We start from the raw sequence: 210472 nt of genomic DNA on the forward strand, positions 1-210472 counted from the left end.
ACAAGAGATAGAAGAGAGAATCTCAGGAGCAGAAGACTCCATAGAAATTATTGACACGAGACCCGGTGAGAGAGAGACCCAACCGCCTGGTCAGGTGGGCACTCCTGAGGCTGCTAAGCGGAAGAGACCACCAACACTGCTCACCCCTGCCCACATCCCTGGCCCAAGAGGAAAATGTATAAGGCCTCTGGGCTCCCGTGGGGGAGGGCCCAGGAGCGGCAGGACCCCTGCCAGAGACACCACCGGACCCTGAAGGAAACAGACCGGATAAACAGTTCTCTGCACCCAAATCCCGTGGGAGGGAGAGCTAAACCTTCAGAGAGGCAGACAGGCCTGGGAAACCAGAAGAGACTGCTCCCTGCACACACATCTCGGATGCCAGAGGAAAAAGCCAAAGACCATCTGGAACCCTGGTGCACTGAAGCTCCCGGAAGGGGCGGCACAGGTCTTCCTGGTTGCTGCCACTGCAGAGAGCCCCTGGGCAGCACCCCACGAGCGAACTTGAGCCTCGGGACCACAGGTAAGACCAAATTTTCTGCTGCAAGAAAGCTGCCTGGTGAGCTTGGGACACACGGAAGCAGAATTTCTCTAGGACCGGGCACGTTCTGTGTTTACCGGAAGTCCCACACCCGCGGATCCCGGCCCGCAGCAGCTCTCTGCTCCCAGACCCGGTGAGAGAGAGACCCAACCGCCTGGTCAGGTGGGCACTCCTGAGGCTGCAGAGCGGAAGAGACCACCAACACTGCTCACCCCTGCCCACATCCCTGGCCCAAGAGGAAACTGTATAAGGCCTCTGGGCTCCCGTGGGGGAGGGCCCAGGAGCGGCAGGACCCCTGCCAGAGACACCACCGGACCCTGAAGGAAACAGACGGGATAAACAGTTCTCTGCACCCAAATCCCGTGGGAGGGAGAGCTAAACCTTCAGAGAGGCAGACAGGCCTGGGAAACCAGAAGAGACTGCTCCCTGCACACACATCTTGGACGCCAGAGGAAAAAGCCAAAGACCATCTGGAACCCTGGTGCACTGAAGCTCCCGGAAGGGGCGGCACAGGTCTTCCTGGTTGCTGCTGCTGCAGAGAGCCCCTGGACAGCACCCCACGAGCAAACCTGAGCCTCGGGACCACAGGTAAGACCAAATTTTCTGCTGCAAGAAAGCTGCCTGGTGAACTCAAGACACAGGCCCACAGGAACAGCTGAAGACCTTTAGAGAGGAAAAACTACACTCCCGAAAGCAGAACACTCTGTCCCCATAACTGACTGAAAGAGAGGAAAACAGGTCTACAGCACTCCTGACACACAGGCTTATAGGACAGTCTAGCCACTGTCAGAAATAGCAGAACAAAGTAACACTAGAGATAATCGGATGGCGAGAGGCAAGCGCAGGAACCCAAGCAACAGAAACCAAGACTACATGCCATCATCGGAGCCCAATTCTCCCACCAAAACAAACATGGAATATCCAAACACACAAGAAAAGCAAGATCTAGTTTCAAAATCATATTTGATCATGATGCTGGAGGACTTCAAGAAAGACATGAACACACTTAGGGAAGCACAGGAAAACATTAATAAACAAGTAGAAGCCTACAGAGAGGAATCGCAAAAATCCCTGAAAGAATTCCAGGAAAACACAATCAAACAGTTGAAGGAATTAAAAATGGAAATAGAAGCAATCAAGAAAGAACACATGGAAACAACCCTGGATATAGAAAACCAAAAGAAGAGACATGGAGCTGTAGATACAAGCTTCACCAACAGAATACAAGAGATGGAAGAGAGAATCTCAGGAGCAGAAGATTCCATAGAAATCATTGACTCAACTGTCAAAGATAATGTAAAGCGGAAAAAGCTACTGGTCCAAAACATACAGGAAATCCAGGACTCAATGAGAAGATCAAACCTAAGGATAATAGGTATAGAAGAGAGTGAAGACTCCCAGCTCAAAGGACCAGTAAATATCTTCAACAAAATCATAGAAGAAAACTTCCCTAACCTAAAAAAAGAGATACACATAGACATACAAGAAGCCTACAGAACTCCAAATAGATTGGACCAGAAAAGAAACACCTCCCGTCACATAATTGTCAAAACACCAAACGCACAAAATAAAGAAAGAATATTAAAAGCAGTAAGGGAAAAAGGTCAAGTAACATATAAAGGGAGACCTATCAGAATCACACCAGACTTCTCACCAGAAACTATGAAGGCCAGAAGATCCTGAACTGATGTTATACACACCCTAAAAGAACACAAATGCCAGCCCAGATTACTGTATCCAGCAAAACTCTCAATTAACATTGATGGAGAAACCAAGATATTCCATGACAAAACCAAATTTACACAATATCTTTCTACAAATCCAGCACTACAAAGGATAATAAATGGTAAAGCCCAAAATAAGGAGGCAAGCTATACCCTAGAAGAAGCAAGACACTAATCGTCTTGGCAACAAAACAAAGAGAATGAAAGCACACAAACATGATCTCACATCCAAATATGAATATAACGGGAAGCAATAATCACTATTCCTTAATATCTCTCAATATCAATGGCCTCAACTCCCCAATAAAAAGACATAGATTAACAAACTGGATACGCAACGAGGACCCTGCATTATGCTGCCTACAGGAAACACACCTCAGAGACAAAGACAGACACTACCTCAGAGTGAAAGGCTGGAAAACAACTTTCCAAGCAAATGGTCAGAAGAAGCAAGCTGGAGTAGCCATTCTAATATCAAATAAAATCAATTTCCAACTAAAAGTCATCAAAAAAGATAAGGAAGGACACTTCATATTCATCAAAGGAAAAATCCACCAAGAAGAACTCTCAATCCTAAATATCTATGCCCCAAATACAAGGGCACCTACATACGTAAAAGAAACCTTACTAAAGCTCAAAACACACATTGCACATCACACAATAATAGTGGGAGATTTCAACACCCCACTCTCATCAATGGACAGATCATGGAAACAGAAATTAAACAGTGATGTAGACAGACTAAGAGAAGTCATGAGCCAAATGGACTTAACGGATATTTATAGAACATTCTATCCTAAAGCAAAAGGATATACCTTCTTCTCAGCTCCTCATGGTACTTTCTCCAAAATTGACCATATAATTGGTCAAAAAACGGGCCTCAACAGGTACAGAAAGATAGAAATAATCCCATGCGTGCTATCGGACCACCACGGCCTAAAACTGGTCTTCAATAACAATAAGGGAAGAATGCCCACATATACGTGGAAATTGAACAATGCTCTACTCAATGATAACCTGGTCAAGGAAGAAATAAAGAAAGAAATTAAAAACTTTTTAGAATTTAATGAAAAAGAAGATACAACATACTCAAACTTATGGGACACAATGAAAGCTGTGCTAAGAGGAAAACTCATAGCGCTGAGTGCCTGCAGAAAGAAACAGGAAAGAGCATATGTCAGCAGCTTGACAGCACACCTAAAAGCTCTAGAACAAAAAGAAGCAAATACACCCAGGAGGAGTAGAAGGCAGGAAATAATCAAACTCAGAGCTGAAATCAACCAAGTAGAAACAAAAAGGACCATAGAAAGAATCAACAGAACCAAAAGTTGGTTCTTTGAGAAAATCAACAAGATAGATAAACCCTTAGCCAGACTAACGAGAGGACACAGAGAGTGTGTCCAAATTAACAAAATCAGAAATGAAAAGGGAGACATAACTACAGATTCGGAGGAAATTCAAAAATCATCAGTTCTTACTATAAAAACCTATATTCAACAAAATTTGAAAATCTTCAGGAAATGGACAATTTCCTAGACAGATACCAGGTATCGAAGTTAAATCAGGAACAGATAAACCAGTTAAACAACCCCATAACTCCTAAGGAAATAGAAGCAGTCATTAAAGGTCTCCCAACCAAAAAGAGCCCAGGTCCAGACGGGTTTAGTGCAGAATTCTATCAAACCTTCATAGAAGACCTCCTACCAATATTATCCAAACTATTCCACAAAATTGAAACAGATGGAGCCCTACCCAATTCCTTCTATGAAGCCACAATTACTCTTATACCTAAACCACACAAAGACACAACAAAGAAAGAGAACTTCAGACCAATTTCCCTTATGAATGTCGACGCAAAAATACTCAATAAAATTCTGGCAAACCGAATTCAAGAGCACATCAAAACAATCATCCACCATGATCAAGTAGGCTTCATCCCAGGCAGGCAGGGATGGTTTAATATACGGAAAACCATCAACGTGATCCATTATATAAACAAACTGAAAGAACAGAACCACATGATCATTTCATTAGATGCTGAGAAAGCATTTGACAAAATTCAACACCCCTTCATGATAAAAGTCCTGGAAAGAATAGGTATTCAAGGCCCATACCTAAACATAGTAAAAGCCATATACAGCAAACCAGTTGCTAACATTAAACTAAATGGAGAGAAACTTGAAGCAATCCCACTAAAATCAGGGACTAGACAAGGCTGCCCACTCTCTCCCTACTTATTCAATATAGTTCTTGAAGTTCTAGCCAGAGCAATCAGACAACAAAAGGAGATCAAAGGGATACAGATTGGAAAAGAAGAGGTCAAAATATCACTATTTGCAGATGACATGATAGTATATTTAAGTGATCCCAAAAGTTCCACCAGAGAACTACTAAAGCTGATAAACAACTTCAGCAAAGTGGCTGGGTATAAAATTAACTCAAATAAATCAGTTGCCTTCCTCTATACAAAAGAGAAACAAGCCGAGAAAGAAATTAGGGAAACGACACCCTTCATAATAGACCCAAATAATATAAAGTACCTCGGTGTGACTTTAACCAAGCAAGTAAAAGATCGGTAAAATAAGAACTTCAAGACACTGAGGAAAGAAATTGAAGAAGACCTCAGAAGATGGAAAGATCTCCCATGCTCATGGATTGGCAGGATTAATATAGTAAAAATGGCCATTTTACCAAAAGCAATCTACAGATTCAATGCAATCCCCATCAAAATACCAATCCAATTCTTCAAAGAGTTAGACAGAACAATTTGCAAATTCATCTGGAATAACAAAAAACCCAGGATAGCTAAAACTATCCTCAACAATAAAAGGACTTCAGGGGGAATCACTATCCCTGAACTCAAGCAGTATTACAGAGCAATAGTGATAAAAACTGCATGGTATTGGTACAGAGACAGACAGATAGACCAATGGAATAGAATTGAAGACCCAGAAATGAACCCACACACCTATGGTCACTTGATTTTTGACAAAGGAGCCAAAACCATCCAATGGAAAAAAGATAGCATTTTCAGCAAATGGTGCTGGTTCAACTGGAGGGCAACATGTAGAAGAATGCAGATCGATCCATGCTTATCACCCTGTACAAAGCTTAAGTCCAAGTGGATCAAGGACCTCCACATCAAACCAGACACACTCAAACTAATAGAAGAAAAACTAGGGAAGCATCTGGAACACATGGGCACTGGAAAAAATTTCCTGAACAAAACACCAATGGCTTATGCTCTAAGATCAAGAATCGACAAATGGGATCTCATAAAACTGCAAAGCTTCTGTAAGGCAAAGGACACTGTGGTTAGGACAAAACGGCAACCAACAGATTGGGAAAAGATCTTTACCAATCCTACAACAGATAGAGGCCTTATATCCAAAATATACAAAGAACTCAAGAAGTTGGACCGCAGGGAAACAAATAACCCTATTAAAAAATGGGGTTGAGAGCTAAACAAAGAATTCACAGCTGAGGAATGCCGAATGGCTGAGAAACACCTAAAGAAATGTTCAACATCTTTAGTCATAAGGGAAATGCAAATCAAAACAACCCTGAGATTTCACCTCACACCAGTGCGATTGGCTAAGATCAAAAACTCAGGTGACAGCAGATGCTGGCGAGGATGTGGAGAAAGGGGAACACTCCTCCATTGTTGGTGGGATTGCAGACTGGTAAAACCATTCTGGAAATCAGTGTGGAGGTTCCTCAGAAAATTTGACATTGAACTGCCTGAGGATCCAGCTATACCTCTCTTGGGCATATACCCAAAAGATGCCTCAACATATAAAAGAGACACGTGCTCCACTATGTTCATCGCAGCCTTATTTATAATAGCCAGAAAATGGAAAGAACCCAGATGCCCTTCAACAGAGGAATGGATACAGAAAATGTGGTACATCTACACAATGGAATATTACTCAGCTATCAAAAACAATGAGTTTATGAAATTCGTAGGCAAATGGTTGGAACTGGAAAATATCATCCTGAGTGAGCTAACCCAATCACAGAAAGACATACATGGTATGCACTCATTGATAAGTGGCTATTAGCCCAAATGCTTGAATTACCCTAGATCCCTAGAACAAACGAAACTCAAGACGGATGATCAAAATGTGAATGCTTCACTCCTTCTTTAAATGAGAAAAAAGAATACCCTTGGCAGGGAAGGGAGAGGCAAAGATTAAAACAGATACTGAAGGAACACCCATTCAGAGCCTGCCTCACTTGTGGCCCATACATATACAGCCACCCAATTAGACAAGATGGATGAAGCAAAGAAGTGCAGACCGACAGGAGCCGGATGTAGATCGCTCCTGAGAGACACAGCCAGAATACAGCAAATATAGAGGCGAATGCCAGCAGCAAACCACTGAACTGAGAATAGGTCCCCTATTGAAGGAATCAGAGAAAGAACTGGAAGAGCTTGAAGGGGCTCGAGACCCCAAAAGTACAACAATGCCAAGCAACCAGAGCTTCCAGGGACTAAGCCACTACCTAAAGACTCTACATGGACTGACCCTGGACTCTGACCCCATAGGTAGCAATGAATATCCTAGTAAGAGCACCAGTGGAAGGGGAAGCCCTGGGTCCTGCTAAGACTGAACCCCCAGTGAACTAGTCTATTGGGGGAGGGCAGCAATGGGGGGAGGGTTGGGAGGGGAACACCCATAAGGAAGGGGAGGGGGGAGGGGGATGTTTGCCCAGAAACCGGGAAAGGGAATAACACTCGAAATGTATATAAGAAATACTCAAGTTAATAAAAAAAAAAAAAAAAAAAAGAAAGTAATCCAAGCAATCGCTCACCACCAGGAGTGTTTCCGTGATGAGCAACCCTAAGGACACTTTAATTAAAAAAAAAGGATTATAATAATAAAAGTCAATTATTAAAAGGCAAAAAAAAGAAATTATTGACACAACTATTAAAGATAATGTAAAGCGAAAAAAGCTACTACTCCAAAATATACAGGAAATTCAGTACAAAATGAGAAGATCAAACCTAAGGACAATAGGTATAGAAGAGAGTGAAGACTCCCAGCTCAAAGGAACAGTAATTATCTTCAACAAAATCATAGAAAAAAACCTCCATAACCTAAAGAAAGAGATGCCCATAAATATAAAAGAAGCCTACAGAACTCCAAAAATATGGATCAGAAAAGAAACTCCTTCTGACACATAATAGTCTAAACACCAAATGCACAAAACAAAGAAAGAATATTAAAAGCAGTAAGGGAAAAAGGTCAAGTAACATATAAAGGAAGACCTATCAGAATTACACCAGACTTGTCACCAGAGACTATGAAAGCCAGGAGATCCTGGAAAGATGTCATACAGACCCTAAGAGAACACAAATGCCACCCCAGGTTACTGTATCCAGCAAAACTCTCAATTAACATAGATGAAGAAACCAAGATATTCCACGACAAAACCAAATTTACACAATATCTTTCTACAAATCCTGCCCTACAAAGGATAATAAATTGTAAAGCCCAACATAAGGAAGCAACCTACACCCTAGAATAAGCAAGAAACTAATTGTCTTGCAACAAAACAAAGAGAAAACAAGCACACAAACATAAGCTCACATCCAAAATAAATGTAACAGGAAGCAACAATCCCTATTCCTTAATATCTCTCAATATCAATGGACTCAATTCCCCAATAAAAAGACACAGATTAACAAACTGGATTCGCAATGAGGACCCTGCATTCAGATGCCTACAGGAAACACACCTAAGAGAAAAAGACAGACAGTGCCTCAGAGTGAGAGACTGGAAAACAACTTTTCTGCCATGCCCAACCTCGACCAACAAGGAAGACACAACCAGAGGAGATCTTCTTCAAGCAGTTTTACTCAGGAACCTTGATACAATCTTCTGACCCCGGGGAACCCCCGCAGCACACTTAAATAGCTAGCGCTGGCCAATCCTAGCAAGCCACGTGGGTCTTGCAGATAGGCTGTCACTATGCAGAAGCTAGCAGGCAAGGCAGGCATAGCCAAATAAGGACTTGTTTACTACAAGGAGCGCTCACCGTTGGGAGGGTGGAAGGTGGAAACCAGCGCCATCTTTGAGGCGCAGTATGTCACAGTTCCCTACAGTTCCCCCTTTTTGTTTAATTAATCAAGCAGGCAAAGGCACCGCTGAGTGTGGCGACCCCCGCCCCCCGTCTTAGGATCATCCCTTCATTAAACCCGTCTCAGGACACCTTGTCGCCCACCGGGGGTCCATTTGGACCAGCATTTGGGTCACACCAAGAAGTGTCAGCAACAGCAGGATCTTCATTCTTGTTGCACCTCCTGATCAGTCTTTCAGGGACCCATAATGGATCTTGCCAGTCCTGAGGAAACACACAAACAGACCTTCTTGCCCATGCCAACACGGGATCTGGCCCATGCCATAAGCCAGTGATCACATCTTTCCATTTCACATAACCTTTCAACGTGCCCGCCCTACACTGATGTCGGTCAGTGGCAGAAAGGCCATCATCATCCAAAATGCCTTAGGTAGAAGGGAAGTTGCTAGTCACTGGGCAGGGTCATTCACACATACTCAGGGGCGAGGTGCAACTAGGTCTTCTGAATGACCATAAGCCAGGCTTGAGGGGACTGTCCTGCTTCAATGGCTGCAAATGCCTGTACCACCATAGCCACGTGCCACCTCTGAACAAACCTCATTCTACAGAGACACCACAGGCTCACTAGGGAAACTAGCAGCAAGAGTCCAGCTAGGGCTCCCATACCTGCCCACTCCCTCAGATGATTCATAGTAGCAGCAATCCAAGATGACAATCCCATAGCCACTCTAGCATCCACACATGTGGAGTTCATGGTCACGATGGCTACACGTAGCTGATCCATTAAGAAATCGAATTCTCCCATCCAATTACCTAAAACATAACTTGACAAATGTTTGGACAAATTAGAGGAGTGGGATTAAAGGTCATGATGTATAGGCATGAGTCTCAGGAACACCGATAGTATCCCCCACCGGGGCTCCATTTGGACCAGCATTTGGGTCACACCAAGAAGTGTCAGCAACAGCAGGATCTTCATTCTTGTTGCACCTCCTGATCAGTCTTTCAGGGACCCATAATGGATCTTGCCAGTCCTGAGGAAACACACAAACAGACCTTCTTGCCCATGCCAACACGGGATCTGGCCCATGCCATAAGCCAGTGATCACATCTTTCCATTTCACATAACCTTTCAACGTGCCCGCCCTACACTGATGTCGGTCAGTGGCAGAAAGGCCATCATCATCCAAAATTTAAAAATTAAGAGTAAAAAGGGCTAAGGATATCTGTTCCTTAGGAGATCCGTCATGGCCTATTCCCCCTTTTTGTTTAATTATGCATTCCTTTAATGTATGATGAGCTCGCTCAACAATACCTTGACCTTGGGGATTATAAGGTAGGCCATGGCTCAACTGCACATCCATCTGTTTACAAAAGGATTTGAAAGACTGGGCAGTGTATGCTGGACCATTATCAGTTTTTAAGTGTTGAGGCTTTCCCCAAGAAGCCCAGGCTTCTAGGCAGTGTCCAATAACATTGCATGCTTTTTCTCCATGCATAGGGATAGCATGAATGACACCTGAACAAGTATCCACAGAAACATGAATGTATTTTAGAGTCCCAAATCCAGATGTGTGAGTTACATCCATTTACCAAAACTTTAGAGGCAGTAAGCCCCTGGGATTAACCCCCACACTAGGAGAGTGATGGAAAGTGATACACTGTTGACATCCTAAAACTATCTGTCGAGCATCTGCTCAAGACAGATGAAACTTCTGCTGTAAGGTTTTAGGAGGCACATGAAATTGTTGATGAAACTGTCGGGCTTGATCCAATGATGAGCTTAAGAAGATAAACTCCATTCGGGTACATCTATCCACAAGATCATTTCCCTCACTGAGAGGATCAGGCAAACCTGTATGAGCTCTAATATGTTGGACAAAAACTTGTGACCTCTTTTCCAGATCAATTCCTGAAGTTCCCTCAGCAGCTAGCATACTGTACTGATAATTTTAATAGGGCCAGCCACTTCTAATATCTTAACTGCATTAACAACATATGATGAATCAGAGAGCAAATTAAAGGCAAAAGAACAATTTTTAAACACTTCCAGCACAATTTTGAATTCAATTACTTGTGGAGAGCCAGGTTAATATTGACACAAAATTGGCTCTTGATGGTCAACCATATAGGCTCCACAGCCATTTTTGGATCCATCTGTAAAAATGTTTGGCGCCCCCTGTATAGGAACACTGGAGGTAACCTTAGGAAAGATCACGGGATGTTCCTTAAAGAAGGATAGCAAAGGGTGTTTTGTATAATGATTATCTATCTCTCCATGGAATCCACAGCGTAATATAGCCCAATCATCCACAGTACCACATAAGATCTTTATCTGCTGACCTTTATAGTGCACTATGATCGAGGTTGTGGAAACACCAAAAAATTGTATGCACTGTTGGATCCCATTCAGGGCTAATCCTGCAATGGCTGTAGGATAATACTCTACTGATCTAGCTGGAGAAGCTCTGGGATAAACCCAAAGCAGAGGGCCATCTTGCCACAACAATCCTGTGAGCTGCATGTAGGTGACTAGAATGCATAGCACAATGTCTGTACCCTCCTTCCATCAATGTAAACTGGAGCTTTGTAATCTTTTTTCAACCTTCTTTAAAGCTTCCCTTGCTTCATCAGTCAATTGTCTAGGAGAATCCAAGGCCGAATCTCCAACCAAAGTATTATACAATGGTTTTAATTCATAATTTGGTAATTTTAAATAACATCTGACCCAATTAATATCTCCTAGTAATTTTTGAAAATCATTAAGAGTCTTAAGATTATCTTTCCTCAATTCAACCTTCTGGGGGATAATGGTATAAAGACTTACTTTTGCTCCTAAATAATTTACAAGATTGCCCTTTTGTACCTTTTCCGGGGCAATAATCAATTCCCCTACCTTCTAGCAATTTAACTAAATTTCCATTGGAATAGCAATTGATATGTAAATAAGAAATACCCAAGTCAATAAAGATGGAGGGGAAAAAAAAGAATCAACAGAAGTAGAAGTTGATTCTTCCTTAGCTGAAGAGGGTACAGAAACAGTATCCAAATTAGCTAAATCAGAAATGAAAAGAGAGACATAAGAACAGGAAAGGGAGAAAATTTTAAAATTTTTCAGATTCTACTAAAAATGCATTAGTTACCAAAACTGGACAATCTAGAGGAAATTGATGATTTTCTAGACAGATATAAGATAACAAAATTAAATCATGATCAGATAAACAAAATAGAAACAGTAGGAACACTACCTAATTAATTCTATGAAGCCACTTCTATGCTGATACCTAAACCACAAGAATCTGCCAAAAGGGAACTTCAGACCATGTTCCCTTATGAAAAATGATATTTAATAAAAAATATTTAATAAAATTCTAGCAAATCAAATGAAAGAGAGCAGGGATGCAGGAGTGCATATGTGGGTGTGGGAGCACCCTCATAGAAGCAGGGAGAGGGAGGAATGGATAGAGGGTTTCTGGAGTGGAAACTGGAGAAGGGGCTAACACTTGAAATGTAAAAAAAAAAAAATAATAACACCGAATTTAAAGAAAACATAATCTGTCACTATATTCTGAAAAGCCTTTGACAAAATATAACAGCCTTTCATGGTAAAAAGTCTTGGAAACATCAGAAATGCAAGGCATATACCTAAAAATAAAATAGATACAAACTGGAAAGTAAGGAGTCAAGATATCACTATTTGAGGAGGATATGATCGTATACAAAAAGGACCCCCAAAATTCCACCAGAGAACTTCAGTTGATAAACAAGATCAATGAAGTGCCTGGATATAAAATTAACTCATAAAAATTTTATCCTTCTCCTGTGTAAAAGATATTAACGGAAAAAGTGTCTTCACCATAGTCACAAATTTTATAATAAAATATGTTGGTGTGACTCTAACCAAGTAAGTGAAGGATCTTTATGACAAGAATGTCAAGTCTCTCAAGAAAAGAGAGAGAGAGAGAGAGAGAGAGAGAGAGAGAGAGAGATACAGAGACAGAGACAGAGAGAGACAGAGAGAGAGATACAGAGACAGAGAGAGAGAGAGAGAGAAAGAGAGAGAGAGAGAGAGAGAGAGAGAGAGAGAGAGAGAAGACCTCAGAAGATGAAAAGGTCTCCCATCCTCATTGATTGGTAGGTTTAACATAGAAAAAATGATCATCTTACCAAAAGCAATCTACAGATTCAATGCAATTCCCATCAAAATTCCAACACATCACTTCACAAAGATAGAAAGAGAAATTCTCAAACTCATAGGGAATAACAAATAACACAGGATAGCAAAAATAATTCTCAACAATAAAGGAACTTCTGGGAAAATCACCATTCTTGACTTCAATCCTTAATCTATACTTTAGAGCAATAGAGATAAAAACCTCATGATACTGGTACAGAGACAAGACAGGTAGATAAATGCAGTAGAACTGAAGACCCAAAAGCAAACACACACACACACACACACACACACACACACACACACACACACACACCTATGGTCACCTGATCTTTGACAAAAAAACATAGCTAAAACCACCAGGGTTGGGGAAAGACAGCATTTTCAACAAATTGGCAGTTGGCATGTATGTAGAAGAATGCAAATTAAACCATTCTTATCTCCTTGTACAAAATTCAAGTCCAAGTGGATTAAGGACCGCCACATAAAACTTGATACACTGAATCTAATGGAAGAAAAAAGCAGGGAAGGCACTTCAGCAGAGTGGAAATTTTCCTGAACAGAACTTGCAATGGCTCAGAATCTAAGATCAACAATTTACAAATGGGATCTAAAAAAATTGAAAAGCTTATTTAAGGCAAGGGACATTCCCAATAGGACAAAACAGCAACCCACAGATTGGGAAAAGATCTTTAACAATCCTATATCTGATAGAAGGCTAATATCCAAAATACACAAAGGGCTCCAGAAATTAGACCCTACAGAATCAAATAACCCTATTAAAAATGGGTTATGGAGCTAAACAAAGAATTTTCAAGTGAGGAATCTTGAAGAGCCAAGTAGCGCATAAAGAAAGCCTTCCACTACTCAAAGGACAAACAGGCTAAGAAAGAAATTGGGGGAATGACACCCTTCACAATAGTCACCAATAATATAAAATACCTCAGTGTCACTCTACTGAAGCAAGTAAAAGATCTGTATGACAAGAACTTCAAGTTTCTGAAGAACGAAATTGAAGAAGGTCTAAGAAGGTGGATAGATCTCACATGTTCATGGATTGGCAGGACTAATATTGTGAAAATGGCCATCTTGCCAAAAGCAGTGTTGAGATTCAATGCAATTCCCATCAAAATTCCAATTCAATTCTTCATAGAGTTAGAAAAAGCAACTTGCAAATTCATTTAGAATAACAAAATTCACAGGATAGCGAAAACTATCTTCAATGATAAAAGAACTTCTGAGGAATCAGCATCCCTAACTTCAAACTATATTGCAGAGCAATGGAATAGATTTGATGACCCAGAATTCAACCCACACACTTATGGTCACTTGATCTTTGGCAAAGGAACTAAAACCATCTAGTAGAAAAAGATAGCATTTTCAACAAATGGTGTTGGTTCAACTGGCAGTCACTATGTAGAAGAATGCAAATCGATCCATTCTTACTGCCCTATACAAGCTCAAGTCCAACTGAATCAAGGACCTCCACATCAAACCAGATACACTCAAACTAATAGATGCAAATATGGGGAAGAGACTCAAACACATGGGCACTGGGGAAATTTTCCTGAACAGAACACCAATGGCTTATGCTCTAATATCAAGAATTGACAAATGGGACTTCATAAAATTACAAAGCTTCTGTAAGGCAAAGGACACTGTCATTTGGACAAAACAGCAAGCAACAGATTGGAAAAAGATCTTTACGAATCATACACCTGACAGAGGATTACTATCTGATATACACAAATAAATCAAGAAGTTAGACTCCAGAGAATCAAATAACCCTATTTAAAATTGAGTTACAGAGCTAAACAAAGAATTCTCAACCGGAAAATATCAAATGGCTAAGAAGCACCTAAAGAAATGTTCAACATCCTTAGTCATCAGGGAAAAGCAAATCAATACAACCCTGAAATTCTACCTCATACCAGTTAGAATGGCTAAAATAAAAAACTCAGGTGACAGCAGATGCTGGCGAGGATGTGGAGAAAGAGGAACACTCCTCCATTGTTGGTGGGATTGCAGACTGGTAAAACCATTCTGAAAATCAGTCTGGAGGTTCCTCAGAAAATTGGTCATAATACTACCTTAGGACCCAGCTATAGCATTCCTGACATACATGCAAAAGATTCTAACAAGAACACATGCTCTACTATGTTCATACCAGCCTTATTTATAATAGCCAGAAGCTGGAAAGAACACAGATGTCCCTCAATAGAGGGATGGATATAAAAAATGTGTTACATGTACACAATGGAGTACTACTCGACTACTAAAAACAATGACTTCATGAAATTCATATGGGTGGAACTAGAAAATATCATCCTGAGTGAGGTACCCTAATCACAAAAAGACACACATGGCATGCACTCACTGAAAAGTGGATATTAGCCCAGAAGCATGAATTACCCAAGATACAATCCACAGATCACATGATGCTCAAGAAGGATGACCAAAATGCAGATGCTTCAGCAGTCCTTCTTAAAGGGGAGAACAAAAATATTCATAGGAGGAAATACAGAGGCAAAGTTTGGAGCAAAGACTGAAGAAAAGTCATCCACAGACCACCCCACCTAGGGATGGAGCCCATAAACATTGATTCACTAAACCCAGACAATACTGTTGATGCCAAGAACTGCAATCTGACAGGAGCCTGATATAGCTATCTCCTGAGAGACTCCGCCAGAGCATGACAAATACAGAGGCAGATATTCGCAGTCAACCACTGAACTGAGAACGGGATCCCCAATGAAGGCATTAGAGAAAGGATTGAAGGAGCTGACAGGGTTTGCAACTCCAAAAGAACAACAATACCAACCACCAGAGCTCCCAGGAACTAAGCCACAACGCAAAGTGTACACATGGACAGACCCATGGCTCCAGCTGCATATGTAGCATAGGTTGGCCTTGCTGGGTATCAGTGGGAGGAAAAGCCCTTGATCCTGCAAAGGCTTGATGTCCTATTGTTGGCGAATGTCAGGGTGGAGAGGCAGGAAGAAGTTGGTGGGTGGATAGGGGAAGACTCATAGAAGCAGGGTAAGGCAGGATGAGCTAAGTTGTTCATGGACAGGAAACTGGAAAAGGGGATAATGTTTGAAATGTAAATATATATGTATATATATATATATGTGTGTGTGTGTGTGTGTGTGTGTGTGTGTGTGTGTGTGTGTGTGTGTGTGTGTGTGGAAAAAGAAATGCAGAGAATTGCAAATCAAAATGACCCTGAAATTCTGCCTCATATCTATCGGAATGACTAAGATCAAAAACCCAGATGATAGCAAATCTTGGGAAGGATGTGGAAAAAGAGAAACATTCCTTTATTGCTGGTGGGATTGCAAGTTAGTACAGTCACTTTGGAAACTAGTCTGTCAGTTCCTCAGAAAATTGGAAATATTACTACCTGAAAACACAGTTATACCATGTGGGATGATGTCATTATGCAGGTAAAAGCAGGTACAAGATAGAACAAAGCCTGTCATTGGATGAGAAGAAAAGATGGGCGGGAGAAAAGTTTGAAGGAGACTGGAGGAAACTGGGAGAAGAAGCCGCCGAGAGAACATAGAGATGGATGTTAAGATATATGAAATACTCAAGTTAATAAAAAAATTAAAACTATGTTTAGGGTCAGACTTGGTGATCCACATTTGTAATCCCAGCACTAGAAAAGCTGAGGTAAGGAAAAAAAAAAGATTCTACTCTGTACCTTTACAGGTTGTTATGAATGTTCTTAAGGGATGGATGTGTTGAAGGTGCTTTATGTTTAGATGGGCAATTATATCTTATCAATTAGATCAGAGGTTATTGTGTTGTGTGTTCTTTACTGTAGTGATTTAAGTTTAAGAGAGTGTGCGGCAGCTAGAGACAATGGGCCACCACGGTACAGGACCTAGTGGGGGTAAAAGACAGAATTTATTATAATTCTAAAACAACAATACCATTCCTGGACACATACCCAAAAGATACTCAAGCGTATAACAAGGACACATGCTCCACTATGTTTATAGCAACTTATTTATAGCAGCTGGAAACAACACTGGTGTCCCTCAAAGAAAAATGGATGCAGAAGGTGTGGTACATTTACACAATGACATACTATTCGGCTATTAAAAACAATGAATTCATGATAAACACAGGCAAATTGATGGAACTAGAAATTATCATCCTGAGTGAGGTGACCCAGACACAAAAGAACTCACATGTTATATACTCACAGAAAAATGGATATTGACCCAAAAGCTCAGAATACACATTATAAAACTCACAGACAATATTAAGCTTAAGAAGAAGGTAGACCAAAGTATGGATGCTTTAATAGTACTTTCCAGGGTGAACAAAATTGTTACAGGAGGTAGAGGGAGGGGTGTACTAGGGAGGGAGACAGGAGAGACAAGGAAAAAGGTGGGCCAGGATCTGTTATGGGAAGAGACAGGAAAGAGGTATAATGGTACAAATACTTAAATAGAAATATGTAGCAGTGGAGTATGGGGAACTTGGGGTAGCCTCTCGAAAGTCCCAGATGGCAGGGTATCAAAAGGTCCCAGGACTCTTCAGGGATGACATTAGCTGAAATAGCCAACAAAGTGAAGATAGAACCTCTCTCCTCCAGTTTAGATCACCTCCATTTAAGGGACAGGGCCACCCATCCATCTCAGAATGTTTTACCCAGAATTGTTCCTCTCTAAAAGAAATTCAGGAACAAAAATCAAGCAGAGACGGAAGAAAAGGCCACCCAGGACCTGTCCCACCTAGGATTCTATCCCAGACACCAAACCCTGACACTATTACTGATGCCAAGAAGGGCTTACTGATAGGAGCCTAGTGTAGCTGTCCCTGAGAGACTCTGCCAGAACGTGACCAATAGAGATGCAGACACATCCAATCATTGCACTGAGCCTGAACACCCCAATGAAAGAGTTAGGGGGAGGACTAAAGGAGCTGAAGAGAATTGCAACCCTATATGAAGAACAACAATATCAGCCAACAGGAAAACCTGAATTTCCAAGGACTAAACCACCAACCAAAAACTATACATATGGAGGGACCCGTGGCTTCAGCTTCATATGTAGCAGTGGATGTCTTATGTGGAACCAGTGGCAGGAGCGGCCCTTCGTCCTTTGGAGGCGTGATGCCCAGTATTGGGGGATGCTAGGGCACTGAAGCAGGAGTGTGTGGGTGGGGTGCAAAGGGGAAGGGGAATGGGGTGGAGAGTTTGCAGATAGAAAACTGGGAAGGGGAAAACATTTAAAATGTAAATAAAATAATCGATAAAAATAGATAGGAGAGGCATTTTTTTCATTTTTTTCTTTTTTTCTTTATTAACTTGAGTATTTCTTATTTACATTTCGATTGTTATTCCCTTTCCCGGTTCCAAGCCAACATCCCCCTAACCCCTCCCCCTCCCCTTCTACATGAGTGTTCCCCTCCCCATCCTCCCCCCATTACTGCCCTATAGGTCAAAAGTATTTCTCATTTTTGTTTTCCCTTTCATTCAGATTTATGCCCAGTGGCTCCCTTAGCCTGTATTTACAAGGTTTTGTCTTCTCAGTAACCTAGCTGACTTCTTAACCAGCTAGCATCTCTTCCTAAGCATATTTTTCACATATTTTAATTGTCATCCTGATAATGTAGTTTTAAAGTTTCTTCTAATAAATGCATTTTCCCAGGCATACCGTGAAATTCTGAATAAAGGTACCATAGTTCTCCTGTGGCTATAACTTTTTCTATCACATGGTAGACTCTCATAAATCTTTGTTGACTTGATACTGTGATTAAAGCTCAGAGTGCCAATTATTCAAAGGTAATTAAAATAAAGGAAATTACTATCAAACAATATCTTGCATGTTGTATGTAATATATATTAGAATTTTATTAAATCCCCTTCCTGTTTTGCATTAATTTTGGTGCAGAAATTTTCACATATACAAGTGTATAAGAATGTATTACTTCAGGCAAAGTTTGGAGTAAAGACTGAGGAATGGCCACTCAGAGCCTGCCCCACATGTGGCTCATATATATATACAGCCACCAAAAGTAGATAAGATTGATGAAGCTAAGAAGCACATGCTGACAGGAACCAGATATAGATCTCTCCTGAGAGACACAGCCAGAGTATGTCAAATACAGAGGCGAATGCTATCACCAAACCACTGAACTGAGAATGGGACCCCCGTTGGAGGAATTAGAGAAAGAATTGAAAAGGATGAAGGTGCTTGCAACCCCATAAGAACAACAATGCCAACCAACCAGAGCTTCCAGGGACTAAACCACTATCCAAAGACTTTACGTGGACTGACCCAAGGCTTAAACTTTATATGTAGCAGAGGATGGCCTTGTTGGGCACCAATAGAAGGAGAAGCCTTTGGTCCTGCCAAGGTTGGACCCCCAGTGTAAGAAAATGGGGGAGGTGGGTGGGGAGGGGGGATGGATGAGGAGAGGAAAACCCTTATGGAATAAGGGGAGGGGGAGGGGCTAGAGGGCTTATGGACAGGAAACCAGGAAAGGGAATAACATTTGAAATGTAAATAGTAAAATATCCAATAAAAAAGTATTACTTCATATATTTTGTATTACCTGATGAAGACACTAGATGGCAATAGGAGACTATGGACAGTAGTGTTCCTTCTGTAAACAGGAAGGAAAGAAAGACCTGATATTAAAACATAGAGCCAAACTTTTTTCCTTGTAATCTAAAGATGGGTAAATGTAGCCCCTTATTTTAGGGTGCATTTTGTAGGAAATTTTGTAGTACTTTATTTTAGGTGGACAGTGTATGAAAAAAACACTGGAATTAGAATTAAAACTTGTGAGTTTTAGCTCCAGTTCTGCCATTTTCTAATTCTGTTCTATTTCTTCACCCTTCTGAACTTAGCATATCATGCAAAGGATGGCAGCACTCTATTTCTGTCTTCTCTAATAGTCTCCTCATAATGGTAGAAATGGTGACAACCTTCCCACAGAACTTAAACATCTTCTGTTCTTACATCTGGTGGCTCTGGTTCATTCACATGGTAAATAAGAAATCATTGCCAGATTCTGCCATTCAGGAGTGATGAGCTTAAGTGGACACTAGGAGGATTTTCAGGAACCCATTGCACCCTGTTTTATTGTGAAAACTGACACACCCTTTCATTCTGATTGACCTTGAAACTGTAAAACCTTTTTGTGCTTTCTCATACTCCATAAATTGGTGGACACATTGCAAAAACAAAATAACAAAACAAACAACAAACAAAAAACATTTTCATTTACTGAATATGCCAATTAAAAAATTATTAACTTCCTTAGTTTTTATTTGTTTTTAATAAATACATTGAACATTAAGCAAAATTTCTTTGTCATATAAGCAACTGTCATTTAGGGTTTCAGTCTCATTGGGAAGTGAATTATTTATATCTGATATTTATGAGTATATAATCTGAATATTCTTTAAAAAACTCAATCATCTACACTTCGAACCCATCCACCTACCTACAATATCCTCAACTTAATATTTTATTCATGTTTCTCCCAGCAGCCTGCAATCACAGTGTACTTGTAGTAGACTTAGATGTTTGTATGAATATTTCATTGATCCTTCTGGGCATATTTATGTAGGTTGATATCATTATGCAGGGGAAGGCAGGTACAGGATAGAACGAGGCCTGTCATTGGATGAGAAGGAAGGTAGGCAAGAGAAAAGTTTAGAGAAGGAGGGCACTGGAGGAGAGGCGAGAGCAGCCAAGAGAATATGGAGGCAGATGTTAAGATTTCTCTCTGCATATTTACAGGTTGTTATAAATATTCTTAACGGATGGATATGTACAAGATTTTGTGTGTCTAGATGGACAAACTATATCTTATCTAGGTGAGAAATTGTATCTTATCAACTGGATCAGAAGTTATTGTGTTGTATGTTCTTTTGTGTGTCAATTTAATTGAGTTCAAGAGTGTGTGTGGTGGCTGGACACACTAACCCACTACAGAATTGGGATGTGTATGTCTGGCATGGTGGCAACCTGACTTGGGAACTAGATGGGTAGAGAGATTGTTGCCAAGCTCAGAGAGCAGCCATTAGTTGCCATGTGGTCCTATGGTGTTGGCTATAATGTGGAATAAAAGAAACTTTTTAAAATTTTACTGCAATTTTAAGCATATTTATGCTTCAGTTCTTTACTTATGAGGTGTAGAGTTCCTTTTAAGTGGGGCTACTTTCACTCTTAGCAATTTGTGTGTGTGTGTGTGTGTGTGTGTGTGTGTGTGTGTGTGTGTGTGTGATTATTTTTCTCAAGGTTAAACTATAGGGCAATTATGGCTCACAATAACTCATTATTTAAAACCTTTATTATGCCAATACAAAATGATATAGGCCAACATCATAAATATTTATGTAATAGTTCATTTATGAATTATATTCTGAGCATTTTTAGTGATTCTATAACTCTGACACTGAGACCACAAATAGCATGGAATATGCATAAAGGTACTGTAAACCTCCTTCTACAACAAACCTTATATAACAACCAGTGTGGTACAGTGTGTACAATATTCAATGGAAGAGTAGTCTAGAAGCAAGCTAAGCTGAACAGAGTTTGTATGACCCTTATATTGGATATGATAGCAAAAGATTAGGCAGATGGTTTGAATGGAAATATGAGAGACTTCTCTAGACAAAGGGTTTCATAGAGGTAAAGGAAAAGAAGCCTTTAAAGTATTTTAAAAAGTACTGGAGAACAGTCTATGGTTGATAATTGTGTGAGAGAGCTGGTTTGCTAGGAAGTAAGGAGGAAATAATATTAATCTATTGATTTCTCTAAAATTTGCCAATCATTTCACTTGATTCGGTTTTTTCCATGTATTTGGCTTTATTTGGTATTGAGTTCCAGTATCTCTTAGAGTATTTTGTAAGCCATGCAAATTATATAAATTATTCATTATCTATAATCTGTGACACATCATTGGTTTTTATATGACAGATTTTATATTCTGTAATACTGTGTTGCCTAGGCCATGCCTATTCCCCAAGGTCATTTTTGTATTTAGCAGCCAAATTAAATTTTTATATGGAAGAATGGAAGGAGGCAAACAATAATAAAAACATGAAGGCACAAGAAACAATTCTATCTTGTATATTTTTGTCTTATCTAGATCATGCCATTCCCAAAGGTTATGTTTGTGTTTGGCAACCAAATAAATTTTTATATGGAAAAACAGAAAAAGACAAAAAATGGATGGGAAACAGAGAGGAAGAAGAAACAAGTAGAAACTCTGTGATCATTGTGTAAGGTAAACTTAGAAATGCTTGAGTATCTTTTTGGTTTAATTTTGTCTTTTGAGACAGTATTGCTATATACGCCTAGAAGTAATGATCCCCTTGCCACACATATGTTTGTTTCGGTAATATCTTTATGACACCATGCCCAAGGGCAGTCTAAATTGGATGAAAATTTTAGAATAATTGCCATTTTCCTGAAGAAAAAATAACCTCCTATGCACATAAAATAAAATTCTTTAGCATATATGTGTGTGCACCCATGGTTTTCTTTATATATGAAATATATGTATGATATGTATTTTCTGAAATGGATTTTCTGCTTTAATATAATAGTATGTATACATATATACACACAGAGAGAATACTATATGCATGATATAAATTACTTTATGTGGTATGTAAAGGTAAAAAAAACTTGCATAATAAATTTCTTACTGAGTATTTAATGTGAAAATCTGAAAATGTATGGCTTATGTAAAATATGGTCACATTACTTAGAAACTATAAATAATTTAACAGTTATACAGGGTCTTCATTGCCTCGCTCTCTCTGCCAAACAGCTTTTGCATTCAATTAAGGTTCTCTTGACGGGAAGCTTCAGAAATAACAACTGCCAAATATACATTTGTTATTCTGAAGAGGCAAAATGACAGTCAGGGTAAGTAAATGACCATGGATACAAGTTTGGCCACTTGGTGGCAGCAGAAGTGACCTTGAATAAAAATGCTTGTTTGTATCCAAGATATTGGTTCTTTGTTAGCTAAATGAAGATGATAATAATCTGTTCTCTCTGTCGATGTAAAAAACAGGAGAATAAATTTGACTAAATTACATAGAATCTAAAGAGATTCATGCTTGACACATAAAAAGTCTTCTGTAAACAACTGTCATTGTTATGTCTAGAGAACTGAGTGAAAGACAATATGTCAATAGTTAGAAATAGTACGGTCTAGTACTTATTCCTGTATTTTCTTGCTCTGTGATCCGGGTCACATACATTTTTCTACTGACTCAAGAGAATTATATCTACTACATATACTATACTTGACAGGTGACATGTGTGTGCACACAAGCACATGTGTGACTGCTTACACACACACTCACAGAATCATAGAAACATATTTTCTCATAATCTTTAAAGGAAAACACCAAGTTACAGGCCCTTGAAGTTAGATACGTGTGCCTTGTTTTACCTGACACTACAACTGATGTTACTTGGATGATTTTAGTACTTTGAAAACAACATAAAATGGCACTGTTCAAAGTACACTTTATGGGCTTAGGGAACATAAGCTTGAGAATCTAAGTGGAACCTTAGTCATTCTCGTGGCTTCTTACTGCGTGTCATATTCTTAAAGTTCAAGTAGGTTATCGTGGTTTTCATAAAATTCCAGACCAGTGGAATGCAAAGGCTCTTTGGCAGAAAGAGAAAGGCAATAAAGATCCTGTATAATTGCTTAGGCAATTATAGTTTCTAAAATTGCAATGTGACTATATTTTACACAAACTATATATTTTAAGTTTAATTTTCATAGACAACATTCAAGAAGAAATGTATTAGGCAAATATTACATCATATATTTTGTATTACTTGGAATAGTCAACCAGCTTACTCACTAGCCATAGAATATAAAAGGGACTAACAATAATCCAGTTTTCTTTGATTCTGGCTTTTGCTGTTATATAGGATATATAATCAATATTTCAATTTATGAACATCAAATCTTCCTTTTAATATAAACCTTCTAAACCATAGGGTTTTCAGAGAACACAGGGATAAGTTTAGAAATGTTGCAGAGTTTTAGAATACTTGCTTAGCATGTGCATAATACTATGTCTAAACCCCATTGTCAAGTCAATACTTTTTAAAAATTTTTATTAGATAAATCTCTTTACTTACATTTCAAATGGTATTCCTTTTCCCGGTTTACTGTCCATAAGCCCCCATCCCCACCCCCTTCTCCATATGTGTGTTCCCCCATACACCCTCAGTACTCCCACCCCGACATTCCTGAGCACTGGGCGTCCAACCTTGGCAGAACCAAAGCTTCCCCTTCCACTGTTGCCCCACGAAGGTTATTCTCTGCTACATATGCAGTTGTAGTCCTGGGTCAATCCATGTGTAGTCTTTCAGTAGTGGCTTAGTTCCTGGAAGCAAACATTTCATTAGATGCTGAGAAAGCATTTGACAAAATTCAGCACCCTTTCATGATAAACATCCTCGAAAGATCAGGAATTTAAGGCCCATATCTAAACCTAGTATAAGCAATATAGAGCAAACCAGTAGCTAACTTCAAACTAAATAGAGAGAAACTTGAAGCAATCTCACTAAAATCAGGGACTAGACAAGACTGCCCACTCTCTCCCTACTTATTCAATCTAGTACTCCAAATCCTGGCCAGAGCAATCATACAATGAAAGGAGTTCAAAGGGATACAAATTGGAATGGATGAAATCAAAATATCACTATTTGCAGATGATATGATAGTATACTTAAGTGACCCCAAAAGTTCCACCAGAGAACTACTTAACCTGATAAACAACTTCAGCAAAGTGCCGCGGTATAAAATTAACTCAAACAAATCAGTAGCCTTCCTCTACTCAAAGGATAAACAGGATGAGAAAGAAATTAGGAAAATGACACCCTACACAATAGTCCCAAATAATATAAAATATCTAGGTGTGACTTTAACCAAGCAAGTGAACGATCTGTATGACAAGAACTTCAAGTCTCTGAAGAAAGAAACTGAGGAAGATCTCAGAAGATGGAAAGATCTCCCATGCTCATGGACTGGCAGGATTATAAATATAGTAAAAACGGCCATTTTGCCAAAAGCAATCTACAGATTCAATGCAATCCCCATCAAAATTCCTACTCAATTCTTTATAGAGATGAAAAGAGCAATTTGCAAATTCGTTTAGAATAACAAAAAACTCAGGATAGCAAAAACTATACTCAACAATAAAAGAAATTCTGGGGGAAATCACCATTCCTGATTTCAAGCAGTATTAAAGAGCAATAATCATAAAAACTGTATGGTTTTGTTACAGAGACAGGCAGATAGATCAGTGGAACAGAATTGAAGACCCAGAAATGAACCCACACACCTGTGGTCACTTGACCTTTGACAAAGGAGGTAAAACCATCCAATGGAAGAAACATAGCATTTTCAACAAAAGGTGCTGCTTCAACTTGAGGTCAGAATGTAGAAGAATGCAAATTGATCCATTTTTAATACCATGTACAAAGCTTAAGTCCAAGTGGATCAAGGACCTCCACATCAAACGAGATACACTCAAACTAATAGAAGTAAAAGTGGGGATGAGTCTCAAACACATGGGCACTGGGGAAAATTTCCTGAACAAAACATCAATGGCTTATGCTTAAGGATCAGGAATCGACAAATAGGACCTCATAATACTGCAAAGCTTCTGTAAGGCAACGGACACTGTCATTAGGACAAAATGGCAACCAACAGATTGGGAAAAGATCTTTACCAATCCTACAACTGATAAAGGGTTAATATACAAAATATACAAAGAACTCAAGAAGTTAGACTCCGGAGCGTCAAATAACCCCATTAAAAATGGGGTACAACGCAGAGAGCCCGTGGGCAGCACCCCGCGAGCAAACTTGAGCCTCGGGACCACAGGTAAGGCCAACTTGTCTGCTGCAAGAGAGCTGCCTGGTGATATCGGGACACACAGAGGCAGAGTTCATCTAGGGCACGTCCTGTGTTTGCCAGAGGTCCCACGCCCGGGGATCCCAGCCGGCAGCAGCTCTCTGCTCCCAGACCCCTTGGGAAAGAGGCCTCACCGCCTGGTCAGGTGGGCACTCCTGAGGCTGCAGAGCGGAAGACATCACCAACACTGCCCACCCCTGCCCACATCCCTGGCCCAAGAGGAAACTGTATAAGGCCTCTGGGCTCCCGTGGGGGAGGGCCCAGGAGCGGCAGGACCCCTGCCTGAGACACCACCAGAACCTGAAGGAAACAGACCGGATAAACAGTTCTCTGCACCCAAATCCCATGGGAGGGAGAGCTAAACCTTCAGAGAGGCAGACAAGCCTGGGAAACCAGAAGAGACTGCTCCCTGCACACACATCTCAGACGCCAGAGGAAAAAGCCAAAGACCATCTGGAACCCTGGTGCACTGAAGCCCCCAGAAGGGGCGGCACAGGTCTTCCTGGTTGCTGCCGCTGCAGAGAGCCCCTGGGCAGCACCCCACGAGCGAACTTGAGCCTCGGGACCACAGGTAAGACCAAATTTTTTGCTGCAAGACAGCTGCCTGGTGAACTCAAGACACAGGCCCACAGGAACAGCTGAAGACCTTTAGAGAGGAAAAACTACACGCCCTAAAACAGAACACTCTGTCCCCATAACTGACTGAAAGAGAGGAAAACAGGTCTACAGCACTCCTGACACACAGGCTTATAGGACAGTCTAGCCACTGTCAGAAATAGCAGAACAAAGTAACACTAGAGATAATCTGATGGCGAGAGGCAAGCGCAGGAAACCAAGCAACAGAAACCAAGACTACATGGCATCATCGGAACCCAATTCTCCCACCAAAACAAACATGGAATATCCAAACACACCAGAAAAGCAAGATCTAGTTTCAAAATCATATTTGATCATGATGCTGGAGGACTAAAAGAAAGACGTGAAGAACTCCCTTAGGGAAACACAGGAAAACATTAATAAACAAGTAGAAGCCTACAGAGAGGAATCACAAAAATCCCTGAAAGAATTCCAGGAAAACACAATCAAACAGTTGAAGGAATTAAAAATGGAAATAGAAGCAATCAAGAAAGAACACATGGAAACAACCCTGGATATAGAAAACCAAAAGAGGAGACAAGGAGCTGTAGATACAAGCTTCACCAACAGAATACAACAGATAGAAGAGAGAATCTCAGGAGCAGAAGATTCCATAGAAATCATTGACTCAACTGTCAAAGATAATGTAAAGCGGAAAAAGCTACTGGTACAAAACATACAGGAAATCCAGGACTCAATGAGAAGATCAAACCTAAGGATAATAGGTATAGAAGAGAGTGAAGACTCCCAGCTCAAAGGACCAGTAAATATCTTCAACAAAATCATAGAAGAAAACTTCCCTAACCTAAAAAAAGAGATACCCATAGGCATACAAGAAGCCTACAGAACTCCAAATAGATTGGACCAGAAAAGAAACACCTCCCGTCACATAATTGTCAAAACACCAAACGCACAAAATAAAGAAAGAATATTAAAAGCAGTAAGGGAAAAAGGTCAAGTAACATATAAAGGCAGACCTATCAGAATCACACCAGACTTCTCGCCAGAAACTATGAAGGCCAGAAGATCCTGGACTGATGTCATACAGACCCTAAGAGAACACAAATGCCAGCCCAGGTTACTGTATCCTGGAAAACTCTCAATTAACATAGATGGAGAAACCAAGATATTCCATGACAAAACCAAATTTACACAATATCTTTCTACAAATCCAGCACTACAAACGATAATAAATGGTAAAGCCCAACATAAGGAGGCAAGCTATACCCTAGAAGAAGCAAGAAACTAATCATCTTGGCAAAAAAACAAAGAGAATGAAAGTACACAAACATAACCTCACATCCAAATATGAAGATAACAGGAAGCAATAATCACTATTCCTAAATATCTCTCAACATCAATGGCCTCAACTCCCCAATAAAAAGACATAGATTAACAAACTGGATACGCAACGAGGACCCTGCATTCTGCTGCCTACAGGAAACACACCTCAGAGACAAAGACAGACACTACCTCAGAGTGAAAGGCTGGAAAACAATTTTCCAAGCAAATGGTCAGAAGAAGCAAGCTGGAGTAGCCATTCTAATATCAAATAAAATCAATTTTCAACTAAAAGTCATCAAAAAAGATAAGGAAGGACACTTCATATTCATCAAAGGAAAAATCCATCAAGATGAACTCTCAATCCTAAATATCTATGCCCCAAATACAAGGGCACCTACATATGTAAAAGAAACCTTACTAAAGCTCAAAACACACATTGCACCTCACACAATAATAGTGGGAGATTTCAACACCCCACTCTCATCAATGGACAGATCATGGAAACAGAAATTAAACAGAGATGTAGACAGACTAAGAGAAGTCATGAGTCAAATGGACTTAACGGATATTTATAGAACATTCTATCCTAAAGCAAAAGGATATACCTTCTTCTCAGCTCCTCATGGTACTTTCTCCAAAATTGACCATATAATTGGTCAAAAAACGGGCCTCAACAGGTACAGAAAGATAGAAATAATCCCATGTGTGCTATCAGACCACCACGGCCTAAAATTGGTCTTCAATAACAATCAAGGAAGAATGCCCACATATACTTGGAAATTGAACAATGCTCTACTCAATGATAACCTGGTCAAGGAAGAAATAAAGAAAGAAATTAAAAACTTTTTAGAATTTAATGAAAATGAAGGTACAACATACCCAAACTTATGGGACACAATGAAAGCTGTGCTAAGAGGAAAACTCATAGCGCTGAGTGCCTGCAGAAAGAAATAGGAAAGAGCATATGTCAGCAGCTTGACAGCACACCTAAAAGCTCTAGAACAAAAAGAAGCAAATACACCCAGGAGGAGTAGAAGGCAGGAAATAATCAAACTCAGAGCTGAAATCAACCAAGTAGAAACAAAAAGGACCATAGAAAGAATCAACAGAACCAAAAGTTGGTTCTTTGAGAAAATCAACAAGATAGATAAACACTTAGCCAGACTAATGAGAGGACCCAGAGAGTGCGTCCAAATTAACAAAATCAGAAATGAAAAGGGAGACATAACAACAGATTCAGAGGAAATTCAAAAAATCATCAGATCTTACTATAAAAAACCTATATTCAACAAAACTTGAAAATCTTCAGGAAATGGACAATTCCCTAGACATTTACCAGGTATCGAAGTTAAATCAGGAACAGATAAACCAGTTAAACAACCCCATAACTCCTAAGGAAATAGAAGCAGTCATTAAAGGTCTCCCAACCAAAAAGAACCCAGGTCCAGACGGGTTTAGTGCAGAATTCTATCAAACCTTCATAGAAGACCTCATACCAATATTATCCAAACTATTCCACAAAATTGAAACAGATGGATCACTACTGAATAGCTTCTACGAAGCCACAATTACTCTTATACCTAAACCACACAAAGACACAACAAAGAAAGAGAACTTCAGACCAATTTCCCTTATGAATATCGACGCAAAAATACTCAACAAAATTCTGGCAAACCGAATCCAAGAGCACATCAAAACAATCATCCACCATGACAAAGTAGGCTTCGTCCCAGGCATGCAGGGATGGTTTAATATACAGAAAACCATCAACGTGATCCATTATATAAACAAACCCAAAGAACAAAACCACATGATCATTTCATTAGACGCTGAGAAAGCATTTGACAAATTTCAACACCCCTTCATGATAAAACTCCTGGAAAGAATAGGAATTCAAGGCCCATACCTGAACATAGTAAAAGCCATATACAGCAAACCAGTTGCTAACATTAAACTAAATGGAGAGAAACTTGAAGCAATCCCACTAAAATCAGGGACTAGACAAGGCTGCCCACTCTCTCCCTACTTATTCAATATAGTTCTTGAAATTCTAGCCAGAGCAATCAGACAACAAAAGGAGGTCAAGGGGATACAGATCGGAAAAGAAGAAGTCAAAATATCACTATTTGCAGATGATATGATAGTATATTTAAGTGATCCCAAAAGTTCCACCAGAGAACTACTAAAGCTGATAGACAACTTCAGCAAAGTGGCTGATTATAAAATTAACTCAAATAAATAAGTTGCCTTCCTCTATACAAAAGAGACACAAGCCGATAAAGAAATTAGGGAAACGACACCCTTCATAATAGACCTAAATAATATAAAGTACCTCGGTGTGACTTTAACAAAGCAAGTAAAAGATCTGTACAATAAGAACTTCAAGACACTGAAGAAGGAAATTGAAGAAGACCTCAGAAGATGGAAAGATCTCCCATGCTCATGGATTGGCAGGATTAATATAGTAAAAATGGCCATTTTACCAAAAGCAATCTACAGATTCAATGTAATCCCCATCAAAATACCAATCCAATTCTTCAAAGAGTTAGACAGAACAATTTGCAAATTCATCTGGAATAACAAAAAACCCAGGATAGCTAAAGCTATCCTCAACAATAAAACGACTTCAGGGGGCTGCCTGCGACGCTGCTCTTCTGAGGAAGCAGGAGACTGAGCCCTCTGACAATGACTTGCTGCTGAGCATTGAAAAGCCCTAATGAGACAGCATCTGTTTGCAGACATACTGGATAAGTCTTCTGCACTTTATCTCTCCCTCCGAGTCACCTCCACTCTCAGCTTGATTTCAACCCTGAGATTATTGCCCTTCATCAGATCCTACCAGACTCTCTATGGGATGAGGCTTTGCCTCACCTTGGGCAGGCTGGATGACGACACTCAGCGGACAAGGTGGACATCTCAAGACAGTCACTGGACAATGGCTGACACACTTGTCTGAAGACTGGAAATGTTTCTCTATCTTAGAGAGGAAAGAAGGACCCTCCAACTACACTGGCCTCTAAGGAAGTTTATTCAGAAAAAGCTGTCGCCCCTGCGCCTGAGACACCGCCGGAACCTGAAGGAAACAGACTGGATAAACAGTTCTCTGCACCCAAATCCCGTGGGAGGGAGAGCTAAACCTACAGAGAGGCAGACACGCCTGGGAAACCAGAGGAGACTGCATTCTGTGCACATCCAGACGCCAGAGGAGAACACTGACGCCATCTGGAGCCCTGGTGCACGGAGGCTCCCGGAAAGAGCGGCGCAGATCTCCTCGGTTGCTGCCGCAGTGGAGAGGACTTGGGCAGTACCCCACGAGCACACTTGAGCCTCGGAACCTCAGGTGGGACCAACTTTTCCCCTAAGGGTGACCTGCCTGGTGAACTCAGGACACACAGAGGCAAAATTCCTCTAGGACCGGGCACTTCCTGTGTTTACCGGAAGTCCCAAACCTGCGAATCCCGGCCCGCAGCAGCTCTCTGCTCCCAAACCCCGTGGGAGAGAGACCTCATCGCCTGGTCAGGTAGGCACTCCTAAGGCTGCAGAGCGGAGGAGACCACCAACACTGCCCACCCCTGCCCACATCCCTGGCCCAAGAGGCAACTGTATAAGGCTTCTGGGTTCCCGTAGGGGAGGGCCCAGGAGCGGCAGGACCCCTGTGCCTGAGACAAGGCCGGAACCTGAAGGAAACAGACTGGATAAACAGTTCTCTGCACCCAAATCCCGTGGGAGGGAGAGCTAAACCTACAGAGAGGCAGACACGTCTGGGAAACCAGAAGAGACTGCACTCTGCGCACAGCCAGACGCCAGAGGAAAACACCAGACACCATCTGGAACCCTGGTGCACGGAGGCTCCCGGAAAGAGCGGCGCAGATCTTCTCGGTTGCTGCCGCAGTGGAGAGGACTTAGGCAGTACCCCACGAGCACACTTGAGCCTCGGAACCTCAGGTAGCACCAACTTTTCCCCTGCAAGTGACCTGCCTGGTGAACTCAGGACACACAGAGGCAAAATTCCTCTAGGACCGGGCACTTCCTGTGTTTACCGGAAGTCCCAAACCTGCGAATCCCGGCCCACAGCAGCTCTCTGCTCCCAAACCCTGTGGGAGAGAGACCTCACCGCCTGGTCAGGTGAGCACTCCTGAGGCTGCAGAGCGGAGGAGACCACCAACACTGCCCACCCCTGCCCACATCCCTGGCCCAAGAGGAAACTGTATAAGGCCTCTGGGTTCCCGTAGGGGAGGGCCCAGGTGCGACAGGACCCCTGTGCCTGAGACACACCGCTGGAACCTGAAGGAAACAGACTGGATAAACAGTTCTCTGCACCCAAATCCCGTGGGAGGGAGAGCTAAACCTACAGAGAGGCAGACACGCCTGGAAAACCAGAAGAGACTGCACTCTGCGCACATCCAGACGCCAGAGGAAAACACCAGACGCTATCTGGAACCCTGGTGCATGGAGGCTCCGGGAAAGAGCGGCGCAGATCTTCTCGGTTGCTGCCGCAGTGGAGAGGACTTAGGCAGTATCCCCCGAGCACACTTGAGCCTCGGAACCTCAGGTAGGACCAACTTTTCCCCTGCAAGTGACCTGCCTGGTGAACTCAAGACACAGGCCCACAGGAACAGCTGAAGACCTGTAGAGAGGAAAAACTACACGCTCGAAAGCAGAACACTCTGTCCCCATAACTGGGTGAAAGAAAACAGGAAAACAGGTCTACAGCACTCCTGACACACAGGCTTATAGGACAGTCTAGCCACTGTCAGAAATAGCAGAACAAAGTAACACTAGAGATAATCTGATGGCGGGAGGCAAGTGCAGGAACCCAAGCAACAGAAACCAAGACTATATGGCATCATCGGAGCCCAATTCTCCCACCAAAATAAACATGGAATATCCAAACACACCAGAAAAGCAAGATTTAGTTTCAAAATCATATTTGATCATGATGCTGGAGGACTTCAAGAAAGACATAAAGAACTCCCTTAGAGAACAAGTAGAAGCCTACAGAGAGGAATCGCAAAAATGCCTGAAAGAATTCCCGGAAAACACAATCAAACAGTTGAAGGAAATAGAAGCAATCAAGAAAGAACACATGGAAACAACCCTGGATATAGAAAACCAAAAGAAGAGACAAGGAGCTGTAGATAGAAGCCTCACCAACAGATTACAAGAGATGGAAGAGAGAATCTCAGGAGCAGAAGATTCCATAGAAATCATTGACTCAACTATCAAAGATAATGTAAAGCAGAAAAAGCTACTGGTCCAAAACATACAGGAAATCCAGGACTCAATGAGAAGATCAAACCTAAGGATAATAGGTATAGAAGAGAGTGAAGACTCCCAGCTCAAAGGACCAGTAAATATCTTCAACAAAATCATAGAAGAAAACTTCCCTAACCTAAAAAAAGAGATACCCATAGGCATACAAGAAGCCTACAGAACTCCAAATAGATTGGACCAGAAAAGAAACACCTCCCGTCACATAATAGTCAAAACATCAAACGCACAAAATAAAGAAAGAATATTAAAAGCAGTAAGGGAAAAAGGTCAAGTAACATATAAAGGCAGACCTATCAGAATCACACCAGAATTCTCGCCAGAAACTATGAAGGCCAGAAGATCCCGGACTGATGTCATACAGACCCTAAGAGAACAAAAGAGCCAGCCCAGGTTACTGTATCCTGCAAAACTCTCAATTAACATAGATGGAGAAACCAAGATATTCCATGACAAAACCAAATTTACACAATATCTTTCTACAAATCCAGCACTACAAAGGATAATAAAGGGTAAAGCCCAACATAAGGAGGCAAGCTATACCTTAGAAGAAGCAAGAAACTAATCGTCTTGGCAACAAAACAAAGAGAAGAAAAGCACACAAACATAACCTCACATCCAAATATGAATATAACAGGAAGCAATAATCACTATTCCTTAATATCTCTCAACATCAATGGCCTCAACTCCCCAATAAAAAGACATAGATTAAGAAACTGGATACGCAATGAGGACCCTGCATTCTGCTGCCTACAGGAAACACACCTCAGAGACAAAGACAAACACTACCTCAGAGTAAAAGGCTGGAAAACAACTTTCCAAGCAAATGGTCAGAAGAAGCAAGCTGGAGTAGCCATTCTAATATCAAATAAAATCAATTTTCAACTAAAAGTCATCAAAAAAGATAAGGAAGGACACTTCATATTCATCAAAGGAAAAATGCACCAAGATGTACTCTCAATCCTAAATATCTATGCCCCAAATACAAGGGCACCTACATACATAAAAGAAACCTTAATAAAGCTCAAAACACACATTGCACCTCACACAATAATAGTGGGAGATTTCAACACCCCACGCTCATCAATGGACAGATCATGGAAACAGAAATTACACAGAGACGTAGAGAGACTAAGAGAAGTCATGAGCCAAATGGACTTAACAGATATTTATAGAACATTCTATCCTAAAGCAAAAGGATATACCTTCTTCTCAGCTCCTCATGGTACTTTCTCCAAAATTGACCATATAGTTGGTCAAAAAACGGGCTTCAACAGGTACAGAAAGATAGAAATAATCCCATGCGTGCTATCAGACCACCACGGCCTAAAACTGGTCTTCAATAACAATAAGGGAAGAATGCCCACATATACGTGGAAAGTGAACAATGCTCTACTCAATGACAACCTAGTCAAGCAAGAAATAAAGAAATTAAAAACTTTTTAGAATTTAATGAAAATGAAGGTACAACATACCCAAACTTATGAGACACAATGAAATCTGTGCTAAGAGGAAAACTCATAGCGCTGAGTGCCTGCAGAAAGAAACAGGAAAGAGCATATGTCAGCAGCTTGACAGCACACCTAAAAGCTCTAGAGCAAAAAGAAGCAAATACACCCAGGAGGAGTAGAAGGCAGGAAATAATCAAACTCAGAGCTGAAATCAACCAAGTAGAAACAAAAAGGACCATAGAAAGAATCAACAGAACCAAAAGTTGGTTCTTTGAGAAAATCAACAAGATAGATAAACCCTTAGCCAGACTAACGAAAGGACCCAGAGAGTGTGTCCAAATTAACAAAATCAGAAATGAAAAGGGAGACATAACTACAGATTCAGAGGAAATTCAAAAAATCATCAGATCTTACTATAAAAGCCTATATTCAACAAAACTTGAAAATCTACAGGAAATGGACAATTTCCTAGACAAATATCAGGTACCAAAGTTAAATCAGGAACAGATAAACCAGTTAAACAACCCCATAACTCCTAAGGAAATAGAAGCAGTCATCAAATGTCTCCCAACCAAAAAGAGCCCAGGTCCAGATGGGTTTAGTGCAGAATTCTATCAAACCTTCATAGAAGACCTCATACCAATATTATCCAAACTATTCCACAAAATTGAAACAGATGGATCACTGCCGAATTCCTTCTATGAAGCCACAATTACTCTTATACCTAAACCACACAAAGACACAGCAAAGAAAGAGAACTTCAGACCAATTTCCCTTGTGAATATCGACGCAAAAATACTCAATAAAATTCAGGCAAACCGAATCCAAGAGCACATCAAAACAATCATCCACCATGATCAAGTAGGCTTCATCCCAGGCATCCAGGGATGGTTTAATATACAGAAAACCATCAACGTGATCCATTATATAAACAAACTGAAAGAACAAAACCACATGATCATTTCATTAGATGCTGAGAAAGCATTTGACAAAATTCAACACCCCTTCATGATAAAAGTCCTGGAAAGAATAGGAATTCAAGGCCCATGCCTAAACATAGTAAAAGCCATATACAGCAAACCAGTTGCTAACATTAAACTAAATGGAGAGAAACTTGAAGCAATCCCACTAAAATCAGGGACTAGACAAGGCTGCCCACTCTCTCCCTACTTATTCAATATAGTTCTTGAAGTTCTAGCCAGAGCAATCAGACAACAAATGGAGGTCAAGGGGATACAGATCGGAAAAGAAGAAGTCAAAATATCACTATTTGCAGATGATATGATAGTTTATTTAAATGATCCCAAAAGTTCCACCAGAGAACTACTAAAGCTGATAAACAACTTCAGCAAAGTGGCTGGGTATAAAATTAACTCAAATAAATCAGTAGCCTTCCTCTAAACAAAAGAGAAACAAGCCGAGAAAGAAATGAGGGAAACGACACCCTTCATAATAGACCCAAATAATATAAAGTACCTCGGCGTGACTTTAAACAAGCAAGTAAAAGATCTGTACAATAAGAACTTCAAGACACTGAAGAAAGAAATTGAAGAAGACCTCAGAAGATGGAAAGATCTCCCATGCTAATGGATTGGCAGGATTAATATAGTAAAAATGGCCATTTTACCAAAAGCGATCTACAGATTCAATGCAATCCCCATCAAAATACCAATCCAATTCTTCAAAGAGTTAGACAGAACAATTTGCAAATTCATCTGGAATAACAAAAAACCCAGGATAGCTAAAACTATCCTCAACAATCAAAGGACTTCAGGGGGAATCACTATCCCTGAACTCAAGCAGTATTACAGAGCAAAAGTGATAAAAACTGCATGGTATTGGTACAGAGACAGACAGATAGACCAATGGAATAGAATTGAAGACCCAGAAATGAACCCACACACCTATGGTCACTTGATTTTTGACAAAGGAGCCAAAACCATCCATTGGTAAAAAGATAGCATTTTCAGCAAATGGTGCTGGTTCAACTGGATGTCAATATGTAGAAGAATGCAGATTGATCCATGCTTATCACCCTGTACAATGCTTAAGTCCAAGTGGATCAAGGACCTCCACATCAAACCAGACACACTCAAACTAATAGAAGAAAAACTAGGGAAGCATCTGGAACACATGGGCACTGGAAAAAATTTCCTGAAGAAAACACCAATGGCTTACGCTCTAAGATCAAGAATCGACAAATGGCATCTCATAAAACTGCAAAGCTTAGGTAAGGCAAAGGACACTGTGGTTAGGACAAAACGGCAACCAACAGATTGGGAAAAGATCTTTACCAATCCTACAATAGATAGAGGCCTTATATCCAAAATATACAAAGAACTCAAGAAGTTAGACCGCAGGGAAACAAATAACCCTATTAAAAAATGGGGTTCAGAGCTAAACAAAGAATTCACAGCTGAGGAATGCCAAATGGATGAGAAACACCTAAAGAAATGTTCAACATCTTTAGTCATAAGGGAAATGCAAATCAAAACAACCCTGAGATTTCACCTCACACCAGTGCGATTGGCTAAGATCAAAAACTCAGGGGACAACAGATGCTGGCGAGGATGTGGAGAAAGAGGAACACTCCTCCATTGTTGTTGGGATTGCAAACTGGTACAACCATTCTGGAAATCAGTCTGGAGGATCCTCAGAAAATTGGACATTGAACTGCCTGAGGATCCAGCTATACCTCTCTTGGGCATATACCCAAAAGATGCCCCAACATATAAAAGAGACACGTGCTCCACTATGTTCATTGCAGCCTTATTTATAATAGCCAGAAACTGGAAAGAACCCAGATGCCCTTCAACAGAGGAATGGATACAGAAAATGTGGTACATCTACACAATGGAACATTACTCAGCTATCAAAAACAACGACTTTATGAAATTCGTAGGCAAATGTTTGGAACTGGAAAATATCATCCTGAGTGAGCTAACCCAATCACAGAAAGACATACATGGTATGCACTCATTGATAAGTGGCTATTAGCCCAAATGCTTGAATTACCCTAGATGCCTAGAACAAATGAAACTCAAGACAGATGATCAAAATGTGAATGCTTCACTCCTTCTTTAAAAGGGGAATAAGAATACCCTTGGCAGGGAAGAGAGAGGCAAAGATTAAAACAGATACTGAAGGAACACCCATTCAGAGCCTGCCCCACATGTGGCCCATACATATACAGCCACCCAATTAGACAAGATGGATGAAGCAAAGAAGTGCAGACTGACAGGAGCCGGATGTAGTTCGCTCCTGAGAGACACAGCCAGAATACAGCAAATACAGAGGCGAATGCCAGCAGCAAACCACTGAACTGAGAATAGGACCCCCGTTGAAGGAATCAGAAAGAACTGGAAGATCTTGAAGGGGCTCGAGACCCCATATGTACAACAATGCTAAGCAACCAGAGCTTCCAGGGACTAAGCCACTACCTAAAGACTATACATGGACTGACCCTGGACTCTGACCTCATAGGTAGCAATGAATATCCTAGTAAGAGCACCAGTGGAAGGAGAAGCCCTGGGTCCTGCTAAGACTGAACCCCCAGTGAACTAGACTGGTGGGAGGAGGGTGGCAATGGGGGGAGGGTCGGGAGGGGAACACCCATAAGGAAGGGGAGGTGGGAGGGGGATGTTTGCCCGGATACTGGGAAAGGGAATAACACTCGAAATGTATATAAGAAATACTCAAGTTAATAAAAAAAACAAAACAAAAAACAAAAAAAAGGGGTACAAGCTAGTCAATACTCTTTTCTAAAGTTATTTATTTTTTGATATTTATAATATGACTATATCATATCTACTTTACCTTTCTTCTCTCTATATCCTCTCAAACATTTTTCCTTGATGTCTATCAGATCCCTAACCTTTTAAAAATTGATTTTTGTTAATATACATACTTTTTGAAATCATCACTTTTTCTTTATTTTATGAATTTCATTTATGTACACAATGAAACATGATCACATTCACTTCCCATTTCTTTCCTGCATCTCCTGAAATTACCTACAGCATGGCCTCCTCTCAATTTTATATCTTTTTGTGTTTTATAATCTACTCAGTCTAATTAATGAATATGTATCACTGGGAAATATATCAGTGATCATACATACAAAAATGATACTCATAGCTACTATGGACAATCAATAGCTCCTGAGTAAGGGTGTGCCCTGAAGAACGCCATTGTTCTGGATATTCATGATAGAATTTTGACTGTGTTGATCTTATGCAAGTCTCTTACAGGTAACCTCAGCTGCTGTGAGCTCATATGTGAAATAATTATCTCAACTGTAGAAATCGGTATTTCATAACCCTTCATTTCATCATCTGGGTCTTTCATTCTTTCTGCCTCATATTTCAAAAATATTTCTTGAGGCTTAAATCCAATACTCTCTTTTGGCTGTAAAAATTAAAGCCTAGATGTCTCAGAGATTTAAAGAAACTCTCATGACACTATGGAAATAGTGTTAATTATGATTATCTGTGCTCTTAAATGTAGATCAAAATCCTGAAGGTAGAACCATCCATTTTATTTTGGTTTTATGTATGCTATTTAAATAGAATATAAAGTTAATTAATTAGATAATTATCATGTTTATATTATATATTGTTACATATTAACTTCAATTGTTTATGAAATCATTCGATCACAGTTTATGTAATGTTGCCGTACTTTTCACTTAATTTTTATTCAGAAATTCATGTGTCGAACTATATATTGAAATTCAAAGACATTATAATATTGTTATTATTTGGGAATTTTTTACACATTTATATGTAGAGTAGTTTTAATCCAGCAATATGGCTGCTTTGGCAAGGAATCACACCAAACTCCTAAGTGATCTCACACGGATGACACACTTTAATCCCTTTGGCTGAAATACAGACATGCCCTCAGTACATACCTTTAATCCCAAACAATAAACAAAAAGTTAGTTTGTAGACAGAAGCAGCCACTTTTTACAGTAATGTTTAATTGAGTGGCAACCAAAGTAATGAAGAAGAGAAAGATTTGACACAATAAGTCAGAAATAAGATATACCAACACTCACAAGAACAGGAAAGATAGACTGGCTAAGTGCAGGAAAGATAGACTGGTTAAGTGCAGCTCAGAGTAAGTAGGGAATATAGGGCTGTTTAGTGAGTTAAGAATACATGCATTCAGGCACAGCAATGGAGTGCATGCAGTTAAGCTCACTGAGTGCACTGAAGGTAAGTTTGTGCAGTTCTTGGAGTTCAGTTTAATGTAGTTCAGTTGAGTTCAGTTCCATTTGGTTAGGTGAGTTCAGTCAGTGGAGTAGAGTTGAGTATGTTTGAGCTCATTTCAGAAGCAGTTTTTACCTGGACAGTTTTATAGAGACAGGTTGTAGAGAAAACAAGCTAGACACAGGAAATGAAAGAGCCAGAGAATTAGACGGGACAGAAGATTAGATCAAAATGTCAGAGTTAATTTGAGGCCAAGAAGAGCGAGTCAAGGAGGCCAAGAAAAGACAGTTTGAATCAGTTAGCTTGGAAAGGAATTTTAGACAGAATATCTAAGTTGATCCAACCAGCCAAAGTTCAGAAAAAATTAGGAAGGGTGAGCTTATTCAGCAATAAACTTCTAAGATGGCAATTACTTCAAGCAAATAAAAGTTCCACTTTATCTTAGGGATTTAATACTATAAACAGACACCATGTCCAAGGCAACTCTTAGAAGAACAACATGTAATGGGGGCTGGCTTACAAGTTCAGAGGATTGGTCAAAACATTATCATCAAAACAGGAGCATGACAGCTCCCAGGCAAGCATGACACAGGACAAACTAAGAGTTCAACATCTTGTTCCTAAAGCAAATAGAAGACTAGGCAGCTAGTACAAGGGTCTTAAAGTCCAAACCCAGAGTGAAACAATCCCTCCAACAAAGCTATATGTACTCCAACAAGGCCACACTCCCTAACAGCACCACTTCCTAGGCCAACTGTATTCAACCCACCACACATAAATAGGCTTGCAATGTGTTTTGACCAAATCTATTTTTATTCTCTCCCCTCCTATGCATCTTCTATCCACCTCACATCACTATTCCCTTCCATTTTCATACCTTTCACACCACAATAAATCCACTAAATGTTGTGTATGTATGCCATTTCTTTTGTGTATAGAAACCTTCTACTGAAACATGGGTGTCTTTTAAAGGGCTACATCCCTGAAGAAATCTGACTTTCCTCTTTCAGCAAGCATCAACTGCCAATAGCCCCTCAGCTAGGCCTTGAGCTATATGATTGCCTGTCCCCTTCATGCTGAAACTTTTGTCTAGATTGATCTTATGTAATCTTGTCCATTCGGTCACAATGTTAGTTTATTTGTAAAATTTTCTTGTTGTGTCAGTGGGGTCCCACATACCCCCAAATATTAGAGGATATTGTTCTTGGTTACCCTGCAGTACTCCATTGAGACAGTAAAACATTACTGCTGAAAACACTGCATAGTGCTGCAGGGTGATGAACTGTGAGAGAAAGCCTGGTAAGATGGAACTCAAGGCTGGAAGCTCAGGAAATTCTGAAGGGACAGTAGGAGCTTAGCCTGTTCCAGGCACCAGACCCCTGTCACATAGCTGCAGTCCCCTCATAGAGAGATTTGAGGCCATCAATCACATAAAGGCAACACCCCAAGTCCATCCACATGTAGATGAGGCATCCCTAACATCTCAGACAAAGACAATAGTAAAAGAGTCACAGTCAAGTAGGCTCAAAACAGAGTTCTCCATGCCAATGAGGTGCCTGGAGACACAGAGAGCATGGTCAGTAATGTTGTGGAATTAACTCCTACTTTATGGTTGAATTTAAGACTGTCTACATCATTGACCTCATGACTGGCACCATTGACAGGACCGACAACCCAAAGCTATGTAGTGATAGGTCTAGAACCTACTGTTGTTATTGTGTTAAAGGAAAAGCAACTCCCAAATATATAATGCCATACCCATTAATTAATAGAATTGCCACTCCTAATCAAAGAAGCTTGTTTTTTGCAATAGATGGCAATTAACACAGAGACCCATAACTGTTCTACCTGAAGAGGACAAGAGACAGTGAAATTCTCAACCTGAAATGGAGCATCTACGTCATACTCCTATCCACAAGGCTGAGGGATCACCACCAAAGACAGAGCAAAAAGGTTGTAAGAGCTAGGGGTGTTGAATAACTACCTGGAAGTAGTATTTTCTTGATGCAAAGGCTTATGAGGTTTATTAATTGTTCATGATAGGAGATGTTAGGATTTAAATGTGGATTTTTCTTACTCCAAGCTTATTCTAGAATATCAAAATATTTGCTTAGTAATGACAAACTAGAAAAATTGAAAGTCAGCTTTATAATCTTTTCTTTGTTGAGAAGCAGCATTGGTGATTTTTCTTCTCTTCTGTTAGACTAGATAGTATATAAATTTTCTGATTTTGAATTCCAGGCTTTAATTTGCAACATTTGTGATCCTTCAAGTTTGACAGCTGGATATTACAATCAGGAGGGTCAGGTTCCTTAAAGGATTTAGCACTGTCTAGGTTGCCCATACTCATAAAGACAACATTCACTGGACCCAGTAGGTTATAAGGGAAAAGTTAGAGGGGATATAAGAAGTTAGTGTGATCAAATACATTATATACATGTATAAAATTTTTAAAAATAGATTTTAACAATCCACAGTCAGTGTGTGGCAGCATCAGGACCAGAAATGTGGTCATTTTTAACTTCCTGTCAGAATTGCTATGCTACTGTTGCATCTGATTCCCTTAATAATGTAGTAGTTGATAATTTATTTCCACTTTAACTTTGGTATAATCCCACAGTGGGTTGCATGATTAAGTTCAGAAGAAAAAATTATTCATGATCAAGGTTTTAGACTGCCCTTTAAATTTTTTATTTCCTTATTATTTTCAAATTGAACGAAGTACAGCATTTGGCACATTGCTCATTCATTATGTTATTGATACTGCATGTTCTTTCCAAAATATTTGTTGTATTACATGCAAAATGACTCACTACAGAAAATCACAAGAAAACTTTCTTGTCCTATTGCAATCAAATTTACATATAGGAGAAACATGTGTATCTGATCACATTATGGATCCAAAACTGGCTAGTGAAACTCTGAGATCTTCTCTTTATTCTCAGTAACAAAAGTGACAATAATTGACCTAAAAATATTCAATTTATACTTGTTTCAGCAAAGCTCAATCCTTTGTATTAGCATTATGAGTTGAGTTGGAAAACATACACCGGATGATTTTTAGATTTAAATTGTCGACAGCTGAGAATTGTTTGGGAAAAACTCAAGGAAGAATCTATTTCTTCATAGGCATCAGCCAGGACAAGAAGGAAAAGCTAAAAGAAATGGAACCATAAGTCAGATTTGTCTTCAGAAAAGAAGGTTGAAGAATTACAGTACAGCTCTCAGGAGACAAAGCTCAGGTGAAGCTCTGGGCAGGAACAGTCATGCTGGGCATGGGTATCAAATGCTTCAACAGAGGAGAGTATTTCAAGAAAAATTATTCTGACTTGTTCTGACTGTACTTGTTCTTTGAAATTCTATGTCCTTCTGGATTCTTTGTGTATCGTTAAGTAGTAAACAGGTAGTTCAGGCTTCAGTCTTTTGTCATGGGAATGGCAATCCCCTTTGAAGTTGTAATATGTCATAGTACAATTGGTACAGGTGGAAAAAGTGTACCCGAGTTGGAAAATAAACACAGTGAAACTCTGTACTGCCTTAGGAAGACAGTCTGAAGACACTTTGTGAAATCTTACACAGTGAACTGTAACAGAAGATAAACACATAATCACTTTAATATAAGGAATAATTGCTTCCATAATTAAATTACTACTGTATAATTTATTGTAGCATATATCAGGAACAACTTCTTTTATATTAATAGGTTCTTTACTATCTTCCCTTTATTCAAATCATCTCCTTCCTTCAACACTAAGCTTTTCTCCATGAAGTGTTTTGTTGATGATACCAATGGTAATTAATTAGTCTCCTTTACCAGATCCATGGGACAAGTTTTACTTGCTGATGGTTTACTCTGCAAACTAGAGAGGTATTTAACTTTCTCTCATAACACAATTCGGTAAACTTTTATGATAGGTAGAATAAAAGCTCTCAAAGATATCTAAACTAATACCTAAATCTCCCAGAACTTCTGCTGTAGATTCACAGACATTCAAAAGAGTAGAATTATAGTACTCTTCAGAGCTACTATTGATGAAAGTCCTGATGTGTGTGCCATCCAAGAGAGTATACTTTGTCAAGGGAGCAATGAGCCCACACATATCAGATGAGGCTATTGCTGAGTTTATTCTGCAAAGCCTTTTCTCCTTGATGTGTGCTGCTTCACATCAAGTTAGGAACCCAATAGAATTTTTTGGAAGAAAACAATTTTTATACTTTAATTTTGTAATTACAAATAAACCATAAACTCTGTAAAAATCAAAAAGATCTCATGGAATGATCTGATGCATGTACACACTGTTTAATGTTTAAATCAGAGTAAGATGTTCCTAATAAACATCTTGCAAAGTGCCTCTAGACTCTACTTACCAAGGAGCACAAATGATGGTCATTTACAAATAGTTTGGTTGCTATATCTAAATGATAGGTGAAGTTTATTTTATCTAGCATTAAATAGATAATAGTTTACTTAGCATAAACTTTCAAAATATGAAGGATTATTTGAACCATGTTTCATGTACCTTTTTATACTTAAAAGTGTGTATTACAAACTTTATAAATTTTATATTTGGTTGGCAACTTAGAAGTATAGTTTATAGCATAAAATATATAATATGAAGTGACAACATTCTTGTATAATGTATGTAAAGTGTGTAATATTTAAATCAGTTTAAATATATCTATCCTTATGTTTATGATGAAGGATTATGTATCATGAATGACAGGGACAGAACAAGATGAGTATACATAACAAACTACATCAACTGTATGATTAATGAGAATATATTGGAAATTGTGTCATCCCTTTTCTTAATATTGCTCCTAATCTGCATGTCTGCACCTGTGCTGCCACTGGCTGGCTCTATGAATGAGTCAGCTGCTGAACTGAGTGCAGAGTGTGCTGACCTCCAGGAGAGGTCTTTGGTTGCCCACATTAAAATCACTGAACCTGTCTTTCTGGTCCATACTCATTATTATCAGATCTCCACTCTCCTGGTCTTCTGGTGCTTGTCCTATGATCTCTGTACCTCATGCATTCCAGGAATTTACTGGCTACTTGGTAGCTAGCCACCTGCTATTTTCCAGTGACCTTACATGCTCTCAAAATGTGCCATCCCTGAGAAAAACAGTCTCAGTCAAGAATCAAGAGAGGTTAGATAACAGCTTCCCCTGATCTCTTACCTGTAATCCTCTTCCTTATTATTTTCCTGGTTTCTGAGGCAGAGTACCCTTCAATTTTCTTCAAAATTTAGAGTTGCACTTTGAGTTCTGTTCAGACAGAGTTACTTTATTAGATAGGGTTTTGCCTGGTATACTACAGCTCAGTAGTGCATTTTAATATATTCATTTAATATGGATGTTTCTTTTTACCTGCATTATTGCTATTTCATGCCACAACAATTAGGCTATGAATTGGAAGAACATTCTAAAACTCTCAGACTGTAGTCCAGCATTGGAACAGTGGATTGGCTGAATCACTGAAGAAGTATTGATAATGTATATGTTATTGATGCAATGAAGAGCAGTTAGTATGAGCAGGATGTAGAACACTCAGCCTTTAAGAACAGGTTAATGCCTAAATCCTCAGCTTCCAATCGTGTAGGCAGATATTTTTTGTCTTGGAACCAACACATCCCATAATAAGTTGTTTTACAACATACATGCAATATATGAGGAAGTCTAACTACCTGCTAGATTTCTAATGTCTTATAATATACCCCTACATTAGGTATGTTTTCATGAGCAAAATTATTTTCTCTGTATTTTTAATGTCCAAGCTTGGTTAGCACTATATATCACCATGAAAGCATCCTTAAAGCCTCTCTATGTTTCCCAGCTGACTAAAAGTTCTATTGTTTTTTATTTTCTTTGGAAGGTTCACTCTGTATGTGTGGATGTGTGTGCATATGTGTATATATACCTATATAGTCACCCAAGCACAAATAAATCCAGAGATAATGTTCTGAATCCTGCTTTACCCATCAGTAAAATAACTGTGATTCAGTGCCTGCTATGATTTGTTCATTATTTTTCACTTCGAGCACAATCTCTAGGCTCATTAAGTCGTTTTCTTTAACTGTCTGCCACTTACTACATGCAAGCTGTACTTTACCACAAGTCTCACCTGCTGTTAGCCCATTTCCCAATAAAGATCCTATGAAGGGGTTTCAAATACCATATATAAATTGAGTCAGTTTTCTTCACTGCCTCAATGAAATTCTGTCCCTTATGCTCTAATTTTTTTCTGAAACAGATCTCTGTACTTAGATATGCAAGGAATCATGTTTACTGCTCCTGAGTACACATAGTGATATGGTAGAGTCCCAAGGATGCCAAATTGATATTCACTACTGTCCTCAAAGTTGGTAATTTGAAAAGGGGCTGTTTTTCTGCATGGTGATATAGAGATACTTCCCTTTTCCCTATGTTATTTGAATTTGATTCCATCTAAATATAAACATTTATGTTTGTATCTCATTATATTGCAGAGTACTTAGTGAACCAGTTTGTTCAGGTTTCTAGTCACACTGCCCATTTCTCTTACAACACAGAAAAAATGGGAACCTATTATGATAGTTTATATATGCTTGGCCCAGGAAGTTGCACTATTAGAAGGTATGGTCCTATTGGAATAGGTGTGTAACTGTGTCTGTGGGCTTTATGACCTTCTGATCCTAGCTGTCTGGCAGCCAGTATTCTGCAAGCAGGCTTCAGATGAAGATGTAAAACTCTCAGCTCCTTCACTGTTCCTGCCTAGATATGACTGTGTTCCCACCTTGATGATAATGGGCTCTGAACCTGTAAGCCATACCCATTTAAATGTTGTCCTTATAAGACTTGCCTTAGCCATGGTATCTGTTCACAGCAGTAAAATCCTAACTAAGAAGAAGTTGGTACCAGGGAGTGGAGTACTGCTGTGATAGGTCTGACCATGCTTTTGTTTAGAAGAATTTTGGATTTGCGGACTTTGGATTTGAAAAACAAGTTTTAAGTGGGGTTCAAGGAACCACCCTAGTAGAAATTTGGAAGACTTTGTATCTGAGAGTAAATTGAACTGGGCAGCCATGGTCCAAGAGGTTTCAGAGGGAAGAACTTCAATATGTGGTTTAGAGGCTGTTTTTGTCATATATTGGTAAAGAATATGGTTGACCTTTGCCTTTGTCTGAAGAATCTGCCTGGGACTAAGGTGAAGAGATGCAGATTAATTGCTTTGACAAAGGAAGTCTCTGAAATGCCCTTCATAGACTTTTCTTTCCGGTTAAGTCTCATGAACAGCATTTTAAATAGCATAGCAAACATAGAAAGGAAAAATATAAAATATATGGTTTGAGTATTAAAGTGGCACCAGGAAGTGAAACAGAGCTGTGTTCTAGGAGATAGCAGATTAAGGGATTGGTACTGAGAGACAACTTCCTACCCAGGTAAATTTGGATCCAGGCAAGGTGGTACACACATTTAATCCCAGGGAATAAAGCCAAGCAGATCACTGAATTCAAGGCCAGCCTGAGACAGAGCAAATTCTACATGAAGAAAAACTCACATAGAGTTTTACACCTTTAATCTCAAAAGACAGGCATGAATGGAGCTCGCTGAGTTCAAGGTCAATCTACAAAGCAAGATTGAGGACAGACAGGCTTAGACAGTGAAGGAGTTGGAAAACAGAAAGCTAGAAGAAAGATAATAGGGAAAGGGCCCATGTTATAGCTCCTGCAAACAGCAGAACTCAGCACCTTTAGCAATGTGGCTCTTTGGAGTGAAAAATAGAAGGGACTACTGTGACAATTGGTGCTGGATAACTGGAGCTAAGAAATTAGTAGTGATTAATAAAAGACCAACGTTACTGAGGCGGTGTCTTCCATGAAGTATTTTCTGAGAGCATAATAAAGTTGTCCTCCAGAGATAGCCAAGATTGTACCTCATGCTGCAACTATACTTGGTAATGTTTAAGAGTCACCCAGGTGGTACTTATTTTGAAGCATGATGAGGTCATGAAAAACAGCTGAGGTTTGGCACTATAAGCCTCAACAGAAACAAGAAGATTGAAATAATTCCATGAATCTTATCAAATCACCAAGAACTAAGGCTAGACTTCAATAGCAACAAAAACAACAGAAAACCCACATAACCATGGAAAGTGAAAAACTCTCTGCTCAATGGTAACTCGACGATCAAAGAAAGAAAGAAGAAAGAAAGAAAGAAAGAAAGAAAGAGCAAATGAAAGAAAGAAAGAGCAAAAGAAAGAGCGAATGAACAAAAGAAAGAACGAACGAGAGAGAGAGAGAGAGAGAGAGAGAGAGAGAGAGAGAGAGAGAAATAAAGACAGACAGAAAGAAAGTAAATACATTCAAGAATTCAATGAAAATAAAGACAGAATACCCAAACTTCTGGGACATGATGAAAGCAGTGCTAAGAGGAGAATTCAGAGCAATAAGTGCCCTGGTAAAGAAACTGGAGAGATCCTACACTAGCAATTTCACAGCACACGAGAAAGCCCTAGAACAAAAGGAAGAAAACACACCCAAGAGGAGTAGACAGCAGGAAATAATCAAAATAAAGTCAGAAAGCAATCAATTAGAAACTAAGAGAATGATAAAAGCATCAATAAAACTACAAGCTTATGCTTTGAGAAAACTACCAAGCTAGATAAACCCCTAGACAAACTAAAGGGCACAGAGACAGTATCCAAATTATCAAAATCAGAAACCAAAAGGGAAACATAATAACAGAACCTGGGGAAATTTAGAAAAAAATCATCAGATCTTACTACACGGCCTTTACTCAACAAAACTGGATGGGTGTTTAGACAGATAACACATGCCAAAATTAAATCAAGAGGAAGTAAACTGTCTAAACAATCCCATGTGCCTGAAGAAAATTGAGAAATTTAACAATTTATTAAAATCACTCAGAAAAAAAAAAGCTGGGACCAGATAGCTTTAGTACAGAAATCTACTACACCTTCAAAGAAGAGCTAATACCAACATTGCTCAAATGATTCCATACAATAGAAACAGAAGGAACACTACCTAATTCATTCTATAAAGCCACAGTTTCTTTTATTCACACTCTCAACAACGAAAGAGAATTTCAGGCCAATTTTGCTTATGAGCATTGATGCAAAGTACTCAATAAAATTGTATCAAATCTAATCCAAGAACACATCAAAACCACGATTCACCATTATCAAGTAGGTTTCATTCCAGGGATGCAGAGATAGTTCAATATACAAAAATCCATTAATGTAATCCTCTATATAAACGAAATCAAATTAAAAAATCACATGGTAATCTCATTGGATACTGAGAAAGTCTTTGACAAAATACAACAGCCCTTCATGTTAAAGGTATTAGAGAGATCAGGAATTCAAAGCCCTTACCTAAAAATAATGAAAGCAATATACAGCAAACCATCAGCCAATATCAACTTAAATGGAGAAATTCTTGAAGCAATCCCACTAAAATCAGAGACAAGACAAGGCTGCCCACTTTCCCCATATCTATTCAATATAGTACTTGAAGTTCTAGCTAGAGCAATAAGGCAACAGTAGGATATCAAAGGGATTCAAATTGGAAAAGAACTTAAGGTATCACTAAGTGTAGAAGATATGATAGAATAGATAAACTACCACAAAAATTTTACCAAAGAACTCCATTTTTTTCAAAATTATAAAAGTTTATTGACAATTTATTGGAAGACAACAATAAATATTTTATATGTAAATTTTACATTTCTGATTTGAGAAAAAAAATTCCTGCTTGAAATAGCAGAAATTGCACAATGCTAAGGCACTATAAATCATATGTTGGTATATATAAGATATCAATAGAGAATGAACTAGCCTAAGCATAGAAACTAGGCATTTGACAAGAGCATACAGTTTTTTTATTCTACTCTATGTCTGTATATTAATATTCATAGCTCTAGATTGGACATGTTTCCAAGAGGATGTCATCTCTACTGGACCTTCAAACCTCATACATAAAATACTTGTCCTAACAAAAACACTCTAAGGTACAGCTCAGTGACAGAACATTCTTCTGAAATGCATGAAGGTTCATTCATAAGCACTAGCGGAACAAACAACAAAAAATCAACAACAACAACAACAACAACAACAATGAAAACAAAACAAAATATTCCCAGATTCCCATTGTCCAATTCACCTTGGTTTGACAGGTATCTCATTATGAGGAAGTACATTTATATTCATAGAAAACTAATTACAGAAAAATGGAAGACTAAGTGAAGAATAGCTGAGCTATTCAAGCCAAGATATTTTAATTTCTATTTTTTCTTTTTTCTTTTTCTTTTTTTTATTAGATATATTTCTTTACTTATATTTCAGACGTTATTCCCCTTTCCGGTTTCCTGTCCATAAGCCCCCATTCCCTTCCCTCCCTCTCCCCCATTTATTCCCCCTATAAATCCCCCTTATACCCCCTCACATTCCCCTGCACTGGGGGTGCAACCTTGGCAGGACCAAGGTCTTCTATAGCTGATGAACTACTTCAGCCATGTCTCTGTGTATAAAATTAACTCAAACAAATCCATGCCCTTTGTTTATACAAATGATAGGCTGAGAAAAAGATTAGGGAAACAACAGCCTTCACAATAGCCCCAAATAGTATAAAATATCTTGGTGTACCTCTTACGAAGCAAGTGAAAGATCTGTAAGATAAGAACTTCACATCACTGAGAAAATAAGTCTAAGAAGACTTCAAATGATGGAAAGAGCTACCATGCACATGGATAGGTAGGAATAACATAGTAAAAATGGCTATCTTACCAAATGCAGTCTATAGATTCAATGCCGATGAGAAACTCCAACAAAATTGTTCCCAATCATGGAAAGAGCAATTCTTAACTTCACATAGAAAACAAATAAACAGGAGAGCCGGAACTATACATAACAATAAAAAAACTTTAGGAGGAAATCACCATCCCTGTCTTCAAGCTGTACTGCAGAGCAATACTGATAAAAACTGCAAGGTATAAGTAAAGAGATAGAAAGATCAATTAATGGAATAGAATCAAGGACCCAGAAATAAGTCCATACAGTTATGAACACTCGATCATAGACAAAAAAGCCAAAAACATTACAATGGAAAAAAGAAAGCACCTTTAATAAATGGTGCTGGTCTAACTGGTGATCTGTATAGAAAAATACAAAAATAGATTCATATTTATCACCTTGCACAAAAGTGAAGTCCAAGTGGATCAAGAACCACAACATAAAACCAGATACACTGAATTGAATTGAAGAGAAAGTGGAAAGAACTTTGAACTCATTGGCACAGGGGAAAATTTCCTTAACAGAATTCCAATGGTTCAGACTTTAAGATGAAATGGGACCTCATGAAATAGAAAAGCTTCTGGAAGGCAAACCATGCAGTCACCAATGACCAATAGGACCAATCAGCAACCTATAGATTGGAGAAAAAATATCTTCACTAACCTCACATCTATTAGATGGCTAATATCCATAATACATAAAGAATTCAAGAAGTTAACCCTCAGAAACAAAAAAAAAGTCAAAAATAGGGCAAGGAACTAAATAGAGGATTTACAACAGAGAAATCTCAAAGGGATGAGAAGCACTTAATGTTCCAAGTCCTTAGTGATCAGACCAAAGCAAATTAAAATAACCCAGAGATTTCACCTCACACCAATCAGAATGGCTAAGATCAAATACTCAGGTGACAGCACATGCTGGTAAGGATGTTGAGGAAAACTCCTCCATTGCTGGTGGAATTGAAAACTGGTACAACCACTCTGAAAATCAATCTGGAGGTTCCTCAGAAAATTGAAAATGGACCTACCTGAAGATCCAGCTATACCACTCTTGGGTGTATAGTCAAAAGATTCCCCACCATGCCACAGAAGCACGTGTTCCACTATGTTCACAGTGGCCTTATTTGTGATAGCCAGAAGCTAGAAACAACCCAGGTGTCCCACAATGGAAGAATGGATACAGTTAATGTACTGCATTTACACAGTGGAGTACTACTCAACTATTTAGAATGAGGACATCATGAGATTTGCAGGTAAATGGATGAAAATAAGAAAATATCATCCTGAGTGAGGTAACAGACTCAAAAGGATATACATGGTATGTATTCACTAATATGGGGATATAAGTCAAAAAGTACAAAACACCTAGGATAAAACCCACAGAACTTAAAATTTATCTGCAGAAAGGCCAAGTGAGGAGGTTTCAACTCCACTTAGAAAGAGGAAGGAAATAATCATGGGAGGCAGAGGGAGAGAGGAACCTGGGTAAGAGAGGGAAGGGGAAAGGGAAAAGAGGAAAAGGATCAGGTATTAGTGGAGGGAGAGGAGACATAAGAGCCAGCAGAATGAATGCGAATATGAGGCTGAGTATTTGATCTTAGCCAAATATAATTTATTACTTAGGGAGAAAAAAATTCCTACCTACATAGTAATTAAGGAACTGTTTCTCTCTTATTTGACTTTTGTAATTAAAGTTGAGGATGTGTTGTTCATAGACAGGCTTCCTTGGGGATGTTTTTATAGGAGTGATTATAAACTGTAAATTGATTCCCTATGTTTCGCTAGGAAATGAGAGAATTCCTTATTAATAAAAGTGTTAACTTTATTTATTTTCTTTCTTATCTTTTTAGAGCAGTATTAATAAATTTTATTTCTCAGTACACTGGGGTAAAAAGAATAGTTTTCCTCAATTGTTAATAATTGATTCCATCATATCCCAGTATCGTCATGGTACCTTCCTGAGATTTGATGGAAAACATGCCAGTATTTGTAGTCTCTCTCACACCATTGCTGTGAAACATCCTGATAAATTATGAGTCAATTACTCAGAATGCCAGATGTTCATGGCAGTAATTCTGATATGAAAATAGTCTGGTGTATTACTGAAATGGAAACTACTGTTTATCTATAGGCACCTGGTGTTGTTGTCTCAGGTGTTTCCTCAGCAGTTCCTTGGATGGGTTTAGTAAAATAATAACAACCTTGTCTTTGGAATATCCACTGCAAATAGAAAATTATTTTCTTCTTTCCTCTGTTTTCAGAAATGCTTGATACACAGCAGCAAGGTCACTCAGAAAAGACAAGATAACTTAGAAATGACAATTTACAAAACAATACTGTGGTTTACATATAAATTACTATAATGAGTGATGGCATACAAACTGATATGAGTGTTGATGTGTTCAAATGCCAGAAGAATTCCATACAGCGTAAGTAGTCTAACATGGATTCTGCCTGATGTGTTTCCAGAGAAGATTGCAAATAAACTGGTTTCATTTTATTCTGAACTTATATGTCTCAGAAAGAAGACTAGTGGCTCATCCAGTGAAGACTTATTTATCTGTTATGGCCAAATGCTGCACAGACCACACTTACTGCTTTACTAATTTGGAATCAGTTCTCTCCCAGATTCTAGAAATAAAACTCTTGCCAGCATGCTTGTGTGGCAATTGTTTTTATCAATCAATCTCCCTGGAGAATTGTCATAATTGTATTAAGTGAGAAGGGAAGATCCATTTGCTGCAGATGGCACAATTCTATGAATGGAATCCTGGAATATATCAAATGAAAAACAAGCTGAACAGAATCATACGCACACCACTCTGTTCGTAGCTGTGGGTACAGTTTGAACAGCTACTTCAAGCTCCTATTGCCTTCACTCCTGTGGGAAAACCCAGCTAAATGAGGTTGAAGCCCAGTATAACCAGATAGCCTCTGATCTTGGCACAAAGTGAGCGACTCCCTTGTTAGCAGGTTTTCTCCTTCACTGACATTGTCTGGTTCTAAATCCCCACACTCCCTTCTATCTGAGGAAAATCATGTAAATTCTCCATGTAAATAAAGTATCTAGATAGGCCTCAGGTTTTCAACCAATGAGCTTATTTTCCTGGGCATTCCTTCTTGAAAAAAGGTATTTAATCCCTGGTTCACTCTGAGTCAGGTGTACACTCTCACATTTGCCATCAAATAAAACACTTAGAATAAGCAAGGACAGCATAAATCTAGCAGAGAAGGCCTTCTCTCCTCCTTACTCTGGTCACTCACTGGGAACCAAACCAGGATCTAACTCACTCCTGGGCTCTGCTTTCCTCTTAATGCGTTCTGCATGGATACCCTGACAGGAAGTGTAACTGAGGGATCTTGTTCCCCAACTCGCAGCAGTACACAGAAGAGTAGGAACCACAGCAATTTTCCAAGATTCCAAAATTTCCCACAGGGAAAAACATTAACAACCCCATTACATACTGTGTTCTGCCTCTCCTGAGGACATGCAGGTAGCAGTCATCTTAAGCACCCCAGAGGCGAGGCAGACACACAGCCTGACATCCTCCACCATCGTGGCCTGCACCATAAGCTTTAAGCAATAATAAATCTTTCTCCTTTAAGTTGATTTTGTTACATCAACAGACAAAAGTTAAAGATACTTTGGTAAATGTTGTGCAGTCTCTTCAAAGAGTTCAATGAACTAAGTGTGGGTAGAAGACAGATCCATTATAATATGTATGGTTGTACAGATGAATAAGTCTCATTACTTCTTTCTAACCATTCATAGGGGGTTGGGGATTTAGCTCAGTGTTAGAGCACTTGTCTAGCAAGCGCAAGGCCCTGGGTTCGTTCCTCAGCTCAAAAAAAAAAAAAAAAAAAAAAAAAAAAAAAAAAAAAAAAGACAAAATGAATCTAACCATTCATAGAATCATGGTGCATGATGGTTCCTCCTCCTCCTCCTCCTCCTCCTCCTCCTCCTCCTCCTCCTCCTCCTCCTCCTCCTCCTTCTTCTTCTTCTTCTTCTTCCTCTCCTTCTCCTTCTCCTCCTCTTCCTCCTCCTCCTCCTCACCCTCCTCCTCCTCACCCTCCTCCTCCTCCTCCACCTCCTCCTCCTCCTCCTCCTCCTCCTCGTTCTCTTTCACCTTAAGTACTTACAATTAGCAAAAATAGTCATCTCTTCCTATTACGTAAAGGTCAGGTATCTGGGAAAAGGCAAAAACAATGTAATTATTTTTAGGTAAACACCCTTATATGTACCTTGGAAATACCAAAGTCAGAAGGTGTTCAAACCATTTTATTCTTGTGTAGACTCTGGATTTACAGAATCTATAATATAGAGCTACACAATACTGTTCAGTATAGTATCCATGTGTGCTCAATCAACAAGCTCTGATCTCTAGATATATAAAATCATATTACCAAAATTAGATGAAACCATTGTGAAGAAGATGACAATGTACAAAATTCTGAACAAAGATCCATGAGGCTAACACGTTTGATCCAGATTAGCAGGCTTTTGTTGTGGATGACTTCTTTTACCCATAGAGATATGAGTATATGGACTATATGAATGTTAGATTTCTTTAATCTGAAACTATTTGATGTCATAAACATTACAAAATGTGTAAAATATTGACCTTAAAGGTTTTTTCATATACCTTTTCCCACTCTTAAGCTGGTTTTCTTTTTCTCCTCTTCATTATTTTTGTCTTTAATGTATCCCTGTTGTCCTCATTTGCCCTGGTTGGTTATATTAAGCCTGTAATCAAAAGACAAACATCGTTTTCACACATGTGATTTTGTTTCCTGCGTTGAAACCAAAACAATAAGAATGAAACTTTTTTGGTGCTTTCTGTTGTGATAAAGTTTATTATGAGAACACATACTGAAATAAAACCTCAATGGTTCATATACAATTCTAATTTTTAGAAGAACATTTCTTTTGTATATCTCCTGGTCCTAGATAATCCTGTTCATATGAAATAGAACATTCTGTTGGTAAAAGACTACATTTGTAACCATTTGAATGGTATCACAGTTTTGTTTTGTTTGCTTGTTTTTTCTTGGTTTGGTTTGGTTTGGTTTGGTCTGGTCTGGTTTAGTTTGGTTTGGTTCGGTTTTGTCTCTCTATGTAGTCTTACCTGTGCTGGAACACTGTGTAGACCTGACTGGCCTTGACTATACCCCCAAAATTAAAGGTAAGCATCACCATGCCTAGCCTTGTTTTCTGTTTTTGTGTTTTATTTATTTTTTACTAGATATGTTATTTATTTATATTTCAAATGCTCTCCCCTTTCCAAGTTTCCCCTCTGGAAACCCCCTATCCCATCCTCCATCCCCCTGCTTCTATTGAGAGTGCTACCCTACCCACCCTGGCATTTCCCTACACTGAGGCATTGAGGCTTCCCAGGACCAAGGGCCTCTCCTCCCATTGATGCCAGATAATGCCATCCTCTGCTACATATGTGGCTGGAGCCATAGGTCCCTCCATGTGTGCTCTTTGGTTGGTGGTTTAGGTCCTAGGAGCTCTCAGGCTCTAGATGGTTGATATTGTTGTTCTTCCTATGGGTTGGGAGAATAAAACTTTTTAACAGCTGAAAGTTACCAGGACAAATCATATTTGATGTTTCCAGGACCTCTCTGAGAGAATCTCTCACTCATTCAGGGACTATATTTGGTATTGTTAAGTACATCTATATAGAAATTTTCTGCTTTTCATATAATAGAAAGTCAGTCTTCTAAAATACCAGCTTTTAATTTGCACATTTCTGATTTCAAGATGCCAGTCAGAAACTGTACCTTTTAAGGAGCATGGAACAGTCAGTTGTAGCAATTCTTCAACTGGGCGCACAACAAAGAAATTGACTAACTTAAATTCAACATCCTTAGAAGTTATAGTATGTATTTAACTTCCTAATTTCATCAAATACATAATGTAAAGGATATTTTGTAGTCTCCATTTTCACAGTTGTAAGAAATTGGAATAGCCATTCACCCGCTGCTTCTCCTCCTACCTTCATTAGATCAGAGGCTCCTAAACCATACAGTTTAGCTTCCATTCCCCCACAAATCTTCCTTGACTGTCGAGCCCTTGAACCAAATAAAGCTGGCATGAGCAGCTTGCTGTCCTAGGGAGACCTCCATTCTCCTACTATCTCTCCTCCCACCTTCATCAGACCTGAGGCCCCTAAACCATAGAGACCCCCAGGCCTGAAAAATACAATACAAGGATATCAATTCGAAGCCTGACACACCAGAACCATCAAGGTTCAACCTCTTCCCAATACTTTCTTAAACAAGAACATCCAGAGACCACACCATCAAGATGATTAAATGCTCTCAAAAGAAGATAACAAAAGCCAGGTCAATATGATGCCTCCAAAGTAGAGCTATACCGCTACAGCATGTCCTGGATCTACTAACACAATAAGAAAATGACCTATAATTCAATCTTATTAAGATAATAGAACCCTAGAAATAGGAAGTGAATAACTCCCATAAAGAAATAAAGGAAAATACAATCAAACAGATAGAGGTCTTTAAAGAAGAAATAAATATATCCCTCAAAGACGTACAGAAAAATACATTTAAATGGGTGAAGGAAATAAATAAAACTGTATAAGACCTGAAAGTCAAAATAGAAACTATAAAGAAAACACAAACTCAGGAAATCCTGGAGATGTAAAACTTAGTGACGAGAATGGGAACAACAGATGTAACCATCACCAACAGAGTACAGGAAATAGAAAAGAGAATGTCAGACATTAGAAGATACAATAGAAGAAATTGATACATAAGTTAAAGAAAATGTTAAATGTTAAAAACTCCAAAATGAACAATCCAAGAAACCTGGGAAACCATAAAAAATTTTTTACCTAAGAATAATTGGAATAGAAGAAGGTCTCTGCTCCAAGGCCAAGAAAATATTCTCAACAAAATCACTCAAGCTTTGAGTTGAATATTAAGTACTTAACTCCTAAATTCTTTTTCTTGAATAATCTTTTCTAAGTTTTCCATATTAAATTTAAATCCATGATACATTTGGAGGTACTTTTAGGATAGATTTTGTTGGCTTGGGGAGGTTCAATTTGTTGAAAAGACTGTCTTTTCTTCCTTGAATCACATTTGTACTTTTTCAAAATTAGTTAAGCATATAGGTTTATTTCTGAATTTTCATTCCTGTTGCATTGAATCATAGTATCATAGTATCTTCATTACTGTAACTTTATAATAAGTCTTGAAGTTACATAATATAGGCCTTCCAACTTTATCCTTTGCAAAATTGATTTTTGTTTAGTAAATTGTACATGAGGTATTTTCACCTGCCCACAAATTTTTTTGTTGTTCTCCTGCTTTATTTTAGGGAAGATAGCTCCTCCATAAGCCCTTCCTTTTCTTGTTGCAACTCCTGTCAATGCTGCTGGTTTTGCTCCATCTGTCCTCCAACCACTACAGTAGAGGTCCACTAACTGCTGACAACTGATTACACAAATTTTTGGTAAATATTGAGCTATTATGGATCTTGGTCACTGAGTCCAGACGTGTAAGGCTGCAAATCCTTCTATATGCATCCTGTTCTTTCTGACACAGGATCTTTGACAGCTCTACTGCAAATTCAAGGCATACTTTCGCAATATTGATCTGAAATACAATATGAATTGAGATTTCAAGTCTCTCATACTCTGAGCTTTTGGCGGCTTGTATGAATTGGAAGCAAGTACAGAGTACCCAGCCAGTCTTTGTGTTTTTGTCTTTCATGAAACAGGAAAAAAATAAGCCCTACAAAGCCTCGATCCATTATTTGGTGCATGGCTCATGTACAAACATCAACATGTGAAGTCAAAACAGATATATGAGTGTGGGAATGATACTAGCCAACAACTCTCATGGAATGACCTGTTAGTTGAGCCAACCTTTCTGCCTCTGTTGAGGCTCAGACAGCTGCTCTGGAGAAATTTTACACAGTGCTTTCTCTTGTTAGAATGCTGCAAGATGATGACAGAATGGATATGAACAACAGAACGGATATGAACAATTCTAATAGAATTTTACATTCAACTCAAAAGCACAATTTCACAAGAAATCAAAGTACATATTGGACTTCATCAAAATTGAAACTTTCTATCTTCAAAAAAGTTAAGAGGAAACCACATGATATCTGACTAGTGAAAATATATGCTTAAAACTCAAAAATAAACAATACCAGTAGAAAATGAAAAGAGACATAAACATTGTCACTACAGAGGATATAATTATGGGAATATATATTAATGTCATGGACTGGTATATACTTATTAAGATTGCTATAGAAAAAAATAGTGAGAATACCAAATACTGCTGAGGATGCAAACTAGATTTCTTGTACACCAGTGACAGGAATGTAAAAATCTGGGTAGAAGATTTTTGGAAACGTTTTAAGTTGAATATTCAATGACATGACCCACCCAGTCATGCTGTCTTGGTACAGAACATTTTTACAAAATTTTTCATGACAGTTTTAGCTGTGATAGCTGCAAATTAGAAACAAGCCAAATTTTTGACAGTGAGTAAATAACTAAACCCATTCTTATAATGGAATACTATATGTAGTAGTATGCTAATATGATGAAACGGGCTATTATAGTAAATGAAAAAATGCTAGTCCTAAAAAAACACTTATTGTATGGTTGCATTTCTAGAGCATTTTTTTTAATTTTTAATTTGCTCCATCTTTACTAAATTGGTTATTTCTTATTTACATCTCAATTGTTATTTCCTTTCCCAGTTTCCAAGCAAACAACCGCCTAACCCCTCCCCACCCTTCTATATGGGTGTTCCCCTCCCCATCCTCCTCTCCTTACCACCCTCCCCCAAAAATCCAGCTCACTGGGGGGTTCAGTCTTGGCAGGACCAAGGGCTTCCCCTTCCAGTGGTGCCCTTACTAGGCTGTTCATTGCTACCTATGCAGTTGGAGCCCAGGGTCAGTCCATGTATAGTCTTTGGGTAATGGCTTAGTCCCTGGAAGCTTTGGTTGGCTGGCATTGTTGTTCATATTGGGTTTCAAGCCCCTTAAAGCTCTTTCAGACCTTTCTCTGATTCCTTCAAAGGGAGTCCCAGTCTCAGTTCAGTGGTTTGCTGCTGGCATTCGCCTACGAATTTGCCTTATTCTGGCTGGGTCTCTCAGGAGAGATCTACATCCGGTTCCTGTCAGCCTGCACTTCTTTGCTTTATCCATCTTATCTAGTTTGGTGGTAGTATATGTATGGGCCACTGTGGAGCAGGCTCTGAATGGGCATTCCTTCAGCCTCTGTTCTAAACTTTGCCTCCCTGTTCCCTCCCAAGGGTATTATTGTTCCCCTTTTAAAGAAGGAGTGAAGCATTTGCATTTTGGTCATCCTTCTTAAGTTTCACGTGTTATGTGCATTTAGGGTAATTCGAGCATTTGGGCTAATATCCACTTATCAATGATACATACCATGTGTGTTTTCTGTGATTGTGTTACCTCACTCGGGATGATATTTTCCAGTTCCATTCACTTGCCTATGAATTTCATAAAGTCATGGTTTTTGATAGCGGAGTAATATTCCATTGTGCAGATGTACCACATTTTCTGTATCCATTCCTCTGTTGAAGGGCATCTGGGTGCTTTCCGGCTTCTGACTATTACAAAAAGGCTGCTATGGACATAGTGGAGCATGTGTCTTTCTTATATGTTGGAGCAACTTTTGGGTATATATGACAAAGAGAGGTGTATAGCTGGCTCCACAGGTAGTTCAATGTCCAATTCTCTGAGGAACCTCCAGACTGATTTCCAGAAAAGTTGTACCAGTCTGCAATCCCACCAACAATGGAGGAGTGTTCTTCTTTTTCCACATCCTCTCTAGCATCTGTTGTCCCTGGAGTTTTTGATTTTATCCATTCTAACATGTGTAATGTGGAATCTCAGGGTTGTTTTGATTTGCATTTCCCTTATGACTAAAGATGTTGAACATTTCTTTAGGTGCTTCTCAGCCACTCAGCATTCCTCAGCTGTGAATTCTTAGTTTAGCTCTGAACCCCATTTTTAATAGGGTAATTTGTCTCCTTGCCGTCTAACTTCGTGAGTTCTTTGTATATTTTGGATATAAGCCCTCTATCAGTTGTAGGATTGGTAAAGATCTTTTCCCAATCTATTGGTTACTGTTTTGTCCTAACAATAGTGTCCTTTGCCTTATAGAAGCTTTGTAGTCTTATGAGATCCCATTTGTCGATTCTTGATCTTAGAGCATAAGCCATTGGTGTTTTGTTCAGGAAATTTTCTCCAGTACCCATGTGTTCAAGAAATTTCCACCTTTTCCTTCCAATAGTTTGAGTGTATCTGGTTGGATGTGGATGTCCTTGATCCACTTTGACTTAAGCTTTATACAGGGTGATAAGAATGGATCGATCTGCATTCTTCTACATGCTGACCTCCAGTTGAACCAGCACCATTTGGTAAAAATGCTATCTTTTTTCCATTGGATGGTTTTGGCTCCTTTGTCAAAAATAAAGTGACCATAGGTGTGTGGGTTCACTTCTGGGTCTTCATTTCTATTCCACTGCTCTGTCTGCCTGTCCCTGTACTAATACCATACAGTTTTTACTACTATTACTATGTAATACTGCTTGAGATCAGGGATAGTAATTCCTCTGGAAGTCCTTTTATTGTTGAGGATAGTTTTAGCTATCCTGGGTTTATTGTTATTCCAGATGAATTTGCAAATTGTTCTGTCTAATTCTCTGAAGAATTGGATTAGAATTTTGATGGGGATTGCATTGAATCTGTAGATCGCTTTTGGTAAAATGGCCATTTTTACTATATCAATCCTGCCAATCAATGAGCAAGGGAGATCTTTCCATCTTCTGAGATTTTATTCAATTTCTTTCTTCAGAGTCTTGAAGTTCTTATCATACAGATCTTTCACTTGCTTTATTAAAGACACACCGAGATATTTTATATTATTTAGGACTATTATGAAGGGTGCCGTTTCCCTAATTTCTTTCTCGGCTTGTTTCTCTTTTGTGTAGAGGAAGGCTACTAATTTATTTGAGTTAATTTTATACCCAGCTACTTTGTTCAAGATGTTTATCAGTTTTATTAGTTCTCTGGTGGAACTTTTGGGAACACTTAAATACACTATCATATCCTCTGCAACTAGTGATATTTTGACTTCATTCTTTCCAATCTCTATCCCTTTGATCTCCTTTTGTCATCTGATTTGTCTGGCTAGGACTCCAAGAGCTATATTGAATAAGTAGGGAGAGAGTGGGCAATCTTGACTAGTCCCTGATTTTAGTTGAGATTGCTTCAAGTTTCTCTCGATTTAGTTTAATATTAGCTACTGGTTTGCTGTATATGGCTTTTACTATGTTTAGGTATGGGACTTGAATTCCTATTCTTTCCAGGACTTTTCTCATGAAGTGGTGTTGAATTTTGTCAAACGCATTTAATGAAATGATCATGTGGTTTTTATCTTTCAGTTTGTTATATTACGTTGATGGTTTTCCATATATTAAGCCATTTCTACATCCCTGGGACGAAGCCTTCTTGATCATGATGGATGATTGTTTTGAGGTGCTCTTGGATTCAGTTTGCAAGAATTTTTTGAGTATTTTTGCATCGATATTCACACGGGAAATTGGTCTGAAGTTCTCTTTCTTTGTTGGGTCTTTGCATGGTTTAGGTATAAGAGTAATTGCGGCTTCATAGAAAGAATTCGGTAGCGCTCCATCTGTTTCAATTTTGGAAAATAGTTTAGATAGTATTGGTATGAGGTCTTCTATGAAGGTCTGATAGAATTCTGCAATGAACCCATCTGGACCTGGGTCTTCTTGGTTGGGAGAACTTTTATTACTGCTTCTCTTTCTTTAGGAGTTATGGGGTTGTTGCAATGGTTTATCTGTTCCTGATTTAACTTTGGTACCTGGTATCAATCTAGGAAATTTTGCATTTCCTCCAGACTTTCAAGTTTTGTTGAATATAGGCCTTTGTAATAGGATCTGATATTTTTCGAATTTCCTCTGAATCTATAGTTATGTCTCCCTTTTCATTTCTGATTTTGTTAATTGGTACACACTCTGTGTCCTCTGGTTAGTCTGGCTAAGGGTTTATCTATATTGTTGATTTTCTCAAAGAAAGAAATTTGATTCTGTTGATTCTTTGTATGTTTTTTTTCCTCTCACTTGGTTGATTTCAGCTCTGAGTTTGATTATTTCCTGCCTTCTACTCCTCCTGACTGTATTTGCTGCTTTTTGTTCTAGAGCTTTTACATGTGCTCTCAAGCTGCTGATATATATTCTCTCCTGTTTCTTTCTGCAGGCACTCAGAGCTATGAGTTTTCCTCTTAGCACAGCTTTCATTGGGTCGCACAAGTTTGGGTTTTTTTTTACCTTCATTTTCATTAAATCTAAGAAGTCTTTAATTTCTTTCTCTATTTCTTCCTTGACCGGGTTATCACTGAGTAGAGCATTGTTCAACTTCCATGCATATGTGGGCGTTCTTCCCTTATTGTTATTGAAGACCAGCTTTAGCCCGTGGTGGTCTGATAGGATGCATGGGATTATTTCTATCTTTCTGTATCTGTTGAGGCCTATTTTATGACAGATTATATGGTCAATTTTGGAGAAAGTACCATGAGGTGGTGAGAAGTAGGTATAGCCTTTTGTTTTAGGATAGAATGTTCTATAAATATCTGTTAAATCCATTTGGTTCATGACTTCTCTTAGTCTGTCTATGTCTCTGTTTAATTTCTGTTTCCATGATCTGTTCATTGATGAAAGTGGGGTGTTGAAATAGTGTACTATTGGGACTGGGGATTTGGCTCAGTGGCAGAGCGCTTGCCTAGGAAGCGCAAGGCCCTGGGTTCGGTCCCCAGCTCCGAAAAAAAGAACCAAAAAAAAAAAAAAAGAAAGAAATAGTGTACTATTATTGCGTGAGGTGCAATGTGTGCTTTGAGCTTTAGTAAGGTTTCTTTTATGTATGTAGGTGCCCTTATATTTGGAGCATAGATATTTAGGGTTGAGAGTTCATCTTGGTGGATTTTTTCTTTGATGAATATGAATATCCTTCTTTATCTTTTTTGATGACTTTTGGTTGAAAATCGATTTTATTCGATATTAGAATGCCTACTCGAGCTTGCTTCTTTGGACCATTGGCTTGGAATTTTTTTTTTCAGCGTTTAACTCTGAGGTAGTGTCTGTCTTTGTCTCTGAGGTGTGTTTCCTGTAGGCAGCAGAATGCAGAGTCCTCATTGCGTATCCAGTTTGTTAATCTGTGTCTTTTATTGGGGAATTGAGTCCATTGATGTTGAGAGATATTAAGGAATAGTGTTTGTTGCTTCCTGTTATATTCGTATTTGGATGTGAGATTATGTTTGTTTGCTTGTCTTCTCTTTGTTTTGTTGCAAGACTTGCTTTTTCTAGGGTGTAGCTTGCCTTCTTATGTTGGACTTTACCATTTATTATCCTTTGTAGGGCTGGATTTGTAGAAAGATATTGTATATTGTGAATGAGCTATATGTAGTGCCACATGCCTGCAATCTCAGTGCTCAGGAGTCTGAGGCAGGAAAATAACAGTTAGAGCCATTCTGAGGTATATAGTTCCCACTCATTTTGGCTACAGTATGAGACATTGCTTCAGAAAAAAAGGACAGAGAGGGTAAGTGATAAAAAAGAAAGCATAGGGGTGGGGATAAAATGATTTGAATATTCTTATAGGTCAATTATGAACACAAGTCTGTACTTCACTTTCTTGAGTAAAATGATATTATAATAGATGATCATCAAGTGTACTTTTAGCTCACTGTTCATACTTTAAAATGTTGATCATCAGAAAGAACAGTGCTGGGCTGAAGAGATGGCTCAGTGGCTAAGAGCACTAACTGCTCTTCCAGAGGTCCTGAGTTCAATTTCCAGCAACCACGTGGTGGCTTACAACTATCTGTAATGAGATCTGATGCCCTATTCTGGTATGTCTGAAGACAGCAACATTGTATTCACATACATAAAATACATAAATCTTTTAAAAGAGAAAAAAATCATAAAAGATAACTTTTCCAACCTAAAGAGATGCCTCTAAACATACATGTATCTTGCCGAACATCAATTTAGACTAGACAAAAAAGAAAATCCTCCTGGCACATAATAAACAAAACACACAATCTACACAAGAAAGAATATTAAAAGTGGCAAGGGAACATGGCCAGGTAACAGGCAAAGGCAGACCTACCAGAATTACACGCAACTTCTCAACATTGACTATAAAAGCTAGAACAGCCTAGACATATATATTGCAATCTATAAAAACACAACAGGTGTTAATCTAGACTACTATTTCAAGCAAAACTCTCAATCATGGTACAGGTAGAAAAAAAGATATTTCAAGACAAATTCAATGTCAAACCATATCTACCTACAAATCCAGCTTTACAAAAAATATCTTAAAAGAAAACTCCAATGCAAGGAGGATAACTACATCCAAAAAACACAGAAAATAAGTAATTCCTTTGCAATATAAACAAGGAAATCACCCAAACTAACAACACCTTCATCAAAGTAATGAGAAATAGCAATCACTGGTCACTAATATTTCTCAACATCAATAAATCCAATTCCCCAAAGAAAGACAGCCTAACAGAATGATACAAAACAGCATCCATCATTCTGTTGCATACAAGAAACACACCTCAGCGATAAAGATAAACAGTACCTCAGAGTAAAGATCTGGAAATAAAGTATTTCAAGCAAAATGACCCATTGAAGCAAACTGGAGTAGGCATCCTAATATCTAATAAACTCAACTTTCAATCAAAAATTAGCCAAAGTCAACAGGAAAGGTCATTTCATAATTATCAAAAGAAAGATCCACCAAGATGATATCTCAATTCTGAACATCTATGCCCCAAACACAATGACACCCTTATTTGAAAAAAAAAAGCTAAAGCTTAAATCATGCATCAACACCAGCATATTAGTAATGGGAGACTTCAACCCCCTTAGCTTCACCAACTGATAAGACATCCAGAAAAAAAAAAACTAAACAGAGAAATAATGAAACAGACATTATGAATCAAATGGACCTAACGAATAGACATCTATAAAATATTTCACCCTAACCCAACATGATACGTCATCTTCTCAGTACCTCATAAATTCTTCTCCAAAACTGACCATATAGTCAGTCATAAAGCAAGTCTTAACAGGTTCAAGAAATTTGAAATATCTGCATTTATGTTATCAACCACTATGGGTTAAAGCTGGCCTTCAACAACAGAAATACCAGAAAACATACACACTTACAGAATTGAACAAGTCTACTCAATGATCTCTGCGTAAAATAAAAATAAATAAATAAATAAATAAATGAAAGACTTCACAGAATTCAGTGAAGATGAGGGCTCAATATACACAAATTTATGGAACACAGTGAAAGAAGTGCTAAGAGGAAAGTTCACAGCACTATGTGCCTTCAAAAAGAAATAGAAAAGTTCTCATACAAGCACTCCAGAAGTAATCATGAAATACTACATAGCTATTAAGAATAAAGAAAGCACGAGTTTTGCAGGCAAATGGATGGAACTAGAAAATGCCATCCTGAGTGAGGTAACTCAGACCCAAAAGGATAATCATGGTATGTACAAACTAATAAGTGGATATTAGCCAAAAATGAACAGAATACCCAGGATATAATCCACAGAACTCAAGAAGGCTAACAAGCCAAAGCGCCCAAGTAAGACTATCTCGGTTCCACTTGGGAGGGAGAAAAAAGCAATCACAGGAGAAGGGAGGGGTGAGGGACATGGGTGAGAAAGGCTACAGGGAGGATAAGAGAGGAACAAGATCAGGTATTGGGGAGGTGGGAGGAACAAGACTAAGGACCAGCAGAAAGAAGACAACCTTCAGAGGTTGGGAGGTGGGGGACCCTCTGGAGTATGCCAGAGACATGGGAGGTGAGAGACTGTTAGGACTCAAAGGAATGAACCTTGAATGAGATACCCTACAGTGGGAAAAAGGAGCTTGTAGAGTCCACCTCCAGGAAAAAGACAGGGCACCAAGTGGGCTTGCTATCCCATGGTCAAAAACTCTGACTCAGAATTTTTCCTGTCAGAAAGAACTGCAGGGACAAAAATGGGAATGAGCCTGAGGAAAAGGACAGTGACAGTCCCAAGTTAAGATCCAGCTCAGGTGGAGGACCCAAGGCCTGGCACAATTACTGATGCTATGGTGTGCTTACAAATAGGGTCCTATCATAACTGACCCCTGAAAGGCCCAACAAGCAGTTGAAAGACTCAGATGCAAATACTTACACTGAACCAATGGGCAGAGGCATGTCACCCCTGTGTCTGAATTATGGAAGACTGGAGGAGGTTGAGGAGGAGGGCGACCCTATAGAAAGACCAGCAGTCTCAACTAACGTGAACCCCAGAGACCTCTCAGACACTAAGCCACCATCAGACAGCATTTACCAAAAGATATGAGGCCCCCAATGAATATACAGCAGAGGACTCCTGGATCTGCCCTCAATCAGAGAGGATGCACCTGACCCTCAGGAGACTTGGAGACCCTGGAAGGTGATGCTTGTGTGGGGTAGGTGAGGACATCCACTTGGAGAAGGGGGAAAGGAGGAGTGGGATGTGGAACAATTGAAGGATGGACCAGGAGGGAGATAAAGTCTGGACTGTAAAAAGGGGTTAAAAAATGAAAAAAAAATCAAACACACAAACAAAAAGTACACCTGAAAGCTCTAAGGTAGGCAAGCACACAAAAAAGGAGTAGAAGGAAGGAAATAAAGTAATGACTAAAATCAATCACTTAGAAACACAGTAAACAATATAAAGAATCAACAAAACCAAGAGCTAGTTCTTTGAGAAAATTAATATAAACAAACCCTTAGCCAAACTGAAAGGCAGATAGACAGCATCCAAATTAACAAAATCAGTAATGAAAAGGGAAACATAACAACTGACACTGAAGAAATTAAAAGAATCATTAGGTCTTAGTTCAAAAGAGGGTACTAAACAAAATTGGAAAACCTTTAAGAGATAGATGATTTTCTACACAGATAGCATTTACCAAAGTTAAATGAAGAATTCGTCAACAATTTCAACAGCACCACAATGCCTAAAGAAACAAGCAGTCATTAAACGTCTACACTCAGAAAAAGCCAAGAGACAGATGGTTTTCAAAGGAAAGCTAATACCAATACTCCTCAAACTATTCCACAAAAGAGAAAGAGAATACTGGAAAACTCATTCTATGAGGCCACAGTCACCCTGATATCTAAACTACCCAAAGCCTCAAAAAAGAAAGCAAACTTCAGACCAAAATCTCTTAAGAACATTGACACAAAAATACTGAATAAAATACTCACAAATAGAATCCAGGGAAACATCAAAGACATCATCTTTCAAGATAAGTAAACTTCATCCAGGGATGCAAAGATGGTTCAACGTATGAAAATACATCAATGTAATCTGCCATAAAAACAAATTGAAAGAAAAGAATCACATGCTAATCTCATTAGATGTTGAAAAAAGTTCAATAAATTGTAACACTCACACATCTAAAATGTATTAGATAAATCAGTAATCCAGTTTACATACATAAACTTAAAGCAATATATAACAAGACAATAGCCAACATCAAACTAAATGGAGAGAACATAATGCATTTCCACTAAAATCAGGAACAAGACAAGACAGCCCACTCTCTCCCTATCTATTCAATGTAGTACTCAAACTCCTAGCCAGAGCAATTAGGCAACCAAAGGAGGTCAAAGAAATACAAATTGGAAAGGGAGAAGTCAAAATATCACTATTTGCAGATGATATAATAGTATACTTAAATGACAACAAAAGTTTCAACAAAGAACTCCTGAACCTGACTAACAATTTAGCAAAGTGGCTGGATACAAAATAAACTCAAAGAAATCATAGCTCTCCTTTTTACAAATCATAAGTGGGCAAAAAAAGAAATTAGGGAAACAACACCCATTATAATAGCCATGAATAATTTGAAATATCTTGGTGTAACTCTAACCACACAATTGAAAGATCTGCATGACAAGTGGTTCAGGCCCTGAAAAAAAAATTGAAGATAATATCAGATGGTGGAAATATCTCCTGTGCTTGTGAGTAGGAAGGACTGGCATAGTAAAAATGGCCATCATATGAAAAATAACCTGCAGATTGAATGTGATCTCTGTCAAAATTTCAGCACAATTTTTAATTGAATTTTAAAGAAAAATTCTCAACTTCATATGGGAAAAAATTCCTAGATACTCAAAACAATTCTGAACAATAAAAGAATTTCAGGAGGAATCACTGTCCGTCATCTCCAGCTGTCCAAAAGAACAATTGTGATAATTCTCCCAAACAAAAAGAGCCCAGGTCCAGATGGGTTCAGTAAAGAATTATATCAGAACTTCATTAAAGACCTCATACCAATACTATCCAAACTATTCCATGAAATTGAAACAGATGGAGCGCTATCGAATTCCTTCTATGAAGCCACAATTACTCTTATACCTAAACCACACAAAGACACAACAAAGAAAGAGAACTTCAGACCAATTTCCCTTATGAATATCGACACAAAAATACTCAATAAAAATCTTGCAATCTGAATCCAAGAACACATCAAAACAATCATCCATCATGATCAAGTAGGCTTATTCCAAAGTATGCAGGGATGATTTAATATACGGAAAACCATCAACGTAATCAACTATATAAACAAACTGAAAGATAAAAACCACATGATCATTTCATTAGATGCTAAGAAAGCATTTGATGAAATTCAACACCCCTTCATGATAAAAGTCATGAAAAGAAAAGGAATTAAAGGCCCATACCAAAGCATAGTAAAAGTCATATACAGCAAACCAGTCGCTAACATTAAAATAGAGAGGAACTTGAAGCAATCCCACTAAAATCAGGGACTAGACAAGGCTGCCCACTCTCTCGCTACTTATTCAATACAGTTCTCAAAGTACTAACCAGAGCAATCAGACAACAAAAGGAGATCAAATGGATACAGATTGGAAAGGAAGAAGTCAAAATATCACTAGTTGCAGATAATATGATAGTATGTTTAAGTGATCCCAAAAGTTCCACCAGAGAACTACTAAACCTAATAAACAACTTCAGCAAAGTGGCTGGGTATAAAATTAACTCAAATAAATCAGTAGCCTTCCTCCACACAAAAGAGAAACAAGCTGAGAAAGAAATTAGGGAAACGACACCCTTCATAATAGTTCCAAATAATATAAAATACCTCGGTGTGATTTTAACCAAGCAAGAGAATGATCTGTATGATAAGAACTTCAAACCTCTGAAGAAAGAAATTGAAAAAAATCTCAGAAGATGGATATATCTGCCATGCATATGAATTGGCAGGATTAATATAGTAAAAATGGACATTTTACCAGAAGCGATCTACAGATTCAATGTAATCCCCATCAAAATTCCAATACAATTCTTCCTGGAGTTAGAATAATTTGCAAGTTAATCTGGAATAACAAAAAGCCAAGGATAGCTAAAACTATCCTCAACAATAAAAGGACTTCCAGAGGAATCACTATCCCTGACCTCAAGCTGTGAAACAGAGCAATACTGATAAAAACTATATGGTATTGGTACAGAGACAGGCAGATATACCAGTGGAATAGAATTGAAGACCCAGAAATGAACCCACACACCTATGGGCACTTGATTTTTGACAAAGGAGCCAAAACCATCCAATGGAAAAAAGAGCATTTTCAGCAAATGGTGCTGGTTCAACAGGAGTTCAGCATGTAGGAGAATGTAGATCAATCCATTCTTATCACCCTGTTCAAAGTTTAAGTCCAAGTGGGTCAAGGACCTCCACATCAAACCAGATACACTCAAACTAAAAAAAGGAAAAGTGGGGAAGCAATTCGAACACATGGGCACTGGAGAAAATTTCCTGAACAAAACACCAATGGCTTATGCTCTAAGATCAAGAATAGACAAATGTGATCTCATAAAACTCCAAAGCTTCTGTAAGGCAAAGGACACTGTGGTTAGGACAAAACGGCAACCAACAGATTGGGAAAAGATCTTTACCAATCCTTCAACTGATAGAGGGCTTATATCCAAAATATCCAAAGAACTCACGATGTTAGACTGCAAGGAGACAAATAAACCTATTAAAAATGGGGTTCGGAGCTAAACTAAGAATTCACAGCTGAGGAATGCTGAATGGCTGAGAAGCATCTAAAGAAATGTTCAACATCTTTAGTCATAAGGAAAATGCAAATCAAAGCAACCCTGATAGTCTACCTCACTACAGTGAGAATAGATAAGATCAAAAACTCAAGTGACAGCAAATGCTGTCTAGGATGTGGAGAAAGAGGAACCATCCTCCACTGTTGGTGGGATTGGAGATTGGTACAAACATTCTGGAAATCAGTCTGGAGGTTCCTCAGAAAATTGGACATTGAACTACCTGAGGACCCAGCTATAACCACTCTTGGTCATATACCAAAAGATGCCCCAACATATAACAAAGACACATGCTCCATTTATGTATCCATTCCTCTGTTGAAGGGATCTGGGTGCTTTCCAGAATCTGACTATGTTTATAGCAGCCTTATTTACAATAGTCAGATTCTGGAAAGCACCCAGATCCCTTCAACAGAGGAATGGATACATAAATGTGATACATCTACACAATGGAATATTACTCAGCTATCAAACAATGACGTTGTGAAATTGATAGGCAAGTGGATGGAACTGGAAAATATCATCCTGAGTGAAGTTACCCAATCACAGAAAAACACACATGGTATGTATCATTGATAAGTGGATATTAGCCCAAATGCTCGAATTACCCAAGATGCACAGAACACATGAAACTCAAGAAGGAAGACCAAAATGCGGACATTTCACTCCTTCTTTAAAAGGGGAACAAGAATACTCTTGGGAGGGGATAGGGAGGCATAGTTTATAACAGAGGCTGAAGGAACGCCCATTCAGAGCCTTCCCCACATGTGGCTCATACATATACTACCACCAAAATAGATAAAATGGATGAAGCAAAGAAATGCAGGCTAACAGATACCGCATGTAGATCTCTCCTGACAGACACAGCCAGAATATAGCAAATACATAGGCGAATGTCAGCAGCAAACCACTGAACTGAGAACGGGACCCCCGTTGAAGGAATCAGAGAAAGGACTGAAAGAGCTAAAGGGGATTGAGACCACATATGAACAACGATGCCAACCAACCAGAGCTTCCAGGGACTAAGCCAGTACCCAAAGACTATACTTGAATTGATCCTGGGCTCCAACCTCATAGGTAGCAATGAATAGCCTTAGTAAGGGCACCAGTGGAAGGGGAAGCCCTTGGTCCTGCCAAGGCTGGACCCCCAGTGAACCAGATTCTTCAGGGGAGGGCAGTAATGGGGGGAGGATGGGGAGGGGAACACCCATATAGAAGGGAAGGGTAAGGAGTTAAGGGGATGTTGGCATGGAAACCGGGAAAGGGAATAACAACTGAAATGTAAATACTCAATACCCAATTTAATAAAGATGGAAAAATATTTCACAGCATTTGTACAGAAATAGACACACTGATCAATGTAATCTAATCAAGGACACAGAAAATAAAACCACTCACCTAGGAACACTTGATTTTTGACACATAGGCTGGGCTTAGGACTCCAATACATATGTAGCAGATGTGCAGCTTGGTCGTCATGTCAGTCCAAAACCATACAATGGAAAAATGAAAATGTCTACAATAAATATTGCTAGACTTATTGGATGCAGTAGATGTAACAAGTAGAAGAATGAAAATAGATCCATATTAATCACCCTGCACAAAACTCAATTCCAAGTTGATCAAGGACCTCCATATTAAACCTGATATATCTAATGTCAAAGAAGAGAAAGTAGGAAATACCCTTGAAAGCACTTGCATGGGACACAATTTCCTGAACATAACACAATGGCTCAAGCTCTAATATCAATTCTTGATAAATAGGACCTCATGAAACTGAAAAGCTTCTGTAAGGCAAAGGAAATTATTAATAGAATAAACCTGCAGTGCACAAATTAGGAAAAGATTATCACCAACCCTACATCTGACAAAGGACTAATATCCCAAATTTAACAAAGAACTCAAGAAGTTACACAACAACTTTAATAACCCAATTTAAAAAATGGGGTACAGAACTAAACAGAGACTTCTCAACAGAGGAATACTGGATTGCCAAGAAGCATTTAAAGACATGTTTAAAGTTTTTAGTCATTTGAGAAATGCAAATCAAAACAACTCAGAGGTTCCATCTCATACCCAACAGAATGGCTAAGATAAAAAACCTCAAGAGATAGAACATTCTGGCAAGGAGGTGGAACAAAGGGAATTCTTTTTCTTTGCTGGTGGGAGTCTAAACTTTAACAACAACTTTGGAAATTAATTTGGAGTTTTCTTAGAAAAGCAAAAACGGTTACACCTCAATACTTCTGGGCATATACTCAAAAGATGTTCTGACATCATACAAAGGCAATAGCTCAACTATGTTCATATCAGCTTTATTCTTCCATAATAGCCAGAAACTGGAACCAAGCTAGATATCCCTTAACTGAAGAATGGATAAAGATAATGTGGTACATCTGCACAATGGAATACTATTGAGCTACTAAAAACAAAGGCATCATGAATTTTGCAGGCAAATGGATAGAACTTGAGAATATCATCCTGAGTTAGTTAAACCCATCCCAGAAGGACATGCATGGTACATACTCACTTATACTTGGATATTAGCCATAAACTGCAGATATCAGGCTACATTCTACAAAAACCAAAGAAGCTAAAGAAGGAAAGCCCAAGGCAGGAAGCTTGATCTCACTTAGAAGAGGTTATAAAACAGTCATAAGAGGCAAATGGAGAGAGAAAACTAGGAGATAAATGGGGAGAGGAAGGAAATGGTCAGGAGGCATTAGGATCAGGTGTGTGGAAGGACAGGAAAGATGGCTAGAAGGCCATGAAAATGAATGAAAATCTGTAACTGACATGTGTGAGGAGGTGAGGCATATATTTAGGATGAGTCAGAGACCTGGATAAGGGGGGTACCCAAGAAACAATGGAGGTGACCTTAGCTGTGAACTCACTATATTTGGAGATATAGAACCTGAAGAGGTTACCTCCTATAGACAGGTAATAACCCCAGTGGAGCAATAAAAACACCAACCCACCCACAAAAATTTCAACCTGAAATTTATTCTGCTGCAAGAAATGCAGGTACAGAGAATGGAACAGAGACTGAGGGAATGACCAATCAAAAACTGGCCCAACTTGAGACCCATCCAATGGGCAAGCACTAATCCCTAACACTATTAATGATGCTTTGTTATGTTTGCAGACAGGAGTGTGTTGTCCTCTGAGAGACTTCACCAAACAACTGACTCAGATACAGACACTCACAACAAAACAGTGGATGGATCTTGGAGACTCTGTTGGAGAAAGAATTTGTGAGCCCCAAAGGGGACAGAAACTTGACAGGAACACCAAAAGTCAACTAATCTGGAACCATTGGCCTCTCAAGATCTGAACCACCACCAACAAGAAAAAAAATGCATGGGCTGGACCTAGGACCCCAATACATATGTAGCAAATGTGCAGCTTGTTCTTCATGTAGATCCCAAACACCTGGAGTGGGGGCTGTCCCAAATGTTGTTGCCTGTACATGGGATATGTTCTTTTAGCTGTGCTTCCTTTTCTGGCCTCAGTGGGAGAGGAAACACCTAGCCTTAAAGAGACTTGAAGTGCTAGGGTGAGGGGATACCCAGAGAAAACCTTCACCCAAACAGAGGAAAAGGGGAGGGCTGATGGGGAGGGATTGTAGGAGGGAGTGACCAGGAAGGAGAGGTGAGCAGGATGTAAAATGAATAATAAAAAATGAAATTAAAAAAATAGAAAACTCGTTCTGTAGCAAACATCTGGTAAATTTTAGATTTTTTCCTGAGGAAGCTATCACTGAGTGTTTGTAAACAACCATTTTAAAGAAGCAGTGATGTAATGTGGAAAAAAAGTATACTTCAAAAGACAGCACCTGAGTAATTGACACAATCCAGATGTGAAATGTATGATTTTGAAAAACAAAGGAGAGATTACTAGGAGATGAAATGTGTTTAGAAAGCTTCATGGATATGAGAGATCACCAGATATAACCCTGTGTCACAGATGTCTGTACCCAAATCCCACCCAGGGGTGCTGTCACACGTAAACCACCGCTATTGCTCCAATAGCTGGCAAGATGCAAAACATCCAGGCAATCCAGGAAACGTCCAGGACCAAACCTAAACATTTTAGTTATAGAAGAGAGCAAAAATTTCCAAGTCAAAGGGCCAATACGTATCTTCTATTAAATAATAAAATAAAACTTTGCTAACCTAAAGAAAGAGGTTTTGATAAATATACAAGAAGCCTGTAGAACCCCAAATAGATTGGACAAGAAAAGAAATTTCTCCTGTCAGGGAATAATCAAAACAACAAATACACAAAACAAAGAAAGAATATTAAAAGCAGTAAGGGTAAAAGGTCAAGTAACATATACAGGTAGACCCATCAATATTATACGAGACATTTAAACAGAGACTATAAAAGCCAGAAGATCCTGGCCAGATGTCACACTGACACTAGGAGAACACAAAGTTTGGAGAAGAGACTAAAGAAAAGACCATCCAGAGACTGCCTGCCTGGGAATCCATCCCATATACAGACACAACCCAGACACTATATTGGATGCCAAGAAATACATGCTGATAGGAACCTGATATAGCTGTCTCCTGAGAGGCTCTGCCAGAGCCTGACAAATACAAATGTGGATGCTTGTAACTAACCATTGGACTGAGCACAGGGACCCCAATGGAGAAGTAAGGAAAAGGACTGAAAGAGCTAAAGAGGTTTGCAACCCCATAGGAAGAACAACATCAACTAACAGGATACGCTGAGCTCCCAGAGACTAAACACCAACCAATGAGTATACATGGAGGGATCCATGACCCAAGCTTCCCATGAAGCAGAGGATGGTCTTATATGCCATCAGTGGAAGAAGAGGCCCTTGATGCCTCAGTGTAGGGGGAATATCAGGGGTTGAGGTGGGAGTGGGTGATTGGCTCAGGGAGCACTCTCATAGAAGCAGGGGGAGGAGGGATGGGATAGGGGGCTTTTGGAGGGAAAACCGGGAAAAGGGATAACATTTGAAATGGAAATAAATAAAATATCCAATAAAAAAAAAGAAAAGAAATGATAGATCACATTGAGCCTTGAAATAAGCAATTGCCATATCAGAACATTTTTGGAACTGAGAAATTACACAGGACAGAGGTAAAAATGTGATCTTGGAATAAGGAACTATCAGGAACATTAATGTGAATGACCAAATTATCACAGCAAGTCTCAGTGGTTACAGAGAATATGACTGTTTGAAAATAGTAAATGAACTAATAATGAGTTAATAACTATTAGCATTAAGAATGGTAAAAAGTATAATTTGTATACATACTATCTTTCAATTCCAAGAAAGTCTTAGCATGAGTTCATTATAGCAGATTTCACTGGTCACTGCATATGGAATTGAGAATCACATCATAAAGCAGAAATAAATAGCAGAATGGCCTGGAAGCATAGCAACACTAAGAAAATAATGTATTCTTTTGTGAGTTAATATTTTTACTCCAAATTTCTTTTATTTGGTCTTTGGAGATGTAACAATTAATATACTGAATCAAGAAGAAAAGAAAAAATAATATTTGTGGAAAGGAAGAAGGAAATTGATATTTTTAAATTTTTTTTATATTTTAAAAAATTTTTCTTCCATTTTTATTAAATTGGGTATTTCTTATTTACATTTCAAATATTACTACCTTTTCTGGTTTCCAGTCCATCAGCCCCCTAACCCTTCCCTCTCCCCTCCTATATTGGTATTCCCCTCCCCATCTACCCACGCATTACCTCCCCCCCAACAATTCCATACACTGGGGGTCCAGCCTTGGCAGGACCAAGGGCTTCCCCTTCCACTGGTGGCCCAAGAAAGCTATTCACTTCTACATATGCAGTTGGAGTCCTGGGTCAGTCCATGTATAGTCTTTGAGTAGTGGCTTAGTCCCTGGAAGCTCTCATTGGTTGGCATTGTTGTTCTTATGAGGTCTCAAGCCCCTTCAGCTCAGAAATTGGTATTTTTAAAGTACCTGAGGTAAGTCAGAGATGACAAAGTACTTGTTAATTGACAGATTTTTTTTTAAACTTAATATTTACTCCAAGTTACGCTGATGTTTGGAAATACTTATCCCAAAGTAATAAAGTCATTAGAAGACCAAATTTTATTTCATATAAATATCATAAGTCCATGCTTTGTAAAACAAACAAAAACAATTTCTTATGAGAAAGCATTATATAAATAATAAATAAATAATATATTCTCTGATTAATATTAATATTTCAGTTTGTACTTCCTTATAGTCTAACATCCTGAATTTATTGGCCTAAAATAACTTTGATTTATCTTCCATTTTCATAATATTGGATTCACTGGGAACAGTTTTATAGTTATTTTGCTATATTGTATCAGATGTTAGCTAGGTATGTAGTCTTTGGGCTTTATCATTCAAACAATTCCTTCACATGAGTGCAGTTGAGTCCAGTTTCTGTCGTGAATCTTAGAAAGTGCTCATAAGAAGTCTCTCTCAAATTCCCATGTGGCATCATTATCAAAAGAAGACATGATTAAGTCATGGAATAAGGATCATGTTTATTTCACCTCCATTACCGTGCAATAATTTCAAGTAAGAATGTTTTACTTAATCCTCCTCTGCTTAAGACTGCATCCTACACAGGGTAAAAAGCTGTCTCACGCTGACCTGTCACAGGGAGGTGCAGTGCTGAAGAAGCAGGTTCACGCTATTAATTAGTTATTCATTGCATGATTGCACAGGAGCCTTATGACCCATCCAGACTTAGAATGGCACAATCATCAGTATTTCCATCTTTTCAAAATAGGAAACGCTTTTAGTCTAAAGTCCATGATTTCTGGACTATATTTCAGGATGCTGGTTTTCTGTTATAATTTTTGGAAGCCACATTAAAAAAAATCTAATTATAATCCAAACAGTTTGTTTTCCTCTATGTTGACCATAAAGTGGCACTTATTATTCAATTTATATTTTTATCTTTGCTGTGATTATAAGTTTATTTGAAGAAGAAAAATAAAGCAGAGAGAATTTAAATTACTGTAGAAAAATGGAAATTTTTTTCTAAACATGAAATTTGATTTTTAGCCAAGTAAAGTAAAAGTATTTCATCAATACTGAGAAAGTAATACTTATCATGTAAATTCATAACATAGGAGTAGAAGCACAATAGAAGAATATCAGAAACTCTCTGGAAAAGAGGTTGTGTAATAAACCTCAGGTCTTGTACCGTGTTGAGAAAAAAAATGAAGCTGCTAGTGGTTTTATTTCAGTATCTAATACTATCATGAGCACAGTGAAAATGTAGCCATCTGTTCTAGAGAGCCTTCAAATTCTAAAAATAATAAAAACCCCTTTAAACCTTCAAAATTGCTAAAAATTAGTACTACTGATATACAAATAGATATTCATATGCAAAATTGAGAACATAAATCTAGTTTTATTTATCAACAAAATCATTAATTGATCTCTGTCTTCACACCAGCAAAGTTACTTATGACTAAGCTACTAATGCAACAGTTATATTATCTCATACCCTATTTGAATTGTTTGTCACACTCCTTTTCAATATATTTATTCTCCTTTCTTAGTTTTAGGGGCATCTCTGAGGCCTGTTTATCTTCCTCTACTTATATCTTTATATGAAACTTTGAGGTCTTGATTCCTGGTTTCATCTTTTCACAATCCCAGTTTTTTCATTGTTGCTTGACAATAGTAGAAGCTCAATGAGTAGTTTATCTGGCACCTCTAGGCTTTTACTCTGCATTTCTTCTGTTATGCCCTGGATACTTTTTCCTCCCTGATAAATCTCAGTATTTCCTTTAAGATCCAGATTCAGTATTGCTTAATTTAATAAGTATTTATATTAGCTGGTAACTCCCTGTTTGTTGCTATCCTATTAGCTTATACCTTTCTTTATTGTATATCACATAGTTGTGTCAAGATGCCATAAAGAAGCACCATCAAAATTATCCTTGAATAATCAGTGGCATTCTATTGCATACTGTATATTAGGATGTAACAACTCTGTATTCACTCTGATAACATTAATGCAAATTTAATTCATTCACATTCATGTCTCAACTGAAGATGATAATATTTACCCATTGGATTGTTTTCAGGATGAACATTATACAATGTTCCTGGATTAGTGTAATACCTGATAATAAACAGCCAATAAATTCTACCTCTTCCTATTATAGAGATTAAACTAAATAGAAAAAAGTACAGATCAATAAAACATAGGGCTTTGAGAAAAATTAAGCCAAAGAAATAAAAGCTCAGCTAATTTAATGGAAATTTTGATAGAACAAAAGGAATGTGAGAATCCTAAGAAAGGAAACTTGTAATAAGAGAGTGGAATTCTGTTTATAGACTGTCGTCTGCTCTATTAGGTGCTGGAGAGCAATGTGGTCTGTCAAACATATCCAAGTTATGAACCCACCAAGTGTGTTAGGTAGAGAAAGTGGATCAGAAGTAAAGATAATCAAAATTGATGTTAATAAGGAATTATTAAATAGGACACTATAGAATTGTTTCAGTCAGACTTTAAATGATTGGCATGGATATTTCAGACCTCAAGTAAGCTGAATTTTAAGAGTAAGGGTGTAAATTAATCAATAGATTCTTCAAAAGTATGCTCAGGAATGACCAGAATGTTGATTAAGTGTACTGGGTTAGTGTAGGATAAGTGTGTTGTATATAAGAATTGAGGAGTAGTTAAATGGAATGTTATCTACTTTCTGGATGAAATTTTTGCTGTTATGAAAAAAGTGGGAGAGTGAGTAACTTTTATTCTAGAGCAGGGTTTGAAAACCTTGGCTCTGAAATGTTACAGCCTTGTTTGTAAATGAAGGTTTACAATTAAAACACATCTATAATTATTCATTAATATTATCTACTTCTGCATCTGTGCTTCGCTGGCACAGGTGATTGATTGCATCAGAGTGCATGGCTAATGTATTCTCCCATTTAGTCGCCAAGAACTATGTAACTGTATGGTGTTAAAAGAGAATATTCTGGAAATAATTTACCACAGATAATGGGTTTCAGAAATAAAGATGAACATAGAAGTATAAGAAATCAGGAAAAATAGGTTTCAGCAATGAAAGTGTACCAGAAGGTGCTGAAGGGAAGAAGCATGTCTTGGGGAAATAATTTCTAAACATTCTACCCAAGACCCAAGGGATTTTATGGCCTAAAGCTACATGAATAAACCCTCCATGTCAGATTCTATTACAGCCAGTGTAGGTGGAGTCTCAGATAATGCAAGAGATGTGAAAATGCAGTATTCAACTAGACAGCAATGAGGAATCTCTAATTAGAAAGAGAAGCCTCAAGCCCTCCAGGCATAGACAGAGGTCATTCAACCAGAAAGATCTTCACAATTGCTCTACTACGTCACAAGGATTAGTATACTACAAGGCAACTGAGTATGTGTGGAGCCACATTGATTAAACACAAGCTCCTACTTCATCCTTCACTACAATAGTCTACATGGATTCTAGGTGGATTCTGCATATTTCTCTCTTTATACTTATGCACATGCTTACTCATATCCACACGGTGACCCACAACTAGAGGTAACTCTAGTTACAGGTGAGCCAACCCAATTCCATCTTCTGGCTTCATTATACATCAGACAAGTCCATAGTTTGCAATCATTCATGCAGACAGATATATACCCACATACACACTGAATTCAAAAATAAGTAAGAATTCTAAATATTTAAATATATAGACATAGAATAATATTTATGTAACTTAATATATCATATATATTTTATATGTTATTCCTTTCTTCACAATAAGAGGTTCCTACAGACTGCTTACAATTTTCTATTGTTGATGACATTCAAATATTATAAGCATTTTTTGGATTACATTGTCAAAATTAAGCATGATATTATCTGTACCACACATGTATTTGTTTATTTACCACATCACATAGGTCTGTCATTATATTTTAGTAGTAATTAATTATGTGGCAAAGTAAAATCTAAAAGTAGTCAATTAAATTATGATCTGAGATTGATAAAAGTCCATCAAATTTTTATATAAACAACCCAGAATATTTCAAGAAAAAAATTAAACCTGGAAGTAAAAATACTCCAAGTACCTTAAAATGATGTATAAAGATTCCCACTTAATTTTTCCTTGGGAGTCTATAGAATTATAGAAGAGAAAATGCCATTAAAGTGTGATGACACATGATTAAAATAATTCTTTTTAAATGCTGATGGGAGCCAGCCAGGGAAGATCACACAAAGAAAGGAAAATGCTCATTTTAAAAACAAAACGGAGATGACCACTAATAGAAGAAATGGTATTTGGTTTGCATCATTGCTTCCATAATGATATTTTAAAGTGCATCAGAAGATGAAAGGTCACCTTCAGTTTTCACTGTTTTGACTGTCATTTAGACTACGTGTAGATTGAGTCATATACTGACAAGAGGTCTCTACACATCAGTACTTGATTATACATCTTTTTTTACTTGAGACACTGTTCTGCACAAATCATAATAACAGGTTGTCCTATGCAAAGACACAGGATTGGTAAGAGATATACAATAGAGGTAACTAGCAACAAGAGGAGAAAGCAACAGCAGAGACACCACAGAGGCAGTGGTGATGGAGAAGTATCATTGCTGCCTAAATGGAAAGTATTCTCTATGGAATAAAAATGGTATTTATTAATGGAGATGTAGCCCAGCATTGGAGTGCTTGCCTATTCTTTTTGAGGCCCTAAACTCAAATCTGTATAATCAAATTTCGTATAGTCTCCTAGAATCAATTGAAAGGTACTATATTGACACTAAATTTTATAAAAAGTACTCTTTTAAGAAATCATTAGGATAAATATTTTGTAGTAAGTAATTGGTAATTATAAGATTGCCAAGAAGTTAACTAAAAGTCCTGGAAGCAGTAAGAATCTTACTTAGTATATTATATAATACTTTTCAGTGAGGAAGAGGAATTGGCTTAGCTAATGTTTTATTTTTGAAGGTTAAGATCGCTGTTTTTATGCCATTCAGAACGAAATCTGCTCCTGACATCAAAGTCTCTTCCAGCATTGGCAGTCTGTTAGTTAATAACCACTAGGAATGTTATAAAGAGCTTGTGCAGCACAGAAGAAAAGATTTTTATCAGATGTCAGCCTGGCTACATCAGAAACCTTCTAAAACAACCATGTTTAAAATTTGGCTCACATATAATTTTTTGATAATTTTTTTCAAATTTGTAAAAGGATTACTCTGGCTGCCAATAATCAGAAAAAGAGAACTATTATTGTGCTGACATGAAGCAATTTTTTGTATTTAAAAGTTAGAGGATGCTTGAATATTATATTCAGTAAATATTTTATGTTAATCGTATATGGGTATAATTTGTAGTTGGCTGTGGCTGAACATTTTCCTACATATAAGAAAAAATTCTCAGTGTATAACCTGACAGGTGGTAAGAGAAATGCTAGTTCAAACCACAGCCTGAAGTGCCCAGGGAGGCATCCAAGCAATGGGGCTAGAAACAAATTTTAAAGGTAAACACATTCAAAATCCTAGGTCATAAACTTGAGAGAGACACCCATTGCTGAGCACCTACCAGCTTGTACATGCTTGCTGAATTTCATGCTTGAACTTCAATTCTCAACATCAAACTTGGAGAAAAACAAGCCACAGTCTCAGAGGAGCTCATTCCAGGCACATGGAACAAACGCTGGAGAGAACAAAACAAAACCCAAAAAAACAAAAACAAAAAAACAAACAAACAAACAAACAAACAAATCACTCCAAAGATCCAGTTGTCATGTAATAATGTATAGAGAACAGGAATGTAATTTTAAGTTAAAAATAATGAGAATGTGAAGAACAGAGAAACCCATTCACATTGCATTGAAGATACATATTGCTACAGACACTGTGAAAATAGTACTGGGATTCATCAAAGCCTTAGAAGATAATGATGACCATTTAGTCCAGAGAACCCACTACAGTCTGACTGACCATCACTATTGAATAAAGAAATTGTGCTGTAGGAGTACAACAGAACATTAGCAATGTGGCTAAAATGAGAGGGCATGAAGCTAAAGAACCTAATTCAGACACAAAAGGACAGACACTGCAGGACCCTACCTCTGTGCTTGATTATTGTTTTGCTTTGCTTTGTTTTGGGAGGTTTTGGAGGGGGGGTTGAGGTTTTTTTTGTTTGTTGTTTTTGTTTTGTTTTGCTTGGCTTTGTTTTTATTTTTTGTTTTGTTTTCTTCTTTATTTGAAGTATCTCAGGCAGGCCTCTTACTCCCAATCACTATCTAGCCCAGTTTGGCTTTGAACTTCTGATTCTTTTGTCTCTACATTGTTTCCATGCAACTTACTAGAGTTCTCCATTATATTCTAGGACTGCAGTGACAAAGCTCTATAGATTGGATGTTTGTTTGTTTATTTTTGTGATTCTTAAGCATGATATATTCAAATATTGGGCCTCAAACGTCTAAGAAAATACTTTTCATTAATTATATTTATTTATTTGAGACAGAGTCTCACTTTGCTTCAAATCCTCATCTTAAAGTCCTGGGCTAACCTTGTTCCTGCCTAGGCTGGAAGCACTAGTGTCAGTACAGAGAGGCAGGAAGGGGTGTGTGGTTGGGTGGGGGAACATCCTCATACAAGAAGTAGGAGGGGAAGAGGATAAGGTCTATGGACAGGAAACTGGGAAAAGGGATAACATTTGAGATGTAAATTTAAAAAATCCAATAAAAATATAAAAAAGAATTAAAATCCTCACTGGGCCACCAACCAGGCAGTATATACCTGCTGATATAAGGTCCTCAACACATGTACAGCAGAGGACTGCTGGGTTTGGACTCAGAGACGATAAACCTAACCCTCAAGAGACTGAAGACTCTAGGGAGTGGGGAGGTCTGGTATGGTGGGAGTGGGGGATGGGGACACCCTCATGGAGATGGGGGGGGAGGTATGGGATGTGGAATAGTCAGAGGGTGGACCAGGAAGGGGATAAAATCTGAACAGTTAAAAACAGATAAAATAAATAAATAATAAAAAAAATTCCTGGACTAAAGTGGTCTCCTGCCCCATCCACCCAAACAGCCTGGACTACAGGCATATAGCACATTTGACATGATAATTTTATTTTAAATTACATTTATGTAACTTTTAATTACATAGAAATAGATTTGACAAATATACTCAAATTTTAAAGTTTTTATTTAAAATTATTAAAAATGACAATATAACAATGTTAGAACTTTTCATTTTATTGAAAATAGACTACATTCTCATACAATATTTCCTGATTATAGTTTCCCCTCCTTATACTCTTCCCAGTTCCTCCACACTTCCTCCTTCTCCAGATCCACTCTTCTTAATCTCATTAGAAAGTAAATAGCAATCAAACATAACAAAATAAAATGAGATGGAGAAACTATCATATTGAAGTTGGACAGAGCAACCCAATAGTAGAAAAGGAGTCCCAGAGTCAGGCAATAGTCAGAGACACACCATTCTCACAGTTGGGAATCCCATAAAAACTCTAAGCTCATAGCTATAATATATATGCAGAAGACCTGGTATAGACTCAGATAGGCCTTGCTAATTCAGACTTTGTGACCTGGCATGCACAGTGCTTAGATCTCCTACTGTCCTCCATCTCCCTTGGCTGTTAATTTTTTTCTCATTCCTCTTCCATGGGTTTCTCTGAACTCCTAGGGGAGGGATGTGATTGAGACCCCTCATTTAAACCTTCTACCTAATGTCCAGTTGTGGATCTCTGCATCTGTTTGTATACGCTGCCAGAGGAAATCTCTGAGATGATGAATGGGTACAGATACTTTTTACTGTTTTACCCTAGATTTCCGGGCTAATCTCTGGTTCTCAGTTACCAAAGTAGTGTCAGACATTATTCCCTCTAGTGGAATCGGTCTAAGTCAAATCAAACATTGTTTGGCCATCCCCACATGTTCTCTGACACCATTGTTCTAGCTTATTTTTCAAGCAGGAGAGGTTGTAGATCAAGATGTTTAATGGCTGAGGTGGTGTTCACATTTCTCTTTAAGTAACCTACAGAAAACCTTCTCCCATCAAAAGGATTAGAACAGATGGGCGAAGGCTCCATATATGTATAAGTTCAACTTCTCTATTGAATATCCTATCCTGGGTATTGTACTAGGCAATAGGGCTTCGTTGTTGGTTTACAGAGATCAACCCTTTGCAATAACAACAGGTTGTCTGGGAATTCCCATGGGACTCCCCTTGGCCAACAACTCAATTTTCCTGCTACTGGAAGTCTTATATGGTGACAAGAGATGGCCAGTTGAGACTCCCCCATTACCAGGAGACCTAAACAGGATAATTTTCATACATTCTAGGAAGATTCCAAGCATTAAGTTTCAACACCACCACTAAGTTCTCTCGAATTCCAGCCATGTCTTCCCCAACCCATACCTCTTTCATTCCAACCCATATCCCTCAATACCATCATCACCTGCCCCCAGTCTGTCTTTCAAATCCCCTTTTCAGGGAGATCTATGTAACCGACACACACACACACACACACACACACACACACACAAACACACACACACACACACACACATACACACACACACACACATACACACACCCCTCCACTTTTTTATTTACCTCTAAGACTATAGATTATAGCTTGGCTATCATTTTCTTGAAGGCTAATATCCACTTAGAGGTGAATGCATAATAAGATTATTTTCTGGGTCTGTGTTAGCTCACAGTGGATGATCTTAATTTAGCTCTGTCCATTTGTAAACAAATTTATGATGTCATTTTTCATTTTATATTACTGAGTAATATTCTACTGTATAAATAGACCATGTTTCCTTTATCTCTTCTTCTGTTGAGGTTGTTTCTAGTTTCTGGATAATATGAGTAAAACCACAGTCAGCATAGTTGAGTAAGTGTCTTTGTGGTTTAATGGAACATTCTTTGGGTATATGCCCCAGAGTGATATAGTTGGATCTTGAAGTAGGTCATCACAACTTTCAAAGGAACCACTATATTGATTTCCATACTGGCTGTATAATTTTGCATTTCCACCAGTAGAAGAGCTGTCCCCCTGATCGACAGCTTTCCAGCATGCTCTGTCAATTGCGGTCTTGATCTTAGCCATTCTGACAGGTACTAGATGGCATCTCAAAGTAGTTTTTGATTTGCATTTTCCTGATGCCTAAGGATGTTGTACATTTCTTTAAGAGTTTCCTAGCAATTTCTAAATGTCCTTCAGGCAGCCTACCTGTTTTTCTGGCAGGCATGGCCTGTGGGCTAGTAGGGAGTGCCTGCTGGAATCAGGGACGGGGATAAAGCTATGAAGTTGAGGGAGGGAGGTTAGGAGATGACAGACTATGAAGGATACAGGATGTGTGGGCTTGGGGGAAGGAAGCTCGTTTTCTGTTGATGTCCTGGGGATAAGACTTAAGGATTGAATTTGGTGAGGTGATCAGAATTATGAGGTTCCTTAATTAGTTTTTCTGTTCAGTTTGTTTCCTTGTTCTGCTTAGGTAGTATATTCCCTGTGAATGTTTGCTGGTAGTGGAGCCTGAGATAAAGGAATGAGTTAGGAAAAGAAAGGATGGTGGAGGATGGGTCAGATAAGAAAGAAAGATCACAGTGGTTTTCCTGTTACAGAGCTGGGAATGAGGTGGAGGGTCTGTGTCTTAGGAGCAAAAGAAGAGGTGTAGGTTGATCTTGAGCCTATTTGTTGCCATTAAAGGAGTTCTGAACTTTTTGAATCCCAACATTTCTTCATTACTATTCTTATCTCAAAAATATCCTATGTACTCTGCTGTTCTCCTTCAATACATGGCCTTGCTTTCCAATTGCTATAGCGTGTGTGTGTGTGTGTGTGTATGTGTGTGTGTGTGTGTGTGTGTGTGTGTATAGATAGATAGATAGATAGATAGATAGATAGATAGATAGATAGATAATAGATAAATATGTACATATGTATATTGAAATATAAACACAAACTTTGAGCCATTGTAATGTTACTTGTATGTATGTGTCCATTTGGCAGTAGACAGCCCATGCAGACTCATAGTCATAGGGACTAGAAGTCCAGTTTCTTCAGTATCTACCCACCCATTCTCCACTGAATGAATAATATTTGGCCTTATTTTGCCTAATCTCCATAGGACAAATCCCCATCTTTAATTGACATAACAATTCTCTCTTCTACTTTGAACTGAAAATTTTAAACTCTTGGAAATTTGACCCAACTCTCAAAAAGTTATCCTTTCAAAATTTCCATTATGTATTTGTAATTCTTTTTTATCTAAAGTACCATTTTTTCATGTTGGTTATCAAACCATTGAAACCTACCTCTAATTCTATCCTCATGGAATTACTTAAGTCTTCAAAGGCAACTAATTTCACTTTCACTTGGACTGACATAATTCCATGTTTCATACTTATTCCTTGAGAATGTTGTACATACATTAGATTTGTACTCAAATTATCTTCATCCAACCCCTCCTTCTAAACCTTTACCTCCCAGGCATTTAGAAAAGAAACGAGATATCTGCTTGCTTTGTGTGACACTGTGCCTTTGTTAGGGCCAGTGTATAGTAAAACATTAAAAAAGAAATAATACCATAAGTATCTCAATATAACACAATGCCCTAAAGAATGTAAATTACCATGTTCCCATTGAGGATTTTATAAAGGTATTTTGCCCTAAAATAACATGCATGCACTTATCAGCTAACCAACTAAAATAATCTGTTGTTCTAATTTAGCTATCATTGGATATTTAAATCACATATTTCTTCAAATAGTAAAATAATTAAGAATAGTGTATTTTCTTTCTTGTGAGATGAAAACATGCATTCAGACTCTTACTTGAAAGTCCACTATCAAGATCATGCTCTTTCCCAGAGTTTGTTTATACTCCTTGGTGATATTTATCTAAGCTAGTGTCAACTTTCCTGCAATTTAAGTAAATTTTAATTATATAATTCCTTGGGAATTTTATTTTAAATACTACAGTTCATTTGCCTATCTTTTAAGAAGTCATTTATCTGACTTGTAAATATTTATTCACAGAACCAGTAACAAAAGAAATTGCTAGGCCTTCTAATTAATAGTTTCATTTTTAAGATTAGATTTTCACATAATAAGTCAGACTTTTTATGTACCCATGACTTACATATGACTACAAATAGACTCACCTGACAGTGAAGATTAACAATTAAAAGTCTACCTCTTATGAACTTGATTCATCTCTTTTAACCATAATATTTTATTCCTGGTCTTCAAATGCTCATGTCAAGGTCACAATGCAAAGTTCATGCAGTTTATAAATAAGAATCTCCAAAATCTTAACAATTATTTTTTTTTGAAATGGCCAAATTCCAGTGACACTTATGAGACTCAAGTTAAAGTTCTTTTTTGTTTGCTTAGGTGTTTTTTCCCTCAATTAATTTATTTATTTACCTTACATCCGGATAGCAGCTTCTGTTTTCTCCTCTCTTTTCAGTCCCTCCCTCTCACCTTCCTTTACCCCATGCCTCCCTCCCTTTTTCTTCAGAAAAGGGGAGACTGCCCATGGATATCATTCCACCTTGGCCTATCAAGTTAAAGTAAGACTAGGGATATCGTCTCCTTTAGAGGCTAGAAAAGGCAGCCCAATTAGGGGAAAGAGATCCAAATGAAGGTATCAGAGTCAGAGACAGCCCTTGCTTCTGCTGTTAGGAGTTCCATATGAAGGTCAAGCTGCACATCTGTTACATATGTGTAGGTCTATCTCATGGATGTTCTCTGGTTGGTGGTTCAGCCTCTGTGAACTCCTATGGACCCAAGTTAGTTGATTCTTCAAATTTTCTCGTGGTACATTGACTTCTCCAGCTCTTTCAATCCTTCCTACCCTTCTTCCACAAGATTCCCACAGCTTAGCCTAATGTTTGGCTATGGATTTCTACATCTGTTTCACCAGCTGTTGGCTGAACCTCTAAGACAACAGCTATGCTAGTCTCCTGTCTTCAAGTAGAGTAGAATATCACTAATATATGCTCTGTCTCATAGCAAAGGTCTCAAGTTGTACCAGTCATTGATTTGGAATTTCCTCAATTTCCACTCCAACTTTATTTCTGCACATCTTCTAGGCAGAACAAATTGTGAGTCTAAGATTTAGTGGCTGGGTTGATTTCCCCATTCCTCCATTGGAAATCTTGCCTAGTTATAGAAGGTAGTGGTTTTAGTTTGTGTATCCCCTATGCTAGAAATCTTAGCTAGGGTTACCCTCATAGATTCCTAGGAGTTTCTCATTGTTTCAGGTTCTAGCTCATCCCAGAAATGCCCCTCTACCACTGATTCCAGTTCTCTCTACCAGTTCTCTCCTCCTATGTCCTACCCCACTTGATGCTTCCTGTTGCCCTTCTCACCCCATCCCCATCCCTATCCCTCCTGATCATCCCAGAAATCTATTTTGTCTCACCTCCTCAATAACATTCAATCATGTGCGTTTGAGCCCTTCTTGTTACTTAGATCCTTTAGATCTGTGGATTATAGATAACACGGTTATCCTTTACTTTATGGCTAACATCCACTTATGAGTACATACCATTTTTGTCTTTTTTGGCCTGGATTAACTAACTCAGGACAATATTTTCTAGTTCTATCTATTAGGTTGCAAATTTCACAATGTCATTTTTTAATAGCTGTGTAATATCCCATCCTATAAATGTACAACATTTTCTTTATCCATTCTTCAGTTGAGTGACATCTAGGTCATTTCCAGTTTCTAACTATTATGACCAAAGCTGCTATGAACATAGTTGGGCAAGTGTCCCTGTTGTATGTTGAAACATCTTTTAGCTGGATTTTGAGGCAAAACTGTTCCCAATGTTCTGAGAACCACGATTGTTTCACACAGTGATTGCACAAGTTTGCATTCCCACCAGCAATGGAGGAGTGTGCTTCTTACTTCACTTTCTTGCCAGCATGAGCTGTAGCTTGTGTAGTTGACGTTAGGCATTCTGACAGGTATAATACAGAATTGTTTGATTTGCATTTCACTGATGATGAAAGACAATGAGCATTTCTTTAAGGGCTTCTCTTCCATGGAGGTACTCTGTAGAGAATTCTCTGCTTAGATACTACCCCATTTTTAACTGTGATATTTGGGTTGCTGATGTCTAACATCTTGAGTTTTCTTTATATCCTGGATATCAGTCAGACATAGGGTTGGTAAAGATCTTTTCCCATTTTGTAGATTGCCATTTTGTCCTATTAACTGTGTCCTTTACCTTACAGGAGCCGGAATCTGACTGTGACATCTGTTACCCCATTGATCACCATGGTTGATTAAATTAATCAGACTGACCAGGCTGGTATCTTCTTCCTTCCTCACCTCTCTTTGTGTGTCCCACCTAAATCGCCATTCTCAGTGGAAGAGCATGGCATTCTCAAAATAAAAGTGTCTGGCCTTCGGTCAAGGAAATACAAGTTTAGCACTCCCTTGATTAAACATAAAAACAAGATCTCAAGATAAAATTAACTGTGCATCTGTGAAGTGGTGGCAAAAGACATTGATCCCAGACTCAGGAGGCAGAGGAAGGCAGATCTCTGTGAATTTAAGGTCTCCTGATCTTCAGAGCTAGGGCTACACAAAGAAACCTTATCCCCAAAAAGTGAAACAAAACAAAAATCTTAATTTTGATCTTCTATAAAAAATTAATAAGTCCAAAGCAAGACTGAATCCCAGCAGGAGAGACACTAAATCCTGTATTTACAGTCTGGCTATCCATTATCTGCAGAAGTTGGTGGTATTCTCTGGACTCAAATAACCTTGTTTAAACCTTCTTTTCTGATGTCTGTGGTAAATATAGTATCTGTCTCAAGCTGGTTCCACTCAACAGATATCTCACAGTCCTGACATCACCCTTGGACAACATTCCAATCACTTGTAGGCCTCACCTTGACAGCTTATACAATGGCCTGTCAGGCTGTTCTTACAGAAAGCACAAACCTGCTTGTCTTTGCCAGCTTCCAAGAACCTGGAACCAAGTCTCTATGACCTTGTAACTCTTACATTTTACATACATGTGAAAACAGAATCATGGACATGACACTAGAAAGTCCAAGTTCATAGTTCAGTCCTCATTTTCTACAACTATAGCGCTCTTCATGTGGCATGACAGTTGGCAGGCTAAATCTTGAAACAATTTTCAATGTTGTTTCCTAGTAGGGAACTTCTTCAGTGATACTTTTGATTTAGCTCTCTTGGTTCAAATAAATGTTTATTTTCACAAATTGAAGTTGTTAAAGGATGGGTTTAATTCACTGTGCACTCGACTTATGTTCCCACTAGGGAGCGTGATGCATCTATTTATTGGCAGTAATTACCCTAACAGTTCCTTCACTGTACTTGCCCTTCAGTCAGTTTTAAACTTACAGCTCTGTCCTTGATAAACTACATAGTCTGCATATATCTTTAACACACACACATGTATGTGTGTGTGTGCACAGGCATGCATACACACAAATGTGCGCATGCGTGCGCGCGCGCGCGCACACACACATACACACACACACACACACACACACACACAAAATTTCTTTCACTGTGAATATGTCTCAGAGCAATGAGAAATAACCTTTACACAGACTGATAACATTTGTCTGTACCAACTATTTTTCTTATGGCTTAACAAAATAACAGACAAAAATACATAAAGAAGTATTTATTTTGCTTTGCAGTTTCAGAGGTTAATATCTACTCTAGCTTGGAAGGCATAGTGCTGGGAACATGGGATGATGGCTCATTCTGTACTCACACTCCAATGGCAGAGAGTAAAATGAATGGTCATTTGGCTTCTTCTTCTTCTCCCTTTATATGCATTCTGGGCCAAAATCCATGGGATAGTGCTACCCACATTGTTCAGATGGCTAATCTTTCCTGTTCAGTTAATCTTCTCCAGTAATAGCTTCATGGCTTCACAGACATACCCCCAAAAGATAGCCCCAAGGTCATTTAAAATCAGTCAAGTAGATCAAAGAATCCATCTTTGAGATTGTTTGAAGATTTGGGGTCTTAACTACATAATCAGAAGTCTGATTCTCTTACCTTATTTATAATTTACAACTTGCATGAACACATATATCACAAAACTTCTGTCTGTTAGTTTATCTATTTTGGTGCTGTAGAAAATATTAATGGTAGAATATTGTAACTATACTTATTAATAATCATTCAGATAATTAATTTTAAAAATGAGAAAATGTGTAACATATAAAGAAATGCTATTAGGTTATCAAGCTTTGAAAAAAATCTATATTACAAAGTTATCTTACCTCTAGTTGTCCAAAGAAAATGTTGTAAAATGAAGATATTAAAGTCTTATCCAGCAAAGCTGTATAATTTGATAGACTTTCATTAAAATTATATTTTAAGCCATTTGCCTCAGAAACAGGCAATTTTATGGTTATAAAATTACACATACTTTTCTTAGGTGATTATATAATCCTTAGTAAAGTAAGATTTTCTGCAATGTTTTAAATATTCTATTAATAATTAAATTCATGTGTATTTGAGTTAATTCATAAATAATTTCATTTAAGTACTACTAAAGAGATTATGAGCTAATTAAAGAAGATCAGGCAAATATAATGGCATCTTGAGAGCCAATTTTGTTCTACTGCATGAAAAAATTCATCTCTGCAGTTGTAATAAGCTGAATTTGAATTCCAGCAGGATGATTAACTAGCTATATAAATTTTGCAATTGATTTAATCCTTCTAGCGCTCAATTTCCTATGTAAAACTGAGATAATTCTTATCTTTATAGGCTATGTTATGAACTGTGAGAGATACTTTCAAAGGTCTAAATTCGCAATAAAAGATTAATAGTTACTCTTTCTTGGATTCTTTAATTCTTTGCTAAGCCCTTTCCAAACAAGCAACAAAATATGTGAACAGCTTAAGAAAATTGGTTCATATCTTACATTTTAAAAATCAAATTTCCCTGGGCATTCTGTGACTTAATCTTCTATATCTAAACACAGCTTATGCATCATGCCTAGAAATACAATAAAAATATATTACCAAACTAAAAACTTATGCTGATATTATTAAAATTGTAAGTATTTGGAGGATTATGCATGAATAAAATTAGTAATAAATCTTGTGTCATATTTTGCCATTGACTAAGCTCTTTAATGAAAAGCTTTTGAAGCAGACAGAGATATATTAATAACATACTACAGATTTTAAAAATTGATACATATTATCTTATGGAAAACCAGGTGGATGAAATGCATTTCGCAAAAGGTAATTATTGGTTTATCTTCCCCAAAACTGAACAAGTGGGCAGAAAGAAAGGGTTATATTTAAACATTGGCTATCCATAGGCTAAATGCTGTGGGAGCTAGAAGGTCCATTAATGTGAATTTCCTTTGGATTATTTTTGTAAAGTCATCAGCTTTGACAAAGAACAGTTAGTGGATTGTCATAGGGATTCAATATTTTATAATACTTGAATTTTAAAGTGACAATGAGTATTGATAAAAGTAAAAGAAGGGGAAATTAAGTCAAGGGATTGGATATTTAGAAGAAGAAAAAAACAAAAAAGAAGATATAAAGGGAAGTTGAAAGATAGAAAGGGGAAGGGCAGCAGAAAGAAGGCAAGAGAGGGGAGAGAGAAAAGGAAAGGAGGGGAGGGAAGGAAGTAGCAAACAGATTGGAAAAGAGGAAGTGCAGTAAGGAATGACAGTTGTCCCCACCATCATCTTACTCTTGAATACAGAGATTTTGATTTCTGTGTGCTGGAAAACAGCTCCATGCCTACTCCCTGTAAAAGGTAATAAAATTAAGTTTTGTAGTATACATAGCAATCAAAATTAGGAGGGGGAGAGGTTAGGGAGATGTTTGCCTGAAAACTGGGAACATTTGAAATGTAAATAAGAAATACCCAATTTAATAAAGATGGAGAAAAAATTACTCAACCCTTAAGTGAGTCATAACCTGCAATTGTGCTGAATTTCTTTCAATTTTAAAGAGATGTACTTTTTGAATTTTAGTTTTCATTTCATCCTCTCTTTAATCAAAGGAAAAAGAACTGGTTGCTTCCAATAAAACAAATATTCAGATATATGGTCTAAATGATTGATACTATGATAAAGAACTAAAATTATTTCTGCCTGGTCTTGACTTAATATGAAATTTAAGTTATTATAATATAAATTCTTACTAAAAATAATAGAAATTGAATATCAACTCGATTAAAGAAGCTAAATTTTCATATTTTGCTAGGCAAACCTTTAATGAATCCTTCATATACCAATGATGTCTTAAATTATTCGGACACAGTCATTAAAACATCTGTGGTATTCAGTACAATTTCTAAGTCCATAGACTTCTAAAGTAGCATATTTGTTTAAATATTTTTGTAAGATGTTTGAGCACGTGACTGATTTATTTAATAATATCCTAAAATAAAAAACTCAGGCAACAGCAGATACTGGCTAGGATGTGGAGAAAGAGTAACACTCCTCCATTGTTGGTGGGATTGTAGACTGGTACAACCATTCAGGAATTCAGTCTGGAGGTTCCTCAGAAAATTGGACATTGCACTACCTGAGGACCCAGCTATACCTATCTTGGGCATATACCCAAAAGATGCCACAACATATAAAAAAGACACGTGCTCCACTATGTTCATAGCTTATTTATAATAGCCAAAAGCTGGAAAGAACCCAGATGCCCTTCAACAGAGCAATGGATACAGAAAATGTGGTACATCTACACAATGTAATACTACTCTGCTATCAAAAACAATGACGTTGTGAAATTCATAGGCAAATGGATGGAACTGGAAAATACCATCCTGAGTGGGGTAACACAAACACAGAAAAACACAAATGGTATGCACTCATTGATAAGTGGATATTAGCCCAAATGCTCGACTTACCCTAGATGCACAGAACATGTGAAACTCAAGAAGGATGACCAAAATTTGAAGGCTTCACTCCTTCTTTAAAAGAGGAACAAGAATATCCTTGGGAGGGAATAGGGAGGCAAGGTTTAGAACAGAGACTGAACAAAGCCCAATGGGAGCTTGCCTCACATGTGACCCATACATATACAGACACCAAACTAGATAAGATGGATGAAGCAAAGAAGTTCAGGCTGACAGGAACTGGATGTAGATCTCTCCTGAGAGACACAGCCAGAATATGGCAAATACTTAGGCAAAGGCTGAGAATGGGACCCCCGTTGAAGGAATCAGAAAAAGGACTGAAAGAGCTAGAAGGAGCTTGAGAGCCCATATAAACAACAATGCCAACCAACCAGAGCTTCCAGGGACTAAGCCACTAGACAATGACTATACATGGACTGACCCTGGGCTCCAACCTCATAGGTAGCAATGAATAGACCAGTTAGGGCACCAGTGGAAAGGGAAGCCCTTGGTCAAGACTGAAACTCCAGTGAATGGGATTGTTGGGGAGGAGGGCAGTAATGGGGTGAGGATGGGTCAGGGAACACCCATATAGAAGGGGAAGGGGAGGAGTTAGGGGGATGTTTGCCTGGAAACTAGCAAAGGTAATAACAATTGAAATGTAAATAAGAAATACCAAATTTAGTAAAGATGGAAAAAAATAATATCCACTTCTTACATACTAATGACATATATTCTTATATTGCATGAAAAGTAAAAGAATACTTAGAGTGCTCATTTAATTGATACAGAAACTTGTAAACAAAAAGTATATATAAATTCAATTTTTTAATATTATGATAATTATAAATTTCATATATTGAAAGAAGAGAAAAAGTGAACATATTAGAAACAGAATATATCAGGAAAATATTTACCAAATGAAACCCAAGGCCAGGTATGAGATAGCCAGTGATTGTAGAGAAAGAATGAATTAGTACAACATAAGGGTACATGTAAAGCAAGAGAAGCTCAATTCAAACAGGGAAATGCTGTAGTTATAACGAATCTTATATTGCTCAATTTTGTACAGCCTCAATAGAAAAAAAAAACAGACATAACTATGTGGAGTGAAAAATAGTGTCAGAATTATTATGGTATTTGCATTATCTATGAATTCTTTAGACTTTTTTGATTGTTGACACAGACAAATTTGGCTACTTTCTCATTACATTAGGAATGCTCATGACAATTTTTAGTGCTGATACTGAAAAGATATATAACATTTTAGAGAGCAGATAATTCTCACTTTTTTCCCATATATGTTCAGAATTAGAATTACAATATGAGTTTTTAGCTGAATTCCCAACCTCACTGATCCCTGCCCACAGCTCACTGCTGCCAAATCCCGTAGGAAAGAGAGCTCACTGCCCAGACAGGTAAGCACTCCTGAGACTGCAGAGCAGAAGAGACCACCAATACTGCCCACCCCTGCCCACATCCCTGATGCAAGAGGAAACTGTACATGGCCTCTGAGAACCGGAAGATATGGGCACTGGAGCTGGAGGTCCCCTGCACTCCAAACACCGCCCGGACCTGAAGGGACCGGATCAACAGTTCTCTGCACCACAATCCCATGGGAGGGAGAGCTAAAACTTCAGAAGGGTAGACACACCTGGGAAGTCAGAAGAGACTACACTCTGCCCACATTTATGACTCCGGAGGAAAACACCTAACGCCATCTGGGACCCCAGTGCACGGGGCTCCCTGAAAAGGTGGCACAGGCCCTCCTGGTTGCTGCCCTCACACAGAGATCAAAAGCAACACCCCATGAGCAAACTTGAGCCACGGGACCACCGGTAAGACTAATTTTCTGCTCTAAGTGACCTGCCTGGTGAACTCAGGACACAGTCCCACAAGAACAGATGAAGAGCAGTAGACAGGAAAAACTACACACCCGAAAGCAGAACACTCTGTTCCCATAACTGGCTGAAAGAAAACAGTAAAACATGTCTACAGCACTCCTGACACACAGGCCTATAGGACACTCTAGCCACTGTCAGAAATAGCAGAACAAAGTAACACCAGAGATAATCTGATAGCGAGAGGCAAGCACAGGAACCCAAGCAACAGAAAAATAGACTAACATAGACATAGATTAACAAACTGGATATGCAATGAGGACCCTGCATTCTGCTGCCTACAGGAAACACACCTCAGAGATAAAGACAGACACTACCTTAGAGTGAAAGGCTGGAAAAAACTTTCCAAGCAGATGGTCAGAAGAAGCAAGCTGGAGTAGTCTTTCTAAAAACAAATAGAATGGATTTTCAACTAAAAGTCATCAAAAAAGATAAGGAAGGATACTTCATATTCATCAAAGGAAAAATCCACCAAGATGAACTTTCAATCCTAAATATCTATGCCCCAAATACAAGGGCACCTACATACATAAAAGAAACCTTACTAAAGCTCAAAACACACATTGCACCTCACACAATAATAGTAGGAGATTTCAAAATCTCACTCTCATCAATGGGCAGGTCATGGAAACAGAAATTAAACAGAGACTTAGACAGACTAAGAGAAGTCATGAACCAAATGGAATTAACAGATATTTATAGAACATTCTATCCTAAAGCAAAAGGATATACATTCTTCTCAGCACCTCCTGGTACTTTCTCCAAAACTGACCATGTAATTGGTCATAAAACGGGCCTCAACAGATACAGAAAGATAGAAATAAACATATTCGTCCTATCAGATCACCATGGGATAAAGCTGGTCTTCAATAACAATAAGGGAAGAACACCCACATATACATGGAAGTTAACAATGCTCTACTCAATGATAACCTAGTCAAGGAAGAAATAAAGAAATTAAGAACTTTTTAGAATTTAATGACAATGAAGGTACAACATACCCAAACTTATGGGACACAATGAAAGCTGTGCTAAGAGGAAAACTCATAGCTCTGAGTGCCTGCAGAAAGAAACAGGAGAGAGAATATGTCAGCAGGTTGACAGCACACCTAAAAGCTCTAGAACAACCAAAAAAAAAGAAGAAAAAAAAAAGCAAATAGACCCAGGAGGAGTAGAAGGCAGGAAATAATCAAACTCAGAGCGGAAATCAACCAAGTAGAAACAAAAAGGATCATACCAAGAATCAACAGAACCAAACATTGGTTCTTTGAGAAAATCAACAAGATAGATAAACCCATAGCCAGACTAATGAGAGGACACAGAGAGTGTGTACAAATTAACAAAATCAGAAATGAAAAGGGAGACATAACTACAGAATCAGGGGAAATTCAAAAAATCATAAGATCCTACTACAAGAGCCTATATTCAACAAAACTTGAAAATCTGCAGGAAATGGACAATTACCTAGACATATACCAGGCACCGAAGTTAAATCAGGAATAGATAAACCAGTTAAACAACCCCATAACTCCTAACAAAATAGAAGCAGTCATTAAAGGTCTCCCAACCAAAAAGAGTCTAGGTCCAGAGGGGTTTAGTGCAGCATTCTATAAACCTTCATAGAAGACCTCATACCAATACTATCCAAACTATTCCAGAAAATTGAAACAGAGGGAGCACTACCGAATTCTTTCTATGAAGCAACAATTACTCTTATACATAAACCACACAAAGACCCAAGAAAGAAAGAGAACTTCAGAACAATTTCCCTTATGAATATCCACACAAAAATACTCAATAATGAGACACGGCTGGAACCTGAAGGAAACAGACCAGATAAACAGTTCTCTGCACCCAAATACCGTGGGAGGGAGAGCTAAACCTTCAGAGAGGCAGAAACGCCTGGGAAACAAGAAGAGACTGCACTCTGCACACATCTTGGACGCCAGAGGAAAACACCTAACGCCATCTGAAAGCCTGGTGCACTGAAGCTCCCGGAAAGGGCGGCGCAGATCTTCCTGGTTGCTGCCACCACAGAGAGCTCGTGGGCAGCACCCCGCGAGTGAACTTGAGTCGCGGGACCACAGGTAAGACCAACTTTTCTGCTACAAGAGACCTGCCTGGTGAACTCGGGACACACAGAGGAAGAATTCCTCTTGGACCTGGCACGTCCTGTGTTTACCAGGAATCCCACACCCGCGGATCCCGGCCCTCAGCAGCTCTCTGCTCCCACACCCCGTGGGAGAGAGACCTCACCGCCGGGTCAGGTGGGCACTCCTGAGGCTGCGAGCAGAAGAGACCACCAACACTGCCCACCCCTGCCCACATCCCTGGCCCAAGAGGAAACTGTATAGGGCCTCTGGGTTCCCGTGGGGGAGGGCCCAGGAGCAGCAGGACCCCTGCGCCTGAGACACCAACAGAACCTGAAGGAAACAGACCAGATAAACAGTTCTCTGCACCCAAATCCCGTGGGAGGGAGAGCTAAACCTTCAGAGAGACAGACATGCCTGGGAAACCAGAAGAGACTGCAGTCTGCACACATCTCGGAAGCCAAAGGAAAACACTTAACACCATCTGGAACCGTGGTGAACGGAAGCTCCCGGAAAGGGCGGCGCAGATCTTCCTGGTTGCTGCAGCCGCAGAGAGCTCGTGGGCAGCACCCCGCGAGCAAACTTGAGCCTCGGGACCAAAGGTAAGACCAACTTTTCTGCTGCAAGTGACCTGGTGAACTCAAGACACAGGCCCACAGGAACAGCTGAAGACCTGTAGAGAGGAAAAACTACACGCCCGAAAGCAGAACACTCTGTCCCCATAACTGGCTCAAAGAAAACAGGAAAACAGGTCTACAGCACTCCTGACACACAGGCTTATAGGACAGTCTAGCCACTGTCAGAAATAGCAGAACGAAGTAACACTAGAGATAATCTGATGGCGAGAGGCAAGCGCAGGAACCCAAGCAACAGAAACCAAGACTACATGGCATCATCGGAGCCCAATTCTCCCACCAAAACAAACATAGAATATCCAAACACACCAGAAAAGCAAGATCTAGTTTCAAAATCATATTTGATCACGATGCTGGAGGACTTCAAGAAAGATGTGAAGAACTCCCTTAGAGAAACACAGGAAAACATTAATAAACAAGTAGAAGCCTACAGAGAGGAATCGCAATAATCCCTGAAAGAATTCCAGGAAAACACAATCAAACAGTTGAAGGAATTAAAAATGGAAATAGAAGCAATCAAGAAAGTACACATGGAAACAACCCTGGATATAGAAAACCAAAAGAAGAGACAAGGAGCTGTAGATACAAGCTTCACCAACAGAATACAAGAGATGGAAGAGAGAATCTCAGGAGCAGAAGATTCCATAGAAATCATTGACTCAACTGTCAAAGATAATGTAAAGCAGAAAAAGCTACTGGTCCAAAAACATACAGGAAATCCAGGACTCAATGAGAAGATCAAACCTAAGGATAATAGGTATAGAAGAGAGTGAAGACTCCCAGCTCAAAGGACCAGTAAATATCTTCAACAAAATCATAGAAGAAAACTTCCCTAACCTAAAAAAAGAGATACCCATAGGCATACAAGAAGCCTACAGAACTCCAAATAGATTGGACCAGAAAAGAAACACCTCCTGTAACATAATAGTCAAAACACCAAACGCACAAAATAATGAAAGAATACTAAAAGCAGTAAGGGAAAAAGGTAAAGTAACTTATAAAGGCAGACCTATCAGAATCACACCAGATTTTCGCTAGAAACTATGAAGGCCAGAAGATCCTGGACTGATGTCATACAGACCCTAAGAGAACACAAATGCCAGCCCAGGTTACAGTATCCTGCAAAACTCTCAATTAACTTAGATGGAGAAACCAAGATATTCCATGACAAAACCAAATTTACACAATATCTTTCTACAAATCCAGCACTAGAAAGGACAATAAATGGTAAAGCCCAAAATAAGGAGGCAAGCTATACACTAGAGGAAGCAAGAAACTAATCGTCTTGGCAACAAAACAAAGAGAAGAGAAGCACACAAATATGAATATAACAGGAAGCAATAATCACTATTCCTTAATATCTCTCAACATCAATGGCCTCAACTCCCCAATAAAAAGACATAGATTAACAAACTGGATACGCAACGAGGACCCTGCATTCTCCTGTCTACAGGAAACACACCTCAGAAACAAAGACAGTCACTACCTCAGAGTGTAAGGCTCGAAAACAACTTTCCAAGCAAATGGTCAGAAGAAGCAATCTGGAGTAGCCATTCTAATATAAAATAAAATGGATTTTAAACTAAATTCATCAAAAAAGATAAGGAAGGACACGTCATATTCATTAAAGGAAAAATCCACCAAGATGAACTCTCAATCCTAAATATCTATGCCCCAAATACAAGGACACCTACATACGTAAAAGAAACCTTACTAAAGCTCAAAACACACATTGCACCTCACACAATAATAGTGGGAGATTTCAACACCCCACTCTCATCAATGGACAGTTCATGGAAACAGAAATTAAACAGAGACGTAGACAGACTAAGAGAAGTCATGAGCCAAATGGACTTAACAGATATTTATAGAACATTCTATCCTAAAGCAAAAGGATATAACTTCTTCTCAGCTCCTCATGGTACTTTCTCCAAAATTGACCATATAATTGGTCAAAAAACGGGCCTCAACAGGTACAGAAAGATAGAAATAATAACATGCGTGCTATAAGACCACCATGGCCTAAAACTGTTCTTCAATAACAATAAGGGATGAATGCCCACATATACGTGGAAATTGAACAATGCTCTACTCAATGATAACCTGGTCAAGGAATAAATAAAGAAAGAAATGAAAAACTTTTTAGAATTTAATGAAAATGAAGGTACAACAACCCAAACTTATGGGACACAATGAAAGCTGAGCTAAGAGGAAAACTCATAGCGCTGAGTGCCTGCAGAAAGAAACAGGAAAAAGCATATGTCAACAGCTTGACAGCACACCTAAAAGCTCTAGAACAAAAAGAAGCAAATACACCCAGGAGGAGTAGAAGGTAGGAAATAATCAAACTCAGAGCTGAAATCAACCAAGTAGAAACAAAAAGGACCATAGAAAGAATCAACAGAAACAAAAGTTGGTTCTTTGAGAAAATCAACAAGATAGATAAACCCTTAGCCAGACAAACGAGAGGAAACAGAGAGTGTGTCCAAATTAACAAAATCAGAAATGAAAAGGGAGACATAACTACAGATTCAGAGGAAATTTAAAAAATCATCAGATCTTACTATAAAAGCCTATATTCAAAAAACTTGAAAATCTACAGAAAATGGACAATTTCCTAGACAGATACCAGGTACCGAAGTTAAATCTGGAACAGATAAACATTCCCATGACTCCTAAGGAAATAGAAGCAGTCATTAAAGGTCTCCCAACCAAAAAGAGCCCAGGTCCAGACGGATTTAGTGCAGAATTCTATCAAACCTTCATCACCCATCTCTTTTCTTTTCTTTTCTTTCCTTTTCGGATCTGGGGATCGAACCCAGGGCCTTGTGCTTCCTAGGCAAGCGCTCTACCACTGAGCTAAATCCCCAACCCCTCTATCAAACCTTCATAGAAGACCTCATACCAATATTATCCAAACTATTCCACAAAATGAAACAGATGGATCATTACCGAATTCCTTCTATGAAGCCACAATTACTCTTATACCTAAACCACACAAAGACCCAACAAAGAAAGAGAACTTCAGACCAATTTACGTTATGAATATCGACGCAAAAATACTCAATAAAATTCTGGCAAACCGAATCCAAGAGCACATCAAAACAATCATCCACCATGATCAAGTAGGCTTCATCCCAGGCATGCAGGGATTGTTTAATATACGGAAAACCATCAACATGATACATTATATAAACAAACTTTAAGAACAAAACCACATGATCATTTCATTAGATGCTGAGAAAGCATTTGACAAAATTCAACACCCCTTCATGATAAAAGTCCTGGAAAGAATAGGAATTCAAGGCCCATACCTAAACAGAGTAAAAGCCATATACAGCAAACGAGTTGCTAACATTAAACTAAATGGAGAGAAACTTGAAGCAATCCCACAAAAATCAGGGACTAGACAAGGCTGCCCAATCTCTCCCTACTTACTCAGTATACTTCTTGAAGTTCTAGCCAAAGCAATCAGACAACAAAAGGAGGTCAAGGGGATACAGATCAGAAAAGAAGTCAAAATATCACTATTTGCAGATGATATGATAGTTTATTTCAGTGATCCATAAAGTTCCACCAGAGAAGTACTAAAGATGATAAACTACTTCAGCAAAGTGGCTGGGTATAAAATTAACTCAAATAAATCAGTAGCTTTCCTCTACACTAAGAGAAACAAGCCGAGAAAGAAATTAGGGAAACGACACCCTTCATAATAGACCCAAATAGTATAAAGTACCTCGGTGTGACTTTAACCAAGCAAGTAAAAGATTTGTACAATAAGAACTTCAAGCCTCTGAAGAAAGGAATTGAAGAAGACTTCGGAAGATGGAAAGATATCCCTTGCTCATGGATTGGCAGGATTAATATAGTAAAAATGGCCATTTTACCAAAAGCGATCTACAGATTCAATGCAATCCCCATCAAAATACCAATCCAATTCTTCAAAGAGTTAGACAGAACAATTTGCAAATTCATCTGGAATAACAAAAACCCAGGATAGCTAAAACTATCCTCAACAATAAAAGGACTTCAGGGGGAATCACTATCCCTGAACTCAAGCAGTATTACAGAGCAATAGTGATAAAAACTGCATGGTATTGGTACAGATACAGACAGACCAGTGGAATAGAATTGAAGACCAAGAAATGAACCCACATACCTATGGTCACTTGATTTTTGACAAAGGAGCCAAAACCATCAAATGGAAAAAAGATAGCATTTTCAGCAAATGGTGCTGGTTCAACTGGAGGTCAACATGTAGAAGAATGCAGATCGATCCATGCTTATCACCCTGTACAAAGCTTAAGTCCAAGTGGATCAAGGACCTCCACATCAAACCAGATACACTCAAACTAATAGAAGAAAAACTAGGGAAGCATCTGGAACACATGGGCACTGGAAAAAATTTCCTGAAGAAAACACCAGTGGCTTATGCTCTAAGATCAAGAATCGACAAATGGGATCTCATAAAACTGCAAAGCTTCTGTAAGGCAAAGGACACTGTGGTTAGGACAAAACGGCAACCAACAGATTGGGAAAAGATCTTTACCAATCCTACAACAGATAGAGGCCTTATATCCAAAATATACAAAGAACTCAAGAAGTTAGACCGCAGGGAGACAAATAACCCTTTTAAAATTGGGGTTCAGATCTAAACAAAGAATTCACAGCTGCAGAATGCCGAATGGCTGAGAAACACCTACAGAAATGTTCAACATCTTTAGTCATAAGGGAAATGCAAATCAAAACAACCCTGAGATTTCACCTCACACCAGTGAGAATGGCTAAGATCAATAACTCAGGTGACAGCAGATGCTGGCGTGGATGCGGAGAAAGAGGAACACTCCTCCATTGTTGGTGGGATTGCAGACTGGGAAAACCATTCTGGAAATCAGTCTGGAGGTTACTCAGAAAATTGGACATTGTGCGGCGTTGGTGGTATAGTGGTGAGCATAGCTGCCTTCCTAGAAAATTGGACATTGAACTGCCTGAGGATACAGCTATACCTCTCTTGGTCATATACCCAAAAGATGCCTCAACATATAAAAAAGACACGTGCTCCACTATGTTCATCGCAGCCTTATTTATAATAGCCAGAAGCTGGAAAGAACCCAGATGCCCTTCAACAGAGGAATGGATACAGAAAATGTGGTACATCTACACAATGGAATATTACTCAGCTATCAAAAACAACGGCTTTATGAAATTCGTAGGCAAATGTTTGGAACTGGAAAATATCATCCTGAGTGAGCTAACCCAATCACAGAAAGACATACATGGTATGCACTCATTGATAAGTGGCTATTAGTCCAAATGCTTGAATTACCCTAGATGCCTAGAACAAATGAAAGTCAAGACAAATGATCAAAATGTGAATGCTTCACTCCTTCTTTAAAAGGGGAACAAGAATAGCCTTGGCAGGGAAGAGAGAGGCAAAGATTAACACAGAGTCTGAAGGAACACCCATTCAGAGCCTGCCCCACATGTGGCCCATACATATACAGCCACCCAATTAGACAAGATGGATGAAGCAAAGAAGTGCAGACCGTCAGGAGTCGGATGTAGATCGCTCCTGAAAGACAGAGCCAGAATACAGCAAATACAGAGGTGAATGCCAGCAGCAAACCACTGAACTGAGAATAGGACCCCTGTTGAAGGAATCACAGAAAGAAGTGGAAGAGCTTGAAGGGGCTTGAGACCCCATATGTACAACAATGCCAAGCAACCAGAGCTTCCAGGGAGTAAGCCACTACCTAAAGACTATACATGGACTGACCCTGGACTCTGACGTCATAGGTAGCAATTAATATCCTAGTAAGAGCACCAGTGGAAGGGGAAGCCCTGGATCCTGCTAAGACTGAACCCCCAGTGAACTAGACTGTTGGGGGGAGGGCGGCTATGGGGGGGTTGGGAGGGGACCACCTATAAGGAAGGGGAGGGAGGAGGGGGATGTTTGCCCGGACACCGGGAAAGGGAGTAACACTAGAAATGTATATAAGAAATACTCAAGTTAATAAAAAAAATAAACAAAAATACTCAATAACATTCTGGCAAACCAAATCCAAGAGCACGTCAAAACAATCATCCATCATGATCAAGTAGGCTTCATCCCAGGCATACAGGGATTGTTTAATATATGGAAAACCATCAATATGATCCATTATATAAACAAACTGAAAGAACAAAACCACATGATCGTTTCATTATATGCTGAGAAAGCATTTCTCAAAATTCAACACCCCTTCATGGTAAAAGTCCTGGAAAGAATAGGAATTCAAGGCCCATACCTAAACATAGTAAAAGCCATATACAGCAAACCAGTTGCTAACATTAAACTAAATGGAGAGAAACTTGAAGCAATCCCACTAAAATCAGGGACTAGTCAAGGCAGCCCACTCTCTCTCTACTTATTCAATATAGTTCTTGATGTTCTAGCCAGAGTAATCAGACAAAAAAAAGGGAGCTCAAGGGATGCAGATTGGAAAAGAAGAAGCCAAAATATCACTATTTACAGATGATATGATATATATTTAAGTGATACGAAAAGTTCCACCAGAACACTACTAAAGCTGATGAACAACTTCAGCAAAGTGGCTGGGTATAAAATTAACTCAAATAAATCAGTAGCCTTCCTCTACATAAAAGAAAAACAAGCCGAGAAAGAAATTAGGGAAACAACACCCTTCATAATAGACCCAAATAATATAAAGTATCGCAGTGTGACTTTAACCAAGCAAGTAAAAGATTTGTACAATAAGAACTTCAAGCCTCTGAAGAAAGGAATTGAAGAAGACTTCGGAAGATGGAAAGATATCCCTTGCTCATGGATTGGCAGGATTAATATAGTAAAAATGGCCATTTTACCAAAAGCGATCTACAGATTCAATGCAATCCCCATCAAAATACCAATCCAATTCTTCAAAGAGTTAGACAGAGCAATTTACAAATTCATCTGGAATAACAAAAAATCCAGGATAGCTAAAACTATCCTCAACAATAAAAAGACTTCAGGGGGAATCACTATCCCTGAACTCAAGCAGTATTACAGAGCAATAGTGATAAAAACTGCATGGTATTCGTACAGAGACAGACAGATAGAACAATGGAACAGAATTGAAGACCCAGAAATGAACCCACACACCTATGGTCACTTGATTTTTGACAAAGGAGCCAAAACCATCCAATGGAAAAAAGATAGCATTTTCAGCAAATGGTGCTGGTTCAACTGGAGGTCAACATGTAGAAGAATGCAGATCGATCCATGCCTATCACCCTGTACAAAGCTTAAGTCCAAGTGGATCAAGGACCTCCACATCAAACCAGACACACTCAAACTAATAGAAGAAAAACTAAGGAAGCATCTGGAACACATGGGCACTGGAAAAAATTTCCTGAACAAAACACCAGTGGCTTATGCTCTAAGATCAAGAATCGACAAATGGGATCTCATAAAACTGCAAAGCTTCTGTAAGGCAAAGGACACTGTGGTTAGGACAAAACGGCAACCAACAGATTGGGAAAAGATCTTTACCAATCCTACAACAGATAGAGGCCTTATATCCAAAATATACAAAGAACTCAAGAAGTTAGACCGCAGGGAGACAAATAACCCTTTTAAAATTGGGGTTCAGAGCTAAACAAAGAATTCACAGCTGCAGAATGCCGAATGGCTGAGAAACACCTACAGAAATGTTCAATATCTTTAGTCATAAGGGAAATCAAAACAACCCTGAGATTTCGCCTCACACCAGTGAGAATGGCTAAGATCAAAAATTCAGGTGACAGCAAATGCTGGCGAGGATGTGGAGAAAGAGGAACACTCCTCCATGCTTGGTGGGATTGCAGACTGGTACAACCATTCTGGAAATCAGTCTGGAGGTTCCTCAGAAATTTCGACATTGAACTACCTGAGGACCCTGCTATACCACTCTTGGTCATATACCCAAAAGATGACTCAACATATAAAAGAGACACATGATCCAGTATGTTCATAGCAGCCTTATTCATAATAGCCAGAAGCTGGAAAGAACCCAGATGCCCTTCAACAGAGGAATGGATACAGAAAATGTGGTACATCTACACAATTGAATATTATTCAGCTATCAAAAACAATGACTTTATGAAATTCATAGGGAAATGGATGGAACTGGAAAATATCATCCTGAGTAAGGTAACCCAATCACAGAAAAACACACATGGTATGTACTCATTGATAAGTGGCTATTAGTCCAAATGCTTGAATTGTCCTAGATGCACAGAACATATCAAACTCAAGACAGATAATCAAAATGAGAATGTTTCACTCCTTCTTTGAAAAGGGAAGAAGAATACCCTTGGCAAGGAATAGGGAGGCAAAGATTAAAACAGAGGCTGAAGGAACACCCATTCAGAGCCTGTCCCACATGTGGCCCATACATATACAGACACCCGATTAGACAAGGTGGATGAAGCAAAGTAGTGCAGGCTGACAGGAACTGGATGTAGATCTCTCCTGAGAGACACAGCCAGAATATAGCAAATACATAGGTGAATGCCAGTGGCAAACCACGGAATGGGACCCCCATTGAAGGAATCAGAGAAAGGACTGAAAGAGCTTGAAGGGGCTTGAGACCCCATATGAACAACAATGCCAATCACCAAGAGCTTCCAGGGTCTAAGCCACTACCCAAAGACTATACATGGACTGACCCTGGGCTCCAACCTCATAGGTAGCAATGAGTAGCCTAGTAAGGGCACCAGTGGAAGGGGAAGCCCTTGTTCCTGCTAATACTGAACCCCCAGTGGACGTGATTGTTGGGGGGAGGGTGGTAATGGGGGAAGGATGGGGATGGGAACACCCATATAGAAGGGGAGGGGAGTTAGGGGGATGTTGGCCTGGAATCTGGGAAAGGGAATAACAATCGAAATGTAAATAAGAAATACTAAGTTAATAAAGAAAAAAAAGAAATACTCAATTTAATAAAGATGGGGAAAAAAAGAAAATATCATCCTGAGTGAGGTAACCCAATCACAAAAGATCATACATGATATGCACTCACATATAAGTGGATTTTAGCCCAAAAGCCTAGAATACCCAAGATACAATCCACAGACCGCATGAAGTTCATGAAGCAGAAAAAAGTGTGGATGCTTCAGTCCTTCTTAGAAGGGGGAACCAAAATACTCACAGGGGCAAATATGGAGACAAAGTCTAGAGCAGAGACTGAAGGAAAAGTCATCCAGAGACTTTCCCACCTGGGAGATGTATCCTATTTACAAACACCAAACCTTCTTGCAGATGCCAAGAAGTGCATATGGACAGGAGATTGATATAGCTGTCTCCTAAAAGACTCTGTCAGAGCCAAACAAATAGAGCAGATGCTCACACCCAACCATTGACCTGAGAATGGGGTTCCCAGTGGAGGAGTTAGAGAAAGGACTGAAGTAGCTGAAGGCATTTGCAACCCCATAAGAAGAACAATATCAACCAAGAAACCCCCCCCAGAACTTCCATGGACTAAACTGCCATCCCAAGAGTACACAGGGATGAACCTATGGCTCCACCATCATATGTAGCAGAGGATGGCCTTATCACCATCAATGGGAAGAGAGACTCTTGGTTCTGTCAAGGCTTGATACCCAGTGTAGAGCAATGTCAGGGAGGGAAGGTAGGAGGGAGTGGGTGGTTGATGAAAGAAACACCGTCATAGAAGCAGGGTGAGGGGGATGGGATAATGGGTTTCTGGAAGGGAAAGTGGGAAGGAGAATAACATTTTAAAATGTAAATAAAAAATTATCCAATAAAGGAAAAAGAGGTTTTGGAAAAAAAGGGGGGCATGATATAGTTGTAGAGACAGAGTCATAAAACAGTAAATAAAAGATGAAGGGTTCACAAAATTTGCACACAATTATGTCATAAGCTTAGAATGGGAGGTGTAGGCTACTCTGTTATAGGTACAAAAAGGCTTCTGAAGAAATATTAGACATAGATTCTTGACAAAGTTTGAGTACATTATAATGAATTATGTAAGATTTCTTAAGCATCTTAGCTCACAGTACATGTCATAAATAAACAGGTCTATATGGAATGAAACAAGCATATTTCAGTAGCTACATAGAAAAGAGAGACCGAAACAATACAAAAAACTGGTTAGAGTAAAGGGAATAATCTGAAAACTCCAATGTTTAGAACATAATAAATTTCTTAAAAGTAGAATTCATTGAGCTTCTCTGAAGACCATCCTCTACTTGGTCTTCCATTATCCACTGCTACTCGTGTCAGGAAAGCATCTTTCCCTATAGGCTTTGGGCACACAAGCAATATCCCTTCCAATAGCTTGCCTTTTGCAGAATTTAGATAATTTGCAACTATCAATTTTTACTAAATATTAAGCACTGGCCTATTAATCCAACATACATGTGGGCCTTTGAGTCATATTCAAAGTTATGTGTTGAATTGGGAGGTCTTTATTACCACAAAAATACCTAATCAAACAAAACACCCTGAGATTCTTTTACCTTTCCAATCATTTCCACATGAAAGTTTCAGTGGAAACTCATGAAAACAAATGAAAAATTACACATGAAAGATGAGGAAGCAACGGAGGAGTTCTATCAGCAGAACACTAATATAATTTTTCTTGGCACTTGTCATGATTTCAGTTGGATAGATGAAATCCAGACAGTCTATCCTGTTCTGCTGGAACACGGAGATCCATCACAAGTACTGTACAGATCTGAGTATTCCATTTGCTTCCACCTATTGACATCAGTCATGTGAACAAATTATGGATATCCATGACAGTGTAGACAGCAATGGGAACAAAATGAGTTTGAAGAAAGTGAATAATTAATGAAGCTAATTTCAGGATTCAAATGTGAGCCTATTAAAGGTATAGTGTCTGGTACTGATAGTGGCATGAAATGGAGAAGAGAGGAAAGTAGAGATGAGGAAAGGGAAAGGCAGGAGAGGAGAAAGGAGAAGGAAGGAAAAGACAGAAGCAAATTCTGAGGTCTTTTGAGCAGTTGAGTCTTGATCACAGTTCAAAATCCAGCTGTTATGGAGTGATCAAGTCTTGGTTAACTTATAAGACTTTGTCTCAAAACAGAAAATAAAAGAGAGGATTGAGATATGGCTCAAATCTAGAATATTTGTCCATGTTGTGCCAGGTACGGGAATCAATTTCTAGAAATGAAAAAAGAACGGTGGACAGGAATCAAGAATAATTGGGACAAGAAAAAAGGAAGAAGAGGAAAAGGGGGAAGTGATATGAATAAAGGGGCAACAAAGGACTTCACTGGAACTTACTAAAATAGTACATTCTTTAATAAGTGATGTGTAGGAAAAATAAGAAGACTGTGGTAGCTGTTCTTACGCCAGTAACTTGATTTTATCATTGAGAGTTAGCTTCTAAGTCCTCTCCATTGGTTATAACAATTTTATATTTCACTTCATCTCTGAACATGCATGTGTAACATAGGCTAAATCTCCCTACAATTTCAATTTTTCCTTCATTCATTCTGAGGTCCTTAAATTCCGTATCTGCTTTCTTATCTTCAAGGATTTTTTTCTCAAAAATTCTTATTTAGGATGGTCCTTCTTTACCCCATGTTATAAAGCTAATCATTCATTTAACCTATAGTAAAACTATTCAGCATGTAGAAAATGATTATAACAACATCTTAACTAGTGCTGTGTCTATAACGGATATTATTCTAGTATTTGCAGAGTTTGTAATAACCCAGCTCAACCACTCCAATTGCTGTTTTGTGAAACGAAACAAATGCTCTTCACCCTAGAATATTTGGATTTGTTTCCTCTGACAGAGATGGTTTCCGTTCAGATATTTTTGTGAGCCTCTCACTTTTCCTCTCCAAATTACCTTGTTCCTAACCACCCTGAGGAAATTGACAAAAACACCCTGCTAACCCTCCTGCCCCTCACACCTGTTCTGATTTTCTCTATTGTATTTGCTGTTGCCTGTTATTCCATGTTTTTAATTGTTTCTGGTCAGTGTCTTCCAGTAACTTTCAAGTTCTATGAAAGCAAGGACATTATCTTTGATATTGTGTACCTCCAGAAACCATGACAGTGGCAGGTAGCACATGACAGGTGAGAAGGTATTTACTGGGAGAATGAATGAGTGGTTTTACTGTGAAGTATACAACAAAGATCTCTATATCCTTTGAACTAAGGTGTGGAGGAATCAAAATGCTTAATAGTGTTGAGTAACAATATGCTTTGCATAACATCAACAGTAATCATTATCACTATGTTTGGTTGCATTTTATGGTGCTTTGACATATAGACTTATTCTAGTTTTCTATCTTAATTAGCATTATGGACAGTTACTTACATAGATTACTCTGTCATGCTGCAAGCTAACAGGTAGAGAAATTCTTTCTGACAAGATAATAATGATCATAATGTCAGTTTTGATCAATTTACTCAGAATGGCACTCAATTTGCTATGTATCCATTCATTTCTTTCATTCTTTATGAAATGAAGCATCTTTTCATCCTCTTGAGTTAGTTAAAAATTATTGTTATAAATTATATATTCACAATGCATAACCCTTTCTAAAAATACTCATAAGCAAGGAAAAATATAAAGATGGTGGTATGCCTCCTAGAGTTGATGTGTTAAGGAAGAAGAGAAGGAAAAAGGGAGAAAGATGAAGGGAGCAGCAGGCAGAGAAAGCATCAATAGTAGAGATCTAGTTTCATGAACCCTATAAGGCATATTAGTTTTTCGATTGTCTATCAGAGCCATGAGATCACAGAAATTGAGTCTTGGTCATTTAGTCTACTAAATCACACATGAATCATACCCAGGTCTTTGTCTAAATAATGCATTTCACAGGAAGATGTCAGTCAGTGGATTGGTGCCCATGCTAGTTCCTAACTGAACCCCTAGGGTATAGGGCCTCATTTTCTCAGGAACACAATGATACCTGAACAGATTGAGAACTTCACTGTGGGACTGCTGATACTGGTTTAATAGAACAAGCCCATCATCAGTTCACACCAGAACTAGCACATATCAATGCATTAGAGTAAATTTAAATTTTTTTCAGAAATAACTGGTAAATGCAGCAATTATTTTAAAATTAAAGTAAATTATATAAATTTTGATTAATTAAATGTAACATAAAGGACATACATTCTCAAGCCTGTATCATTTCTTGCTGAATATATTATATTTGCCTATTATATGTCTAACTTTTAAACTTTTTCTTCTGTCATTTGAAAAACAGGAAAGAAAAGAAAAAATTATTTTCATGATGGTCCCAAAATCCAAGTGACATCACTTTAGCAGTTTGAAATAGAACACAATAGAAATATTTATAACAAAGATCAGCTGCCATTAAAAATCAGGCCATATTTTTCCCTAAAGGAAACCAGCTGTTAAATATGTACCAGACAGAAGTATTTACCTCCTGCACTTCAATTATATCTCATTTTTATTTAATTTTTTATTAATCATTCTATTCACTTTTATTTCAAATAATATCCCCCTTCCTGGTTATTCCTCCACCAACTCCCCCATTCCCCTTTGCCTCTATGAGGGTGCTCCTCCACCCACGCACCCACTCCAGCCTCACCACTCTAGAGTCTTCTTACACTGGGGCATCAAACTTCCATAGGACCAAGGGCCTCCATTCCCACTGACGTCAGATAAGGCCATCCTCTGCTACATATGTACCTGGAGCCATGGATTTCTCCACATATACTCTTTGGTTAGTGGTTTGGGCTCTGGAAACTATGGGTAGTCCAGTTACTTGATATTGTTCTTCCTTTGGGGTTGCAATCCCTTTGTGCCCCTTTAGTCCTTCCCCTAACTCTTCCACTGTGAGCTCAGCCTGATGGTTGTTTGTGAGTATCTGCATCTGTATTGGTCAGATACTGGGAGAACTTCTCAGAGAACTGCAATACCAGATTCCTGCCAGCAAGCACTTCTTGGCAACAGCGACAGTGTCGGCCTTAGTGTCTACAAATGGGATGGATCCCTAGGTGAAGTGGTCTCTGTATGGCCTATCCTTTAGTCTCTGTTTCATTTTTTCATCCCTGTCTTTCCTTTGGACAGGAACAATTCTGTGTTGAAAATTTAGGAATGGGTAGGTGTCCTCATCCTTCAACTGGAGTCCTGGCCTATGTACTGGAGGTGGTCTCTACAGGTTCTATAACCTATTTGTTTCGTATTTCAGCTAAAGTCATTCATCTTAAGTCCTCAGAGACTCTTGCTGCCTTGGCATCTGAGACTTTCTAGTGGCCACCCCCAGTTCCTCAACCCCCATTGATACATATTCTATTCAATATCTGGACCCTCTGTACTTCTCTTCTGTCCCTTCAATACCTGATCCTGCACTACTTTTAACTTTCTCTTTCTCTCTCCTTCCCACATCCTTTCCCTCCTCTACTTCATGTGATTATTTTCCTCCCCTTTCTATGTAGGATTGAAGCATCCATACTTTGGTCTTCCTTCTTCTTAAGCTCCATATGGTTTTTGGGTGGTATCATGGGTATTCTGAGCTTTTGGGCTAATATTCACTTATCAGTGAATACATATCATATGTATTCTTTTATGTATGTATCACCACATTCAGGATGATATTGTCTAGTTCCATCCACTTGCATGTAAATTTCATGAAGTCGTTATTTTTAATAGCTGAGTAGTATTCCACTGTATAAATGTACCACATTTTCTGTATCCATATTTCTGTTGAAGAATATCTGGTTTGTTTCTAGCTCCTGACTATTATAAATAAGGCTACTATAAAAGTAGTAGGGCATATGTCCTTGTTATATGTCAAAGCATCGTGTGGGCATATAACCATGAGTGGTATAGCTGGGTCCTCAGGTAGTACTATGTCCAATTTTCCCAGGAACATCCAGACTGATTTCCAGAATGGTTGTACCAGCTTGCAATCATACCAAAAATGGAGGAGTGTTCCTATTTCTCCACATCCTTGCCAGCATCTGCTGTCACCTGAGTTTTTGATCTTAACCATTTTGACTGGTGTGAGGTGGAATCTCAGGATTGCTTTGATTTGCATTTCCCTGATGACTAAGGACTGTGAACATTGCTTTAAGTGCTTCTCTGCCATTCGATATTCCTCAGTTGAGAATTCTTTCTTTAGCTCTTTACACCATTTTTTGGTTATTTTACACATTTACATTTCATAAGTTATCCCCTCTCCAGGTTACCCCTTTGGAACCCCCCTATCCAATCCTCCTCCCCCTGCTTCTTTGAGGGTGCTTCCCACCCACCCACCCACTCACATATCACTGTCCTGGCATTCCCCTACACTGGGGAATCAAACCTTCACAGGACCAAGGACCTTGCCTCACCTTGATGGCAGATAATGCCATCCTTTGCTACATATGTGGCTAGAGCCATGGATCCCTACAGGTGTACTTTTTGATTGATGGTCAGTCCCTGGGAGATCAGGGGTCTGGTTGGATACAGAAAATGTGCTACATTTGCACAATAGATTACTACTCAGCTATTAAAAACAATGGCATTGTGAAATTCTTATGCAAATTTGTGGAATTAAAAAATATCATTCTGAATAAGGTAACCCAATCACAAAAGAACACATAGGGTATGCACTCACTGATAAGTGAATATTAGCCCCAAAGCTCAAACTACTCAAGATATAATTCACACAGTATATTAAGCTCAAGAAAAGGGAAGACCATCAGTTCTTAGAAGAGGGAACAAAATACTCACAGGAGGTACAGTATAGGAGAGATTTGGAAGGAAGAGAGGAGGAGGCAAAAGCAGGAGCAGGAGGGTGGGGAGGAGGACCAGGTATGGGATGAGACAAGGATGATATGCAGAGAGACAGGAATTTGAACACAGGTGTATAGCAATGGATGGTGGAGAACTAGGAGTAGGCAACAGCAAGTCCCAGATGCCAGGAAAGCAAGAGGCTCACAGGACCCAACAGTGGGTGATCAGATTAGCTGAAATGCCCAACAAAGGGGAGGGAGGCCCCAGGTAGGGGTACTGGGCCACCCACTCATCTCCAAATTTTCAAACCAGAATGGGCCCTGTCTAAAGGAAATACAGGAACAAAGTATGGACCAGAGACTGAAGGAAAGTCCATACAGAGACTGCCGCACCCCACCAAACCCATTCACTATTTCTGATACCAAGAAGTACTTGCTGCCAGGAGCCTGTAAAAGCTGTCTCTTGAGAGTCTATGCCAGAGCTTGACCAATACAGAGTTGGATGCTCACAGATAACCATTAGACTTAGCACGGAGACTCCATTGAAGGAGTTAGAGAAAGGCGTGAAGGAGTGTGTCTGATTTTATGTGGAGTTCCTTGGACTTGATCTTTGTACAAGGAAATAAGGGATCAATTGCAGTCTTCTACTTGCTGACTGTCAGTTGAACAAGGATCATTTGTTAAAAACGCTGTCTTTTTTCCTTTGGACTGTTTTAGCTCCTAGGTCAAAGATCAAGTGACCATGTGGGTCTTGTACCCCATTTTTATAGGGTTATTTGATTTTTTGGAGTTTAACTTCTTGAGTTCTTTGTATATTTCAGATATTAGCTATCCATGGGATGTAGGGTTGGTAAAAAATCTTTGCCTAATCTATAGTTTGCTGCTTTGTCCTATTGACAGTTTCCTTTGCCTTACAGATGCTTTTCAATTTTATGAGGTTCCATTTGTCAATTGTTGATCTTAGGGCATGAGGCACTGGTATTCTCTTCATGAAAATTTCCCCTATGACAATGTGTTATAGGCTCTTTTCCACTTCCTCTTCTATTAGATTCAATGTATCTGGTTTTATATGAAGGTCCTTGGTCCACCTGGAATTGATTTTTTTGTACAAGGAGACAAGAATCCACTCACTTGCATTTTTCTACATGCTGACTACCAGTTGAACCAGAGCCATTTGTGCATCATAAAAACCATTTAAACATTCCCATAGCTCCTAATAGAAATAGTCATTAGAAATGCCCCAACCAAAAAATGAATCAGGGCCATATAGTTTTACTGCAGAATTCTATAAGATCTTCAACAAAGACTTAATTCCAATACTTCTCAAACTATTCGACAGAATAGAAACAGAAGAAATACTATCCAATTCTTTCTATGAAGTCAAAATTATGCTAATAACTCAATTGCACAAAGTTCCAACAAAGAAATAGAACTTCAGACCAATTTCCTTTATGAATATCAGTCGAAAATAGTCATTTTATTTCATAAGGGCAATATTCCACAGTGAAGATCATTATTCTTTTTTTCTGATTCCATTTTGTCCCTTGTAGGTCTGATACTGTGATTATGTAGTTATTTATTTAATTGCAGTTATTTCTCTTGTTTTTTTATTTTGTAACTATTATTTAATTTCTACCTTCTCTTTCCTCTAAATCCTCCTCATATACAGCTCCTGCATGCTTTCATATTGGTGACCTCTTTTTTCATTAACTATTGGGTGTGTGTGTGTGTGTGTGTGTGTGTGTGTGTGTGTGTGTAAATAAATCAATTTATACAAAGAATTTCTGAGAGACTCTTTAGGGACAATTTCGTAAAGAGCTGCATGGGGTGAATATGGGCTAAGCAAGAACATTAAAATAAAAAAAAATGCCTTCTCAAAAATATTACCTGCCGGCCCGCAGCAGCTCTCTGCTCCCAGACCCGGTGAGAGAGACCCAACTGCCTGGTCAGGTGGGCACTCCTGAGGCTGCAGAGCAGAAGAGACCACCAACACTGCTCACCCCTGCCCACATCCCTGGCCCAAGAGGAAACTGTATAAGGCCTCTGGGCTCCCGTGGGGGAGGGCCCAGGAGCGGCAGGACACCTGCCTGAGACACCACCGGAACCTGAAAGAAACAGACCGGATAAACAGTTCTCTGCACCCAAATCCCGTGGGAGGGAGAGCTAAACCTTCAGAGAGGCAGACAAGCCTGGGAAACCAGAAGAGACTGCTCCCTGCACACACATCTCGGACGCCAGAGGAAAAAGCCAAAGACCATCTGGAACCCTGGTGCACTGAAGCTCCCGGAAGGGGCGGCACAGGTCTTCCTAGATGCTGCCGCTGCAGAGAGCCCGTGGGCAGCACCCCACGAGCGAACCTGAGCCTCGGGACCACAGGTAAGACCAAATTTTCTGCTGCAAGAAAGCTGCCTGGTGAACTCAAGACACAGGCCCACAGGAACAGCTGAGACATGTAGAGAGGAAAAAATACACGCCCGAAAGCAGAACACACTGTCCCCATAACTGACTGAAAGAGAGGAAAACAGGTCTACAGCACTCCTGACACACAGGCTTATAGGACAGTCTAGCCACTGTCAGAAATAGCAGAACAAAGTAACACTAGAGATAATCTGATGGCGAGAGGCAAGCGCAGGAACCCAAGCAACAGAAACCAAGACTACATGCCATCATCGGAGCCCAATTCTCCCACCAAAACAAACATGGAATATCCAAACACACCAGAAAAGCAAGATCTAGTTTCAAAATCATATTTGATCATGATGCTGGAGGACTTCAAGAAAGACATGAACACACTTAGGGAAACACAGGAAAACATTAATAAACAAGTAGAAGCCTACAGAGAGGAACCGCAAAAATCCCTGAAAGAATTCCAGGAAAACACAATCAAACAGTTGAAGGAATTAAAAATGGAAAAAGAAGCAATCAAGAAAGAACACATGGAAACAACCCTGGATATAGAAAACCAAAAGAAGAGACAAGGAGCTGTAGATACAAGCTTCACCAACAGAATACAAGAGATGGAAGAGAGAATCTCAGGAGCAGAAGATTCCATAGAAATCATTGACTCAACTCTCAAAGATAATGTAAAGCGGAAAAAGCTACTGGTCCAAAACATACAGGAAATCCAGGACTCAATGAGAAGATCAAACCTAAGGATAATAGGTATAGAAGAGAGTGAAGACTCCCAGCTCAAAGGACCAGTAAATATCTTCAACAAAATCATAGAAGAAAACTTCCGTAACCTAAAAAAAGAGATACCCATAGACATACAAGAAGCTTACAGAACTCCAAATTGATTGGACCAGAAAAGAAACACATCCCGTCACATAATTGTCAAAACACCAAACGCACAAAATAAAGAAAGAATATTAAAAGCAGTAAGGGAAAAAGGTCAAGTAACATATAAAGGGAGACCTATCAGAATCACACCAGACTTCTCGCCAGAAACTATGAAGGCCAGAAGATCCTGGACTGATGTCATACAGACACTAAAAGAACACAAATGCCAGGAAAGGTTACTGTATCCAGCAAAACTCTCAATTAACATTGATGGAGAAACCAAGATATTCCATGACAAAACCAAATTCACACAATATCTTTCTACAAATCCAGCACTACAAAGGATAATAAATGGTAAAGCCCAACATAAGGAGGCAAGCTATACCCTAGAAGAAGCAAGAAACTAATCGTCTTGGCAACAAAACAAAGAGAATGAAAGCACACAAACATAACCTCACATCCAAATATGAATATAAAGGGAAACAATAATCACTATTCCTTAATATCTCTCAATATCAATGGCCTCAACTCCCCAATAAAAAGACCTAGATTAACAAACTGGATACGCAACGAGGACCCTGCATTCTGCTGCCTACAGGAAACACACCTCAGAGACAAAGACAGACACTACCTCAGAGTGAAAGGCTGGAAAACAACTTTCCAAGCAAATGGTCAGAAGAAGCAAGCTGGAGTAGCCATTCTAATATCAAATAAAATCAATTTCCAACTAAAAGTCATCAAAAAAGATAAGGAAGGACACTTCATATTCATCAAAGGAAAAATCCACCAAGATGAACTCTCAATCCTAAATATCTATGCCCCAAATACAAGGGCACCTACATATGTAACAGAAACCTTACTAAAGCTCAAAACACACATTGCACCTCACACAATAATAGTGGGAGATTTCAACACCCCACTCTCATCAATGGATAGATCATGGAAACAGAAATTAAACAGTGATGTCAACAGACTAAGAGAAGTCATGAGCCAAATGGACTTAACGGATATTTATAGAACATTCTATCCTAAAGCAAAAGGATATACCTTCTTCTCAGCTCTTCATGGTACTTTCTCCAAAATTGACGATATAATTGGTCAAAAAACGGGCCTCATCAGGTACAGAAAGATAGAAATAATCCCATGCGTGCTATCGGACCACCACGGCCTAAAACTGTTCTTCAATAACAAGAAGGGAAGAATGCCCACATATACGTGGAAATTGAACAATGCTCTACTCAATGATAACCTGGTCAAGGAAGAAATAAAGAAAGAAATTAAAAACTTTTTAGAATTTAATGAAAATGAAGATACAACATACTCAAACTTATGGGACACAATGAAAGCTGTGCTAAGAGGAAAACTCATAGCGCTGAGTGCCTGCAGAAAGAAACAGGAAAGAGCATATGTCAGCAGCTTGACAGCACACCTAAAAGCTCTAGAACAAAAAGAAGCAAATACACCCAGGAGGAGCAGAAGGCAGGAAATAATCAAACTCAGAGCTGAAATCAACCAAGTAGAAACAAAAAGGACCATAGAAAGAATCAACAGAACCAAAAGTTGGTTCTTTGAGAAAATCAACAAGATAGATAAACCCTTAGCCAGACTAACGAGAGGACACAGAGAGTGCGTCCAAATTAACAAAATCAGAAATGAAAAGGGAGACATAACTACAGATTCAGAGGAAATTCAAAAAATCATCAGATCTTACTATAAAAACCTATATTCAACAAAATTTGAAAATCTTCAGGAAATGGACAATTTCCTAGACAGATACCAGGTATCGAACTTAAATCAGGAACAGATAAACCAGTTAAACAACCCCATAACTCCTAAGGAAATAGAAGCAGTCATGAAAGGTCTCCCAACCAAAAAGAGTCCAGGTCCAGACGGGTTTAGTGCAGAATTCTATCAAACCTTCATAGAAGACCTCATACCAATATTATCCAAACTATTCCACAAAATTGAAACAGATGGAGCCCTACCGAATTCCTTCTACGAAGCCACAATTACTCTTATACCTAAACCACACAAAGAAACAACAAAGAAAGAGAACTTCAGACCAATTTCCCTTATGAATATCGACGCAAAAATACTCAATAAAATTCTGGCAAACCGAATTCAAGAGCACATCAAAACAATCATCCACCATGATCAAGTAGGCTTCATCCCAGGCATGCAGGGATGGTTTAATATACGGAAAACCATCAACGTGATCCATTATATAAACAAACTGAAAGAACAGAACCACATGATCATTTCATTAGATGCTGAGAAAGCATTTGACAAAATTCAACACCCCTTCATGATAAAAGTCCTGGAAAGAATAGGAATTCAAGGCCCATACCTAAACATAGTAAAAGCCATATACAGCAAACCAGTTGCTAACATTAAACTAAATGGAGAGAAACTTGAAGCAATCCCACTAAAATCAGGGACTACACAAGGCTGCCCACTCTCTCCCTACTTATTCAATATAATTCTTGAAGTTCTAGCCAGAGCAATCAGACAACAAAAGGAGATCAAAGGGATACAGATCGGAAAAGAAGAGGTCAAAATATCACTATTTGCAGATGATATGATAGTATATTTAAGTGATCCCAAAAGTTCCACCAGAGAACTACTAAAGCTGATAAACAACTTCAGCAAAGTGGCTGGGTATAAAATTAACTCAAATAAATCAGTTGCCTTCCTCTATACAAAAGAGAAACAAGCCGAGAAAGAAATTAGGGAAACGACACCCTTCATAATAGACCCAAATAATATAAAGTACCTCGGTGTGACTTTAACCAAGCAAGTAAAAGATCTGTACAATAAGAACTTCAAGACACTGAAGAAAGAAATTGAAGAAGACCTCAGAAGATGGAAAGATCTCCCATGCTCATGGATTGGCAGGATTAATATAGTAAAAATGGCCATTTTACCAAAAGCAATCTACAGATTCAATGCAATCCCCATCAAAATACCAATCCAATTCTTCAAAGAGTTAGACAGAACAATTTGCAAATTCATCTGGAATAACAAAAAACCCAGGATAGCTAAAGCTATCCTCAACAATAAAAGGACTTCAGGGGGAATCACTATCCCTGAACTCAAGCAGTATTACAGAGCAATAGTGATAAAAACTGCATGGTATTGGTACAGAGACAGACAGATAGACCAATGGAATAGAATTGAAGACCCAGAAATGAACCCACACACCTATGGTCACTTGATTTTTGACAAAGGAGCCAAAACCATCCAATGGAAAAAAGATAGCATTTTCAGCAAATGGTGCTGGTTCAAGTGGAGGTCAACATGTAGAAGAATGCAGATCGATCCATGCTTATCACCCTGTACAAAGCTTAAGTCGAAGTGGATCAAGGACCTCCACATCAAACCAGACACACTCAAACTAATAGAAGAAAAACTAGGGAAGCATCTGGAACACATGGGCACTGGAAAAAATTTCCTGAACAAAACACCAATGGCTTATGCTCTAAGATCAAGAATTGACAAATGGGATCTCATAAAACTGCAAAGCTTCTGTAAGGCAAAGGACACTGTGGTTAGGACAAAACGGCAACCAACAGATTGGGAAAAGATCTTTACCAACCCTACAACAGATAGAGGCCTTATATCCAAAATATACAAAGAACTCAAGAAGTTAGACCGCAGGGAAACAAATAACCCTATTAAAAAATGGGGTTCAGAGCTAAACAAAGAATTCACAGCTGAGGAATGCCGAATGGCTGAGAAACACCTAAAGAAATGTTCAACATCTTTAGTCATAAGGGAAATGCAAATCAAAACAACCCTGAGATTTCACCTCACACCAGTGCGATTGGCTAAGATCAAAAACTCAGGTGACAGCAGATGCTGGCGAGGTTGTGGAGAAAGAGGAACACTCCTCCATTGTTGGTGGGATTGCAGACTGGTAAAACCATTCTGGAAATCAGTCTGGAGGTTCCTCAGAAAATTGGACATTGAACTGCCTGAGGATCCAGCTATACCTCTCTTGGGCATATACCCAAAAGATGCCTCAACATATAAAAGAGACACGTGCTCCGCTATGTTCATCGCAGCCTTATTTATAATAGCCAGAAAATGGAAAGAACCCAGATGCCCTTCAACAGAGGAATGGATACAGAAAATGTGGTACATCTACACAATGGAATACTACTCAGCTATCAAAAACAACGAGTTTATGAAATTCGTAGGCAAATGGTTGGAACTGGAAAATATCATCCTGAGTGAACTAACCCAATCACAGAAAGACATACATGGTATGCACTCATTGATAAGTGGCTATTAGCCCAAATGCTTGAATTACCCTAGATCCCTAGAACAAACGAAACTCAAGACGGATGATCAAAATGTGAATGCTTCACTCCTTCTTTAAATGAGGAAAAAGAATACCCTTGGCAGGGAAGGGAGAGGCAAAGATTAAAACAGAGACTGAAGGAACACCCATTCAGAGCCTGTCCCACATTTGGCCCATACATATACAGACACCCAATTGGACTAGATGGATGAAGCAAAGAAGTGTAGACCGACAGGAGCCGGATGTAGATCGCTCCTGAGAGACACAGCCAGAATACAGCAAATACAGAGGCGAATGCCAGCAGCAAACCACTGAACTGAGAATAGGTCCCCTATTGAAGGAATCAGAGAAAGAACTGGAAGAGCTTGAAGGGGCTCGAGACCCCAAAAGTACAACAATGCCAAGCAACCAGAGCTTCCAGGGACTAAGCCACTACCTAAAGACTATACATGGACTGACCCTGGACTCTGACCCCATAGGTAGCAATGAATATCCTAGTAAGAGCACCAGTGGAAGGGGAAGCCCTGGGTCCTGCTAAGACTGAACCCCCAGTGAACTAGTCTATGGGGGGAGGGCGGCAATGGTGGGAGGGTTGGGAGGGGAACACCCATAAGGAAGGGGAGGGGGGAGGGGGATGTTTGCCCGGAAACCGGGAAAGGGAATAACACTCGAAATGTATATAAGAAATACTCAAGTTATTAAAAAAAATAATAATAAATAAATAAATTTAAAAAAAAATGTGAATGCTTCACTCCTTCTTTAAATGAGGAAAAAGAATACCCTTGGCAGGGAAGGGAGAGGCAAAGATTAAAACAGAGACTGAAGGAACACCCATTCAGAGCCTGCCCCACATGTGGCCCATACATATACAGCCACCCAATTAGACAAGATGGATGAAGCAAAGAAGTGCAGACCAACAGGAGCCGGATGTAGATCGCTCCTGAGAGACACAGCCAGAATACAGCAAATACAGAGGCGAATGCCAGCAGCAAACCACTGAACTGAGAATAGGACCCCCGTTGAAGGAATCAGAGAAAGAAGTGGAAGAGCTTGAAGAGGCTCGAGACCCCATATGTACAACAATGCCAAGCAACCAGAGCTTCCAGGGACTAAGCCACTACCTAAAGACTATACATGGACTGACCCTGGACTCTGACCTCATAGGTAGCAATGAATATCCTAGTAAGAGCACCAGTGGAAGGGGAAGCCCTGGGTCCTGCTAAGACTGAACCCCCAGTGAACTAGTCTATGGGGGGAGGGCGGCAATGGGGGGAGGGTTGGGAGGGGAACACCCATAAGGAAGGGGAGGGAGGAGGGGGATGTTTGCCCGGAAACCGGGAAAGGGAATAACACTCGAAATGTATATAAGAAATACTCAAGTTAATAAAAAAAAAAGGAAAAAAATATTACCCTGACTTGATGTACAGTACAATAAAAACTATTTGATATGGGATAGAGGAAGTAGGCATTATTGATGGCTTCCAGGCTACAAATAATTATCTCTATGTGGGCAGTAACACCTGTAGTAAGAACACATTTATTCCAACATGAGATTTAGTTACCAAAGATTCAGACTTAGAATGGACAATGCAATACAAAGCAAAGAGTGAGGTTTTGAAAACTGATATAATGAGTGGTGGCAATTAACCACAAATTAATCCACTAGCCTTCACTGTCCACCCAAACTCTCCACAATTTGGTTTCCTTAATCTCTTAAATATGAGCATCTATATAAAATTGATCAGGTTGATATGGCTGTCACTAATCTTTAGGGAAGGTTTCTTAATGATTTTTTAAATTATTATATAAAGTTGTACAATGATATTTTCATGCAAATACATAGTACACGGAATATATTGAGCATAAATTTCCCAGTCTCCATCTATTCTCTCTCCCACTTTATTCCCTAGGAGCTTTGGCCCTACTTTCAAGTTATCTGCTCATAAATGATTTTATGTATCTAAAAAGTTAAGGCCTATCAAATGGCAGAAATCATATTTCCTTTCTTTAACTGACTTAATTTGCTTAATAGGTTATGTCCTTACATTGGAAACTTTTGTCAACTAGTAACATTCACTCACTTCTACCTAATGTATTCCTTGTACCTAAGGAACAACTGGACAGAAATTTTTTTAAAAAATAATGTTTCCATTCAGAGAATGAAGAATTGTCGCTTATGGCTACACACTTAGGCTATAAGATTACTTACTTCCAGGACTTGGAGTGTTGGCTCAGTCATGAAAAGCAATGGCTGCCCTTTCAAAGAATCAGCTTTGATTTCCAGCAGACACTGTAACTCCAGTTTCAGGGAATTGGACACCCTCTCCTATCTTCTACAGACACTAGGTAAGAATAAAAGTGGTGTTCAGACATGCATGTAAACAATGTCCAAACTTATAACACAAATAAAATAAAATAAACTTAGTTCCAAATACAGAGAGCAAGATCCATGACTAGTTTGGATGCTAGCACTGAGGAAAAGAATAAATAGAATTTACATTAAATCCCTGAAACCTTTCTGAAACAGAACCTACCAGAAATGTCAGTTTCAGAAATTTAAACTCTACATTCTTTAGCTTTCCCCTATCTTTCCCAGGCCATGTGAAGTAGAATTCCCTTGAGTTTAGAAAAGATAAGGTCAATTGTTTCACCCTCAAGTCTTTTTGCTTTTATTCCTAATTTACAGAATTGAGATCTTACCCTGCTTTCATTGGCCATTCCCCCATGAATGCTGTTACTCCATTGGGACAGAATGAAACCACTATCACAATTTTGAGTCAAAATTGAAACAAGCTTTATGTAAATACTAGCCAGGATGATAGACTCTGGTCAGGCCCATTCTGGGAATGTCAGAAAATAGTTAGGAGTCACATTTTTCAAAGGCTTATTTATAAAGTCACACCCACAAAGATATGTTTCCCACTAGGTCCAATCAAGGGCAACCATATATCCTGACATACTTCCTGCCTGCATACTTCGCACTACATCCAATCACGGGGAAAGCATACATCCTGATGTATTTGCTGCTCCCATCTACATGTGATCAAGCATATTTGGTACAGTTGAGTCAAACAAATTTTCTAAGGAAGCAAAAGCACATGTGCTTTGTTATCTCCCATAAACAATAGCCTCCATCATCTCAGGAGGTATCTATCCTTGCGTAAGGAGTTCACAAGTTAGAGGCATGTTTGTTTTATGGATCCCTAGGCACAATAATTAAAACATAAAACATAATTTTGGCTCTCACACTCCTACACAAGAGTTGTAGTTTCCTTTCAGCGTTTTTACTGGATACTGAGAAAGAGTTTTGGAAACATAAAATGTCTCTCCAACTTTTTAAGGGTCAATCAACCTGGTCAGTCTCAAAAATATACAAGACAGAGAGGGTGTGGGACTCAGTCATACAGACACACAGACAGACAGAGAGGGAGAGGGAGAGGGAGAGAGGGAGAGGGAGAGGGAGAGGGAGAGGGAGAGAGAGAGAGAGAGAGAGAGAGAGAGAGAGAGAGAGAGAGAGAGAGAGAGAGGGGGGTTGAGTTTCTTGTACCTTTCAAATTATGTATCTGGCAGTTGCTTATGTAGATTTGACAGAAGGAAAGCAAAGGATCAGAGAACATGATAAGTATTTATTGGATATGATTTATTTCTCAGTAATGTGCCAGTGATGTGGCAGGAATTGAAAACAAGAAGTCTTCCAGGAGAGATTTTTTAGAGATATAATTAATTGACCTGGCTTGCATTTTCTCTTTCCCAGAGAAGCAGTTGTCAGCTAAGTGCTTCCAGCACAGCCCTGGCAGTAATTATTATTCAAGTTCATTCTGCAGAGTCATCTTCACTTAAGAATTCTACCATTCACCACTAAAATCATTCATGGGCAACACTTTCCTTTACTCACATATCCTGGCAAAATTAAGAAGAAAATGTAGCTGGCAATTATGTTAGATGTTTATTTTCAGAAATAAATTTCCTCCTTTTAGTCATATTGGGCTTAGGGTTCTTTTTCAATTCCATCTTTGTTAGTGACATGAAAAGCTGTTATGTTAAATGTTCCAGCATAAGCAAGTCATTATTCCATAGTGAACTATAGAGAGCTCCTGGTTGTCATGGCAATGTGACTGCACATATGAAGTCAGTATTGTGGACATCACATTTTCGTTAAAATGCCATGCACATTTGCATGAACTCTTGCCCAGATCATTTTGGCTGCGGTTGCTCTTATCTGTCACATTCCATCCCTATGCACGCGGATTTCCTATTGTGAGTACAGTTTGCCAGAGTTCACTGCAACTATTATTGATCTGTCTCAGGTTGATGTTGAACAGCATTCAAAGGTAACATATAAAATAGAGAGCTACGTAATTAACCCTGCCAATTATTCTCAATTTGAAGTGAGGTAACCCTCCCACAACCTCTCACAGGTAATTTGATTTGTGTTTATTTCCCTCCAAAAATAACTTCCCCCTAGATTTTTAATGTTTCATTGCTCCTGAAAACCCTGGCTTTGGGCGAAGTAAGTATATGAGGACCCGAGTTTATATACCCATCACCTTGTTCTACACACTTGTAATCCAAGTCCCAAGGTTGAAGGGCCAAGCCCTGGTGTCCAAACTGCCCAGTCAGTCAGTCATGTCCAGGCTTACTGAAACACCTTGTCTCAAAAAATTGCACTGAAATATGAAAATGTTCGCTTATGGTTTACATTCACAATTTCACACAGACATTCCCAAGTACAAGAATATGTACACACATATACACGTAAAAGATATGGAGTCTAAGTTTTCCATACTTTCCTTTTGTTCCCTTTGACTTAACAGTATGCTTATTTTCACTGATCTGTTTGAGTTTTTTGTTTGAGCCAGTTGATAGAAATACATGTATTTAAGCTTGGTGGCTCTCACAGAACACAGGCATAAAGTTAGAGAATTGTCAAATTGAAGACTTGGATATGTAGCAAGACTCTCAATATTTTTCATCATGAATATATCATGTCATAGAGTGGAAGACTCAAGGATTCATTGGTTAAAATATGTCTTGAATGACTACCTTGTTCTTGACCAAGTGGCATAAATTATCTTTACAAAGCATTGTTATGCATTATTTATTTGTTGACTCTTCTATATTGTAAATTATATTATCTTATTTTTGTTTCCATGTCACTGCATAAACATTTTTTTCTTTGATTTAAGAAATTAACTAAATGAACCAAGCACTAGTAACTCTCTCAGCATTTAATATGTAGGTTATAATGTCATGGACTCTGTCAACATATGTAGGAATTTTTGTTGACTAAAAGAAGGTATGGATAAGATCATGATGAAGACAGAGAGAGAGAGAGAGAGAGAGAGAGAGAGAGAGAGAGAGAGAGAGAGAGAGAGAGGGAGACAAAGATGGAGACAGAGACAGACAGAGAAACACAGAGACAGACAGAGAGACTCCAGGATCAATTACTAGTTGTGCACACACAGTGCCTCACTGGACCTTTGCATATGGCTCTGATGCTCATCTTTAGTCTTAGTGTGTCTTTTCCATCACAAATTTCATCTGAACATCTGCAGGATGCACATCTCTCAAAATTCTATCCAAGGCCACTTTTTTATGAAGTCTTTTATGCAAGTGATAGAAAATACAATGGTAATAAACAACAATAAAGTACTTTTTATACAAATGTGGAGGTAAATTCCAAGAGAAATGTACAAAATGGAAATATCCACCTCTTTGGAAAAGTCTAAAGGTTAGGAAGTATTAGTTAAGCTGAAAAATCATAATTTACTACTGTAGACCATGTATTATATATTACCTGTTTATGTTTATTTCTTTTTTATTATTTACTTATTTATATCCCAAATGCTGCCCCTTCCCAGTCCCACCTACACAGAGCCTCTCCTCTCCATCTCCCTTCCTCTTCTCTTCTGAGAGATATCCCCAGATCTTGGCACACCAAGTTTCTGTCAGATTAGGCACATACTCTAACAGTAAGGCCAAACACTGCAGCCATGAAAACTAACCTGCCTGTCTGCTACACATATATCACAGCCCTCATTTCAGCCCATGTATGTTCTCTGGTAGGTGGCTCAGATACTGAGAGCTACCAGGGAGCGAGGTTGTTAATTCTTTTCATATTCCTATGCAGTTTCCACCTACTTCTAGGCTTTCAGTCCTTCCCCCAACTGTTCCATAATTGTTCCCCGTCTCCATCTGTTTAGCTATGGGTTTCTGCATCTGTTTTAGTCTGCTACTTGGTAGAACCTCTCAGAAGACAGTTATGTTAGAATCCTGTCTGCAAGCATAACAGAGTATCATTGATAATATCAGAGATTGGTGCTTGTTCATGGGATAAGTTTCTATTTGGGTCAGTTTTTCATTGGTCCACCCTTTAGTCTCTACTCAAATTCTGCATTTCTTTTAGTCAGGAAAAAAATTTAGGTTGCAAGTTTGGTGGGTGGGTTGGTTTCTTAACCCCCAATGGGGTTCCTGCCTGGATACAGGAGAGAGGATTTTCAAATTATATGTTCACACTGTTAGTCATTTTGGCTAAGGTCACCCCCACTGACTCTGGGAAGCCATCCTTATCCCAGGTCTCTGGGACTTCCTAGAAATTATCACTGCCCCACCCTCAGGAGCTGCAGGTTTCTGCTAATTCGCCTTGCCCTCTGAACCTCTCTGCCCTCTCTTCCCTTACCTGATCCTGCCTCTCCATTCTCCTCTCCTTCCATCTCATACACAGTTCCCTCATTCCCTCCGCCTCCTATGACTAATGTATTTCCCAAGTAAATGAGATTCAATCATCCTTGCTTGGTCTTTCCTTCTTTTATAACTTCTTTGGTTCTGTCAAAGTATTCTTTACTTTATTTGGCTAATATCCACTTATCAGTGGGTACATGCCATGCATGTCCTTTGTCTCGGTGACTTCATTCAGGATATCTTCTAATTCTATTCATTTGCATGCAAAATTCATGATATCCTTGTTTTTAATAGCTGAATAGTATTCCGTTTTGTAAGTGAACTGCATTTTCTGTATCTATTTTTCAATTGAAGGAATTCTGATTTGTTCCCAGTTTCTGGCTGTTATTAAAAAGCTGCTATGAGCACAGAGGAGCATGTGTCCATGTGGTATGGTGAAGCATGTTTTCGATGTATGTCCAGGAGTTGTATAGCTGGTTCTTCAGGTATAACTATTTCCAATTTCCCAAAGAACCATCAAATTGATTCCCAGAACAGTTATACCTATTTGCAATACTACCAGCAATGGAAGAGTGTTCCTCTTGCTACACATCCTTGCCAGAATCTGCTGTCACTAGAGATTTTGATCTTAGCCATTCTGATTAGTATAAGGTGGAATCTCAGGGTCATTTTGCTTTGCATTTCACTGATGACTAAGGATGTTGAGCATTTCTTTAAGCGGTTCTCAGTCTTTCGAGATTCCACTGTTGAGAATTCTCTATTGAGCTATGTACCTCCTTTTTAATTGAGTTGTTAGATTTGTTATATTTTAACTCCTTGAGTTCTTTATATACTTTAGATATAGGCCCCCTGTCAGAGGTAGGTTTAACAAGGATATTTTCCCAATCTGTAGGCTGCTCTTTATTTTTTTTAATTAAAAAAAATTTCTTTTACATTCGAGATTTTATTCCCGTCCTGGTCCACCTTCCAGCTATAGCATACCCCATACCTCTTCCTACCAGCACCCCCATCGCCATAAGGATGTCCCCAACCCTGTTCTGTTAACAGTGTCCTTTACAGAAGATTTTCACTTTCATGGTGTCCCGTTTATTAATCGTTGATCTTAATGCCTATGGTATTGGTGTTTGGTTCAGGAAGGAGTCTTCTATATAAATATGTTCAAAGCAATTTCTCGTTTTCTCTTCTCTTAGGCTTAGTATATAGTATTTTATGTTGATCTAGGACCTTGATACAAATGAACTTGAGTTTTGTGCAGGGTGATAAAAGCAGATCGATTTTCCATTTTTCTGCATGTTGAGCTAGCATCATTTATTGAAGATGCTTTCTTATGGTTTTGGCTTCTTTGGTGAAAATCATAGGTGTCAATGGGTGCGTGGGTTTACTTTAGGTTTTTTGATTCTATTCCATTGATCAAGCTGTCTGTTTCTGAACCAATAAAAGCAGGTTTTATCACTATTTATTTTAAGTACAGCTTCAAGGGCATGTTTGACGGATAATTCCTACTGAGGTCCTTTTATTTTAGGATTGTTTGGCTAACCTTGTGTTGTTTTTTTGTTTTGTTGGTTGGTTTGGTTTGGTAATTGTTTTTCCATATGAAGTTAAGAATTGCTCCTTCAAGTTCTGAAAAAAATGTGTTGGAATTTTTATGGCAATTTCATTAAATCTGTATATTGCAGTTGTCAAAATTGTCATTTTCACTGGCCCATTCATGAGTGTGGGAAATCTTTCCATCTTCTGATATCTTCTTCAATTTCTTTCTTCAAGAACTTGAAGTTCTTTTCATACAGATCTTTAATATGGTTGCATATATATTATTTGTTGCTACTGTAAATGGTATTGTTTCACTAATTTCTTTCTCGGCCTATTTATCACAATGTTTATAATGGGCTATTCCCTTTTGGCTATAACAAATAAGAGAATTTTTGTTTCTATCTTTGCAATCTCCTGTTGGTATGACCAATTTATAAGCCTGCATGTTTCCCGGGATAACTATGAATGCATTTCAGCCCACTTGTTTAATTATAAGATCAAGCTGTGATATAAAAATTTAACAGCCCTGCTTGAAGGACTCCCTGCCTTATCAATCTCCATTTTCATTGAAGTGTTCATTACATGCAAACTTTTTGTTTCTTTCTCTGGTGTATTTTTTGAAAGTATCTAAGATAGACATTTTTATCTTCAATATTTCTTGTAACTTACTGATATAATTATCCTAGTAAAAATAGTTTAGTTTGTAATTTGGTTCTCTTGCTCAGATTAAAATTGTAGAGTAGAACCCTGTGTTGCATAGGCAGCATGGAATAGAAGTAACAGGCTATTGGCATGTTTTGCTCTCAGGTAAAATAGGTTAGAATCTATTTATTTGAGATGAAAACCAAGCAGGATGATTATAAAATTTCTTACTGCTATTTTAATTTTAACTGAAAGGATGACTTTGGTACATTACCTTCTGACTTGTTGGCATTGGTTCAGAATTGAAATCAGTACTATAAATATGTAAGTCGATAATTTCACTGCCTTAGTGATGAACATTCAGCAGTAAACACTTGGTAGAAAAAGTGTATCCTACTAGTTGAAGTTCTTTCTGTTAGCATAATCATTAGTATTTTGTCTTAGTCAAGGTGGTATTTCTTTCCAACTGCTCCAAGTAAGTTTGACGACATATTTGGATTGTTTCCAATAAAGACAGAATTAAGTCAAATGACTAAAGTTAAGAACATTTGAATAGTTACTAAATACTCTATATTTGCTCTAGGAAATGGAAGAATACAAATAGATATAAACAGGGCATTGTACTTTCTATTCAATTGATAATACAAATGGTAAATCAATTTAGTGGGCCTATCTTGGCTCCCCAGAGAATCTGCCAGAGCCTGACAAATAGAGAGGTCCATAGTTGCAGCCAACCATTGGTCTGATAACAGGATTTCCAATGGAGGAGTTAGAGAAAGAATTGAGGTATCTGAGGGGATTTGCAAGCCATAGGAAGAACAACAATATCAAACAACCAGACACCGCAGAGCTCCCAGGGACTAAACCACCAAAGAGTACACATGGAGCAACCCATGGCTCCAGCCACATATGTAGCAGAAGATGGACCTTGTCAGGCATCAGTGGGAGAAGAGACCCTTGGTCCTGTGAAGTCTTGATGCCCCAGTGTAGGGGAATGCCAAGATGGGGTGGTGGGATAGAGTGGGTGGGTGGGGGATCACCTTGGAGGCAGGGGGTGGGAATATAGGATGGGGGTTCTGGAGGGGAAACTGGAGAAAAGGATAGCATTTGAAATGTAAATAAAGAGAATATCTAGGAAAAAAAGAAAGACTAGTTAAGACATCTCAGGCCAATAAACAGAAAGTCCAAAACTAAAATGAATTGTATGTTTTACAGTTGTTGGCACGTGATGTTTCATAGAACAACAAATACTATAGGTTATTTCCAATGATCTTGCTTCCTTCACATATAAGCTTGATGGTAAGAACCAACTGGTAAATAGAACACAAACCTAGCCATATAACATGGAGAAATAAAGCTAAAATGTAGAGAAAAGAAGATCCTGGAAACTTCATCTCTACTGCCTAAGCTTTCAGAGTGCTTAAATGGACTACATACACTAATAAAGTACAAATTAAACATAAGACTTACCCACCTGTAAACCCTGTGAGCTACAAAATGATATACCTGGTAAGATACACCCATTGGTGCAATAGTTGCAAGAATGTTATGAAAGTATACAACTACTTTCTGATTGTATTTAAGGCCCTCTACACATGATGAAACTCATGCCTGGCATCTTTGTAGGACCAAGAACTTCTGACCAGAGAGCCTTTAGGTTCTATATAAGGACCTATTACTTCTGAATAATCTTCTAAATGATCACTGTAATCCTAATAGTAAATATAATCCTAATGGGGTTGGACATATGTCTTAACAGGGAAGAGCACTAGTTCTGGTAGAAAACCCACATTTTGTTCCAACCACCAACATGGTGACTCACAACCATCTGTGACTCTAATTTCAGGGAGAACCCTTTTTTAAACTCAGAGGATGCCAGGTACAAATATGATACATTTACATATGTACATATACCTTCATACATATATACTTATATACATGCATGCCTACATGCAGAAATCACATTCATACACATAAAATAACACCTAACAAAATCAGTATCATTATTTTTAAACCTAGCCTTACTGGTTATCATTATTACCCATAAAATAAAAGTGCATCTCTCAGTCTTCATCATGAAGACTAAAAGTATGTTGTTGTTAACATAGAGAACCACAGTGGGTAAAGATGCTGATAATAAGAGACTGAGGAATTCTCAGACCTAAATGAGGCAAATGAGGTGTCTATATCAGTCTCTCATGCTCAGAACTCATAAATTATTGATAATACTGAAAGATTATCAGAGACAAAGGTAATGGACGAATGCAAAAAAACTGTTTTATGAACTCAAGATGGTAGTTTAATATACAGACTCACAATAATTGTGACAGCATGCAGAAGACCTGTGAAAGTTTAAGCCTGATAAAATATAGCATGGAGAAGGAAAATGGGGATAAAGTAATAAATACCCTTATCTGAGGAGCTATTGGCAATTAATAGCTGCTGGCAAAATTAAAGTCAGTGATCTTTAAGGTTATAACCTCTGTAGGTAGTTCACAATCCAGTGGATGGCCACACCTCTATTGATTGGTCACACATCCATCATCTGGGCAGCACAAGTTAAAGTTAATTAAAGTTGCTGTGTTTAAGTTAGGTAAGAGGTACACAGAGTTGGGTAGACAGGCAATTGAGTCAATCCTAGAAGTTGGGAGATGGGAAAATATGATTAAAATACATTATAAAAAATTCTCAATCAATTAATGCAAAAGACCTGTGACAGTCTGAGTGTCAGACAATAAGACAATCATCGTCAAGGACAATGAAAAGAATAAAGTTAAACTTCAGACAATTCACAGGAACTTAGTAGCATTTTCTCCAAAGGTTAAATCAAAATGAAATACTAATGACCAGTGTGTGTTTTCATTTCACAGCATATCTGTGATGGTCAGAGAACATCATACAGAAGTCATGTTTTCCTTCTACCATCACCATGTGGGCCCCAAACTGTTTTCAGGGTCAGTGACAAACACCTTTACCAGTTAACTCATCTCTCTGGCCTATTATTCAGCATTTTAATAAGAAAGGTGTGGAAGAAAAATGTAGACAGCATCAACATAGACAAGGTGGTAATTATATTAAGTAGTTACAGTGATAGTGTGTATGTGTGTCTTTTTGTAAAAAAAAGCAGTAAAGTAGCAAGTAAAATACTTTTGCTATGGATTGGGTTAAAAACATATATGCTTTAAGAATGCATGCAAGTGTTTCACATAAGCCTATTACAAAGCATAAGAACAAGATTCATCACCAAATCAGGAGATGATAATCTGAGGAAGAACTGATTAATGCTATAAGAGAGCAAAAATGAAGTGTGAGTGAGTGGTATTGGTTGTAGAAACCTTTAACTTGTAAAACAAAACAAAACAAAAACAAAAACAAAAAACCAAAGGGGAACTACAAAGCATAGATTTGGCACAGCACTATTTATCATTATATGAATAAAAAGAATAATAAGAATAGTGCATTATTATTAATTATATCAATACAGTAACATTACTTCATGATGTCTTGTTATTAATAACTTTTATAAAACTAATCATCAAAAGAAATTCAGACAATTTCTAAGTAGAAATTGCAATCAAGAATAAAAGTGTGGCTTCAACTCTTTCTCATCTCTGTAGAAGGTAAAATAGATACATTTACATTTTATTATTCTTATTTTTTCTAATTAAAAAATTTTAAACAAGGTTAAGTATTTCCTCCATAGAAGTAACATAAATACATTTATATTTATTTTACTTATCTTTTTCCTAATTGGAAGATAATTAGTAAGTTTGGGGCACTTGAAAATTCAAGGAGATTTTTTTTCACCTGTCAGGCGGAAAAAGGCCCTTTGATTTTGTTGGCAGGGTACATCTGGAGATAAGTTTTATGGCTTCTCCAGCTGGTGTCTGCAGATTGCAACCACAGCAGTGACTTCCAATCTGCAGTTCAAAGTGACAGATTGCATCTTACCCACTTTTGCATAAAACACCAGATTTTAGTGAAGGTTCTTAAAGTTTTCAAATGACTATCACCAAGTATGTACTAGGGAGTGTGGGAAAGGAAAATAGGAAGATGTGGACGGGTGGACAGAGAAATCCAATGCCCTCCTGAGAGGGAAGGCCTCCCTTCTTAGCCCTCCCATCAGTCTACTCCCTTACTGCCTGACCCATGGTTTCTGGTCTTCCTTATGTGCTTTAGCCCTAAGTTTCTATTTAATGTTATATGTCTCAATTCCTAGGTCACTCCATGTTATTATAACAAAGAGCTGCACACTGTGTGGCTAAAAAAAAAGAATAAAAATTTACTCCTCACTGTTCTGGAAACTATAACTGTAAGATCAGGGTGCTGGCAAGATTGTAAGGACTGTTTCCAAATGCTGTGTCCTCATATGGCCTGAAGACATAGTTTGCTTCTAAATCTTTTCTAAGGATAGCCATCCCCATCATGGAGGTTCAAACCTTACCGCTTAATTTCCTCCACAATTCTCTACTTTGAAATATCATTGAATTGAGATTAGTGCTCCAATACCTCAGTGTGAGGTAGAGATAAACTCTTGGTATAACTTTTTATTTTCCTAATTTTCTCTGTAATTATTCCACTTTTCCTACAGAAAATAAACACTAATTCTCTCCCTCTTTTATTTTTTACAAACGATCAACATTAGAGGTTCACTTTAATAAAATTATTCTTTTTGTTGAATGTTTTCTTTATTTACGTCGCAAATGTTACCTTCTTTCCAGTTTCCCCTTCAGAATCCCTTCATCCCATCAGCCAACCCCCTGCCTCCATGAAGGTACTCACCAACCAAAACACCCAATTCCTCATGCCTTCCAGCCCTGGCATTTCCCTACATTGGGGTATTGAGCCTCCACAGGACCAGAGGCCTCTCCTGCAATTGATGCCCTGCAAGGCCTATCCTCTGCTACATATGCTTCTGGAGCCCTTGGTACTCTTTTGTTGCTGGTTTAGTCCGTGGGGTGTCTAGTTGGTTGATATAGTTCTTCCTATGAGGTTGGAAACACCCTCAGCTAACTCAGTCCTTTAACTACTCCATTGGGGAACACTTTCTCAATCCAACGGTTGGCTGCGAGCATTTGCCTCTGTATTTGTCAGGCTCTGGCAGAGCCTCTAAGAAGACAGCTATATCAGGCTCCTTTCAGCAAGGACTTCTACCCAATAGTGACTGGATTTTGGGGACTGCATATGGGATGGTTCCCCATATCTGGCAGTATCTGGATGGCTTTTCCTTCATTCTCTGCTTCACACTTTGTCTCCATATTTCTTCCTGTGAATATTTTGTTCCCTGTTGTAAGAAGTACTGAAGCATTCACCCTTTTGTCTTTCTTCTTAGTGAGCTTCATATGGTCTGTAATTGTATCTTGGGAATTCTGAACTTTTGGGCTAATATCCACTTATCAGTGAGTACATATCATACGTGTTCTTTTGTGATTGGGTTAACTCACTCAGAATGATATTACCGAATTCCATCTATTTGCCTATGAGTTTCATGTTTTTAATAGCTGTAAAGGTATGATATTTTCTGTATCCATTCCTCTGTTGACAGACATCAGAGTTATTTCCAGCTTCTGGCTATTATAAATAAGGTTGCTATTAACATAGTGAAGTACGTGTCCTCATTATATATTGAAGAATCTTTTGGGTATATGCCCAGGAGTGGTACAGTTGGGTCATCAGATAATACTATGTCCAATTTTCTGAAGAACCATCAGACTTTTCTCCAGGGTGTTTTTACCACCTTGCAATCCCACTAAAATTGGAAGAGTGTTTCTCTTTCTCCACATCCTTGCCAGCCAGCATCTGTTTTCACCTGAGTTTTTCTTTTTTTTTTTTCTTTTTCGGAGCTGGGGACCGAACCCAGGGCCTTGCGATTGCTAGGCAAGTGCTCTACCGCTGAGCTAAATCCCCAACCCTCACCTGAGTTTTTGATCTTAGCCATTATGATTGGTATAAGGTAGAATCGCAAGGTTGTTTAGATTTACATTTCACTGATCACTAAAGATATTTAATATTTCCTTAGGCTCTTACCAGCTATTCCATATTCCTCAGTTGAGAATTCTTCGTTTAGCTCTCTACCCCATTTTTAATAGGGTTATTTGATTCTCTGGAGTCTAATTTCTTGAGTTCTTTGTTTATATTGTATATAAGCCCTCTATCAGATGTAGGATTGATAAGGACATTGAATATCCAAACATACCAGAAAACCAAGATCTAGATTTAAAAGCACATTTGATCATGATGATGGAGGACTTTAAGAAAGATATAAATAACTCCCTTAGGGAAATGCAGGAAAACACAAATAAATAAGCAGATGCCTATAAAGAGGAAATGCAAAAATCTCTGAAAGAATTACAGGAAATCACAATCAAACAGTTGAAGGAATTGAAAATGGAAATAGAAGCAATAAAGAAAGCACAAAGGAAGACAACCCTGGATATAGAAAACCAAAGGAAGAGACAAGGAGCCACAGATACAAGCATCACAAACAGAATACAAGAGATAGAAGAGAGAATCTCAGGGGCAGAAGATTCCATAGAAATCATTGACACAACTTTCAAAGATAATGCAAAACGGAAAAAGATACTGGCCCAAAATATACAGGAAATCCGGGACACAAAGAGAAGATCAAACATAAGGGTAATAGGTATAGAAGAGAGTAAAGACTCCCAATTCAAAGGACCAGTAAATATCTTCAAAAAAATCATAGAATAAAACTTCCCTAACCTAAAGAAAGAGATACCCATAAAAATACAAGACGCCTACAGAACTACACATAGATTGGACCAGAAAAGAAACTCCCCCCACCACATAATAGTCAAAACCCCAAATGCACAAAACAAAGAAAGAATATTAAAAGCAGTAAGGGAAAAAGGTCAAGTAATATATAAAGGCAGACCTATCAGAATTGCACCAAACTTCTCAACAGAGACTATGAAAGCCAGAAGATCCTCGACAGATGTCATACAGACCTTAAGAGAACACAAATTCCAGCCCAGGTTACTTATTCAGCAAAGCTCTCAATTAACATAGATCGAGAAACCAAGATATTCCATGACAAAACCAAATTTACACAATATCTTTCTACAAACCCAGTCCTAAAAGGGATAATAAATGATAAACCCCAACACGAGGAGGCAAGATGCACCCTAGAAAAAGCAAGAAACTAATCATTTTGCAACAAAGAGAAGACAAGCACGAACATAATCTCACATCTAAACACGAATATAACAGGAAGCAACAATCACTATTCCTTAATATCTCTCAACATCAGTGGACTCAATTCCCCAATAAAAAGACACAGATTAACGAACAGGATACACAATGAGGACCCAACATTTTGCTGCCTGAAGGAAACACACCTCAGAGACGAAGATAGACACTACCTCAGAGGAAAAGGCTGGGAAACAACTTCCCAAGCAAATAGTCTGAAGAAGCTAGCTAGAGTAGCCATTCTAATATCAAATAAAATTAATTTTCAACCAAAAGTCATAAAAAAGATAAGGAAGGACATTTCATATTCATCTAAGAAAAATCCACCAAGATGAACTCTCAATCCTAAATGTATATGCTACAAATTCAAGGGCACCTACATACATAAAAGAAACCGTACTGAAGCTCAAAGCACACATTGCACCTCACACAATAATAGTAGGATATTTCAACCCTCCACTCTCATCGATGGACAGATCATGGAACAGAAATTAAACTGAGAAATACACACACTAAGAGAAGTCATGAACCAAATGAATTTAACAGATATTTATAGAACATTTTATCCTAAAACCAAAGAATATACCTTCTTCTCACCACCTGATGGTACTTTCTCCAAAACTGACCATATAATCAGTCATAAAAAAGGCCTCAACAGATACAGAAAGATAGAAATAATCCCATGCATCCTATCAGATGACCACATAAAAAAGCTGGTCTTCAATAAGACTAAGGAAAGAATGTCCACATATGCATGGAAGTTGAATAATGCTCTACTCAATGATAACCTTGTCAAGGAAGAAATAAAGAAAGAAATTAAAAACTTCTTAGAATTTAATGAAAGTGAAGGTACAACATACCCAAACTTATGGGACACAATGAAAGCTGTGCTAAGAGGAAAACTCATAGCTCTGGGTGCCTGCAGAAAGAAACAGGAGAGAGTATATATCAGCAGGTTGACAGCACAACTAAAAGCTCTAGAACAAAAAGAAGCAAGCACACCCAGGAGAAAAAGAAGGTAAGAAATAATCAAACTCAGAGCTGAAATCAACCGAGTAGAAACTAAAAGGACTATACAAAGAATCAACAGAACCATAAGCTGGTTCTTTGAGAAGATCAACAAGATAGAGAAACCCTAACCAGACTAACCAGAGGACACAGAGAGTGTGTCCAAATTAACAAAATCAGAAATGAAAAGGGAGAGATAACAACAGAGCCAGAGGAAGTTACAAAAATCATCAGATCCTACTACAAAAGCCTATATTCAATAAAACTTGAAAATCTGGAGGAAATGGACAGTTTCCTAGAAAGATACCAGATACCCAGGTTAAATCAGGAACAAGTACACCATTTAAACAACCCCATAACTCCTAAAGAAATAGAAGCAGTCATTAAAGGCTCCAAACCAAAAAGAGCCTAGGTACAGATGGGTTCAGTGCAGAATTCTATAAGACATTCATAGATGACCTCATACCAATACTATCCAAACTATTACACAAAATTGAAACATATGGAGCACTCCCGAATTCCTTCTATGAAGCCCCAATTACTCTTATACCTAAACCACACAAAGACTCAACAAAGAAAGAGAAATTCAGACCAATTTCCCTTATGAATATCGACACAAAAATATTCAATAAAATTCTAGCAAACTGAATCCAAGAGCACATCAAAACAATCATCCATCATGATCAAGTAGGCTTCATTCCAGGGATGAATGGATGGTTTAATATACGGAAAACCATCAATGTAATCTACCACGTAAACAAACTGAAAGATAAAAGCCATATGATCATTTCATTAAATGCTGAGAAAGCATCTGACAAAATTCAACACCCTCCATGATAAAAGTCCTGGAAAGTACAGGAATTCAAGTCCCATACCTAAACATTGTAAAGCCATATACAGGAAAGCAGTAGGTAATATTAAACTAAATGGAGAGAAACTTGAAGCAATCCCACTAAAATCAGGGACTAGACAAGGCTGCCCACTCTCTCCCTACTTGTTCAATATAGTTCTCGAAATCCTAGCCAAAGCAATCAGACAACAAAAGGAGATCAAAGGGATACAGATTGGAAAGGAAATAGTCAAAATATCACTATTTGCAGATGATATGATTGTATATATAAGTGATCCCAAAAGTTCCACTAGAGAACTACTAAACCTGATAAACACCTTCAGCAAAGTGGCTGGGTATAAAATTAACTCAAATAAGTCAGTAGCCTTCCTTTACACAAAAGAGAAACAAGCTGAGAAAGAAATTAAGGAAACGACACCCTTCAAAATAGTGCCAAATGATATAAAATACCTCGGTGCGACTTTAACCAAGCAAGTGAAAGATCTGTATGATAAGAATTTCAAGCCTCTGAAGAAAGAAAGTGAAGAAGATCTCAGAAGATGGAAAGATCTCCCATACTCATGGATTGGCAGGATTAATATACTAAAAATGGCCATTTTACCAAAAGCAATCTACAGATACAATGAAATCCCCATCAAAATTCCAACCCAATTCATCATAGAGTTAGACAGAACAATTTGCAAATTTTATCTGGAATAACGAAAAACCCAGGATACCTAAAACTATCCTCAACAATAAAAGGACTTCTGGGGGAATCACTATCCCTGAACTCAAGCAGTATTACAGAGCAATAGTGATTAAAACAGCATGGTATTAGTACAGAGACAGACAGACCAGTGGAATAGAATTGAAGACCCAGAAATGAACCCACACACCTATGGTCACTTGATTTTTGACAAAGGAACCAAAACCAGCCAATGAAAAAATTATAGCACTTTCAGTAAATGGTGCTGGTTCAAGTGGAGGTCACCATGTAGAAGAATGCAGATCGATCCATGCTTATCACCCTGTACAAAGCTTAAGTCCAAGTGGATCAAGGACTTCCACATCAAACCAGATACACTCACACTAATAGAAGAAAAACTAGGGCAGCATCTCGAACACATGGGCACTGGAAAAAATTTCCTGAACAAAACACCAATGGCTTATTCCCTAAGATCAAGAATCAACAAATGGGATTTCAGAAAACTACAAAGCTTCTGTAAGGCAAAGGACACTGTTGTTAGGACAAATTGGCAACCAACAGATTCGGAAAAGACCTTTACCAATCCTACAACTGATAGAGGGCTTATATCCAAAATATACAAAGAACTCAAGGAGTTAGACTGCAGGGAGACAAATAACCCTATCAAAAATGGGGTTCAGAGCTAAACAAGGAATTCACAGCTGACGAATGCCGAATGGCTGAGAAACACCTAAAGAAATGTTCAACATCTTTAGTCCTAAGGGAAATGCAAATCAAAACAACGCTGAGATTCCACCTCACACCAGTCTGAATAGCTAAGGTCAAAAACTCAGATGGCAACAGATGCTGGCAAGGATGTGGAGAAAGAGAAACACTCCTCCATTGTTGGTGGGATTGCAGACTGGTACAACCATTCTGGAAATCAGACTGGAGATTCCTCAGATAATTGGACATTGACCTACCTGAGGACCCAGCTATACCTCTCTTGGGTATATACCCAAAAGATGCCCCAACATATAACAAAGACACATGCTCCACTATGTTCACAGCAGCATATTTATAATAGCCAGAAGCTGGAAAGAACACAGATGCCCTTCAACAGAGGAATTGATACAGAAAATGTGGTACATCTACACAATGGAATATTACTCAACTATCCAAAACAATGACTTTATGAAATTCATAGGCAAATGGAGGGAACTGGAAAATATCATCCTGAGTGAGGTAACCCAATCACAGCAAAACATACATGGTATGCTCTCATTGATAAGTGGCTATTAGCCCAAATGCTCGAATTACCTAGATGTACAGAACACATGAAACTCAAGAAGGATGACCAAAATGGGAATGCTTCACTTCTTATTTAAAGGGGCACAAGAATACCCTTGGGAGGAAATAGGGAGGCAGAAGGAACACCCATTCACAGCCTGCCCCACATGCGGCCCATACATACACAACCACCAAACTAGATAAAATCGATGAAGCAAATAAGTGCAGGCTGACAGGAACCAGATGTAGATCTCTCCTGAGAGACACAGCCAGAATACAGCAATTACATAGCCAAATGTCAGCAGAAACCACTGAACTGAGAACGGGACCCCCATTGAAGGAATCAGGGAAAGGACTGGAAGAGCTTGAAGGGGCTCGAGATCCCATATGAACAACAATGCCAACCAACCAGAGTTTCCAGGGACTAAGCCACTATCCAAAGACTATACATGGACTGACCCTGAGCTCCAACCGCATAGGTAACAATGAATAGCCTAGTAAGAGCACCAGTGGAAGGGAAGCCCTTGTTCCTGTCAAGACTAAAGCTACAGTGAACGTGATTGTTGAGGGGAGGGCGGTAATGGGGGGAGGATGGGGAGGGGAACACCCATATAGAAGGGGGTAAGGGTTAGGAGGATGTTGATCTGGAAACTGGGAAATGGAATAACACTCGAAATGTAAATAAGAAACCCAAGTTAATAAAGACGGAGGAGAGAGAGAGAGAGAGAGAGAGAGAGAGAGAGAGAGAGAGAGAGAGAGAGAGAGAGAGAGAGAGAGAGAGAGAGAGAAGAAAGTCAGATAGAATTCTGCACTACACACATCTTGTTCTGGGCCTTTTGGTTATTGTTGTTAGGAGACTTTTAATGACTGCTTCTATTTCTTTAAGGGTTATGAGATGTTTTAGATGGATTATCTGATCTTGATTTAACTTTGGTACCTGTTGTCTGTCTACGAAATTTTCCATTTCCTCCAGGTTTTCCAGTTTTGTTGAGAATAGGCTTTTATTGTAGGATCTGAAAGTTTTTTAAATTTCCTCAGTTTCTCTTGTTATGCCTCTTTTCATTTCTGATTTTGTGAATTTGTATACTAGCTCTATGTCCTCTGGTTAGTCTTGCTATGGGTTTATCTAGCTTGTTGATTTTGTCAAAGAACCAGCTCCTGGTTTTTTTGATTTATTGTGTAGTTCTTTTTGTTTCTACTTGGTTGATTTCAGCACTGAGTTTGACTATTTCCTGCAGTCTATTCCTCTTGTGTGTATTTGCTTCTTTTTCTTCTAGAGCTTTCATGTGTGCTGATAAGCTGATGTTGTATATGCTCTACAGTTTATTTTTGGAGGCACTCAGAGCTATGAGTTTTCCTCTTAGCATTGCTTTCATTGTATTCCATAAGTTTGGTATGTTTTGCCTTCATTTTCATTAAATTATGGAAGTCTTTAATTTCTTTACTTCTTCCTTGACCAAGTCATCACTGAGTAGAGCTTTGTTCAACTTCTGTATGTATGTGGGCTTTCTATTGTTTTGTTGTTATTAAAGACCAGTCTTAGTCCATGGTGGTCTGATAGGATGCATAGGATTATTTCAATCTTCTTGTATCTGTGGAGGCCTGTTTTTTGCCCAATTATATGGTCAATTCTGGAGAAGGCACCATGAGGTGCTGAGAAAGTACATTCTTTTGTTTTAGGATGAAATTTTCAATAGATATCTGTTAAATCCACTTGGCTCATAACTTCTGCTAGTTTCTCTGTGTCTCTGTTTAGTTTCTGTTCCTATGATCTGTCCATTGATGAGAGTGAAGTGTTGAAGTATCCTACTGTTATTGTATGAAGTTCTGTGTCTGCTTTAAGCTTTAGCAAAGCTTCTTTTATGAATGTGGATTCCCTTGCATTTGGAGAATAGATGTTCAGAATTGAAACTTTATCTTGGTAGATGTTTCCTTTGATGAGTATAAAGTGTCTTTCCTTGTCCTTTTTGATAAGTTTTGATTGAAAGTTGGTTTTATTTGATATTATAATGGCTACTCCAGCTTGTTTCTTGGGATCATTTGCTTGGAAAATTATTTTTCCAGGCTTTTACTCTGAGGTAGTGTCTGCCTTTGACACTGAATTAAGTTTCTTTAGTGCAGCAAAGTCATGGGTTCTGTTTACATATCCAGTCAGTTAGTATCTCTTCTTATTGGGGAATTGAGTCCATTGATGTTAAGAGATATTAACAAAAAGTGATTGTTGCTTTCTGTTATTTTTGTTATTACAGGTGGCTATTTTCTTTTGTCCTTGTTGAAAGAAGATTACTTTTTTGCTGTTTCTAGGGTGAAGTCCTCCTTGTGTTGGAGTTTTCCATCTATTATCCTTTGTTGGGCTGGGTTTGTGTGAAGATATTGTATATATTTGCTTTTGTCATGAAATATCTAGGTTTCTCCATCTATGGTAATTGAGATTTTGCTGGATATAGTGGCCAGGATTGGTGTTTGTGTTCTCTTAGGGTCTGCATGACATCTGCCCATGATCTTCTGGCTTTCATAGTCTCTGGTAAGAAATCTGGTGTTATTCTGATAGGTGTTCCTTTATATGTTACTTGACCTTTTCCCCTTACTGCTTTTAATATTCTTTCTTTTTTTTATGTGCATTTGGTGTTTTGATTATTATGTGACAAAAGGAGTTTCTTTTCTGCTCCAGTCTGGAGTTCTGTAGGCTTCTTGTGTGTTAATGGGCACTTTTTTCTTTAGGTTAGGGAAGTTTTCTATAATTTTGCTGAAGATATTTACTGGCCCTTTAAGTTGGGAATCTTTCCTCTCTTCTATATGTATTATCTTTGTGTTTGATCTTCTCATTTTTATCCTGAATTTCCTGGATCTTTTGTGTTAGGAGTTTTTTGCATTCTACATTTTAATTGACTGTTGTGTTAATGATTTCTATGGTATCTTCTGCACCTGAGAGTTTTCTATCTCTTGTATTCTGTTTGTGATGCTTGCATCTATGACTCTTGATCTCTTTCTTAGGTATTCTATCTCCAAGGATGTCTCCACTTGTGATTTCTTTATTGTTTCTATTTCCATTTTTAGATACTGGATGGTTTTGTTCAATGCCTTCACTGGTTTGGTTGGCTTTCCCTGTAATCATTTAAGGGATATTTGTGTTTCATCTGTTTTTTTTTATGTGGGGCAGGCTCTGAATGGGTGTTCATTCAGTCTCTGTTTTAATCTTTGCCTCTCTCTTCCTTGCCAAGGGTATTCTTGTTCCCCCTATAGAGAGGAGTGAAGCATTCACATTTTGATCTACCGTCTTGAGTTTCATTTGTTCTAGGCATCTAGGGTAATTCAAGCATTTGGGCTAATAGCCACTTATCAGTGAGTGCATACCATGTATGTCTTTCTGTGATTGGGTTAGCTCACTCAGGATGATATTTGTCAGTTCTAACCATTTGCCTACGAATTTCATAAAGCCGTTGTTTTTGATAGCTGAGTAATATTCCATTGTGTAGATGTACCACATTTTCTGTATCCATTCCTCTGTTGAAGGACATCTGGGTTTTTTCCAGCTTCTGGCTATTATAAATAAGGCTGCGATGAACATAATGGAGCACGTGTCTTTTTTATATGTTGGGGCATCTTTTGGGTATATGCACAAGAGAGGTATAGCTAGATCCTCAGGCAGTTCAATGTCCAATTTTCTGAGGAACCTCCAGACTGATTTCCAGAATGGTCGTACCAGTCTGCAATCCCACCAACAATGGAGGAGTGTTCCTCTTTCTCCACATCCTCACCAGCACCTGCTGTCACCTGTGTTTTTCATCTTAGCCATTCTCACTGGTGTGAGGTGAAATCTCAGGGTTGTTTTGATTTGCATTTCCCTTATCACTAAAGATGTTGAACATTTCTTTAGGTATTTCTCAGCCATTCAGCATTCTTCAGCTGTGAATTCTTTGTTTAGCACTGAACCCCAATTTTTAATAGGGTTATTTGTCTCCCTGCAGTCTAACTTCTTGAGTTCTTTGTATATTTTGGATATAAGGCCTCTATCTGTTGTAGGATTGGTAAAGATCTTTTCCCAATCTGTTCGTTGCCGATTTGTCCTAACCACAGTGTCCTTTGCCTTACAGAAGCTTTGCAGTTTTATGAGATCCCATTTGTCGATTCTTGATCTTAGAGCATAAGCCATTGGTGTTTTGTTCAGGAAAATTTATCCAGTGCCCATGTGTTCCAGATGCTTCCCTAGTTTTTCTTCTATTAGTTTGAGTGTGTCTGGTTTGATGTGGAGGTCCTTGATCCACTTGGACTTAAGCTTTGTACAGGGTGATAAGCATGGATCAATCTGCATTCTTCTACATGTTGACCTCCAGTTGAACCAGCACCATTTGCTGAAAATGCTATCTTTTTTCCATCGGATGGTTTTGGCTCCTTTGTCAAAAATCAAGTGACCATAGGTGTGTGGGTTCATTTCTGGGTCTTCAATTCTATTCCATTGGTCTATCTGTCTGTCTCTGTACCAATACCATGCAGTTTTTATCACTATTGCTCTGTAATACTGCTTGAGTTCAGGGATAGTGATTCTCCCTGAAGTCCTTTTATTGTTGAGGATAGTTTAAGCTATCCTGGGTTTTTTGTTATTCCAGATGAATTTGCAAATTGTTCTGTCTAACTCTTTGAAGAATTGGATTGGTATTTTGATGGGGATTGCATTGAATCTGTAGATCGCTTTTGGTAAAATGGCCATTTTTACTATATTAATCCTGCCAATCCATGAGCATGGGAGATCTTTCCATCTTCTGAGGTCTTCTTCAATTTCTTTCTTCAGTGTCTTGAAGTTCTTATTGTACAGATCTTTTACTTGCTTGGGTAAAGTCACACCGAGGTACTTTATATTATTTGGGTCTATTATGAAGGGTGTCGTTTCCCTAATTTCTTTCTCGACTTGTTTCTCTTTTGTGTAGAGGAAGGCTACTGATTTATTTGAGTTAATTTTATACCCAGCCACTTTGCTGAAGTTGTTTATCAGCTTTAGTAGTTCTCTAGTGGAACTTTTGGGATCACTTAAATAAACTATCATATACTCTGCAAATAGTGATATTTTGACTTCTTCTTTTCTGATCTGTATCCCCTTGATCTCCTTTTGTTGTCTGATTGCTCTGGCTAGAACTTCAAGAACTATATTGAATAAGTAGGGAGAGAGTGGGCAGCCTTGTCTAGTCCCTGATTTTAGTGGGATTGCTTCAAGTTTCTCTCCATTTAGTTTAATGTTAGCAACTGGTTTGCTTTATATGGCTTTTACTATGTTTAGGTATGGGCCTTGAATTCCTATTCTTTCCAGGTCTTTTATCATGAAGGGGTGTTGAATTTTGTCAAATGCTTTCTCAGCATCTAATGAAATGATCATGTGGTTTTGTTCTTTCAGTTTGTTTATATAATGGATCACGTTGATGGTTTTCCGTATATTAAACCATCCCTGCATGCCTGGGATGAAGCCTACTTGATCGTGGTGGATGATTGCTTTGATGTGCTCTTGGATTCGGTTTGCCAGAATTTTATTGAGTATTTTTGCATCGATATTCATAATGGAAATTGGTCTGAAGTTCTCTTTCTTTGTTGGGTCTTTGTGTGGTTTAGGTATAAGAGTAATTGTGGCTTCATAGAAGGAATTCAGGAGGGATCCATCTGTTTCAATTTTGTGGAATAGTTTGGATAATATTGGTATGAGGTCTTCTATGAAGGTTTGATAGAATTCTGCACTAAACCCGTCTGGACTTGGGCTCTTTTTGGTTGGGAGACCTTTAATGACTGCTTCTATTTCCTTAGGAGTTATGGGGTTGTTTAACTGGTTTATCTGTTCCTAATTTAACTTCGGTTCCTGGTATCTGTCTAGGAAATTTTCCATTTCCTGTAGATTTTCAAGTTTTGTTGAATATAGGCTTTGATAGTAAGGTCTGATGATGTTTTGAATTTCCTCTGAATCTGTAGTTATGTCTCCCATTTCATTTCTGATTTTGTTAATTTGGACACACTCTCGTGGTCCTCTCGTTAGTCTGGCTAAGGGTTTATCTATCTTGTTGATTTTCTCAAAGAACCAACTTTTGGTTCTGTTGATTCTTTCTATGGTCCTTTTTGTTTCTACTTGGTTGATTTCAGCTCTGAGTTTGATTATTTCCTGCCTTCTACTCCTCCTGGGTGTATTTGCTTCTTTTTGCTCTAGAGCTTTTAGGTGTGCTGTCAAGCTGCTGACATATGCTCTTTCCTGTTTCTTTCTGCAGGCACTCAGCGTTATGAGTTTTCCTCTTAGCACAGCTTTCATTGTGTCCCATAAGTTTGGGTATGTTGTACCTTCATTTTCATTAAATTCTAAAAAGTCTTTACTTTCTTTCTTTATTTCTTCCTTGACTAGGTTATCATTCAGTAGAGCATTGTTCAATTTCCACTTATATGTGGGCATTCTTCCCTTATTTTTATTGAAGACCAGTTTTAGGCCGTGGTGGTCTGATAGCACGCATGTTATTATTTCTATCTTTCTGTACCTGTTGAGGCCCGTTTTTTGACCCACTGTATGGTCAATTTTGGAGAATGTACCATGAGGAGCTGAGAAGAAGGTATATCCTTTTGCTTTAGGATAGAATGTTCTATGAATATCCGTTAAGTCCATTTGGCTCATGACTTCTCTTAGTCTGACTACGTCTCTGTTTAATTTCTGTTTCCATGATCTGTCCATTGATGAGAGTGGGGTGTTGAAATCTCCTACTATTATTTTGTGAGGTGCAATGTGTGTTTTGAGCTTTAGTAAGGTTTCTCTTACGTATGTAGGTGCCCTTGTATTTGGGGCATAGATATTTATGATTGAGAGTTCATCTTGGTGGATTTTTCCTTTGATGAATATGAAGTGTCCTTCCTTATCTTTTTTGATGACTTTTAACTGAAACTTGATTTTCTTTGATATTAGAATGTCTACTCCAGCTTGCTTCTTCTGACCATTTGCTTGGAAAGTTGTTTTCCAGCCTTTCACTTTGAGGTAGTGTCTGTCTTTGTCTCTGAGGTGTGTTTCCTGTAGGCAGCAGATTGCAGGGTCCTCGTTGCGTATCCAGTTTGTTAATCTAGGTCTTTTTATTGGGGAGTTGAGGCCATTGATGTTGAGAGATATTAAGGAATAGTGATTATTGCTTCCTGTTATATTTATATTTGGATGTGAGGTTATGTTTGTGTGCTTTTCTTCTCTTTGTTTTGTTGCCAAGATGATTAGTTTCTTGCTTCTTCTAGGGTATAGCTTGCCTCCTTATGTTGGGCTTTACCCTTTATTATCCTTTGTAGTGCTGGATTTGTAGAAAGATATTGTGTAAATTTGGTTTTGTCATGGAATATCTTGGTTTCTCCATTTAAGTTAATTGAGAGTTTTGCAGGATACAGTAACCTGGGCTGGCATTTGTGTTCTCTTAGGGTCTGTATGACATCTGTCCAGGATCTTCTGGCCTTCATAGTTTCTGGCGAAAAGTCTGGTGTGATTCTGATAGGTCTGCCTTTATATGTTTCTTGACCTCTTTCCCTTACTACTTTTAATATTCTTTCTTTATTTTGTGCGTTTGGTGTTTTGACTATTATGTGACGGGAGGTGTTTCTTTTCTGGTCCAATCTATTTGGAGTTCTGTAGGTTTCTTGTATGCTGATGGGTATCTCTTTTTTTAGGTTAGGGAATTTTCTTCTATGATTTTGTTGAAGATATTTACTGGTCCTTTGAGCTGGGAGTCTTCACTCTCTTCTATACCTATTAACCTTAGGTTTGATCTTCTCATTGAGTCCTGGATTTCCTGTATGTTTTGGACCAGTAGCTTTTTCCGCTTTACATTATCTTTGACAGTTGAGTCAATGATTTCTATGGAATCTTCTGCTCCCGAGATTCTCTCTTCCATCTCTTGTATTCTGTTGTTGAAGCTTGTATCTACAGCTCCTTGTCTCTTCTTTTGGTTTTCTATATCCAGGGTTGTTTCTATGTGTTCTTTCTTGACTGCTTCTATTTCCATTTTTAATTCCTTCAACTGTTTGATTGTGTTTTCCTGGAATTCTTTCAGGGATTTTTACGATTCCTCTCTGTAGGCTTCTACTTGTTTATCAATGTTTTCCTGTGCTTCTCTAAGGTAGTTCTTCACGTCTTTCTTTTAGTCCTCCAGCATCATGATCAAATATGATTTTGAAACTAGATCTTGCTTTTCTGGTGTGTTTGGATATTCCATGTTTATTTTGGTGGGAGAATAGGGCTCCGATGATGCCATATAGTCTTGGTTTCTGTTGCTTGGGTTCCTGTGCTTGCCTCTCGCCATCAGATTATCTCTAGTGTTATTTTGTTCTGCTATTTCTCACAGTGTCTAAACTGTCCTATAAGCCTGTGTGTCAGGAGTGCTGTAGACCTGTTTTCCTGTTTTCTTTCAGCCAGTTATGGGGACAGAGTGTTCTGCTTTCGGGTGTGTAGTTTTTCTTCTCTACAGGTCTTCAGCTGTTCCTGTGGGCCTGTGTCTTGAGTTCACCAGGCAGGTCACTTGCAGCAGAAAAGTTGGTCTTACCTGTGGTCCCGAGGCTGAAGTTTGCTCGCGGGGTGCTGCCCACGTGCTCTCTGTGGCGGCAGCAACCAGGAAGATCTGCCCTGCCCTTTCCGGGAGCTTCCGTGCACCAGGGTTCCAGATGGCGTTTGGTGTTTTCCTCTGGCGTCCGAGATGTGTGTGCAGAGTGCAGTCTCTTCTGGTTTCCCAGGCGTGTCTGCCTCTCTGAAGGTTTAGCTCTCCCTCCCACAGGATTTGGGTGCAGAGAACTGTTTATCCGGTCTGTTTCCTTCAGGTTCCGGAGGTGTCTCAGGCGCAGGGGTCCTGCCGCTCCTAGGCCCTCCCCCACGGGAACCCAGAGGCCTTATCCAGTTTCCTCTTGGGCCAGGGATGTGGGTAGGGTTGGGCAGTGTTGGTGGTCTCCTCCGCTCTGCAGCCTCAGGAGTGCCCACCTGGCCAGGCGGTGAGGTCTCTCTCCCACTGAGTTTCGTGTTTCATCTTTAAGGGCTTCTACCTGTTTACCTGTTTTCTCCTTTATTTCTTTAAGGGAATTATTTATGTCCTTCCTAATGTCCTCTAACATCATCATGAGATGTGATTTTAAATTGAAATCTTGCATTTCTGGTGTGATAGGATATCGAGGACTTGCTGTAGTGGGAATATTCATTTCTGATGGTGCCAAGTAGCCTTGGTTTCTATTGCTTATGTTCTTTAGCTTGTCTGTGGCCATCTGGTTATCTCTAGTCTTACGTTCCCTTGTTGTCTCTGACTGTAGCCTGTCCCTGTAATCTTGGTTGTGTCAGAACTCCTCTGAGTCCAGCTGTCTCCGTGATCCTATGATTCTGGGATCCTGTCATCCTGAGATGCTGGTTGTGTCTGATCTCCTGGGACTGGAGCTTCCTCTATTATCCTGTGATCCTGTAATCTTTGATATGTCAGAGTACCTTTGAGTCTGGATGTGTTAGAGCACCTAACCAGGCTTTCCCTGTGTCTTGTGGTACTTGGTCTGGAGCCAGTGCCCATGGTCTGCTCAGGACACTGGTTCATATTAGAAAGAACCTGTGCCCCTAGCTGGGCTGGCACTCCTGTATCCCTGGATCCTGGGGAACACAGTTACTCATGGTGTTGGTGTGGGTATTCGGGCAGATGTTGTGGCCTCTCCTGAGATCCTGGGTGTTACAGAGCACCTGGAAATCTGCCTCCATCTGGGTGTTTTAGAAGTGGGTGCAGAGCCAGTGTCCCCAAGTCTACTTGGGCACTCATTCAAACTGGAAGGAACCCATGCCACTGGCTGGGGGTGGGTTCCTCAGTCCCTGTATCTGGGGTCCCAGTTACTTCGGGTAGGGTTCCTGTGTCCCTAGATCCAGAGGTCCCAGCTACTTCGGGTGTTTGGGTGGGTGTTGGGGTACATGTTATGGCCTCCTCACCTCTGATCCTGATCATGTTAGAGCATCTGGGAGTAAGGATTCTTCGGAGTGTTGTAGGAGTGGGTGTGGAGTCAGCACACAAGGTCTGCTCAGGGTACTGGTTCAGATTGGAAGGTCATAAAATTATTCTTGCTCCTCAATGGAATCCATGCCTCTATCTACAAGTCCATCTAGTATGGAATGAATTTAGTAAGAATGTACCTCAGGTTCTCCACCCTACAGATGAAGGTTTGTGGAGAAATACTGAACAGCTTATGTGACATGCTCTATCTAAATTATACCTCACATGATTATCAACCATAGTTAGGGGGATTTACACAATGTATAAAACTGCTGCAGTAAAATTTTAAAAAGCTTTCTTTTAACTCACACTAGTGCTGGCACTGTTGTGCCACATGACATCTGTTAGATATTTTCATCTCAGTCAACAAACCTTCTCATCCGCTAAACTCCATCCCATATCGCACTGTTGATGGCTACTTTCTAAGCCTGGCAATAATCTCTCTACCAATCTAGTTCCCATGGCAGGTTGCCACCATGCCAGACATATACATCCCAATTCTATGGCCTCCCAGTATGTCCAGCCATCACACACTCTCTTGAACTCAATAAAATTGACACATGAAAGAACATACAACACATTAACCTCTGATCCAATTGATAAGATATAATTTGTTCATCTAGATATACAAAGCCCTGTACACATCTATCCCTTAAGATTAATAATAGCAATCTGTAGATGTGCAGAGAGAAATCTTAACATCCACTGCCATGTTCTCTCTCTGCTGCTCCTCAGTCTCCTCCTCCTCTAAAACTTTTCTCCCACCCATACTTTCTTCTGGTCCTGTGACAGGCCCTGTTCTATCCTGTACCTGCCTTAACCTGCATAATGACATCATCCTACATAAAGCCATCTCTATTATCAGTTAATGTAGAACTTTTTTCATGGGTTCTCTATAGAGTTTGTTTGATTTTTTTTAGTTGTTTTAGTTGTTTTTATTTTTAGTTGTTTTAAGTTGCTTAACTGATCTCTATTTGTGATCAAGTCCAGCAACCATGATCATAGACAACATGCCTTCTTATCACTTAAGATGTGTGTTAATCATATGAAGATCATATTGAAATGCAGATTCTAATTCAATAGTGATATTTGACATTGTGTTAGCAGATATGTGCAGATATGAATTTTATTGTCCAGTGACCATATTTCAAATACCAAAACCTAGCTAGAACAGTGAACATTAACCTGATAAATATGATAAGTAGATCATCTAATTTATTGTCATATGCAAGGGAGTGCTGACTAATCAAACCAAATCCAGAAGATGCTATATTCAACAAGTACATGTTGAAAGAGAAATAACATATATATCAGGAAATTTACTTCTTTTGATTAGTACAAAATTCAATTAACTAAAGTAATAGTATTCATTGAATCTTTGTGGTTCTTTGACTTGTGATTTTGTACATGTTTTATGGATACAAAACTGATGACATTGAAAGATTTCTGAACTAAGAAACTCTCAGATTCTGATCATAGATCTGGAACCATACTAGATTATGCTTTCTAGTGTTTCCCTCATTTTAAATCATCCTAAAAGTAGAGTAAAGCTTCAAAGCCCATCTGAACATTATGTTTTAAATATGACGAAGAGCCATCTGGAAACATAAGGTTAAAACAATATGCAAAAGTGAGAAGACAAGCAAACTAGAGTATGGTAAATCTGACCACCAATTGAGTAAGATCAATTTTAGTGGATATTTAGGGAAAGGTTGAGAGATGACACTGTAAGATGGAGAAGTGCCTCATTAATGATATTGAATATATATTAAATGTTTATTCCATTGTATTACTTAAACATCATAACAAATCCAAAACCTATAGATACTAATAAGAATTCCAAATGAACTAGTTTAGAAACTATGAGAAATTTGAAAGATTAACAATGTGACTTAGTTTGTAGACCTAGCAAATGATAGAGCATCTCTGTGCAGAGTCTTCTCCTCTCCAAGACACAAACTTGAGTAAAGACTCAAAGACAATTTTAAGGACATGAAGAAAAATTATACCTGTAACACAAAGTATAGCAAGCATGGCAAGATCAAATGTCTCAAGACACCTAGTAGTACTCTTCCTGTGAATCACTGTAATTTCATATACTTTCTGATAGCATATATAAACTAGGAGTGTGTCACTGCTACGTTTAACACATTGAAAGTAATAGACTTGGGCTTTTACCAAATGAGTATTAAGGTGACATCCAGGTTATGTTAAAGTCATATTGTAAGTGTTTGATAAATCTTATCGTGAAGAGAGCATATTTCTTTGCCTAGATGGAAGCGAGAGAGGTTAGAGACTATGATGTTTATCTATAATTGTAAATTCACAAGACTGGTTTTATAAAGCCTTTGGAAAAGTGGAGCTGTTATACTGGCAAAATCTGACCCTCAGTTTTCATCATGGTAATGAAGTAATGAGAAAAGATGAACTGAAAGTGATAAAAAGCTCTTACAAACTGTTACTATCCAAATATGTTCCTTGATTAAGCCATTTCAAGTTGAAGAGATATAGTAGTGACATATCTGCAGATTTAGTGTGAAAAAAATTTGTTGTGTATCTATTTTGTCCATTGCTGAGACTTAAACACAATCCTTATACAGGCCATACTTTAGTTATATTTCCAGACTCAAATTTCTCTATTATTAATATTTGAAGTTATTAAAAGCTTACTATAGGCAGTTTATTCAAAATCATTGTAAATTTCTTCATATAATTTATTTCTTAAATAATGTGTTGAACATATATTGTGTTACTCTACAGGTTTTATTTTTCTATTTCTTTGAGAGGGTTTATCCTATGTTGCCAAAACTAGCCTTAAATCCCAAAGATTAAGGAATCACACTCTTGAATAGTTTGAATTATAGACACTTATTCTTTCACTTTGCCAGAAATATTGCTTTAAAATTTCTGAAATGATAGTTTCCAAGGATTCTTATTTGAGTTACAAAACTGGAAACTTTCACAAATTAAAATCTGAAAAGGTAATGTTTTAGTGCTATCACTGAAATATTGACTAATTTAAATGCAGAGTAGAATCTTTCAAATATTTCTACTGGGCAGAAACAAGCCTCATTTCCATAACCATGGTTAAAACAGGAAGACATGTTCAGGAATGAACACCTTGTATCTGATGAGTTGACCTTTCAATGAAAAACCATCAGAAGCAGTACTTGTTCTGAGGTGACTGTCAAGTTATATGCAGAGAGAAATAGAACAAAAGTCAAGATTGTTTGAGCTGCACACTACCCTTGTTACAGATCAAGACTGCAAGAGAACAGCTTGCTAGTCAATTTAACTATATTCAGGAACCTTGCAAAACAAATCTTTCTCAAAAGTTACTGAACATTTTTTATTGGTCAGTTACTTGGGTTCATACATTTTTTTTATTTTTATTGGATATTTTTTATTTACATTTCCCCCCTATCCCATGCCCCTCCCCTTCTTCTATAAGGGTGTTCCCATCCCCAGCTACCCCACCCCCTAGCTGCCTTCCCTGACTTTCCCCTACACTGTGGGGGCCAACCTTGGGAGATCCAAGAACTTCTCCTTCCATTGGTGCCCAACAATGGAAGTCTTCATCTGCTACATATGCTGTTGGAACCATGGGTCAATCCATGTATAGTCTTTGGGTAGTGGTTTAGTCCCTGGGAGATCTGATTGGTTGGCATTGCTGTTCTTATGGGTTTGCAAGCCCCTCTAACTCTTTCAATCCTTTCTCTAATTCCTCCATCGGAGGTCCCGTTCTCAGTTCAGTGATTTGCTGCTAGGATTTACCTCAGTATTTGACATGCTCTGGCCGTGTCTCTCAGGAGACATCTATGTCTGATTTCTGTCAGCATGCATAGCTTCTTCATCAATCTTATCTAGTCTTGGTGGATATATATATATATATATATATATATATATATATATATATATATGCCACATGTGCCCCTTTTAAGAAGGAGTGAAGCATTCACTCTTTTGTCATCCTTCTTGAGCTTCATGTGGTCTGTGGATTGTATCTTGTGTGATTCAAGCTTTTGGGCTACCATCCACTTATCAGTCAGTGCATACCATGTGTGTTTTTCTGTTATTGGGTTACCTCACACAGGATGATATCTTTCTAGTTCAATCCATTTGCCTATGAAAATAAACATTTCAAGTGTATAATTCTTGGGATTTTTGGTGCATGTGGCAATTGAGTAGTCCTCTGAATGGCTTTTATGTCAACTTGTTAGAAGCTTAAGTCAGTAAAAGCCTTCTGAACTCACAAAAATAAAAAAATTAATTGAAAATCAAAACACTGTGAGGTCATTTCTGGTAGTGACAAGCTTTGGTGCATTGTATATCTCCCTGTAATTCGTCCTCTAAACACCATCCAGTGACACCTGAAACATCTCACTTCAGAATCTTCACTATTGTATGTCATGAGTTGCACTGATTTTATTTCACCAACACTCCTGCTCTCATAGACTGAGAATAGTTCCATTACAGAGCATAAAGACATTCAATGTTTTGACCATTATTCCTCAGCATTTATTAAATTATTATATATTTAAACTATACTTTTGGACTTTTTAAAGAATTATTCTACTTCTATAAGTGTGTGTGTGTGTGTGTGTGTGTGTGTGTGCACGCTTCTTATGTGCAAGTGCCAACAGAGGTCAGAATACGAGACTGGATCCTTTGGAGTTGGAATTACAGAAATATATGAGACAATTCAAATGAATATTTAATTTTTAAAATTTCTATTCAGTGTTTAAGAGAAGTGTCTGCTCTTAACAATGACCCAAGTTCAGTTCTCAGCAATAAGAAGGCAGATCAAAACCACCATTATTATTCAAGAGAACCCAACATCTCCTTAGTACTCATTCAGGTTACTCTATTCATATAGTGATGATAAATTTGCTTAGTCACACAAATATACACATAAATAAGTAAATAAATTAACCTTGACAAATTGCAAACTTAGTTACAAAATAAATTAGTTGAAAATTACTGACTTAATTTCATTAAAGAGAAAGAGAGCACAGAGGAGTGAATCAAAGTTTTGAAGAAAGAAATGTAATAATAATCTCAAAGAATGGATGGAGCACCCAACCTACTCAAAACTTTAACCCAGAATTTTTCCTCTCTAAAGGAAATATGGGGTCAAAGAGTGGAGCAGAGACTGAAGGAAAGGCCATCAAGAAGAAGGAAGACCAAAATGTGGATGGTTCAGTCCTTCTTAGAAGGAGAAAGAAAACACTCACACTCATGGGAGGAAATACAGGAACAAAGGGTGGAATAGGGACTGAAGGAAAGGCCTTCAAGGACTGCCCCACCTAGGGATCCATCCTATATGCAGCCACCAAACCCAGTCACTATTGATGGTTCTAAGAAGTGCTTGCTGACAGGAGCTTTATATGGATGTCTCCTGAGAGGCTCCACCAGATGAGGATACTTGCAGCTTACGATCAGACTCAGCACAGGGACCCCAATGGAGGAGTTACAGAAAGGACTGAAGGAGCTGAAGGCGTTTTCAACCCCATAAGACAAAAACAATATTAACCAACCAGAACCCCGAAAGCTCCCATGGACTAAACCACCAACTAAAGAGTACACATGGAGGGACTTATGGCTCCAGCCACAGAAGTAGCCAAGGATGGTATTGAGTGGCATCAATAAGGGAAGCCCTTGGTCCTATGAAGGCTTGATACCCCAGTGTAGGGGAATACCAGGGTGGTAAGGAGGGAGGGGTAGGTAGGAGGGGGAGCATCCTCATAGAAGCAGAAGGAGAGGGAATGGGGAAAGGGGATAATATTTGAAATGTAAATATTTAAAATATCCAATAAAATGTTAAAAAGAAAATTGTATTAAATGAATTTTTATTTGATTGGAAATTTCTGAAAAGATTCTATATATATTTCTTCCATTTTGTACTATATACATATTTATGCAAAGTGTATAACAATTTAAAATTGCAATAGAGACTCAGTCTTTCATTCAGCTATGGTACTTTTATTCCTAGTTCATTTCATTCCAAATGACAGCATCCTCCTTTGAGGACTTCAAGAAAGACGTGAAGAACTCCCTTAGAGAAACACAGGAAAACATTAATAAACAAGTAGAAGCCTACAGAGAGGAATCACAAAAATCCCTGAAAGAGTTACAGGAAAACACAATCAAACAGTTGAAGGAATTAAAAATGGAAATAGAAGCAATCAAGAAAGAACACATGGAAACAACACTGGATATAGAAAACCTAAAGAAGAGACAAGGAGCTGTAGATACGAGCTACACCAACAGAATACAAGAGATGGAAGAGAGAATTTCAGGAGCAGAAGATTCCATAGAAATCATTGACTCAACTGTCAAAGATAATGTAAAGCAGAAAAAGCTACTGGTCCAAAACATACAGGAAATCCAGGACTCAACGAGAAGATCAAACCTAAGAATAATAGTATAGAAGAGAGTGAAGACTCCCAGCTCAAAGGACCAGTAAATATCTTCAACAAAATCATAGAAGAAAACTTCCCTAACCTAAAAAAAAAGAGATACCCATAGGCATACAAGAAGCCTACAGAACTCCAAATAGATTGGACCAGAAAAGAAACACCTCCCGTCACATAATAGTCAAAACACCAAACGCACAAAATAAAGAAAGAATATTAAAAGCAGTAAGGGAAAAAGGTCAAGTAACATTTAAAGGCAGACCTATCAGAATCACACCAGACTTTTCGCCAGAAACTATGAAGGCCAGAAGATCCTGGACAGATGTCATACAGACCCTAAGAGAACACAAATGCCAGCCCAGGTTACTGTATCCAGCAAAACTCTCAATTAACATAAATAGAGAAACCAAGATATTCCATGACAAAACCAAAATTATGCAATATCTTTATACAAATCCAGCACTGCAAAGGATAATAAATGGTAAAGCCCAACATAAGGAGGCAAGCTATACCCTAGAAGAAGCAAGAAACTAATCATCTTGGCAACAAAACAAAGAGAAGAAAAGCACACAAACATAACCTCATATCCAAATATGAATATAACAGGAAGCAATGATCACTATTCCTTAATATCTCTCAAAATCAATGGCCTCAACTCCCCAATGAAAACACCTAGATTAACAAACTGGATACGCAACGAGGACCCTGCATTCTGCTGCCTACAGGAAACACACCTCAGAGACAAAGACAGACACTACCTCAGAGTGAAAGGCTGGAAAACAGCTTTCCAAGCAAATGGTCAAAAGAAGCAAGCTGGAGTAGCCATTCTAATATCAAATAAAATCAATTTCCAACTAAAAGTCATCAAAAAAGATAAGGAAGGACACTTCATATTCATCAAAGGAAAAATCCACCAAGATGAACTCTCAATCCTAAATATCTATGCCCCAAATACAAGGGCACCTACATACGTAAAAGAAACCTTACTAAAGCTCAAAACACACATTGCACCTCACACAATAATAGTAGGAGACTTCAACACCCCACTCTCAGCAATGGACAGATCATGGAAACAGAAATTAAACAGAGACGTAGACAGACTAAGAGAAGTCATGAGCCAAATGGACTTAACAGATATTTATAGAACATTCTATCCTAAAGCAAAAGGATATACCTTCTTCTCAGCTCCTCATGGTACTTTCTCCAAAATTGACCATATAATTGGTCAAAAAACGGGCCTCAACAGGTACAGAAAGATAGAAATAATCCGATGCGTGCTATCGGACCACCACAGCGTAAAACTGGTCTTCAATAACAATAAGGGAAGAATGCCCACATATACGTGGAAATTGAACAATGCTCTACTAAATGATCACCTGGTCAAAGAAGAAATAAAGAAAGAAAGTAAAGACTTTTTAGAATTTAATGAAAATGAAGGTACAACATACCCAAACTTATGGGACACAATGAAAGCTGTGCTAAGAGGAAAACTCATAGCGCTGAGTGCCTGCAGAAAGAAACAGGAAAGAGCATATGTCAGCAGCTTGACAGCACATCTAAAATCTCTAGAACAAAAAGAAGCAAATACACCCAGGAGGAGTATAAGGCAGGAAATAATCAAACTCAGAGCTGAAATCAACCAGGTAGAAACAAAAAGGACCATAGAAAGAACAAAACAATCATCGACCATGATCAAGTAGGCTTCATCCCAGGCATGCAGGGATGGTTTAATATACGGAAAACCATCAACGTGATCCATTATATAAACAAACTGAAAGAACAAAACCACATGATCATTTCATTAGATGCTGAGAAAGCATTTGACAAAATTCAACACCCCTTCATGATAAAAGTCCTGGAAACAATAGGAATTCAAGGCCCATACCTAAACAGAGTAAAAGCCATATGCAGCAAACCAGTTGCTAACATTAAATAATGGAGAGAAACGAAGCAATCCCACTAAAATCAGGGACTAGACAAGGCTGCCCACTCTCTCCCTACTTATTCAATATAGTTCTTGAAGTTCTAGCCAGAGCAATCAGACAACAAAAGGAGGTCAAGGGGATACAGATCGGAAAAGAAGAAGTCAAAATATCACTATTTGCAGATGATATGATAGTATATTTAAGTGATCCCAAAAGTTCCACCAGAGAACTACTAAAGCTGATAAACAACTTCAGCAAAGTGGCTGGGTATAAAATTAACTCAAATAAATTAGTAGCCTTCCTCTACACAAAAGAGAAACAAGTCGAGAAAGAAATTAGGGAAATGACACCCTTCATAATAGACCCAAATAATATAAGTACCTCGGTGTGATTTTAAGAAAGCAAGTAAAAGATCTGTACAATAAGAACTTCAAGACACTGAAGAAAGAAATTGAAGAAGACCTCAGAAGATGGAAAGATCTCCCATGCTCATGGATTGGCAGGATTAATATAGTAAAATTGGCCATTTTACCAAAAGCGATCTACAGATTCAATGCAATCCCCATCAAAATACCAATCCAATTCTTCAAAGAGTTAGACAGAACAATTTGCAAATTCATCTGGAATAACAAAAAACCCAGGATAGCTAAAACTATCCTCAACAATAAAAGGACTTCAGGGGGAATCACTATCCCTGAACTCAAGCAGTATTACAGAGCAATAGTGATAAAAACTGCATGGTATTGGTACAGATACAGACAGACCAGTGGAATAGAATTGAAGAGCCAGAAATGAACCCACATACCTATGGTCACTTGATTTTTGACAAAGGAGCCAAAACCATCAAATGGAAAAAAGATAGCATTTTCAGCAAATGGTGCTGGTTCAACTGGAGGTCAACATGTAGAAGAATGCAGATCGATCCATGCTTATCACCCTGTACAAAGCTTAAGTCCAAGTGGATCAAGGACCTCCACATCAAACCAGATACACTCAAACTAATAGAAGAAAAACTAGGGAAGCATCTGGAACACATGGGCACTGGAAAAAATTTCCTGAACAAAACACCAATGGCTTATGCTCTAAGATCAAGAATCGACAAATGGGATCTCATAAAACTCCAAAGCATCTGTAAGGCAATGGACACTGTGGTTAGGACAAAACGGCAACGAACAGATTGGGAAAAGATCTTTACCAATCCTACAACAGATAGAGGCCTTATATCCAAAATATACTAAGAGCTCAAGAAGTTAGACCGCAGGTAGACAAATAACCTTATAAAAATGGGGTTCAGAGGTAAACAAAGAATTCACAGCTGAAGAATGCCGAATGGCTGAGAAACACCTAAAGAAATGTTCAACATCTTTAGTGATAAGGGAAATGCAAATCAAAACAACCCTGAGATTTCACCTCACACTAGTGAGAATGGCTAAGATCAAAAACTCAGGGGACAGCAGATGCTGGAGAGCATGCGGAGAAAGAGGAACTCTGCTCCATTGTTGGTGGGATTGCAGACTGGTACAACCATTCTGGAAATCAGTCTGGAGGTTCCTCAGAAAATTGGACATTGAACTGCCTGAGGATCCAGCTATACCTCTCTTGGGAATATACCCAAAAGATGCCCCAACATATAAAAAAGACACGTGCTCCACTATGTTCATTGCAGCCTTATTTATAATAGCCAGAGGCTGGAAAGAACCCGGATGCCCTTCAACAGAATAATGGATACAGAAAAGTGGTACATCTACACAAAGGAATATTACTCAGCTATCAAAAACAATGACTTTATGAAATTCGTTGGCAAATGGTCGGAACTGGAAAAATATCATCCTGAGTGAGGTAACCCAATCACAGAAAAACACACATGGTATCCACTCATTGATAAGTGGCTATTAGCCCAAATGCTTGAATTACCCTAGATGCCTAGAACAAATGATACTCAAGACGGATGATCAAAATGTGAATGCTTCACTCCTTCTTTAAAAGGGGAACAAGAATACCCTTGGCAGGGAATATAGAGGCAAAGATTAAAACAGACACAGAAGGAACACCCATTCAGAGCCTGCCCCACATGTGGCCCATACATATACAGCCATCCAATTAGACAAGATGGATGAAGCAAAGAAGTGCAGGCTGACAGGAGCTGGATATAGATCGCTCCTGAGAGACACAGCCAGAATACAGCAAACACAGAGGCAAATGCCAGCATCAAACCACTGAACTAGCTTGAAGGGGCTCGAGACCCCATATGTACAACAACGCCAAGCAACCAGAGCTTCCAGGGACTAAGCCACTACCTAAAGACTATACATGGACTGACCCTGGACTCTGACCTCATAGGTAGCAATGAATATCCTAGTAAGAGCACCAGTGGATGGGGAAGCCCTGGGTCCTGCTAAGACTGAACCCCCAGTGAACTAGATTGTTGGGGGAAGGGCAGCAATGGGGGGAGGATGGGGAGGGGAGCACCCATAAAGAATGGGAGGGGGAGGGGGATGTTTGCCCATAAACCGGGAAAGGGAATAACACTTGAAATATATATAAGAAATACTCAAGTTAATAAAAAAAAAAGAAGGTAATGATGAGTCTATAACTAAAGGCAAAAGGCAAGCACTCAGCTTCCTATTGGGAAACAGTAATGATACTCAAAAGTAGGCATATATTTTAGGTTAGTGATTTCTTTAAAAAGACTCTCATAATTGTTATTATAATTTCGTTATAACAGTAAGTTACATACATTTGTGTGTGTGTGTGTATGTGTGTGTGTTTGTGTTTGTGTGTGTGTGTGTGTTTGTGTGTGTGTTCTTATAATTAACTCCTAATATGTGAGTTGGAATAAAGACCTTTGAAGAAAGGGCAGGTAAACTTGAAGGAAAATCTACAGAGACATCTTGGTAAAATGCTTACTGCACTAGCCCGAGAATCATCCTTAGCATTGTTGTAATAAGAAGACATGGTAGGACTGGACTCACATAAACAGATAGAACCCTGGGCCGCAGATCTCAGAGACAGACACTTTCACAAAAATTACAGGTGGACAGCTACTGGAGAACCACATTCAAGTTTGAGCCCTGGGCTACACACACACACACACACACACACCTCAAGGGAAACTGAGAATAAATATCACTTGTTGTCTGCAGTACTTGTGCTATAAGTTCATTGCTATGGAGATTTCAAGGCTGGGACAAGAGTTCCAACAAAACTTTTCCTGGAACTTGAGATAAAGAGCTAGCTTTGGAAAAGCCTGCTGTTACACATCTTTAATCAAAACATTTTGGACATTGAGGAAGAAAAATCACGAGTTCTAAGCCAATTTGAGCTAAATAGTGAGCTCTAGTCCAGGTTGTTTCAATCAAAGTAGTAAGAATGAAGGAAGGAGAGAAGGAGAGAGAAGAGAGAGGGATGAAAGGAGGAAAAGAGGAAGGTTCTAAGCAGAGTGTAAGAACCAGAGGTGATGAAAGTGTGTAAAGAAATACTGTCATTCAGTCACAAAAGGACTCATGCTCACATGAGGCCATAGAAACCATAACAGGATTTACAAGTCCTACATAAGCTCAAACCAGACAGTACCATAATTGGGGGCGTGGGGTGGGAAGAGATAGTGACATATGCTCTCTTCTCTGATCAAGAAATTGCATGCAATGTATACGTATGGCAAAGACAAAATGAAATTCCTCCAATGCTGTTGCTCTGGGTGTATTACACACTTCAGGACATGCTTCGTATCCATCAGTAGTTGACTGCGACAAAATAAACTCAATGGTACTTCATAAACACTTTGATTAATTTTGCTTTGTTTTGGCTTTTTGGTATTGTTGATCTTTAGAATGTTTATTTTGATTTCTGTTTGAACAGATTATTTTGTTTTACTGTATGTGCGTTTCTTGTTTTATCTTTTATTTTTTGTTTTCATAGTTTGTTTGAAGGAGAGATAAGTGTTGACTAGGTAGAGAACAGTGGAGGATTTTTGAAGAACTGGGGTGGGGAAACAATCTAATACAGTATATGAAAAATTGTTTTCAGTAAAAATGCAAAATAATAAAGCATATGTACTGGCTAGTATTTTCTTTGTCAACTTGACACAAGCTACAGTCATCAAAGTAGGGTGCTTCAACTAAGAAAATGCTTCTATTATATCCAGCTTTAAGACATTTTCTTAATTAGTAGTTGATGAGAGAGGGCCCAACCCACTGTAGGTGATGTCATCTATAGGTTCTTGGTTCCTGATTCTATAACAAAGCAAGCTGAGCATGTCTGATGAGCAAGCCAGTACAATCAGCAGCATTCTTTTAGAGCCTCTCAATCAGCTCCTTCCTCCTGGTTCTTGCCCTGCTTTACTTCCTGCCTAATTTCCATTGATGGTTAATTGTGATGTGGAAGTGTAAGAGTGTTAGCTTAATATACCCTTTCCTCCCCTAGTTGCTTTGCTCATAGTGTTTCGGCACAGTAATAGAACCCTAAGAGAGTATCTCAAAAAAAAAAAAAGAGGAAAGAAAGAAAGAAAGAAAGAAAGAAAGAAAGAAAGAAAGAAAGAAAGAAAGAAAGAAAGTTTGCTCAGCATGGAGATGAAGATTAAGTAATTGTTGCAAATTCTGAAATTCTGAAGAAAATAGACACAGTTGTTTTAAAATGTCCCAGTTCATGGAAACCATGCTGAGCAAACAAATGAGGCAGATTTGGGAAGGTTTTCTGCAAGTTTCAGGAAACTAAGAGTTGGTTGCTTTTGTCTTCATGACTTTCAGCTGGAAATCAGGCTGAGTTCATGCCAAGTTACATGGTAAACTTGTAAACAAAACCAGCAGAGGAGCTGGAGGAAAAGAAGAAACGTATGCCAAGTATTGTTACAGCTAGGCTTTGGTTTTAAATAGGATGAGAAAGAGAAAACAGATGTTCTAAAAGTACATAGTTTGTTTAGGGAGTCACACAAAGGAACGTGGTTTTAGTAGAGATTTGAGTCAGAGATAATGATAAACACAATGTATGAAAAAAATAACCTGTATGCAACAGATTCCTCCATGTCATATGTATCTGTAGTCAGTGTTAGAAACATGAACCAGGTATGAGTATAGCAGAAAATGGAACAGAATTTTACAGACCCCAGGATATATGAGTTTGTTTGACAGAATTGCAAAACTCTGTAGTGTAGATAAACATCAGGTGGGTAATAGGATTATATAGAACAAAAATAGTTTTACCTTTGTAGGTATTATTAGTAGATAAGCCTTAGGAGTGTGTTAGGCATTTCTTGTTACTTTGATGAATTACCTGACAAAAGAAATTTAGGGATAGTGGAATTTATTTTGGCTTAAAGGGAAGATATATAGTCCATCTTACCATGGGATAATAGTTGCTCTTATGATGATGCTTACATAAGTTAAATCAAGATCAGGTAAGCATTTAAATATTCCTACAATCCCCAAGGAAACAGAAGCAGTCATTAGAAGACCCCCTCACCAAAAGAAGTCCAGGGCCAGATGGTTTACACACCAAACTCTAACAGACTTCAAAGAGAAAACAGAAGGAACATTGCCAAACTCACTCTATCAGGTCAGTCACCCTAATACCTAAACTACACAAAAACTCAACAAAGAAAGAGAATTTCAGACCAATTTCCATTATAAATATTGATACAAAAATATTCAACAAAATACTCACAAACTGAATCCAAGAGAAAAATCAGTAGCACTCCTTTATATAAATGATAAATGGGCCAAGATCAAAATCTCAAGTAACAGCACAAACTGCCTAGGATGTGGAGCAAGGGGGAACTCTCCTGCATTGCTAGTGAGAGTGCAAGCTGGTATAAGCACTCTGGAAAACAATTTGGCAGTTTCTCAGTAAACACAGAAGAGTTCTACCTCAAGAACTAGGTATACTATTCCTGGGCATATCCCCCCAATATATCCCACTATACCACACTTTCTCAGCTTGTTCATCTCACTGTTATTCATTATAGCCAGAAACTGGAAACAACCTAGATGTCCCTCAACTGAAGAATGAAAAAAGAAAATATGGTACATCTACACAATGGACTACTATTCCAGTATTAAAAACAAAGACATCATGAATTTTGCAGGCAAATGGAGGGAACTTGAGACTATCATTCTGAGTAAGGTAATCGAGACTCAAAAAGGCATGCATGTAAGTACTCACTTACAAGAGGATATTAGCTATGAAATACAGGATACCTACCCAATACTCCACAGATCCAAAGAAACTAAACAACAAGGAAGGCCCAAGTGAGTATGCTTGAATCTCACTTAGAAGGAGGAATAAAATAATTGCAGGTGGTGGCTAGAGGAAGGGAACTGTGTGAGAGAGGGGTTAAGAAGGAGAATATGGGGTGTATCAGGTGTGGGGAGAGATGGGGTAGATGGATAGATGGCCATGAGAGTGCATGGAAATATGCAGCTGTTGAGGTGAGGGTGGGGGACATGCCAGAGATCTGGGATAAGTGATATCCACAAGAATCAATGGGGGTGACCTTAGCTGAGACTCACAGTAGTGGGCATACAGAACCTAAATAGGCTACCTACTATAGCAAGGCAGGAAACCCAGTGCAGCAATAGGAATGACAACCCTCCTCAAAACTTTTAATGCTAAACTTGTACAACCTACAAGACAGGCAAGGTCAGTGGGTGGAGCTGAGTCTTCGGGAATGGCCAAGCGATAACTTGCCCACTAGAATCCCGTCTCACGGGAAAACATCAGTCTCCAACACTATTAATGATACTCTTATGTTTGCAGACAGGAGCCTACCTAGCCTGGCTGTCCTCTGAGAGGCTCTACCTAGCAACTGACTCAGAGAGATGGAGAGAACCACAGCCAAACATTGGATGGAGCTTAGGAACTCTTAGGGAAGAGTTGGGGAAAGGATTGAGGGTCCTAAAGGGGATAAAATCTCCACAGGAAGACCAACAGAGTCAACTAACCTGGACCAATGGGTGCTCTCTGAGACTGAACCACAAATCAACGAGCATACATGGACTAGACTTCATATATATATATATATATATATATATATATATATATATATATATATATATGGATGGAACTAGTAAAGGAAAACAGATAGGAAGGGAGATGTGGGTGGTTATGATAAGCTATTCCCCTAACATTTGCTAATTTTTTTGTCTGGTTCCTTAGATGGGGATGTGGAAAAAGATTGCATCCCCATTCCTTAGTGGCTTAGCTGATGCTGTTCTTTGGCCAGGAGTAAAAATTATATGTTCTTTTGTTTCCCTTCCCATAGAATGTATTTATACAGGTTCAATGATGACTCAATAAGTAAAAGAGTTGACAACCTGAGCTTCACCTCTAGGACATATATTGAAGAAAGATATATCTGAATCCCACGATTTGTCCTTTAACTTCTACATGCCCACACACAAAGTAAGCAAATACAATGTTGTGGGACATAAGACTATGCCAGAAAGTTTGGGAAGGTAGAGCAGGTCAAGGCCTGGAGACTCGATGGGCACAGACCTGAGGCTTAGGTGACTCCCAGATACCTGCCAGATTCCTGACTTGGAACATGTATCATATTTCCCACATAAAAGAGACATGACCATAGTCACATAGTGCCAAAACAGAGTTCTTCATGCTAATGAGGTACCTAGAGGTCTGGAGGGCTTAGCCAGTAAGTTTTTTTTCCCTGACATTCCTCACTACAAAAGGTATTTAATCTCTGGCCCACCTTCAGAAGTGTGGTATAGATTCACACATATATTTTCCATAATAACAATAAACTCTTTGGAACCTTGATCTGATTCTTTTAACCATGTGGGGAGCCATGAAGGAGGCCTACATCTACAGAGACGCAGCCTCGTCTCCCATAGACGGCCTCTCTGTGCTCCCAGCTACAACTACCACCAAGCCTGCCTCAGCCAAGCTAAGTACAATCCCTGCTGGGACAAGCCAGAGCTCTCCCCGCCATCCCACTCACCCACCCGGGCTAGACACTGTACCCAGTCTGTGAGCCCTGACTCGGTTCTTGGCTCTTCTGTAACTACCAGCTACACCTGGAGTTACAAGAGTCTGAGAACCCCATGGCCCCAGACTCATTGCAGGCCTGGATACCTTCAAACGAGCTCCAGCTTTCCATGTCTCAGACTGTGTTTTCCCACCCCACAGTGATGTCTCTGCTCTTCCCTACAGCCCAGCACCTACCCTGGTGGTGACATGGGATAAGCACAGTCAAACTCTCACATTCTGCATCCCCATGCCCAGTGGTGGAGTGGGTTCAGGACAACAAATCTACACAATGTAATTATAAAAAAATTATGTAGTTATGTCTTTGATAAAGAAAAAATATAAGAAAAAATTTTAAAAGTTTATTCCAAATCTACTAAGGTAAGAAATTTTTGTAATGAATTCTAAGTTACTATTCAATTTACAAAACTACCCTGTGAATTCAATGTATTCAAACTGGAAACGAGTTATAACCCAGTATCTTACTTAATGAATTATCTCTCAGAATTGACAGTATTCCTGTGTACAAACACATATTATGGGATCAAGCTCCTGCATAAATTATAGAAACTGACCAAACCAAAACAATAGAAAAGGCCCATGAGGAAAAACCAGAACCGGCCAGCTTTTGAAACTTCAACATTCACCTTAATTCAATCTCCAAAAAATTCCAGGAAGCCCTGCAAGCTGTGAGAGTATTTAAGCGAAGGGAATTTGAAAGACCTTAGACACTCCAAGATGATCCCCATTTCTAACAGTATTCTGAGTAACTCAGGAAGTTGCACTAAGTGATAGAGATAAGGGCCTGGTAAGGATCTTCAGAGAATCCAGAATCCAGGCCACCAAGATGGAGTAAATACCAAACAGGATCCTATGAGTAGGAGTGTGGCTGTTGATGAACCATGCTACCTGTGATGTGTGTTTCTGAGAGAGAATGGCTGTAAACTAGAAGACAGGGAAGGTAGAGAAGAAAACAAGAACAAAAGTGAAAAAGCAAGGCTGTGAATTGTGAGATTCCAGGTAGAGAGGGAAAAAAATATAAAAAGTCTGTAGTCATTCAAGCTTTATTTTCAATGCAAGACTTTATGTCTGTAATCATTTGGAGTTCATTACTAGCATGCAAGTTATGTCTCCCACCAAAAGAGCTTTATTTTAGTCAGCTCAAATTTTCATTCATTTCTCAGCTCCCTACACTAATGGATAAAGATGCCTAGACAATGAGAACATAGCCCACACTTCTGCAGTCCTCTCATCTCCCAAGATCAATGGGTAAGGGATCTTTAGACCAAAGCTTTCAGCCCAAACTTCTGAAGTCACCTCATAGCCCCTGATGCTACAGATAAGGGGTGTAAGGGTCCTGAGCCTACTGGCCACAGTTCCACAATTGCCCTAGCTCCAGACACTGACAGTTCCACAGACCATCAGCCACTAAATCTTACTTCTACTCAACTAATGTCAGTTTTATAAGTCCAAGTCCAGAAAGAAGTAAACACAACACAAAAAAATCCAAGAATATATTATTCCTCCAAAACATAGCCACGTGATAATGACTCCAACCAGAATGTCTTAAAAGAATTTCCAGATCAAAAAATATCAAAGGAATGATTGTAATTATGTTTAAACAACTCAAAATGATCAGCCCAAATGACGAAAAGAGGATTCAATGAAAACATAAATTGTTAAAGGCTAATCTGAAATGATAACAAAAGTGAAAAACTCAATAAGTAAAAAAAAAATTCAGTGGAAAGCCTCACAAAAAGAATGTACCATATGAAAAACAGAATAAATGATGAAATCCAAAGTAGAAGAGATGGATCACTCACTGAAGGTCATTACTAAATTCAAAAAAATCCATGGATGTAACATATAATAGCTTTGGAATACCTAAATGGGACATCTATATTAAACATCACCTCTATCTAACATGGATCATGGAATAGCATGGGAAAAGAGGCAAAAATAATAGAAGAGAGTTAGGATGAAGCAGAATACTACAAAATATTGTCTTCTGACCATGACATCGTTATAGCTCACAGTAATTCACAGCATCTGTAGATATGTGCATAGGATCTACACAATGTCAAGCCAACTTAGATCCCAGACTAGACACGGTAAGGGCTCTCCAGGCCATACTGAGGAACCTAGTAGGCAGTTGAGAGTTGGTGAGAGAATGAGAATTATTCCTTTCAAGAAAATGACTGCTGGTAGGTTTTCTGCTTTAGTGAATGGCCCCACATCCACGCACATGTAAGAATCACTAACTGAAAATCATATACATACATGAATGTCTGTGTATATAATATATATATATATGTATACATATATATATATGAAATACATAGATTAGTGGGGGATATGTGGAGGAATTAAGGTTAAAATGTGGCAATTGTAATCATATTTCATCATATAGGTATGAAATTTTCAAAACAAAAAATTAGCAAAAGAAAAGGTCTTTATTTAAACTGCACCAAGACATCCAGACTACAGCTAGGAATCTACCTAAACATTTGCCTCTCAAATCAGCTAATAAATACGTTCAGCACACAAAAACTAACACTAAACAAAGGAAAAACCAAACAAAACAAGGCTTAGGCTAGCAAGAGGGTTTGAGGGTAAGGGAGCTTGCTACACAAGCATGAGGATGTCAATTAGAATATCTGGGGCCCATAAAAATATTCTGAGATGTGTGAAGATATGAGCATCACTGAGGATTGTTGTCTGCCAGGCTAGCAGAAAATTCTTTTAGAGATTCTACCAAAAAAAGAATAAAGAAGAAATTGATAAAGATACCTAACATCTTCCTTTGGCCTTTGTATGTATTCATGATCACACAAACACAAACACACATAAATTCACATATAATGCAGAAACACACACACACACACACACACACCATAATAATGAAAAAAGAACAAGGTCTTTGAGTGTGTCCACAGCAGAAGCTACACTGCTTAATATTCTGAAAAGTTCTTCATCTTTATTCTAACCACAGAGATATGCCATGGTGAGTGAGAATGTCCCCTACACCACTGGGGAAGTGTGAAAGCATTCAAACAAATGAGAGACTGTGAATAAGGAATACGGTCAAATTGGAATTAGCCTGTTATGAGAAGTCCCTTCTCTTTGACTACCCAATAGAGTTGGGCAACTGCAAAAGATGCAGGTACCCTGAGGTAACATGACTATTATAAGGGTTTCTATACTAGAGAAAGTATGTGCATGGTAGGGAGGTAGATTGAGAAGGAGTCGAGGTGATCCAGATAGATTCAGCCTGTATGCCGATGATACATGACTAAATTATTTTTTTTATTTCAAAATGAGAAATTTTTATTTGAAAATTTCATACATGTACCCAATATATCTATACCATATCCACTCTTATTCCCTTAATCCAAAGGCCCAAATAATCTCCCTCCCAACTTCATGACGCCCCTTTATTTTTTTTTTATTAACTTGAGTATTTCTTATTTACATTTCGAGTGTTATTCCCTTTCCCGGTTTACGGGCCAACATCTCCCTAACCCCTCCCCCTCCCCTTCTTTATGGGTGTTCCCCTCCCCTTCCTCCCCCCATTGCCGCCCTCCCCCCAACAATCACATTCACTGGGGGTTCAGTCTTAGTAGGACCCAGGGCTTCCCCTTACACTGGTGATCTTACTAGGATATTCAATGCTACCTATGAGGTCAGAGTCCAGCGTCAGTCCATGTATAATCTTTAGGTAGTGGCTTAGTCCCTGGAAGCTCTGGTTGCTTGGCATTGTTGTTCATATGGGGTCTCGAGCCCCTTCAAGCTTTCCAGTTCTTTCTCTGATTCCTTCAACGGGGGTCCTGTTCTCAGTTCAGTGGTTTGCTGCTGGCATTTGCCTCTGTATTTGCTGTATTCTGGCAGTGTCTCTCAGGAGAGATCTACATCCGGCTCCTGTCGGCCTGCACTACTTTGCTTCATCCATCTTGTCTAATTGGGTGGCTGTATATGTATGGGCCACATGTGGGGTAGGCTCTGAATGGGTGTTCCTCCTGTCTCTGTTTTAATCTTTGCCTCTCTATTCCCTGCCAAGGGTATTCTTGTTCCCCTTTTAAAGAAGGAGTGAAGCATTCACATTTTGATCATCCGTCTTGAGTTTCATTTGTTCTAGGCATCTAGGGTAATTCAAGCATTTGGGCTAATAGCCACTTATCAATGAGTGCATACCATGTGTGTTTTTCTGTGATTGGGTTACCTCAGTCAGGATGATATTTTCCAGTTCCAACTATTTGCCTATGAATTTCATAAAGTCATTGTTTTTGATAGCTGAGTAATATTCCATTGTGTAGATGTACCACATTTTCTGTATCCATTCGTCTGTTGAAGGGCATCTGGGTTCTTTCCAGCTTCTGGCTATTATAAATAAGGCTGCTATGAACATAGTGGAGCATGTGTCTTTGTTATATGTTGGGGCATCTTTTGGGTATATGCCCAAGAGAGGTATAGCTTGGTCCTCAGGTAGTTCAATATCCAATTTTCTGAGGAACCTCCAGACTGATTTCCAGAATGGTTGTACCAGTCTGCAATCCCACCAACAATGGAGGAGTGTTCCTCTTTCTCCACATCCTCGCCAGCATTTGCTGTCCCCTGAGTTTTTGATCTTAGCCATTCTCACTGGTGTGAGGTGAAAACTCAGGGTTGTTTTGATTTGCATTTCCCTTATGACTAAAGATGTTGAACATTTCTTTAGGTGTTTCACATGACTGAATTATAAGACTTGGTTTCTGTAGCAACTAGAACTTTCAGGTATATCATCTTAGTCTACTACAGGCAGACATAAAGACAGGGCTCTACTTCAAGTTCATTAAAATAATTCACATTTGCTGTTAATGGTAAGGAAATCTCTCAAATCATAATAGCCTTACCTAAAATAGATTTAAATTTTATATCTCACTCACAATAGCCTCAGACATATCTAATTGTTTTCCAAGCAGGTTATTCCAAATAGTAGTTCATGAAATGTGACCTTAGAAATTTTATTTTAAATTATACTCCAAGTTAAAGGATCATATCTTATGCTGTCTTCGAACTTAGATTTTTGCCGGGGATGGTGGTGTACTCTTTAATCCCAGCACCCAGAAGGTAATGCCAGGCAGATCCTTCAGTCCTTGGCTACAGAGTGAGTTCCAGGACAGTCAGGGGTCACACACACACACACACACACACACACACACAGAGAGAGAGAGAGAGAGAGAGAGAGAGAGAGAGAGAGGCCTTAAAATAGTGTCTCAAAAACAGAAAATACACAAAAATTTCTACCAGTTATTCCACCTATTCTGTTTTGACAGACAATTGCTAGATTTATATCACCAAAACATGAATCGTTCTCAAAGGGACTACTCTAGTGTATACTTATGGTAGTCAAATGCTTGAGCAAAAAGACAAGTGTTTAAAAAAAGAGGGAGAAAGAATAGACAAAAAGGTGAATAAAACTTTTATATGGAAAACTAAAGTATTGAAATGTATACCACTTGTTCTTAGTAGCAATCAAACAGTGAAGTCTAAACTGTGGCGAGAAAGCCAAACTGTAACATACTGTCTGTCTATGTGTCAGATTGCATTCAGAATAAACATCTGTATGCTGAGAAACTTCCATCTAAAAGAAAAGAAAGTGGAGAAACGGAGCAGGAAAATCAGGATAAGGAGGAGGGTAGTAATTATAAGTAACTAACCAAGGTCTCTTAGGCAGGTACATTCCAGGATTTGAATGCATACCTGTTAGAGACAAATCATCTGTTGCTTTTGAGATGTACTTACCTACAATTCCTGGCTTCTTAAAATCACTGTTGCCTAAAAAAGAAGTCACAGAATGTGGATTAACTTGAATATGTAGGTAAACACTGTATATATTTAAAGTTCTCATGAAGAGTAATTCTGAGTTAGAAGTCTCCATTTATAAAAAAAAAAAGGCACAATTCCCTTGAAATCAACTATTCTATGAGGTCAGCAAAATTTTGTTTGTTTATCCTTTTGATGAATATCAACTCTGGCATCTTTGATGCTAGGATTCTTCTTTGCACATAGAGAAAGCCAGCTGGAGCTAACTGAAGCAAAACAGGATAGTATATTATAAAGAAACAAGAGAGTGCCGTGAGTTCAGCAGAGAAAATGTATTTGAATCCTTAGAAGACCGAAAGTAGTTTCTGAGACGAGAAATTGTAGCAAACTTAGACAGAAACCTCTTCTCAGGACACATTTCCTTTCCTTTACTACCCAATCCACAGTGTTATCCCAATAACCATTTGTTATTTCTTTCAAATAGCCACAGAAATGACTACAGAGGTTTGTGATTTGCCCATAGTTCTACTAATCAATACCACAAAAGGAAAGAAATGGTACAATTTAGCTAATAAACTGAACCTTATTCTGGAAACCGAAAAAAATTTACAACCACATAGCTGTTACGGTCATATGAGTTATTCACATGCTCTTTATGTCTACTGTATAATGAAGTATTTAATGTTGTGTCACATATGAGCATTTCACCCTGGATCTTTTAGTATGAAGCAAACATAATTACAACACTTATTAACCTGTGAAAAACAAATCAAATAAACCTCAAAACATCAGACTTGCAGAAGAAATGAAGCTACTCAGCGAGAGGTGTAGATGTTGTAGAGGGATGGAGTTTGTTTAAGCTGATTCATAGGTCTATATGAACTAAGGGGTTCTGCAAGGTACCTATCCTACTGACAATACCTGAACTTGGTAGCTGAAAGTAGCATGAAATTTGGAGTCAACCAGATCTCTGTTTAGTTATGTCTTATCAACCATGTGGCTTTACTGAGATTATTTCACAGGAACGTGAAGTAGTTAGATTCATTATTTCTATTTGTAGTACGATAAGGCTCGACAATATCCTGCAGAACCAGTGTATTATGTATGACACATAGGGGTATCTCCAACTCTTACTTTCCCTATTTCTTTGATACTTATGTGTTCTCTCAGGGCACAGAATGCTCTAGTCAAAATGCAGCACTAACTAATTTCAAAAGCCTGTGAACAGAGAGCTATTAACTAGACATTTCTTCACAAGGACCAGTTGTTTTGTACATTGTATCCAGTTTGATAAATATCTCTGATTTCTTTACTGAGAAAAGAAAGTTTTCCAGTGTGTCATTGAACAAACAAAAACATTCTCTTTCTGAGACAGTATTTTTGAGTTTATCTACTTCTTGTGACCACGTGTTCTCTTATATTTTTAAGTGACGAGTGGTTGATTTTTTCTCTCTTGTTCTTTGGATAATTTCTTCAAGAATCAGTTGAGTGTATGAGCATTTCAGGATACAAGCTGGAATTAAAATCAAATGAAGGATTCACATACCCTATTTGTAAATTTTAGTGGTGTCCTGGCATTTACAATCTGCTTTAAGGTTTTCACCCCCTTTCATGTCTATTGTTTGGTTGGTTAGTGGGCATGGCATAACTGCACCAGTAGATCTGTCATCTTGTTCTCATCTGCACATCCTCCTGTACCCACACTCTATTTTTAGACAACTTTATTACTACTGCAAATTAAATGCTTTTAAATTCTCTGCTTCTGTCCTAACAATGTCTCATCATGGCTATATTAGAAATAAACATATTTTAAAAAAATAAATGAAAAGGAAAAAGCCTTGACATGACATCATGAGTCATGGAATTTCCAAAGAGGCCACTGAATTCATTTTCTGTCGGCCTCCTACTAATGGATATGCAGACAACCGTACAGAATACTTTGCCTCCCTAGTGAGACTCCCTGAATGAAAACTAAATTTTCACTTTTAAATAGTTATTAATTAGAGATAGCATCTGGGTTGTGGAATGGGGCGTGTGCACTCTTCTTTCAGCTCTAAGAACCCATCTGACATAGATCAATGCAGACTGTGTGTATGCTGTCTCACTATTTTAGTTCAAAGGTGTATCTGTTCTGTTGTGTTTAGATGGTCTTGCTTTGTGTCTTCCATCCCCTTTGGTTGTTATACTCTTTTTCCCTCTCTTCCTCAGGGTTCCTTGAGCCCTGAGGGAAGAAAAGTCATGAAATAATCCTTTGAAATCTGAGTTTTGCAAGGTCTCTCACTCTCTGCATTTTGTCTGACTTTGGTCTCTGTATGTTTTTTTTTCTTCTTTTCGGAGCTGGGGACCGAACCCAGGTCCTTGCACTTGCTAGGCAAGCACTCTACCACTGAGCTAAATCCCCAACCCCTTGTATTTTTTTTTCTATCTGCTGCAGGAGAAAGTCTCTCTGATGATGGCTGAATAAGGCACTGATCTATGGGTATAGTTGTCACTGATTGTCATTTTAATTCTGCATTCCTTTAGCAGTAAGGTAATGTTTGGTGTACATATAGATCTCTTGGCTATGTAATCTCGGACTGTTGGTCACCCAAACAATGTCAGGTAAGGTTCCATTTTGCAGGCTTTGCTTTCATTCATATTAGGTGTTGGCTCTCTCTCACAAGCATGGTGCCAACATGGTACTGGTACAATGCAGTCGGAACTCCTTTGTAGAGTAAAGGGTCTGTAGCTAAGTTGTTGTTCACTTTTGTTCTTGGCTAGCATGATAAATCCCTCATAGCATGATTTATCCAAACTTAAAATTTTGCTCCGATTTTAGGAAATATATAGGCTTTATGCAGTTAATCGGTATTTCACTTTGTTAAAAAAAAACCTATCATAAAACAATATGAACTTCATTTTTTCCAAATGATACACTTATTTGGACAGAATTTTTACCCTACATTATTCAGTCTCTTAACACATCAGTATGTAATCACTCAGAACACAAACAGCACTTTTTGATTTTAAGCTCTTTTGGTGCTCTTGCTTTTTCAGCTGACCGCTTTGCTTATATTTGGAAAAATCGAGTCATAAACAAATTCTTAATTTCTAAAATATGTCACTATAAAGTCTTAGTGGATTTTTGTATAACAGAACTTTTACTGGGGGGACACTACACACACATATACTCATCCTAGGTAGAGAACCCACAATACACCAAAACACAGATGCTACCAAAGTCGTTGGGCGAACAAATGAATTTCATTAGAATCACTTACTGGAATTTGGATGAGAGGTTACTTATAGGAGCAGAAATGACTCAGAGACATCACAGAAACCTACCTCAGCATGGGTGACAGTTCACAAAGCTAGGAACTTAGAGTACATTGCACAGTCTGCAGGCAGCTCAAGAGATTCTAAAGAGTCCATTCCAGGTGCCTCAATGAGTCAACATCTTCCAGTCAATGGAATGTTTCCACTTCTTTTGGCAGCTGGTCTGATCTCAGGGTCTTATTTGAAGCTTGGATTGTCTGGGAATCTTCACTGCAGCTCAGCTTCCTTACATCTGAACAGATCTATTTGATTTGGCAGGTAGGGAACTAGTAAATCTGGTCATTTTCAGGGACATCCTAAAGCTATTTTAAGTTGTTTACCTTTTTGCTTAGGGAGCTTCCTGCCGGATAGAATGCATTGATCTCAGAGGAAGCCTTTCCACAACATGCCGAGATACATGTATTATTATTTTAGATATTTTAAGTGAAATTTGCAGTCAAACTTTCCACGGTATACAGGAAGTTAAGATGACTCACAGATGAAATTCTTCCCATGGGCATGGAAACATGCATGGCTACACATGACCTTTCAAAGACTTTCAGGAGTACTCCCAAAGATTCCAATTAGATAAGTTACTTATTACCAAGCACTAATTAAGAAAATGCCTACAGTCAGATGTTATGGAAGGATTTTCTCAGTTGAGATTTCCTCCTTTCAGAGAATTCTGCCCCATATCACATTGATATAAAACTATCCAGCACAATAGTCAAACCTAAAGAAGCATAGACTAAAATGGTAATTGCCAGGAATATAAAGTTTGAGGTGGGGGTTGGGGATTTAGCTCAGTGGTAGAGCGCTTGCCTAGGAAGCGCAAGGCCCTGGGTTCGGTCCCCAGCTCCGAAAAAAAGAACCAAAAAATAAATAAATAAATAAATAAAGTTTGAGGTGAGGAAATTTTAATTTATTGATAAATTGATAGAAATTTTGTTATATTATATGAGTAAGTCATAGAGATGTATGAAAAATACAATAATAAATTACTATATTATGATCTTAACATGCCTTATGAGCACTTTTTTAAAACAAAACAAAAGAACAGAAAAAACCCTTGGGTATGATGAATATCTATTACTTAATTGTGACATTTTATGAGTTCCACATGTGTTAATGAGTTCATCAAATTGTATATATTAGATATATGTAGTTTTATGTATCAGCAATATACCAGTAAATTTGGTAAAAGATTTAAGTGTTGATTTATTCAAAGGGATATAATAGAATGCAATAAATTTACATGATATGAATCCAATTTATTTTAAATTTCTCTGTTGAAGCCATCAGCAATGTAAATACAATAATATAATAATTGTATTTGTAATATCCATACAGAGGAGACTGATGATCTTCATGAGAAGTGTCTTCTTTCATTATGTTTGTGATGTAGAAATTCTTTTGGTCTGAAGAGCAATTGGGCTTGTTCAGAAAAAAACATGAGCTGTGAGTGGACCATATGGAAAATCTGAAGTTTCTTTCCTTTAATTTTATTTTGCTTACATGAATGACAGCTTTTGAAAATCAAAATTTTAGAAATTCATTCAAGTAGTCCTGAGCCCTTAACTATGGCTTAATGAAGCATTTATAAAAGTTTTCTACTTTGGTTTTAGGTAGTGTCTATATTCAGTGTAGAGAGAGAACCTGGGATATCTTCTGATACATAGGCACTTGTGTTCAGAACTTATCTCTGACACTACACAGTTTGTTAGCAACTAGGCAGTGGGAAAAATTCCAGCCTTCAATAATGATCCTGGCTTATAAAATTTCCAACAGTAAAAAATAAACATCTCAGTACTACCCACAAATGTGTGCAATCTATGAAAGTTGATCTTAACAGGCTTGGTGGTACAAATGATACAGTCTTGCAGCCTTAGCATCCTAGAGGCTGAAGTAGGAGGATGAGGAATTTGAAGTAAGCCTCCATTACATTGTAAGTTCTTGTCCCAGCTCTCTTTCTCTACTTAAAAGTCTGTTTCACAGAAGCAGAAAGTAGAAAACTGGCTGACAGGAAAGGAGGCAAATGAATAAAATGGTTGGAGAGAGGACAGACACTCAGTGAAAGGATACCAAGTTTCATCTGGACTAGAGTTCACTTTGGATGATGACCTTAGAAAAAACACACGGATGGCTTCAAATTTCTAAAAGGCCTGGTGTGTGTGTGTGTGTGTGTGTGTGTGTGTGTGTGTGTGTGTGTGTTTCAAGGAGTCACACACATGTAGATAAGTAATATACCCCTTAAACTTGATACACTTTTAATTTCTGATACATAGGCACTTGTGTTCAGAACTTATCTCTGAACATGATACACTTTTAATTTTCTTCCCTCAAAAGTATGACAACTTGATGAGGTGATGGGTATATTATCAAGCTTGATTCCATCTTTATAAAAAATGTCACACACATAAAATAAACATATGCAGTTACTATTAAAAGCTACATGATGAGCAAAGGAATACAGCAGCATAGTTATATATAACAGGGCACAAGTCATTGCACTTTTAAGTGGCGTGGTATCTAAAATATCATAAATGCCTGGGACTGGGCAAAGCTGCAGCAGATGAACTTTGTTAAATTTAGGAAGATGTAATCTTCAGTTTTCACAGAAGCCCCTCTATGTTAGCTTTGGAAAGGACAAAGTTCCACCCTGGAATAGTCTGTTACAAACTGGCAGTTTCTGGATCAAAGTCAATATTTCTCAAGTGATATGCATATGGTGAAAGAAAGCTGGGAACATATTGCCTTTAAAATTGAAAAATACTCTTTTATCAGAAAAATCACAAGTATTTTATGTTGATAGGTAAAAAGATCTGTCACCTTTTTATTTTCTTAGATTTTTTTCTTAAAAAGTTGATGTTCTTTAGAAAGTATAATCACTATACACAAGTATGTTGTCTGATTCATTACAAAATTGTGTGCACTTGCTCGTAATCAAAATATTGCCTTTCAGCAGGGTATACTATCACACTGCTAATGTCATAACTCCGAAGGCTGAATCAGGATCTATGAATTTGAGCAACTGAAGGAAATGAGTGCCCCCTTTCACCCAGTGTCTCTGTCTCTCTCTCTGTCTATCTCTCTGTCTCTCTGTCTCTCTGTCTCTCTCTCTCTCTCTCTCGCTGTGTGTGTGTTTGTGTGTGTGTCTGTGTGTGTCTGTGTGTGTGTCTGTGTATTGAATTTGGCATCTGCAATATCTGCAACCAACAGGTATGGAGGCCTCCTGGAGGAAGTCACGTGTGTTGCAGTAAAGAATGCATAGGGAATGCCTTGGGATGGTAGAAATGGAATTGGAATATATAGAGATCTCATATCTGGTCCAGAATCCTTCAAATAGGCAGTACTGGATTCCTATGATATTGTTGTGTTCATTGTAAGTCGTACAAGCAAATAATCTCTAACAAGTCCTGTTGAAATAAGAGAAAAACCCTTTCCCCAACCCAATGATTTTTAGAATTTTATTCCAAGGCTAACATATTCTTAAGGTGTGTAAGTCGATTTAATTTTTAAAATCCAGCATGTGTTAGTAGTCGTGTTGCCTGTCTCATGGACGTTTAAGAATTTTAAAATCAATAATGCATCACTTATCCCACATGTTTAGAGTAGGTGATAAAGGAAAACCTATGTAACCTGTGTGTAGAAGCCTGGAGCGGTCTAGTTAAGTGGCAAAATTTTGGGGGGAGTGGTGGTGTTTCTTGGTAACCTTTTAAAATTACATTTTCATTGTTTTGCCTTCTAAAAATCATGGTTATGCTCTATGTCTTTACTCCTAAAGGAACTCTATTGTAATATTACCTTTGAAAACCCTTTTTAAAACCCTAGAAACTTTATAAATTAAAGCTCTGAAATTGATTTTGTGTCCATGGAGGAAATATGTTTAGACATTGTTAACTATGAGGATGTGCATATGTGGTTATTGGAAAACTCCATGTGTTACAGAAAGATAACATGATGGCAATATATAATATTTTTAGAATAACCAGTAATAGTTTTATCTATGCAAAATAAACTGGACTAAAATAAATGGTCTTACCTCTATTACATTAATAGAATACTAAATAATAAAAACAAAATAAAACAGGGAAAGACACATCTCCCTATTAATTGTTGAACTGATTTATTATCAAAATGTTGTATGAGATAAGTTGGTAGGTAAAAAAGAAATAACTAAAATGACTTTCACCTACTTTGCTAGCTTTAATGTGTTTACTGGAAAATATATAATTATATATAGTTTACATCTTATTTCTATTAAATGACACTAATTAAAAACACAGATCTTGTCTCTCTGCTCCCAGACCCCGTGAGAGAGAGAGCCAACCGCCTGGTCAGGTGGGCACTCCTGAGGCTGCAGAGCAGAAGAGACCACCAACACTGCTCACCCCTGCCCACATCCCTGGCCCAAGAGGAAACTGTATAAGGCCTCTGGGCTCCCGGGGGGGAGGGCCCAGGAGCGGCAGGACCCCTGCCTGAGACACCACCGGAACCTGAAGGAAACAGACCTGATAAACAGTTCTCTGCACCCAAATCCCGTGGGAGGGAGAGCTAAATCTTCAGAGAGGCAGACAAGCCTTGGAAACCAGAAGAGACTGCTCTCTGCACACACATCTCAGACGCCAAAGGAAAAAGCCAAAGACCATGTGGAACCCTGGTGCACTGAAGCTCCCGGAAGGGGCGGCACAGGTCTTCCTGGTTGCTGCCGCTGCAGAGAGCCCGTGGGCAGCACCCCACGAGCGAACTTGAGCCTCGGGACCATAGGTAAGACCAACTTGTCTGCTGAAAGAAAGCTGCCTGGTGAACTCAAGACACAGGCCCACAGGAACAGCTGAAGACCTGTAGAGAGGAAAAACTACACGCGCGAAAGCAGAACACTCTGTCCCCATAACTGACTGAAAGAGAGGAAAACAGGTCTACAGCACTCCTGACACACAGGATTATAGGACAGTCTAGCCACTGTCAGAAATAGCAGAACAAAGTAACACTAGAGATAATATGATGGCGAGAGGCAAGCACAGGAACCCAAGCAACAGAAACCAAGACTACATGGCACCATCGGAGCACAATTCTCCCATCAAAACTAACATGGAATATCCAAACACACCAGAAAAGCAAGATCTAGTTTCAAAATCATTTTTGATCATGATGCTGGAGGACTTCAAGAAAGACGTGAAGAACTCCCTTAGAGAACAAGTAGAAGACTACAGAGAGGAATCGCAAAAATGCCTGAAAGAATTCCAGGAAAACATAAATAAACAAGTAGAAGCCCATAGAGAGGAGACACAAAAATCCCTGAAAGAATTCCAGAAAAACATAAATAAACAAGTAGAAGCCCATAGAGAGGAGACACAAAAATCCCTGAAAGAATTCCAGGAAAACACAATCAAACAGTTGAAGGAATTAAGAATGGAAATAGAAGCAATCAAGAAAGAACACATGGAAACAACCCTGGATATAGAAAACCAAAAGAAGAGACAAGGAGCTGTAGAAACAAGCTTCACCAACAGAATACAAGAGATGGAAGAGAGAATCTCAGGAGCAGAAGATTCCATAGAAATCATTGACTCAACTGTCAAAGATAATGTAAAGCGGAAAAAGCTACTGGTCCAAAACATACAGGAAATCCAGGACTCAATGAGAAGATCAAACCTAAGGATAATAGGTATAGAAGAGAGTGAAGACTCCCAGCTCAAAGGACCAGTAAATATCTTCAACAAAATCATAGAAGAAAACTTCGCTAACCTAAAAAAAGAGATACCCATGGACATACAAGAAGCCTACAGAACTCCAAATAGATTGGACCAGAAAAGAAACACCTCCCGTCACATAATTGTCAAAACACCAAACGCACAAAATAAAGAAAGAATATTAAAAGCAGTAAGGGAAAAAGGTCAAGTAACATATAAAGGCAGACCTATCAGAATCACACCAGACTTCTCGCCAGAAACTATGAAGGCCAGAAGATCCTGGACTGATGTTATACAGACCCTAAGAGAACACAAATGCCAGCCAAGGTTACTGTATCCAGCAAAACTCTCAATTAACATTGATGGAGAAACCAAGATATTCCATGACAAAACCAAATTCACACAATATCTTTCTACAAATCCAGCACTACAAAGGAAAATAAATGGTAAAGCCCAACATAAGGAGGCAAGCTATACCCTAGAAGAAGCAAGAAACTAATCGTCTTGGCAACAAAACAAAGAGAATGAAAGCACACAAACATAACCTCACATCCAAATGTGAATATAACAGGAAGCAATAATCACTATTCCTTAATATCTCTCAATATCAATGGCCTCAACTCCCCAATAAAAAGACATAGATTAACAAACTGGATACACAACGAGGACCCTGCATTCTGCTGCCTACAGGAAACACAACTCAGAGACAAAGACAGACACTACCTCAGAGTGAAAGGCTGGAAAACAACTTTCCAAGCAAATGGTCAGAAGAAGCAAGCTGGAGTAGCCATTCTAATATCAAATAAAATCAATTTCCAACTAAAAGTCATCAAAAAAGATAAGGAAGGACACTATATATTGATCAAAGGAAAAATCCACCAAGATGAACTCTCAATCCTAAATATCTATGCCCCAAATACAAGGGCACCTACATACGTAAAAGAAACCTTACTAAAGCTCAAAACACACATTGCACCTCACACAATAATAGTAGGAGATTTCAACACCCCACTCTCATCAATGGATAGATCATGGAAACAGAAATTAAACAGTGATGTCGACAGACTAAGAGAAGTCATGAGCCAAATGGACTTAATGGATATTTATAGAACATTCTATCCTAAAGCAAAAGGATATACCTTCTTCTCAGCTCCTCATGGTACTTTCTCCAAAATTGACCATATAATTGGTCAAAAAACGGGCCTCAACAGGTACAGAAAGATAGAAATAATCCCATGCGTGCTATCGGACCACCATGGCCTAAAACTGGTCTTCAATAACAATAAGGGAAGAATGCCCACATATACGTGGAAATTGAATAATGCTCTACTCAATGATAACCTGGTCAAGGAAGAAATAAAGAAAGAAATTAAAAACTTTTTAGAATTTCATTAAAATGAAGGTACAACATACCCAAACTTATGGGACACAATGAAAGCTGTGCTAAGAGGAAAACTCATAGCGCTGAGTGCCTGCAGAAAGAAACAGGAAAGAGCATATGTCAGCAGCTTGACAGCACACCTAGAAGCTGTAGAACAAAAAGAAGCAAATACACCCAGGAGGAGTAGAAGGCAGGAAATAATCAAACTCAGAGCTGAAATCAACCAAGTAGAAACAAAAAGGACCATAGAAAGAATCAACAGAACCAAAAGTTGGTTCTTTGAGAAAATCAACAAGATAGATAAACCCTTAGCCAGACTAACGAGAGGACACAGAGAGTGCGTCCAAATTAACAAAATCAGAAATGAAAAGGGAGACATAACTACAGATTCAGAGGAAATTCAAAAAATCATCAGATCGTACTATAAAAACCTATATTCAACAAAACTTGAAAATATTCAGGAAATGGACAATTTCCTAGACAGATACCAGGTATCGAAGTTAAATCAGGAACAGATAAACCAGTTAAACAACCCCATAACTCCTAAGGAAATAGAAGCAGTCATTAAAGGTCTCCCAACCAAAAAGAGCCCAGGTCCAGACGGGTTTAGTGCAGAATTCTATCAAACCTTCATAGAAGACCTCATACCAATATTATCCAAACTATTCCACAAAATTGAAACAGATGGAGCCCTACCGAATTCCTTCTACGAAGCCACAATTACTCTTATACCTAAACCACACAAAGACACAACAAAGAAAGAGAACTTCAGACCAATTTCCCTTATGAATATCGACGCAAAAATACTCAATAAAATTCTGGCAAACCAAATTCAAGAGCACATCAAAACAATCATCCACCATGATCAAGTAGGCTTCATCCCAGGCATGCAGGGATGGTTTAATATACGGAAAACCATCTACGTGATCCATTATATAAGCAAACTGAAAGAACAGAACCACATGATCATTTCATTAGATGCTGAGAAAGCATTTGACAAAATTCAACACCCCTTCATGATAAAAGTCCTGGAAAGAATAGAAATTCAAGGCCCATACCTAAACATAGTAAAAGCCATATACAGCAAACCAGTTGCTAACATTAAACTAAATGGAGAGAAACTTGAAGCAATCCCACTAAAATCAGGGACTAGACAAGGCTGCCCACTCTCTCCCTACTTATTCAATATAGTTCTTGAAGTTCTAGCCAGAGCAATCAGACAACAAAAGGAGATCAAGGGGATACAGATCGGAAAAGAAGAGGTCAAAATATCACTATTTGCAGATGACATGATAGTATATTTAAGTGATCCCAAAAGTTCCACCAGAGAACTACTAAAGCTGATAAACAACTTCAGCAAAGTGGCTGGGTATAAAATTAACTCAAATCAGTTGCCTTCCTCTATATAAAAGAGATACAAGCCGAGAAAGAAATTAGGGAAACGACACCCTTCATAATAGACCCAAATAATATAAAGTACCTCGGTGTGACTTTAACCAAGCAAGTAAAAGATCTGTACAATAAGAACTTCAAGACACTGAGGAAAGAAATTGAAGAAGACCTCAGAACATGGAAAGATCTCCCATGCTCATGGATTGGCAGGATTAATATAGTAAAAATGGCCATTTTACCAAAAGCAATCTACAGATTCAATGCAATCCCCATCAAAATACCAATCCAATTCTTCAAAGAGTTAGACAGAACAATTTGCAAATTCATCTGGAATAACAAAAAACCCAGGATAGCTAAAGCTATCCTCAACAATAAAAGGACCTCAGGGGGAATCACTATTCCTGAACTCAAGCAGTATTACAGAGCAATAGTGATAAAAACTGCATGGTATTGGTACAGAGACAGACAGATAGACCAATGGAATAGAATTGAAGACCCAGAAATGAACCCACACACCTATGGTCACTTGATTTTTGACAAAGGAGCCAAAACCATCCAATGGAAAAAAGATAGCATTTTCAGCAAATGGTGCTGGTTCAACTGGAGGGCAACATGTAGAAGAATGCAGATTGATCCATCCTTATCACCCTGTACAAAGCTTAAGTCCAAGTGGATCAAGGACCTTCACATCAAACCAGACACACTCAAACTAATAGAAGAAAAACTAGGGAAGCATCTAGAACACATGGGCACTGGAAAAAATTTCCTGAACAAAACACCAATGGCTTATGCTCTAAGATCAAGAATTGACAAATGGGATCTCATAAAACTGCAAAGCTTCTGTAAGGCAAAGGACACTGTGGTTAGGACAAAACGGCAACAAACAGATTGGGAAAAGATCTTTACCAATCCTACAACAGATAGAGGTCTTATATCCAAAATATACAAAGAACTCAAGAAGTTAGCCCGCAGGGAAACAAATAACCCTATTAAAAAATGGGGTTCAGAGATAAACAAAGAATTCACAGCTGAGGAATGCCGAATGGCTGAGAAACACCTAAAGAAATGTTGAACATCTTTAGTCATACGGGAAATGCAAATCAAAACAACCCTGAGATTTCACCTCACACCAGTGAGAATGGCTAAGATCAAAAACTCAGGTGACAGCAGATGCTGGCGAGGATGTGGAGAAAGAGGAACACTCCTCCATTGTTGGTGGGATTGCAGACTGGTAAAACCATTCTGGAAATCAGTCTGGAGGTTCCTCAGAAAATTGGACATTGAACTGCCTGAGGATCCAGCTATACCTCTCTTGGGCATATACCCAAAAGATGCCTCAACATATAAAAGAGACACGTGCTCCACTATGTTCATCGCAGTCTTATTTATAATAGCCAGAAAATGGAAAGAACCCAGATGCCCTTCAACAGAGGAATGGATACAGAAAACGTGGTACATCTACAGAATGGAATATTACGCAGCTATCAAAAACAACGAGTTTATGAAATTCGTAGGCAAATGGTTGGAACTGGAAAATATCATCCTGAGTGAGCTAACCCAATCACAGAAAGACATACATGGTATGCACTCATTGATAAGTGGCTATTAGCCCAAATGCTTGAATTACCCTAGATCCCTAGAACAAACGAAACTCAAGACGGATGATCAAAATGTGAATGCTTCACTCCTTCTTTAAATGAGGAAAAAGAATACCCTTGGCAGGGAAGGGAGAGGCAAAGATTAAAACAGAGACTGAAGGAACACCCATTCAGAGCCTGCCCCACATGTGGCCCATACATATACAGCCACCCAATTAGACAAGATGGATGAAGCAAAGAAGTGCAGACCGACAGGAGCCGGATGTAGATCGCTCCTGAGAGACACAGCCAGAATACAGCAAATACAGAGGCGAATGCCAGCAGCAAACCACTGAACTGAGAATAGGTCCCCCGTTGAAGGAATCAGAGAAAGAACTGGAAGAGCTTGAAGGGGCTCGAGACCCAAAAAGTACAACAATTTCAAGCAACCAGAACTTCCAGGGACTAAGCCACTACCTAAAGACTATACATGGACTGACCCTGGACTCTGACCCCATAGGTAGCAATGAATATCCTAGTGGGAGCACCAGTGGAGGGGGAAGCCCTGGGTCCTGCTAAGACTGAACCCCCAGTGAACTAGACTATGGGGGGAGGGCGGCAATGGGGGGAGGGTTGGGAGGGGAACACCCATAAGGAAGGGGAGGGGGGAGGGGGATGTTTGCCCGGAAACCGGGAAAGGGAATAACACTTGAAATGTATATAAGAAATACTCAAGTTAATAAAAAAAAAAAGATTGACAAAAATAAAAATAAAAACACAGATCTTTAATTAGATTGATTGGTATCAAAAGCAGCCCATTTTGACAACACACACTAAATTTCTCAAGAGCAATAAAAAGTAAATTAGAGTTTTGGCAGTCTTTAACAATCACAATTCTGTATTTTTATTAGTTTAATAATTATAGATTACATTCAAAGAAAAGGTAAACATGTGAACTACTTGGTTCATTTTACATGAACCTTAGTAATTTTAGTTCCAAAGGGTAAAACATTAGTTTTATATTAACCAAAGCATCGTGATCAAATTAACTTGAATACTATTCAGTCTTTTTTAAAATGATTTTGTGCTAAAGGTATGAACATTCTCTAATTTGACTGCAAATCCTGAAAGGGGGGGTTCCTCTGTCCAGAAAACTGGATGTAAATAAATTTAGTGCAATGTAAAACATCGAGACTTTTTGCTCTCTTGCTCTAAAAGGAGCTACAATAATATTTTTAAATCGTTGATGTTTAGCCTTTCTAATGTTGTTAACTTTTAAAAATTTGAAAAGAAGTACAAAGTCTCCCAATTGTGTTTTTGTAATGTGAAAATAAAGTACCTTTTAGTAGTAAAGGCATAGAGTATAACCATAATTTTTTATTATTCATTTCATTTGTTTATATTTGAAATGATATCCCCCTACCCAGTTACCCCACCACCGACCCTCCCACCCCATCCCACCTCTCTCCCCTCTCCTTTGCCTCTATGAGGGTACTTCTCTACCTACCCACACACTCCTGCTCACTGCTCTAGCATTCCCCTATGGTGAGGCATCAAGCTTCCACAGTAACAAGGGTCTCCCCTTTCATTGACATCAAGTAAGTCACATCCTCTGAGGCATATATATCTGTAACCATGGCTTCCTCCATGTATACTCTTTGGTTGGTGATTTAATCCCCATCAACTCTGGGGATTCCAGTTAGTTGATATTGTTCATCGCATGGGTTTGCAAACCCCTTCAGCTTTGTCAATTCCTCTTCTAGCTCTTCTATTAGAGTCCCTGGGCTCAGTCTGATGGTTGTCTATAAGCATCTGCATTTGTATTGGTCAGGTGCTGGTAGAACCTCTCAGGGAACAGCTATACCAGACTCCTGTTAGCAACACAACCAACCATTTTAGGAGGCAAAACACTCAAAATACAACTGAGTTCTGGATCCTCAATGATCCATAATTTCTTTTCCACCAGAGCCAATTTTCTTTTAGCCTCAGCTGAATTTTTTCTTTGATTATTTAAGTCCAAATCACCTCATAAGGTTTAAGATAAAGTTTTTCTCTTTGAATGGTTAATCCCATAATGAACTGTAGTCAGTTAGTCAATATTTTCAATGAAAGGAAAATTGACAATGAGTTATTTCTGTTATTTAGGGGGGAAAATTAAAATTCAAAAACAGCAAAAAAACAAACACAAAAAAAAAAGTTAGAAAGAAAACAAAGGAAGAAGAAAAAAATCTAAGTTTTATCTAAGTTTTGGGTGAGGACCAGCTGCATTGTTCTAAGTTATATCATCTTTAACAGCAAAACTCTCACCATCATTCTTATTCAGTTTTTGCTGCCCTGTGATGATTACCCTTAGCTGATAAGCTACTGAGCAGCAAGAATGAGTAGTCTGTCTACAGAGTTTAATTTGGCAGATCTTTTTCACACCAGTGCCATGTGTGCCTGGCCTAGGTATGAGCCTATATTGTTCTTGTCAGCCACCAGCTTCAGCCATTTCTTTGACTCTTCGTTTTGCATATTATGGTGCCTCTGCTATGCAGAAGAACCCAGAGAAACCTAGCAGTGCAAGACTGCTTTGCAAAAGCTCCTCCTCCCTCTGAGTCAGGACCTTTTGACCTCATTCTCACAGGGCCTGGTAGGTGGGAGGGAAGGGAGCAGCTTCTTTGGAGAAGTGGCATAACTCTTTTTTGTTTTGTTTAACCCCTGAAAAGTATTCTGAAAAGGGACAGAAAGGCCCAAAGCCAGCAGAGGCACTTCTAACTATAACACTCTGCTACCTCAGCTGCTTTCTGAGGCCCAGAGGAAAACACTTTAAAGTGGCTATCTGAGTTTGGGGGATCCAGCCCCAATGGAGAAGGGTGACATTAATTATAAATGCCTAGAAATCTAGACTTCTGGTGGAGCCATGAATAGAGGGTAGAGCTAGCCTGGAGATTTATTGGCATTTTTCTGCTTTGAGCTGGGGGAGGAAACCAAGGAGCCATGTTGCATTTCCAGTTTTCTTAACAGGTTCTTGAAGAGTTCAACTTTCATGGTAGGAAAAACAACTTGGCCTGGCAGTCAGTCCACTTTTGTAGTGCAGGATGATTGGGCAAGGGGTGAGAAAGCAGATGCTGCTGACGTTCATGTGACTTTTTGGTTAGTTACATTATGTGGTAGTTTGATTATGTTTGGCCCAGGAAGTGGCACTATTTGGAGATGTAGCCTTCTTAGAGTAGGTGTGGCTTTTAAGTGTGTCACTGTGGGCTTTAAGACCTTTCTGCTAGCTGCCTAGAAGCCAGTCTTCTTTCTTCCTTTGGATGAAGATGTAGAACTCTCAGCTCCTTTAGTACCATGTCTGCCTGGAAGCTATCATGCTCCTGCCCTGATAATAATGGACAGGACCTCTGAACCTGTCAGCAAGCCCCAATTAAATGTTGTCCTTTATAAGAGTTGCCTTGGTCATGGTGTCTCTTCACAGAAGTAAAACCCTAACTAAGACAGGGGATATTTAAAGGGCCCATATTTCCTAATCTGAGGGTATTTATTTATTTACTTATTTATTTATCTATTTTAATCTGATGAGGTATTTCAATGATAGAAAAGAAAAAGAAATGTTCCATCCAATGAAGAACTTCCTGCAGTCTTAGGACTGTCAGGGAATTCTGCAATGACCCCAAGATGTCAGCCTGCCTGCAGATTTAAGAGTTCCAGCAACTACTCTTAAGTGGTAGTTACCGGAGGCTGCATAATCATCTTTCTTTCTTCCTTCCTTCCTTCCTTTCTTCCTTCCTTTCTTCCTTCCTTTCTTCCTTTCTTCCTTCCTTTCTTTCTTTCTTTCTTTCTTTCTTTCTTTCTTTCTTCCTTCCTTCCTTCCTTCCTTCCTTCCTTCCTTTCTTTCTTTCTTTCTCTCTCTCTCTCCCTCCCTCTCCCTTCTTTCCTTCCTTCCTTTCTTTCTTTTAAGAAAACAAAAGGTAGTTAGGGCTGTTAGTGTTCAGGCAGAGGTTTAGTTATCTCCTGCCAACACCAGAGATCACCCTAGCCAGAAGGCTTCCATTATCTTTCCAACCTATCTGAAACTGAAACAATGGCATAAACTGAAAGCAAAGGAGGGAAAGATAGGCTCCCAGCCCTCAGAATGTGGACACTGAAGGTCCTTTGGGCTGATGCCAACTACTGGGGAGCACTCACCCATCCCTGCTCTTCCAGAAGTTCTGTTGATTCCCTGTGTCAGCTGCCAACAGTTTTGCTTGTGCCCTCGGGGTATCCAGGAACCCATTCACACTGGGGCAGGGCTGGATGGAATGAAACTTATCTAGGCAGAAAGATTTGGAATGAAGTTTATCTGGGCAGAAAGATTGGCACAATCTCAGATGACTTGAGTGCCTTCTCCAAGAGGTTTTCAGTGGAAGCAGCTTTCCTTTATTGGGGATAACAGGGCTATATTGACCTTGAGAAGTGGATGGGGGATTCAGGGTGATTGTGCATTTATTTGCTAACACCAAGGTTCTGGTACTAGCATAAAGAAAAATTCTAAGGTGCTTACTGGACATGTTCTTATAGGGAGAGAGGAAGTTAAACCTGTAATTTGACCACCAGGCTTCATGACTACCTCAGGGGCTGTAGAGATAGGGAACTTTCATGGTTTGAATATGATTGGCCCAGGGAGTAGCACTATTTGGAAGTGTGGCCTTGTTGAAATAGGTGTGTCACTATGTCACATGCACCAGAGCATATAGGCCTTGAGCAAGGATGCAAAAATCCTAACTCCTGCCATTTCAGGAGAAGATTTTCAGGGTTTGGGCACATCTTGACCTCATTCTTGCTCTCGATCGGGTTCCCCAAGCATGGACTCCCTGGTTCTGGCTCCCACATTAGCCTAACACAGTGAGAATTTTCAAAGCCTAGGCTAATCTTTCTGGCTTAGACAGAGAGACAAGGGTGGAATCTCATGGTACCCTTTCCATACCTTTCTATTACACTATGGTATAATTTCCTTGAAGCAGTCCACAGATTCCAAGAAAACAATCCTGAAGTTGTTTCTTGGTTAAGTTCTCTCCCATGATTGCTATTATCAACATTATGTATACTTATTTACCTTCAAGGTCATGTACAATTTGTAAGGTCTCATAGTATCTGTACATAGACAATGTTTATTCTCAGGTAGAGTAACATCAGAACAGGTCACTTGTGTAAAACTGGAGACACTGAAATACTATATTTCCTCCAAAGTTTGTAGTTGTGTGCCTTTAGGCCGAGTATTGAATCTCATTAAATGTAAAATATCCTACCAATCTGTGTGATGGATATATTGTCTCTGCAGATGTGGTGCAAGAGGTAGTATAGGTTCTTTTGCAAGTACTCCTAGAAGTTATTTTGAAGCCTTGAAAAGATCTTGTGTACTCTCCACTATAATGTCATATTTGTTTCACAACTATTACTCATTTGCCTTGTATATAGTTATTGGAGGAGTCTGAAATTTTTCCACATCTAATGCAATCTAAGGCAAACCCAGCATGAGACAGAAGGATTTGTCATATCTGTCATCCCAGAAAATTGCTGCCCATCAAGGACTTTTACAAATGGTTCTTGGAAAGCAGAAAGTTGGGAGTCCCAGACTAACCTCCGACAGTGTTTCATATTGCCCTTTTTTCTTAGGAAGCCAACTTTTATTCCAGATGGAGTTTTTAAATAATTGTTGTAATGTTTTACAGACACTATTATACTGGTAATCAAGATATATTGTTTCCTTTTTGCTTCCATTGTCATCTACTCATGCAATTCTGTTGGGAAAAAAGTAATTAGATTTGTTAAGAATAATTTGTTCTTTACCAATATAGTCTGCTTATTGTGTCTGATTCCACCTTTCTTAAGGAACAAAATGATGGCATCATCAATTAAAATAAAATGAAATCCAGTAAGCCCTCAGTGACACTGTGATCTCAAGTAGAGCTGAGAGGATCTTCATTTATTTTTGAGATTATAATTAAAACACTTTTTGTTTTTCCTAAATCCTCTCATATAACACTCCTTTCTCTTTTTCAAATTATAGCCTTTTAGATAGCTTCCAACTCTCCCACTTCCTTTCAGACCCTTCCCAGCCCAATGTCCCACCTCAATCTCAAATTGATGGTCTGCTTTTTACTCTTCCTTGGTCTTTCTGTGTGGGACACTGTGGTATAGAAATCCTCTGACATTCTACACAATGGTTCTAGTAACAATCCATTATTTGGTTGTTTCAGGAGCTTGGCAATTAGATCAGTCTTCAGATCCCAGTTTTTCACAGTTTAAAATGTAGTTAATAGTTTCTAAGTTAAAAGCCCCATGAATAATTCTACCCCCAGGCTCTACTTTATAACCCTCAACTCCGCCTGTTTTCCCAGAGGCCACACAAGCACAGGGATGCCAGACAGGAGCCTAGCATAACCTTTATCAGAAAGGTTTCACCCAGCAATTGATGTAAGCAAATGAAAAGATCCAGAGCTAAGCATTAGATGGAGATTGGGGAATCCCCTGGAAGAAGGGGAGAAAGGATGGTAGGAGCCAGGGGGAGTCAAGGACATCACAATAAAACATGCGGAGTTAGTTAAACTAGGCCCATAGGGTCCCACAGAGACTAAACCTACAACTAGGGAGTATGCATGGGACTGACCTATGTCCTCTTCACATATGTAACATTTCTGCAGTTTTGTCTTTCTAGGTGTCTTTTGTGTTCCCTAACAGCAGGAACAGATTGTCTCTGACACTTTTTCTTGTCTGAACCTTTCTCATTACTATGTCATCTCTTCTAGTGTCAATTGGAGAAGATGCCCCCAGTCTTATTGCAACTTGGTATGCCAAGGTTGGTTCATCTCTATGGGAGGTCTCTACTTTCCTGAGAAGAAAGGAAGAAAGAGTGGTTGGGGGTTGCAAGGCAGGTAGTAGAGAAGTGCTTAGAGAAGAGGAGGGAGGAGAAAGTAAAGTCAGAATGCTAAGTTAATTAATTACTGAAAAAAGAAAATCCCTGTGAACATTAGACATATACAAGGAGAAGAAACTCACACCATCCTTTCAAGACTGTCTTCTCAAAGATGTGACCCTAGGGAATCCAATAATTCAGAGCATGTCATTAGTCAAATGGCTATGTCTTATCTCAGTGACGACAATCTGGCTCAGTCCTGAGAACATTACTAATTCTATAGTTGGCTTGACTTGAATATTTTGTAGAATATTTATTTTTCTCGACATGAAAAATCTTAGAGAAGCTAAGAAATCTTTTTTTTCACAGAGACTGATGAGTAAAATTCCCATCAAACACATTAGCAAAATCTACTTTGAACAGAATGTTCACTTCTGAACTCTCTTGTCTGTCCAGGAATTAGCTGGAGAGCAATACTTACCTAAAAGCTACCACTCACTTACTTGACCAGTCATATCTCCTATACAGACATGCCTGTTTTGGGACTTTTTAACAGGCCATTTCTAAGTCTATTTGTTCAACATGATGACAGTTTAGGATAGATATAACCTATAAGACAGCAGAATACCAAGGTACTTTCAAATAAAGTATCATGATAGTCAGGAAAATGTCAATGTGCTCCCCAATAGTTTTGGCATTATGTTATTTTCCCATCAACTTGAGCTTCTAGAATGAATAGAGTCTAAAAAGCAGAGTCTTTAGAATCAAAATAAATCTCCCTACATAAACTGCAAAGACAAAAACAACGTTAGAATTTGTTTAGCAGAGAATGATTAACTATTTGGACTTTACTTCCTATCTGTTTTCATGTTTTGACCTTTGAATTAAACTGTGATTTTTCTGAAAATTCATTTTTTCTTAAAGACATATCACTGCTTTCCTTGGGAATGAAACCATGCCCTCAAGAAACATCTCTATCAAATGCGAGTTAATGTTTTCTACACAAATGATAGTGCTGGCATTTTGCAATCTGAGATAAAAGTTGTAAGTGAAAAAATGGCTATAAGTAAACAGAATACATAGAAAACAAGAAATATTTCAAGTGGCATGACCTCATCCATTTTTGCATAGTACTGTCAGCTGCTACTGAGGCTACACCTTCACCAATGCCTTCCCTTGCCTCTCATTATGCCAAGCCTCCATGACCCCTTTATACCTTCAAAACCAATACCACCTTCGTGATTTTTATGTATTAAGAAATCCAGCTGTGGCAGAAGGTACACCCTTGACTGTTTCTGGAACACAGCTTCTTTGTGATCTCAGAAAAACACTTCCCAGAAGATTTCACCTCAATAATGCTGTTCTTTTCTTAACCACCACTGATTTCTTAGCTCAAGCTAAGCAGTATCGATTGTCTCAGTAGTCCCTTCTATTCTTGACTTTAAAGCCAGATCTACATGGCCAAAGTTGCCTAGTTCTGCTGTTTGCTGGGGCTGGAACATGGTCCCCCTGCCCTATTATATTATCATCAGTTTCTGTTTTCCAACTCCTTCAATGCCTAAGTTTGGCTCTCCTGGAATTAACTCTGTAGATTGACCTTGAACTCAGAGATCTGCAAGGTTCTGTCTCCTGAACCTTAGGATTAAAGGTGTATACCACTACACCCACACTTAACCTTTCTTCACCTAAAACGGGCCTTGAACTCAGATCTGCTTGTTTTTGTCTCCTGGAATTAAAGGTGTATGCAGTCATATCTGTGCCAAAGCTTTTCAAGGCCACTATTGCTCAATATCCAGACAAAAAGCCTGTGTTTTCCAGACTCAAGATCTGAATCTCAAGTGTGCCCTCCATTTCTGGATTGTAGCTCATTTTAGATTAAAAGTTTTAATGAAACAATAACCAGGTCATAATAATGCTTCTTTAATTGCAAGATTATATATTTACCTTGGTAGGATCTTGCTCAATTCCATTTAATATCTTTGAACACAGGATTTAAGTTCATTCCACATCCTAGGACTCCTTTAATCTTTGAACCATACATTTTATATTTTTCCTTTCTATGCTTGTACTTTTCATTAAAATGCTCTTCATAATAGTGGAGTTTAGTAACCACATAACATAAGTTATACCAAGCTCTTTTGAGATTTCCTTTGTCAAAACAATCTACATTTCTTTACCTTAGCCTTAGGCAGATTTTTCAGACAATCACAAACAGCAAAACAAAACAAACAAAAAATAAAACAACAACAACAACAACAACAACAACAACAAAAAACAAAAACTCACACCACATTCTTCACCAAAATATCACAAAATCAGTCTCTAGGCCACATATTAAAAGTCTTCTCTGAAACCTCTTGAGCTAGGTCCCCACAGTTCAAAAGCACTCAGGGACACAGTCTACCATGTTTCTAACTAGCAAGCTCCATTAAGTCCCATTTAAAACATTCCACTGCTTTGCTGGTTTACAAAGTCCCAGAAAACACATTCCTCAAAGAAAAGCATAGTCAGACCTATTATAGCAATACCCTACTACCAGTTCCAACTTCTATCTTAGGGTTTTACTACTGTGAAAAGACACCATGGCCAAGGCAACTCTTATAAAGGACAGCATTTAATTGGGGCTGGCTTACAGGTTCACTTCATTAGTATCAAGGTGGAAGTATGGCAGTGTCCAGGAAGGCATGATGTAGGAGATGCTGAGCGTTCTACATCTCATTATAGAGGCAGCAGGAGTAGACTGGCTCTCATATGGCTAGGAGGAGGGTCACCAAGCCCACCCCCCCATAGTGACACATTTCCTACAACAAGGATATTCCAAAAGGGTCACACTTCCTGATAGTGCCACTCCCTGGGCCAAACATACTCAAAGCACTGCCCTTGTACTTTATGTTATTCTGTTGAATATCTTGGGCACCATTTTGAAAGTTAATTCATGAGTAATGGTGAAAGACCCCCGGAGTTGGGAGACCCTCACTCAAGTCTCGGGATGACGCAATCCCCCAAGAACTCAAACAAGATGGTCCTTGTCGTAATCACATGAGGTTAATCGATAGCAACCAGTGCACTGGGGTCGAGACTCATATCCCAGGCAGGGGCAGTGGAGTTCGACCCCGAGAGGCTGGGAGAAGAGGTATTTAAAGGGAGAAACCACAGCCCGAGGGGACAGGGATGGCGTCATTGGTAAGTGTGTAGAATACCAGTGAAAAATTCACAAAGAAAAACTCTCTGTTTTCAAGATTGTTTCCTAGGAGAAGCTGTCTCCTGCTTCTCAGATTGTTTAACTTCATGATCTGCTAGTTCCTAGGAGAAGTTGCTTCCTGTTTCTCAAGATTGTTCTCTAAGATTTATGGTCAGCTAGTTTCTGGGAGAAAGCTGTTGAGCTGGCCAATGTAATTACCCATTCTATGGACCTAGGAGAGGCTTCTTGGAACATAGAATTCTGGGGCCTAACCTCATTTTTTTTTTCCTGCTCTAAACTTTGTGTCTAGGGCGGCAACTTTAAAACTTTTACCTTTCAATGGTACCTATATCCATAGCTGTATCATTATCAAGCCATAGTTTTATCATGTTTCTGGTATCCATTAAAATATATACATGGATTGCCAACAGTGTGCCTACTGTGTAGCACTCCTATTGGCCATACTTCTTTTTTTTTTTTTTTTTTACACTCCAGATTTTGTTCCCCTCCCAGGTCCAACCGTTCCACTTTCCATACCTCCCCACACCCTCACCCCACCAGACCTCTAAACTTCCTGAGACCTCCAGTCTTTTGAGGGTTTTGTGCATCTTCTCTGACTGAACCCAGACCCAGGAGTCCTCTGCCTTGTATGAGTTGGGGGACTCATCTCAGCTGGTGAACACTGCCTGGATGGAAATCCAGTGTCTGAGAGATCTCAGGGGTCTCGGTTAATTAGACTGCTGGTCCTCCTGCAACATTCTCCTCCTACTCAGCTTCCCCCATCTTTTCCTTAATTCAACCAGAGTGGGTTTTGTACTTAGAATCACCCAGCTTCAGGATCTGCTTGATAGTTTCCCAGCATTATACCTCTGCTTGGTAGGTTCTTAACATTTCTGTAGTTCTAAGTCTGAGGCAGGAAGATCACAGAATCTGACATTTTAAAGTAATGTTTATGTATATTTCACTAGATCTTACAAATGGTGGCCAGTGGCTTTCGGGTAATTCCATATGTTTGAAAGACTTTCTGATAATGGTGGGATTGCATTAAATCTGTAGATTGCTTTCAGTAAGATGGCCATTATTTCTATATTAATCCTGCCAATCCATGAGCATAGGAGATTTTTTCAGTTTTTGAGATCTTTTTCGATTTCTTTCTTTGGAGACTTGAAGTTCTTGTCATACAGAACTAACTTACTGGGTTAGAGTCACACCTATGTATTTTTATATTATTTGTGACTATTGTTAAGGGTGTTGTTTCCAGAATTTCTTTCTCAACCTGTTTATCCTTTGAGTAGAAGAAGGCTACTGATATGTTTGACTTAATCTTATATCCACTTTTCTGTAGTCATTTATCAGGTTTACTAGATCTCTGGTGGAATTTTTGGGTCACTTAAACATACTATTATATCATCTGCAAATAGTGATATTTTAACTTCTTCCTTTCCTATTTGTGTCCCTTTGACCTCCTTTTGTTGTCTAATTGCTATGGCTAGGACTTACAATACTATATTGAATAGATAGGGAGAGAGTGGGCAGCCATGTCTAATCCCTGATTTTCGTGGGATTGCTTCAAGTTTCTCTCCATTTAGTTTAGTGTTAGCTACTGGTTTGCTGTATATGGCTTTTACTATGTTTAGGTATGGGTCTTGGATTCCTGATCTTTACTAGACTTTTCACATGAAGGGGTCTTGAATTTTGTCAAGTGCTTTCTCAGCATCTAATGAGATGATCATTTTTTTTCTTAGAGTTTGTTTATATAGCAGATTACTTTGATGGATTTCTATATACTGAACCATCTGCATCTCTGGGATGAAGCCTACTTGATCATGATGGATGATCATTTGATGTGTTCTTGGACTCAGTTTGCAAGATTTTATTGAGTATTTTTGCATAGACATCCATAAGAGAAATTGGTCTGAAGTTCTCTTTCTTTGTTTGGTCTTTGTGTGGTTTAGGTATAAGCATAATTTGGCTTCATAGAAAGAATTGGATAGTACTCAGTCTGTTTCTATTTTGTGGAATAGTTTGGACAGTATTAGTATGAGGTCATCTATGAAGGTCTGATAGAATTTGACATTAAACCCATCTGATCCTGGCTTCTATTGGTTGGGAGAATTTTATTTCTTTAGGAAATAGTTTTATTTCTTTAGGAGTTATTGGACAGTTTAGATGGTTTATCTGATTCTGATTTAACTTTGGTACCTGGTATCTGTCTAGAAAATTGTCCATTTCCTCTAGATTTTCCAGTTTTGTTGAGTATAGGTTTTTGTAGTAGGATCTGATGATTTTATTTTTTAATTTCTTCACTTTCTGTTGTGTCTCCCTTTTCTTTTCAGATTTTGTTAATTGAATACTGTCTCTGTGCCCTCTGGTTAGTCTGGTTAAGGGTTTATTTATTCTGTTGATTTTCTCAAAGAACCAGATCCTTGTTTTAACAAAACTATTCATTGTATAGTTCTTTTTGCTTCTACTTGCCTGATTTCAGTCCTAAGTTTGATTATTTCCTGTTGTCTACTCCTCTTGGGTGTATTTGCTTCTTTTTGTTCTTGAGTTTTTGTTCTTTGTTCTGCTTATGTATGCTCTTTCCAGTTTCTTTTTAGAGGCACTCTAAACTATGATTTTTTTTTCCTCTTAGCACTGCTTTTATTGTGTCCCATAAGTTTGGGTATGCTGTGTCTTCATTTTCATTAAATTCTAAAAAGTCTTTAATATCTTCCTTTATTTCTCCTTGACCAAGTTATCATAAAGTAGAGTGTTGTTCAGCTTCCATGCATATGTGGTATTTGTATTAATGTCATTTTGTTGTTATTGAAGAACAGCCTTAGTCTGTGGTGATCTGATAGGATACATGGCATTATTTCTATCATCTTGTATCTGTTGAGACCTATTTTGAGACTGATTATATGGTCAGTTTTTGAGAAGGTACCATGAGGTGCTGAGAAGTTAGATTCTCTTATGATGAAATATTCTATAGCTATCTGTTAAATCCATTTGGTTCATATCTTCTGTTAGTTTCACTGTGTCTCTGTTTAGTTTCTGTTTCCATGATCTGTCCATTGATAAGAGTGGGGTGTTGAAGTCTCCAGCTATTATCGTGTGAGGTACAATTCGTGCTTTGTGCTTTAGTAAGCTTTCTTTATGAATGTGTGTACCCTTGCATTTAGAGCATAGATATTCAGAATTGAGTATTTATTGTGGTGGATTTTTCCTTGGAGTTGTAGGAAGTGTCCTTTATCTTTTTTGACAACTTTCGTTTGAAAGTCGATTTCATTCAATATTAGAATAGCTACATCAGCATTTTTCTTGGGACCATTTGCTTAAAAAATTTTTCCCAGCCTTTTATTCTGAGAAAGTGGCTGTGTTTGTCATTGAGGTGTGCTTCCTATATGTACCAAAATGTTGGGTCCCATTTGCCATCCAATTTGTTAGTCTATGTCTTTTTATTGAGGAATTGAGTCTATTGATATTGAGAGATATTAGAAACCAATGATTGTTGATTCTTATCATTTTTGTTGTTAAGGGTGAAATTATGTTTGTGTAGTTATATTTTTTTCTGTTTGTTTCAAGAAGACTACTTTCTTGCTTTTTCTATGGTGTAGTTTTCTTCCTTGTGTTAGAGTTTTCCATCTATTATCCTTTAGAGAGTTGGATTTTTAGAAAGATATTGTTTAAATTTAGTTTTCTCATGGACTATCTTTGTTTCACCTACTGTGATAATTGAGAGATTTCCTGGATATAGTAGCCTGGGCTGGCATTTGTGTTCTCTTAGGGTCTGTATGTCATCTGGCCAGGATCTTCTAGCTTTCATTGTTGAGAAGTCTTGTGTAATTCTGATAGGTTTGCCTTTATATGTTACTTGACCGTTTTCCCTTACTGCTTTTAATATTCTTTCTTTCTTTTGTGCATTTAGTGTTTTGACTATTATGTGACAGGAAGAATTTCTTTTCTGGTCCCATCTATTGGGAGTTCTATAGGCTTCTTGTATGTTTATGGACATCTCTTTCTTTAGGTTAAGGAAGTTTTCTTCTCTAATTTTGTTGAAGATATTTACTGGCCTTTTAAGTTGTGAATATTTGCTCTCTTCTATACCTATGATCCTTAGGTTTGATCTTCTCATTGTGTCCTGGATTTCCTGGATGTTTTGAGTTAGGACCTTTTTGCATTTTGCATTTTCTTTGATGGTTGTGCCAATGTTTTCTATAGTATCTTCTGCTCCTCAGATTCTCTCTTTTATCTCTTTTATTCTTTTGGTGATGCTTGCATCTGTGACTCCTGATCTCTTTCCTAGGTTTTCTATCTTCAGGGATGTCTCCTTTTGTAATTTCTTTATTGTTTCTATTTTTATTTTTAGATTCTGTATGGTTTTGTTCAACTCCTTCATCTTTTTGCTTGTGTTTTTCTGTAATTCTTTAAGGGATTTTTGTGTTTTTTCTTTAAGGGTTTCTACCTGTATACCTGTGTTATCCTTTATTTCTTTGAGGGAGTTCTTTATGTCCTTCTTAAAGTCCTCTAACATGGTCATGAGATGTAATTTTAAATCAGAATCTTCCTTTTCAGGTGTGTTGGTTTATCCAGGACTTGCTGTGTTAGGATAATTTGGTTCTGATGCTGCCAAGTGGCCTTTGTTCCTGTTGCTTAGATTCTTGCACTTGCTTCTTGAGATCTGGTTATCTCTGGTGTTAGCTGGTCTTGCTGTTTCTGATAGTGGCTTTACCTTTCTGTAAGCTTGTGAGTTAGTACTCCTGGGAGATCAGCTCTCTCCTGGCATATTTTGGTACCAAGAGCCTGTGGCACAGGCTCAGTTCTGGGCACACATGGAAAATCAAGGATTCTGTCCCAGATTAATCCTAGGTTCCTATGTCCTGAAGTCTCAGGTCAGATTCCTCTTGGTCCAGGTATTTGTACAGAAGTGGTAGTCTCACCTGTGCTCTTAGTTATATCAGAACTCCTGGGAGACCAGCTCTCTTCCGGAGGGATCTGGGTACACAGGGCTGTGGCACACGGTCAGCTCTGGTTTCAGAGGGAAACCAGAAGGATCCTTTTTAAAAAAATTATATGTGTCTATGAATTCCAGAAGTTTGGACAAGTCTTTTGTAAAAATCAATTGTAAACAAAACTATATTATTCAGTTTTAGTCAAGAAATTTTGATTGGATAATTACTTTTCCTGGAATTCTTAACTTGCCTTCACATTGTAGGACTTGTTTTTCAGCATAGTGTCTGGTCCTCTAGGGTATGAGAACTTCTCCAACATCTCTGGTTCCTTGAGGAGCAGCCCTAGCCATGTGAGTGCACAGAACACATTCCTGAGAGGCTTAGTCATATGGTGGTCTGCACTTGTTTTTGTATAGAAATGACAGTGAGTCACTGTCTGGAATGTGTCCCCACTCTTCACACGGGAAGCCTCTAGGGAACTTTTCACTGGTTTTCTGATGGGCATTCTTCCTCCAAAAGGGTTCTGGGGACAAGGTAAAGTTTCCTGCTCCTTTACTCTGTCAGTTCAAAGGTTGTGAATTTTCTGTCAGTTAAACAGTACCTAGCTTGGTCTTTTCTATGTTTTCCCTTTTTTGTTTCTTGGAATAAATATCTTCCTTTTGAGCTTAAATACTATTGTATCTTGGCAATAAGACCTTTACTAGCAAAAACAGTAAAGTACATACTATTGCCTGCTGTTAATCATATTTCTAGTATTTAATGTATTGAGTCTTAAAAGAAATTCTATTTAGAGGTACTATACTATCCCTTAAAGTGGATTTCTTGAAATGTAAAAATCTAAGGCTGACATTTTTAGTCCAAAAGAATAAAAAGAAAAATGAAATGAAATGTAAAAGAGAAAATTAACATCAATTAATTTAAGTACAATGTGAACTAAGTAATGGTCATCCCTAAGTAATGGACATGATATCCTTAGAGACTATGAATGCTATTTTGTAAAGAAAAAATGCTTTAGTAGGTATGACTAAAGTAAGGATGTTTTTGTTTGTTTGTTTAGTTTTCATCATGTTGTTTAATCTACCACATTGCATAGAAAGTCTTGTATACAAATACAAATACTTGAATACAAATACTTTTCTAGCAAGTATCCTAAAGACCACTTCACCCACTGCTGTTTGGCCTCTAGCTCTTTTCTCTTTCTTCAGCAATGGTGAGGCAGATTTCTTTTTTTTGGGGGGGGGAGAGATCCATGATTTGTTGCTGTTGACAATAATAAAATTGTTGGAAAGCTGAGTGGGAAAACTGTTGTTATTGGCATCTTTCACATGAACCACACCCAAAAGCTTCTCTCTGTTAATGATCATACCATTCATTCCCAGGTTACCACCTCCAGTCTCCATACACAGAATTCCAGTTGATGAAGTCTGTTATGTTGCCAGTCTCCAAACCAATCTGTCATTCCCCTTGATGAGAGTAGAAGGGTAGTAAATTGTATAAGCATGATGGGTCACTCGATCTGGGATTCCTTTTGTGCCAACAAAAATCTTTCTCTTTTCCCAACTTGTACTTGGCCTTCTTAGGTATAATATGATGAATAGAAAGCCACCCTTGGTGTCAGATCAGACAGAAGTTCTCTCCAGTCTTGTCAATGCTGGTGATATCCATAAACCCAGAATAGTAGATTATATTGGTCCTGACTTTTCCATCAGTCTTAGTGAAGAACTCCATGCAAATCTTTTTATGCTTCATCTTCAGTAAAGGCATACTTAGGTCTGTTCCTTAGGAAAATGAACAGAGGCTGAAATTCCATCAGCTTGTGATAACCTGTGTATGTACAAAAGCAGTAAACATACCAGTCAATTTCTCGAACATCCAATTTTCTGGAGCTGCTATACTCTTCAGATGTTTCTTGGAATCATGAGCCATTGCTGCAATAGGAATGAAAAGGCACCCCTAAATTAAGGATCTTGACATGAACTGAGCCCTAGCCACAATCACAGAGTATCTTTAGGGGACAAAAAAATGATAGCAGAAAGATTGGAGAGTAAGATGACCATGGAGCCACAGACAAAGGCTAGGTACAAACAAGTCAAAGACTACTTTTAGCTACCAGAATGACAAGGAGCAGTTCTCCTCTTGGCACCTCAATTGAGGGTCCTGTCACCATCTCAGTCTTGACTGGGTAGCACTGACTACAGGCCTCTGGCCTTCAGGTGTGTTAGAAAACATATTCTGATTGTTTGAAACGGAGCATTTGGTAGTGACTTGTAATGGCAGCAGGAAATGAATGCAAGTGTCACTCATCACACGTGCCTCTTTTAACATGTAAGATAGGTGATAACCACTTGGAGGTATATTTCCCTATTCATTCTTGAGTGATTGCTGATTACCAAGATGAACAAAACCTTTTCTTCCTTAACTAGGAAGTTAAGCTTGAGGATATGTATTTTAAGAGAGACACAGCTGAACATATGATATGAATATCATGAATCTTGCATTCCTTGGATTAAATCATTTGTTGAGTAAACATTTCATATGTCCATTGACTATGCCAAGATTTATGCAAACACCTGTATTAAAACTAAACATGACAGGGTGTTTATTTTTGACAAAGCCTAGTTTATTAGGAGAAATAAACACATGCCCGAATAAATCTAATCATGTGGAAAATGCAATAATGATCTTGCAAACAGGGCATTGTGTATCCCAAAGGTCACATGACTAGATGAGTCTGTGTGTTTTAGAGAGCATGCTGTTTAGTGAATGCTTCGTGCCTCTCTGCTTAGACAGAAATGAGTATAGTAAGGATGGATAAATAAAAAATATTCCCCATTTATTTCCTTCCCACTGAGGACATTGGACGATGGCTTCTGTGTTAATCAAGGAGGATATAATAAATCAAGAACATTTATTAAGCCAGGTTTGCTGGATATACCTGTAACACCAACATTTAGGAAGCTGAGACAGGAAGATTGCAACAAATTACAGTCCTGCCAGAGCCACATAGTGTCTGCTACTTGTGGGTTGGATCCCCAGGTGGGGCAGTCTCTGGATGGCCTTTCCTTCATTCTCTGCTCTGCTCTTCATCCCTGTGTTTTCTCTAGACAAGAGCAATTATGGATTAAAATTTTAGATATGGGTGTGTGGCCCCATCCCTCAACTGGGGGGCCATGCCTAACCGTTAGATATGGTCTCAACAGGTTCTTCCTCCCCTTTGTGGGGTATTTCAACTAATGTCATCCCTGTGGGGTCCTGGGAGGCTCTTGCTTTCCTGGCATCTGGAACTTTCTGGAAGCTATGCTCAGTTCCCATCCCCCATTGACACACACCTCTGTTCAATTTCCTGACCCTTCCATTCCTTGCCAAAACCTCTCTCTCTGTTTTCCCAGGGGATACTTTCTCTCTTTTCTTTGCAGGGGTCTTTGCAGGTTCAGGCTCTAGGTTTGGAGGAGCAAACCTCTCAGAGGCAAATTTCCTGCCCAACTTTCACTTGGGAGCTTTGTCTCCTGAAGCATTCCCTGTAGCCTCTCTTTTTGGGCAAGGCAATGGAAAGGAAGATTAAGGGTTCAGTTTGAGGATGCAGTGATCTCTGGCTATGGATATTCAGTGTTGACACTCCTGGGGGTTTCCATGTATGACTTTCCTGGTTTACACATAACAAGTATGGTTAGGTATAAATAAGGTCTATTAACTGGCAATAAAATCTTAGTATTATTACTTACACATAATATGTAGACAGCTATACTTTGTGAAGTGTTCTTGATTCACTCATGCTTGAGAAAGATAACACATTGAAATGAGAGGACAGAAAGAAATGTGTGCGGCAGTCAACTAGGATATAATATAGATTAGTTCCAGTTTTTCAAACTGAAGATTGAAATCATATACAATTTCTTAAATTAACTTAGATAAGGACATTGCATGAAGTTAGTACAGCATGATTTATTAAATTTTAGTTCCATTAATTAAACTGTTAGTTCCATTGCCATGGTGATTAAATTTATTTCATTTTATAAGAAAAATCTTGGATGTCACGAGATTAGGTTAAGCATATCAACTGCTTTTTTTGTTACCTATTACATACATTAATAAAGTCACTAACATCGATTAAGTTCTGCTACAGACATTAGTTCATACGATTACCTGTTTAATTAATTAACTATGCCCATTGCACACCCCTCACCTTTAATGGACTTCTGGTACAAGTTTAAGAAATTTTAACGAGTTCACTTTGCAATTAGCAGCATAAAGTGCACATTCCTAGAGGGAAGTGCACATTCCTAGGAGCTTCAAAAACTCTGGAAAAGGACATCATTGTTAACTTTTTGTCTGCCTGGTTTGTTTGCAGCAAAATAAAGAAAGTTTTCTCTTAAGACAGGATCAGGTGGGGCAGTTGATAGAGAAGCTGGAAGTAAACACTGGCTGTGAGGTGGTACTTGTTTGTAGACAGAGGACTGGAGGGTTAGGGGATGGGGGGGCTAAGACACAAAAGGCTACTTCCGGCTCAAATTTCTTTTACCAAGTTTCTTTCAGGTGAACTCACTCTTTCTTCCTTCCTTTCTTTCTTTCTTTCTTTCTTTCTTTCTTTCTTTCTTTCTTTCTTTCTTTCTTTCTTTCTTTCTTTCTGTCCTTCCTTCCTTCCTTCCTTCTTTCCTTCCTTCCTTCTTTCTTTCCTTCTTTCTTCCTTCCTTCCTTCCTTTCCTTCTTTTCCTTCCTTTCCTTCCTTTCCTTCCTTCCTTCTTCTTTTTTTGTTTTTGTTTTTGTTTTTTGTGTTTTTTTTTTGGTGGCGGAGGGGGCGGAGGGGTGTGTGTGTGGTGGTGGTGGCTAACCATTCTAAAGGAAGTATGGTGTGTGCGCCCCGGGATGCAAAGAGCGTCCCCCTCTTCCGATTCTCATCCTCACATCTGGGGGTTGTCTGCAGCTGGGCAGGCCCGGTTGGAGGCTGCAGGGGACGCCTCCACCTTCCCACCCGGGACATCCTGAACGGCGGCCACAACAACAGGCTCGCGCGAGACAAAGGGGCTGGCGCGGGGCGGCGCGCAGGGCCAGGGGGCGTGGGGAGGCAAGGGAGCAGCTCGGTGGGAGCCAGGGCGGAGATCTCCCGCCTGGCCTCTAGACTCGGCCCAGCCTTTGACCCTCGGTCCCCCGCCACTGCTCTGCTGGCGGCTACCCGGGAACCGGTGCCCCGGCCACAGCTCGCTCCTTTCCGTCCCAAGCACCGAGCGGAGCGCAGCACCCCCGCGCCGGCGGTATGGCGCTGTCCTGGAGGAGCTGGCTGGCCAACGAAGGGGTTAAACACCTCTGTCTGGTAGGATGTGGGCCTGGCGGTCTGTCTGTCTGTGCTGCAGCGAGTTTGATTCATTCTCAGAACGTGCGCTGGTGGGATGAGAGGATTGGAAGTTTGGGGGGTTTGTTTCGGACTTTCTCACCTAACCATAACTTTATGCATTCCTCGAAATATCTTCCTACTCAACGCAAGAGAACTTGACTACAGATTGCTGATGAGCGGGTGTGGAGGAAAGGGGAGCTAAGGCAGCTTTTCAAACACTCACTTCCTATGCTCTTCCAATTGCTTCCTTTTATTGAGCATCTCATAAGCCATGGTGATACCACTAATTTCTTAATCTCAATTTGCACTGGAGCTGGGGAAGTAAGGTATCAGTAACTCATTAAGTGATCTATTTACCACCAACTTTTATTTCAGTGCAGGGTCTTGGTGAGGCCAGGTGAGTGGGTTTTCCACTGATTGAGCATGCTTTCTGTAAATGCTGAGGTTGCACATACAGAGCTGAGTTTTGTGAGTGGCTTCTATCAGATGATTGTGTTTCTTTTGTAATTTTTGTTTTCTCTCTCTTTCTTTCACTGGTCTAGCTTGTTTGGCTGTCCCTAAATGTCCTGCTTTTCTGGAAAACCTTCCTGCTGTACAACCAAGGGCCAGAATACTACTACATCCACCAGATGTTGGGCGTAAGTGAATATGGGATGACCTGACGGAGTGGGTTTAAGGCAACCGACTGCTACAGAACTTTGTCAGTACACCCATTTTTCATAGTAATATTTGCTTCAAACTTAACAAACGTGTGTTTCTCTCAACAGTTTGGATCTTTAAGGACCAAGGGTAGTATTTGCTAAAGTGAGCTAAATGAACCTGTCACACCTGGCTATTAGTGCCTGAGGTTTTTTTTTTTTTTTTTTGCAAGCTGCACCAGAGAGCCCTGAAGAATTTGCTTCTCCCAGAGGACCAGCTGATGACAGGCTGTTAGTCTACACTTATCAAGGCTCTCCGCCTTCCCACAAGTCTGTCCAGAGGATGTCAGCACTGGTTTTCTTTTAGTGACAGTTCTCACAAAGTGAGCTGTTATTTATTTCTGAGTAGTCTTGGCTGGTTGCCATAGCTTATTGGCTGGGTCTGGTTCTGGTCTGAGGACAGTATCGAACAAAGTCTGCCCTGGCTTATTTCATGTTGATATTTCTCTTCGTTCTGTTTTTCATCTTATCTTCTAATTCTATGTCCACCTCACTAGATCCTGTAAGTGTCAGGGTACTCCAGTACTTTGTACAAGGAGACTGAATTCTGCTAAGCAACCACAGAAAGTATAAAATGTGTTATACAATCTTAGGACACCCGAGCAAGCACATTTATCATAACTGGAGAGGAAAACACATTCTAAAGAGGACACTTATTGCTTTGTTTTTTCATAAATTTGTAACTATTTAAAATCACTTCAGCTGAATTCAGTGAAACTAGCTTCAGTTTCATGGTTGAAATACATAGGTTTATCTTTTAGGCTTAATACTCTGCGTAGTGATTAGGACATATCAAATCTGCAGTAAGCTGCAGCTGAATTAATTGTTTTAAAACAGATTACTGTGTTTAAGGTCTTGGTTCTTTTTAACATTTAATACCACTAATTTTAACTAATGGGATCAGAAACATTGTTTTAGAAAAGAAAAGAGACCCCCTTACTGAAGATTCTGGAATTAACATATTTGTCTCTTTTGTCCATCCAACTTTTGTCTAGTTATTTAGGACTATTCTTCAAATTGCTTTCTAAATAGACCCAGAGAATAAAATATTTACTATTTTTCAAGTGCCTTACACTCTGATGCAAAACAGCAACAAAACCACACAAGCATGCAAAACCAATCAAATAATTGTTTAATAAACAAATAAAGAAAAATTTCTCTGAGTTACCTAGCTCTAAATTCTCTTTCCTGAAAACTCAGTCTCAAAGTAAATTAATAAGTTAGAAGTTTCTTAATATGAGGTTCATTTTACTTAATACATAACTCGCCAAACAACTCGTAAAAATCACTTGAGAATTACCCTGGCAGAATTTGTTCTGGATCAGGGTGCTTGTGTTACTACTATACAAATCTAAGAATTGTGTAAAAGCCCATAACTCAGCTTTGGAGTTTGACTCTAAACGTAAGAGAGACATTTCTTTTTTAAAGCAAGCTAAGCTATTTATGTTAGACTCCAACAAGGTAGTTTTTAAGTACTTGGATGCTGTGTAACTTGCCGACAGATAAGATTAAGCTGGTGTGCACTGGCCAGTACACAGAGGAACAGACATCGTCAGACCAGTTCTAAAGACATTTTAAAATGTGCCCCATGTTCCTACCTTCATTCTGCATTAGTGCTTTTGATCAAATGACGCTACAAAACAGAGAAGTCCAAGAACTGTGGATGCATGCATGGCAGGGACTGGTTATGTGAATGAAAGGCTCAGCTGGGTGATGTGGAGAAAAGCAACAACAGGCAGACTGATGAAGAGAGGCCACTATACCTTAGCTTTCTTGCACACTTGTGACTAATGACAGTGAGTGGACCAACATTTCAGCCAGACTCCTTGAAAAAAGGAGTGGCCTTTCTTGTCACTTCTCACTTTCTGAAGATTACTTGTTATGAGTTCTGTAGTATTAACTTACCTAAGTCTTTGCAATAGATATTTCAGTCTAAATATTGGTGTTTAATGGACAAAGCCTTCCATCCTTAGCT

General features: G+C 38.7%; 1 protein-coding gene and 2 pseudogenes across 4 annotated transcripts in view; 1 reads left to right on the plus strand and 2 right to left on the minus strand.

Moving 5' to 3' along the window:
* Positions 1 to 57441: 57441 nt before the first annotated feature.
* On the minus strand, positions 57442 to 197925 carry Brcc3-ps2 (BRCA1/BRCA2-containing complex, subunit 3, pseudogene 2; annotated as a pseudogene).
* Positions 197926 to 202711: 4786 nt separating this feature from the next.
* Positions 202712 to 204396, minus strand: Rps4x-ps10 (ribosomal protein S4, X-linked, pseudogene 10; annotated as a pseudogene).
* A 3166-nt stretch (positions 204397 to 207562) lies between these two features.
* The window catches only part of Nox4 (NADPH oxidase 4), a 166801-nt gene continuing 163891 nt past the window's right edge, over positions 207563 to 210472 (plus strand). For 3 of the 4 annotated variants that reach the window (XM_087595397.1, XM_087595403.1, XM_087595410.1), the window contains exons 1-2: positions 207563 to 207778; positions 208342 to 208437. In XM_087595397.1, coding sequence (XP_087451523.1) covers positions 207722 to 207778; positions 208342 to 208437 — 153 coding nt within the window. In that variant the 5' untranslated portion in view covers positions 207563 to 207721. The remainder of the gene's footprint in view (positions 207779 to 208341; positions 208438 to 210472) is intronic. The other variant, NM_053524.1, reaches the window with a different exon arrangement.

The sequence above is a fragment of the Rattus norvegicus genome, chromosome 1, assembly GCF_021556685.1.
Source record: "Rattus norvegicus strain SHRSP/BbbUtx chromosome 1, alternate assembly SHRSP_T2T, whole genome shotgun sequence".
NCBI classification, from domain to species: Eukaryota; Metazoa; Chordata; class Mammalia; order Rodentia; family Muridae; genus Rattus; species Rattus norvegicus.